The sequence below is a fragment of the Schistocerca serialis genome, chromosome 7 (assembly GCF_023864345.2).
Source record: "Schistocerca serialis cubense isolate TAMUIC-IGC-003099 chromosome 7, iqSchSeri2.2, whole genome shotgun sequence".
Classification (NCBI taxonomy): Eukaryota; Metazoa; Arthropoda; class Insecta; order Orthoptera; family Acrididae; genus Schistocerca; species Schistocerca serialis.
This window is the reverse complement of record NC_064644.1, coordinates 465,654,686-465,943,043: the sequence shown is the minus strand read 5'-3', so window position 1 is coordinate 465,943,043 and position 288,358 is coordinate 465,654,686. Positions and strand designations below refer to the sequence as shown.

Here is a 288,358-nt window from a genome sequence, read left to right as displayed (position 1 = left end):
TAAGTCGCATAGTGCTCAGAGCCATTTGAACCATTTTGAACCTGTTGATGTGCTCGTTTCCTAATCAGGAGAAGCCTCCCTACTTTTATAATTTCTTCCCACGAGCTTCTACTAATTCCTGCTCTTCTCTTCGACCAAAATCAATAAGAGATCATCCCTTCCTCATTAGTGTAAAATTGTTAGAACAGATATGCAAGGAATGAATCTCCTCTTTCATCTCGATTATCTTCTTGGACTGTGTGCCCATATTATTTTTGTCCTTTGGACAACAACAAAAAGTCTCCAAGTTTCGTATGCATTTTCTGACCTTATTTTCTGATTCCATTTACCAGTTGCCTGTTGCATCCTTAAGCTCTGTGCCTTTTCTTCTGTGCTCCAGAAGTGTTTGTTAATGTTGAAATGGGGTTATCCTATTTTCCATGACGATTTTCAAGAAGTTTTGGCCATTAATGTGAATAAAGTTGAGAATCTCTGTAATATCGTTATAGTCATACTCTTTGTAAGACTGTGAGGCCAGAAAGTCAGAGAGCAGTCAGTGTGTGTATTGAGCAGACTGGAAATGTAGTTGGCTTGAAAAAGATGGAAGCTGTAGTGGAAGCAGAATTATTTGAAAGGAATTTTGTAATAATACGTTTTGTGGGAAGACATTGAGCAAATAATGGAAAATTGTAAAAGCCAGCTTGGAAGGTAATCCCATTTTTTTATGGTTGTAACTGCGTAGTTTGTTATTGTCAGAACAATGACATATGTATCAGGGACTTCGAGGGCACACTCTGAGACAGGGGCGCAGAAATGAAATAAAAAAATATTTAATATGATTACCTATTAATTTGAGTACAATCACATGGAAATTTTTGATGCGTAAGTGTTAGGTAGACCGTATTTTTCGGAATAATTCGCGTTTTTCAGCAAGTCTTTTTTCCATTTTAAGTATTTATAAAACTCCAAGCAAGTCAGCTTGTAGCTAAACTGGGAATGTAAGGTTGATCCCAGTCCCTGGCAGCAGTCGAATTCTTTCATCAGTCCACTGAGCAGAGATCAGCGAAAATAGTTTTTCTGTGCGAGAAGAGAAAACAAATAATCGCATAATTTCAGCAATTGGCACTTGCGTTCAGGATTTATTATTTCCTTCAGAAAATAGATACACTTTTCTTCCACAGAGTGTTTAGACCTCCGTTCTTAAGAATCACGTTTAGTTTCTAAAATGCTCCTGAAATTTTCACACCATTTTTACTCATATATATATAGTAGAGTTTTCAATCATCACCCAATCTGTGGTTTCAGACAGCGTCATCTACTCAAATACAAGTACTTGATCCAAGCTTGTAACAGTATTTAGTAAAATTGGGCCAAATCTGGTCTTGTGGTGATGGGACGATGACTGTCCCGATACATCGGGGTGAATAGCAATCCTACGTACGGCTGAACCTTGCAATAGAAATTTTACAAGGCAACATATGGTCTTGTCTTATAGTTGAAAGATGTATCAAGGAAGGCAACTTTATCCAGGGGAGCTATTGAGAAATATTTTGGGTAACTTTTCCTCGTATGAGAACTTTATGAAAAGGGGTATTGTTGTCATGGCTCAATGAAGCATGATTAAACTTGGAGTATTTGTTCTCATTTATCAGCGGTTAATACTAGTTCCCCATCTTGACTCGGCACTCTCGCATTCCACATCGCGAGCTGCGTACTGAGAGCCGCTTTACATCGCAAATACGGGAATTGTGTGGTGTCACCGCCAGACACCACACTTGCTAGGTGGTAGCTTTTAAATCGGCCGCGGTCCGGTAGTATACGTCGGACCCGCGTGTCGCCACTGTCAGTGATCGCAGACCCAGCGCCACCACACGGCAGGTCTAGAGAGACGTGCTAGCACTCGCCCCAGTTGTACAGCCGACTTTGCAAGGAACGGTTCACTGACAAATACGCTCTCATTTGCCGAGACGATAGTTAGCATAGCCTTCAGCTACATTTGCTACGACCTACCAAGGCGCCATAGCTTTGATAAGTAATATTGTGAAGCCGGTATCATCAAGAGCGATGTTCTACAAATGTGGATTAAAGTTAAGTATTCCAGAAGCTACGTACTTTTCTTTATAGCATTCATTACGTATCCTGTTTCAGACTTCACGCCAGCCTGCGTGAGTTTAAGCGCGTGTCTTTCGGCTTCCTCTCACTGTGTCTAGGCTATCTTGTCTAGACACAACAAATTGAAATTTGATTTTTGACATTTACAGAATTATTCTTTATAGCAATAAGTTACAGACGACACGAGCGTTCCACGTCCACACTTAAGCGAATAAATTTAATTACCATCAAAGTTGGTGTCCACTATAAGGCACAGTGATTACCAGAGTGTATTTGTGAAAATAATATCAGTTTAGAGGCTTAATACAAGTAAAAGTAATTAGTAAAGTGATACCTGGTGAATTTTGAAGCATTTTTATCAGGAAGTCGGATGCGTTAATTTTCATGCTCACATCCTGTGTAATTGCAATAGCAAATATGATACGGCGATTGTTGCAAGATTAAAGATAAAGATTAGCAATATTCAGACCCAACATTTTAATCTGGATCATTTTGTTTTGCAGTCAGATAGCATATGTAAATTTCATTGAAAACGGATTGCTTTCTCGCAGACGAATTGTTTGATATACCGACTGGCCTGCATTTCGCTTCGTATAGCGTGAGAACCACATATTTCCTTTCAGAATTAATTGTCCACATAGTTCTGTTGTGCACCTAAATTTTCTTAATTCCGTATCAAAATAAGTTTTACACACTTCTCATGATACCAATAGTGAGAAACTTCCATTGTGTGTGTGGCATTTGCGTTACCGTATGTATGATTTATATCCTTTTACGTAATTTTTTTTCACCTATGGAAGTTCAGTGCAACCTCTCTGTTGCTGTTCACGTTTATTATTTTACATCAGTACCGTTTCTGTGTCAAGTATCTCATTAGTTATCCATGGTTGCCAGTTTCCTTCCTTTTTCCGTACTAGCTCCTTACCTCCACATTTTACATAATTCAGTGTAATGCAGTTGTAACGGATTTTTACAAAAGTAACACCTCGAAAAATTAATCTTTCCTTTATCACTTCTTACGTCGCCCTCAGTAGGCGCGCTTTTAGCACGTCTGAGGGCCATGCAGATGCCCGGCTCTGATTTCCATTACTGCCAGGTCTTTTTGATAGGAGGGCAGTATCGAATCGTCCTGAGGTCACGTGAGGAAGAGCTTAAAAGAGAAGAAGAAGCTACAACGTTCCTAAAGTTGAAAATGGCTGAAAAACAGGTACCCTCATACCGAATGCAAACTGTGTCTTAAAGCGGAGAATCGCTTAGAGCACTGGATTTTATCTCAGAGTTACTTTTTTGTCACTCCTCCCCATGTAATCTACACATATGATACAAATATGAAACAGTGGTTTCTTCAGCTGCCTGTGGTGCAGTTTTCTGATTGTACGAGGCGTATTTTTTTAAGTAAGTACCGGTTTGAAATTTAAAAAAGACGTGCTAAGAAATCTCAACAGTTTTATTTTTACATGAAAGCCTGTACCTTAATCTACTTTTCTACACAATTTCCGTCAATATTGAGGCACTTGTCATAACGTTGTACCAGTGTTTAAATATCCTCCTCATAGAAGTCTGCCGCCTGACTTGTTAACCACTACATCAACACCGTTTTGGCTTCGTCATCGTCTTGAAGACGCTGACCGCCCAGGTGTTCCTTCAAGTGCAGGAACAGATGGTAGTCACTGGGCGCAAGATTGGGGCTGTACGGAGGATGATCCAGAGTTTCCCATCGATGTGATGAGATCTTAGGTCTGATTCGCCACATGCGGACGGGCATTGTCTTGCAACAAAACGACGCCGTTGCTCAACTTGCCATGTGTTTTGTTCTGAATTGAACGGTGCAGATTGTGCAATGTCTTACAGTAAGCTGCTGCATTGATTGTCTCATTACGAGGCAGAAGTTCCACAAGCAATATTCCTTTCGTGTCCAAAATAACTGTGCACATGATTTTCCCAGAAGATATTGTTTTCTTAAACTTCACTTTTCTGGGTGAATCTGAATGCCGCCATTCCATGGACTGTTGCTTTGATTCTGGTGTGTCGTAGGCCACCCATGTTTCATCGCCCATAACAATTTGGCTTCAGAAATCATCACCGTTGTTGTACCGCTCAAGGAAAGTCAATGCACTGCCTAAACGTTTAGTTTTGTGCACATCAGTCAACATTTTCGCTACCCAACGTGCGCACAATTTTCGGTAATTCAACTGCTCGGTCACAATGTCATACAAAGCACTACAAGAAACATTAGGAAAGTCATCCCACAAGGAGGAAATCGTAAAGCGTATGTTTTCTCTCACCTTAGTGTCCACTTCCTGCATCAAACTCACATTAACGACCGAAGGACGCCCAGTCCGTTGTTCATCATGCACATTTGTGCGGCCATCTTTAAATGCTCTCACCCAATTTCTTACCATTCCATCACTCATAATGTTTTCTCCGTAAATTGCGCAGATCTCACGATGAATGTCGATCGCTTTTAGGCCTTTAGCAATAAGAAATTTTATAACAGCTCGTACTTCACAGTCGGCAGGACTCACGAATATCGGAGGCATCTTAAACACTCACAATACAACGTAAACAAGGAAGAATCAGACTGTAATGGCGTCAGTGCGTAGACAACAGATGTAGGTACCCAGTGCGCATGCGCAGAACGCCGATGCGGCGCTGCGGCAGCGGTGTGGCAAAATGGTACTTAAAAAGCACGCCTCGTACTTCAAAAGTGGAGCTGCCATCAATCCCAGGGTGAAGATTGTCCACTGCGCGTGCTTTTGAACACAGATATGCAAAACTAAATTAATGAATTATTTCTTGTTTTTCACACGCACTACGCAACAAAATTAAAGGAACATTTTTCGATATACCGTAATAGTGTCCCATACCGACCTGAAATTTGACTCAGAGGGAACTACAACCTTCCTCTGTAGTGATTCAAAAGTGTGGTGCCCTGCGACGTAACAGCAAGGCGTCAAAAACATGTGACAAAAAGGTCATAGCTCACAAGTTCTGTTGAGGCATAAGGTGGGTTAGCGATGTCGTATTAGCACCACATTTCATCACAGTTCTGCCCATCGCCACCGTGGACGTGTCAATCGATGGAAACTTCGTCACATTCCTTCTTAGACAGTTCACAGTGCAACGAGCAGTAGGAAGACTTTCTTAAGAACATGTACCATTGTTGACAATGCCCAGACGATTAAATACATTTCTCAGGTCATCGTAGGCCTAGAACTTCATTGAATGTCGTCATAGCACTTTCTAGTGTATCGCGACTGCAATATTTCCTCTGGTGTCTAAGCTGAAAACGCTAGAGACCTTTCAAAACCATTCAAGGAAGTTTGAACGTTATCTGAAGCAGCAAAGGTTGTTTATTCTTTTTCAGCCCTGCTGTTTCGGCCCTCTTCTGGTGTCATCACGGGGGAGTGCGACACTGACACATTCATGAATAATGCGGCAAAGTGGTCGTCCTTTAAGATCCCTCTGTTCGGTAATACCCTCGGTGCCACCTGTGCATCTTTGCTGAATACTTTAAAATTGTATCTCTACAGAGATATCCAGTCATTGATTCCTAGGTGCTGGTGTGAAAGGCAACCATTTGGACAGCTTTGAGCTGAGAGGCGCTCCGCCGCTGAACTAACGCCTGTTGGCCCCCTGCGAAGCCAAAGCTTGCCGAAAGAGGTGCCGATGACGCTGCCGCTTGGGAATCAATTACTGCCTGTCTCTATACTGGAACATTTTTAAAGTGCCCAACAATGATATTAGGGTGGCACCAAGGGTGTTGCCGAACGGAGTGTTACAGGGCTCCATGGCTGCTTTATTTACGCATACCTCTGTCATCACGGCTCAGGAGGGCGCGGAACTTGAGGGATGAAAAAGAATAAACGCCGTTTGCTGTTTCGAATAATGTCGAATGGTTCTGAACAGTTCCTAGTCGTTCCACCATGTACACGCGAGCAGAAATAGCGGTCACACTGTGCTCCTAATGGGCGCGATGGCATTCAGTGCGGTTGCAAGCCCACGGTGTTCTCAGTGGTGGGTTGAATCGTCCCGGGTCGTGACAGCAGTAGGAGGGGGGGGGGGGGGGGGGGAGCGCGTGGCGTTGTCAGCAGTGGCAGTGTCAAAGATTATCAAGAGCATCGAGCTGTTGCTCATCACACTGCGACTGAGAAATATATGTGTATTAACGCCCCAAGAGAAGGAGTCATTACGTTGGCGCCCTTTATGCTACACTTTGATTTCTTTACATGTTAATACTAAGCGGGATCTGTCTTAAATATTTTATTCGGCCATGCACAAGAAAACTGCGTGTTTTTTATCCTGGTCTTCGCGGTAGAGACCACCATCGCAGAGCCATAAAAATGGATAAAATTGGGTCAAAAAAGTGTGGTGACATTTCCATCGTGTGACGGGTCCCCGGTGGCGTTGTGTAGAATTGTGGTGAAATTCGATGACAATGCGGTATCATAAATCTACTTTACACTCCCAAGCGCTGGCCTTTTTTATGTACTTGTCGACATCTTGCTGCCTGAAGTGTTACTGAGCCCAAAGGTGACGTCACAAGGCGTCACGGTCTTGCACACTTATAAAGGAAGGATGTAGTCACCTTTGAGGCAAATTTACAACATCTGCGTCACAATGTGAGACAGTTACGGGGCTTGGAAAAAGTCATCCTTTAATTGTGATGCGTAGTGTAGACAAGGGCTAGTATAAATCCTTGGGTAACGGAAGATACAGTGAATTTAATTGATGAAAGGAAAAGATATAAATATTGCAGTATAGGTAGCAGGCAAAAAGGAATACAAGTGACTCAAAAATGAGACCAACAGGAAGTTGCAAACGGCTAAGCAAGGATGGCTACAGGACAAATATAAGGATGTAGAGGCTTATACCACTCAGGGTAAGATAAACACTCCCTACAGGAAAATTTGGAGAGAAGAGAACCACTTGTATGAATATTAAGAACTCAGGTGGAAAACCAGTTCTAAACAAAGAAGGGAAGGCAGAAACGTGGAAGGAGTATATAGAGGGTCTATACAAAGGCGATATACTTGAGGACAATTTTAAGGAAATGGAAGAGGACGTACATGAAGATGAAATGGGAGATACAATGCTGCGTGAAGATTTTCATAGAGCACTGGAAGACCTAAGTCGAAACAAGGCCCTAGGAGTAGACAGCATTCCACTAGAACTACTGATAGCCCCGGGAGAGCCAGCCCTGACAAAACTCTACCATCTGGTGAGCAAGGTGTATGAGACAAGCGAAATACCCTCAAACTTCAGTAAGAATATGATAATTCCAATCCCAAAGAAAGCAAGTGATGACATGTGTGAAAATTACCGAACTATCAGTTTAATAGGTCACAGCTGCTAAATACTAACACGAATTCCTTACAGACGAATGGAAAAACTGGTAGAAGCCGACCTTGGGGAAGTTCAGTCTGGATTCCGTAGAAGTGCTGGAACACGTGAGGCAATACTGATCCTCCGACTTATCCTAGAAGTTATATTAAGGAAAGACAAATGTACTTTTCTAGCATATGTAGACTTAGAGAAAGGTTATTACGGTGTTGACTGGAATACACTCTTTCAAATTCTGAAGGGGGTAGGGGTCAAATACAGGGAACGAAAGACTATTTACAATTTGTACAGAAACCAGATGGCAGTTATAAGAGTCAAGGGGTACGACAGGGAAACAGTGGTTGAGAAGGGAGTGAGACATTGCTGTAGCCTATCTCCGATGTTAGTCGATCTGTATATTGAGTAAGCATTAAAGGAAAGAAAAGAACAATTTTGAGTAGTAATTAAAATACATGGAGAAGAAAGAAAAACTTTGAGGTTGGCCGATGACATTGTAATTCTGCCAGACACAGCAAAGGACCTGGAAGAGCAGCTGAATGGAATGGACAGTGTCTTGAAAGGCGAATTTAAGAACATTAACAAATGTAAAACGAGGATAATGGAATGTAGTCGAATTAAATCAGGTGATGCTGAGAGAATTAGATTAGGAAATGAGACACTTAAAGTAGCAGATGTGTTCTGTTATTTGGACAGCAAAATAACTGATGATGGTCGAAGTAGAGAGGATATATAATGTAGAGGCAATGGCTAGGAAAGATTTTGTGAAGAAGAGAAACTTGTTAACGTCGAGTATAGATTTAAGTGTCAGAAAGTCTTTTCTGAAAGTATTTGTATGGAGTCTAGCCATGTACATGCATGAAACATGCAAGATAAATAGTTTAGACAAGAAGAGAATAGAAGCTTTCGAAATGTGGTGCTACAGAAGAATGCTGCAGATCAGATAGGTAGATCACGCAACGAATGAACAGGTACTGAATAGAAATGGGGAGAAAATGCATTTGTGGCACAATTTGACTAGAAGGAGGGATCGGTTGGTAGGACACGTTCTGAGGCACCAAGGGATCATCAGTTTAGTATTGGAGGGAAGCGCGGAGGGTAAAAATCGTAGAGGGAGACCAAGGCATGAATACACAAAAGAGACTCAGAAGGATGTAGCTTGCAGGAATTACTCGGAGATGAAGAAGCTTGCACAGATAGAGTAGCGTGGAAAGCTGCATCAAACCAGGCTCTGGGCTGAAGACCGCAACAACAACAGTGTAGTTTCAATGTAGCACTCTCCTCTTCAGCTTAGGGGTTTCGAAAGCCTACTAATTTTCTGGTAAACCTTCCGGTCGTGGTCCATGAAACTCTTCAGCTCCTAATGTTTCGTCCAGAGCTGCGCTGGACATCTTTGGAGGGGGGTTTCTCCTCCGGTGAGTCTTGCCGACTGACGGGTCGGACGTCTGACAGCGGCTTATATATCGTAGAAAGTGGGCGTGACCAGAGTTACACGTGATATGCAGAGATTATCTTTGTCAGAGATAAAACTTAACTATCGATCGTAATCTCGTCACGGATAAAACTGTCTAGCAATTCTGTAGGGCTACTGTCGAAATATCACTAAGTTTCATGGTCTCTTCTTTCCGATTAAAATTATCCCTATGTTTATATATTTCAATTGCTTCTATACAAAGCCGTGGGTAATAGTTCGTCGTCGTAGATAAAATTTTTGTTTCGGAAAACTTCACTTGATGATTTCCTGGCTGAAAAGCGTGTTCTGCTACAGCTGATTTATCTGTTTTTCCTAATCCCGGAAGGTTTACCAGAAGATATGTCATCCGGTCGTGAAAGCTTTCAGTCTACTAACTGTTCTGAAAACTTCGTGCTAAGTACTGGATGTGTTTTCTCTGTGATAAAAATGAGGGAGACGTTTAATGTAACATGTATAGCGTTAGATGTTCAGCAAACTATCGTAAATACAGAAATCATTTACTTATTTATGACTCAGTTGCATACTTATTTATTTATGTGGATTGTAACGTGGAAGCTCACTCATAGTGGATGGTATAAACTGTTTTCTAACGGTCGTAATAAATACATCAACATACAGTATGTGTGTGTGTGTGTGTGTGTTTGCAGCTTTCTTGCGAGCATAGCACCTAAAAACCCTTCAAACAATGGAGCAAGAGAGAGTGTTGGAAAAAATATGCCTGACAGCTGCTCATACGTTTATGGTTCTCGTTTCACGGTGGACAATAATGAATTCTGTTGTACCCTGCGTAAAACATTCAGTTTGTGTTACTTCGTTCCACTCAGTTCTGTAAGGATGGTTAAGGTTTCAGTCAGCGCGTCAGTATGCGACAAAATCACCTCGGCGTCTCTTCTCCTGCAATAAAGGGCAGATTTTTTTTCCATCCCGGATTAATATTTGAATGATAAGCGAGTGCGTTGCCAGCAGCGGAGTTAATAAACATTACAATAGATCTCGCCGCCTCGCACCGACGCTCAGGAGTTAATAAAGCCGGCCTTAATACCGAATCGCCTTTTGTGACGACGGAATGCGATAAACCTTGATTCACTGAACTTAATTAGTGTCACAGGGCGGAGCTCTCATTGAGACAAATGTTCGTTTGCTGGTCCGGGAGTGCGGCCGCTCTTGCAACCTCGTCCGTCATAACCGCAAGCCACTTAACCAACTAATCCGAAATTCGGAGAAGCTCAGCAACGCTACGTTGTAAGGTTTCAGACATTTTCATTCTCCAGAGTTATCACGTCCAGGGAGTCCCGTGAGAAATCCTAAGGGATTCAGAAAGTTCATTTCAAGCCTCAGAGTTTCCGCTCAATAATTTTGTTTCACCAGAGTGCAGAAGAGTGTGGGTAGATGAACAGCATTCATTTGGATAGATAAATATACTCTCTTTATTCGTGAAATATGATATTTATACCTGTCATATGTTTTTTAAGGTCCGAAAATACTATATGTTTTAAATCTATAACAATTAATTGAGAAAAGCTTAATTATATTAACAAATGTTATTTCAGAATTATTGCTCTCTGAATCGTTTTCTCCTTTCTTATGAACGTGACTACTACTCATTTCTTTATATTCTCCAAGGAAACTGGAACGGTAGAATTAATTGTGGTAGTAGAATTAACTAAAATGGCTTTGACTGAAATAGTAGTAATTTAATATCTTAATCCAGACTGATGTCAGCCCTTGTGTAATGCAGAAAAATATTGTTCAATGAGATTAAATTTTGTTTCCGACAGACACATAGCACAAATGCCGATCAATAAAATGATTTCATTGATCCGAAAGTGCATAGGCTTACGAGACAACACTGACTACGTAAACATAAACCACTCACGTAAAACGTAAACAGTAGCTGGAAAACACGTATCCGAGCAGCGGGTGTTACAGCTCTCAGCAAACCGTAACAAGTCACAGATTGGGTCAGGATAGCATTCACGCCGTTTATTGATCACAGAGCACTTCCAATTACTTACGCATAAAATGTCACGAATTTAATATATATATATAATTTTCATAAGAGCACAAAATTTTTTGTTCCTTATTTTGCGATATTGTGGACTTTACGCTGGGCTTCGTTGGTGCAATTCGTAATGAAAATGATTAATGACAGTGGCTCAATTTATCAGTGGCAGTTTGGCACATACTTCCAACACAAAATGGTTATTAAACAATGTTTTGACGCTTCTTGAAGCTGATTAGAAGCAGTTGGCAATTTGTTTGGAATGCCATGAAGATGTCTGTGATAGAGATGTTAAGGTTAGAGTCTGGTGATTCGACTATCTCTTTCTTCCGTGCTTATGTAAATATGTACATTGATGTTTGTAGTTAGTAAGTAAACAACAACACATTAGAATAGCTGTTAGACTATCACCTAATATGTGAGTGAGTTAAAGAATGAAATTTAAAATGTCAACTGGATATAACCATACGGAATTAATCTATACTAGCGTTCGATACTCATCATGATAGACAAATTAATAAATGAGAGGTACTACGAAATACCATGTACAAGTCCCAAATAACAAATTTTATTTCGGTCTTTTTTTTGGTAAGCTTCGCGGCTAGAATTTTCGTTCTTTGCCTCCTTGGTCGAGACCAATTTTTGTTCACATCGGTGCGTGTAATAATTTCGTTCGCGTACCTTCTGTTTACTGCCTTCAGTTCTTAATGAATGAGTGATGCATCGTCTTCCTAAGTACAATTGACAGGGACGCTATATGTACTAAACTCTGTTCCCGTCTCAGCGGAATTGAAGCTCGATATATTAATACTCCGATCACCCAGATGATCTCTCCGCACAGGAAAAGGAAGTTATGAAAGTGTAAAATTTTGTAACATAGTGTGAAAACATCAGATGAACTCTCGGCGAAATAGTAATCAGCTACTGGTGAGCGATTTATACAAGTAACGCGAAGAGGAGACAATAAATTGGAGTCAATCAATTTTTTTATTTACATCTAAGACCTAATAATAGATAAAAAGTGAAACGGTGGTAGATGGCTGTGCAAAGTAACTGTGTCGCACTCTCAATAAGCTATGTAAATATGAAAGTACATATCACTTTGAAACGTCCCCTTTGAACAATTATACATGACTGTGCTTAAACTGACACACAATATTTTTAGCGCAACGCAATCTGACTTTCAAAAATCCCTACAAAAAAATGGCCCTCGCTAACATTAACCTATACGTTTCACAAATCGCTTACCTCACAAAAATCTTCGTTACTCGAACTACAGCAATATAGCGAGCGCCACTACTGCCAGCTAAATAAATGATTCTAACTACTGAAGGCACTAACTACTGAGAGGCATAGTTAGCAAATGAAAGATTTTGATAGAGAACAAATGATGTATTTACCTTAATAGTCATAAAATATATATCAGTTCATAACATCCAGTCTTACAAATTTCAAAACTCCGCCATCTCTCTCCCCACATCCACCACTGCTGGCGGCTCACCTCCAACTGCGCAACGCTGTTCACATCCAGCTGCCGCTGCCCAACACTACAATGGCAGATATTCCAACAACAATGCAAACCAGCACAGACTGCACACAGCACATACAGAGCGCTACGTGGCGTTACCAATATAAAAACTTAAACAGCCTACTTACAACTTAACCAGTGATAGGACACTGCAGAAGCGAGCGGCAGTTGCATTCTCAAAAGGATTCTTCGCTTCGTCCTGCTAAGAATGCCAAATACCGTGAACTGCTGGTGATACACACGATCTTGAGGTCTCACACGTCAACGGCATGCGCGTACCGATACGCGCCAGTCTCTGTGGCAACGTGGCGCAGTTCAAACAGTCGACTGCACGCTATGGTGACGTAAGACTAAATTGTTGTTGGTGTTCTCATTCAGACGCTTATGTTCTTGACGTTCAACGAAAAACTAAAAGGTATTTCAAAATGACAGAACGGTGCAGAAAGCCACTGTATTCTACACCTATAATTAATTACCTCTAGACTGAACATTCTCTAATGAAAATGACAGGACTGTCTACAGAATTCCTAAATAAACTGTGCTAAAGTAAGACTGGGATAGCCATGCAAGACTACAATGGCCTCAAACGTAGACTCATGAGAAGTCCTTGTGGATAAATGCTGGTGCAAGTCACAACGACCATTATCGGGTAAGGAGAAAAATTAATTGTATTCTAAACTAAACATATCTCGTCGTACTCATAATTGTGTGTGCAGCAATTCTAGTACAAATCTGTCTATTTTTTATGTAATCCACTGAATGTGGATGTCGTCATGATCTCCTATACTCCTGTCCTGAACAATTTTAAGGTTACTTGTCAATTACTCCCGAATAAATCTTCTGGGATAGCCCTGGCTTGCGATGGTGAGCCCTGAGGCATCATGCTATCGTCCCCTGATCCATCGCCTAGAGCGTCACTCGCTCCAATTTATAATTCGCTTACTGAATAATCAATATCCATCACAACCTTTTCAAGAAAAGACCAAAACTGTAACCAAGCCACTTGTGATTTGGTGTTACACCTTGAGTAATCAAAAGAGTTAAGCTTATTATAGAAGTATTACTTGTGATAATCATGTAATGGATGTCATTCTCGGAGATTTAAAACTATTGAACCAGCTGACAACATCATGAAGAGCAGTATAATTTTTCAATATGTATTTCAACAATGCGTGGATCTGGTAAAGACAATAGTGAAAGAGTTTATTTCTGTCCATAGATAATCACATATTTCAACCTTTGGTCTATTAGAGATACGAAATATTCAACATTCTGGACATTTGGAATTAGTGAATGACCTTGGAGTTTTATTTCGTCAAGTAAGTATCGTTATTTCCTTGCCCCAATCAAAGGGGCCTGTGTAATAGAATATTAGTAGTTTTCTCTTTTTTCCTTGTTTTACTAAAAATAATTAATTAAAATTTAATATAAATGTTTTTCTTAGAGAAGATATAATAGCTATTCGTGGTGAAGAAAAGACTCAATGAAAATGCATAAAGTCTGGAGTAATCAGTTTAGTAAATAAGTTATCTTTGTAAAGCAAAATCTGTCTTTTGTCTGACATACTTTACTTATTACTTCTCTCTTCACCTTTTCTCCTCCTAGCTGTGATCACTTAAACACGTATGTGTCAATGTATGTTTCTATAGGCAGAATGATTAATCAATTTTGTTCAATCATTGTGTCATATTTTTTTTTATTTTGTACCACTAATATCCCTAGTATGCTTTTGAGCGGGTTTACAGTGAAAGTGCGAGCCAGTCTGATTGTATGAAGACGAATAACCGACTAGAGCAATGTCTGTTTAGCCATCACTACGACTGTGTCCCCGAGATCGCTAAGAATTGTAGTAATCATTCAGGATCTGCTTGCTGTTTAATTTTACGAAGTTCGATTTGCTAGTGCGAACAATATTGGCGCAGCTGAGATATTCGAAGCTGACACGGTCGCGAAAATAAGAAACCAAGCCAGTTATTTCCGAAACGTATAATTTTTCGTACAAATTGAAATTTTCTATTGTCTTCAATTTGACTCTCCGGTTGAGTTCCGCTCCAGCTACTGCCGGGTGTGGGTGCTGACGAGTCCTCTCCATTTGGCTCGCTCCCCCCACCACTTTTCTTCCTCCACTTGCTGCCAGGTCAACCCTTTCCTTTCCAAAGATATTTTCACTCCCATTATCCACCGTGTTCTTTGGCGCCCTCTAGGTCTTTTTCCACCCATCTTTAGTTCTTCCGCAATTTTGGGAAGTGTCTGCCCACGCATCCTCTTAACATGCCCGTACCATCTTAATCTCATTTTTTCCAATTTCTTCTCTCATACTTTCTTGTTTAAGGTCCTTTCTAAAATCTACATTCCTTACTCTGCCATTCTTGTTTTCCTCTTAACTGCTGTTAGAAATTTCATTTCCCCTGTTTGCAGGCTGCTCCAGTCCCTTTCTGTCATTGTCCGTGTTTCTGCTCCGTAGATGACAACAGGGAAGTCATAATTCTTATAAATAAAGAGTATTGATTTTTCTGAAATTTCCTTATTCTAAATCAGGTTTTTATTGTTAGGTATATATTGCCTCCTTTCTGTAACCTCGTTGGAAATTCTTCCATTACTAGATATTTCACTCCCCAAATAAGTGAAACTATCTACCACTTTGAGGGGTTCTCCATTCAAACTAAAATTCCCATTGATCCCTTTGTCTCTTCCAAATACCATTACTTCACCTTTAACTTTATTTATTTTTAATTCATACATTTTCATTATTTCCTTCTACGCATCAAGCTGTAACTGTACATCTACCTCTTTATTGCCCCATATTACCATATCATCTGCAAAAATCATGTTTTTGTCTTTTTCTTTTACTATAACATTAACGGCCCTATTCATTCCCTCCATCGTAACATCAAAATTAACACAGCGGGATAACTAGCAGCAGAATAGTTTACAAATGCAATGTCCTGCAAATGCGTGCTCTTGGGCGACTTATGGTCTAAGAGCACGCAACCATGGTATACAGGTAAACGTATTAACATACGAGGGTAATCCCAAAAGTAAGGTCTCCAAATTTTTTATAAGTTCATAGACCTGTTTATTTCTACAATGGTGTACATCAGTTTACAGCTTGAACATTTAGCTTTTTTTCGATATAATCACCATATCTGCCGATGCATTTTTGTAGTCGCAGTGGCAGTTTTTTCATGCCCATGCCATACCATCTCGTCGCCGTGCTGTTCAGAAAGTTATGAGCCTCTTCTTTCACATCGTCGTCCGAGCTGAACCGCTTTCCGGACAAAGGTTTCGTCACCCGTGACAATTTAGTCCAGAAAGTAGTCCTGTTCGGCTGCAAGGCGGTGAAGAAATGCGCGGGAAGCATCCACTCGTTGCCGCATGTGGTCTTCAGTCAGCATGCGTGGCAGCCATCTTGCGCACACCTTCCGGTAGTTCAATGTTTCCGTTAAAATTCTGTGAGCGGTGCTTCGGGGAACCTCAGCAACCAACGTCCAGAGATCATCCAGGGTGATCCACCGATCTTCACGCGTGCTTTGCACAACCTTCAACACGGTCTCCTCAGAAATTGACGGTCTCCAACTCCTTTGTTCGTCGTGAATTTCGGTCCAACCAGCTGCAAACTCTCTACACCACCTGACGAACATCTTTGACATCCATGCACGAGTCAACAAACACTTGCGTCAATTGGCGATGGATTTCAATCGGCGCAGTGCTCTTTGCGTTAAAAAACCGAATAACTGCGCGCAATTCGCACTTGGCGGTAACGTCCAACGGGAGCTCCATTCTCAACGGCTGCCAAGCCAAGGATGAGGGCCTCAGCGCGGGGCGCGCATGATTACACACAGCGCGGGAAGCACTCTTCATAACAGTGTGACCAACTGCCACACAAACAGCGTTCTGTACTTATAAAATAGGAGAACTTACTTTTGGGATTGCCCTCGTAAATTTTCCTATATAAATAAATCTCCTTGTCCCAATCACAAATGATCATTTTTTATGGATCCTTGATAGTTCTGAAACGAGCATAGCTGGAGCGTAGGGGACGACTCGGGAGACCCGCACCGCTGTACTAGGCAAGGTCCTAGTGGAGATGGTTTGCCATTGTCTTCCGTCGATCGTAATGGGGATGGAGGATGATGATGAAGACAACACAACAACACCCAGTCATTTCGAGGCAGGAAAAATCTCTGACTCCGCCCGGAAACGAGCCCGGGATCCCGCGCACGGGAAGCGAGAATGCTACCGCAAGACCACGAGCTGCGGGCTAAGCCAAAAGAAGAAATGTGTAATTTAGAATCAATCATCACAAGCAAACAAACCACGACCCCGTAAGAGGTTCAGTGTTCTTTCTACCAACTATTACACTATTTACACATAATGCCGTACGCTTCTGGAGCATCCTAATATTTACCTCTACAAAGTGGGCAAACAATTATTGTCTTCTCAGCTGACGCCGTTAGTAGCTTCTTCCCCTTCAGAGTCTTCCCTTCGCAAACCTTCTTTTTCAATGATTGTTCCTCTGTTAGAGATTTCTTAAACGGCGAACTGGTTAATATTTGAGATTGTTTTCTTTTGCGTTTCCTCTTATCTCCTGTTTGTTGATGCTTCGGGGAAGTATGAATGTCCATTGGCGACAGATGAGAAGATCCTGGTTCCTGGTTTGGAATAACTAGCTTCTGGTTTGGTATGGAAGGAGTTAGCTGTAGTGACACAGACACCTGACTGTCTTCATTTTCTCCACTGATTGCAGTTGAAATTTTCGGCACAAGAAGTTCCGTGACTGCCGCAGGAACGAAATCCTCATCACTGAAAACATAGTTTTATGGCCATACTCCCTAACTTTTGAAAGTTTTCTCAATGAAAGCCACACTACTTTAGGCATTCGCAGTGTGTTTTCCCACTGATTTGTGTGATGACCCTCCTCGAATGTGAAACATGCAGTTTGTCACCCTCTTGATAAATTGGCGATTTTAATGTAGAAACCCCGTGTCGAGTGGTTGCATTTTATGGGTGCTGCGAGGGTAAGATTCAGGAGACACAGTCCCGATTGTCTATATTTGTTGATGACTGTAATATTGACGTGCGTGGAATGGTTATCTAAAATCAATAAAGCTTTATTTTCTTTAGTTCTACTCTCTTGTTCCTTTAATTCTCCTGCCACTGATCAAAAAGTTCGCCGTTTATAAAATCCGAATGAGTAGTGTGCAGAAGACTTTCTGACGGAACTCCATAAATCAGCTCACCCTTTCGTTTCCCTGCTGCACTCATACAACTGTCATTATGCACCCTCTTTCAGCTGGTACTATTTACCCGATTAATTTCTTTTCTTTCTGATCAACTTATTTCGGTAATTTATTTCGTACCGTTAACAAACTTGCTCCATCCTTATCGTCAATCCAGTTAATGGTCAAATTGTTGTGTTCGTTAATTTTCTCCAGGTTGTTGAAAAATCTTCCAACTTCAATATTAATGACTCCTGCTGATATTACAGTGCTTGTTTTTTTCTAGTTGGGCCAGCGAAAGGCTTGTGCCCTTACAGAATGCCCTGGTTCCGTTGTTCCCAGCCATTGGTAGGTCCTTACAAAACCTATGTTCAACACTGTTTCTTTCTGCGTGGTTGTATGCAAGCTTACACGGGACATTGAGTGTTAATCCCTACAGTAGTGACTGAAGTTTAACAGAGTATTTAGCTAATTCCTGTTCCATTCCCTCTAAAAATTCTGGTTTGTACCTGCGTAGTAATACAGGAATTGTGTCAGTATTCAACCTCTTCCCGGGTGCAGCCTCATTCACACCAGACCGGCGGGTTTCACACTGTAGCAGCTTCTCCTTAATTTCTTTCATCATATCCTCTGTAAATGTCACGTTCCTATCACACTTTACTTTTGTAATTTGGAAATTTGTGATAAGGTCTTAAGGGACCAAACTACTTAGGTCATCGGTCCCTGAGCTTACACACTACTTAATCTGACTTAAACTACCTTACGCAATGGACAATACACACTCACCCATGCCCGAGGGAGGACATGAACCTCCGATGGAGGGAGCCGCACGGACCCTGACAAGGAGCCTCAGCCCGCACGGTTACATTTGTACCTTCCCACAATGAACAGTGTACTTAAATACAGCATACACGGAAAAATATCCATGTTAAACATTGAATCATCCATAATTATATAATAGATTTTGTAAATATCTAGCAAACGTGTCTGCAGTGATCCCCTTATGTATAAAGAACCGAGCTTCTGCAACAACATCTGGTTCATTACGTATCTTCCAAAGCTCTGTCTCTCTTCTTCGCCATTCTACTTCTTCACAAACTGGCCGAAATATCTTCCGTGAGATTTTATTTTCATAAACCTTTATCTTTCTCTGTGATTTCTTGTGTATTCCCTGTATCATAGTAACACTGGTTTTTTAAAAAACATGTCAGCATTAATAATTATATTAATAACTCCGTCTGGCTCGTCGTCCTCGTGCAAATCGTTCATTTGGGGGCCATAAGGTCTCCAGTTTAACGTAAATTCGAATCACTTGCGGTTTCTGGGGAATCTTCACATCACTGAGAGATGAAGGTTACGTTGGAGGTAGACTGAAATATTCTCCAGCTGAGTGAAATTCGATCCAGCGCCCTTTCGGTTTCCGGACGCTCCTTATGAGTAGACCATATGGTCCAACAGTACTTAAGTAATCCTTGACCTCACTTGTTATTTGCAAAATGGTTTTCTCATTTTATTATCATATCTTGACATTTAATTTTAATGATTTAATAATATTTACTTCAAATCTTTTAATTTCTTTTGTTTTCCATGTGCAGCTCTGAAGCACTAATTCCAACGTTTGGTTAGAAATTTTACGCCGTTTGCAGTAAATATATTTGATTACAGGAAACATTCCCCGGAGCCAGTCTGTTTTGTACACAGTGAAATCTGTCACTGTTGTAGTTAGTTTCACCCCCATATTTCTAAGTAGTCACCTTCACGGTACGAATTATTTAGTAAGTTTTGTAAACAATGGAAATGACAGCGGAATGATGACTGAACAAATCTCAAGCGAAATATTCCGATTAACTGTGTGAAACTAGGGCTTCCGAAGGAATACTCGAATATGTTTATCCATAGTGTTACCCTGTACCATTCTCCGGAACATGATATTCAACCTCTCTCTGGGGTCTAGCTTAACCACACAATGATTGCTTAGTATTTTCAGTTTCACTCCTTTTACCGAACGTCTACTCCATGCTTGTGAATAAAGTGAGCATCCAGAAAAGGAAGGGCACACATAATGAAACTTCACGTGTTGGAAGGATATGTAATGTTACTTGAATAATTACAATATTGAGTCAAATTTTCGAAGTATTATGAGTCCACTCATCAGTGGACCTCCTCTGGCCCAGATGCATGTACAGATTCGATTGGAGAGGGTGTCATAAGCCCTTTGTATCTTACCCTGACGCAAGACAGGTAACAACTGTTGTAACTTGATACTCTAGGTACTGGCAATAGGTAGGAGCTGATGTCCGTGCTGGTCCGACACGCATTTTATCGGGGACAGATAAGGGGATCATGTTGGCCCCAATAGTACCTCAACATAAAGCAAAGAGTTCCTACAGACACATCCCGCATGTGGACGACCTTTCTCCCGTCGTGAAGTAACACCACGACACTGACACATGAGAGGTAAAACATGAGAACGCAATACGTCAGAGACGTAACGTTGTGCCTTCAGAGATCCCTCAATCACTACCATCCATTATCTGAATCTGTACACAATCGCCCCCACACCCTGACAAAGAAAGTAACACTGCCGTGGCTCTTCAAAACATTATAAGAATGGGACCACTCCCCAGGAAGCAATTGTTCTCACCAAAGACACTCATCCGGGAGAGAACCGCGTTTCACCACTGAACGCCAAGCGACACCATTCATTTATTAGCTGTCCATGCCTCCCAGTCACGACACCGCTCAAAACGCAGCTCTTTTGCGTTGTTGGGTTAACGGCAGCCTACGCTTGGGGCGGTTATTCCCCACGCTGGTAGTGGCCGTTTCCGACCAACGCTGAGAGAAAAAAAAAAAAATGGTTCAAATGGCTCTGAGCATTATGGGACTTAACTTCTGAGGTCATCAGTCCCCTAGAACTTAGAATTACTTAAACCTAACAAACCTAAGGACGTCACACACATCTAAGCCCGAGGCAGGATTCGAAACTGCGACCGTAGCGGTCGCGCGGATCCAGACTGTAGCCCCTAGAGCCGGCCAGAGTAGCCGAGCTGTTCTAGGCGCTACAGTCTGGAACCGCGCGACCGCTATGGTCGCAGGTTCGAATCCTGCCTCGGGCATGGATGCGTGTGATGTCCTTAGGTTAGTTAGGTTTAAGTAGTTCTGAGTTATAGGGGACTGATGACCTCAGCGGTTAAGTCCCATAGTGCTAGAGCCATTTGAACCTAATGAGTATGCGGCATCTCCGTGTCATCCACAGTGATTACTCAGTATCAGGTGCTGTTCGCACCCCGAATAAACCCTACCAGGCCTAGTAGCCCCACTAAATATGTACATTAATAATGGACTCTGTTGGTCGTTCTACTCTCAAACAGAAATGCAACTCTAATTTTCACATTGACATCCTATCATGTCCTCTGGGTGCTTCACTTCTTTGTCAGGCAGTGTATTTAGTCAGCAACTTTCTTTTACACTATCTTCTTTGTGGCTCACTAAAACTTCCATAATTCTCCCAAGAAACTGAAGACGTCTGTTCGTCGTTCCTAAACCATATATTTTGTGGTGTGCCCACTTTATAACACTACCTAACGTGTTGTCTAATCTCTTAGAAGTCTTACGTGTAATGCTGTACAAAATATAGATGAATCGTTTATCCCTCAACTTATGCCCCGTCTACGTTCGTTAATTGCCCTGTTAAGAAACATTGGTGAATATGTAAAATGTGTGAAACTCCAACTTTTGCTACGGTTTACTCAATGCATTGCTGAGCTACTGAAGTTTTGTAACCTCCCCACCGTAATTTTTAAAAGGAAAAAAGACAATACTTAATAGAAATGGGAGCCGAGTGTAACCTCCCCACAAAAATTTGAAAGAAAGAAATATGACAATATTTAATTATGAATCCTAATGGACATTGCGCTAAGCGTAACCTGCCCACAATGAAATGTACTGACAATGGCAACAAAAATGTGAAATTCGCAATCTGACTCAAATATAAATTCTTCACCAAAAAATTAAAGTCCATTCAGTGATAAGAAAATTCAATTAAACCGAAATATCGGTCTTTGGCCCTGTGCAAAAATCAAAATTAAATTCTTACCTCATTGCAACACCTAGTCAAATTTCTGCTCTTGTTGTTGCGCACCGCTTGGAGGAACTGCATTGCAAATAATAATATTCTTTTTTTCTGTAATTTTACTGAAAATTTTCTTTGTTTTTGAAATTAAAAATTATTATTGGGGCACTTGTTGGAGAATAATTACAATAAATAAATTTTTACATTATCTAATGATTATATTAATTAACAGTATACCTCATTCAGCATCTTGACCAGTGTTGCCGACCGCCTACATCACACAACCGCACTGGGCTGCTACTACTGACCGACCGCTCTGCATGACGACTATTAGCGTACTGCACTGCACGACTACTACTGACCGACTGCTCGCAACTAAACCGAGCTACCGACTTCCACGACTACAGACAGAGTACTGCCCTCCACTAGACACAGCTACAGACTCGCAACGACTGACTGACAGACTGAGAACCGCTCGCAACACTCGCGCGGTCAAGCGCATACTCTCTGGTCACAGATGCTACAATGCCTCGCCATCGCTGCTATGTTACATACGTGTTTCATAACCCTCCACTGGGGGGGCAAAAATTTGGCAGCGATGGTGAGTCATTTGGACTTGCCAAGCGCGGCAAAATTTTTCTGTAATTAACAAAATTCTACAACTTACAGATTATTTAAATGTTATGCACACGCACTAAGTACAAAATATATCAGACAAAGACAAAATGTGAGTACAAAACATAGTAACAAATCAGAAAAATGTATATACAAAGTATTTGACAGATAACAAAGTGCACAGGCACTGAAAAAATTCTTTAGCATATTCAGAACAAATAAACAGACTGGCAAAATATTATGTTGACAAGTGACATAAGTGTACTCGCACTGGAGTTCAGCAAATAAAAAAATGTATATACAATATAAAAGACAAGAGTGTACATATACTGTACTTCAGAACAAATCGAAAAATGTCTTTAGCATTTTCGCAATAAATAAACATAATGGCAATAAAATCATGTCCAAAGTGCACATGCACGACCAGTGACATAAGTGTACTCGCACTGGAGTTCAGGAATCGAAAAAAAATGTATAACCTACGAACAGAAATGATGTTACCAAAAAAAATGATTTTCATTATGTGACAAGAATTAGGATAGGAAAGGGAAGGATTGCATCATGGTTGTAGCACTTTAGATTGCACACAGCTGTTCTGAAAGTCCATATCTTTCCACAGAAGTACAACACCAAGTGACACAACTTGAAGATCTTTTCCCATCAGAATTTATCAGTGTAGCCAAGACACTGAACTGTCGTAGTATTGTTCCATGTTTTCATTTGGGCAGTACATTAGGTACACCAAACAGTGGGACCATAATAATGTCTTCATCGCTCACGGTGGTGGACAGCATGTCGTGTCAACACCACGCTCTTACAAGGCACACCAACGTAGAATTAGTGCAAAAACCAAATATAGTGCTCCATGATCACTAGGATAAACAGGACAAATGGACATTGCAGTAATTCAGGGTAGTCAGCTTATGAGGTGAAGGACATCAAGTCACATAATATTGACAATTACAGACTTAATTAGCAGTTTGTGGCATTCATAGCCCAGTTATTGAACATTTCTGTACCAAGTATGTAGTATTACAAAAAAATGTTCATTAATTGTTTTACATAGGATCAGTAGTCTTCTTTTCCTAGTTACAAAATGTAGCATGAAATAATCGCATTCTTTTCAGTTACAGAGTATAATTAAGAATCATTAACCTTCTCCTAATTACAGTTAATTAATCATTTGTCATTCCAATAATAATCATTAGCCTTTTCCTAATTACAGTTAATTAATCATTTGTCGATAATTAATAATTTGTCTAATTATAGTTAATTAATCATTTGTCGTTAATTAATCATTTGTCTAATTACAGTTAATTAATCATTTGTCGTTAATTAATCATTTGTCATTCCAAAAGTAAGAATCATTAGTCTTCTCCTAATTACAAAGCATTATTAAACAGTCACATTCCTTTCTGGTTACAAAGTATCAACATTGGAAACAAGAGCTAATCAATGGCATAATTAATAACAATTCGTGGAGTGACATTAATTATTGGCACTCAGTGGCCAGCAAGTATTGAATAGAATAAAACATAGTTCATCATTCAGTATTATTCAGATCATTACAAAGTCATTATTAGAAATCAGTTAATTACAGTCATAGCATTAATAATCGTGGGCATTATAAGTAGTCTCATTACAATAAACAGTGGCATTTATTAGCTAGTGACAAAGCACTATTTTAAATATAAACGTTTTTTTTTTGTCTCATTAGGAAGTCATTACTGAAGCGACATACTATTCAGAGCTAATCAGTATTATTCAGAATTATCATAAACTAGTGACATTATGTGGGACTGGTAATACATTATTATTATTTTTTTATTTTTTATTTTTGCAATGCATTGCGTTAAGATCGATAATTAATTGCTGAGGCATAACACTATTTGCTTTTGACCTATTGCTGCAAATGAGGATAGGTAACGTCATTCGTCATGAGTCAGCTGTACCAAGGTTATGTAACAAGGCAGTATATGTGATCACATTTATAAATGATAGACACAAATGGGTAATAAAAAAAAATGCAAGTACTAGAACAGGTATAATAAGTAACAGTTTTAGTAAGTATCATGACAAGCATCTCCTGGAAAAAATACAAAATGGATTATTGACCTGAAAGAAGAAACGCACACTATGCTGAAAAGTAGTGAACTTCGAATTAACAGGTAGTGAAATGTGTATAAAAATGTGTTCCATAGCTGTCCTTTCCAAAACTTTCCGTCATCCTACTATGCAATATAACACCTGCTGTCAAAGCAAACTGCAACAAATACTTAAATAACTACATAGCCTAAATATAACTTCAACATTATCCTCATCTGAAAAAAAAACTTCATTATCCATATCATCATAACTTCACTATTATCATCATCTGTAAAGAAAAACTTCATTATTCATAACATCATATCCTTCATCATTATTCATCAGTATTCATTATCATCTGCAAAAAAAATCACTTCATTACTCATTACATAACTATTCCTTATCTCTAGCATATTTCATCACTAAAACTAAGATGTGTAGTTCTCTCTGACAGCCTGCATCAATCACCTTGTATTCTGAAAGAAAAAATTAGTTAAGACTGCTATTCTGTGATGAGTATAGTATATTCTTGTTAATGTTTGTTAATCCTGATCCATTTACTTTTCCTCATAAAGTTATTGCATCTTCTTTCGTTTATTCCGTAGGTGAAATTCCCATTTCTGTTGAATTTATTTCTTACACGCACCATTTCTTACTGAAATTGATGAACAGAGATTAATGTCTTGCATTTAAATCATATACCCACTAAATAATGACTAGTTTATGGTAACATAATTAACCATACAGCATAACATGACAGAAAACGTAATATGTCAAAGGCATTGACAGTGTTCAGAGGCAAAATGTACAGATAATATCACAATGCAGCAGCAAAAATGTAAAACAGTCACGATGTTGAGATGTCATAAGGCAAAAAAAAAAAAAATGTCAAAGTCGACTGGTGTGTATCATATCTTAACTATTTCACAGTGCATACAAACAAAACTGGAATACAATCGTATACACAAAATAAGTGGAAAATGTGCACGGTCTGATGTGTAACGACAAGAAAAGCGACCTGCTAACCTTACCTTGCCGGGCACTTGCCAAGAAAAAATACGATAATCATCAGTAATTAGTCATGTGAATATAATTGCATTAGTAAATGGCATCATAGTGTGTTGAATCATAAAGTGTCTTCACTCAATAAACGGTTTAATGTTTGAGATATGGTGGTTGCCTTTCGATTTTCTAGTTCTCAAAGTTACGACGTGTACAACATTGGGGTGAGGAATGCTGCGAATCCGATATGCACCTTCGTATAGAAGTTCAAATTTACTGCACTTACCTTTTACTTTGCTGGATAAATAGTGTGTACGTACTAATATCTTCTGTCCAACGTGAAAGTCTCGGCGTCTACAAACCTGTTTTTGCTGTCTTCTCCGGCGCTCTGCGGCACGTTTGATGTTGTTCAGCCCAATGTCAATTATTTCATGGTGTCGTAGGCGACGACATTTAGGGAAGTTTACTAATTCTTTAATTTTGTTTGGTGGTTCAACGTTTTTGAGTATAACAGACGGAGATAGCATAGTGGATTCATTTGGAATGGAATTAATTACATCTTGGAATGAGAGTATGTGTGTATCCCAATCAATATGTCTTTTGTGGCAGTATATTCTACACAGTTTACCAATTTCTTTCATTAATCTTTCACAGGGGTTCGAAGAAGCGTGGTACTTGGATATATAGATCGGAGAAATGTTTCTGGCTCGTAACATGCGTGTCCATATGGTACTACGAAATTGAGATCCATTGTCAGAAATTACTCTCATCACATGCCCTACATGAAATAGAAAATGTTTTACAAACGCTTTCGAAACAGTTTTGGCAGTAGCTTTGCGTAATGGAGTGAAAGTAACAAATTTTGAAGTGAGCTCAACAGCGACAAAGATGTAGCAAAAACCTCTGTTAGTTCTCGGAATCGGACCAAAAATATCTACTGCGGCCATGTGTCTTAATTTAACAGGTATAATGGGATATAAAGGAGGAATATGTGAAGTGGTGTCTGATTTAGCTTTCTGGCAAATTTTACAAGACGCTAAAACTCGTTGTATACGTTTCTCCATGTTGGTAAAATAACAGTTCTGTCTCAGTATAAGAAAACATTTTCGTGCTCCGTAATGTGCGTAACTTAAATGAGTGTACCAAATTAGTTTGTTAACCAGTTCGTCAGGAATGCATAATAATCAATTGTTGCTGTCAGGATGAGAGCGGCGAAACAGAATGTCATTGCGTATAGTGTAATGGTTCCTAATCGTAACATTTTTTCTATCTTGCCAAAGGTGTTTAATTTCTTTCCACAGATTGTCTTTATTTTGCTCCTTTGCTATGTCCTGTAATGACGATGAAATAAAGTTTTCAAATGCAACTTGCTGAATGTACATGACACTGAAATTTGTTTTGCAGAAGTTGGTTGCTACGTCTTGCTGATTGTTGCCGAGAGAACGCGATAGTGCGTCTGCTATAACATTTTGTGTGCCGGGAATGTGAACAATCGTAAAATTAAATTCTTGTAAATATAGTTTCCATCTACTTAACCTGTCGTGAGTAAATTTAGCTGAAAGCAAAAATTGTATTGCTCTGTGGTCTGTGTAGACGGTGGTATGTCTGCCATAAAGAAAGTGCCGAAATCTCGTAAAAGCCCATACAACACATAATGTTTCAAGTTCTGTAACGGAGTAATTTCGTTCAGCAGGTGACAAAATGCGACTTGCAAATGCGATGTTTTTAATTACTGTTGAGCCTTCTTCTTCAATTTCCTGGAAAATGTGTACGCCTAAAGCGGTATTGGAACTGTCGGTGGCAATGGAAAAATTTCTGGTAAGATCTGGGTGCGATAAAAGTGGAGCATTCAACAAAGCATGTTTCAGGTTCACAAATTCAGAATGTGCTTGCTTATCCCAAGACCAAATAGTGTTTTTACCTGTTAATTGGCATAGTCTAGGCGTGTCTAAAGCGGAGTGATGAATAAATTTACGAAAAAAGTTAATTAAGCCCAAAAAACTGCGTAATTGCTTCTTCGTCGTAGGAACAGTAATGTCACGTAGAGCTTGAAGTTTTTCCGGATCAGGTGCAATGCCTTCTGCTGAAATTACGTGTCCAAGAAATTTTATGGAAGTTTTGCCAAAGTGCGATTTACTAAGATTAACTGTAAGTCCTTGTGCATGAAAAGTTTGTAACAGTTGTTCAAGAATCAGATTGTGTTCAGACCAGTTAGCTTCTGCGATAAGAATATCGTCTACGTACGTCGTAATTCTGTCTTTAAGTTCTGTCGGAAGTATAGTGTTCAAACCGCGAATAAAAGCTGCAGAAGAAATAGTTAAGCCGAACGGTAGTTTGCAAAATTGATAACAGTCGCCGAAACAGAGAAAAGCTGTATATTTTCTACAATTCGGATGAAGTTGAATTTGCCAAAATCCCGATTTCAAATCTAGTGTAGAATAAATAGCTGTACCATGAAATTTCTGTAAAAGTTCCTCTAGTGTCTGTGGTCGATCTGTTTCATTAATAATAATGTCATTAATGTGACGTGAATCAAGTACAAGGCGAAGTGAGCCATCTTTTTTCTTAACAATATGTAGCGGGTTTATGTACGGACTAACTGCTGGTTCAATAATTCCTTGATCAAGCATATCCTGCAATTCTTTTTTAACTGGTTCTCAATGAATATACGGAATAGGATAATGCTTAGCTTTAAATGTGTCGTGCTGTTTCACTTGAAATTCATACATAAAGCCGGACATAGTACCAGGAATGTTGTCAAAAACTGGAGCTTGCTGTAAAAGAATTTTGTGTAATTGCGTTCGTTCGTCGTCTGTAGTTGCACTGCTTTGTCTAACTTTATCGGAAATCATTTGTATTACGTCGTAGTCCATTTCGTCTGGAGTATTATAGTTGTGTACGTACGTATCCGTTAACAATGTGGGATTACAGTCTATGTCACGTGTTGCGGAAATGACCTCTGTGCGGTTGATTGTTTGTTCTTCCGCAGATAATGAGTGCTGAAATTCTAAAGCAAGTTGTACATTTTCATCCTTTAACATTAAATAAGAATTCTGAAAATCAATGACTGCGTCGTGTTGTACCAGAAAATTCGTACCTAAAATAACGTCTGTTGTCAATAAAGGCACAATCCAAAAATTAGAGTGAAAAGTATGACCTCCAATACAAAATGATAAATGCGTCTGTAATTTAACGTCTACACCTTTACTCGATACTGCTCCTTTCACTTTTGTTTTGCCTAAAGGTAACGTCGGATAAGTATTCTCTTTGTTGCACTCGTTGAAAGTCTCCTCATTAATTACTGATATAGGTGATCCGGAATCGATTACTGCTGAAAATTTCGATGAACCAATTTTAATTTCGATAACAGGATGTGAAATGGTTTTCTGAATAACTGGTCTTTCCTGTAAAAGAGTGTCTCTGATGTCGTCAAAAGTAATTACATTTTCGTGAACAACATTTTGCGTGTCTAAGGTAGTGCTTGTATTATTGCAAGATGCGTCCTGTACATTATCTAGTCAGATTCTATCTGACGTGTTATTATTATTAGGAGGATTCTGTGGCATTTCGAATATTTGAACTGTTCTATTACTTCTTCCAGACGTGTTACGCTCTGGATGGTACCTACTGTCGGGTTCATTCATGAGAATATGTTCTTGCGTATGATTTTGCTGTTGGTGAGACCGACTGTTATTATATGTACGCTGGTAATTGTGCTCATCGTTTTTACGTCTGTCGTAATAGTAATTTCTATACGGCGCATTGCGATACGAGTTGAAATAGTGTGTTGTCTGTACGTAGTTATTTCTTTGCTGCCATGCGTTACTATTTGTTGGGGCTGGGACTATACGTGCACGCGGCGAAACATTAAAGTTTGGTTGACCTTGTAGACTGCATTGTTGGTTAGGTATGCTAAGCGGTTGACTTTCATGCTATTGTGGTGAAAAACATCTATTGTTACAAAAATGTGGTTCCGATTGCTCAAAATTTTACACATTCTGATGATTACGATTTTATCTGTTATTAAAATTACGGCGGTAGTTGTCATTACGGGAGTGCCTACTGAATTGTCACATTCGGTAAAGATTTGTCACATCCGGTTTTCATTACTCGTTTCTTAATACTACGTAGAGCAATAGTTAATGAGCAGTTTTGATAGATATAAAGGATAGTAGAAGAGAAGGCAGCAGTGCAGAAAACTAAAGATGAAACAGCACTACTACAGCTCGGGGCCCTATGCTCGCTACGGCACATATTCATTAAAGCGTAATGAATCCCCTGAGGTCAATTACGCACTGAGAATAAATTTTAGTTTTTGCGTTGCAAGCAATAGCGGTAAAAATTCAAAGGCAAATTGTTGTATCCGTGCTAATTCAAATTTCTTCATTACAGGCAATGCTGTTGTAAATACAAAAATAAATTGTCGCATCTGGTTCAAAGCTAGTTTCTGCCTTACACGCAATAGCGGTGAAAGCATAAAAACAAATTGTCGTATACAGCGCAAATCGTGTATCTGTGTTCTGCCATTATTAAATTCCTTACATTTTCTTACAAATGCAAATTGCTCATAATCAACGTTCTCGTCACTGACTCTGATAACACGCTCAGGCTTGTGTGTGAATCTGTTCGTCTGTGTCATTTCGGATTTCAAGTTGCATAGCTTTTCAGATTTTAAGTCGCGTGGCTTTTCGGATTTTAATTCGCGTATTCTCTGTAAATTGTTCACATTACACACGCTGCGTGAGTCAGACAATTGTTCGCAAAGTGGCGGATTCTGTGACGTATTGATGACTGAAATAGTTTTCAACTCTGTTACTGTAATACTTTCGTCAATTTGGTTGATCTGTCGTGCAAATTTCTCGTCAGCCTCCGTATTCGGAGTGTGTGAAACTTCCACTGACTCCAAATCAACTTCGTCGCGAATCTGTACTACGTTTTTAGGGCATTCTTCAGTGACTGCATTAATTTCGTGTATCAATGTTGCGTTTGCCGAACATTGTTCGGTGACTACAATAATCTCGTCTTTATGTAATTCTGTTGTGCTTACACGTGTGCTACTTAATTCTTGTGCAACAGTGCCAACTTCTTTATTACTGTCATTAGCACAAGCCTTAGTATCCTCACGTAATTGTACTTTATTGTCCCGACATTGCACGGTAACAGCTGTAATCTGCTCACTAACTTGTTTGTTCTGTTCTTTAAGATCGTCTTGTTTTTCGTTTGTGAGTTCGAAACTTTTACCAATTGTTTCGCTAAGTTGTTTGTAATGGTTGTCGAAACTTTCACTCTGTTGTCTGATCTGTTCAATAAGTTTGTCTAGTTTTTTGTCATTATTGTCAAGTTTTTCATTTAAGTGTTTGTTATCTTCCCTAAGTTGTTTGAAATCTTCACTCTGTTTTTCATTCATTTGTCGTAAAAATGCCATAACTTGATCCCACCCAAAAGTAGCTGTTGTATTCTCAGTACTGTGTGGTGGTATATGTGCAATTGTCACGTTCTGTGCGACCATTTGGTCATTCTGCATTTTAGAAAAAGGTTTGCCAGTCAAATGTACACTGTCAGACACTATTTCGGAATTAAATAAATCCGTCGTACTTTCAGTACACTGTCCATTTTCATTAGAAAAATTTGTCTGTACATTACTTGGATTTTCTAAATCGGGTGTGTTAAGCTCGGCAGCGCTCATTACTATAGACCGCTCCGCGTCATCAATTGTCGTCAAATTAACAGACGAGACAATTGAGTTCGTTTGTTCATCATTAGGGTAAAAGTCATCATTAATGGTTGTAATGCACTGATTGTTAGTGAACGCAGGATTGTCATCATCACACTGCGTGTCACATGTCCTATCGGTAAAGTCGTTTGAGCCGGTAATTTCGTTCGTAATACCTCGCGATACACTATTCACAGTCTTTCGCGGCATTTTTACAATAGTCACAATTATTCACGAAACAAATAAGCACAATGCAAAAGTAACACACAAATACAACAGAGCAAAGAATTGCCGTTGACCTGTAGAAAGAAAGTCACAAGTTAATAAAAGCGTTGCGCCAAATTCTAATTATATCTAAGCAAATAAGAGCAGATATCTGACTGTCGCTCAAAAGACTCTCAACGAAATACGATCCTGGACTGGGTGTCGCCAAGTGTAACCTCCCCACCGTAATTTTTAAAAGGAAAAAAGACAATACTTAATAGAAATGGGAGCCGAGTGTAACCTCCCCACAAAAATTTGAAAGAAAGAAATATGACAATATTTAATTATGAATCCTAATGGACATTGCGCTAAGCGTAACCTGCCCACAATGAAATGTACTGACAATGGCAACAAAAATGTGAAATTCGCAATCTGACTCAAATATAAATTCTTCACCAAAAAATTAAAGTCCATTCAGTGATAAGAAAATTCAATTAAACCGAAATATCGGTCTTTGGCCCTGTGCAAAAATCAAAATTAAATTCTTACCTCATTGCAACACCTAGTCAAATTTCTGCTCTTGTTGTTGCGCACCGCTTGGAGGAACTGCATTGCAAATAATAATATTCTTTTTTTCTGTAATTTTACTGAAAATTTTCTTTGTTTTTGAAATTAAAAATTATTATTGGGGCACTTGTTGGAGAATAATTACAATAAATAAATTTTTACATTATCTAATGATTATATTAATTAACAGTATACCTCATTCAGCATCTTGACCAGTGTTGCCGACCGCCTACATCACACAACCGCACTGGGCTGCTACTACTGACCGACCGCTCTGCATGACGACTATTAGCGTACTGCACTGCACGACTACTACTGACCGACTGCTCGCAACTAAACCGTGCACTACGATACCCCAGAGACAAAACAAGTCAAAGCAGTGGAAACATGCTGATTCTCCGCCACCCAAGGAAGCAAACGGGAAATGCCATCGCATCAGTGTTCTGCGATGCGTAGGGGATTCTGTTTGTAGATTATCTCCCCGCTGGGCAAACTATTACTGGAGAATTCTTTGCTAACCTTCTGGACAAACTGCAACAAAAAATACGCGAAAAAAGGCCAGGTTTAGCAACGAGAAGACTCATCTTCCATCACGACAATGCGCGCCGGCAAACACGTGCCGTCGCCATGGCAAAATTACACAAAATAAGGTATGAATTGTAGCCACAACCACCTAGTTCACCTGATATGGCTCCGCTAGGCTTTCATCTCTTCCCAAAACTGCAAATTTTTCTTGGTGGACAAAGATTCGCTTCAAACGAAGAACTGATAGCCGGAGTTGACTATTTTGCAGGCCTGGAGGGAACTAATTTTTTAGATGGGATCAAGGTACTGAAACATTGTTGGACCAAGTGCATTAATCTACAAGGAGACTGCATTGAAAAATAAAAACAATTTCCGTGATGTAAGTACTTTTTTTCTATTCCGTTCCAAGACCTTTAAAACCACTCTCCTATGTTATGGAAGACATTCTTCTGCGCTGGCATGGCACATGTGGTAATAATAGAAGACACGCTGACAGCGTCCCTTCATGGTCCATCTCTTCCTCGAAGGCGGTGTCATCTTTCAGCAGTATAAGTGTCCGTGTCTCGGAGCCAAAACCGTGCTACAGTGGTTTAGCAACGCTATAATGAACTCAAGTCGATGTCTCGGCGACCATATTCGCCTAATGTAAATCGTGTGGAACACGAATGGGTCGTAATCGGGTACCAACGCACGTCAGAGGACAGTTACTTAAGCAAATTTCATGACCTATGCATAGACATCTAAAGCCACATATCCTAACAAACCTACTAACAAACTGTCGGATCCTTGCTACGTAGAATCGGTGATGTATTTCGTTCTAAGACGGACAAACAAGCTACTAAGCATGTGGTCATGATGCTTTGGTTCATCAGTTTATATTAATTGCTCTAAAAGGCAACAGAAATTCAATGTGGAGCTTACATTCTTCAGTTGCTCAGATAGTGATAAAAATGCACAGACGTTAATTGCACTTCTAATCTATGAAGTAAACAGCAAGATTCTATGCTCAGTAGCTGAATTTGCTCTGTACATCTGATATATTCTGTTATTCAGAACATTGCTGTAGTTTCTATTACGTAGTGTGAACTAATCGTTCTGATTTTCTTGTGCAGTCTTCATTCTTCCATGTCACAGAAAACAGTTTTCTCATGGTTCACCCAGGCTACGAACATCCAGTACTAATTCCCTTGAATTCAATGCAAACTTTTTTCCGGTATACTTTTTATTATAAAATTAGATAGTACTATTGGGTTAATGGTCCCTTCCTGGGTCGAGAGATTTTTCAGCCACCAAGCAGGCTAGTTGACCGTAGTGCAAAGCGAGTTGCAATAGGACTTCATAGGATACAACGAGTTATCCAGTTTCGCATTCAGCCTTACGACCAAGCAAAGCCTCGGCCAGAGCCAGCATTAATTCCCTTGGCTGACCCTTCGCTCAATATAGTTTTTATTCTTAAGGTACGGCATTCAGCTTTACGACAAAGCAAGGCCTCGGCTAGAGCCGAGAGTGGTATTTAACTGGGATATAAGCTCAATAACTTGACCGAGAAGCGCAGTTATCTGTCTACTACAGACTCTCCAGAGAATTTATTTCTTTAGTACCCCCATCAAATCTGACTGTGAAAGAGCATAATATTGCTACGTGTCATCTGATATGGAACTCAATTGCTGAATATTTCGAAGTGAAGACACCTGTAATTGATATGAGTTGTTAATTCAGTTTCATCTCACTGTGAATATTTAATTCCAACAGCGTAATTTCATGTGCCATCTTGCTATATCTCAGACTTGAAATTCTCGTACTCAATCTTTAGTTAGCAAAAATAACAGCTTCTAACTAGTTGAGGAATGCGCTAGAATCTATTAAATGATCTCAGTACAAAATATTTCACGTATCGTCGAAATACTGTGACCTAACTAAAAAAAATCATCTGTTTTACATCCAAGTATTACTGTTTACTGCCGGTAAAGCGAAAGCAGTAGGCTTCACCTCACACCACAAACAGGTGTTGTATTGCTACCCATGGTACACCGTCACGACAGGTAAAAACCCGGGCCTTGTCGGGCTTTTAAATGCTGAAACTCTATACCCTGAATTCCTATCTGTCCAATGCATTATTCCTAGCATCTAAATAATTCCAGTATCCACGTGTTACGCAGGTGGGGCTAAAAATTATGATCTATATTCACTCAAATCATAAAACTCACAGTTTACTGACATGGGTATCATTAGGCTACGTTCTAGGCCGATATTTCCAATTACTGGAACGAATTAAGCAATTTCTGCAAGAAACAGGAGGATCTTTCCCTCCGTTTGATGCGCTGTTAAACATGGCCTTCTGTCACTGGTGTTGTTCAGCATCATTACAAGGAAGAGATGAACTTATTATTGATTTAGAGCATTTTATGTTCAGATTTCAAAACAAATTAAGACTCTTTCGGGAAGACCTTGGCACTGAAATTCATGTGCCTGAAGAAAATTATTGAAATCCTTCCATTGGTTGAGGTTGTAAGTAGGCTGTTTAGGTTTTTTATTGGTAACGCCACCTCTGTATGAAAATCACTGGCTGTGCTGTGTGCAGTCTGTGGCTGCTTTGCATTGTTGTAATACTCGCCATTGTAGTGTTAGGCAGCTGGCTGTGAACAGCACGTAGCGTTGCGCAGTTGGAGGTGAGCCGCCAGCAGTGGTGGATGTGGGGAGAGAGATGGCGGAGTTTTGTAATTTGTCATGAACTGCTATACATATTATGACTATTAAGGTAAATACATTGTTTGTTCTCTATTAATATCTTTCATTTGCTAACTATCCCTATCAGTAGTTAGTGCCTTCTGTAGTTTGAATCTTTTATTTAGCTGGCAGTAGTGGCGTTCGCTTTATTGCAGTAGTTCGAGTAACCAAGATTTTTGTGCGGTAAGCGATTTGTGAAATGCATAGGTTAATGTTAGTCAGGGCCATTCTTTTGTAGGGATTATTGAGTCAGATTGCGTTGCGCTAAAAATATTGTGTCAGTTTAAGCACAGTCTTGTATAATTTTTCAAAAAGGGGACGTTTCATATGTCGACCCTTAGCCGAGGATACTTCATTGGAATCTTCTGATTTTTTTCCTTGTAGTTTGTGTAATTAGTGTAGCTATTGCTTATTGCTAGCGCGTAATTGTAGAGAGAATCTCCTTTGTAGTTGCAGTCTTTCATTGTTGTACAGTAAAACAGTTGTGGCATGCATGTAGATTTGCACCAAGTATTTCGCAGCTGCGCTTGCAAGTAACTACATATTATTTTCAGTGCTATGTTAATGTGGTCTCTTATTTTTGCTCTTCAAATTGTGCTTTTCTGTGTTATCGTGTGAAATATTGTGACAATAATGGCGTGTGAAAAACGTAACACTAGGCTCCAAAGTAAACTGAGAAATAATAGTGACGACGAGCGTAGCTTGCCAGCACCACTGTGTAATGATATAACAGACGTTCAAAGTAGTAATTTGGTAACTGTGCATAGGGAAATGGAGCGGGCTGCAAACAATGGCGTAGACAGTGAAACAGGTAGTGAACAGGGAAGCATTATCGATCGATCGCTCGGCAACAGCTCGCCTCAGGAATCCGAAATGACAGGACACAATTTTGCAAATACTGTAGATTCAGATTTTGCGTCCTCACCGTTTTCTCAAATGAGTCAAGACACATTTTCCGCTTGTCAAAATGTGAATGTTGCCGGTGCAAATTCACTGCCGAAAAGCACTGAGGAACATGTTTCAGACACCAGTACATTGTTTTTACAATTAATGCAACAAATGGAACAAAATCAGAGACAAACACAGCAAAAGTTAGACATAATGGAACAAAATCTTCAAATGTTAGACACGATGGAACAGAATCAGAGACAAACACAGCATAAGCTTCAAAAGTTAGACATAGTGGAACAAAATCTTAAAAAGTTAGACACAGTGGAACAAAATCTCAAAAAATTAGACGCAATGGAACAAAATCTTCACACCACGCTTGAACAAACACGTGAAGATTTGACTACTGAGTTACATAAAATCGAATCGAAATGTCAAAAAGTCTGTAACGACGTAAAAACACAAATTTGTGAGCAGTTTCAACCTATTTTTTCGCGGCATGAAAATGCGTTACAGAATCACGAAGCAGCCATAAAAGAACTGCAAATTATTGTTCATGAAAATCATGAGACCTTGCAAGCTAAAATTGACTCAGTTGCATCAACCGATTCGATTACGCAACTTGCAAAAACTCAGGAAAACTTAAAGGACACAGTAGAAAGACACATGGAGAAAATTAGTACATTATCAGAGAAAGTAGTTGAACTTTCGGATCAGCTAAATAATTTATCTACGAAGGTAGATGATAATCTGAATGACACAAAACCGGTAGTCTTTAGTGACACAGAAGAGTGCGAACAAATTAGGAAATTCAAACAAAATCATAATCAAATTAATACGCAACACCAAAGAGAAATCCTCGAAGTACAAGATCAGCTGACACAGGTAATACAAGAATTACGTATTTCAGAGGACACTCGCGCCCCAATACAGGAAGAGGGACATAGAAATACGGAACAGTCACAAAATAATAACACAGCGCATTTCGGAAATTATGAAAGAAATTGGTAAGGTGCACCGAATTTTGAAATGGAATCGCCGAAACGACGTAACAATGACCGATATGCGACTCGCCAACATGATGACTTTGACTATAAGCTGTTCATTACTACACGTAAATTCAAAATATTTAAGAATTCTGGCAACGACATTCATCCACAAGCGTGGCTCCAGCAATTCTCTCATTGTTTTCCTCCCAACTGGTCATTAGAGCACAGATTAGAACTTATGTGTGGCTACTTAGAGAATGAACCACCTGTAAGAATGCGATCGGTCATTCACGATTGCCACAGTGAAGGAGAATTTTACCATGCCTTCCTCTCAGCATATTGGTCTCAAGCGACACAAGACCGAGTAAAACATAGCATCATGATGATGAAACACTTTGAACAATCTGAATTTTCCAGTCTTGTCAAATATTTTGAAGACATGTTGCATAAGAATCAGTATCTTTCAAACCCATACAGCCCCTCAGAACTCATCCGCATTTGCTTACTCAAATTGCCTGAACATTTACGACATATTATTTTAGCAGGACGTTGCAAAGATGACATTGAAGCTTTTCAGGGACTGTTACAAGAACTGGAAATTGACACTGTCAATCGGGGAACGTGGAAACAGGAGCACAACAATTACAGGTCACATCTGTCACAATTCCGCGATGAAAGAAATAATAACTGGACACAACAAGGCTATTCTCACAACACATATCGTGACCAAAACAGACACCACCGGTATGACAACCGCTGGCAGAGTAGTAATAATTACAGGGAAAGATCACCTCTCCGTGGTAGTGACTATCACAGAGACAATCAGAGAAACAGACACTTTGGGAGCCAAAATAATTATTATCAAGGGAGACAGAATAACTTTAGACGCAACGGTCCAGCGCGCAGTTACGATTCAGGGAGAAATTCTCCACCACTTAACAGACAAGAAAGAAACTACAGGAACTACCGACATGACGACAGATGATGTGATCGTAACGACAGACCTGAATTGCATCAGAACTGGCGGGATTTAAACAGGGCAGGGCCCTCTCGTCACGGTGAATTTGTAGAAGTTAGGTCTCCAAATCCCAATAACGACGCGCGTCAACAAAGAGACAATAGGCAATGACTCACACCGCTGGCAGCCACAAAACGTACTTATGAAACTGACGACGCAGCTGCCATAGCTAGTAATTACGTAAAAATGGAAGACATTAGGGACATCTTACTCCAGGAACACGTCGTAAAACATAACAACATTGCATATCCTGTGATTCACATTACTGTAAATGACGTAAAATTTACGGCAGTACATGATACTGGCAGTCCCATTTCAGTAATTAGTGAAACAGCTTTTAGCAAATGCAACAAATGGAACGATTGTCCCACACTTCCGTTACGTAAGATTATATTACAAGGTGCAAACTTTGGAAAAAGTGTAGATGTACGCCAACAAACCAACTTAGAATTCTTTTGTCAAAGCCACAGATTCTCTATGAACTTTCTTATTGTTCCATTATTCTCGACGGAAATTATATTGGGAGTAGACTTTTTGAATGAATACAAAGCAATCTTAAACTTTCACGATGCTGAAATATGTTTAGAGAAGGAAGGTAAGTCAATAGCTTTGAAATTTGAAGATTGGCTCTCAAACCATGACGAAGAAATTAATCGGCTTTACCTTCTGTTGGACAACAGTTCGGAATTTTCTACGGAACCAGACACTAACAATCACTCTGCAAGTACTGACAGGGATGATATCGACGGCATATTTGAAATTAATGACTTAATTCAGAATAAAATTCAAACAATTGAGAATTGTAATGACACTGATAGGCAGGACCTTTTTGAGATTTTACAAGAACATTCCACAGTTTTTACTCACAAAACAGGAACAATCAAGGGATTTCAATACCAATTTCGTGGTCGTGAGCATACTAAATTTTGTGTTAGACCATACGTAATTCCAGCACATTATAGGGACCGTGTTAGAACAGAAATACAATCTATGCTTGACGAGGGCATTATTGAGCCTGCAGTAAGCTCACACAACAATCCATTACATGTTGTTGAGAAGAAAAATGGATCGATCAGGCTTGTCTTAGATTCGAGACAAATCAATACTATCATTATTCCTGAAACAGACAGGCCGCAAACGTTGGAAGAACTTCTTCAAAATTTTAATGGTGTAAAAGTGTTGTCTTCCATTGATCTCAGATCCAGCTTTTATCAGATCGAACTTCATCCAGAATGTAGAAAATAAACAGCTTTCCTTTGTTTCGTCGTTTGTTATCAGTTTCGGGAACTTCTTTTGGTTTGAACATTTCTTCGGCAGCATTCATTCGCGGGCTAAATTCCATATTACCTGAGTTCTTAAAACGTCACATCACCTTATATGTGGACGATATTCTAATAGCGGAAGCTTCATGGGAACAACATAATCGCATCCTCAACAGTTTGTTACGTATTTTTGCAGAATCTGGAATTACAGTTAACTTGGAAAAGTCTGAATTCGGTAGGTCAAAGGTGAGGTTTTTGGGACATATTATTTCTTCTGAAGGTATTCAGCCGGATCCTGAAAAGTTAGAAGCAATCAGAGCCATTCCAGTTCCATCCACAAAAAAACAAGTCCGCAGTTTTCTAGGTCTCGTAAATTTTTACCGTCGTTTTCTGAATATGCAAATTCTTGTTACACCAAAACTTTGTTCTCTCACTGGAAAAAATACTATTTGGAACTGGGACGAACAAGCACAGTTAGAATTCAATTCTTTGAAAGAAGCGTTACTTCATGCGCCAATATTAGCTCATCCAGATCTGTCACAAGATTTCTGCCTTAGCACGGATTCTTCTAAAGTCGGTCTTGGTGCCCATTTATTTCAGGAAGCCACAGAAAATGACACTACTGTTCAGAAAACCATTGCTTTTGCTAGCCGAGTGCTAACAAAATCTGAAAAAAATTATTCCGTTACTGAATTAGAAGCTTTAGCTAACGTTTGGTCATTTAACAAATTCCGTTTCTTTCTTTCTGGTAAGCACGTAAAAGTATACAGTGATCATCGTGCATTACAATTTCTTATGTCTTCAAAATTAAATCATGACAGGTTAAAACGTTGGGCATTGTTTCTGCAAGAATTCCGCTTCACAATAGTCTACATTCCCGGCAAGGAGAACATTGTTGCGGACGCGCTGTCACGCGCACCGGCTGGGCTTGAGAAAAGTAACACAGAAGGCAACATTGAGAAAAATTTCAGTATTCTTTACATTCAGAAAGTCGCCTTCGAAAACTTCATCACCACATCTTTAAAGGACATCGCTCATGAACAGGATAAAGATCCGATTTGGAAAGACATCAAAAGTAAATGGCATGAAAAGACACACACTCAGATTCAGCATTATTACCTGGTTAGAAACAACATACTCTTCAAACGCTGCATTGTTGATGACAAGCTATGGGTACTTTGCATTCCAGACGATTTTGTTAATAAGCTCATTTGGTACATTCATTTCAGCTACGCACACTTTGGCCCACGAAAATGTTATCATATTCTTCGAACGACTTGTCATTTTAACAATACGGAAAAGCGAATTCGAAGAGTCTTGTCTATTTGTAAACTTTGTCAAAAGGCGAAACCATCTACTATCTCACATCGTGCTCCGCTGTTTCCTATCATTCCTTCTAAATTAAAAGAATATGCTGCTGTTGATCTCTTGGGACCGCTTGTCAGAACATCTAATGGATTTTCGTACGTTCTAGTCGCTGTTGAACTTACTTCAAAATTTGTTTCTTTCACACCGTTACGTAAAGCCACTGGACGGTCTGTATCCAACGCCTTTGTTAAAAATTTCTTACGTGAAGTTGGACACGTTAGCAAAGTCATTTCAGATAACAGACCTCAATTCGGATCTGCTGTTTGGTCACTCATGCTTCGGAATCATAATATCAAACCTGTTTTTATTTCATTGTACTCACCACATTGTAACCCGTCTGAACGGATTATGAAAGAAATCAATAAGCTGTGCAGACTTTATTGTCACAGAAAGCATCAGCACTGGGACAGATATTTACACTTATTTCAAAACGTGCTGAATGAAATGCCTCATGACTCCACTGCTTTACCACCTACTCTTGTACTGAAGAATGAAGAACCACCGAACAGAATCAGAGAGCTTGTACCTTTCCCGAATACACGTAAACTTCGACACAAAGACATAATTGATTTGGCTCTTAAAAATATAAAATCTGTAGCAGACAAAAGGAGAAAACTACACGGTAAAGCAAATGCAAAGAAATTGTATATTGGTCAGAAAGTTCTCATTAAAGGTCATTCATTGTCACATAAGAAGAAACACTAGAGTCACAAATTCTTTCTAGTTTACAATGGACCTTACAGAATCCGACGTATACCACATGATAATTGCGTTGAAATTGAAACTCTGCGTACTAGGAAGAGTAAAGGTTTACACCACATTTCACATGTAAACCGTTTATTGAGAGATAATCTGCTTTTTAACTTTGTCTTTGCCATAAAACTTTTCACTTTACATTGCTAATATGCTTTGTCAGACTTAGAATCTGTTGACATGCAACAATGATTGAAGTTAAATATCCAGTCAAGAACCAAGAGAACTCATTTAGACAGAAATTACGAATGCATTGTTATTGCGAACAGACGACACAGTGTTATTGTGTGTGTACATTCTTGCTTGTTAGTTGCACAATTACGTAACGACTATAAGGCTCACATACTTAGAACATTCATTTACCAGTACTGCTAATGAGATTTTAATGCAACATTTTGGTTTACCTGAAAATACATTCTGGACTTAAAGTACTTTCTGTGAGATACCAGATGACACAGTGGTTAGTTTATGTGACAGCTACACGATTTTATCACGACGCTACTAATGAGTGACAATTTACAATGTTGCTTTTGCGGTGTTTCTGTTTTATATCTGCACAGTTTTTCTGAATTATTCTGGAAAGTAAAACATGTTTTAGTAGTAACTTTTGTGGTATAGCTACAATGAGATAGCCTTTTCCGTAGCACAACAATACGTTACAGCGCAGTACTTTCTTCATCACGGTAATAAGCGTAATAACTAAGATATCTATACGCAAAGCATTTCACTTTTCTTTATCATGAGGTAAGTACATTGACTTTTGCGGAACTTAGCTTTCGGAGGACGATAACTACGACACTTCCACAGAATTATCTTAAAGCAAGACCACATTTAGTGCTAAAGGACACGTATTTGAGTGATTAATTTTATACTTAAAACATTTACTTTTAAAAATTTTTGAATTACAAAGAAAGTTTTCCGTGATAGATTTCATTCCATTGCTGTAATCTGTAACACCTGAGGGTATAATTACATTAATCCTCAGGGGGGTACACGCCTTGTTTGTGTACCATGTGTTTGGCAAGCACAAGGAGCCCTAGCTAATATGGTATTTGCTTATACAACTTTACACATCAGTACCATATTTCTCTAACAGAGAATTACACAGCTATCTGATCATTTAACAGAGAAAGAAACTTTTTTTACTACATCAGTGGCAGATGTTTACGTAATTACACAGTTGGATAACTTCACACTTATGAAATTGTATGTTGTCTGTACTTTGTGAAATGCTCATATTTTTCGGAACCATTGTGATACTATGAGAGCTTTGAATGATGTATTCGGTATGGGATTATGATTTTTAAAGTACATTTGAGGTAGATGACACTATTGAAATGAGCAGAGAATATTTTTTAGGGTTTGAAATTATTGCAGAAAGCTACGACATTTTTGAGATTTGACTGAGGTGTTATGATGTTATTATTACGACGACGATGTGTATTATGTTGTTGAGGAATGTTTATTATGCTTTGTATTTCTCATAATGAAATATTGAAGAAGTGTCGATGAATATGTATATGTATAATGAGGTAAGGAATAATGAGTAGTGGAACAGGTTGTTGGAAACCAAGAATCGTACTTTAAGAGTTATGAAATGTGTGTATATGTGTGAATGTATCACAATGCTGGCGAAAATTTTGTGGACGCTGTTATATTTATAGGATTTTGTTTCTACAGATTTGTAACCCAAATTCTTGATCTGTGAAATATTTTTATATGAGACTGTCACTGTAGCGGAAACTGGTGACATAAATATTTCGGTAAGAAAGTTAAGTGACAATCTGCACCTAATGCGTCGTGGGCACCCAGGTGGGCGACAGTCGCCTTGAAAAAAAGCCATTAGCGTGTGCCTTCCAGAGGCACAGGTGAAAAAAAAAAGGGAGGCCATCATCCTCACTATTGACGTTCCTTTGTAGAAAGCATCGGAAAAACGACACGGTCGAACTTGATAACATATGATTACACTGTGGAGCTCTTAATTTATGATTTACTGAAATGCCTAATGAAATGGCGAAAAATATTTTTATGTCTATAGACCTGATTATGACTACTGTCTCTCTTGTTGATAGATTTTTCTACTAACTTATGAAATGCCTAATGAGTACTGAATGATGTTCTTGTGCTTTACTTTGTACATAGTTGCTTATTTCTTTTGATATCTAGTTTCTAGCTGCACTGCAGCATTGGTTAAAATAAAATTTTATAGATGTACTAATATAAATATTTTCTGTCTACAGATCGAGTAAATAATAATTTTTTTCAAAAAAATAAGGGAGCACAAAACGACATTTACCTTCACAGGAACTGCATTCATAATTTGCTTTTCAAGTACTTGGTAACTTTTTGGTAGAATAACTTCTTGTGGTGCATCACTTTAATTACATAGACATTAAGATGTGAATATACAATTCCCTTGTCTGCATTGTTGTCTTTAGTGTATTATTTTTTCTGCTTGAGCTATGTCATGTTTAGGTATAATTTATTTCATTTTCTGTTGTTGGTTGCGAGGCATAGTGCTACTGAATTTCAATTTGTGTTACTCTGCTAAGCCAGATTTATTTTTCTTGTTTGCTGCGCATTGCCTCATATTAGTTGTAATGTTGAATTGCTTGGTAATTTAGATTTACTGTAGCTTGCTTTGCAAATTTCCATTTTTTTTCACTGCTGTTTGCGTTAATTGTTTTGTGCTGCTGCATTGCCTCGTCCCTTAGTTTAGCATCTGAGCTCAGTAGATTTAAGTTAGCTTAAGAGGGGTAGACTATATAAGAAATTGACTATGGAAAATAGGTAAAGAATGCGTTGCGAAGTTATATGAAAAATATTTGGGCCAAAATGAGTATTGTTCACTGAGAAATAATTATATTGAAAGAAATATGAATAGAATACAGAAAGCAGGTATAGATAGGACTTTTTGGGAATAATGATGAATGAAGGGAGATCTCCAAGAAGTAAAGAAAGTTTTGTTTGCAAAATACTGCAGTAAAACAAACCCTTTCCTTTCCTTTTGTATTATTATGCTATGTGTTTGTGTACCCTTGTGTATTTGTGTACTTCCTGTCTTTATGTGTTTATCTGATAAGACTTATGTTGTAGAATTTTTCAAGTACTAAGCTACATTCACTATGATGAGGAATACTGTTATCCTCAAATATAATTTGCATTTATAATATGTTATTTACTTTGTAAAGATGTTTAGACATTATTTATTCTGTTCTGTTTTAATGCTCATGTGTAAAGTTGATGTTTCGAAAGTTATTCGATCTTTTATGTATGTACTTATGTCATAATTCCTGTAACACTGATGTATATGTTATTTCGACACAAATGTTATCTGTACTGTTATGTTCTTTAATGATGTATTTTGTACCTTTGTAATTGTATTCTTATGTTATACAATTGTAATTGACACCAGTTCATCATATTATTAACTTGTAAGTACCATTTCACTGCACACGTTTCTGTTGGTCATAGTATATGGACAATATGTGAGAAGTAGGGACTGTTAGTGTTTGCACGTGTGTTAATAATTCAGCAAGGGACTGGATAACAGCATTGCTGGTTCTAAGGACAATTCCAAAAACTTTGTGAGTGCACAAGTGGTGGTTATGGACTTGCTGTATTATCAGCAAGACTCTTCAATGGTGACTGTGCACCCGCACAGTCACAACAGATGGCTGCTGGCCATCTCTACATGGACTACAGTGGGCCTGCATCTTTGATGACCCACCAATACCATTATCTCTACAAGGACTGCAGTAGGTCTGCACCTCTGGTGGCCCACAAATACCGTAGTCTCTACCAGGACTACAGTGGGTCTACTCTGTGATGACCTGCCTACCAATATTCTTCAAAACGTCGAATGACTCTGCTGTGGGTTTGTTCTGCTGTGGCCCATTATCTGTCAGCATGTCAAGAGTCAGCACTGTCTTTCTGTTGGAAGGACAACACTACTTCTTCAAGACTGCATGGAAATCCATTACTTCCGTGTGCATTTTCTTTTACTGCTCAGACTTTGAGAAAAACACTGGAGGTTTACTGTGATGAATGATCAGGAATGTCTTTATGGACTGTGAAAAAATTTTAGCTTTTGACCAACATTGTATCTATAAGTGTGTGCATTTGATATCTGTGTTATTGTAATTATGAAAAATTTTAACAAATCATTATTGGCCACTGTCCAAAACAATTTGTAAAATTTTTTGTGGGCAGCATGGGGGCTATGTAAGTAGGCTGTTTAGGTTTTTTATTGGTAACGCCACCTCTGTATGAAAATCACTGGCTGTGCTGTGTGCAGTCTGTGGCTGCTTTGCATTGTTGTAATACTCGCCACTGTAGTGTTAGGCAGCTGGCTGTGAACAGCACGTAGCGTTGCGCAGTTGGAGGTGAGCCGCCAGCAGTGGTGGATGTGGGGAGAGAGATGGCGGAGTTTTGTAATTTGTCATGAACTGCTATATGTATTATGACTATTAAGGTAAATACATTGTTTGTTCTCTATTAATATCTTTCATTTGCTAACTATCCCTATCAGTAGTTAGTACCTTCTGTAGTTTGAATCTTTTATTTAGCTGGCAGTAGTGGCGTTTGCTTTATTGCAGTAGTGCGAGTAACCAAGATTTTTGTGAGGTAAGCGATTTGTGAAATGCATAGGTTAATGTTAGTCAGGGCCATTCTTTTGTAGGGATTATTGAGTCAGATTGCGTTGCGCTAAAAATATTGTGTCAGTTTAAGCACAGTCTTGTATAATTTTTCAAAAAGGGGACGTTTCAAGGTGCTAATACAAAATTAATTAAGTAGAGTGTCTGTCCTTGCTGAAGAAATAAATGACAGGTTTTGTGATTTAAAGGCACTTAAACCTTCAGTTTTGTTCTTGGAAAATCCTCTCCTTGGTGATGTTGTGGAAGTGGCTGTCTTATTTCACCGACAATTATTATGCATTCAGCAGCTGTACAGTAGGAGCTAATAGAGATTCAAGAGGACGAAGGAAGAAAGGCTCTGAGATGAAGCGCTTGTTCAAATGTTCAGTTTTGGAACAAACTTCCGGAACAAAAATATACACTAACATTAGAGTGTGTCAAGACACTGATCTTTATATTTGGGACTACTTATATGTCTGAATTACAGTACTCAACACTCAGGTATATCATATCTATATATCGATCTGTTGTATTTGAAGAACATTTAAGTGATCTTGTGCTAACTACAATGACCAATTATCAGCCAGATTTCAAACAGCTCACAGCAAAAGTAAATATTCGGAAAAGTATATCAGAAATATAACTCCCAATTTCTTGTAGTGTGATAAGGTAGTTCAATAAATATTGTTTCTTCATTGATGTTGTGGCCAAGATAGACACGAAGCCAATGCCTACTAGCTCTGCAGATGATGAAGAAATTGATGAAATGTGTGATGAGATAAAAGAAATTATTCAGGTAGTGAAGGGAGACGAAAATTTAATAGTCACGGGGGACTGGAATTCGAGAGTAGGAAGAGGGAGAGAAGGAAACATAGTGGGTGAATATGGATTGGGGGGAGAGAAATGAAAGAGGAAGCTGTTTGGAAGAAATTTACACAGAGCATAACTTAATCATAGCTAACACTTGGTTCAAGAACCATAAAAGAAGGTTGTATACATGGAAGAATAGTGGAGATAGTAGAAGGTATCAGATAGATTATATAATGGTAAGACAGAGATTTAGGAACCAGATATTAAATTGTAAGACATTTCCAGGGGCAGATGTGGACTCTGACCACAATATATTGGTTATGAACTGTAGATTAAAACTGAAGGAACTGCAAAAAGGTGGGAATTTAAGGAGATGGGATCTGGATAAACTAACTAAACCAGAGGTTGTACAGAGTTTCAGGGAGAGCATAAGGGAACAATTGACCGGAATGGGGGAATGAAATACAGTAGAAGAGGAATGGGTAGCTCTGTGGGATGAAGTAGTGAAGGCAGCAGTAAGTAGGTAAAAAGACGAGGGCTGGTAGAAATCCTTGGGTAACAGAAGAAATACTGAATTTAATTGATGAAAGGAGAAAATATAAAAACCCAGTAAATGAAGCAGGCAAAAAGGAATACAAACGTCTCAAAAATGAGATCGACAGGAAGTGCAAAATGGCTAAACAGGGATGGCTAGAGGACAAATGTAAGGATGTAGAGGCTTATCTCACTAGGGGTAAGATAGATACTGCCGACAGGAAAATTAAAGAGACCTTTGGAGAAAAGAGAACCACTTGCATGAATATCAAGAGCTCAGATGGAAACCCAGTTCTAAGCAAGGAAGGGAAAGCAGAATGGTGGAAGGAGTATATAGAGGGTCTATGCAAGGGCGATGCACTTGAGGACAATATTATGGAAATGGAAGAGTATGTAGATGAAAATGAATTGGGATATACGATACTGCGCGAAGAGTTTGACAGAGCACTGAAAGACCTGAGTCGAAACAAGGCCCCAGGAGTAGACAACATTCCATAGGAACAACTGACGGCCTTGGGATAACCAGTCCTGAGAAAACTCTACCATCTGGCGAGCAAGATGTATGAGACAGGCGAAATACCCTCAGACTTCAAGAAGAATATAATAATTCCAATCCCAAAGAAAGCAGGTGTTGGCAGATGTGAAAATTACCGAACTATCAGTTTAATAAGTCACAGCTGCAAAATACTAAGGCGAATTCTTTACAGACGAATGGAAAAACTGGTAGAAGCCGACCTCGGCGAAGATCAGTTTGGATTCCGCAGAAATATTGGAACACGTGAGGCAATACTGACCCTACGACTTATCTTAGAAAATAGATTAATGAAAGGCAAACCTACGTTTCTAACATTTGTGGACTTAGAGAAAGCTTTTGACAATGTTGACTAGAATAATCTCTTTCAAATTCTAAAGGTGGCTGGGGTAAAGTACAGGGAGCGAAAGGCCATTTACAATTTGTACAGAAACCAGATGGCAGTTATAAGAGTCGAGGGGCATGAAAGGGAAGCAGCGGTTGGGAAGGGAGTGAGACAGGGTTGTAGCCTCTCCCCGATGTTATTCAATCTGTATATTGAGGAAGCAGTAAAGGAAACGAAAGAAAAATTCGGAGTAGGTATTAAAATCCATGGAGAAGAAATAGAAACTTTGAGGTTGGCCGATGACATTGTAATTCTGTCAGAGACAGTAAAGGAGTTGGAAGAGCAGTTGCACGGAATGGGCAGTGTCTTGAAAGGAGGATATAAGATGAACATCAACAAAAGCAAATCGAGGTTAATGGAATGTAGTCGAATTAAGTCGGGTGATGCTGAGGGAATTAGGTTAGGAAATGAGACACTTAAAGTAGTAAAGGAGTTTTGCTATTTGGGGAGCAAAATAACTGATTATGGTCGAAGTAGAGAGGATATAAAATGTAGACTGGCAATGGCAAGGAAAGCGTGTATGAAGAAGAGAAATTTGTTAACATCGAGTATAGATTTAAGTGTCAGGAAGTATTTGTATGGAGTGTAGCCATGAATGGAAGTGAAACATGGACGATAAATAGTTTGGACAAGAAGAGAATAGAAGCTTTCGAAATGTGGTGCTACAGAAGAATGCTGAACATTAGATGGGTAGATCACATAACTAAAGCGGAGGTATTGAATAGAAATGGGGAGAAGAGGAGTTTGTGGCACAACTTGACAAGAAGAAGGGACCGGTTGGTAGGACATGTTCTGAGGCATCAAGGGATCACAAATTTAGCATTGGAGGACAGCGTGGAGGGTAAAAATCGTAGAGGGAGACCAAGAGATGAATACAGTAAGCAGATTCAGAATGGTGTAGGTTGCAGTAAGTACTGGGAGATGAAGAAGCTTGCACAGGAGAGCGGCATCAAACCAGTCTCAGGACTGAAGACAACAACAACATTGATATTAATTATTAGTTGCTAAATAACGCAGCTCGCTTCGGAGCAATTCTTTAAGTTTGCAGCACCGAAAGGTGAGGTCAGTGGTAACCGTTAATATAGTACTTTTAAAATAAGGTGCGACTTTTGGCAGTTCAGTTCGGAGCGAGTAGAAGGAAGCGTAGTTGCCAGAGTGTGTTGCGCGCGTCAGCAGGTGACAGCAGTACAATGTCAGTCCTATTCGGCGCTGAAACTGGCAGGGTCGTTTGACTGCTTGAATAGCAGTCCGTCCGATCTGTGATCTTCCTTAAACGATTTTCAAGAAAGTATTCGGTAGTAAACTCTTAGTCTCTCACATTTTATAGTTTCATTCGTCAGGTTCGTGATGAACCGCCTATTACTCCGTTAATGGTCATAGTCGTTGAGATGTTTCAATAATACATAAACTAATGCAAGAAGTTCTTAGTTTGCAGTGAGAAACAGCTGTCGCTATGATTTTGTGTGTGATGGGTGTTAGGTTAGATGTTCCTTGGATTAAATTAGGTAATATATTGAATTATCTTTTAAATTTGGAAGGACCTAGCTGACTGTTTGCAATGTCGAGAAAATGGAATGTATGTAAAGGTATCCGTCACGAAATCGTGCGTCAATGAACAAGCTAAAATGAAATATTCATTAATTCCTCGTGTCTCATAAATGATTTGAGACATCGCAACAAGATCTTGGCAAATGATAGCAAGCAAGGACGAGAGTGTTTTGCCATGTAATTAATACGCGCAGCTTACATATCTACCGCGATTTTCAGGAGACCATTGACTTTTTTCAATCAAGTAATGCAATGAATGAGGGTCATCGGTGGCTGGTGAAACGAGAACTGCTGTGGGTTTTGTAACAGTATAAGATATAAAGTTACACGTTTATTTTTATACTGAGAATGGTATGTTTTGTAAACTATTGACCTGACTTGCAGGCAGTTGTTAGTTTAACAGTACACTATTTCAGTATTCTGTCGCAATTTCAACTACATTACAATGTTAGTGAGATGAATATTTCTAAACTCTGCCGTGTTCTGACGAAAGAAGTAGATCTTAACATAGCAACAAGAGAAGTTACGTGTTCCTCAGAACTCGTCACAGTCCTTCATGAATGTCTCCACAACTACCTTCCTGGTATGGCTGACAGCTCCTGTCGTGTAACATTTGCAGTAGCTTCTTTAGTCAGGATTTCAACTTCAATGACCGTAAACTTCTTGCTGTTTTTTGCCACAGTACTTTTCACCTAGGCCCATATATTGTCAGTCGGATTGAAACTACAAGTTCCATTAACTCCGCCTTATACATGCTACATTAACCTTTATCTCATGGAACATTTCTTTGTACCCCGAGCAAAATATCAGCTTTCGTCCACCGCACTGTTGAAGCTTTGTGCATCGCAACAGCGTGGTATGGGTTTTGCCCAGAACTATTGTCGAATCCCGAGGAATGTTTAGGAGCAGAACGTTGTCTTGTCAGCCGATGAACGTGTTCTTGGACGACACTTTTATTGCAAATCACCTATTCAGATGTACTGCACTGTTGTTATTAATGCAACGCCAACACGAAACACTTGTTCACAATAACTGATGACTTTACAACGAGAGCTGACAAACGTTGATGCGTGTCATTATGTGATAATGTTTACTCATTGTGTGGCAACAGGAGCGCTTTACCAGCCGAACCGCTGGCGGCGTGGTGGGGAAACCGAGTTCGCCATTTGTGCTACCTGGGCAACAGCGTCTCGTCGCCCCCTCAGGTCAGCCAAACGTCAAAAGTCGCAACTAATTCTAAACGCACTATAGATAGTTCCAAGGATGTTCACAAGATGGGTGGTAGCAACTTGAGTAGAATCTTACTTTTCTTCATATTTAGTGAACTTGTGGTAGATCCACATTATGTCAAAATCGTTCGGAATTTTTCTACGGGATGACAATTTCCTATACAGGGTGAACAGTCATAAAACCAACAAACCCGAGCGACGAATTCGTGACTGGAAATGGAGGAATAAAAGGTCTGGTGAACAAGTGTCTGGAAATGGACGGTATGTCTGCAACGACAGCAAATCGTCCCAACGAACATTACAGAGCTGCATAGCATCGGCTTCACCACCGATGTTCAAACTGGCCTCCACAGGATGCAATGCATGTTTTCACACATCGCATCATGGATTTCCGCACTCTTTCGCACGTTCCGGCCTCTTTCGGAATACCGTCACATGCGTCGTGAACACGGTGTTGAATGGTCTGCACGTCAGAAACTAGTTCAGTACACACAACGCTGGTAAGGTGCTCCCAAAGGTAAAAATACAGTCTCCACGGGGAACATGTTGTTGAGGTGTCGGCAAATTGTAATGCGGAAGTGCGGTGCTGCTCCATCATACAGCAACCGCGTAACCTGCCAAAGGCACGCCCCGCAGAAAATCTAGGTACTTTCCTCCATCTAGCGTTGTGGAATAAAAATGGTCCTGGTATTTGACGCCAAGAATCGCTACGCTCATGCTGATGCTGAACCGATGTTGATGAGACGCCTCAACCATTTCCCGAGCGTTGTCTGTAACCCACAGATGACAATTATGCAGACTGATGATACCAGTTGTGGTAAGTTTGGTTAGTCCGTAAAGGAATTCATGACAGAAATCCCAGAATTGTGGTAGTCTGGTGCAAAAACCATCGATAAAATCCTACCCGTAGAGGGAACTCAGCAGATGATAATACTTGCACTCGTTGCATGTCATAGGGAAAGTACCGGTTGTCATACAGGATACACATAATCCTATTTTGGCTAACACCATGTTGATGGACCACTTACCAGGAGCTTGTACTAGGGTTCGTCTCAATATCCTGTAGAAGCCAGTCTTCCGAATTCGGTACAAGCCCAGTCCACCGTTTCTCTGCACGTTCGTCTCTCTGAAAGGAACTGTGATCGCACAATCGGCCAAAAAAGATCTTGCAACGTAATGAGATGTGGTTGGTGCCTGTGAGAGTATTTGGTACCGCCGTGCCGCCTCTCGCCCGTTTGCATCTGCTTGGCCGTACACAAACACCATCTCGGCTTGTTACCAACTTGAGTACCGGACCATTCTGCTGCTTACAGTACACTACGTCACACAGCCTGCAACTTACAAGGCACAAGGAACACACGGTACGAGGAACTTAGGTTAGGTTAGCTTAATGTTTAACGTCCCGTCGACAACGAGGTCATTAGACACGGAGCGCAAGCTCGGGTTAGGGAAGGATTGGGAAGGAAATCGGCCGTGCCCTTTCAAAGGAACCATCCCGACATTTGCCTGAAACGATTTAGGGAAATCACGGAAAACCTAAATCAGGATGGCTGGAGACGGGATTGAACCGTCGTCCTCCCGAATGCGAGCCCAGTGTGCTACCACTGCGCCACCTCGCTCGGTACGAGGAACTGGTCAGAGGAACTTTCATTCGTCAGCACCGCCTACCGTAGCAACGATGCATTTCCACACACGTGTTCACAGGACCTTTTTTCCTGCAGTTTTATTAATGTCATCCCTTTATACAACTGCGCAATTTGTACACAGTGCGCACCTGCTTCTTCCGCTGTACAATAGAACGGTAGACACGGTTATTCAAAAATGATAGTGAGACAGGAAAGCTAAGTTATTCTTCCGTTGGATTACATACGAGAGCCACAGTTAAATTCAGTAATACGATATTTTTGCATTTTCAGCGCACAAGCTATCAGTCTCTGAGCGTCGCAATCGAGGTGTTTTCATTCTGTTACTGTATCTTAGGTCATACTCTACAGTCTTTCGTCCCGTTTAAGCCTAATGCACAATTGGTCTTGCACTATGGCGTCTTGTACATTTATATGAAACTAATTACCAGGCTTCTTTGTCGCTCCACACAGAATGGTCACATCAGACAGTTTAGGTTCAGTCTCCTTTCGTCTGGAAACATTAGAATGGTTATAGCTTTACAATAACATCGAATTTAACTTTAATAAAATGAAAAAAAATTGCTATGCGACGTTTTAGTCACTATGTTTTCATTTTACATATTTATTTGCCTATTCCGTCCAGTGTATGAGATATTTTCTTCCAAATCGAGTCCAGTATTTACTCTGTTTCAGTCGCGAGTAATTTTATCGTGGTATTGAGGTCATTTTTACGGGTCAAGGATGCTCTCTTTGCGCGTTTAAATCGCTGCTGCTGAAGTTTTGTTCACTTGTCACTAACGAGATAAAGCACGAACTGTATACCGTTAATTCACTTAGTTTCACGACCGGAATGAAAGCAATAAATTCGCAAATTGGCGAAGACACACATTTTTTTAGTGATCTTTACAGTTCAAATAACGAAAAGGTGAGGAAAAATTATCCAACAGTGTGGCCAAGGTCTTTTATTTCTTCAATTAAACTTTTCTGTAGACTAAAAAGTCCGCTAAAGAGAAAAAGGGTGCAAGGAAACTAGACCGAGATGGAGGAAATTTTATAAGCTTTGAGCTAGAGAGGTTTTCTGGTGCTAATGATCTTAAATGAGAAGAGTTGAATCTTGTTCAAAGGTAAACTTAAGAAAAATTTTCACGTAATGGAGGGACAGGCCATTTATTAAAATATGAAGATCGTAATTAGTCTCCTCTGATCCACTAAAAGGGTTATATTTCGGTCAAATGGTCTCATATTCCACAATGGCGTGAGGTTTCTCTGTACATCAGGTTCTAGCAGATTATGTTATCTATTCTCGGTCATGGGATAATTAGTAATAACAGTCCTCCCGTAAGAGATTGTGCAATTTAACTTCATAAATTGGCGCGTTATGGCTTGGAAACTGGTTTCAGCTTCTGGGCAAACTACAGTACGCTTCGCTTACAGAAGATACTTCAGTCGAACACACTGTACAGTAGCATACTGCAGGCACATTTAATTCGCAATTAGATCTCCTAAGGTTACTTACAAGTTTGGGTATTTCCCCCAAAGCCTGCGATCAGTACAGGTAGGGACCAATGACCCTGCAGTCTGGTCCCTTTCCCCCCTTTTAAACCAAACAACCAGTACAGATCTAGTGGACACCAAATCATGCACCAATCGTCGCATGCAGTTCATATTCTGTCATCTCTTTGCAAAATGGGTTGTGAAGTGTTTCTGGAATGCTAACAACGGCCGCTCTTGGTTTACATGGTATCACTCAGAACGACTTCTTTCACAGTATAATCACTGTTCCGTAAAAATCTCCAAATGCGTTTCTAATGACGAGTATGGGAGTTGTATGGGCAGACTAGAATGTCACCTGTGGTGAAACGGATTGACGTCGTCTAACACGGCACAGCACTGCGAACTCATATACCAACAAAAAATAAATCGACTTTACTTTTTCGTCACCCTTTTTTTAAACAAACCACAAATTCAGAGTAAACAAGATCATATCTCTTTAATGTATTCATAATGCTCCATACTTGTTTTGAGGTCAGCGTCCAGGGAATGGATCGAACATTCTGTTGCCACGCTACCTTCCTTGTGAAATGCATTTGGTATGCCGGATGGTCGGTAGTGTTTCTGAGATCATCAGGCAAACTATTAGTCTCGCCTTGTAAAGTTGTCTCTCTGTAGCATGGTAGAACGTGTAGCTGGTGCCGGCCAGAGTGGCCGAGTGGTTCTAGGCGCTACAGTCTGGAACCGCGCGATCGCTACGGTCGCAGGTTCAAATCCTTCCTCGGGCATGGCTGTGTATGATGTCCTTAGGTTAGTTAGGTTTAAGTAGTTCTAAGTTCTAGGGGACTGATGACCTCAGAAGTTAAGTCCTATAGTGTTCAGAGCCATTTGAACCATTTGCAGCTGGTACTACCCGGAGCTGTGACCCGTGACGCAACAACTCACGAACGCGTCGCCACATACTTCAAAGTTGAAGCTTCTTAGATTTTCTCCGCTCAGTGACTGGGTGTTGCGTTGTCCTTGTCATCATAATTTCATCCCCATCGTCACGCAAGTCGCCGAAGCGTCGTCAACTCGGAAGACTTGCACCAGGCGAACGGTCCACCCGATCGGAGGCCCTAGCCACGTGGGATTTACATTTATTACCTTGACGCGTGTAGGAGACTGGGTTACTAGTCTAGGCAGGACTAAGCCACCGTCTTCAGATCAACAGTCTACTGATTATGGAATCAGGCTGAGCGATAAACCGTACTTTTGTTTACGTACCATCGTAATGGACTCACAATAAAAAGTGAGTAGAACATTAAAAATATAGCTGTGTCCTAATAGCAAGACAGAGACACACAAGTATGGAACATCAGAAGTGCCACATTGGTCTGGGATGGCCACCAGGATGGCTACAAGGATTATGTAGTTGTGGCAGCTTAGTCCTGTTGAAACTAGTAATCCAATATCCCACACGCGATCAAGGCAGTAAGAAACATCAGATCTGAAGCTTTCCTACTCTAAAGTCATTGATCGGTCTCCAGCCCACAATTCAACTCCGTCGTGATCTGTTGGAGTAGCGCACGTTTTCACATGTAAAGTTTTACGGGTTCACACACAACACACACGCACACTGCCGTTCTTATCATACAGCTGAATAAAAAACTATATTTACAAAATGTTAAAGACTCAATCTCCAGCCTACAATTCAACTCCGTCGTGATCTGTTGCAGTAGCGCACGTTTTCACATGTAAAGTTTTACGGGTTCACACACACACACACACACACACACACACACACACACACACACACACACACACACTGCCGTTCTTATCATACAGCTGAATAAAAACCATATTTACAAAATGTTAAAGACTCAATTAAGTGGAAGGGCTGCTTTTCAATAGAGAGGTATTAAATATCTGTGTTGCTAAGGCAAATCTTCCTAACATTAATTTGCAAACGCTTCGTGTGCCATAATCTGTACTTGATGTAACTAGAGAAAGACACCACCTTTTACGGTTTACCACAAAATGTGTTCATAACACTTCTAATAACAACTTTAGTGAAAGAGGAATCAACAGGAAAAATGGTATTGCAGTACCATAACGATTAGTTCTTCTACCTGTAAATATTTATAAAAAGATATACTATAAATAGCTGCGAGTCGTAGTCTGTTTTTTGCTGTAATTCCAAAATACTTCTTTTCACTGCTGCCACATGGTTACCGGTTTTAAAGCCTTATTTCTCGGAAGTTTTAATCAATCGAGCTGAATAATAGCCTTTGTAGAATTGTAGCGTTGTGTGATTGTGAATCAGATGTTAATTTCTGATAGTTAAATCCAATGAAGTTTCGTACGTTGCGGAGCCGATGGTTTGCTCTCGCTGTTCGCTGAGAAAAAGTTGTCTGAACATAAGAACTGCAGATTAGTGCTTTCCGCCAATATGGCAATGAGCTGTCTCATATATTAAATGACTTCAACTGGAAATTCGAATAATTACAACTACGGCTTTGTCTCACTGTCCGGACTAAAAAATAACTGCTAAAAACACTAAAGGTGGGATATGCAACAGGTATATGATTGGCTATCATCTAAGAAACACACAGTGAACGCCATGCAATGAATAATTTACTTGTCGTGGCGTTATTTATTTACTGTTTTCACTCTCATCAGTACTTGCCCCTCACATTAAATAATTCTGACAATCGCTGCACCATTATTATAAGAGTTCATCGTACAAAAAGACCTGATGTAAATGTAACATGGTACATTTTTTCCTATTTTGCTATGTCGTTGGATTTCGTTTCACGTGGAGCGGGAGCCAAGTGTCTAAAGTACAGGCAATTTCGATAATAGTGATAAGTTTTATACTGTGCCTTACAAAAACACCAACTCAACGATAATACAGGACAGAATCTTTACCGGCGCTATTAACTTTGACAGCACAGAGCAGCGAGCTGGACCAACTAACCAGCAGTTACGTGAACCGTTGCAGTGATGATGTAAAAAGAGACGATCAGAGAAACAATATAGCTTCGAATGTCACCTAATTTAGAACAGAATGAAAGAACATACGGCTAAACTCTGGTAATAAGCGTCTTAGTGGATTAGACGGAAACGTAACATTCTCTCGATATTTGCTACAATAGTATTGTAATTAAAAACAAGAGTGTTGACAATTCTTAACTTAAATACACAGTAGTTTTTCTCCGTAAAAGTGTACGGCAGAAGTTTCGCAATATAATTAAGTACTAAAGACACTAAAGGCATATAGTCTGTCGTTTGGTAATGTCTGCACTCCTTCCGTATCTGAAGCCGAGATATACTGTATAATTCAGTACTATCTGCTATGTTGACAACGAGGCAATCACCGGTATGTACGAAGCCACAAAAGCACATGTCCTCCTTTTCTCTTATGTCGTACTTTTCCGGATACCGTCAGCGTTCTACAGCGACATGTGCCAAAGCTTCGTGCATTAGTTCCCGTACTCTGGCACCTTAACTGTCTTGATATCTCTCGAGAAAAATCCCGAACTTGGCTTCAGACCAGTTATATTGGGTTCATATTGCCATTTTACGGTGGCAATTATAAAAATGCAACGGCGTGCTCCAAATGGTGAAAACTTTTGTTTCCCATTTTCCGACAATACGTATCTCACTGAATCGTGTGAGAGCATATATCTGGTACAGAATAAATAAAGAGTATTTGGTTTCTCCTTTGTCTCAAAAATGTAATGTGAAAAGTCTTCTTAATTTAAACTATCTTCATTAACAATCATTCATAAAATATCAATAGTTAAGAATTTGTATTTTCATTGAAAACTGGAATTTTTCACGCGATATGAAATTAGAAACATTTTTCAAAACGATGAGAATTATATATGTGTTAATTATCACTTGTTAGATGAATTTTATATTTAAATGATCTATGTATTCGAACTGAACGAAAAAAAATCTATAGGAGAGACCAAACGTTGATTCGAACGGAATCACCGTTAGCGATTTAGCGACATATCTCTTTTACAAATACCAGTTAATTGTAGTGCATAAAGCTACTCCTAAAAGTTCAAAGCGGGTTTTTTCTGGAAACCCGTGAAAAAGTTAAGAATTATCTGTTTCTCGACACATATTAACGGTGTTGTACGAGCGTGTTTCACTGCGGAGTGGAAAGCAACCTCATACATTTTCAGACTACGTATTAACAGCTCGACAAGCAGAGCACAATTAGCGTTTACGGAGAGTGTGACTTTTGAAATAAAACCCACATAGCCAAAGTATGATTAAGAAAACGATGATGGCTCTTAATATATAAGAATACTTATAAGTTTCATTTACAGTTTCTTAGTAAGAGATATCTAACACATAAGTGGGACCTGCTTCCAAGAGCGAAAGTACACCGTGTATTGGGCTACAGCTGCTGGCCAGTCATCGCGTTTGTGGTTGTTTACATCTTCAGGTTTATTCTTACGGTGAACGAAGCATATAGTCAAGTCGGCGTACGTCGATCCCTGATAGTTGCAGCGGGTTGGGCGCAGCAGTTTCGCTCGCTTATTTCATCCAGTCACGTAAGCCTCAGTGTCATAACAGCTCAATACAAGGCTCATTTGGCCTGCAGCTATCGTTGCTTCCCAGCTAAAACTGGCAACAGCGATGCTACCTGCCGGGATCTTCTTACACTAGTTCCACCATACTTCCTCTACTCTGCCACAAAAGACTGCGTAGTGTTCTCTTTCTATTTACACTGTCCGCTCATCCGCTACAGTCCACTGGTTCTTCTCTTCTCTTCTCTGACCATTATCTATGCTACTGCCCCACTTTTCATTATGAAAGCACGAACAGTTATTGGTTTGAGTAGTTTCCACAAGTATAACTCATACTAAAATTACAACTATAGTCCAACAATGACGCCATCATCAGTCTCCGACAATGTCTTTGTTTCTCTCATGCTCTTCTTCCAAGAACTGCTTTAATTGAATCACTTCTCTAAATTATCGCTTCTTTTATTCCACTCTACTCGTCGCTAGCTGAACGAAACTCCTTCTTCCTGTAGTTAGCAAACGCGAACTCCCACAAACTTCTCTTCTCTCATACGCATGTGTAAACCATGAAATGTCTCGCCGTACTGGGCCATCGAACCGGCAGTTACACTAATATTACATAGAATCTATATTAACTTGAGCTAAAACCGAGGGGAAAACATATATTTGCTGTAACATTTGTGATGTTTGGATTTTGTATGTATAATTTAAAATGTGACCTGTTTTATATTGAATCAATATAAAAATCATATAACTGGAAAGATATTACACTTATTTACAATGGATGAAAATCTCCATTGTAGTACAAGGGCAAATAATAAAGAAAAGAGACCCCAGTTAATTAAAATGAGATTTGTACGCCTATGGAATATTGCCCACTCCGCTGTATTTTCCGCATCACAACTAGCATTCTGGTGCATTCCATTTTTTGTTCCTAGACAGAACCATTACGTACTGCACAACGCAATCCCGGAGACTAAGAAATCACCATCGTCAGAGACCTTATAAACTTCTACAAAATTATGAAAACCGTTAGAATGCACTCTAAATATGAAAGGCTCCTTCTTCTTCAAAGAGGGGCCTTAATGTGGTAATGTCTTTTGCATCTGTTGGCGAGTAGACGGGATTATAAACCTTTGAGTAACGAGGGCAGTATCAGTTTCCAGTGTCGCAGTAGGTAACACTGGACCGTTGCCTTTCTTAGCGGTTGGCAGGAGACATTTTTTTTATGCCATCAGAAGCTTACTGAAGACTGGCCACTCGGAAGTCATAAAATTCTGGGACTATGTCGTCTCAGCTCCTCTTTCGGACATCAGCTGTTGCAGTTAAATGGAAAGTTCGGAAGGTGCTACGGTTATCGCATTCGGCTCCAGACACTTGCCACCCGTAGTGCATTTAAAGTTAGTTGTGATTTTTGACACTTCAGTGTCAGTGAACGAGTGAACTAGTGGAAGGAAGGGTAGCTGCCAGCATGAGTTGGGTGCATCAGCAGCTGACTGCATGAACAGCAAGCTGCGCACGCTGGCCGATCTGCAGCCTTTCTCGAACTATTGTAACGAAACTATCAGCTGACAACATGTGATTGTCGCACATCTCATAGGTTAATTTTTCAGCTGCACGATGAACTGCGTGGCAGTAGCAGCATACGTCAAGAGCGATCTGAAAAACTTGAAAACGCACGGGAACAAGCAGTCCACTGCCACTCCCAAGTAGTAAAAGAGGAACCACAGAGAGACGGGGCTGCCGAGCTCCGGCCGACAGCAAACTTGTCCCAAGGAGACTGGGCTGATGATTGTGAAGGGGACCCACGGTCAGTCGCAACAGGCGATCCGGCAAAGACCCTCTGATGTTTAACCAACGACGGCGGGCAGGACGGAGACACGTAGGGTGCTAGTGGAACAGCAGGCAGCTATACATGCGACGGAACGAAGGCAAGTATATCGGCTTCCTTCTATCAATATCAAGAACGTACGGTCGCAGATTAAGATGTCATTACTCAAAGACGTGCTACAAGCAGTGGACATTGGACATTTACGTCTCCCTCCTACAAGAAGTCGATTAATTTCCTGTCATGTACGGGTACGTATCCTACATAACACACGCCTCTGAAACTGGCAGCGACATAGCAATAGTTCTTAAAGAAGACTTCACGGCAGAGGATGTACTGTACCTACCGTCGGCACGGGGATTATCAATGACAGTACTTGACATACGACTCATCAACATCTATGCACCGTCCGGCACAGATTAGAGGCGAGAGCGTTCCCGCTTCTTCGCAGACGAAATTGTCCCGCTCTTCCAAGGTCGACACGACCGATTAATCCTAGGCAGCGATTTTAATTGTGTACTTGCACCGAAAGACAGATTTCCTCGATGTACCCTGTGTCCGAATTACGAATGTTGGTGCAGAGTGTGCATCTGGTTGGCATGTCCATGGCTCCGTCCTGGATACACTCATACAACGAGTCATTCCGCTAGCCGTCTCGACCGAATCTATATTACACACAATCTCAACGCTGACGTCCTGGAAGCGGAGCGGTGACCTACAGTCTATACCGACCATACAGCATTAGTGTGTACAATCTCCCTCCCGCGGCATCAAGTGTGGCGTAGCCGCGGTCCTTGGAAAATGAACGTCGCCCACCTACGGGACACAGCTTGTCGAGACTTCTTTGAAGATGTTTGAAGACCTAGCGAGCGACGCCTTCGGTTGCCCTGTCTTGGTGAGTGGGTTGCGCCAAACCAGCACTGCGCCGTGCAGTGATGACGTATGATCGTGAGCATGCAGTGCGGCGACGTCAGACGATGAACTTCTGCTTCACGGTGCTACGGGAATGGGCCAGAGAAATGCCTTCTCCGGAGCGGCAACAGATGGTACAACGAGCAAAGGCCAAAATTATATACATCACGCGACGCCACCTCGAAAGTTCAGTGGTCTAGGCGCGGACACTAGATCGGGTTGCAGGAGAACGCCAATTGATGTATCACATCATTGACGAAAACAAAAGACGACGTAGCGCCCTAGTACATGTAATGGACACGGCAGACACCAAACATCGCAATAAGACATGGCCAATGACTTTGTACAATATTACACTCAACTTTACACAGCAATTGATACCGATATGGTGGCCATTAACGAAGTTACACATATGGTTTTGGGCACCATTCAACCAGAGGCGGCAGCACAACTGGTGGAGGAGATTACAGAGGAGGAAGTGATGATAGAGGCCATTGGTAGGGGAGCGGTGAACAATTGGGGGGGGGGGGGGGGGAACAGATGGCCTCTCTCTGGAACCTTTAGCTATGTTATAGCACCACGATGGACTACTACCTACCGCGAATTAATGCCTCCTGACGTCCCCTTACCACTGGCTTTTGTAGAGGGGCTGTCTATCCCGATACACAAGCCCTAGGGACTACCGACCACTGACACTCTTTATCTCCGGCTTTAAAATATCAACAAGATTATTACCAGTACTCCTCCGAAGAGTATTGCGCCAAGAACTCTCACTCGATCAACCTTCGCTCGGAGGAGATAACAACAACCAGACGGCGCTTATTGAATATCGCGATTTGATCGCCCTAGAAAAGACGTGGCGCCTCCGTGCAGCACTAGCGTCAATAGGTTCAAATCAAGCCTTTGATAGAGTAAGCCATAACTATCCTGCTCAAGTCCTGACACTCTTGTGGTTTCCACTACCATTTATTGCTGTTGTGATGTGACTACTCATGAGTGCCTCCTCCAAAACACTCGTCAGTGGACGTACGACATGATCTCTCATCGTAGCGAGATCGGTCAGACAAGGATGTCCCTTATCAGCGACATTATATGCACTGGCTCTCGACCCGTTACTTTGCGGTCTACGACACCGTTTGACAGGACTGACTTTGCGAGGATATACATTTACGCGGAAGTCATATGCGGATGACCTGGTGCTGATAGTACAGACTGAAAACGATATGAGTGTGGTTCCAGAATGGATACGCAGATATGGAACGGGTACAGTTTGTAGCGATGAAATTCGGTGTTGGACTAACGGAAGAGAGTGTTGCACCCTTACGGCTCATGGATATCTTGAAATGCGTAAGTATTGTTTTTACAAACGACATATGTCACACAGCAGCGTACAACTATACGAGACTACTACAGTCAGTCCGTACGGGCGTTAGAAGGAACATCACACGGTCATTAGACATGATGCAGCGGCTCACGTACGAGTATGTTAACTCCTACCTGTCGTCACAAATTCCGCATTTTACTCAAGTGCTCCCAACGCCGGTGACGATAGCGAGACGAATACTGGTGGCGTTCGGTTACTTTGTGACTGCAGGTCTACTGTTGAAAGTAAGGTGCGACGCCGTTACCCTCCCTCTAGTAGGGGTGAACTTGGCCTTGCGCATGTTCGTGATCGATCGGCGGCACTTTGTATGAAAAAAAGGTTCAAATGGCTCTGAGCACTATGGGACTCAACTGCTGAGGTCGTTAATCCCCTAGAACTTAGAACTAGTTAAACCTAACTAACCTAAGGACATCACAAACATCCATGCCCGAGGCAGGATTCGAACCTGCGACCGTAGCGGTCTTGCGGTTCCAGACTGCAGCGCCTTTAACCACACGGCCACTTCGGCCGGCCACTTTGTATCACCACACTGTTAAAACTGAGGAGACAATATCAGGCTTGTCTGACAGGAATCTTAATAGAAGAACTAGCACGAGTTTCTCGAATGGCGCCAGTGGCGATCCAGCAGATTTACCATTCGCTCCACCATATACGCACTTTTTTTTATAGAGTACAGTTATGTTCATACCACCCTGCTGGAAACCTGACCTGCAACGCCGCGTGACATCTATCGGATACTAACGACCGGACAACACAGCAATCTTATTGAGAGAAACCATCGACTTATCAATTTGGAAAAATTTTGGATATTTGTGGTGCGGTCTTAAGGGACCAAACTGCTGATGTCATCGGTCCCTAAGCGACTTAATCTATCTTAAACTAACTTACCCTAAGGACACACACACCCATGCGCGAGGGAGCACTCGAGCCTCCTACTGGGGGAGCCGCGCGGACAATGACAAGACGCCTCGGACCGTACGGCTACCACGCGCGGCACATATCAATTGGCAAGTAGTATGGCCATCGCTACATAGATACACCATGAGTCCTTAGACACAGAGACACGTACAATCTAACAGTTAACGGTGAAAATGTCACCCGATTCAGACTCAATGCGATTCATATGACAGATTCATCATTGTGCCCCCAGTGCCAAACTCTGGACAACGATGAACACCGGTTCCTCGGTAGAAGAGTGCCGTTTGGCGACACAAGTGATCGCTTTCCTTCTTCGAATGGGACAACGCAACATTGAACCAGGGATTATATTCTTCCCTGGCGGGACGTGTTACCCATGTGCCAAAACTAATGCCGTAAAATGGGTTCGAGGCCAGACGGTGCTCTATTTGTTGAGAGATGGCCCAAAGAATGTAATGGACTTTTTACAGGAACGATCTCCAAAGATCGTGAACAATCCGAAATACAGTGTTTTCCTAACTTTCTATGGAGTGCGTTTCAAAGAGCCCCCGCATAGCTGGTACGTCCTGGATAGGAGAAGTTAAATTATCGATGCGAAGAAGGAACGAACGAAAGATAACAATCGGTGGGTACCACATACTTACGAGAAGACATATCCGGATGACAGATTAGTGGGGGGGATTGAAAATACGATTCTCCATTGTGATGTGTGTTTCTTTCTCTATGTAATGCGAGAATAATGTTCAGTTTACTAGCTTTCAAGTAGCCTAATTCAGAAATATTATTTGTGGTACGACAATGCAGTGGTTGTTACCGAAATTTAACTTCACATAAATGTTAGATGTGGGCCACGGCCTTGCTGCAGTGGATACAACGGTTCCCGTGAGATCACCGAAGTTAAGCGCTGTCGAGCGTGGTCGGCACTTGGATGGGTGACCATCCAGGCCGCCATGCGCTGTATCCATTTTTCGGGGTGCACTCAGCCTCGCGATGCCAATTGAGGAGCTACTCGACCGAATAGTAGCGGCTTCGGCCAAAAATACCATCATAACGACCGGGAGAGCCGTGTGCTGACCCCACGCCCCTCGTATCAGCATCCTCCTCTGAGGATGACACGGCGGTCGGATGGTCCCGATGGGCCTGTACACGGAGTGGATTAAATGTTATATGTGAACCGGGAGTTGCTATAATTTGTGAAAGATGTTCTTTGAAATCTGAAGCATAGTTGGAGAAGTATTTCATTTCAACATCATTTTATTGTGTTTTTCTTTTCTGACGTATTTTTACCTTTCCAAAGTTTACTACTTATTATAATGTAAATTTCACGTAAGTTTCGTTTATAGTTATCCTATAAAGAAATCGTTAATCTCATTTTATAATACCAACAATAGTGTAGTATTTTGTTTTCTATTGTTCGTGTTTAAATGTAGAAAAAGGGCGGTAGAGCACTTACCTGCAAACAAAAAAAGAAAAAAACCAATTAAGGCGACCATTCGCTTAAAGCGGAAAATCCAGGTTCGAGTCCCGGCTCTGCTCGATTTCTGACTTGTCGCGTTGAATTCATTTCAATACTCAATTGTAACTGATGTCAGAATTTATTTTATCATTTTATTCTATGTGAGTGCCACGAGTCTCTGGATTCTTACCTTCGTAGAACTTACTTAACACTTTACACTCGTACCAGTACACGGTGCCGGGTGGCTTTCGGGCAGCCTCGTAGTACGGTGTAAGTGAAACATTCTAGCGACAGCGATACTTGTAGAGTGACGATTGTCGCGCAATGGTAGTGGGGCGGGACGATCGCTGCAGTGCTGTGAGCCGCGTCGTTATCTCGGAAATCGGGTGAAGTGTGTCAGGGCGGTTGGTGGGAAGGGAGGAGCAACTCGCAGCGGGGCCGATAAGCGGCGGCGGCGGCGGCGGCGGCGGCGGCAGTGCGGAGCCAGGAAGTCAGAGTCTGTCGGCGCTAAGCGAGTTGCCCTGTTATCGACTGAGCTGCGGCCTCAGGTGGGCAGAGTGCGGCGGCGGCGGCGGCGGCGGCGGCGGCGCCAGCGCTGTCCGCTACAGTTTTCCGATAACAGGGGGACGCTGAAGTTCCAGGCGGGGCTGCTCACATGCCGATACACTTCACTGTCGGGGACCTCAGCCGGCTGCAACCTCGCGTTTAGTGACCGTAGGAAACTGCGCTCTGTACGAGCTTTTGCCCGATGCATCCTCTCCTAAGCAAATATATCGGACCGACAACCATCCCTCCCTCTCATCCTTCAGTGCCCTGCGTCTACCACCCTATGTTACGGGACATCGCAATCTGTTTCCTGCTCGCCCCTCTAGCACTGCACTTAGGGTTTAGCCAAATAAAGCCCTACATATCGATGTTGCTTTGGTAGCGTGACCTTTGCACTGAGAGATCTAAATGGTACAACAGTATCTATTGTTGACTGCATTATGTGTACCAGTACTTTACCCACGAGTTGGTTTAAGAGTGCAACATTTCTGGTTCTTGGGGCCAAAAATTCTGTTCCCACGTTTCACGTCATCAGTGAGCGAAGATGCAGTAGAAAAGCATGACGTCACAAAGTGGAACGAGGTATGAACGATACTACAATTACTACATGAAACTGCGCCAAGAAAATTGTCTGGTGTTCTTAGGCATTCACTTACCCTACCATTCACTTCTTTTCTATGTCATTTGATGCAAGGTGCATAATAAAAAGTATCAAGCATTCCTGTAACCTTCCTCTTTCTCTGTCGGAAGGTCCAACGGTACCCATCGAACACGGTATCAACCTACATGATTACTATGCAGTTCACATATTAAGTTCATGGTTCATCGAGCTACCTTCAAGCTCTTTCTATAATTTTCCACTATCGAAAACTCGCAGGGATAACGAACACTTGACTCTTTCCCTTCTAAGTGGTATTTCTCGTATTTTCTTATAATGATAATTTCTCTCTATGTAGGCCAATAAAATATTTTAACGCTCTAAGGAGAATAGGCAAACACCTTCGCCGCGTTGGGGTGCAGCCTGTCTTCTATAGTGGTCGTAGGATCCAGGACATGCTAGGCTCCACTAAGGACAGGGTGGATGCATTACACACTGCAGGCGTTTACAAGGTGGAAGGCGAATGTGGAGTGGCATACATCGGCGAGACTGGTAGGCCAATAGCAACGACCATTCGGGAACACGAGCGCTATATTCGTCTACGGCAACACAACAAATCCGCAGTGGCAGAACATCAGCAACACTGCGAGAAAGAAATAAAATTCAGCGAAGCCTTTGTGTTGGCCAAGCAGCCAATTATGACGAAACGCAAAATCTGAGAGGCCATCGAAGTAATGAACAACCTAATAATATGGATAGGAAGGATGGTCTCCGGCTCCCAGCATTCAGAGCCCAACAGACCGCACTGTCAATACGAGGTACGAGCACTACCGGCGAGTAACTGCCGCCGCGCGGCCGACGTCCAGCAGTTGGTAAACAGCAGCAAACTTCTCATCCGACGGTGACCACCAGTCATGGTACACACAACACAAGAGCCAATAGACAACAGAGGTGACGTTCTCCCTCCACCGCATAACCTATTAAAATAAAGTTCACACTTCTTCTTCCTTAAGTGACCAATGAAACCACCTTTTTAAAATTATGACGTAATAGCATGCGCAGTGAAAAGTAACAACAAAATACAAAAGGACACTGCGTAGCTAGAATGCACCATTAGACCCAGAACAAGGCCGCTGGTTTTTCTCCAGCAGCAGTAGTTTTTTTTTTTTTTTTTTACATTATGACGCGGTACCATACCCAGAAAACTTTTATGTCATCTCTAAGGAGAAAGTTGGTGACCGAAATTTCATGTGATGTACCTGCCGCAACGGAAAACGCCATTGTTTAAATAATTGCCACCCCTATTCGCGTCTCGTATCCATGGCATAATACAAAACGAGCTGTCATTCTTTGGACTTTTCCAACGTCCTCCGTCAGTCTTAACCGTTGTGGATCCAACGCAGCATTGCAGTACTTCCGAAGAAGGCGCCCATGTGTAACCCGTTTGTTTAGTACACCCATTACATTTTCGGATACTTCTGCCGATAAATCGCAGTCTTTGGTTTGCTTTCCCCGAACACTATCTACGTAATTGTTTCACTTAAAGTTATTCGTAAACGTAATTCCCAAGTATTTGGTTCAGCCGACAGCCTTTAGAATTGTGTGATTTAACGTATGATTTGAGTGCTCATTTAAATACTCATGTGGATGACTTTATAATTTTCATTATTTAGAGTCAATTACCAGTTTTCGCACCATACAAATATCTCGTCTAAATAATTTTACATTGGTTTTGATAATCTGATGACTTTATAAGACGGTGAATGACAGCATCATCTGCAAGCAATCTAAGAGGGCTGCTAGGTTCTTATAAATCATTTACGTAGATCAGGAATAGCCGAGGGCCTTTAATGCTTCCTTGGGGAACGACAGATATTTTTTCTCTTTTGCTCCGTAACTTTCCGTCAATTACTACGAACAGCATCCGTTCTGACAGGAAATCACGAACCAAGTCACACAACTGAGAAGACACTCTAGAAGCATGTAATTTGATTGGAAGTCTCACTGGATGCGGATATGGAGGGGCACATGGTCAGCACACAGCTCTCCCGACCGTTGTCAGTTTTCGTTACCGGAGCCGCTACTTCTCAAGTAGCTCCTCAGTTGGCCTCGCAACGGCTGAGTGCAGCCCGCTTGCCAGCAGCGCTCGGCAGTCCCAGTCAGTCACCCATTTCTTCTATTGCGTCATCAGAGAGTTTCTCCCCCACATTGAGGCTTTCGGCGTACTCTTTCCAAATATGCTCTCACTCCTCTTCGTTTAAGTCTAATTTCTCTTGCACTCTTTATTTTGGCGCTCGTGCTTTTAATTTCATCGAATTTTGTTTCGACTCTTCTATGTGCTGAATCAGCCTTTCTTAGCATTTTTCCTGAAGTTATTTCGTCTTTTCCCTGCACTTCTCATATGTTTCGTTGCATCACCTTATGTAGCTGTATTCCTATCCTTTCTTTGGACATATTCATTCCTCTTTCTTTCACCAATAAACTGAAGTATTTCCTTTGTTACTCAAGGTTTCTTGGCTGTTACCTTTCTTGTTCCTGTATTTGTCTGTCCAACTTCTGTGATTGCACTCATGAGGGATGACGCTTCCTCCTCACCAGAAATGCCGACTGTGGTATTTATTATTGCAATATCTACAACTCTAGAGAACTGCAAATAAACCCCATCATTGCCCGGCCGAAGTGGCCGAGCGGTTCTAGGCGCTACAGTCTGGAACCGCGCGACCGCTACGATCGCAGGTTCGAATCCTGCCTCGGGCATGGATGTGTGTGATGTCCTTAGGTTAGTTAGGTTTAAGTAGTTCTAAGTTCTAGGGGACTGATGACCTCAGAAGTTACGTCCCAAAGCGTTCAGAGCCATTTGAAACCCCATCATTCCTCTGTACTATACTTCCGCTCTTCTTTCCACACAGATTCTTCCAGTGCACTCTCTTAAATTTCATTCTACTCTTCATTGGTACTATATTGTGACGTGAGTCTATACAGATTGAGCATTAACAAAACCGAAAAATTGCAGGAAAAAATTCCTAACTGGAAGTGGAAGAAAAAAGATACTATCAACATGTGTCCGGAAATGGACGGAGAGAATTGCAGTGCTGCATCGCATCCTCGTCACTACAGATGTTCAGTGTTGTCTATATGAGATTGCAGGTGATAGTAGCGGTTGTCATGCAGAATACACATAGTCGTACCTCGGCTTATGTCATGTTTGGCCTGGCATTTGCCTGGAGCTTGTACTAGGGTTCGTCTCAATATCCTGTAGAACTCGGTCCTCCAAATCAGTTGTACGCAAAGTCCGCCGCCTCCCTCCATGTTCGTCTGTCTGAAAGGAAGCATGATCACACAAACGCCCAAATGGGCTTGTGTTGCGTGGTTCATTTCTATGAGAGTACTCGTCTTCGTAAAGCCGTGCTGCCTCCCGACTGTTTCTTTCTGCTTGGCCGGACACAGACACCATTTCGGCTTGTTCCGACATGAATACGGAACCATTCTGCCGCTTACCGTACGCAGCGTTAATCAGACGGCCTACAAAAAACAAGAACACAAGGTGCGTGGTCAGAGGAACTGTCATTCGTCAGCGCCATTTACCGTGTCAACAATGCATTTCCGGACTTACGTTCATAAGACCTTTTTCTTCCATTTCTAGTCAGGAATCCGTTCCTGCAGATCGTCAGTTTAATTAATGTTCATCGTTGTGTCTGTTCCTGAGCATGTCTTACAGTCTAGTACCTGACTTCGTAATTTCTGTGTGACCATGATGTAATCCAGTTGGAATCTTCACGTGTATGTAACGTGTTATGGTTTAAGTCTTAATAACGTCTACGCAATCTTCTGCTGGATGATATATGGACTCTAGGTATTGAATTGCAATAGTTTACATGATGAAAATGAGCTTTCAAGGAAATCGAGGATGCAAAGTTATTGTTAAACGCCGTCTTTGTGTTTTCAATAAAAGCTGACTCACTAGAGTTGAAAGAATCTACTACCTCTTTGATTTTTGGTAGTGTCCGGCATAATATAAAGCTACCAGAAGTGAAATGCGCTGCCTTGTAGGTATGGCATCATGGTCCTTAAAGGACTGAATGAGAGTAGGCTTACCTTAAGTTAAAACAAACCAACGAACGATAAGAAGATGGCGCTAACTATAAGATAAGAATTTGATCATGCAAAATGTCAGCTTTAATCGCATGTGGCTGTCAATAAATTAATTAGGATTTGTAGATACAATGATGATAAAAATCACTTGTGTTTACTTGTTTCTGACAGGCTTGGCAAAAAATTTCTTCCCCAATCCACTGCCAGAAAATATCCATTTTTTACGAGTCCTGTTTAGACATGACAAAATTACATTTTAAGTGCACCACATAATGTGACCCAGTACAACACGCAACCTTACTTCCTAATACAAAGAAAAGTCTTAAACGTCACTGATTTGTTCCTATAATACTTCTCTTTATTGTAGGATGGCTTTTCAGCTAAGGCCGGCTTAGTGTGCCGAAGGTAGCGGGGTTGTGGACATATTCTCGAACCGATAAAGAAGTGAAAATGTGTCACACCCGATGTTGCTTTCAGTGCGGGCTTTGTTCTCACGAACAACAAAAATCAATATACCCAAGTGTGACCAAGGTAGCAGCGTGCTGGCACATTAAACAGTTACAAAAAAAAATGTTCAAATGTGTGGGAAATCTTATGGGACTTAACTACGAGGGCTATCCACAAAGTACATTACGCTTTCGTTTGTGTCTGTTAGGGGCGGGGCTAGCGCGGCCATCTTGGTGTCATGGCATTCCGCCGCTCAGTCGGCATCCTGCCGTGCTAGTGAGAGGTTCGTGATGTACTCCGTTGAGTTAGTGTGACAGTTTGAAATGTCAGCGTTAATTGAAAATGCCGCGAAGTGTGAAGTGCGTGCTGTAATAAGGTTTCTGACTGCAAAAAACTGTACACCGATAGAAATCTATTGGCAGCTTTGTGAAGTGTATGGGGACAACATAATCACTGAAGGTGGAGTGCGTCAATGGGTCATAAAATTTAAAAATGGCCGAACTAACATTCACGACGAAGAGCGAAGTGGAAGACCCAGCATAGTGACTGCCGAACTTGTCGAAAAAGTCGATGCCGCGGTCCGTGAAAACCGTAATTTCACAATAACGGAACTCTCTATGAGTTTTCCACAAATTTCACGAAGTTTGTTGCACGAAATAATTACCGAAAAGCTTGGTTATCACAAGTTTTGTGCAAGATGGATACCAAAATTCTTGACAGAGATGCACAAAAATCAGCGAATGGCTGCAGCGTTAACGTTTTTGGACGCTTACGAGAAAGATGGCGACTCATTACTCGATCGCATCGTTACTGGTGACGAAACATGGGTTAAGCATGTGAACTGCGAGACAAAATAGCAGTCAATGCATTGGGGGCACACAAATTCCCCCCAAAAACCCAAGAAATGCATGCAGACAATGTCGGCAAGGAAGGTGATGGCGACTGTCTTTTAGGACAGAAAAGGTGTGATTTTTGTTGATTTCCTGGAAAGAGGCACTACAATAAACTCTCAAAGGTATTGCCAAACTCTGCACAACCTCGGAAGAGCAATACAAAACAAGCGCAGGGGAAGGTTGGGCTCAAAGATCTTGCTGATTCACGACAACGCCTGGGCCCACACGGCAAATGCCACTCGTGAAGTTCTCGAATCTTTTAAGTGGGAGTTGTTTCCTCATCCGCCGTACAGTCCCGACCTGGCACCGAACGACTTCCACTTATTCCCAGCAATGAAGGAATGGTTGGCTATGCAGCCTTTTGATGACGACGCACAGCTTCAAGAAGAGGTAGCCACGTGGTTGAAGGCGCAGGCGGGCGAATTTTACGACGAAGAAATTTTCAAGCTCGTCCATCGCTACGATAAGTGCCTTAATTTAAATGGCAACTATGTAGAAAAGTAGTATATAAGTGTGGCTTTCATCTGTATATAATAAAAAAAATTCCAATACTTTATTTATTTTTAATTCCAAAAGTAATGTACTTTGTGGATAGCCCTCGTACTAAGATCATCAGTCCCTAAGCTAACACACAACTTAATACTTAATCCAAATTATCCTAAGGACAAACACACACACCCACGCCCGAGGGAGGACTCGAAACTCCTCAGGGACCAGCCGCACAGTGAATGACTGCAGCGCCCTAGACCTCTCGGCTAATCCCGCGCGGCACAGTTATAAAGACAAGCGACATAGTGCCATACTCATTGTTAATTTCAGTGCACTGCACTGTATAAATTCATTTGTTATGTGCTTTCTTAAAATGTCGAAATGCAGATTATTGATATTTTTAGTTTTAAGTCAAAAAATAATAACCGTATTTTTTGAGCGTAAGTCCTCTTTAGCCACAACTCTTTCTGTGAAAGTCATGTTTATTCACTACTAGGCATTTAAGTATGATTTTTCCCCTTTTCGGTCCTATAAGATTAAGCTCATCAAGTTGAGCTTCTAGTTATCACTTTTCTGTTCCTGTGTGACCAGTGTCCCAATAACAAGACCACTCCAAGTTCACCTCGCTACGTAATAACGTCGCAGGTGCGTTCGGTGAGCCGCTGCAGATGCAGGTCTGAGGGACCCGATAAAAGCCTTTTTGTAGTCAGCGATAGCAGAAAAATGATACCATTGTCAAAGGGAGCTCACAGAGTGACGACACTACTCAACGTGGAGTTAAGCAGATACTGAGGAAACTAAAGGCTACTCGAGACACTGCTGTTATGCTCTGAGAGAGGAAAAGTGATGGTGATAGTGTGAGTTATTTATAGTGTGGTTATAGCAATAGTTACAGAAATTTGAATGACGGAACGAAGAATCCAAGCTGACCAATTAGCCACTCATATGATGCGTTAAAGTATTGCAAGGAAGGTTCTCTGTAATTGGCTTCTGCATACAGTGGACAGGGCGATACCAAAATATGTGTATTGTTTTAGTTGACTGTATTTCTTGAACTGTAAATTATACTTCTGTAAAGTAATTTTGAAGGAGGCCGGCCGCTATCCAACACCAGACTTTTTACATTTCTGAGTTTACTAATTGCGAGCGTGCGACTGCGATGCAGCGTGCATTTTGGCGTCAGCTTAACGTTGAACTTCCAACGAGGAGGGCACTGATCATTAAATAAACAATTTGCGGGACCAACCTGTCTGTGAAAGCTAAAAGCCTACGCCGGCCGCGTGTATCGGAGAAGCATGTGGAGCGCATTCGAGTGAGCTTTGACGTAGCCCAATATAATCCACCTGCAGAGCGATTAGGGAACTCTGACTGCAGAAAATAGCTGTATGGGATGTACTGAGGCGCCAGTTTGTTTGCAAACCATACCACGTTACCTTATCGTTTGCCTGAAGAGCGTCTATTATTTGTCATTGGTACGCAAATGATAAAGTAAAGCGTGTAGAATTTTGTGACCATACGCAGCGAAACGTGGAAGGAGACGAACTGTTTCCGCCTAGTGTAATTTTTAGCGATGAAGCTACATTTTAGCTAAATGCGAAGCCAACGGGCACAACGTTCGGATATGGGGGCAACAAAACCCGCATGTAACGCTGGATTATGAGCGGGACAGACCCGTATTTAATCTGTTCAGCTCCGTATCGTTGCAAAAGTTTTATGGACCTTTCCTTTTTGACGACGGTACAGTTACTGGCGTCACATACCTGAGAATGCTGTAAAACTTGCTTTTCCTCGAATGAATGAAGATTTAGAAGATTAGATCGGAGCTCCGCACAATTGGTATCTGAATGTACGAAGTTTCCTGAATGAATCTCTATCTTATCGATGGATAGGTCACATGGGGAATTTATCGCGTAGTTATAGCAACAGTAACAGAAATTTAAATGACGAAACGAAGAATCCAAGCTGGCCAATCAGCCACTCAGTGTTTTCAGCGGATGAAATGTCTGTAGGACATACTGATCAGGGCAACAGGCGAACACCTACTGCATGGACGTTAAACCAGGACTAGTCTTACACTGATGATGATGGGATCGAGCGTACTAACAATAAAAATTTCCCTGTCCATGTTCCCCTTCTGTAGCCGTTCTGCGTGTCGAACACATTGAGCCCATGCTGAAGTGCTTCGTGCAAAAGTCTCTCTGTGTCGGCAGTTTTACATGTCGTGCTTCGTTCTGAGACATATACTTTTACTTGTGCCCATAAGAGCTCTATCTGGTTGTACTGGCCATGATACTGTGGCAAACGTAAAACTGTATGTCCATGTTCCTGTGCGATACAGTTGATTTAGTGGACGAGACTTATTAAATCCGGACAAGATTTAACATTTCATCCCGAGTTTGACTTGCAGTGTGCGTAATCTTCTTACTTGCAAGCAACAGCATGATATCGGCTTTCTTTGTCCTTTTGTCGGAGCGTTGTCAAGAACAATTGAGTGCTAACTGGCATTGTCCGTAACAATCGCTGAACTTGCAAGTAAGTAGGGGAGAAACTGTTTCTTAAACCATAATGGAAATGTCTCTGAGTTCACTTCAGAATGATAATCACCTGAATCGCCCTTTTTTTCCATGGACACTAATTGGCTTTCTGGAAAGAATCCGGAAGCAGAACCAGCGTGAATCACAATCATTGGTCCCCATTTACCACCTACTACTTTAAAATCACATGAATCACCACTCAGTTTCCAGCATGCTTTCCTTGTACGATTCTGGTTTATCCATGTTTCATCCAAGTAAAAAAATGTTCTGATTGCCAGATTTTCTTATTTCATGAATATTTACTAAAACTGTGCTCTTGAAACAGCGATACGAGAACGTTCCATTAAAAATTTTCGTCTGTCTGTTTATGTATTTATGTGTTTGAACCCAATGCCTTTCAGTATTCTTCGCATTGAGGTAACATTGCCTTTAAAATTTATGTTTTCACGCATTGTCATTTTTTATTATGGTTTCACACATTTTCAACTTAATTTTTTTTAACATTTAATACAACTCGCCTTAGAACATCATTGTCAAAGTCGTCTAAGTTCGTGACAGGCTTCTCATGACTGTGATGTTTCCCTGACGATCTGAAAACTGGGCTCCCACTTGTCTGGACAGATAAATTACCTTCATTGATAATCGACAGAACACTTCTCAAGCTGAGGCCTGTGGCTTCTGCTGTGAGTTCATGAGATCTGGCAACATCTGTGGCAGGTACACCGTTTTCTACCTCGCGCTTGAGGAAAGCGCTTTTCCTGTAAGTTATGTCTCTCGCTTGCTTATGGAAAATTTGTTGCTTACCACCACCCTCAGCCATTACAAATCGCAGCAAGCTCAGTAAAAATTCGCCGAATAACTGACACAAACAGGTTTAAAACTCACACTGGCCAAGACGTTCCCAGCAGAGTGCTGATAAAACTACTGAAAGTTTATTGGCTGCCGGAGGTTGACGTAACGTCAGATGCGCAGAACGAGTCTAAACCGCCGTAGTTCGTAGCTCCAACTGTAATTGGCCAGAACAGATAGGTGGGAAATGGTTGCCTACTTGCAGGTGCTTAGAACACTCGTCACAGGTTTTTTCTGTACAGGTCCATTTTTAAAAGCCTCAACAAACGTGGGTGCGTGGCACTGAGGGTGTTTGCAAATTGTGGGGGGGGGGGGGGGGGGCGCGTAGCAGGACCCTTTGCCGTTTTATTCACGCAAGTGTCAATGTCGCACGCCTCTGTGATCACGTCACAGGAGGGCACAAAAGAGGAGAGGTGAGAAAGCGTAAGCATCCTTTGCTGGTCGAATGGTTTTGAGCGGTCCCTTGTGGTTCCACAATGTACACCGGAGCAAAAATTGAGGTCGCACTGGGTTCTGAATGGGTGAGATGACATTCAATCTGGTGGCTAGCCGACAATGAATGACCTTAGGTAACGTCCGAAACGTCCGTGGGGTGTCAGCAGTGTCAAACATTGTCAAGAACGTCCTGTTTCTAATCGCACTCCAAGCTGTCGTTTTCGGCTGCAAAATATGTGGGAATCAACTTGAGTAAAGAGTTGTTTCGTTCTTGCCCTTGATGCCATACACTGAGGCCTTTTCGTGCCCATTCTGAAGGGTGGTGCGTCTGGACAGATGTCGTGGGCTACCCATAAGAAAACTGCATGATATCAATGCAGAGCATTGCGTTTCTGACCTGCATTGCGAAAGAATGGTTAAAATGTAACAGAAGGTGCGACAACTATCCAATAATGTAACACGCTCACGGTGGCACTGGGCAGAATTTCGGAAAAAGCGAAGCTTTGTCAATGGGGTGAGTGATTGATTAGTCTGTAAAAATTTTTGGTTTATTTATAGACACAATCACATTCTTATGATACAGTCATGACCGGTTTCGGCCATATAATGGCCGTCTTCAGATTCTATAACAATACAAATGGAAATTTATATTAATATCTGGTCCCAATCTGACATCATTAAGCCACTTTTTTCCTCACATGAACTTCTGAGTTCTGGCCTTTTCCTCACGTGTGTCGAGACCTTACTGTTTGAAACGTTTTCGAAGGTGAATCGTGGGTCGTCAAGCTTTTGGTTCATTACCGATGAAGATTATACGTATCTTCGCGCCAAAATTAAAACTTATACGTCCCAATGGGAAATTAAAACTGGGTATCGAAGAAGTGATGCTTTAATTGTGTTGCGCTGCTTATTTTCACGTTACACGATTTCTGTGTAGTCTTTCTATATCACATCTCTTTGGTAAGGCAAACATTTTTCGAGTACCATTCGGAATGTTATCCTGTTTGTTTATTTCACGCTATGTATTATTTCGACGTTGCCCGGATAAATAACCTGTTGTTATCAAAAAGAGTACTGGATCCAAATTCGATCCTGCCGTTTTCCCACCATTCTCAACCATTTATCAGTACTAGATTCTACGCCCACTAATTACTCCGCCTTCAATGGCCAGAAACTTAAGCTGATGTCATTTCGACATTACTTTCATATCACTAATATAAGTACGTTTTTCCAGGTACAATTTGCCAGTCAGACAAAAGTCAATGTCTTCATTATAAGCAGAAATTTTTATTTCATTATTGAGTGTGTTCCTTTTCCGTAATATGCACCCACAAGAAGGACTATTTGGCCTCTCGTGATGGATATGTAACATTGGAATACGTTTAAACAAATTTTACTCGTGATTTGGAGGTCTGCAGATCGCTTCCTTCACACAATGGTAATGCTTCTTCTGAGTAAAGATTGTAAAGTTTCTACTGCATTGCTTATTGGTTCCAAATACGCAACAGCAACCACATCTGCACTCCGCAAGTGATTGGGCAGTCTGTATTAATTGGTATTTGTAGTACTTGAATTACTCTCCCTTTCTTGTTCAAGTCACGAATTATGTACAAGATGAGAGTTTGGTGATACAGCTTCCTTTACTCCGAATTTCTCTACTTTTATCACCAGTATCATTACTTTGAGGGAAGTATGTTATTGCACTTGTTTTTAAAATCAGAATTTCTGATTTTCGATACGAAGACTATCCTCTGCCCTAGGTCTTTCTTGTAGCTTCCCCCATTGATTAGACTTGTCTTTCAGATAGCTGCAGTAGTACAGAAGTTTTAAATATTATCTCGTCTAAATAGTTGCAAATATAGATCAAATTGTGAGCACCTTTGCATTCCAAGCAAATTGCTTTTAAATAGAAGACAGTGGCTGGACATTTCGGTACAGTTCCATTAAATTATTATTATTATTGTTAGAATATGTGAATACAGATGAACGCGTGAACTGAAGTTAGAAAATGGACGATACAGAAATGAAATGTCTTTGTTAAGCTGTTTCACTTATAGAGTAGCAAAATTATTATGAAGGGAAATAATTTTGTGACAAGTGAGTCATAATGGCCATGCCTTAGAGAAGGGGGAAAACTATGTAAAACATTAAAATAGTCAGTTGCCTGGCATTAGAACAGCATGCTGCGACTGAAAGCCACGAAACTAAGACACGAAATATTTAAAATGGCAAATTAGTATGGAACAATAACTCCCCACCCAAAATTCCTTTAAGAATCGAAGCCTCATGTGTAAAAAATTCGTTTCACAGATCTCCGTGTTTATGACATAATTTTGCTAAGCTATGTGTGCCACACAATTTAGCAGTTACTTTCGATGTTGTGTGTGGATACTGTGAAAGGGGACTGTCTTACTGGCCATGTCGATTTTCAAGAAGTTTTGGGCGTCAATGTGAATGGAGTTACGATTTGATAAACGTTAAGCCGGCCGCGGTGGCCATGCGGTTCTAGGCGTTTCAGTCTGGAACCTAGTGACTGCTACGGTCGCAGGTTCGAATCCTGCCTTGGGCATGGATGTGTGTGATGTCCTTAGGTTAGTTAGGTTTAAGTAGTTCTAAGTTCTAGGGGACTGATGACCTTTTAGAAGCTAAGTCCCATAGTGCTCAGAGCCATTTGATAAATGTAAACTCTGTAGTATCGATATTTTTGGAAATTTGTGTTAAGTTCCTGTGGGATCAAACTGCTGAGTTCATAGGTCCTTGGGCTTACTCACTACTTAATTTAACTTACGCTAAGGTCATCACACACGCCCATGCCCGAGGGAGGACTCGAACCTCCGAAGGGAGGTAGATGCGCAAACCGTGACAAGGCCCCCAAGACCGCGCGGCTACCCCGCACGGCAGTTTCGATATAATCAAATTCTTTGTAAGTCTGTGATTTGAGACCAAAGAGCTTACAGTAAGTTAGGGAGTAGTAGTGTGCAGTGTGTGTTCGACAGTCTGGCAGAGTGCTTGGTCTGAAAAGGAAGGAAGCTTGTCTGCTGTGTAATTACTGGAGGTAGCATTATTAAAAAAGTTATTTTGTAATAATATATTTTGAGGAAGTACATTAGTGAAACTACAGTAGTCGAGTAATGATAAAATCAACTGTTTAGGTTCTACAGTGTTTTTATCCATATATTAGTAAAATTGTATTTTCTTAATGTTAGAACATTGTGTATGATTAAAGTTTGCTGTAGAAATTTAATGGCGAAGCACATGGACTTACCTAATACTTGTCATGAAAGGCAATTACACACAAGAAAATTATTAAGAAATATTTTTGTCATTTTTGAGAATTTTATAAAAAGGTTTATTGTTGTCATGGCTTAATGAAGCCTAGTTATACTTGGAATCTTTGTTTTCATTTATCAGTGGTTGAGTTTACTTTTTCATTCTTCATTCTTCACTTTCATGACCATTTTTTCACATTGCAGATTGCGAGTTGGGTACTAGGAAGCATTTTGTGAAAATTGTTAAGAGCCCATCTTGCATTGCCCATCGCAAGTACGGTAAATGAAATTTGATTTTTCACAGAGCCATCATCATGCTAATAATAACAGGTTGCACAACAGACGAGCCTTCCCAGCGCACAGGTATGCCGATAAATTTAATTACCATCAATGTTCATGTGCATTGTAAGGCACAGTGATTTCAGTGTGTTTTTGTGAGGCTTATGACCAATAAAATATTTCAAAAATTTCTGTCTTTTCAATTTTCAAGCAGTTTTAACAGAAAGTCAGGTTCGTTAATTTTTATGTTCATTTGCCGTTTAATTATAATAACTGTTCCGGTACAATGATTGCTTAAAAGACTAAAGATAAAGATTAGCAATATTCAGAGTCAACATTTTAATCTGAAGCATTTTGTTTTGCTGTTAGTTTGCATACGTCACTTTCATTGAAAACGGATTCATTTCGCGCAGGCGAATTATTTGATGTCACGGCTAGTCTGGGCTTCGAATAAGGTAGTGTGCGGCCTGCATATCTCCGTTCAAAATTAAATTTTCACATAATTCTGTTGTCCTGTAACGAAATTTACGCATGTCGGTATCAAAATAAGTTTTATCAATTTTTTCAGATTCCAACATGAGACTTACAAAATCAAAACGTTATGTTTGATGCTAAGGCTCAACTGTACAAACAGTGAATATGGAGAAGTGAGAAATATTTTTTCCTAATTGTTTTGTGGGAAGGGAGGAGTGTGTCTCCCGAAAAAGTTCCAGAATGGTTTGAAATTATACTGTATGAATACAATCTGAGTCATTTTCGCGCCGTGAGTTACGATGCCTCATCACCCGCCAGGTTACCTGAGAGCCCTAACGCGCTGCTTCCTGGACTCGGGTAGGCGCGCCAGCCCTGTATCGAATCCGCCCGGCGGATTTAACAACAACGGCCAGTGTGCCGGCCAGCCTGAATGTTGTTTTTAGGCGGTTTTCCACACACCCCTAGGTGAATACCGGGCTGTTCCCCACGTCCCGCCTCAGTTACACGGCTCGCAGGCATCTGAACACTTTCGCACTATTCCATGGATTACACTAGCCACAGACAGTTGGGGTACACTCATTCTGTCCCGGGTGTATGGGGTGGCGGCAGGAAGGGCATCCAGCCAACCCTTCCACTAACATTGCCACATCCGATTAGCCATTCCGACCCTGCATATCCGTGGGAAAACAGGTACAAGTAATAGAAATAAAGAAAGTTACGGTGCCTCGTGTTATACACACAGCTTCTAATACTTGACTTATTGTGTTAAACGTTTCGCGTAAGATTATTCGTCTCTGTCAGTTGATTATGACAGCGTCATAATTTTTAAATGTGGTCAATAATTACATGAAGAACTTAAAGTGCCATTTCTGTTGTCCCTTGCACCTGTTGATGGTGTGACCTTGTAGCCCGTTAGTAATATAGAAGGCATGCAATGATGAAAAAGAGGCGCAGGTGTGCATGAGAAACATATACGGTTAACATGTGTATTATTTTTTATTGTTGTACATAATTATCGGTTCTCGACACAACAATGAATGAGGTAATCACATGCATAGATCCACGTCACAACCTCGTCAATGAGTCTTATCGACTGAAATGAAGGTAAGTACTCTTAAATAGCGCACTGCCGCAATACAGTTGTTGTGGTAATATCCATTCGACACATAAATCGTGGACAGTTACGAGGTGTAGAATAAGGCACAGGATGTGGACTGCATGGTAATGGGACGGAAAATTGACAAGTGAGAGACATCTGAGATGGTAGTTGATGCGGTACAGGCATGGGTGGTGCTTTCAGGCAGAGTCGTAGTTGCGGACGTACTCGAGCACCCAGTCGGCCATCTCCGAAACGTCGGCGTAGACACCGGGGTGTCCGGCGGACACGCAGCCGGTGGCCCACGATACGACGCCGATGAGTCGACCGTTCGCCACGAGGGGGCCGCCGGGATCGACGCTGCACGCCGCCCCCGCCTCCGGCGCCGCCACGGCGCACAGCATCCTCCTCGTCACCTCGCCCATCTTGGCGTACTTCATTATGCAGAGCGATCTGCAAAGACAATATAGCGTTGCTGCGTATAACGTCTTTCGTCGACTGATCTACATTTTCAGTATGTGGTTGCCCTTGTAATACCACTCTCTCCAGAGGTGAAAAATTGCTATCGTCACATTATAATTATGATAATTTTCAACTTCGTCTTGCGAAAGGTCATTCAAGAGTGGAGAAAGTTGTTAGCCCAAGAAGTAACAAATGAAGCGGTTCAGATTCAGTCCTAAGAACAAAGGGGTTTACGTTGACTGGTTGGCCTTTGCGGATGACCTGCCCATTTTTGCTGACAACATAGAGGCAGCAGTCAACAAAATCAATAGGCTGTCAGAAATTGCTGGAAAAGATATACTTCAGATCTCTATTCAAAAGACAAAATATATGACGAACATCTGTGATGGACCTGAATGGATGATCACCAATCTGGGAAAAATCGGACGAGTTAAGAATTTCAGGTACCTCGGTGAAATCATCCAGGAGAATGGATTAGAAGAAGAAGTAATAAATGCCAGGATGAGGAAGTTAGACCAGTCATGCCGACTGACAAAGAATACTTATAACAAAAAGTCTATGAGTATAGGGACCAAGTTCCGATATTATAATACAGTTGTAAAACCTGAGGGCTTATATGTGTCCGAAACTTTGACCATGAATAGACAAGGTCAAGCTGAGTGGCTGGAAAAGCGAGAGCGCAGGATATCCTAGGTAATAGATGGGTTGATGGACAATGGCGATTGAGAGCAAATGAGGACTTGTACAGCAAGACAGAACCTACCGCAGCATCCATTAAGAAGAGATGATTGTTATTTTATGGTCATCTCATGTGCTCCCTGCCGCCGCTGGATAAGCACCTGCAGCTGCAAGTCGTATACTCCTGGCTCACTCATTTGTTACATAGTTTAATTCTTAATTTCTTTGCGTGTTTTTGATACTTGCATTGTTTAATTCATAAATTTCTGGCGTATTATAGTATTTGAGAGTTGTAGCATCGCGTTTTAGTACCTGAATAGTGTAAATTCGCGTAGTCATCTGTCTTCTGTTTTTGTTTTGAACGGCCGGTGTCGGTTGGTCACAGTCAGTGTGCTCCCCGCCGCCGTTGGATAAGCAGCTGCAGCAGCAAGTCGTACACTCCTAGCTCACTCATCTGTTATATATTTTAATTCTTAATTTCTTTGCGTGTTTTTGGTACTTGCATTGTTTAATTCATAAATTTCGAGCGTATTACAGTATTTGAGAGTTGTAGCATTGCGTTTTAGTACCTGAATAGTGTAAAATCGCATAGTCTCCTTCCTCCGCCGAGCAGTGTGTCAGCAGTGCGCAAGTAGCAGCATTACTGCATTTACTAGGCAATCTTGTATTTTAATAACCGTTTAAATTTTGTATCGATTTGTTTGCGCTCTCTGTAGATTAGTTCAGACATTCTTTGCACAACAGTTTTTAGCATAGATAGGGACTGCAACTGCTGTGTTCGGATGCAGGCTGAGTTGGCATCCCTTCGCGCCCAGCTTCAGGCAGTGTCGGTTTCGGTCACACAGCTTGAGGCTGTTGCCAATGGGCATCACTGTGAGGGTCCGGATGGGGGTTTGTCGGGGACGGCCAGCTCGTCCCACGCATCCCCCGATCGGACTACGAATGTGGTTGCCCAGGATACTGCCCGCATTGAGGCTGATCCCTCACCTGTGGTAGAGTGGGAGATCGTCTCAAGGTGTGGCAGGGGGCGAAAGACATTCCGGAGGGCTGAACGGAAGGCCTCTCCAGTTTGTCTGACGAACCGGTTTCAGGCTCTGTCTCAGGCTGATACTGATCTTCGGCCTGACATGGCTGCTTGTCCTGTTCCAGAGGTTGCCCCTCAGTCTGCAAGATCCGGGCGGTCGCAGAGGGTGGCCTTACTGGTAGTTGGGAGCTCCAACGTCAGGCGCGTAATGGGGCCCCTTAGGGATTTGGCAGAAAGAGAGGGGAAGAAAACCAATGTGCACTCCGTGTGCATACCGGGGGGAGTCATTCCAGATGTGGAAAGGGTCCTTCCGGCTGCCATGAAGGGTACAGGGTGCACCCATCTGCAGGTGGTCGCTCATGTCGGCACCAATGATGTGTGTCGCTATGGATCGGAGGAAATCCTCTCTGGCTTTCGGCGGCTATCTGATTTGGTGAAGACTGCCAGTCTCGCTAGCGGGATGAAAGCAGAGCTCACCATCTGCAGCATCGTCGACAGGACTGACTGCGGACCTTTGGTAGAGAGCCGAGTGGCAGGTCTGAATCAGAGGCTGAGACGGTTCTGCGACCGTGTGGGCTGCAGATTCCTCGACTTGCGCCATAGGGTGGTGGGGTTTCGGGTTCCGCTGGATAGGTCAGGAGTCCACTACACGCAACAAGCGGCTACACGGGTAGCAGGGGTTGTGTGGCGTGGGCTGGGCGGTTTTTTAGGTTAGATGGCCTTGGACAAGTACAGAAAGGGCAACAGCCTCAACGGGTGCGGGGCAAAGTCAGGACATACGGGGACCAAGCAGCAATCGGTATTGTAATTGTAAACTGTCGAAGCTGCGTTAGTAAAGTACCGGAACTTCAAGCGCTGATAGAAAGCACCGAAGCTGAAATCGTTATAGGTACAGAAAGCTGGCTGAAGCCAGAGATAAATTCTGCCGAAAATTTTACAAAGGTACAGACGGTGTTTAGAAAGGATAGATTGCATGCAACCGGTGGTGGAGTGTTCGTCGCTGTTAGTAGTAGTTTATCCTGTAGTGAAGTAGAAGTGGATAGTTCCTGTGAATTATTATAGGTGGAGGTTACACTCAACAACCGAGCTACGTTAATAATTAGCTCCTTTTACCGACCTCCCGACTCAGCAGTATTAGTGGCAGAACAACTGAGAGAAAATCTGGAATACATTTCACATAAATTTTCTCAGCATGTTATAGTCTTAGGTGGAGATTTCAATTTACCGGATATATACTGCGACACTCAGATGTTTAGGACGGGTGGTAGGGACAGAGCATCGAGTGACATTATACTGAGTGCACTATCCGAAAATTACCTCGAGCAATTAAACAGAGAACCGACTCGTGAACATCTTGGACCTACTGATAACAAACAGACCCGAACTTTTCGACTCTGTATGTGCAGAACAGGGAATCAGTGATCATAAGGCCGTTTCAGCATCCCTGAATATGGAAGTTAATAGGAATATAAAAAAAGGGAGGAAGGTTTATCTGTTTAGCAAGAGTAATAGAAGGCAGATTTCAGACTACCTAACAGATCAAAACGAAAATTTCTGTTCCGACACTGACAATGTTGAGTGTTTATGGAAAAAGTTCAAGGCAATCGTAAAATGCGTTTTAGACAGGTACGTGCCGAGTAAAACTGTGAGGGACGGGAAAAACCCACCGTGGTACAACAACAAAGTTAGGAAACTACTGCGAAAGCAAAGAGAGCTTCACTCCAAGTTTAAACGCAGCCAAAACCTCTCAGACAAACAGAAGCTAAACGATGTCAAAGTTAGCTTAAGGAGGGCTATGCGTGAAGCGTTCAGTGAATTCGAAAGTAAAATTCTATGTACCGACTTGACAGAAAATCCTAGGAAGTTCTGGTCTTACGTTAAATCAGTAAGTGGCTCGAAACAGCATATCCAGACACTCCGGGATGATGATGGCATTGAAACAGAGGATGACACGCGTAAAGCTGAAATACTAAACACCTTTTTCCAAAGCTGTTTCACAGAGGAAGACCGCACTGCAGTTCCTTCTCTAAATCCTCGCACAAACGAAAAAATGGCTGACATCGAAATAAGTGTTCAAGGAATAGAAAAGCAACTGGAATCACTCAACAGAGGAAAGTCCACTGGACCTGACGGTATATCAATTCGATTCTACACAGAGTACGCGAAAGAACTTGCCCCCCTTCTAACAGCCGTGTACCGCAAGTCTCTAGAGGAACGGAAGGTTCCAAATGATTGGAAAAGAGCACAGGTAGTCCCAGTCTTCAAGAAGGGTCGTCGAGCAGATGCGCAAAACTATAGACCTATATCTCTGACGTCGATCTGTTGTAGAATTTTTGAACATGTTTTTTGCTCGAGTAGCATGTCGTTTTTGGAAACCCAGAATCTACTATGTTGGAATCAACATGGATTTCGGAAACAGCGATCGTGTGAGACCCAACTCGCTTTATTTGTTCATGAGACCCAGAAAATATTAGATACAGGCTCCCAGGTAGATGCTATTTTTCTTGACTACCGGAAGGCGTTCGATACAGATCCGCACTGTCGCCTGATAAACAAAGTAAGAGCCTACGGAATATCAGACCAGGTGTGTGGCTGGATTGAAGAGTTTTTAGCAAACGGAACACAGCATGTTGTTATCAAAGGAGAGACGTCTACAGACGTTAAAGTAACCTCTGGCGTGCCACAGGGGAGTGTTATGGGACCATTGGTTTTCACAATATATATAAATGACCTAGTAGATAGTGTCGGAAGTTCCATGCGCCATTTCGCGGATGATGCTGTAGTATACAGAGAAGTTGCAGCATTAGAAAATTGTAGCGAAATGCAGGAAGATCTGCAGCGGATAGGCACTTGGTGCAGGGAGTGGCAACTGACCCTTAACATAGACAAATGTAATGTATTGCGAATACATAGAAAGAAGGATCCTTTATTGTATGATTATATGATAGCGGAACAAACACTGGTAGCAGTTACTTCTGTAAAATATCTGGGAGTATGCGTGCGGAACGATTTGAAGTGGGATGATCATATAAAATTAATTGTTGGTAAGGCGGGTACCAGGTTGAGATTCTTTGGGAGAGTGCTTAGAAAATGTAGTCCATCAACAAAGGAGGCGGCTTACAAAACACTCGTTCGACCTATACTTGAGTATTGCTCATCAGTGTGGGATCCGTACCAGATCGGGTTGACGGAGGAGATAGGGAAAATCCAAAGAAGAGCGGCGCGTTTCGTCACAGGGTTATTTGGTAACCTTGATAGCGTTACGGAGATGTTTAACAAACTCAAGTGGCAGACTCTGCAAGAGAGGCGCTCTGCATCGCGGTGTAGCTTGCTCGCCAGGTTTCGAGAGGGTGCGTTTCTGGATGAGGTATCGAATATATTGCTTCCCCCTACTTATACCTCCCGAGGAGATCACGAATCTAAAATTAGAGAGATTAGAGCACGCACGGATGCTTTCAGACAGTCGTTCTTCCCGCGAACCACACGCGACTGGAACAGGAAAAGGAGGTAATGACAGTGGCACGTAAAGTGCCCTCCGCCACACACCGTTGGGTGGCTTGCGGAGTATAAATGTAGATGTAGATGTAGATGTAGGATGGACGGTGACAGACTAACTAAAAGAAAATAGAGTTTTATCCAATCTAAGAAGATCGTTCGAAAAATGTGTAACAGATCTTAGGTAGATTGGTATCTCAGTAAGAGAAATTGCTGACAGGAACAACTTTAGAAGGTTGGTGAACAACGTGAACAACTACCAAGCTTTTAAAATGGCATAAACAGGCACTTCATGTGGGCTCAGAAGATACTGGCAGGAAATCAAAGCTAGAACATGAACAAGACCTAGACACTAAAATGAATTTGGTTGTTACCACGTGGTTCATAGAGACTCAACTCGATAATAATAAAAAATTAGGTTAATTACAGATTATTAGCTATCAATCGTAGTCTCACATGAGTTAATCGAGCTGTGACTGTCGACGGCTCGTCATTGACCCTGCATGCGGCAAAGTAACATAAATTCCATGCGCGGAGACGGATGGAAAGCCGTCCTCACATGGAAGAGCTAACGTTGATCCGGAGCTGTTTTGTCACATCGTGTTATTTCACTTAGAGGAGCCACTTCCTAGTGAGACACACAAAATAAGTCCTGCGATATTTCGGATATGTGTTACAAAAGGATGAACCATTAATTGGTAAGAACTCTCTCAACCTCACGAGCAGAAATTGCGAGACGCCACGGTGTATTTGTCTTTTTCAGCTGAAGCCCAAATTTGGTAGGTTTCATGCGATAACCTCCACTCTATGAACACATGCTATTTGCTAAGCACCATCAGACTGAGGATCTGTCGAAAAGGCGCTGTTATTAGGACGATTTGGTATAATACATTTCCGGGAAATGTTATACAGGTGGTTAATAAATGTTCACCTCTAGCTATTTTCGTGTTACAACTCGAATGTTATGAAAGCACGCCGTTCTGAGGCTACGGCAATTTGGAGATTCATGAAAAACTTCTCGTTCATGGTACGTTTTTCTTATATTTAAAGCTCAGTTAATAACATATCCGTGATTAGACAAGGCCTTCAGAAGATCGTAACTAATATAGCAGGCAACTAGTCGTCGAAGTTCAGCGTAGTGTAGCTGGTAGAGATACCGAACTGGGAAACGACGAGTAGCTATTTGCTACCATGGCCATCTTCTGCAGCAGCTGTTAAAATCAGTTATTATTGGTTTCTCCGTCGTATGCTTACCGCATTTAATTAAAGAGAATTTTACCTCAGACGAGTTCCCCTTTTATTTACAAAGTGTCTTCTGTATTCATTTCTGTTTGTACATTTGTGGTTGCTTTAGATTAAAAATAGCAATTTGCTTATAAAGTTGATGTGCAATTTACTTACAGTGTTTCTGCCTCTTGTTTACATATTCTCCAAATCACTGCTTCTTCCCTTTCTGTAACCAGAGGTTGAGGCCGAAAGAAACATATGTACTAGGTAAGAAAAAGTGCAAAAAAGCAAAAACTGTCTTGTGTAAATGTGCAGCGAAGTTTATTTCGTATGCTAACAAAAAGGGAACAAGTAGTTTTAATCCTAAACAAATAAAAATGTTCAAACACAAACATCCAATTTGCAGAATGAGCAAAGAAGTTAGTTTGTAAATAATAGCGGAACGAGTCTGGTACAAAATTCTCTTCCATTAATTGTTATAGGCTTAAGACGGGAAAACTAATAGTAATTGAAGTGTAGCTGATTCGCGTCTTTTTGAATTCAGTTTTCCCCACCTCTGCATTTCTGAAAGGCCGTATGAATTTCTTAATAAATTAGTAAACATATGTTCTGTAGTGTTCGATATTACCTAATTATAAGTGCGCTTTCTCTCAGGAGTGATAATGTCCATTTTTGTGAGGTTTTACTAGCTGATGTTCTTACTCACTGGATATGTAACTTTCTTTTTGTCTTATAACGTGTTTGAGTTTTTATTTATGCACGCCACAGACAGAACAACATGACTAGCTTGTGGACAAGGGAGGAAATGTTGTGTTTTAACTGAGCTAACGCAGCAATTTTACGCGCGTCCTCTTTCGTGAACAAACTGTGTGGTTTCGGAGCCAGATTTAATGGACAGCTGCACCTGGAGAGCGATACAGTCGCAAATCACGTTAACTAACATGTCCAATCAGGTGGGTTTCACGTGCGCGTCCACGTCAACGTTAGCAGTCACGTCCCGTGTGAGGACGGCTTTACAAGGAAGTGAACATGACCGGTTAGCGACGGCAGTGTGTGAGGCGACACCTCAGTAAACATTTACTGTGGAGATTACACTAGTAGGAGGAAGTCAGCTGTAAACTGTACTAGTAGTGTCGCCCATGTCAACAAGCACACGGCCGAGCTAACAACACGAAGATTTCGTGGTTTGTTTACATAGGCTCGCTGGCTGAAGATACAAATGGTTCCGAGCACTATGGGACTTAACATCTATGGTCATCAGGCCCCTAGAACTGAGGACTACTTAAACCTAACTAACCTAAGGACATCACACAACACCCAGTCATCACGAGGCAGAGAAAATCCCTGACCCCGCCGGGAATCGAACCCGGGAACCCGCTGGCTGAAGACTGTGGTGTTCCGCAATACGGCGCGTTGTGTGTCTGTCGCTAATACGTGGCTGTGTGTTATAGAGGTGCGAGACTTCTGATGTGGGAAAGTTCTTCTGCCACATCTATCGCAGCTGGGAGTATCAGGTTAAGCGTCTTACCAAATTTGTGACTGATATGGCTTAACACAACTTTTGAGTTGTAGCTAAATATATTGATCTTCATTCTTCCAACAACAGTTGTTTTAAACAATCTGCACTGAAATGTTAGTAATTTAGACTGCTTTGGGTAGCACATTGGAGCTTCCCTTAAAATAATACTGCGCTTCTGAGCTTTTCGTGTACCGTTCTCATTACAGAGTTTAAGTGTGAATATTTTTGTGGTCAGTATTAGGGTTAGCGTTGAAATTATTTTATATTCACTTTTCGACTGAATAATTCACATGCACAAAGGAGGGAATTATAGGATAGTTCTGTTTTTATAGGAAATTTAAAGGTAGAACTTCTTTTATGCTACAGCGTCTAAATGTCCGCCAGGGGGATTTATCAAGAGCGCGGTTTGGTAGTTCAAGGTGCTGGAAAGGCTCGACAATAGTGTGTTTCATTGTTGATTAATTAATTGAATTTGTTAAACTGTTTCCCACGCCCGGTTTCCCGGGTTCGATTCCCGGCTGGGTCAGGGATTTTCTCTGCCTCGTGATGGCTGGGAGTTGTGTGATGTCCTTAGGTTAGTTAGGATTAAGTAGTTCTAAGTTCTAGGGGACTGATGACCATAGATGTTAAGTCCCATAGTGCTCAGAGCCATTTCTTTGTTAAACTGTATGAAGAGCCAGTGGCTTTCAATGACCTTTGAAACAAAGCTGTTTGTTTATAATCTTGACGCTTTAATCTTTTATTGGATTTTAAGTGTTTCAAAGTAGATGGAAAACCAGTGATAAGCAGAGAAGGAAAAACAGAAAGGTGGAAGGAGTGTGTAGAGGGTCTATACAAGGGAGATATACTTGACGGAAATACTATGGAAATGAAAGAGGACGTAGATGGAGATGAGATGGGAGATATGATACCGCGTGAAGAATCTGACGTGCACTAAAATACCCAAGTCGAAAGAAGGCCCCAGGAATAGACAACATTCCGTTAGAATTAGTGATAGCCTTGGAAGAATCAGCCGTGACACAAGTCTTCCATCTGGTGAGCAATATGTAAAAGACAGGTGAAACACCCTCTTATCTACATCTACATCTACATCTATACTCCGCGAGCCACCTTACGGTGTGTGGCGGAGGGTACTTATTGTACCACTATCTGATCCCCCCTTCCCTGTTCCATTCACGAATTGTGCGTGGGAAGAACGACTGCTTGTAAGTCTCCGTATTTGCTCTAATTTCTCGGATCTTTTCGTTGTGATCATTACGCGAGATATATGTGGGCGGTAGTAATATGTTGCCCATCTCTTCCCGGAATGTGCTCTCTCGTAATTTCGATAATAAACCTCTCCGTATTGCGTAACGCCTTTCTTGAAGTGTCCGCCACTGGAGCTTGTTCAGCATCTCCGTAACGCTCTCGCGCTGACTAAATGTCCCCATGACGAATCGCGCTGCTTTTCGCTGGATCATGTCTATCTCTTCTATTAATCCAACCTGGTAAGGGTCCCATACTGATGAGCAATACTCAAGAATCGGACGAACAAGCGTTTTGTAAGCTACTTCTTTCGTCGATGAGTCACATTTTCTTAGAATTCTTCCTATGAATCTCAACCTGGCGCCTGCTTTTCCCACTATTTGTTTTATGTGATCATTCCACTTCAGATCGCTCCGGATAGTAACTCCTAAGTATTTTACGGTCGTTACCGCTTCCAATGATTTACCACCTATGGCATAATCGTACTGGAATGGATTTCTGCCCCTATGTATGCGCATTATATTACATTTATCTACGTTTAGGGAAAGCTGCCAGCTGTCGCACCATGCATTAATCCTCTGCAGGTCCTCCTGGAGTACGTACGAGTCTTCTGATGTTGCTACTTTCTTGTAGACAACCGTGTCATCTGCAAATAGCCTCACGGAGCTACCGATGTTGTCAACTAAGTCATTTATGTATATTGTAAACAATAAAGGTCCTATCACGCTTCCCTGTGGTACTCCCGAAATTACCTCTACATCTGCAGATTTTGAACCGTTAAGAATGACATGTTGTGTTCTTTCTTCTAGGAAATCCTGAATCCAATCACAAACCTGGTCCGATATTCCGTAAGCTCTTATTTTTTTCACTAAACGTAAGTGCGGAACCGTATCAAATGCCTTCCTGAAGTCCAGGAATACGGCATCAATCTGCTCGCCAGTGTCTACGGCACTGTGAATTTCTTGGGCAAATAGGGCGAGCTGAGTTTCACATGATCTCTGTTTGCGGAATCCATGTTGGTTATGATGAAGGAGATTTGTATTATCTAAGAACGTCATAATACGAGAACACAAAACATGTTCCATTATTCTACAACAGATTGACGTAAGCGAAATAGGCCTATAATTATTCGCATCTGATTTATGACCCTTCTTGAAAATGGGAACGACCTGCGCTTTCTTCCAGTCGCTAGGTACTTTACGTTCTTCCAGCGATCTACGATAAATTGCTGATAGAAAGGGGGCAAGTTCTTTAGCATAATCACTGTAGAATCTTAAGGGTATCTCGTCTGGTCCGGATGCTTTTCCGCTACTAAGTGATAGCAGTTGTTTTTCAATTCCGATATCGTTTATTTCAATATTTTCCATTTTGGCGTCCGTGCGACGACTGAAGTCAGGGACCGTGTTACGATTTTCCGCAGTGAAACAGTTTCGGAACACTGAATTCAGTATTTCTGCCTTTCTTCGGTCGTCCTCTGTTTCGGTGCCATCGTGGTCAACGAGTGACTGAATAGGGGATTTAGATCCGCTTACCGATTTTACATATGACCAAAACTTTTTAGGGTTCTTGTTTAGATTGTTTGCCAATGTTTTATGTTCGAATTCGTTGAATGCTTCTCTCATTGCTCTCTTTACGCTCTTTTTCGCTTCGTTCAGCTTTTCCTTATCAGCTATGATTCGACTACTCTTAAACCTATGATGAAGCTTTCTTTGTTTCCGTAGTACTTTTCGTACATGATTGTTATACCACGGTGGATCTTTCCCCTCGCTTTGGACCTTAGACGGTACGAACTTATCTAAGGCGTACTGGACGATGTTTCTGAATTTTTTCCATTTTTGTTCCACATCCTCTTCCTCAGAAATGAACGTTTGATGGTGGTCACTCAGGTATTCTGCGATTTGTGCCCTATCACTCTTGTTAAGCAAATATATTTTCCTTCCTTTCTTGGCATTTCTTATTACACTTGTAGTCATTGATGCAACCACTGACTTATGATCACTGATACCCTCTTCTACATTCACGGAGTCGAAAAGTTCCGGTCTATTTGTTGCTATGAGGTCTAAAACGTTAGCTTCACGAGTTGGTTCTCTAACTATCTGCTCGAAGTAATTCTCGGACAAGGCAGTCAGGATAATGTCACAAGAGTCTCTGTCCCTGGCTCCAGTTCTGATTGTGTGACTATCCCATTCTATACCTGGTAGATTGAAGTCTCCCCCTATTACAATAGTATGATCACGAAACTTCTTCACGACGTTCTGCAGGTTCTCTCTGAGGCGCTCAACTACTACGGTTGCTGATGCAGGTGGTCTATAGAAGCATCCGACTATCATATCTGACCCACCTTTGATACTTAACTTAACCCAGATTATTTCACATTCGCATTCGCTAATAACTTCACTGGATATTATTGAATTCTTTACTGCTATAAATACTCCTCCACCATTGGCGTTTATCCTATCCTTGCGGTATATATTCCATTCTGTGTCTAGGATTTCGTTACTGTTCACTTCCGGTTTTAACCAACTTTCCGTTCCTAATACTATATGCGCACTATTTCCTTCAATAAGAGATACTAATTCAGGAACCTTGCCCTGGATACTCCTGCAGTTTACCAATATTACGTTAACTTTTCCTGTTTTTGGTCTCTGAGGACGGACGTTCTTTATCAACGATGATAATGTCCTCTCTGGTAAGCCGTCAGGTATTTTATCGTTTCGCCCAAGGGGGGGTCCCTCTAACCTAAAAAACCCCCGTGTGCACGCCACACGTACCGTACTCTGCTACCCTAGTAGCTGCTTCCGGTGTGTAGTGCACGCCTGACCTGTCTAGGGGGGCCCTACAGTTCTCCACCCAATAACGGAGGTCGATGAATTTGCAACCATTATAGTCGCAGAGTCGTCTGAGCCTCTGGTTTAGACCCTCCACACGGCTCCAAACCAGAGGACCGCGATCGACTCTGGGCACTATGCTGCAGATATTAAGCTCAGCTTGCACTCCGCGTGCGATGCTGGTTGTCTTCACCAAATCAGCCAGCCGCCGGAAGGAACCAAGGATGGCCTCAGAACCCAAGCGGCAGGCGTCATTCGTTCCGACATGTGCTACTATCTGCAGCCGGTCACACCCAGTGCGTTCAATAGCTGCCGGAAGGGCCTCCTCCACATTACGGACGAGACCCCCCGGCAAGCACACCGAGTGCACACTGGCATTCTTCCCCGACCTACCCGCTATTTTCCTGAGGGGCTCCATAACCCGCCTAACGTTGGAGCTCCCTATAACTAATAGGCCCGCCCTCTGTGACTGTCGGGACCTTGCCGGAGAATCGGCCACTGGCCCAACAGGCGAGGCATCCTGTGGTGGCTCGGAAACGATGTCATCACCACTAGGAAGCACCCCGTACCTGTTGGAAAGGGGTAAGGCACCTGCCACGCGGCCAGATCCCACCTTCGCCTTTCGGCCAGGCACGCGCGAGCCCACCACTGTCCGCCATTCACCCTGGAGTGATGGCTGACCGGTAAGATGCTCACTGCCGGAAGACGCAGCGACATCAGGGGTTCCATGTGATTCCAAGGCCACCGAAGTAGGCATAGGTCTCACCACAGTTGCCCCAACGCCACTACGAGCCGACGCCTGCGCCTCGAGCTCGATGAGCCTAACAGACAAAGCCTCCACCTGCCCCCGAAGAGTGGCCAATTCTCCTTGCGTCCGCTCACAACAACCACAGTCCCTACACATGACTATGTTTACCCTACTCTATACGGTGACAAATTCCCAAGATAATCTTCTGATGAGCTACTCTGATAATCAAGAAACACTCACTGAAATACGAGACGCGAAAACTACGCTAGGTTTTCTCAGAAAAACTATTTAAAAGCTAAGCGCAGCAAATAAGTACAAAAACGCTTTATACAAACAGTACTCGCTGCTGCTGGTGCTCTCGCTCTGGCTGTCACAAGACAACTGCTGATTCAAGTGACTAGTGGCTAACGGCCGCGAAACAAACAAAAGACGGTTTTAGGGCGCTTTCTGTTCTAAACGATCAAGAAAACACTAAGAAATCTAACACGAAAACTACGTAAAGTTTTATCAAGAACTGTTAGTTACTATGCAGAGCAGATAAACACAAATAGAATCCCTTCCTTAGTGGAAGGTCGTAAACAAAATGCAAAATAAACGCTTTATACAAACAGTACTCGCTGCTGCTGGTGCTCTCGCAAGAAGAATATAATAATACCAATTCTAAAGAAAGCAGGTACTAACATATGTGAAAATTAACGAACTATCGGTTTAATAAGCCACGGTTGCAAAATTCTAGCACGAATTCCTTACAGACGAATGGAAAAACTGGTAGAAGCCAACTGCGGGCAAGATCAGTTTCGATTGCGGAGAAATGTAGGAACAGGAGACAATAAGAACACTACCATTTTTATAGAAGAAAGGTTAAGGAAAAGCAGTAGTAGACTTAGAGAAAGCTTTGGAAAATGTTGTTTGGAATACTCTCTTTCAAATTGTAAAGGTGGTAGGGTTAAAACACAGAGAGAGAAAGGCTATTTATAATTTGTACGGAAATCAGATGGCAGTTATAAGGGTCGAGGGGTAGGAAAGAGGAGCAAAAATTGAGAAGGGAGTGAGGCAGTGTTGTAGCCTACCCCGTATGTTATTCAGTCTGTACGTTGATCAAACAGTGAAGGGAACAAAAGAAAAATTTCGAGTAGGAATTAAAGACCAGGGAGACGATATAAAAGCTCTGAGGTTTTCCAATGATTTTGTAATTCTGTCAGAGAAATCAAAGCACTTGGAAGAGCAGTCGAACGGAATGGAAAAGGAGAATATAAGCTGAACATCAACAAAAGCAAAACGAGGATACTAAAATGTACTTTAAATAAATCAGGCAATGCTGAGGGAATTAGATTAAGAAATGAGATACTTAAAGTAGAAGATGAGTTTTACTATTTGGCCAGCAAAATAACTTATGATGGTCGTAGTAGAGAGGATATAAAATGTAGACCGGCAATGGCCAGAAGAACCCTTGTGAAGAAGAGAAATTTGTTAACACCGAGTATAAATTTAAGTGTCAGGAAATCTATTCATGTATTGAAATGAAACATGGAGGGTAACCAGTTTACACAATAACAGAATAGAAGCTTTTGAAATGAGGTGCTACAGAATAATGCTGAAGATTAGATGGGTAAATCACGTAACTAATGAAGAGGTACTGAATAGAACTGGGGAGTAGAGGAATTTCTACATCTGCATCTACATGGATAATCTGCAAATCACATTTAAATGTCTGGCAAAGAGTTCATCGAACCACCTTCACAATTCTCTATTATTCCAATCTCGTATAACGAGCGGATAGAATGAAAACCTATAATTTTTCGTGCGAGCTCTGATTTCACTTATTTTATCGTGGTGATCGTTCCTCCCTATGTAGTTCGGTGTCAAAAAACTATTTTCGCATTCGAAGGAGAATGTTGGTGATTGTAATTTCGTGAGAAGATTCCGTCGCAACGAAAAACGTCTTTCTTTTAATGATGTCCAGCCCAAATCCTGTATCATGTCTGTGACACTCTCTCCGATATTTCGCGATAATACAAAACGTGCTGTCTTTCTTTGAAATTTTTCGATGTACTCCGTCAGTCCTATCTGGTAAGGGTCCCGCACCGCGCAGAAGCATTCTAAAAGAGGACGGACAAGCGTCGTGTAGGTCTCCTTAGTAGGTCTGTTACATTTTCTGAGTGTCCCGCCAACAAAACGCAGTCTTTGCTTAGCCTTCCCCACAACATGATCTATGTGTTCCTTCCAATTTAAGTTGTTTGTAATTGCAATACCCTGGTATTTAGTTGAATTTACGGCTTTTAGATTAAACTGATTTATCGTGTAACCGAAGTTTAACGAGTTCATTTTAACACTCATGTGGATGACCTCACACTTTTCGTTATTTAGGGTCAACTGTCACTTTTCGCATCATTCAAATATCTTTTCTAAATCGTTTTGCAGATTATTTTGAGCTTATGATGACTTTATTAGTCGATAAACGACAGCATCATCTGCAAACAACCGAAGACGGCTTCTTAGGTTACCTCCCAAATCGTTTATATAGATGAGGAACAGCAAAGTACCTGCAACACTACCTTGGGGAACGCCAGAAATCACTTCAGTTTTGCTCGATGACTTTCTGTCAGCTACTACGAACTGTGACGTCTCTGACAGGAAACCACAAATCCAGTCACATAACTGAGACGATATTCCATCAGCACGCAATTTCACTACGAGCCGCTTGTGTGGTACAGTGTCAAAAGCCTTCCGCAATTCCAGAAATACAGAATCGATCTGAAATCCCTGGTCAGTAGCAGTTAACACTTCATGTGAACAAAGAACTGGTTGTGTTTCAGGGGAACGATGTTTTCTAATCCCAAGTTGACTGTGTGTCAATATACCGTTTTCTTCGAGGTAATTCATAATGTTCGAACACAATATATGTTCCAGAATCTGCTGCATATCGACGTTAACGATATGGGCCTGTAATTGGTGGGTTACTTCTATTACCTTTCTTGAATATTGGTGTGACCTGTGCAACTTTCCAGCCTTTGGGTGCGATCTTTCGTCGAGTGTACGGTTGTATACGATTGTTAAGTATGGAGCTAATGCATCAGCATATCCCGAAAGGAATCTAATTAGCATACAGTCTGGACCAGAAGACTTGCTTTTATTAAGTGATTAAGTTGCATCACCACTCGAAGGATATTTACTTCTACATTACTCATGTTGGCAGCTGTTCTCGAATCGAATTCTGGAATATTTACTTCTTTTGTGAAGGCATTTCGGAAGGCTGTGTTTAGGAACTTTGCTTTGGCAGCACTGACTTCCATTGCTCCATTGCTATAACGCAGAGAAGGCATTGATTGTTTGTTGCCGTTAACATACTTCACGTACGACCAGAATCTCTTTGGATATTCTGCCAGGTTTGGAGACAAAGTTTCGTTGTGGAATCTGTTATAAGCATCTTGCATTGAAGTCTGCGCTAAATTTCGAGTTTCAGTAAATGATCGCCAATCTTGGGGATTTTGCGTCTGTTTGAATTTGGCATGATTGTTTCGTTGTTTTAGCAACAGTGTTCTAACCCGTTTTGTGTACCAAAGAGGATCAGCTCCATCGTTTGTTAATTTATTTGCTATAGATCACTCAATTTTAGCCACATCTGGTCTACACGTATATTATTAATTTGGAATGAGTGGAGATTGTTCTCTCAGGAAGGCGTCAAGTGAATTTTTATCTGCTTTTTTTAATAGGTATATTTTTCGCTTATTTTTCGAGGATTTGGGGTTACAATATTCAATCTCGCTACGAGAACCTTGTGTTCACTAATCCCTGAATCGGTTTTGATACTCATTATTCACTCAGGATTATCAACTGTGTTTTCACAACCGTTTACTATTCACGTGGTCTCATGAACTAACTGCTCGAAATCATTTTCAGAGAATACGTTTAGCACAATTTCGGATGATATTTTACGCATACCTCCGGAATTAAACATTTATTTTCTCCAAAATATCGAGGGTAAATTAAAGTCACCACCAACTATTATCGTATGAGGAGGGTATGTTTTTGAAATCAAATTCAAGTTTTCTTTGAACTTTTCAGCAACTGTATCATCTGAATTGGGAGGTCGGTAAAAGGATCTAATTATTACTTTATTCCGTTTGCCAACAATGACCTGTGGCACGACTCGACTAGAAGATGGGATAAGTCGGTAGGACACTTTAGGAGGCATGAAGAAATTACGAATTTAGTATTAGAGGGAAGCGTGGAGTGTAAAAATCATAGATGGAGACCAATAGAGTGAGCAGGTTTAGAAGAATATAGGTTGCAGTAGGTACTCGCAGGTGAAGAGGCTTGCACAGGAAAGAGTAGCATGGAGAATTATATCAAACCAGTATTTGGACTGAAGACAACAACAACACCACACAATTTTCATCGTTTCTTAGTGCTAAGGCATTCAGTAATATTTATTATGAATGAGACAGCTAACGAAACATATTCTTAGAAATTTTCTTAAGGTAACTGGGATCGCTAGTACGTTTATTTACGGTTAAGGCGTGAAGTCAGAGCCCGCATACCAGTCAGGAACGACAGGGAAGAGAGAGCTGTGAGAGGAGGACAGACAGTCGCACGCTGACCGACCGGCTTCCAGGACGACAACGCGACAGCAGCGGCCTTTAGGTGAAGACGACACAAGAGCCGCGTTCGACTGGTGGCGGCCCACTTTCATAGCAGCTGCAATGTTAGCCACTTCGTTAACCGACGCATCGTAGCCTCTATCATTAACAATATCTACGTAGCACAGACTCGTGTTTGTTCTGAAAAAGATTGATTATTTTGCATGTCGCAATTTGCTTGCGACACATCTATCAAAGCTAAGTATTTGTATTGACTTCTTTAAAAAAAAGCTCATTAATACGAGTTGTTTGACTGTTTGTCTAGCGAACCGTGTATGCAGATTTCTTAGACACAACTGTGGAAACTGTGAACAGACAGTTCGGTCTTCTTGGATAATGTGAAAGTGTTTTGAAAGAAGCATTATATGTGGTGTATAAATCACAAATACGCTCCACTTTCTAATGAGCCCGTTACCACTGTTCCATTAACTCGGACTGTAATTGGTTTCGTGATTTTGTGGGCGATGCGAGCGTGGACGAGAGATTCCAAACAGACGGTAATGGTGACACTGTATACAGATATTGTTCGTAATTTGTACTGATCGTAATTCCAGATTAATTGAGAAGTTAGTAATTTTTAACAAGATAGCGTTTTCCGTTTTGGGGGAACCCTTTTAGCAAAGTTTGAATGGTCCTTCGAGCATCGCTTACACCAGGCAGGCGCCAGACTAGCAGCTCTGGCCGTCAGAACTCTCAGTCTGACAACGAAACTAAGCAATTATCCCCGGAACGACCTGTAGGTTTTTTGTGAAAAGATGAACGGTCTGCGCAGCCGAATGTTTTTCTGGGAACCTGATATTTTAAATAACTCCCACAGCAAAAGCCTTGCCTCAGACGCTGCTCATCACGTCTTCCATGCGACGCCAAACGTCGATGGAAATGTCGGTTTGTTTCCGTTACAAACAAAATGATTTTTTGAGTGGAATTTTACGCGCCCTTTCGATATATCGGATCCAATTAGTCCCGTGCGATATTCCGTTTATCGATGTGCTAAAGTAAATCGCAAAGATACCAACACTCCCGCAATGACAGCACCGCCTTGGCTCGTGACGACTGTTACCGCCCTGCAGAAGCGCTGATCATTCATTTCTGGAGTTCTTACTATTCTTCGTGTTTTACGCTACCTTTTAATGCATATCACTTAAACGAATAACGCGTTAGACTAATTTGGGACCACTGTGTTGAAGGGACTCGTCATTCTACTTTGAAAGACATTTAGTTGATAGGTTTCATGTATAGTTTTGGTATATGAATTTTTGAAATCTGAATCGATTGTGAGCGAGCAGCGATGTTGTAAGCTATATCGCAGAAGTTAAGTAAGTATCTTTGAGCTGCGCGAGGGCGCAGTAGAGCAGGCAATGTTTTTTAGCTTTGGTAGAGAGAGATGTCGAAGGTCAGCTGTGTTAGAGTTAGGCAAGTGAGGAAGCTATGGAAGTATTATGATTCGAATTTAATGTCTCAATTTATCAGTTTCTTCAATCGACGTGGGTGTGAAACTGATTTGTGGAGGAAAAAATCTAATGGAATGTCAGGTAAATACAATAATGATGTCACTTTTTTTCACTATAGCTGCGCCATCGAGCTAACGTGGTCACTGTACTGAAATTTGTTTGATTTGAGAGATAGGAAAGTGTATTGTTTGAATTTTGAGAAGTTCATTAAATTTAAAATCTGCCTTGAGCACTTTTTCTCAATATACAGAAAGAACATAACGTTATCGTTTATGAGCATATTTCATTTTCTTACCAATCTTTCTCTTACAGTTCTTTTTAATGGTTGATTCAACCAAGAATGTTCAATAAACAGTTTGATTTGGAATTAACAGAGAACTCACTGCACCTCTAGAGTGTCTCTGCGTAGATATAATAATTTGCAGTTTTAGCATAGTGGCGCGCAAGACAGGGCAGTATTGCAACGAGTTGTCCAAATTTGCGCAGAATAGAGGTAAGAAGAGAATTTTATTTATTCAATCAGGGCCAACTTACTTTATTCAGAGACAGTTTTTGTGATGTAATTTGTACAAAGCCCATTACTCTAGGTTTCATGTCCAAGTTATTCAGGCATTTTATACTGCTCAAAACTCTCGCAGTCAGATTAATAACTTACACAGTATGAAATACTTCCCCTTTTATGATGACATTCGTTGCAGTTTAAGGATGTTGTGTGACAGTGTCCTCACGTCGAGAGATCGTTCACCGCATCACAGCTCACGCTTACAGTCAGAAGCAGGGGACTGTGTTACCTATTTTTATTTAGGTGACTCAAAAGAACTGCAAATATCTGCCGAATCGCAGGCGAAGTGTGCCTTACGATTCGTAGGAGAGGCAGCTGGTATACATACACATCATATATAGTGAAAAATTGTAATCCTGTAATACTCCATTGGGGCACGCCCGAAGTTAACTTTACGTTTTACGTCTCCGCTCTGAATGACATGGTGTGTTCGCTTAGCTCGAAACTGTTCAGTCCAATCACAGGGCCGACTTGGTATTCCATAGGCTCGTATTTTGTTCACTAGGCGGCAATACAGACCTGTGTCGAATGCCTTAAGGAAGTCAAAGAACACGGTACTTACGTGGGACGTCGTGGAATATTCCCGCTTCAGCCTCTACAAGTTCAGATATAAATAGCCTTCAGAGTGGCGTCTGGAACGGTGGTATTTTCAAAGCAGAGAGTCGTCACTGAGTTTCCAGATATTCACAGGCACCTACGGAAACTTGGCAGTGAACAAAAGCACGGTGAGTCGGTGACGCGCCTGATATCATCGCAACAATGTCGCGCAAACCTGTTCGATCTCCCGCGTGCCGGCTAGCCACAGCCAACTGTGGCTCCTGTAATGTTGGAACTTGCGGACATTCTCATTCAAGGTGATTGACGGATCACAATCAAACACCTCACTGCTCCACTGGACGTTTCTGTTGGCAGTGTTTACACGCAGGAGCTCACAAAGCTTCATTTGACTGTACTTCCTCATCCGCCCTACTGCCCGCACCTCACACCTTTCGACTTACATCAATTTGACCCGATAAAGTATGCGTTCCACGGGAAGTAGTAAGTGGATGATGGGGTGGATACTGATGCAGCAAGCTGTTGGTTTAAATATCGACCAGCCTGGTAAGATGGCGTAAGGCCGTCGCATTGAACGGAGATTGTATTAAAAAATACGATTTTGTAGCCAAAAGAATAGGGAATGATATGGTGTATTGGTATCCTCAGGAAAAAGTCTTGAATTACTTATTGAACGCCCGTCGTACATTTCAGGTTTTTATTATACTTGGGAACCATCTCTGTAAGACAGCAGTCATTACGAAGACAACTCACCTGTTGGCTACCTGTAGCGTGTCCACCAGCAGGCTGTCAGACAGGAGTCGCGGTTGTCCAGCGCCGGATCCCCAACCGGTCTGCACGGCGACGGCTCCAGTTTGGGGCTCCGTCCTGGCCAGAGGAAGGGGGCGCGCCAGCCGTCCGAGCTTGAAAGCCGAATCCACCTGCGGGACAGCACAATACATTTTGTGAAGGTAAACAGATGGTTCACAGTCTTGTGCGAGCAGCGCTTAAGCACCTGCATATTGCAGGATGAAACTGCCGAAATGAACGGGTAAGCAAAGGTTATGGATGTGCAGGCAACTCCCTCACGTAAGGAAGCAGGCGTGTTAAGATTCAACATATTGCACTACACTATATGATTATTTTTGATGATTATTTTTGCTGTATCACATGACATAACTTCTGTTTAATTACATGTTCACAGTGTTAATAGTTCTCAGTTTTCCGATCAATCCAAGGTTTAGCTGAAATAATTAACTGAAAGTCCCAAAATAAAATTTTCGCAACAAAATGATAACTAAGTCTTTCGCGACGGTACTGTTGTATAAAATATTCTCGGACTTCCTCAATTCAGGGTAAGACCTCGAGCCTTCGACGACTACCTCTTTTGTCTTCGTCAGGAGCAACTGACAGTCTGAACTGCTGTTGTGGTGGCCTTATACAGCCCATAGACGGGTTGTGATTTGTTGGTATTTACGTAATTCAGCCGTGGATGGTACCAACGTCTGCGCTGGTGGTGCCACCACTCGCATAGTAACGTAAACATTGCGACTAATTTCTCTGCATCTTTCCTGCACCGACAGCTCGCTTTCCGGCTGGTGTGACCGAGCGGTTCTAGGCGCTTCAGTCTGGTACCGCGACACCGCTACGGTCGCAGATTCGAATCCTGCCTCGGGAATGGATGTGTGTGATGTCCTTAGGTTAGTTAGATTTAAGTAGTTCTAAGTTCTAGGGGACTGATGACCTCAGATGTTAAGTCCCATAGCGCTCAGAGCCATTTGACAGCTCTCTTCCATGCACCGCTAAGATTCTATCTGCTGTCACGGTGAAGTTCTTCTGTCTTCTTATTTCTACAAGCTCCTTAATTACAGAATCCCAATATTTATGGAGATGGGACAATAATCTGTTTTGTCAAACAACATTTTATACTTGTTTCTATGGCTGTGCTCAGCAACTGCAGATTTGTTCAGTTCTCGATTTTTAATATTGATGTTTTGCGCAGCGGTCGGAAAGGATGTGTATGGGTTGACTGATGTAATTGCTTCCGCAATAAGGGATGTTATAAAGCCCAGGGATCCTTTCCTGCGTGATGACTGGGTGTTATGTGATGTCCTTAGGTTAGTTAGGTTTAAGTAGTTCTAAGTTCTAGGGGACTGATGACCATAGATGTTAAGTCCCATAGTACTCAGAGCCATTGGAACCATTTGATCCTTTCCTGTTTTGAGAGCAGCAAGAAAATGGTTCAAATGGCTCGGAGCACTATGGGACTCAACTGCTGAGGTCATTCGTCCCCTAGAACGTAGAACTAGTTAAACCTAACTAACCTAAGCACATCACAAACATCCATGCCCGAGGCAGGATTCGAACCTGCGACCGTAGCGGTCTTGCGGTTCCAGACTGCAGCGCCTTTAACCGCACGGCCACTTCGGCCGGCGAGAGCAGCAAGAATGATATCTTAGATGCTCCTGTGCATGATGTAATTAATGTAACTTGTCTTTGCAGTCTTTTAAAGAGCAATATGGGATTGTACTATATTCCTATATTCATCAATTAAAGTTGCCTCGAGGAACAGCGGAAGCAGTCTTTCACTGGTTAATTTACGTCTATCTTTAAGCGTCCGCAACTTACGTTTCTCCACCATCTCCATGACGCCGTCGCATATTCTGCCCATCGCCGTATACGCGCGTGATTGCGGAAATCTTCACTTACCTGCTCATAGAATTGCTTCAGTATCTGATGAACAATAACTAATATGTAAGGCGTGGTATCCCAACAGTTTCTACGAGTAATCTTGAGTAACATTGAAACTAAAGCAAGGGACAGACTGACTGAAAATTTTTCAGTGATATCAGTGTAGCAAGCATCTATAGCGATGTACGGCTAAGAAAGCTATATATAGAGGCACAACTGGCAATAAAGTAATTCTAGCTGTTTCCACACCATTTTCAGTGGGAAAAGACTGCCGCATCCTCAATTAGATACGATATACTGAAAGTTGTTTTCTGTTAGACAGTTCTTGTGCGAGCGAATCTGATACCTCAAGTAAACATGCAACAGCAGTGCCCCCACACGGCTGCAACAACGGCCATGACATCCTCCGCTGTGGACTCCCGGAAAAGAACTTCTTCGAGTACACTTTATATTTGTTGATGACTGTATTTCCGGCAGAACTATTGTGGTCTAGCTTCCATAGTTCCTGAGTTTCGTGAACCACCGACGAGGATATAGCAAAAATGTTCATCTTGGCAGGCAAAGTGCTTCTGAATCCCTATGTGAAGTTAGAAGGTATGAATTCTTTAAAGTAATTATAATTTTTTTAAATTTTTTTCATGATGACTGCTGTGACGCTGCGGATGGGAGTCTACGCATGAACATTTTTCGATAGTCCACAAGCGCCATGTTAGATGCCTCTGTTCATGTTTAAATTTGTTTGTGCTCATGCCTAACTGGAAGTTCGGATGAGAGACATACACGCACCGATTCGTTATTAATCAAGATTACTCAGAAGATCTACTGAAAACACAAGCCTTACACACTCGTTATTCTTTCATCAGATGCCGAAAGATGTGAAAGCGTTCGAAATTCGTTGGTAGGCTGTGATGCTTACAGAGAAAACACCATGAACGGTGGGATGGCAATAAATTGGGACTGTGCGTTTAAGGACGACCTTACTGATGCTTGTGAAGAGGTGCGAAATGGGCGATTTTCTCTCATCACTACAGATGTGGTGTAGACAGTTAAGACAAAAGTTGAAGAAAACACAAGTCACCTAACTCTGAGGAAGGGGCCGATGAGCTCTGAAGCACGTTCAATCACATCTCACATGTGTTGGATCGGCTTCAGACCTGGCGAGCTGGGAGCCAGAAAACCAATTGGCACTCGCCATTGCGTTCCTCGAACCACAACATTACACTCTTGGCTTCGTTTCATGGGGCATTATCTTGTTGGGAAATTCCACTGCCGTTAGGAAACGTGATCGTCACGTAGGGGTACACTTGGTCTGCACCCAGTGTACGATACTCTTGGCCACGATGGTACCTTGCACGAGTTCAACTGGACCTATGGATACCCACGAGAATGTTCTCCCGAGCATAATGGAGCCGCCACGAGCTTGTCTCAGTCCCGCAGTACAGGTGCTAAGGAGCTGTTGTCGTGGAAGACGACGGATTCGCTCACTCCCATCAGGATGATGTATTGCAGTAGTTCGAGTAACAAAGATTTTTGTGAGGCAAGTGATTCATGAAAGGTATAGGTTAAGGTTAGTCAGGGCCATTCTTTTGTAGGGATTTTTGAAAGTCAGATTGCGTTGCGCAAAAAATATTGTGTGTCAGTTTAGTGTTGATCAGAATAAGTAAAGAGAGAAATGTCTGAGTACGTCCAGTTCTGCTCAGCTGTTTCAAAATCAAATAACGTAAGGGGTTTACCAGCACTGTCATTCATTAATTTTTTTCTGGTGACGCGTCACGGTGTCGACGGTCAAGTGCTCATTTCAGTCGTAGTTGCCGGTGTCGTGGTGTTAACACTGTCACACGCATTGGTCGTCGGTTGCGGAGGCTCATCGTTAGAGTGCTCGCTGCACTGTGTTCAGACACACTTCTACTCCACTCATCATTAAAGTTTGATGTTCGTTCCGACAGTTTGCCACCTGTGCTATTTTACCAATCTGCCTAGACTACGACGTCCGACATCTTTTATGAAAGGTGGCCGCCCAACCCCAAGATATCTGGACGTGGTTTCACCTTGGTTTCGCTACGTGTTGAAGCTACCCACCACAACACTCGTCGAGCACCCGCCAAGTCGTGCAGCCTCCGAAATGCTCGTGCCAAGCCTCCGGGCCCTCGCAGTCTGCCCCGGGTCAACCTCAGACAGATAGCGCGCCTTCCCCATTTTACATAAGGACAGCATGCTCGATAATATTACATGTACAGTGGGTGAGTCTGACTAGCAGTCAGTCATTCCTCGCCAGCTGAAGCTGCTGTCACCTGGACAGGGTTTATATAGATAGTTGATGGTGATCTGAATGTTCTGGCTGATGAGTGTAAAAATGCAGCAAATGATGCAGGCGAAAGGGAATACAAACGTTTGAAGAGTCAGATCGACACAGAGTGCATAAGGGCTAAGCAGGAATGGCTAGAGAATAAATGTAAGGATTCAGAAAGATATTTCACTAGGAGTAAGGCAGCAATTATAAGAGTCGAGGAGCATGGAATGGAAGCGGTGGTTGAGAAGTGAGTGAGACAGGGTTGTAGCCTATCCCCGGTGTTATTAATTCTTCTTTACAGTGAACACGCAGTAAAGGAAACTAAAGAAAATTTGGGAGCTGAAATAGAAGTACTTGGAGAAGAAATAAAAACTTTGAAGTCTGCCGATGACATTATAATTCTGTCAGCGACTTCAAGGGACATGTATGAGGAACTGAACGGAATAGAGAGTATCTTGAAAGGAGGATATAAGATGAACATCAACAAGAGCAAAGGAAGGATAATGGAATGTGGTCGAACTAAATCAGGTGATGCTGAGGGAACAGATAATATACTTGAAGTAGTAGATGACTTTTGTTATATGGGTAGCACAGTAACTGATGATGACTGAAGTAGAGAAGATATAAAATGTAGACTGGTGACAGCCAGAAAAGTGTTTCTGAAGAATAGAAATTTATTAACATCGAATATAGATTCAAATGTCAGGAAGTCTTTTCTGAACATATTTGTCTGGAATACAGGAAGTGAAACATAGGCGATAAATAGTTCACACAAAAAGAGAGTTGAAATTTCCGACATGTGATGCTACAGAATAATGTTGAAGATTAGATGGGTAGATCACGTAGCTAATGAGGAGATACTGAGTAGGACTGGGGAGACAAGAAATTCGCGGTACAACTTGCTCATAGAAGGTATCGAGTGGTAGTACACATTCTGAGACACCAAGGGATCACCAGTTTAATATTGGAAGGAAGTGCCGGGAGTAAAATTCGTAGAGGGAGACGAGAGATGGATACAGAGGGTAGATTCGGAAGGATGTAGGTTGCAGTAGTTTTCAGAGGATGAAGAGGCTCGGACACGAATAGCATGGAGAGCTGCATCAAACCAGTCTTCGGATTGCAGATCACAACAACAAATATTGCTACTCATAAAAGTATGTCTGGACATTATGAGAAGAACTGCAATTATTGTCCCCAACAGCGCTGGAATGTATATTGACGTCAGTAGTGGAAATTCTTAAATTTTAATTCAAGCTCTCCCAGTCTACTTGTGTTTTTGCTGAATAAACTGCTTTAATGAACTGCGTGCTCTATCATTTTAAGTATGTACACCATATTTAGACTGTTGTCCACTGTAAATTGTTGAAATGTTTGTAACCAATTATAGCGTCACCTGTTCACAATGAAGCCTCGTGAAGCACGAAATATCCTTATTGGAACTGGACACCACATATCAGGTCTTGCAGAGCTCCGCTGTCACCCAGCCCTCGTGAGGCAAACTGAGGAGCTACTTGACTGAGAAGTAGCGGCTCCGGTCTCGGAAACTGACATACGGCCGGGAGAGCAATGTGCTGGCCACATGCGCCTCCGTATCCGCATCCAGTGACGCCTATGGGCTGAAGATGATACGGCGGCCAGTCGGTATCGTTGGGCCCTCATGGCCTGTTCGGGAGGAGTTTAGTTTTAGTTTTAGAGCACCGGTGTGTCTACAGATCATACCCACTGTATCACACGGAACGTTTTATAGTAATCTCGGAAATGTCAAATAGATGATCTTCCGAAATCAGCTTCGACCCTTTGCCCCGCTCACAAGTCCTATATCCGTAACGGGTTAGGTATAGGGGGTGACTCGTAGGTGAGCTAAGTATCTTGTAGTGTGATCGAATAATAGTATTTCATAGATGGCAGATTACTCAACCTGTTCCACTTCAACGCATTTAATATTCACCCCAATTTTGAGATAAATTTGATAGCCACATTCGATATTTACAATTTTTCTAAAGTCCTTCCTCAATTATAACGTTGTTTGCAAGTCCTAGGATTAGGAAGTGATCTCCTCACTCTACCGTTCCTACCACGAAGTTGTTTCCCTCTGATTTCTATTTTGGTATAAGAGTGAATATAATTGGCGATAAACTGGAAAACTGCAATACTCTATCTTTAAAATGAATTTTCTTCCGGAATTCTCTTAATGCATCAAAAAAATCTTGGACATAGAACATACGTCCATAGTTTTGATTTGCATAAATGGTATCATAGTGTGACGCAATGTAGATATTGGTGTGGAAGATGGTTTTTAAAACAGTGGTGACACTTGGAGGTCCAGTGATATCGTTTAAAATGGGGAAAGAAAAAAGAGTGGTCTGACACGGAGCATATGAACGATGTACAACACGAAGGCAAATAAACGACTGTTGATGCTTTCATAAACAATGTTAGAAAAAGAAGAATTTATAAGAAGTGTGAATATGGAGGACAGCACGTCTAAATTTTTGTGTTTCATGCGGTACGCAACTAATGATCGCGTTTTGTTTAATATAAACTGGATATATGATTTTATATCAGTGTAATAGGGGTGTCTATACACTTTTAATATTCACCCCTATTGATCATCCTACCATAAATTTTTCTCCATATATTACATTCCCGGAGACTGCCATATTACAATTAGCAATTATTTAAACGGGGAACTACGTGAAATTCAAGAAAGAAGAATGGTCATAATGGATACATCTAAAGCGAGGACAGAGTGGGCAGTACCATTTGCCATTGCAGATCGTCAGCAGGTAGGAAGAGTTTCTCTGCATACAACGTGAGTCGCAGAAAAGTAATAACAGCAGAAAGTGGTGTGGGAGAATTAATAGTGGCATGTATCAGTTCAGACTACAGTAAGCAGTTCTACTTGGAGTTGACACTGTGGAACAAATTATTTAGTAAGACAAGCTATTTGTTTAGAAACATTCTCGCAGGCGAAAGTAAATTGGATGTAACGGATTGATATTCATTCTCAGTAACTCTGTTAGTAGGAATTGCTTGTTAAGTACCAATTCACTAAGAAGTGAGTAACGGGATATTGAAGAGCACCTCAGCTTGTAACACAAATGTGCAGAAAATCTTGTGGTAGAGCCAGCTGACTTCATGCTTTCTATTTTTTAAACACTCAGCTGAGGTTGGTGCACAGTAGTTTGCTGAATAGGGATATGTGGGCCAATATTTGGTCGGCATCATAAAATATAAAAAATTAGTGTTATGCAGCTATGCTGGAAATGTCGTTTCTTATTCATCACGGAATTCATGTAATTTCCTTTCGTAGGACAGCTGGAATTACTAAACTTCAGTTTTTTTAACTCTTTTGTTCCGCAGTTGGTTTCCAGACATTCCTTGGCAGACAGAGTAGTTTCTTAAACATCATCACTGATGTTGAGTATCGTCTTTCAGCTATTTTTCTGGACTGTTGTAATTATTACAAAATAATATACCTTGATTTTAAACTCATGTAAGCAATATTTGGATATTGTCAATGAAACTCATACGAGTGTTTCTAACATTGATTTATAGATACTGCTATGACACAACGACGTGGATAAGTCTTGTAACTCCACTGCAATCAACATAGATAGTCTTGTTCTTGTTCTTGTTTTAAAGCAGTTCTTCTGCTTACTGTCATTCAAATTCTTACTAGCACAACATTAAGTAATGTACACTCCTGTACTTCGTGTTGTGAAAATGACATAATATGTTGTAAGTAAAAATAAAATGACGTAAATGAGTGTTAATTTCTTAGTGCTGTGCTAATAAAAATACGAATGACAGCAGAGGAAGAGGTATAAAATCAGAAGAAGGGCAAGAGCTATGTAGAATAGCATCTGTGTGATGAAGTAAATATCGACATAGACGATTATTACACGCAACTGAGGACGATAGAACAATGTTTGAAACTGTTACTACGGACAACTTTCTCAATTAGCCACAGTTGAAGGGTGTATAGAACTGTAAGCTGTTCCTATTGTTACAAATTTACAAATATGATTGACAACGGCCGCCTGCAGACCTGCGATATGTTTGGGGGTCTTAGTGTTCTGTTTCTATTTGAGCTAGAAACATGGGGTACAATGGCTTGGTTTAGCCCGGACCATCGGCGGTTTGTATAGCCGTGTATACATCTACTGAGTTTCTTTACGCATGCCACTTACATGTTTAAAACTTGTGGAAATCGGTTCAAATATTATAAACGGAAGTGAAAGATAATAAAAAAACGTATACCGGATCAGTCGTCGGCAGAGTCGACAAAAACCTGTTACGGTTGCCAAGCTATTGAGCTCTAACACCAAAATTATGATACAGTAAAAGTTGAGACCATAATAAAAATTCTCCTATCATAGCACAAAAAGAGCCAAATACGTCCCGCACAAAGTCAGGGATGTAAAAGAAGGAAACTAAATTTTCGATTCATCTGGAAGCTTCAAAGATACTGAAATCAAAAAATTTTGACATATTCTCTCATTTTTACAAGTCAACCTTAAGTCCCCAGCCCAGTGATCTCTCATAGCCTGTTGACACACCTGCATCTCTCAACTTTTGGTCTTAAGTCCCTGATTGTGTGCCCAAAATCCTAAAGATTCGCCAGCTGTAGTAGAGTATATAAAATATCATATGGCTGAAGAGAAAAAATGTAATATCTAAAAATTTTATAAATTTTTTCCGGGGTAAAAAATTTTTGGGGTTGTATTTGTTGCTGGGGTGATGACATCATGCGTAATGTTACTTTACTTGACACAATGCGTTATATTACATGATATGAGTACTAATACTAACAAGTAAACTAGAGCGAATATGTCCAGAAGTTTTGGTTTAAATATCTTACAAGCTGCCACTTATGTCGAAATACTAGTTCCCTTCTTTTACATTTTACATTTCAAACTCTGCCAGAATATATTCACTTTTTTGTGGTATGATACGAGCATTTCCCTTATGCCAAACTTATGGTTGATCTGGAAGGTGAAGGCAACTGACGTTACGAATCTTGAGCCTGTCTCAGTGGCTTACCTTGATGAGGCCGATGTCGTAGTCGAGTCCGAAGAAGTCGTAGTGGACGTGAGACGCCCTGTCCGCAGCAGGGTGCAGCGCTCCGCCCCTCTTGGTGGTTTCGCTGCCAGACCGCACAGCCAGGCCGAACGTCGACAGCCTGCCAGTGGGAAAGTGAGAAAAACAGTGTTAATGTAGCGAACGTATCTACGTCTGTTACGTGCTCCTCGTCAAAATGTGAGTGCCAGAGTGTGAATCTTGTAGAATCATGTTCTAATTTTATCTCCCAGACGACCGGTAGTTGAGCGTAGAGACATTAGAAACATACACTATTAGCCAATGAAATTGCGAATAACGAAATATTACAGTTTAATAGGAAAAAATAAATGATCAAAATTATTGGTTGTTTGGGAATAGGCACTGTACGAAATTACACACAGAGCGCTGCCAACTCCACTGTTAAAAACAGCTCTAACACGTCTGGGCATTGGGGCGAACTGGGCTTATATGACAGAGACAGTACGCCAATCCGTGCTGCTTAGCCTCATGCCGTAGTTTTTCAGTTGTCCAACTGGCGAGTGGCAAATCAGTCGTATCTAGACATATCAGGGGTCCCATATCACTCCAATTGCTCATGCCCCACACCATTACAGAGCCTCCACCAGCTTGAACAGTCCCATGCTGACATGCAGGGTCCAACACCTGCTGCCTTAAGTACCGGGTATGTGAACCAGTGGTGATCGCATTGCGTGCCCAAAATATGACGAACAGAAATAGTTTTCAAATTTAAAAGAAAAGTTGATATGATTAAACAGGGACATGAAAATCAAAATGTGTGGGACTATAGGTCTTGTGCCAACAGCTTTGCCACAGTGATAACAGCAGTTCCCGTCACATCACTGCCGGGCTTAGTCAAGCACTTGTATGGGTCACCGTCCAGGTCTGCCGGACGCTGTAGGCAAGCGGGCTGCACTCAGTTCTCGCGAAGCGAACTGCACGGACTTACCTACCATGTCACCTTTATTTGTCGCAGCGCTCAGCGTATGTGCATCACATATGTTTGACAAGGAACACACTGAATGAGAGGTCGCAAGTTATGTCTTTAATAAAACTATCTTTACTAAGACTATCTTTAGTAACAGAAATTGAGTGTCTGGGAGGTGCTGAGATCAACCTTCTGTGGGATGTATCCACTGCGCTTCCCAAAGTAGACATCATCGACATTCAAGAAATGTTCAGAACAAACCATTAACTTGCACCATGAACACAGAATGAAATATGTAGTGATACAGTGATCACGAAGGTCAGCACTATCAAGATCGGAGCCTAACTGCTTGGGAGTTGCAAGCCGCTCAGGACCTTCAGTTAGATATCCGGTCTTAGAGAGTACATGCAGAAACATATTGCTATAACGGGCTGATGAGAACTGATGGAATGTGATGGCATGCAACCGTAATCGAAACAGTCTGCCGGGGATATTATCACGAAACTGGCTATCCTTTAAGGGGGGGGAGGACGTCAGAGGGGCGCACTTGGAACAGGAGAGACACCACAGGACATTTTTTTTTCTACTGTCTATACTTTTACAAAAAATTCATAAAACTTTGTCAGCATGACCAGGAAGAATTCAGGATTCTCACTCATAGCAGTGGAAGTGCAAAAACATAACAAAATAATTTTTTTTAGATAAGAAATATCATTTTTTCACTTACTGTTGGCTGCATTTGTTGCTATAGGTACATTTTTCTTCACAAGTAAGAGAGATTCTTTGATGAATTTTGCACAGCATACAAACCATACTTACAGGTGTATGAAACTCTAGAATTTTCCAAGTCTATTAAAAACTGTGGTAAAAATTGAGATAACTAACTAAAAAATTTGATTTTTTTCTAAGCATAAAGTTCAAAACGTAACAGCTCTTTCATTTTTTCATAAATTAGATAGATTGTAGAGTTTCAGACCCCTGTACGCATGGTTTGTATGCTGTGCAAAATTCATCGAACAGTCTCTCTTACTTATGAAGGAATGTGTACCTATAGCCACAAATGCAGCCAATAGTAAGTGAAAAAATCATGAAATTTCACATATAAAATGAATTATTTTGTTATGTTTTTGATCTTCCGCTGCTACGAGTGTGAATCCTGAATCTTTCCTGGTCATGCTGACAAAGTTTTATGAATTTACTTGTAAAAGTATAGACAGTAGAAATTACAATGTCCTGTGGTGCCCCTCCTGCTCCAAGTCGGCCCGTTTGACGTCCTACCCCCCTTAAGACATGACTGCAGATCGGGAAATATGTTTTGTAGGCACAGAAGAAACATACACCCAGAGGCTGATTTTATCCAGTGGTTCCAGGTTCTGCAATGTCAGACACTTTTCAGGAGGCATAGTTTGCTCTAAAGATGTGTGCATTTTATACACATACGAGGAATCAAGCCAAAGCAATTTATTTGACCAGTTTGTGGCCGAAATCAGTGCTCATACGATAGTTGTATATCTCGTACGCCCATTTACCCACTCTTGTTTGCTGTGACGAAAAAATTCCCTACTTCCCTTGCAAGATCAAGCGTATTAGAAAGAATCTTAGGGTCAGAGCACCTCCCACTTCTCGCAGCACAATAAATAACGTTCCAGCCAATTTATCATCCAGATTAACAGTTGGCATTGTTGTATATCAATGCATTAACGCATTCATGTTAGTCTTCATACTATTCTCTTGCTATCTCTTATTTCCAGATTTCCTTTAATATACATTTCCTCTTCAAAGCCCTATTGGTCGGAGTGGAAAACGAATTCCTTACTGAACAATGGCATAAGTTTGTTTATCTCATCTACAAATATTCGGTCCGATTTCACAGTTGGCTGCGCATCATCAAGTTGACACTTTGTTTGAAATTTCATTACAGTACGTCCTCCAGTTTCGTATCACTGTCTGCAATTATGAAACCATATACTGCGTCCCTTGAAATCACTGTAATGTATGTCGCTCGCAGTTTGATGTCCGTGACATAATAGGTCGTTGTGATGCACATTCTGTAAAGCCCGCTAACATCATTTTTTGTAACAAGCGCACCGTATCCTCCCTTGAATATCTGTAATTCTTCTTATGCACTGCATGGTCATATTGATGCCGGCTTATTCGAAATCTGTTCATAATTGTTTTTTTGATCTTCAATATACGTAATTATATTTAATACCGGCTCCTTTGACAACGATTGTCGTTCACTATGTTTCACTGCCTCAAATGGTTCAAATGGCTCTGAGCACTATGCGACTTGACATCTGAGGTCATCAGTCCCCTAGAGCTTAGAACTACTTAAACCTAACTAACCTAAGGACATCACACACATCCATGCCCGAGGCAGGATTCGAACCTGCGACCGTCGCAGACACGCGGTTCCGGACTGAAGCGCCTAGAACCGCTTGGCCACCGCGGCCGGCTGTTTCGCTGGAACAGGATTTGCGTCTCCCTGTCCGACAAGGATGATGAACTTCAAGTCTCGACACCTGTTTCAATATCATTTTCAATTGTTAATTACGTGTCGTCATCACAGTGTCCGCACGGTCGAGCGTATAATACACCACACATTCCACTGACTCATCTTGCAGGAAAGTACCTCTTTTGCCCGTTCTTTCTCACTCTCCAAAATTCCTTGCGTTCTTTTCTAACGACATGTCAACTTCGTCAACTGTTGTAAATATAACGCAATGCTTGCTTTGTGTATTATTGCGACTGGTCTGCTTTGTATCAACATTACCAGCACTGTAGCACTGTTGTGAGTTACTCATCGTCTAAGCAGTTCAACTACACCACGTAGCCTCATGGTGTACTCGCCAATGGATACCTCCAGTCCCACCCCCTGTTGCGACTGCATGGTAGACAATATGTGGGGCGTCGAATGCCGTAAACATCTTCGGCCTTTTGCGACTTCGCACTCAGGGTGTTACTTATGAGACTTTAAAAGGTGTCTGGAATCATATAGCCTCATTTGGTTACAGCACCTATGGCTGGGTTTTAGCGTTGGCAGTGCTGTTCTGTTTAAGGGAAGTACCAGGTTGGTTGAGGTGTGCATGAGACTTTGTAATAAACAGGGAGGCATGCTATGGTTGTATGTGCAGTTGCCCAAAATCACTGTACCGGGGTGGCATAGCGCTAATGTACATTAAAAACGATACAACATTTATTTGATTTCCTTTTTTATCTGTTACCATTTCGATCGCATTCATTCAGAAACATTAAACTCATGGTAGTTTTTCACCCTCTTGATAGCCATATTGGCACGTAAAAAAATGTATCTCTGGTTTTGTTCTACTCTAGAACATATTCAAAGGCTATCAAAATCTAAATGATCTCTCGGATATGTCTGCTTGGAAGTACGTAACTGGTTTATTGAGAGTAAAAGCTTACCACTCCCATATGGTAGAAATTGTGGAACCGTCGCTATTTCCGAACAAATTTAGACAAGAAGAAGTTTTAAAAGCATATGTTGAAATTTCTTTTATAAATTTTGGGTACTTTACTATGACTTCTATCCCTGCAAAGCTAAGCAGGTTGTGCTATCTTTCTCTTCAACGCGTCGGCGTAATGAAAACCAATCATAAATTTTATTGGGAAATTAAGGTTTCTTGCTCGCCTTTCGACCTTGTAAATAAATAAAAGAAAACTGATTTTACAGCAGGGAGAATCCAAACTTGATATTTATTTTAAGTTAATTAAGAAACGACACCGGCAGAGAAACCAAGTTAAAGAAGCCCCTGCGGGAAACCGACCTGAAATGCTAAAATGTCCGAGGAATCCTTAGGAAGTTAACTGAAACAAGTAATTAAAATCTGTATAAATACAAGTGTGAACGAAGGATTACGCTACTAGACAATCGGCATTCCTTACTTATTTCTTCATACTAAACATAATACTAACTGGTTGCGGATGGTTGTTCCTAATGGCGGCTGAAATAGTTCAACCTGTTTCATACTGTTTTTCATACGTGACTGTTTTATCTCACAGAAGTTGTATCGTACTTTAATAGATCTTTGTTTCTCTGCCGGTAGTTGGTCAAGAAAGATGTAATTAACTCTCTGTAAATGAGAGAATATTCTGGGAATGGATCAAATATTCCCTTACAGTGAAATATCCAAGGGCAGAAGCACTTTTGCGTACAAACGTTAGACGAAAAATCTGTGCTTAGCTCTCAGTTTTTTGCATATACTTGTATTGATCTAAGGTTAATGCATGTGCTCAAACTTGGGCGCTTAGCTTCTTAAGATCGTACAACTGCAGATGGAAATAAAATCGTTCACCCCTGCTCCATCACTGCATCTCAGATTTGAAGAAACATGAATTTCCAAGTACATATCGGTCTGTCAGCCCTTTTAATGTTTTAGTCAGCAAAAGTAAGACTGATTTCGTGCGTTGATCCATTTGTTTCTGACTTTAGGAAATCGTTTAATCTCTCCTCACATTCTTCACCTGATTCCCACATTTCTGTATGTTTTATAAATATTGTCATCTATCGCTACTTCCCGAGCCACGTAAATTAACGCAATGGAATGAATACTTCCACAAATAAAAGAACTTTATTGGCACTTTTCATTTAGTGGTGAAAGGAACAGTAGAAGGTAAAAAATATCAACTGTATGAGGATTTAAATAGTGCGTCTGCCGAAGAGGCCACGAAAATAAGAGAGACTTTGGCCTACACCGAGGCTTATCCTTTTTCATATATTCCTCATTGCACATAGGAATGCTACAAGACAGATAGACTACTGATTCTAAGTGCGCTTGGCTAGTCAATGCACTCACTGTAGCTTGTGCATTAACTCCATGGACGTGCACAGTTAGAAATAGTGTCAATAAAAGTCATTAATTTATTTCAATCCTTTACTATCGTTGTTGCGTAATGCTGTAGAAAATCTAATGTACAGGTATGAAACGAAATATCAAGTGGGCGAGAAATGAATTGTGTGCACCTGCCGTCAACAAACAACAAACGATGTTGTGATGGGTACGGTCGCTTTGCAGAGCGTTTGCAGTCTGTTATTGGGACAGACACAAATAGGTTACCCCGAACATCGCGTGTTTGTTCTGTCTGCCAGTACGAATGTGGCGCTGATGTCCTATTTGCATGCAGTTTTAGTGAAGTTAAAACAGATTCACACGCAGACTGCTGTATGTTATGGAACCTGTTACAGCACGTGAACACATAATTTACTGTACGACAACATGTAACATTCACCGCATAATAAACCAGTAATGGACTGTGAGTCACAATGATGAGACTTCAGTCTCTTCGAAATGTGCAATAACGTTAACGAAGATTTATTTCGGGAGTGTAGAGAAAGTACCAGTGGGTAAAACACAAAAAAATTATACCATTATTTTTCAGATTCTACAACAGGTAAAATTAATTATTCGTAGTCTGTGTGCTCACATGAACACATTCGTATGAATGCTCTTTACAACGAGCAAATATTTCAAACTAGGATCTGCGATTCAGTTCATGAAAACAGAATAACTGTGGAATATTTATCACAATGAATGGATGAATGTAACTTACGAATTTAAGGTCACGCTAAGGTTACTTGAGAGAGAGTGCGTAGTCATACGGACAGAAAGTGAGTTACATAGGGGCATATCGCTGCCTGAAATGAACTTGGGAAACTTTAGAAAGAAAAACTACACATATGGAAGAATACTTGGATGTCACTCTTCCCAGACACTACTTCAGTGCATATCCACTACGCCACAACGCCAGTTGAAGGATATTTGACAGTATACTGTATACTACGTGCACCGGATTTAATAGCGAAAACTGACACGTTGAAAGTATACGATAACAGAGACAAAACCGTTTCAGTATAGATGAGGCCGCATACGAAACTTACGCGAAATAGCTGCGTATGGTTGGTTACCAGGCGCCGAGGACTTCAAAAATAGTTCAAATGACTCTTAGCGCAATGGGCCATCAGTCCCCTAGAACTTAGGACAACTTAAACCTAACTAACCTAAAGACATCACACACATCCATACCCGAGGCAGGATTTGAACCTGTGACCGTAGCAGTCGCACGGTTCCGGACTGAAGCGCCTAAAACTGCTCGACCACCGCGGCCAGCGCCGAGGACTAAAGGCATTTGAAATGTAAACTTTTCGATTACGGCATCGTTATTAATTTCAATAATCCACGACTGCAATTTGATATTTCAGATATGAACACAGACAGCAACTTCATTTATCCAAATATATAGTTATGCACACTTAAACATTTATAAGGCAAACTGGAAAATAAAAGTGTGCTCCCTTGAATTTAATGACTGCCTTACATACTCGAGGAGTCCGCTGAAGTAAGTTTTTGTAGGAATTGTGAGTCTAAATGATTCCAGACACCATTAAAAACATCCCAGAGGTGTTCCTTGCTTGCTATATGAACTCTAATTTCGATTCGTCTGTGAAAAAAACTTTTCCCATTTTTCATGTGTCCATTTGCTACGTTACCAAGCCCATTCGAGTCCATTATTTTTGTTTACGTGCTTCAGAACAGTTTTCTCCCTGCCATACTTCCTTACAAGCCGGTAAAAATCAGTTCCCTTTTTAATGTTGCAACAGATTTTTTTTTGTTCATTTCTACAAACTGTGAGCGAACTTGTGCTCCGGTTTTCCACATATTTCTGGAGAATTTTTCAACACGGTCAGTTGTTTTACAATGTCGTCTTGGTCTTGGTTGTTTCATACCGTTGCTTCTTACTCACACTATAGACCCGCCGCATTATTTTGCAGTGAAGGGCATAGATAAACACGCTTGTCTGAGTGCTACAATTGCAGTACGTTTGTCTACAGATGTCTGAAATCTACGAGCTTTATTAATGATGTGTTCACTGTCAACTGTACTAAGGAACTGAAGTGCAGTAACGATGCAGTATTTATCATACCACTGCTTGAAGTACACTGCGTTCAACACAGCACTACCGGGAACCGCAGAGCAGTGTGGAATTGACACTCACTCATCACACAGGCAAACAAACAAACCAGTTCAGGTAACTGTTTTGTATTTACACAACACTCTTCCGGATAATGTTGCCTGTAGATGAAAACCGTCATAGCCTTGACAAGTTTACTGTGTTGTTCTATTCCTTCGCAGGCGTGGTATCATAAAGTATCTACAGGTTATTAGATGTACAGTATTAGGATTATTGTAATTAATTAGTAATTAGCTAGTAGTATTGTAAGTCCCATGTAATTCAACAATGCCCCATGATTTCAGCATGTTACACATGGCCGGCCGCTGTGGGCGAGCGGTTTCAGGCGCTTCAGTCCGGAACAGCGCTGCTGCTACGGTCGTAGGTGCGAATCCTGCCTCGGGCATAAATGTGTGTGATCTCCTTAGGTTAGTTAGGTTTAAGTGGTTCTAAATCTAGGGGACTGATGATCTCAGATGTTAAGTCCCATAGCGCTTAGAGCCATTTGAACCATTTGTTATACATGAATGGTGGGGCACCGGCATGGTGTGATGCTGATAAAACTCGACGTCTAACGTGCCCATATTGTCCAAGATAGATATAAAGAGCAGTGGCCTCCAAGATTAGTTGATACATGGCACGTCTTCTGAACTTCTCTGTCGTGTGCCATCTCAAAAGTGAAGTGTACGGCACTCTCGAAGGTACGGTTGAAGAACTGTTTAGTATCGACAAGATTTACATTGTGATCCGGGGATTTGGCGAGAATTCGTAACTTAATGCAAAGACGTGAGCAATAGTGTGCGAAGGCTGCAGAGAAAGCCACTACTGGTAGGAGAGTACAGTAAACTATAGCATGTTACGTACTGGAATAGAATGGTATTTCTTTTTGATATGCACCATTGCTGCCCATTTAGGTCGGGACTTAATCGACATGTTTACATTTCAGTTGAATATACCAATAATTTATAACGTAGTCAGTGATGGTTGGTAACTCCTATACTCAGTTATCTCGCCAACAGCTCTTTTGTGAACTCGTTTGGGCTTTTGCTGTCGTATATTTTGAAGTGTGACAGATTTCATTATTAACCGTGAGTTACTATCGATATTTTTGAGTATCAAAATTACTATCCTGGGGTCATTAGTGAACCCACAAATTATTAGTGTCTCCATTTACTCTGATTCAATTATATTTGGTAATTTTTTGTACACATTCGTTTCAGCTTGTTTAAAAATACTTTCATCTAAATCTGAGGTACAAGAAAGCCAGAAACTCTTACAAGACGTGTTTTTTTTAATGTCTACATATTTTCAATTCTCAATGCAGAGGTAATTTTAAAGCAACAAATTTTTCATTTTAGTAGTAACTTTTCTTTTCTGCATCATCTGCCTAGTTGTTTAAGGTCCAAATTAATCTCTGAAGCGCGAAATGTAATTTTTAATGCATAGTAAAGAAATTAACAGCCATTTCTTCATGCTTAACAAAAATTTCAATTTCCTAAATATTTTTGTTCGTAATAAAGTTACTCTTTGTTGTATTGTACACATGATGTCTTCAACTGAGGGTGGTTTTTGGAGACATATTTGTTACATCTTGAACAATAGACTGATTTGTCATGATTTCTTGAGCAAAAGTTACATGTTTGGTGCTTTTTATGCCCACATGAGCTTGATGGTTGGAACTGCTCTTCCAAACGAAATGCTGAATTAATTAATGTTTTCTAACTTGTTGATAGAGTTGGTACAGTTGCACGTTGTTTCATGTGCTTTTCAGTTAGATTTGTTGACAGTTCTTTAGTAAATTTACAACGTGGCATCTTTGTGTTAGGATTGGAGTACTGCCATATTTCGTAACTATGAACAATTTCAATAAACATTACAGCCCATCATATGGCTAGTGGCCCCCTTTTACATCTTCTTCCACATTTGTAGAGAGCACACATCTGGTGAAGCCCCCCCCCCCCCCCCATTGTAGAACTGTAGAATAGAATAATATCAGGTTCACCACTCCGCTGATCAGTGCTCCTGTCATGATGCACTGATGATAGCATGACTACTGATTAACTTTTCTTAGGGTCGTAGGAACATATTGTTAAAGCATTTGTTAAACAAAATTTTGTATGTCCCATTTCATATGATTTATTGGGCAAGAATTCTGTTTCTAAGGTGTACCAACGTATGTCAGGCCAATCTTTTGTAATTCATGCGCCAGTTCTACAGAGGTGAACCAGTTATCTCCACTTACGTTTCTATTTGTCTGAGCAATGAGTTGAACCAGTTTCAGAAAAGACTGTGTTGGGATGCTTAGTTTTGATGGATTTGGAGTTGTCGCCTTCCCTGAATAAATAAAGGCTTTTATCAGATAGTGGGCTTTTGCACACACAAACACGAAATTTTAACCCACAATTTTGGGGTTTGTTTTGTAGATACACTGTAAAAGAAAAGCGTCCATGGAAACGTACTAGCATTTCATCAATTGTTGCAAATTGTGAACAGCTATAATTTGCTGCGGAGTTGGATATAAACTTGTTAAACAAGTCTGAAATAGCTGCCAACTTGTAACCTGATTGTTTTCTCTGTTCCCTAGTTGCTCGGTTGTCAAATCTGATAACAGACAGAAGAAAAAGAAACCTTTCCTTGGACATTGTTGCTCTAAATATTGGTTTTCCTGTTAGCTCCGTAGCAAAAAACCAGTAGTCTGCATTCTCATGATGAGATTTACGAGCACCTGCGAGATAAATCAATCGGAAAAAACACTCGCATTCCTTCTAGAGACACATGATCAACGAAAGTCGCAGTCACACCGTAATTTGCGCTCACTTCAGAAATTTGTGTGTTTGTGTGATCTACTATAGTGTTCAGCATATCATCTGTAATAAGCAGAGACCATGCTTCAAATGGCATAGAAGGCTTACATTGCTGAGCAACTCCAATCAATCCCGGGTATTCGATTTTCTCGTTCTAGAACTACTGGGCGGGTTTCGCGACCATTTGAACCTTTTTTCCCTTATAGTAACTACCAGAATCATTTTCAGAGATTTTGTCTTCTGAGACACCCATATCAGAAACTTTTGTGTCTGTATTGTGAGTAATGTATTCACTTTCACAACCACTCATATGTTCCTGGTTTCGCTCTTCAACTACAGATTCACGTTCTATGTTATCTAAATAGTTCATAACCTCCTCCGCCATCATAACATGTTCATCGATGCGAATAGATTCACTACTAATTGTCAGATCACATACGCCACTCAGAAGACACAATGCAATATTCAGAAATAATGCGCACGTTAAGTACTATTCTGGAGTCTTCAGTGACCCCAAAATCTCATCACCCTGTAACAAACAATGTCACGACTTGCACTAACGCGTTTCCTTGAAGACAACTAAGAGAATACTTACAATCTTTGATGCGAGAGCGGCGTCATTCCCGAGATAAATAAGATAATGTTTGTGCTGGGATCAAAAATTACCCCACGATAGTAACTGTGGGTTAATTAACATACACTCAGTACAGTGATGTAAGAAAAAGAAAAGTCCAGTTACAGCCCTGCGTACGACTTAGAAAAGAGAAGTGGATCATCCAGCCATATCGGACTCAGCTGAGTGGAAGACTGTAATTATATCTAAGATCCGTTATATTAATACTGAACTTACGTGAAAGTAACATACCGAAATCACACTCTAACTAAAAAAGTTAAATAGAAAAAATGACCCACCACGAAGAGATTATCCATATAGCACGAAAATCGATACATGTGATGTACATGTACAGTCAAAAACAGATTACAATTTCTGAAACATTGGTTCATTCATTCAAGAGAAAGAGCTTCACTAGTTGACCAGGCAAATAGCCTGTTGGTCAATCTTCGTCCCTTATTCAAACACTTATTCGGCCTGGCATTGATTGATATCGTGTAGAATTCCGTCCAATTGGGGGGATAAATCATCAAAATCCCGAACTGGTTTGAGAGCCCTGTCCCTAATGGTCCAAACGTTCTCAGTTATGAATAGATCTGGTGAACTAGCGCGCCCAGGTAGGGTTTAGCAGACACGAATTCAGGCAGCAGAAACTATCCCCCCCACATGGCGAGAGTTTTTCAAGCTTATCTTCATGGTGGCAAAGTCCTATCTTGGCCAGCATCGTCGGTGGATCTCTCTCTAGCTAAGAATGTTTGGAGAATTATGGGCTGGGACCTACAACCATCTCGGCACTTTGACGATTTAACGCTACAATTGGACGGAAATTGTCACAATATCCATCAGGAGGATCTCCAATAATTCTGTCAATCAATGCCAAGCCAAGTCACTGCTTGCGTAAGTGTCAGAGGTGAGCCAACAGGTTTTTCTTTTTAAATTTAATTTTTTCAGTTTGTGAAGCTCTTTCTCTTGAATAAGTCATTCAGCTTTTCTGAAATCGTAATCATTTGTGTATCTGCACATGCACATCACATCTTCCAGTCATCGTGCCATTCCGATAATTCCTTCGTGAGGCGTTTTATTTTATTTTTTTTGTCTTACTGTGTAATATGTTACATATTAAAAATAAAGTAGCAGAATCAGTAGAATTTTCATATTCAGAGATATTGCAGACAATAGTTGGACTGACTGGAAAAAGATAAAACAGAACAGTTAAAATGGCCTTGATCGTTTGCAATAAACTATATTTTCGTAACTAAGCTTCAGATTTGCCTAAAAACGAAAATTTATAGCCAACGTGTTTAATCACGTTTCAGTTACGGCAGTGATGCATGGACATAAGCGAAAAAGGGGCAAGTAGGGTTCGAGGGATAATGTCGCTCCCTTCGACATTTGGAAAACTTAAGTGATTCGTGCACCACATACACCTTATACAGAGGACCAAGAATATCCAGCGCCCGATTTAAAATACTTCTCTTTTTCTGTGTCCACAACAATAGACGTAATCAAACAAATCAACACACGCCGTATTACTAGACCTGGGACTTTTAGGTTCTAAAAATCTTAAATTAGGTTCCTAAAATATGTTACAAAAGTCAGAAAATAGGTGCCCAAAATCTGACATTTTATTGTCTAGAAAGATAAATAGATCGACAATAATTCACATCATATTATTGTCCGTAACCATAATTACAGTCACAGTAAATAACTAACACTTTCTCCAGATTTTCCGTTGAGAAACTGCATACCTAAACTGTTAATAGCATCTTATATGACGAGAATGAGCGTCCCACATAAACAGATGTCAGCGGACCTTATTTAAAATACGCTAATACGTTCAATGGGATCAGACACTCAAGTTCTGTTCATTTACCTGAGAAGGTGTCAGCCACTGTGCAGAAGGTAATCAGTCCTGGGTTTCTTTGTAGCACTGTCTGCAGTTTCATACCAAGCCTGGGACCAAGTTGAGTTTTTCAGACACGTCTTCTATCAATTGCTGTTGCGTGTGAAATTTTATGTATGCAATTTCGCAGGAAATTGTTGGGTCCTTTAGAAGATCATTTATCTGAAGTAATGCTCACAGCCTCCTCCCGCAGTTTAAGAACGATGTTATTGATGCCTTCGGAATGTTCTCTGTAGTATTCCACGGCATCTAGCCACGTTCCCCAGCCAGTAAGTATATGTTCTGGTGGAAGTGGTACGTCGAGAAGTTCCTCTCCAAAAAACTGGAATCTTGTAGGTGCTTCAATGAAAACCTTTTTGATGGCTGAAACTAGCTTATTTACATGTGGGTATTCGAGACGTATCGTCTCACCTACACGATTCATGGCATGGGCCAGACATGTGATACGACATGAACCAAGGGTGGGTAAAATAATTTCAACAATATAACAGGAGGAATCACGTATGTGGCTGCATCAGTGTAGATTACAAGTACTTTATTTTCATCTAGACTGTTGGGGAAAAGTAATTTGAGGGCTTTATTAACAAAGTGAGCAATTGTTTCCTGGTTAGCCTTTTCAGCTCCTTGCTGCAGATCAGATGAGGTACAGAGCGCGTGTCAGTCACATATCGACCATGTCTGTCAGTTGTCTCATCGATAGAGATCCACATGTATGAATCGTCTATATCTTCCCTTATCCTGCTCAATGTATCTTCATATGACGTACCTAAATAGTTCTTTCTCATTGTGACTACTGATGGAATGCTGCGGTGTCAGTATTTCTCTAGAAAACGTTTGGGCTGGCTGTTTTCATCTGCATTGAATGGTATGTTTGCTGTAACACTGGCTCGACACAGGTCAAGATGAAATTCGGTTTTGTTTGATGCATTTGGTTTAGTTACAAACGTTTGTTTCAAGTTTGATTTATTTTTTAAATTGGCTTGGTGTTTAATCCGTGCAACCTGCTGATTAAATGCGACCTCTGTTCAGAACATACCTAAAAACAAAAGGAAATGAGAAATACTTTGTGGAACAATTTACGAAACAGGGCAGGAAGCGCTGGAGGCAGATCACAAGGTTCCTCTGCCCACTGCCGGCCCACTTGACGGTTCACAGCGGGCGACAACTCTCTGAGGAACAGGGCGGGCTGGAACAGCCTGACGTATGCTGTAGTCGTCTGAATTACGATGACGTTCACGCATGCAGCAAACTAGATGTCATTCAATTACTGTTTTCTAAGTATCCGGGAAGACCAGAAGAGTAGTTTGAGTCATACAAATTTTATTTGATTGGATTTTTAAAAATTAAATACAATTGTACAATCAGCTCCTGACATGAAATTAGGTATTTTAGATAATATAAAATTTCAATTTTCGTTAAATTATTTTCGTAATTTTTAGCTGGAAGGACCACAAGAGAATGTTAGTCATAAACAATTCTATTTAACTCGATATTTAAAATTTAGATACAATCAGGTACTAACCTGAAATTAGATATTCTTAGATCCTATAAAACCAGCGTTTTGGACCATAAATTGGCGTAGATCGTGTATGTACAACTTTTATTACCTTTATTAAATGAAAACCAAATAGGTTTTTACCTAAAATCCTAAGTTTGCTTACTACTCTATCAAATGAGCACCTTAATATTAATAATATCAACGCCTAAAATGATCAACTGTAGGGCGCTATTCGTCTGAGCATAAGTTACCTTTCTCTAATTATAGTTAACCACATACCGCATACTGCTCCCTATGCAAAACTGCCCAAAGCCAGCTACTTTAGAGTTACAGTACCAAAGAGAGTGTACTTAACCAGAACATGGTACGCCAGACCATCAGTTGGCAATATTACTATTCTGGCCATATATTAAAGCTGGTGTTGTTCGTATCAGCACAAGAAGACTGTGCCTCCAAAGAAAACTAGACCATCTGTTTTATTCCATATGCAGATAGATCTAATCTGTAAAGGCACAGTCACACTACCTATAGCTTTACATAACGTTCACTTCGTCTCTCAGAAGTTTCCTACCTGAGACTAAGATCTAACATTATAACGCTTTTTTAAATTTATCAGTCAGTTTTAAGCGCTCGTGCGTGATATCCTGTCTTACGCAAATCTCTTCGTCTAAATAATACCCATGCTCAATGTCATCATTTATTTGTTACAATCGTTGTATCTGCCATAGGTAGACGGCATCATTCAAACGTTGAAAACATACATTTATACACAAGCATTTCTGTCTTCGATATCCTTTGCGTTGTTTAGCTGGTATGACTACAGATCTGCGTTGCTTGGTTGAGTGGACATTTTCCGCTCCTAAGTAGAAACGAAATAGTGCTTCTAAATCATCAGCTTTTGTTTTTATTTCATACCAAGTTAAGTTGAATAATAATTTTATACTTAGGATTTAAGAAGGTTAATAATATTGATACAATAAACTGCACTCTGAATATACCATGGACTTTATCATTGCTGTGCAGTCATGTAGTTTTGCTATCGTCACAAATAATAAAATAAAGTTTATGTATGAGTTATCTCCAGAAAACAGACGCTTACCTGTAGATGGTATGTGAAACATCCCATTGTTATATGAGATATTAATACCATAATCCGTCCACATATAATTACCAAAAAGGTTATGACTTTAGGCGAGTTACCCAAAATTGGTGTTTTATGTAGTACCGTTTCTAAGCAGAGAAAAACTCTTCTTAGGACTAAGTACTTTACAATTTTGTTACTTAAAATATGAGTAAATGTTACAGAAGTGAATAAGATGCCTTCTGACGTTAGCACAAGGGTGCTGAAACATGCTTGGGTGTAAATAAAAACAGCATTAGGCGGACCACAGAATCCAATAACTTGGCAACTTTTAATATTTTTAAAATTACTACACGCGCACACAAACACACACACACACACACACACACACACACACAAAACTCCCTTGAATATTTAGGTCTACACCAAAGTCAGACTTTTAATATCTTAAAACAAAAATTGTCATCGGGTAAGTTGGTGAATCACAACTGAGTGCATTTTTTGCTGATTTACGATGACTTTTTTGAACATTAACGAGACAGAATGTATAACTATCTCCTCCTTCGCCGAAGGCAGACTGATGTTTTCCAGCACGTTTATTACTGTAACATCGCTAAGTAAGTTGCTGTAGAAAATGTTCTGCAACAATTATTTCCCGAGTTAGGAGACAAGGTAATGGCAGAAGTAAAGCTGTGAGTACCGGGCCTGGGTCGTGCTTCGGTAGCTCAGTTGTAGAGCACTTTCCCGCGAAAGGCAAAGGTTCCGAGTTCGAGTCTCGGTCGGGCACACAGTTTTAATCTGCCAGGAAGTTTCATATCAGCGCACACTCTGCTGCAGAGTGAAAATCTCATTCTGGAATTATTTCCCAGTCTGCTAGGTATTTGAGTTTCTTCCTGTTCCAGTCACATATGGAGCGAGCAAAGAATGACTGTTCCAGTGGCTATTATTTGTCTAACCGTCTTTACAGTCCCTATGAGAACGTTACATAAGAAGCTCTAGTATGTTTCTGGTATCCTCAGTTAATATATGTTCTTGAAAGTTTGTAATTAGACCTTCTTCCTCAGTATTTTGTCTCATCGTGTGGTTTTCCGCAACGGCTGTTCCATTGGAATTTTTGCAGTACCTCTTAGTTTCATAATTTAAAGTCTGATAAACAGTTAACGTGATTCATAGGTCAACACTACGTCATTATAATCATGATCAGTTTATGGAAGCCGGCCTGAGTGACCGAGCGGTTCTAGGCGCTACGGTCTGGAACCGCGCGAGGTCCGAATCCTGCCTCGGGCATGGATGTGTGTGATGTCCTTAGGTTAGTTAGGTTTAAGTAGTTCTAAGTTCCAGGGGACTGATGACCTCAGAAGTTAAGTCCCATAGTGCTCAGAGCCATTTGAACCGCTTAGTTTATGGAATATTTCCTTATTTCTATTTATCTGACAATCAACAAATCATTGCTAAAGTGTTCGATTAATCTGTGTTTCCAAACGCTTAAAACTGTGGACATTCCAGTTGCAAGTTGCCTTCCCAAGAGCTTCGAAGGGAATAAAAATTTAATTTTCAGTATACAGCTTCCGCCTTTGAAAACACAATTTTTTTTTTCTCTTTACCCTGACATGTTTCGATTACGGTGCAGCAACATCACTGTTTCTTTCTTCTTTTTGTTTTTCCTTCTCGTTACCCACTTCAATGAATCATAAGAAAAAAATGTGCTTGCTGCAATGGCTGGAGTTACAAGAGAGGCGCTGTGCATCACGGAGGGATTTACTGCTGAAATTTCGAGAGAGCGCTTTCCGGGAAGAGTCGGACAACATATTACTTCCTACCAAATATACTTCGCCTAAAGACCAAGAGGAGAAAATTCGAGAAATTAGAATCTATACAGAGGTTTACCGACGATCGTTCTTCCAATGCGCCATTCTGGAGTGGAGTAGGGTTGGAGGGCTCAGTTAGTGGTACGAAAAGTATCCTCCACAACACACTATTAAGTGGCTTGCGGAGTACGTCATATTTAGAACAAGAACCAGTGTTACCATTTCAGTTCAAACATATAACGCGTCTACATCGACTGAGGGAAAGAAACGTTCACTAGGGACTGTGTTCTGAATTCGCGAAACAGCCACGTCTGGGCAGAGGAAAACTCTCATGCCACCGACGTTCATGTATTTCAGCACCGATTTGGTATTAACGTGTGGACGGGTATTCTGGACGGTCATGTGATTGTGACATACCACTTTCCACTCAAGCCATCTGGCCCTGCATACTCGATTTTCCTACAAAACGTATTGGACCCGTTCTTGGAAGCTGTGCCAACTGAATATCAGTCACAAAATTTAGTTTCATCATAGTGGTGCAGCACGTAACTTCTAACGTGCGTTTCGGAGTCACATCATGAGAAGATGTGGCGAAAGATGCATAGGCGGAGGTGGCCCAACCATGTAGCCGCCGCGATCGCCGGACTTAGCTCCGATGGGAACTTCTTGTACGGTCGTGCCCAAAGTTTAATTTACGGCACTCCTGTAGAGACAGAGGAAGATCTGCTGGCCGCTGCCCTAGAAACTGAAGACACACCACGGAGGATGGAGAGTGTGTACCAGAACAACGTTGGTGATTGCCACAACGAGCCGCTGTCATAATGCGTCAGTACTGTACATGCAGTGTTCTGGGTTAATTTTATGTTTTGGAGTAATGTAAACACGTAATGTTTAAGTGATAATACAAACAAATGTCATTAAGTGATATGTGGATATTTCGTTATGTTCCCTTTCGAATTGTTATCCAATAATTGTACTGCGTCACTCCTAATTCAGTTAGTCAAGCTGAACTAATTTATGTGAACGTCTGAATTGAAAACGTCGTAAAACGGAAACGGTACCTCTCCAGACATGGGATGCTATTCTGAAGATTATGAACTCACTTCCCTCTAAAACTCCTAGAAGTTTGTAACGGGAATTTCCAAACACCCAGTATACGCTAGTTCGATATTTCCATTCCTTTGAAAAGGCATGGGCGGGGATTGTGGTATACCTTATGAGCTGCTTTTACAGTTGTCGGATGTGTTAAAGAACTGTACATTTTGCGTAATAAGAGAAACATCTTGTCCATACCTTTAATTTTCTTCACGGAACGATAGACGAGGCTGTTGGCGCCTCGCCCATTGCAGAGCCTCATTTCCTTTCAGATACATGTCGAGACGTTAGTGGGGCAATGACGGTTTCCATTTGAGAATATCTGTGAGAATCTCTCCGATTCTGGTATTTACCTTGCAACAAAATCTAACCCCATGCAGGCCTTGGTCAGAACAGGAGAAATGGTGCTGTATCAATACGCATCTTGAACAATATCTCTCGAATATAACAAAGTGAACACAAGTTTGGCTAATTGTTCAAAGTGTATACAATCGATGACTTTCTCGGTCAGTCATAGTTATCTTTGAAGGCCAGATACTGCAACACGCCTCAGTCAACTGCACAGATAGGTTAGAGGCGACAGCGCCTCGGAAACAACAGCAGCTGTAATTCAGTGTTTATTCAAGTTAAATAAGGAATGTCTCTGCAATTCCTGAATCTACTATCGTAACACAGGAGAGACAAGAATCTCTGGAATATTATTTTCAAACACATTCCTATTTCGCTTGAGAGAATGTAGAGCATTCGAAATCTTGCATTCAGTTGCAAGAAGCGTAGTACAGAGGCATACAGTTTGCGTATTCATTGGGAATTGGCGTTACAATATAAAAATGAGAAATGCTTCTGATATGGTGGTGCTCGGAGAAAGGACGGAACTTTCTCCTCTTTTGTCGTTTCTTTCGATTATTTCCTTTCTTTCACAGTTCCCCAAGTTTCTTTCACAATTCGGCCGGAGCCGATGGAACTTCCCCCGACGTTCGGAAGTTCATTGTCTTTGAATGAATAATTTCTCCAATTCGGTGCTGTAGTCTGCCTTTGACAGGTTTTCTAGATAATCCACCTTTGGGAACAGAATACCGATTTGGGAATCACTAGATTATCGCCGGATATGTGTAACGGGGGATATTTGGAGCTAGTAGGCAATTGTTAACCACCTCTTGTAAGTAATATTGTTTGCTTCCTCAAGCCGTCCTGGGAGTGTGTCACACATTTTCACTGTCCAGGAAACACACCCGTGTTTTACGTATGTAGAGACAGCGACGTACTCTCGATGTCAGTGGCACTCAGTACAAACTTCAGTGTATTCCTATTTGTATATGATGTGTTTTCGTGCTCAGATATAAAATGACGTCGTTCAGAATATGGCAGCAGACTTCGAATTCTTTTCATTTCTGAAATCTGGTAATAAAAATATCGTTGTAAATAGAAGTGTTACTGTTTGGTGTACCTCTTTTGTAACATAAGATACAAACGTCTGTGTCAAACACGAAAGTAGACGCGTTTAAAACTTGGTTAAAACCTTGGTGTACAAAAATGAGTGCTGGATTTTAAACAGAAAACTATACTGTGCGGAAGTGAGCGTTTTAGCCCGTACGATGTCGAGGGCTTTACGAATAGAGGTTAATGTTTACCTGGGTAAAATTTGAGGAAAAAAATAGAACCTGTCTTTTTCACAGAAGTCACCCAGTGCTCCCTCCGTCTATTAGTTCAAATAGCTCTGAGTACTATGGGACTTAATATCTGAGGTCATCAGTCTCCTAGAACTTAGAACTACTTAAACCTAACTAACCTAAGGACATCACACACATCCATGCCCGAGGCAGGATTCGAACCTGCAACCGTAGCGGTCGCGCGATTCCAGACTGAAACGCCCAGAACCGCTCGACCACTACCGCCGGCCCCTCAGTCTATTCTGGAACCCTCACAATACCAATTCTGGGGCTCTATGCTCCTATCAAATAGAACTCCACAGTCTTGACCACTATGCCACGTTGCGCAGTGGAAAATTGAAAGTGCCAGGGCTAGATTTTGCAATAGTTACTGAAGAAATAACAAGATCACTGCTACAGGAATGCTGGCATTAGGAACTAATGTGGTGTAGTAACAACAAAAAGGCGAAAAAGTTTGTAGGAGCTTGAACTATCACCTACAGACAATAGATGCGAGAAGAGTGCCAATTAGACAAAGCTATACCAAAAGAGATAAAATACTCCTTGAAACAAAATTAAAAAAAAAATGCTTTCAAATTTAAGGTATGTTCTTCGTGAAGTATTTTCATTTCATGGAGCTTAAGCTGATTATATCTATGTGGAATGCGCTACTTTTTGCAAAGCCGGAAACCAGCAGAGGGAAGAAAATATATACTCCTAAAGTGTAATCATGATTATAATTCTAACACTTTAAAATAGTTATGGAGCCCTGAATAAATAACTCACCTCCTCTGGTGGTGTGGATAACTAAGGTGGATTGGTGCCTTCAGGCTAAACAATACTCCTTTTTACTGAGTACACAAGACTGTTATGCGCAGGATTCGTGGCTAGTACCTGCGTTGAAAGATTCTCTTAAACACCAATTCTAGCGTCCTGCTGTATCTCGCTAAATAGTTGGGAGCAATATTCTCCACACAGGCCTTAGTAGCAATATACACTGAGAATGTGATGGAAAATTTTAAAGACGAACACACGAGATAACTCCTAGTAGAACCGGAAACACGTTTCCGAATACGCCTTATGTCTAGCCTGCTAAAGACAGCGATCAGTTATTCGGTCTGCCTTGTAACCATGACTTGGAGACTTATCTCCATGCACTTTCCGGACTCAAAGTATTGCTGTCAATAGACAAATAAAGATATCATTATCACAATATGATATGCATCGTCGTCATCATTATTGTCATCATCATCATCACCACCAGCATCAGCATCGTCATCATTGTCATCATAGTCACATCATCATCGATATCTTCATCATTATAATCACTGTTATTATTATCATGATCGCCATCATTAATCTTATATGGAGCAGAGCACACAGATTCCTGGAAAGTTAACGGATGAATGGCCGTTCGCGAAATCACTTGCTATGCGTTACTGCCAGATTCATCTACATTTACGTCTACATTTACATATATACTCCACTAGCTACTGTGTGGCCTGTGGCGAGAAGTACCTTGCTCCGCAGCTAGACCTTTTCTTTCCTGTTCCTCTCGCAAATATAGCGAGAGAGAATGGACTGTTTACATGCATCCGTATGAACCCCACCGCTTTTGTTTCCTTGTAACAGAATCACACCAAGCTCGAATTAGTTTTTATACTACTATGTAACTGCGCTACTGGCCATTAAAACTGCTACACCACGAAGATGATACGCTGCAGACGCGATATTTAACCGACCGGAAGAAGGTGCTGTGATATGCAAATGATTAGCTTTTCAGAGCGTTCACACAAGGTTGGCGCCGGTGGCGACACCTACAACGTGCTGGCATGAGGAAAGTTTCCAACCGATTTTTCATACACAAACAGTAGTTGATCGGCATTGCCTCATGAAACGTTGTTGTGATACCTCGTGTAAGGAGGAGAAATGCATACCGTCACGTTTCCGACTTTGATAAAGGTCGGATTGTAGCCTTTCGCGATTGCGGTTTATCGTATCGCGTCATTGCTGCTCGCGTTGGTCGAGATCCAATGACTGTTAGCAGACTATGGAATCGGTGGGTTCAAGAGGGTAATACGGAACGCCATGACCCATCCCAACGCCATGGCATCCCAACGGCCTCGTATCACTAGCAGTCGAGATGACAAGCATCTTATCCGCATGGCTGTAACGGATCGTGCAGCCACGTCTACATCTCTGAGTAAACAGATGGGGACGTTTGCAAGACAACAACGATGTGCACGAACAGATCGACGACGTTTGCAGCAGCATGGACTATCAGCTCGGAGATCATGGCTGCGGTTACCCTTGACGCTGCATCACAGATAGGAGCGCCCGCGATGGTGTACTCAACGACGAACCTGGGTGCGCGAATGGGAAAACGTAATTTTTTCGGACGAATCCATGTTCTGTATACAGTATCATAATGGTCGCATCCGTTTTTGGCGTCATTGTGGTGAACGCACATTGGAAGCGTGTATTCGTCATCGCCATACTGGCGTATCACCCGGCGTGATGGTCTGGGGTGCCATCGGTTACACGTCTCGGTCACCTCTTGTTCGCATTGACGGCACTTCGAACAGTGGACGTTACATTTCAGATGTGTTACGACCCGTGGCTCAACCCTTAATTCGATCCCTGCGATACCCTACATTTCAGCAGGATAATACACGACCGCATGTTGCAGGTCCCGTACGGGCCTTTCTGGATGCATAAAATGTTCGACTGCTGCCCTGGCCAGCGCATTCTCCAGATCTCCCACCAATTGAAAACGTCTGGTCAATGGTGGCCGAATAACTGGCTCGTCACAATACGTCAGGCACTACTCTTGATGAACTGCGGTACCGCGTTGAAGCTGCATGGGCAGCTGTATCTGTACATGCCATCCAAGCTCTGTTTGACTCAATGCCCAGGCGTATGAAGGCCGTTATTACGGCCAGAGGTGTTTGTTCTGGGTACTGATTTCTCAGGATCTATGCACCCAAATTGCTTGAAAATGTAATCACATGTCAGTTCTAGTATAATATATTTGTCCGATGAATAGCGGTTTATCATCTGCATTTCTTCTTGGTATAGCAATTTTAGTCGCCAGTAGTGTAGTTTTGACCGAACGTGCATTATCTGTCAGCTAATGACAGCTAGGCAGGATATACACTGTTGAGTACTCCTTTTAAAGTTTTCCAGTTCACTCAAGATTTATTGTTGCAACAGTGCATAATATGAAATAATTATATTTACAGATCATTAGCACAAGCGATTCTGAGGTACCAGGAAGCGACCCATGCTGAAACACCGATGTTAGTATGAGGTGTAGACTCCACGGCCAGCAGTGCAGGTACTGACTAGCATCCAGTCGTACAGACAGCGAATACCGTCATAGGATACGGTCTGCCACGCCTGCTCGACCTGTCCCCGTAGTTGTGTAAGAGTTGTTAGTTGACGAGTCGCACGTGTCACTTCTCGTCCAATTATATCCCAACATTATCCTGTTGAGAAAAATTCCTTCTTGTTGTAAGGAGGCGTCTAACACAATTCCGTATTTCCAGAGCATTGGTTAGCAGCCATTTCAGAAACACCAAAGATGAACGAGAGTTGTAGGTTATCGCACTCCAAAGTATGTGGCCCGAGGTGGAGCCAGTGCGTCTTGGACGAATACACTACGTGACAGCCCTCACCAGGTCTACGTCGTACACCAAAAACCATCACTTGCGTGTAGGCAGAATTTGGTTTCATCGCTGAAGACGATGGCGCACCATTCCTACTTCCACGTGATACTCTGTACCAAAAAATGGTTCAAATGGCTCTGAGCACTATGGGACTCAACATCTTAGGTCATAAGTCCCCTAGAACTTAGAACTACCTAAACCTAACTAACCTAAGGACATCACACACACCCATGCCCGAGGCAGGATTCGAACCTGCGACCGTAGCATACTCTGTACCAGTGCACGCCGATGTTGCCAGAGCTAGAGGTGTGCATGCCTGTAGTCTCATTGCTAAAAACAGGTTCGCATCAGTTCACGTTGATATGTCTGGGCTCACAAGCCCTCTTACCTGTAGCTGTACGATCTGCCACTACCGCCCTCAAAATACAATCCCGGTGGGTGTCTGTGCTACGTGGGCCGTGCGGTTCTAGGCGCTACAGTCTGGAACCGAGCGAACGCTACGGACGCAGGTTCGAATCCTGCCTCGGACATGGATGTGTGTGATGTCCTTAGGGTAGTTAGGTTTAATTATTTCTACGTTCTAGGGGACTGATGACCTCAGAACTTATGTCGCATAGTCTCAGAGCCGTTTGAACCATTTGAAATCTGTGCTGCGTGACTGTGCAGAACAACGTTTACGGGTGTGAGATTGTTCATTTGACCACTGATACCAGCATTGCTGCACAGCTGACATAGCGAGTCAAACTTGAGTTGTAATTCTCCGAAAGGATCATCCCGCCACTCGCGAGGCCACAATTAGACTCCTTTCAAAATCATTGACTTGGCTGTAGGAAGCAGGTGTCCATCTCTTTGGCAGGGTTCCCTGCCTCCTTCCCACGTTCGCACCGTATTGACCCTTTTTGCTGTGCGAATTCCGTATTAAAGAGTAAACATAGATGATATTCTGGTAGCTATGCCACTATGATATCTGTTGGTGGGCAACATTTAAACCATTATCAGCACATCTACTAGCCCCGGGTGGTATACACAGTCATCGGATTAAAATCTACGTCGTCTTTTCAGATATACAATTTTTTTCCCCCAGTGTAGGTGCAGAATAAAACAAATTTTTGGCACTTTGTTGTGGTTGTTGTACACTTATGCTCGTAAATTAAGGATAATTGTAGAATTTTTTGCGCTAATAGCTGAGGCTCATAGGGAACACACACGACAGGTATTTGTAAGTCCACGGTATTGGTGATAAGTTGAGAAAACCGTCCCGAAACACATGTACTAGCCGGCCGGAGTGGCCGTGCGGCTCTAGGCGCTACAGTCTGGAACCGGATCAGGCTGTCGAGCAGCTGCTGGGGTAAAGCTTCTCATTCTTGCACCAGTGACTGTCGAAGTTCCTGAAGTATCCTAGAGGTTTGAAGACGTGCAGCGATATGTCGACAGAGAGCATCCCAGACGTGCTCGATGGGCTTTAGGTCTGGAGAACAGGCAGGCCACTCCATTCGATTGGTATCTTCTGTCTCAAGGTACTACTCCACGATGGCAGCTCGGTGGGGCCGTGCGTTATCAGCCATCAGGAGGAAGGTGGGACCCATTGCACGCCTGAAAAGGCGTACATATTGGTGCAAATTGACGTCCCGATACATCTGACCTGTTACAGTTCCTCTGTCAAAGACATGCTGAGGTGTGCGTGCACCAATCATAATCCTACCCCACACCATCAAACCACGACCTAACTACAGGTCCCTTTCAAGGACATTAAGAGGTTGGTATCCGGTTCCTGGTTCAATCCAGATGAAAACCCGGAGAGAATCACTGTTCGGACTATACCTGGACTCGTCCGTGAACATAACCTGGGATCACTGTTCCAATGACCATGTACTGTGTTCTTGACACCAGGATTTATCGGCTCTCCTGTGACCAGCGGTGAGTGGAATGCACTTTGCCGGCCTCCGGGCGAATAAACCATGTCTGTTCAGTCGTCTGTAGACTGTGTGTCTGGAGACAACTGTTCGAGTGGCTGCGGTAAGGTGCCGAACAAGGTTACCTGCAGTACTCCATGGCCGTCTGCGGGCACTGATGGGGAGATATCGGTCTCCTTGTGGTGATGCACACTATGGACATCCCGTACCTTAGCGCCTGGGCACGTTTCCTGTCTGCTGGAACAGTTGCCATGATCTTGAGATCACACTTTGTGGCACATGGAGGGCCCGTGCTACGAACTTCTGTGTTTAACCAGCCTCCAGTCGCTCTAGTATTCTACCCCTCATAATGTCATCAATATGTGTTCTTTGAGCCATTTTCAACACACAGTCACCATTGACACGTCTGAAAAAGTTTGCACACTTACTCGCTGTACCGTACTCTGACATACACCAACACACCTCTTCGTATGTGGACTGTTGCCAGCGCCACCGTGCGACGACCGCAGGTCAAATGCACCGCATGAACATTTCCCGAGGTGATTTAAACCAGCAAACCGCCCACCAGAGCGTTGTTTCGCCATGTATCAGCATTATCCTTAATTTATGAACATGAATGTAGTAAAGAAAAATGACTTTCATGCAAGTCACTGTTAAGAAGATTTCATCAATTGTGTTTATGTCTCGTATTTTGGCGAAGATACTTGTCCCTATTCCGGAATCCTTGGAATATAGCATTTGAGTATTGGTCCAGGTTTAAGCTACTCACCCATCGACGCAGTGCCCCGCTGTGACGGCCCAAATCTCAGTCAGAATGGAAGCACCGCAGTGGAAGTCCTCGTAATACTCCACACTCAGCTGAAACACAGCAGTAAACTGTACTCAGGCAGAGCAGCGAAAATGTGAAACCACACACGACTGACGAGCGTCACTCTAATGTTGGATAATGTGGCTAGCGCACTAACGCCTTTCCACAGTTTATAGGCTTAAAGTACAGATGTCCCATTTGATGATGGAAAAGATTCCCGAAAAATGATTCCTTTATTAGATATCGACTAATACCAATTCAGTGCTATGTATTATACTGTTTAATTCTGCTCTGTTGCTTAAATTCAAATTGATACTTCCTTACAAATTTTTCCTTTGCTATGGGTATGGCTATGATGACATGTGTAGTGGTGGCTGCATCTTATTGAGCTGATAGGCCACGACCAAGTTTCAAGAGCTCTTACAAAAGTTAGCCCTATTTATTTCACAATTTCTATTTTGAAAGTGTATTTGTTTTACCTCGCATAAAATGAGATCATAACTTTTGCAAAAAAATGTGCACAGCACTCCCATTTTGTGTGGGAAATTCCCGTATCTGAACTCCATTCGTATAATGGATGCTGTTACGTTACACGATGTTCTGAATTAGCAAATCATGAGTGACGTGGCATCAACGACTGACGATCGGTGTACATTTTCACTGTTTCACTCAGTTTTCGATTCCGCGAAAGGGATGTTGGCCGTTTTATTTTCATGCGCAAAAATCGATTACTAATTGTTTCGATTACTAATTGGCCAGCTATATCATTTGTTGTGAGATTTCATGCATACGAATTTTATTATTCCATTAACTGTACCATATCGAACTTCGAAACGGCGCGTGAAGCTATGGTCATTATTACTGTGGAGATTTCCAGTAATATTATGAACTTGATGGATCCAAAAGTGCTAGAACAGAGTGACAGTATTCGTATCGACTCTTCTGTATGAGATCTGTTACCTACAATCTTAGCCGCTTGTTTGTGATAGTGAAAACTGAGTGGACGCCTCAATGCCTACCAGTGACTCGCAAGATCCGGTGGCCAATACCTCAACATAGGTACCTATCAGTTCTCTTCCGTAACAGTCACACTGCAGGAGAGACGTCCTGAATATAAAGGGACAACCTGAGTGACCGAGATGTGTCAGCACGTGGGGGCTTTGACTGGGTCTTGCAAACTCGACCCGGACTAGAGAAGGCAGCTACTATGACCGCAGTGCGCCGAGGACCACACTGAATTTCGTCAAAGATGCAAAGACGAGTGATACCAGTGCTCCGATCAGCTTCAGCAGAAACCTTCGCTGACAGCTTCCAGCAATTTTGTAAGCGTTGGATATGCTGTACTGTGGCGATGTTAATGGTTAATAGCTTTGTAGTAGAATAAATGGGTTTTTCTAGTTTTTCGATTCCATTAAGTAAATCTTTTAGATACACCTTGCGTATGGGACAGGAAACTTCTTGAAACATTATCTATCGTGTCTCGTGAGTATAAAATAAAATTTCCTTTCTGACCTCTTGTGGCTCAATCGCTTATGATAGTGATAGAAAAATATAGAACAAAAACCGTAAGAGATATCTCCGTACCGAGTGGGTACGTCTGTACCGCATGAAAGTGGTGAACTCAAAAAATGTCTGTGCCCTGGTGCCATACGCAAAAAAGTCACGTATAGTTGGCAGCTACTAGTTGATAATGGTATGACAGCCAGAATTGTCCAACAGTGGAAAATAAAGAGTGTTGTCGTTTCAGAAACGAAAAGTAATTCGTATCATTTGTGGCCAACAAATGACGAGCGAAAGGAAGTAGATCATAACTAGGGTTACAATATAAATTCGATCACTAAAAAAAACTGAAATGCTATAACAAACTGGTAGGCGATGGAAATACTTTTTATCAAAATATAATTACCTTCAAGAGAATTTTCGCAGAGCTATTAGTACTTACTAAAATACTGAAAATGCTCCACTCAAGTTCTTCCAGCAACGAACTATATTCCTGTTATACAAGTGCAATTCATATTGGAATAAATGTGTTCTGTGGTTTTACTCTCCCAGCATCCCAGAATAATATTGCAGCACTCATTTAACAGTGCAACACAGCACAAGAAATCAGGATCAGGAAAAAAGTAAGCATCTAAATCTTCGCCCCTCATTTGTTTATATATATCGAATAAAGTAAGAACAAGATCAATGACGAGCCTTATCATATTTGGATGCTCAGTTTGTTCGTAAACGAAGTGCGTACTTAGTTTTGTTAATACACATCTGTCACAGCACTTGCCAGAAGTGTGTACGTATTTTTTGAATAGTAAAACAGAATCAAGACGATTACACGAGTCCACTGTCAAAGACACTACGGTGTCAAGCTTACACTTAAAAAGAAAAGTAAACGGCTGAGGGTATTAGCTTCTTTGTTCACTTTTCCGTTGGCTACACAACGTGTGGGGAAAAGTTAGATTTTGATGTACGGAGGGTATTCTACAAGATTTCTAGAACGCTATTGGTTGTGGAGTACTCTGAGCATTCAATCCCCGACTGTGGGTTTTTAACTTTCCAAAACCTCATCATGAATTTACCCCGTTTCCTCTACCGTTCTGTTGACTAGTTCTGGCCAGTTTTCTTTTTAGGCATTTTCATGGATCTGTGCTTAGTTGCTAGTGTTCCGAAGGATAGAAGATTTACGAGGGGACTCCAAAATGTAAGTTACACATTATTAGGAAAGGCCAAGTAACTTTTATTCGAACGTGAACTACACATCACAGTGACCCAGATACATGACCCCGTTTATCAGTAATAGACACCAGGTCACCGTAAACGACAGTCGAAACGTTCTATCAATCGTTCTAGATCCCGACGATAGAAATCCGCTCCTCAGTCACGGAGACATCCTAGAGCCGCTGCGTGAACGTCCTTGTAATTGGAAAATCCGCGACTGCTACGAATCAGTTCTTTCACTACCCTTACATCGTGGTCTGTGGTCGATGTTAATTGTTTTATCCCCTGTCACCATCAGTCACATGTGTGCCTCCTTGGTCAAATTGTTGGTACCGTTAACTAAGACCGAAAGCTGCTTTGTATTTGGTCCACAGAAGAATGGAAAAACTAATACAAGCTGATCACGGGCAAATTCAGTTTGTATTTCGCAGACATAGAAGAATGCGAGAGGCAGTACTAACCCTACGACATATCTTAGAAGACAGGGAAACGCAAACCTACTTTTAAAGCGTTTGTAGACTTAGAGAAAGCTTTTGACAATGGTGACTGGAAAACCCTATCTGAAATTCTGAAAGTAGCAGGGGTAAAATATAGGCAGCGAAAGGCCATTTAAAGCTTGTGCAGAAACCAGGTGGCAGCTATGAGAGTCGAGGTACATGAAAGGGAAGCAGTGGTTGAGAAGGTAGTGTGAGGAGATTGTAGCTTATCCTCTGTTATTCAATCTGCACACTGAGCAAGTAGTAAAGGAAGCCAAAGGAAAATTTGGACTAGGAATTAATATTCAGGGAGAAGACATAAAAAATTTGAGGTCTGTAGATAGTACTGCAATTTTGTCACAGACGTAAAGAACTTGGAAGAGCAATTGAATGGAATGTATATTGTGTTGAAAGAAAGATAAAAGATGAACGTCAACAAACTCAAAACAATGAATGACTCTGAGCACTATGGGACTCAACTGCTAAGGTCATTAGTCCCCTAGAACTTAGAACTAGTTCAACCTAACTAACCTAAGGACATCACAAACATCCATGCCCGAGGCAGGATTTGAACCTGCGACCGTAGTGGTCTTGCGGTTCCAGACCGCAGCGCCTTTAACCGCACGGCCACTTCGGCCGGCAAACTCAAAACAATAATAAGAGAATGTATAGAATTAAGTCAGGTGATGGTGAGGGAATTAGATTAGGAAATGAGACGCTTACGGTAGTAGAAGATCTTCGCTGTTTGGGGAGCAAAATAACTAATGATGGCCGAAGTAGAGGGGATATAAAATGTAAACTGACAAAGGTAAGAAAATCGTTTTTGAAGAAGAAAAATCTTTTAGCACGGAATATGGATCTTAGTGCCAGGAAATGTTTTCTGACAGTATTTGCACGGAATGAAGCCATGTATGGAAATGAAACGTGGATTATAAACAGTTTGGACAAGAAGAGAATGGAGACTTTCGGAATGTGATCGTAAAGAATACTGCTGAAGATTACATGGGTAAAATTTGGAAATTTGTTGTAAGTTCCTATGGGCCCAAACTGCTGAGGTCATCGGCCCCTAGGCTTACACACTACTTAATATAACTTAAAATAACTTACGCGAAGGACAACACACACATACATGCCCGAAGGAGGACTCGAACCTCCGACGTTAGATGGGTAGATTACGTAAGTAATGAGGAGGTAATGAGTAGAATTTGGGGGAGGGGGGGAAGAAATTTTTGGTTTTACATGATAAGAAGAAGGGATCGGTTGTCAGAACACATTCTGAGACACCAAGGGATCACCAATTTAGTATACGAGGAAAGGATGCAGGTTGCAGTATTCGGAGATGAAGAGGCTTTCACATGATAAAGCACCATGAAGAGCTGCATCAAACTAGTCCTCAGAATGAAGAACACAACAGCACGAGTACGCCAAAATTTCACGGCGACCGGTGTGTAATCCAGACATTTTGCTCACAAGAAACGTACTGTCTCTTATACTTCAACTTTTGAGTAAGTTTCCCTTTGCCGACCCATTGCACCCATGCAGCGTGATGCACCTGTTAACCGTACCGCACCAGAACTGTCTACAGGGAACCTAGAAGATGTAAACTCTACTTAGAAAGAGCCACTCCTGTTGCGCAATGGTCTTAGCGTATGACGACATGTCACCCTACGTTATGTTTTCTTCCTTAACCAGTGTACGCTCCCATCCCCGATTCTTTAAATAATCGGACTCTCATGTATAAAATAGCGCCAAACGTCACATTAATTTAGAAATGAGTTAATATGATAAATATTTGACTTCAAAGATGTAAGCAAGAGAAAGTTCATTTCATGTTCGAAAACTTAAGTGATGCTTTGGAAGAACTTTACCCTCACATCTAATTCTACTTTCTGGAAGTTGTGTCCTCATTGGTATCCTTGCAGGTTTGGCAACGGTTGCCATCTTCTCCAAAGTCTGAAACAAATGGGAGATTGCTGCTGGGACGAATCAGAGGCCGGCCGCGGTGGTTGTGAGGTTCTAAGCGCTCCAGTCCGGAGCCGCGCTGCTGCTACGGTCGCAGGTTCGAATCCTGCCTCGGGCATGGATATGTGTGGTGTCCTTTGGTTAGTTAGGTTTAAGTAGTTCTAAGTTCTAGGGGACTGATGACCACAGCAGTTGAGTCCCATAGTGCTCAGAGCCATTTGAACCATTTTGAACGAATCAGAGAATGATCCCTCCGCGTTTCTGCCGGCCACGCAGAACAATTTCGCATTAAACCGCTCAGGTCAGTGGTAGCGTAGCACCAGTTGTAACTTGGAATATTTAAACAACATCAGCCAATGAATATTTCGGAAGTTATAAGAATTTACAGAAAACGAGAGTACGCAGACGTCTTATCTGGAAAACATAGGAAAGTATATCGAGCCACCTTAAGGGTGGAAGGATAACACAATGTTCGTACTGATCTGAATTATGAGATACGAACTGGATCATCGATATTCCCTTTCTTCACATTTTGGTGAGAGTGGTCACTCGAAGTTTAAGAATTAACTCTATAGAATTAGTTAACTGATGAAATTCATGACTGATTTTACAGTTCTGCGACCGTAGTACCTATGTATTAGTTCTCGTGATTTCTGTATAAATATAGGATTTCATCCCGTACCATCCTTCAGTGAAGGTGTGCCACTTCGATACCTGCACGGTGTAGTTAAGACCGGCACGGTATTAGCCATCATGCATATGACTCTAGCAGTCGCCAGGTTGTCATCACATTGTTCTCACGAATTACAGTGACGAATATGTGAAACTGCTCGAAAGTTGAAAAGATGAACTTTTGCAAAGATGAAATGCTATGGTTTCCATAATTCAGGCCATTGGTAAGACCTTCACTGCGGTTTGATGGTAAAGTCGCATTTTCCTTTAAATCAAATTACTCTAATTTCAAGGAAATTTATTATTTATTGCTACTACTTACACACAATTATCCTAGTAAATTTTATGTACGGAGAATGAGAAGTTAAGTAGAAGTATATTTCACCTTTGGTGGTTATCATTAATCCCATGCACTCTGGAAATATGCCATTGGTAGCCGTGAAATTGTTTCAAAATTGTTCTCACCTGGTATGGGTAATTAACGAGCGATGCTCTGGAACCCTGCTGGTTCTTGGCGAACTTTCTTGGTAGAGTGTGCACGGTCTGAGAACCTGAAGAGTTCTTACATTAGTCCATGTTAATTGAGTCACTAAGAAAACATTCTGTGGTTAATTAGTATATGTTGACATTAAAAAGAAATACGCTTAGAACTACATATTAATTTTTAATGTGTAGATACTAAATTATTAGATGAAATCTTACTGGTAACCTAGTATTTTGAGACAATAAACACATCTGGATAAGTAAATAGAGAACAATAATTTATGATCATACGCTATAAGACAAAAACCATGCCCCACAAGGGTTTTTCCAAATTGGATGGATATCAGTAAATCTACTGTACATGTACAGACAAACATATGACTACAATTACAGAAAAATTGGATGAGTTACTCAAGAGAAGGAGCTTCACGAATTGAGCAAGTCAATAGCCTTTATGTAAACAGCTATTCGGTTTGGCATTGATCGATAGAATCATTGCATGTTGCCCTGAGGGATGTCGTACCAGATTCCCCTCCGACTGGCGCTATACATAGTCACAATCCTGCGTTGGTTGGAGGAACTTGCCCGTAATGCTCCAAATATTCTCATTTGGGGAGAGACCCGGTGAACTGGCTGACCAAGCTAGGATTTGTCAAGCAGTAGAAACGCTCGCCGTGTACGGGCGGATAATATATTTCTGAAATGTCAGCCCAGCATAGCTTGCTATGAAGGGTAAAAAAGCGGGACGTACCGGTGTGCTGTATCGTGGCGCGGATGACAACCAAAAGGTTTCTGGTAGGAAATGAAATGGCGTTCACTACAGTCACTCCCTGTTGTCAGGCCACATGGAGGGCAACAGTCGGGTTGGTATCTCATCGCTATTTCGCGCATCTCCAGACAAGCCTTCGCTAGTCATTGAGGCTCAGTTCGAAGTGGGACTCATCACTGAAAATTCCACGGCATTCAATATAGTATCATGACGAATGAGCCCTACAAGACTGCAAACATGCATGTTGGTGTCTGTAGGCAACTGCAGTGGGCACAAGGGGTGCCATGAGCTCAGCCCCGTTTTAATGAGCAACCCATTAATTGTCATTCTGGTCACTGATGCACCAGTTACGCGTCGGACCGATGATAATGATGAATCCGGGCTGTGAGTGCCTCTGTGATGATTACTCGGTCCTCACGGTATGTCGTCTCTCTAGATCGACTGCTTTCTTCTTGACGCTGTGTTCGGCCTTGGTTTAAGAATTCCTGCCAAACAACATTGGAAGAGAAGTAACACATCTAGACTGATATACAAACAGACAGTAAGTATCATCTTTGCAATGAAAAAGTAGACACTGAACTGTACATGAATAACAATGGAGTAGACAGGAAAACCTTTAGCACAAAATAGGAATAGCGTGCCCACACAACAGTTTCTATTAATAAACAAAACTAATAAAATAAAATAAAATTAGTACTAGACAAGGCTTCATCAGGAGGTATGAAAAATGGAGAGTCATACATAACAAATTAAAAGAAGAGACAGTTATCAATGTAAATACAGAATACATAAGGAACCTAAGCAATATCAATAAGATAAACAGAAATAAATAAATGCAGGAATATGGAGGTGTTTGAGGGAACCTACAGTCTAAGAGTGTGGTGGTACTGCATTTTAACATTAACATTGTAATCAAAGCAGTGGTTGTGTAACAGTTTTCATTAAATAAATGAGCAAAGTGGAATATGAACAGTATTTGAGACAGCTACAAGGGGTGTTAAACATGGATAGTAATGCAAGTACCAGTTAAAAGAAAGCCTTAACCATTGAAACTACAGTCTATGTGGAATACACAGACAATTTCAACAAAACAAAACAACTTAATGAATACAGGAAAATGGGAATATGTAGGAAGAGAGAGTGTGGGAAGTAATGAATAACAAAGATGGTTTTATGAAGTTTAGGAGAGGGGCAGTGTTGAGCTGTGTCTGGTCATTTAGGATGAGAGCTGGACTATGAGCAAGATGTTAGTTAATTTCCAGGGCTTCTAGCTGGTTGAGTTTATGGCCTTTGTTTGCTAAGTGAAGTACATGGGACACTGGCTGGTAGTTTTGACCCTCACTCAGTACAGCTCAGCAAATGCAGAGTCTGAATTCTGCAACCTCCAGCTGCGTTAATGTTCAGCCAGCCTAGCTGATATGTCTCTGCCTGACTGACCTATGTAAAATTTGTCACAATCAGAACAGGTGATTTATTACACCCAACTGTTGGCTAATAACTGGATCTTGTCTTTGCTATTAAAAACACACTGGGCTGTCGTGTTCCTGACATTTTATTTTATTAGTCTTGTTTATTAATAGAAACTGTTATGTAGGCATGCTATTCCTATTTTGTGCTAAAGGTTTCCCTGTCTACTCCATTGTTGTTCATGTACAGTTCAGTTTTTGCTTTTTCATTGCAAAGATGTTACTTACTGTATGTTTCTACATCATTCTATATGTATTATTTCTCTTCCAATGTTGTCTGCTAACATTTAACTTCTTTGGTGATAATTCCTGCCAACATAGGCGACTATTGGCATCGATGCTATTCAAAAGTCGAGCGATTCACCGATCACTCCTACTGGCTTCTCTGAGCTCTACTACGTGTCCTCTCTCAGATGCTGATACCTGCGTATATTGTGCACGCGTCTGTCTGCGAGGCATAGTTAAGGTCAAGCTGAGTACTCTGAATGAAATTCGCAAAGACGTTATGCCCTGATATAGAAGTGCCTCCAGTCTACTGGCCTACCATCTGCGAGGTGACATTGCACTGCAGTGTACACACTTGTACATCGGCAATCAAAGTTCACAATTTTGGAACTTCCTGGCAGATTAAAACTGTGCCGGACCGAGACTCGAGCTCGCGACCTTTGCCTTTTGCGGGAAAGTGCTCTACTGGAATGTAACGAGATGAGATACTGGCAGAAGTAAAGCTGTGAGGACGGGGCGTGAGTCATGTTGGGTAGCTCAGTTGGTAGAGCACTTGCCCGCGAAAGGCAAAGGTTTTGAGTTCGAGTCTCGGTCCGGCACACAGTTTTGATCTGTCAGGAAGTTTCATATCAGCGCACACTCCGCTACAGAGTGAAAATATCATTCTGGTTCACAATTTTGCATTTTTCGTCGATTCCTGTATGAATACAAATTTGCTTAACACTTTCTTGGAGGGTCGTTTCTGTGTCTTAGAGTGTATAATGTAGTATCAGTATAGTGGCTTGACTTTACAAACGCTACTTAGATCTTCGTTTCACGTCTTGGCAGAAACGTTACTCTCAGTTTCACATGTGTACATCTATTTGCCTTGTGTAACCAACAGATACGAAGCACCACGCGAATGTTTATTATCTTTTCACATGAAATAAGTTCTACTCACCGTAGCACCCAAGAAGGATGACAAGTAATGCGATTAGATCTTTATACGCCATGTTGACCGAGCGGACTGCCTTCGTGGTGTGATAGGATGTCTTATATAGAGATGTCTACTGAAGCTGGTAAACACACAATTCGGTTGACGCAACATCTCATGAGTTGTTCTGACTGATAACGACGCCGAACGCACCATGAACTTTTGACACAATTCTCGCTTTGTTTGAACAGAAGATAATCGTACAAACAATGTGTTGGATAAGGCACGTGAGGCGCAATTGAAGGACCTGTCAGTTAAGTCTCACGCAAGATTAGGAAACCTGAGATGCTGTCCAATACTTATGCCATTTTACAAAAAAATGTGTGTTACATTCACGGCAGCTGACTACCAAACAATTACTTTTGTGGTATGGCAAGAAGAGAGGAAGCTTACTTTAAGGTCGCTCTAAGCGATTACGCTCTGGTGCATGAAGTTTCTGACAGGGAGACATTGCGTGAACAATGGTAGAATTTAAACACTAATATACTGATGATAGTTATTCAGCTCGATGACTAAAGTAAGTTACTTAAAAATGAAAGTAGCCAACCAAAAGTTTCTTTTCTTTTTTGCTTCTCTCTTTCAGAACGATTTTCGTCTTTGGACTGGTTTGATTGCTTCAGAGATAAATCAAGAAACATCAAGGTAAAAACGAGACACTAAGGTTTCGAACTTGACTGTTACTTTAGAAAATATTAATTTGTTGAGGATATATACAGAGTGGTCAGAAGTAGCGTGAGTTTGCTTGTGAGGGTGTTGAGTGTAGATTATGTAGCAATGAAATTAGCCAATCAGGCCAATGCGCGGTCAAATTCATGTGTCCCACCAGAGAGGGTGTCGCCAGACGTGGTTTTCGTTTGGTTTCTTAAAACGGAACAAGAGAGCGATAAAAAATTGGACGTGTGTCAGTAGTAGGTATCGGACCTGAGCAAAAACCGGAGCAATATCGTGCACTATCATCTACGCTGCGACACGCATTGACAATAATATTGTGTATGGCGGACTGCTCGACTCTGCGCGCGTGGCGTTCTGGTTGGCTAAATTTGAGTGCTAATTAACTCGGAAATGGCTCAGTGTATCGATTTTGTTTCTTAACTGTTACTTCGCTGTACAACGTACCTCCCAACAGTCTTACAAGCTTGTAAGACTGTTTCTGACCATCCTATATACGTACCGCAACTCATTACAGTGTTTAAGGACATTAACCTATTAGCGGAGCGCTTAGACAACTAGCGTTCATCACAAGCGTCAAGACATATTGTAAGGTGAAGATATCATTTTTGTTTCGGCTTGTTCTCGATGTGCATATCAAAGAGAGAGCAAGTTGTGTTGTTGTTAAACAATCTTTGGTACTATCGTGGCATAGTCTTTGTCTGGGCAGTCCAATACATCCTTCGTTGAAGTGGGTCAGGTGATGGACGTATTCAGTAGTGCTGTGTTGGCGTGTGATGGCATCTGTTAGATGAATAAAGATTTATTGTAAAGAACAGAAAGGATCAATATGACGCATATATTTAAAGGCGAAAAGGAAATAATTTTGGTTAACGCTATTATTTTTGGAGGGAAGAAGTCTCAGGTAAGACTGCAGCACTGCGCAGCTAGTAATGATTATGTCAACAAGTTAACTTGCTCAGAACTGAATCATGCATTAACATATTAACTGATTAAGCTGTTTGATTTTTATAGACATTCTGTGTTAACATTGTACTCTCTTTAAACCTCACACCGCACACTGGAGTCCTAGGGACCGCAGCATAATTTTTATTGCGTATTACAAAGAATGTGTTGGCTACAATTTATTGAAATTTTGTGTATATTAGGTTGGCAATACTGCCTACACGTATGCCATGTTAAATCAAACATTTGCATTGTTGTTGCTGTAGTGTCAAGCTGTAAAGATAGTTGAACGTCCTTCAGGTCTTGATTATCCCAGTGTGCATTCCGTGTAACTCGTTTACGCAAATTGAAAATAATAATTTGGTAAGTGTAAAATATTGAAATATGTATTGCGTGTAACTTATAACTGTTTTCTTTCTATGTAACCCCATATTATTTTATTGTATTTTTCAGTGACAATGAGTAAATGACTCATAACAGATGACGATATGCACTTATGGACGAATTGGACCAGGAAGACGATTGTTTGGAGGCCTAGATTCTGATAAAGATACTGATTTTGTCGAAATACAGCAACCATCTGGTATGGAAGAGAGTGGAGAAAACGATAATGATAGTCATGGTAGTTCTTCGAACTGAAGCATCCTCCTGGGTAAGAATGGCTATAAATGGTCTTCACGAATAGCATCTAGGAGAGGAAAAACTAAATCCAGACATTTAGCTACTCACTTCGCAGATGTAATGGGTCAAGCAGGGTGTATTTCTGGTCCAGTTGAAGCATGGCAATTATTTGTGACAGATGAAATGCTGGTTGTCACTTATACGAACGACGAAATTACTAGCAAAAACATTCTTCAATCTGAAACCCAGAAAGTTACTATAACACTACAAATATTGTAGAGCTAAGACCTGCCACTGGATTGTTATATCTCTGCGGCATAAACAAGGCTGCTCGACAAATTTAGAAGACATTTGTTCCATGTTTCGAACTACAAGGTCACAAAGGTGATTACAGTTTTCTGCTAGTTGTCTAAGATATGATTACAAAGCAGCCACAGGCGAAGAAAAGGAGATGGCAAATTTACACTCATTCGGTACATCTGGACTAAATTTATTGATAACTGCAAATCCCTTTACACCCCTTTAGAATACTGTACAATAGACGAGCAACTAATGGGCTTCCGCGGCAGACGCCCATACAGAATATACTTGTCTTCAAAGACGGACAAATATGGAACTAAGATTTTGATGCTGAATGATTCCAAGACGTATAACATGCTAAACACTATTCTATACATTTGAAACGTAGTAACGGAAAAAAATGAAGCTGTCCCACCTTATCATGTGAGAAAGTTATCAGAACCCATTCATGGAGCTAATGGGAGCCAGACTGTCGACAAGTGGTTTTCGTCAGTTCCTCCTTATCAGACAGTGACTGAAAACTTTGCTTTCCTAAGGATGGGAATTGTAAGAAAAAATAAATCTGAAATACCACATTCGTTTCTACTTTCTCAAAATGTTGGAAATCTACAACTTACCTTTGATGTTAATAAGACGCCTCTGTCATATGTCCCAAAGAAGAATAAAGTTATACTCTTGCTGTCTAAAATGCACTACTCAAACGACATCGACAAAACAACAAGAAAACCTGAAATAATAATTCCATACAATAAAATAAAAGGTGCTCACGGCCTATGAGGATTTTCTCTGGCATTTTGGATCAAAGCAGGATAAACTTCGTGGTTCGGTTTACCCTTTCCAGCACTGAAGTGATCAGGTGATTGTGCGTTGAAACGTCCCCTTAGAAAAACTTATAATTGACTGTGCTAATAAACCCATTACATTATTTGATTTTCAAACGTACTCACACATTCACTAAAGTGGCACACAATATTCTTAGCGAAACGCAATCTGACTTTCAAAAATCCCTACAAAAGAATGGCCCTGACTAACAACAAACTATACCTTTCATGAATCACTTACCTCACAAAAATCTTCATTACTCGAACTACTGCAATACAGCGAGCGCAAATACTGCCAGCTAAATAAAAGATTCTAACTACTGAAGGCACTAACTACTGATGGGCGTAGCTAGCAAATGAAAGATTTTGATAGAGAACAAACAATGTATTTACCTTAATAATATTCGAAAGTCATAAAATATAAATCAGTTCATGACATCCAGTCTTACAAATTTACTGTCTCTGTCCACATCAACCGCTCTCAAAACTTCGCCATCTCACTCCCCACATCCACTACTGCTGGCGGCTCACCTCCAACTGCCCAACGCTACAATGGCGAGTATTACAACAATGCCAACCAGCCACTGACTGCACACAACACAGCCAGTGATTTTCATACAGAGCGCTACGTGGCATTACCAATGTAAAAACCTCAACAACCTACTTACAGTGTCACTTGTGTCATACGTACGTAAGCGAGATTTCCACACTCCTAAACATCCCTAGATCCACTGTTTCCTATGTAATAGTGAAGTGGAAACGTGAAGGGACACGTACAGCACGAAAGCCTACAGGCCGACCTCGTCTGTTGACTGACAGAGACCGTCGACGGTTGCAGAAGGTCGTATCCAGACCATCACACAGGAATTCAAAAAAGCATGAGAATCCACTGCAGATACTATAACAGTTAGGCGAGGGGTGAAAAAATTTGTTCATGGTCTAGCGGCTGCTTATAAGCCACATATCACGCTGTTAAGTGCCTAACGACGCCTCGGTTAGTGTAAGGAGCGTAAACATCGGACGATTGAACAGTGGCAAAACGTTGTGTCGAGAGAGGTATCACGGTACACAATGTGGCGATCCGATGGCAGGGCGTGGGTATGGCGAATGCCCAGTGAACGTCATCTGCCAGCGTGTGTAATCCCAACAGTAAAATTGGGAGGTAATGTTTTTATGCCGTGGTCCCATTTTTCATTGCAGGGGCCTGCACCCCTTGTTGTTTCGCATAGTACTATCACAGCACAGGCCTATATTGATGTTTTAAGGACCTTCTTGCTTCCCACTGTTGAAGAAATATTCTGGGATGGCGATAGCATCTTTCAACATGATCGAGCACCTCTTCATAATGCATGGCGTGTGGCGCAATGGTTACACGACAATAATATCCTTGTAATGGACTGGCCTGCACAGAGTCCTGACCTCAATCCTACACAACACCTTTGCGATCTTTTGGAACGCCGACTTCATGCCAGGCTTCACGGACAGACATCGAAACTTCTCCTCAGTGTAGCACTCCTTGAATAATGGGCTGCCATTCTCCAAGAAATCTTCCAGCACCTAATTGAACGTATGTCTGAGAGAGTGAAAGGTGTCATCAAGGCTAAGGGTAGGCCAACACCATATTGAATTCCTGCATTACATATGGAGGGCACCACGAACTTGTAAGACATTTTCAGCAAGGTGTCCGGATGCTTTTGATCACATAGTGTAACTACACTACGAAGGAATGTGAAGAGAAAGCTAGAAGAAATATTGGAAATAGATATTGTGGCACCTGAAAGACCAGAACCTCTAACCAGCAAGGTGAGATGTTCACTATGTTCAAGGAAAATGGACAGAAAGACAAAATCGTCTTGCCAGGATTGTAAGAGGACGATCTGTGATTAACATATAGCTTTAATTTGTAGAAAGTGTGCTCACTGACAATACAAATGGTGACTGAAATATTAGTTACAGTTTTTCACTTGATTCTAATATACATCAGTTTCGCCGGCCGGGGTGGCCGAGCGGTTCTAGGCGCTTCAGTCTGGAACCGCGCAACCGCTATGGTCGCAGGTTCGAATCCTGCCTCGGGCATCGATGTGTGTGATGTCCTTAGGTTAGTTAGGTTTCAATAGTTCTAAGTTCTACGGGATTGATGACCTTACATGTTAAGTTCCATAGTGCTCAAAGCCATTTGAACCATTTAAACATCAGTTTCATTTTTCTTATACGTTTTCGCACAAATCTGTTATGATAGTAATTTTGTAAACAACTTATGCCAAAATATCGTGTCAAAATCAAATAATCCATTATATTATATTACATTATATTACCTTATACATTCAAGTTCAGACTCATGTTGAATTTATACATTAATAAAAAATGTATATAAAAACTCATTTTCGGTATAGAATTGAGGTGTAACATGAACCAAATTTGTATACACCGCTTTTCACACATTCTAATAACTATAGTCAAGCAGGACATTCTGTTGCATTATACACTTCAAATATGAGAAAAGAAATACAAAACATTGTTTATCAATAATATTATGCACAATTTATAAATCCCATGTGTAACTCACTGCTGTAATAAATAAATCACTACAGGTAACTACATAGTTATTTACAATGTACTATATACATAAGACAGTCCAATGTATATATTAATGAGCTTAGAGCACATGATTTACAATAACATTTTACTGAGGTCCAGTGGACCTGGTGTGCTTTCAAGAAATCTGCAACAGTGTTGTTAAGATGCGAGGCAACTGGAAATTTTGATTGGGGGCAGATTATTGTTTTACTACAGTTGCGCATTTAGTGTACAGGCAAGTTGCATTCAGGTCAGTTACAGTGCAGTTCAAATTAGGATCTGTTTAGTCAAAGGTTAGCATGTGAGTCTAACTTGGATATTAGTTTGCAGGTACATAGTTTTGGTAATAAGTAGACTTTTGTAGAGTGGGAGGTAAATTTGCGCTAAATTTAATACAGAAATGAAAATAGTGGGAAGGTTACGTATGTCGTCCTTTCTGGCCGGCTAGTTCATAGTTTCTTTTGGTAATACGTAGTCAGATAGTGTTGGACTTCTTGAAAGCAGAAAAACCACTGCGTAATTTTTACTGATGTTGCACTTCTTTTTCAGACAATGGATGTAAAATTTTCAGTTTGTGTAATGTTGAGTCGTGTGACATTTATCGATTACTTTATTGCGTAAGCAGTTGGCATAATAGTAAAGCTTCTATATGGATTTCTTTTATTGTTCAGTATTTGCTTGGCCGATAGTACAATTTTGTTTGTTTGATCATGGTAGCAATTTTGTTTCTCTGTGAAATAGTGTTTCATCATATTTAGTACCACAAAAAACGATGTGATAATCCGTCGTTGCACAAGACAACAGAGATGTTGCAAAATAACGATTCGGTACAGGATGAGATAAAACACCTTGAACAGTTAGCAAATACGAATAGTTGATGTGAGACTGCAAGAAACTGCGTGGATCCACAATTATTAACAGATTTAGAGAACAATAAGGAAACAGAACAAACGATAGGTAATGAACATTCTGAAGTCGATAAGTCGCCAGAAACTAGCGAAAGCTTACAAAAGTCGCCACAGTTGTGCGAAACTTTACAGCAACTGGCAACAGACACATCAGAATTTGGCTTTACGACGGTATGTTTTGAACGAACACAACACTGTGAGGTAACGGGGGAGTTGTGGCGCCCCGAAAATACTCTAAGTTCAGTGTTGGCGTGGGCGCACGGGCCGCTCAGCAAGCCGGGGCTCGTCAGTAGCCGTGTGGTGCCGAACATTAGCCGGAGCAAGAGGTGCAGCCCCAGCGCGTGGTCCAGGCCGTCCGCGTGGCTGGGAATTCCATGTTGATCCTGTGTCGAGGACAGCGCTTTGTGTCGATGAAGGCGATTTGTATGCCGGGACTGCCGAAGATGGCGGCCTTTGTGAAACCACAATGGCAGATATTTCACAGTTCATGTAGAAATTAATAATAGCCAGGGGAATCATGATACTTTAAAAAGAAACATGTACATTACCATTATTTGCACGACAATTCTGATGGTGTAACCAGATTTTCAATATCTTCATCAGTTTAAAGTTAAGTATCTGACTAAATTATACAAGTAACACCCAGCAACAAATTTCGAAAATCTGAACGGTTCATCCGATTTTGTCGACCGACATGTCTTTAGAAAGCGATTAGTGTAAACCTATATTGGTATGACTTACAGGCATGCAACTTGAATAGTACATGGGTTATTAGAGGTGGAAGTGGCCAATTACTATGGATCGTGTCAGACCATAAGTACTTCACAGTTACACGAAAAACCGGTAGCAGCATGATTAAAAATACATTTATTCGCGTATGTCTTTGTTTAAATCCGATATATACTATTCATGAAGAAATTGGATAGATATTTACTGTGTTTTAGAAAGCACAGAGACATTATGCTACTGACCTACTTTTGTTTCTGTTCTTTTGATATACTTTTATTTGATTTGTTTATGTATTTAATAATGTGTGATGTCCTTAGGTTTAAGTAGTTCTACGTTCTAGGGGACTGATCACCATAGATGTTAAGTCCCATAGTGCTCAGAGCCATTTGAACCATTTTTAATACTGTGTGTTAGAACGTGTTTATGGTCCAGCCGTAGGAATATTTAGTTAATTCCAAGTTAATTAAATGTAAGTCCAGTAATTCGTAAGTATCTCTATATGTTTGTGAATGTGCGTTGATTTGGAGACATCGCGGGAGCGTTCTAGCCAATCACAGCGCTCGTTACTATGGTAGGTGAGTACCAAAGTCAATGGAGAGACTGGATGGAAGTGGGGCAGGAGCACCGGGTCGAACTGGACACTGTGGATTGCTGGACGGGAAAGCGCGACGGACGGTTGCAGGAAATACTCGGAGAGTGTTGATCAGTTTGCGCTTGGTCATGGGAGATAGAAATAGTTTGTAGTGCCGACGTGGGATTTCCATGGCTTCTTCAGTGAAGATGTAGTATGCGTTTAGAAGTGAATATCTCGCGAGCTATGTTGCTGCTCATAACTAATTACGTGAAGTAGGAATCTATTGTTTCTCTGTTATTCTTATATTTTATTTAATTGCTGGACCATCGACACCAATAAGTGTTTTGCAGTAATAAACAGCATTCTTAAAGGTACTTCTGCTATCATACTTTTCATTTAAAGTCGTTAAAAATACTATCAGCAGATTTTATTTCATTACAATTGAAACGCCCCCTTAGAAAAATTAATGAATTACTATGCTGATAAACCTCTTACATTATTTGATTTTCAAACAGCTGAGCAAAACTAAAGTACTCAGACATTTCGCTCTTTACCTATTCTGATCAACACTAAACTGACACATAATATTTTTAGCGCAGCGCAATCTGACTTTCAATAATCCCCACAAAAGAATGGCCCTGACTAACATTAACCTATACCTTTCACAAATCACTTACTTCACAAAAATTTCGTTACTCGAACTACTGCAATACAGCGAGCGCCACTACTGCCAGCTCAATAAAAGAGTCAAACTACTGAAGGCACTAACAACTGATAGGCATAGTTAGCAAATAAAAGATTTTGATAGAGAACAAACAATGTATTTACCTTAATAGTGTTCAAAAGTCATAATATATAAATTAGTTCATGACATCCAGCGTTACAAATGTACTGTCTCTGATGGACACACGTCCAGATCATTCGCTCTCAAAACTCCGCAATTTCTCTCCCCACATCCACCACTGCTGGCGGCTCACCTCCAACTGTGCAATGCTACGCGCTGTTAACAGCCAACTGCCCAACGTTACAATGGCGAGTATTACAACAATGCCAACCAGCCACAGACTGCACACAGCACAGCCAGTGATTTTCATACAGAGCGCTACGTGGTGTTACCAATATAAAAACCTAAACAGCCTACTTACACAATCTTTCATTTATAAATTTCTATATTACATTCTAAATTCGCAATTGCCGAGTGACAGGACCCTTCGACCATTCGATCCATGTGTATGTTCATATTGTATACTGTCGACTGAGCAGTATTTGGCTTGCAATGTGGAACTACGTATCCCAGTCCCTAGACGACGAAAGCAGCCAAACCTTTTAATATTTCAACTGTGAGTCTGAGGGTACGTAGTTGAGGGTCACATTTTTTATTGGAAAGCCGGCCTTCAGTCAACAATTATATAGAACAACACTGAACGAAACACTAGATGAGAATAGGAAATCACTTGGGGAAGAAATTGAAAATGACATTCAACCAATGATCATCAGTTTTGCAACTAGAATACGTGACCATGAAACAGAACACGAAACATGAAAACACATCAGCGTAATGACAAGGACGAATTGTTAGCTAATATCGACACTGTAGATCGGAGTGCGATAGTTACACAGATGAATGAGTGGGACGAACAGCTTAACACAACGATAAAAGTAACTAACGAACAAGCGGATACTTTTATATTAAATTCTGAAGGACAGAAGTACAGGTAAGCATAATTAAAGAAGAAGTTGATGACCTGGCAACGCAAATGGCAGATTTGTCAACGATTCTAACAGAGATTCAAATGACAATTCCAGTAAAATTTTCAGACACAGCAGAACACCAATCTTTAATAAATTTCAAAGACAACCTAGAGCACATGAATCAGGAAAATAAGCGTTACAGGAACACTATGAACGAAAAGGTCGAGTGTAATGAAAGGAAACTTAACCGCGACGACGAGAAGAACGAATTTCACCGTGTACATCCAAATACGACAAGGATGCCGATGTGGCACGACACAGAACAATCTGGTTCGCAGTACGTAAATTCAGAGTTCGGGAGTTACAGTAACGAAATTCAACCCCAAGCTAGGACTGATCAATTCCTACACTCTTTACCCCGAATTGGCCACTTGAACACAAATCTCTGCAGTTTTTTTTTGAAAATGAATCAGCAGTATGAAAGAGTGACAAAGCGTAAATGATTTTTATGGTGTATTTTTGTAAGCTTACAGATCGCAGGCCGCACAAGATCGAGTGAAACATAGCATTATAATGTTATGGACCTTTGAACAGTCTCACTTCGCGAGCCCAGCAAAATACTTTGAAGATATATTAGGCAGAAATCAGTACTTATCAAACCCATACAGTCCGTCAGAGTTAATTTACATTTGTTTAATAAAGTTACCTACACATTTGAGACATGTAATTTTTTCTGGCAGGTGTAGAAATGATTTAGAAGCATTTCAAAAATTACTCCAGGAACTGGAATTGAACAGTGACAACTGTTTAACGAAAAGACATAATAATACAACAGAAACTATGACACGCAAGACGCGAGTGTACCGTGTGAAAACAAGAACTATGGGAACTCGCAAAAGAAACACAACGACAGAAACTATTACAGGCGGGGTAAACGGCATCGCTCGTATGACGCACAGTTCTCGCAGCTGAATAACGATTATTATGATAGAAGAAATTTCCGGAGCTTTACTTATTAGCTAAATGTAAGCCATCAGTAAAAGTACGGATGAGAACAGGCGTAACATTATATTTTTCATAACAATCACGGTAGTCACAGAGAGCACCCTTATTCGGATAGTAACATCCCCTCCTACTGGGCGCAATTCACATAGATCAAATCCGCAAAATACATGGTGTTGTAGCTGTTATGGAAATAGCAGCCTACACAATCAAAACCATCACAGTCACAGCAATCAACACCATAATTCACAGTGGCAAAATCCTGGAAGGGCAAGCCCAGCGCTACGGATAGAAATGACTGAAGTTAGATCACCAAAACCACGATGTAATCAACAACGCCGCTATTGAAACTTTCACCTTTGTGCATATTCAAGAGATTAGAAACATTTTACTGTAAGAGATTGATGATAAACAAATCTCTGTAGTACATCCAATAATAAATATTTCAGCAGGCAACACTACACTTAGCGCTGTTCTTGACTTTGGTAGCCCTATTTCTGTGGTCAGTGACACGGCATTCCACAAATGTATGACATCAGCAAACTGTCTGACTTTACGTGTAGGCAAGATTAAAATACAAGGAGAGGTTTCTGGAAAAAGTGTTGACGTGAAGCTTCGAACCTATAATTTTTCGATCGGTTTTTTGCTTGTTCTGCTCTTCTCTACTGAAATAACATCAGAAGTAGATTTTTTAAACAGATATAAAGCTGGTTTGAATTTCAGTGACGCCGAAGTAGGTACGGAATTGGGGGGTAAGTCAGTTACATTAACGTTTCAACACTGAATCCTGAAACAGGAAGAAGAAATAAATTGTTTATGTTTTTTGACAGATAATGCATCGCAAATTTCACCCGAGTACCTTCGTAATACAGGCTTGGGACAAATACATTCACATGTTTCAAGGGATGCTCAGTGAGTTACCACACCATTCTACATCGTTGTCCTCAATAGTCAACAACTATCAGATCGCATCAGGGAGTTAATACCGTTTCCAGCTTCAACAAAATTACATCATAAGGATGTCGTAGATGTAGTGCTAAGCGACACCAAAACCAGCAGAAAGAAGAAAGAAATCGCAGCATGGATAAGTAAACACCAAAGATTACAGCTTGGACAGAAAATTCTTGTTAAATCGCATCCTTTATCTTGTAAAGGAAAGCATCTTAGTCAGAGATTATTGCTTTTATATAAGGACCTTACAGGATTCGTGGAATTCTACACGACAATGTTGCGGAAACTATTAGGACATGTAAAAGCAAGGGACTTTTTCTTAATTCACATTTCAAACTATATATAGTGCAATCCTAAATACTTAAGTTGTACCCAGATGATGGAACTACGTGTCACTTATTCGAAAATATATTTCCTGCGTTACAGCGCACAGCAACAGTTGGCCATAAACAATGCTAATGCACCGTATACCAGAGCGACTCCCGTCGCGCGGAAAGCCACTTTTGACAAGAATCAGGCAACTATTGTAGCGCATCAAACTTAATTCATCGTGCAACAAATCGAGTGATTTGCTGTCACGACGCGTACACTAAACAAACTGCTAAGAACGCCGAAACTTCATCTAGAAAAGGATTAAGAATAAATAATTTCTAATAAAATGAACATTGACAGTAGTTTTTAAACAGTTCTGAGAAGGTACACAGGTTACCAGCTCAGTGTTGTTCACTTGAGAAATATTTTTGCCTATACACAGTGACGATAATACAGAGATATATGACATTTATACCACTTTTGATTAGATATACAGGCTGTTACAATGGTAACTGTGTTGTCTAGAAAGAGTAGAGATAGGTATTTTGATGTACGAAGCACTTCAGCATCTATTGTAAGATAGTGATGTGATTACTGAAGTATAATATCTACGATTACAGCTATGATGTGTTGTTTATGTGGACATAAGTTGACCAAAACAGAGCAGGAAATTGTTATTTGAAGTGTATATTGAGCTGAAGACAGCGAATATGGTTAATGTTGTAATAGAATAAGAGATTCATGTTGCTGAGATACGTGATATGAGAATTATAAGAATCATGATGCACACTGTAACGGGATGATGCAATGATTATGATGATTAATGTAAAGAAAAAGTGAGTTAGTCATGGTTAGGGCATAGGACCTGTTTCTTGTTATAGTAAATTTTTGTTCCATGTGGATGCATTTCGTGTTTGTATGCGTAAAAGGTAAGTTTCTGCAAAGATATGGCTGGATGACAATAGTGAATGAGGTAATGTGTCTTGAGACAACACAGTTATTTCTTTCATGTGACGTTTGTGATTGTCTTATCCAAATTGTTCAACGTTTTTACTAAACATGTACTATCACCTTTTATGGGAGCAACATTACATGTAACAGTTATACTTTACAATAATTGGAATCGAGTATATTACTGTCGCCATTTGGGCACGGAGAATATTTTGCGAAGATATGGCTCAGCACTGACTCCGCCACACTGTTTTAGCGTATATACGTCACTGAACTTTTTGTGATTCGTCTTTGTTGTAATATTTATTTTCTTGTTTGTACTGTTGAATGACATTTTGTCTGATTTGTATATAGCTATATGCACTCAAAATTTAGCTTCTACTGAATTCTGTGGAGGTAATTTCCTTTCCTCTGTCTGACATATGAACTTGACATATGTATGAAACGATGTCAGAACAGTCTAGGCGTTTGAGAAATTTTAAATTCTTGAGAAGAGAAGATGAAATTCATCACTCGCGAGGTGTGACATAGACAGACATATGCAGGAAGTCTAAGGAATATTAATGAAGATGTTTTTCTTTTCAGCTTTAATCTTATTGCCACGACATATGATAAGGTTCTTTTATATACATATTTTTCTATTGACACGTGTGACATTGCAGACTGTCTTCTTGTATTTACTATGATGTTACATAATAACATGCATTGATTTACATTAAGGAATTTTCATATTGTATTTGCCTTATACACTTATGTCATACACTGAGTTTCTTTCTAGTCCATATTCTATGTATACATTGTTACTATATAATGTGGCGCCATTGGTATAACAATTATGTTAAGTATAGTACCGTAGGGAGCTCTCATAAGTCATTTCAGATGTGCAACAAATCATGGAAGTGTGTAAGCAGGAAACAAAGAGAAAGACATAAGAAAGAGCAAAGAAATGGTTACAAAGATGAAGATAAGATGAAATGATTAGCTAGTGCTAATATGAGAAATGGTTGGGTAGGACAAATATGGGAAATGATTAGATAGGGCAAAGATGAGAAATTGCTAGGAAGAGTATAGATGACAAATGGTAGGTAGGACAATGGAGTTAAATAATATGAATTTATTAAGATGAATGAAACACACGATGGGAAGAAATAAAGGGCACAGTAAACAGTGATATTTGTTGAATATCTGATGAAATTATACGCAAAAAATTTTAAAGGTGGACGAACTAAAGGATGAAATGTAGCTAGATAGCAGGCTCATTACTGATCACGTTACGTGTAATCATAGACAGAGGTTTGACCGACTGCATAAAGTATTCTTTGATATGAAGCTTGATTACTTCCCAATCCATGTTTTTCCTAATTATACATTCGTTTTGTGTATGATAACTATCCTTATGTGTTTATTTCTTGTGTGTGATCACTATCCATATGTGTCTCTTTCTACATTACTCTCTATTCTTTTGTGTATTTCACTTATGTCCGTCCTCATATTGTTATTTGAATAGATTTGGGATCTTCTATAGGTCATTCTGTACGTATAATAAGTATTTCTTAATGCCGTCTACTGTAAAATGTTTCATATGATTTACTTGTCTAAAGTTTCTATAATTCATTATTGTAAAATCACGATGTCATTTTTATAACTTTTTATAGACAGAAATAAAATCTTATTACTCCTGTCTCTTTATGGGTAAGTGACTATCGTAAATGTAACAAATTGTAACTGATTGACCATTCACCACAGATGACTCAGACTTGCCAGGTCAGATGAAATATGTCTACTTATTATATACTGAAACATTCTGCCAAATGTTGGCATATTTCACCGATAGAAGCTGCTACTGACTTTCATAAGAAACTCTTTGATAGTATAAGATGGCTTAGGATTTCTCAACGAATCTAGTCTGCTTCAAGCAGATACTACGACATTTTATTGTTTGTGCGTATGTGGGGCTGTCAGCTGAGAACTGTGATTGGCCTCGCTGAGTCTGCTTCCACATAACTTCCCACAACAGTGACATTAGTGCAACGAGCTAAAAAAAGTTTTGTCGTTTATGACAAGGAAACACTTCAACCTACTTTCATTGTGCAAATTACTTCCGACATAAGTTCAAATAGCTCTGAGCACTATGGGACTCAACTGCTGAGGTCATTAGTCCCCTAGAACTTAGAACTAGTTAAACCTAACTAACCTAAGGACATCACACACACCCATGCCCGAGGCAGGATTCGAACCTGCGACCGTAGCGGTCTCGCGGTTCCAGACTGCAGCACCAGAACCGCGAGTCCGACATAAGTAACTGTGCTTCAGAAATGTAGGCCTTGTGTTATACAGACACGCTATCCTACATCTTGTGTGCTACAAAAAAAGACAATGTAAATCACCAGTTCCACTTCAGTAGAAAATGTGACACATAAACATTCCAAACAGCCCAGTGCAGAACGTCCTCATATTGTTTTGTGGCGGCGTTCGTAGCGACAAACAATTCGCTGTAGAAACGGCTTACGAAGTCACCGCCACACTCTTAATAGCGGGCCGACCGGTCCGCTGGAACAGTGAACAGAAAGATGAAAACCCAAACACACTGATTAAATAAAAGTCGGTACTTATCTTTATTAACGAAGATACAGAAACACAGTGGTGAACTCCGTGTCTACAGAAATCTGTCTAGTTCGAGTCGGAGCGGCTAGGTCAGCGTCGGCTGACGACAAACAACAACTCTGCTGCGATGAACACACAACTGACTAGCAAGTACACAATTCGGTGGCGAGTATACAACTGAGCGGCGAATCCAGAACTGTCCTAGCGCTCGCGACTCCAGCGCTTAAGAACCCAGAAGCCAGCGGTGGCGCGCGCAGACTTGCGGCGATTTGCTGTCTCGCTGGCGCTGCTTATGCGGACGGCGTCCGGACTTTGATGCTGCCAACCTTTTGGCAGCGGGCTCGGGTGGCATTACTGGCTAGGATATAACATATTGATCATGAAAAAACTGCTAACTTATGAATGGCGAATTCCATTGATTAATCACTCAAATGTTCTTGAATTTGTAAATATTTTTACCTACAGCTCTTTAACTCAAATTCTTGTAAAGCTGTTTTGCTCTTTGTATTTTCAACATGTTTTGTATATCGCTATCCATAATGTTTAGAATTTTTTCCTCGTCCCATTCCTGTATGGAATGACCCTGAGACCAAGTTCTACTGTATGTTATCGATGCGCATATCAGAGAGAGAGCAAAGTGTGTTGCTTTTTAACAATCTTCGGTCTAGTCATGGCACAGTTTTGGCCTCTGCGCACTCAGATACATTGTTAGTGGAAATGTGGTAGGTAATGGGCTTATTCTGTAGCGCTGTGTTGACTTGTGATGCAGTCTGTTAGATGAGGAAAGATTTATTGTAAAGGACAGCAAGGACGAATAAGATGTATATATTTGAAGGCCAAATGAAAATAAATTTTGTATGATATTATTATTTTTGAAGAGAAGAAGTTTGAGTTAAGACTGCACAGCTAGGAGTGATTATTGTCAGCTAGTTATCTTCCTCAGGGCTCTGCGGAAGACCATCCCACTTCCCTGATTCAGGCATTAATACATTAACTAATTAAACTGTTTGATTTTTATAGACATTCTCTGTTAACGTTGAACCCTCTTTAAACCGTTGTCGACTTTATTAAGCATAGTATTGTTAGGACCAGTGTTATGTGTGAATATCATGAGAAGCTTTTCTCTGTTTTCTTGAATACATACTTCATTCTAAAATCATTGTCTTGGGATATTGTTTCATGGGAATAGCTACTCTTCCCACACCACTGTTTATTATTGGCATTACCACACGCGACAGTTTGAATATGTATTTAGAAACAGAGATATACAGCACCACATGCGAAAGTTTTAGTATGTATTTAGAAATAGAATTGTAGCTTTGTCGCTCCCTGCCAGCTGTTGGCTGTTGTGCTTCCGAGAAATCTGCCACAATGTTTTCAAGAAGCTAAGTAACTGGAAGTTTCGCTTAGAGTCATATTAGTGTTGCTCTTCAGTTGCACATTTAATACAAAGACAAGTTTCATTCAGATTAGTTAGTAAAGTTGAAATTAGGTTCTGTTTAGTCAAAGGTTTGCAAACGAGTTTAAGCTGGATAATTGTTCACGGGCACATAGTTTTGGTAATACGTAAACTTTTACAGAGTGGGAGTACGTTTGGGTTAAGTTTAATACTGAAACAAATATAGTGGAGAGGTTACAGTATAAGTAACCAATCATTAGTTTTCTACTTATACTGTTTACGAGATTATCGCTTCTTTAATGAGTTACCAAGTTCTTCATTAGGATCGGAGCAGATGTTTCCATAAACAGAAGTAGACAACATATATGATTTATATCTAAAAAGACAAGCATCCATGCAAATGTTTGTGGTGATGGAATTCTTGTGTCTTAGTGACTGTGCGTCTGTTTGTTGATGTGGTGGTGGAGCACCTACCTTCCTTCCTGCAGCACTTTGTTTGCAATGCTTCAATCTCTTTTTCGCATGCCACAGAGTATTTTCATAACGTTTTAATGGAGCATTAGGAACATACATACTGAATGTCTATCCCTTGTTTGTTAAGCTGATTAATTTTCATGTAAGAAGTATCTCCCTTTAATATAAGCGGACACAGTGCTCCATGGTTCCCATTTCTACCGCTATGTGTCTAATTCTTTCAATTAGGCCCGATAAATTGAGATATGCGTTATGCAACGGATAAAGTAACATCGGTGAATGGCCATGGAACAATACGTGCACATTAGTGACGGTAAGACTTTCTTTTTCTGATACTATGAATTCAGTTAGTCGCATGAAGTGCATAATGCGTACAACGGATATGCCTGGATTGAAAATTCATAGAATACAGTTATTATCTCAGTGGTATGGATGAGGATACTAAATAACGCTAAGAGGGAATTTCAATTATCATTCTATTTCGATAATATTTAAGAAAACTATTACTCTCTTGACAAAACATTTAAGAAAACTATTACTCTCTGTGACAAAACATACAAGAAATCTATTATGTTTAAGAAAACTACCACTCTCAGTGACAAAACCTTCATGAAGGACTCACTGTCTCTTGCATCTCGTCATACTGGAAAAACAGACAAAACTTCGTCGCCAGTTATATCTACTAACGATTAAAATGGGTGAAAATGAATGTTACTGAATGGTGGTCTCAACACCATTTAGTTATTGTCACACCTATTTAACGCGCGGAGGAGGGAAGGATATTACCTTTCACTCTCTCAAACATTACTAGTGTTACAACACATGCAGTACCATGCAGGTAAGTTAATGCTGAAACCGCTTATTATGCAAATGCAATGCAACGTAAGCAAACCAGCCCAGGCTTCCTGACTTAACATTATTCATACTATGATTAACGAATGGCAAATCCAGTGACTACCGTAATGAATGCTGGCAAGACGTGGCCAAGTTCGACAACAAAGAAACGAGTAAAATAGACCGTTGAATCAAGAAAAATTTATATTGCTTATATCCAGAACGAAGCTATGCAACAAATGAAACATTAACAAACCTATCCGCTATTGACCTAAGAACAAGAACCGTTGGTTCATGCCATCAATCACCTCGCACCTAAGTCCGCTAGTTGAAACACATTAATCTGAAAAATTTCTACAAATAAAATATCGCTGAACATTTCCCGGTATTAATTCACACCCGAACATGCTTCATAATCAATGTTACCCCAAAATACCTACGTTATGAATAACTTTCCTCACCATCAATGAAGAGCGCCGCACCCCTGCGTCCGTCTCGTTCAATTGGCAGCCCCAGAGTGTCCTAACATGGCATGTTCCAGGACCAACCGCCAACCATTAAAAAAACGTGGTGATGGGGGTGGGACCTCAGTGAGAGCCAACCTCACAAACTCTGGTCTGCTCCTCCCCACTATCTTTGGAATCACGAACTCTCTGCCGAATCTGCTCACGTTGGTATGTTGGTGCAAACTACCCTACTGCTACCACCTTTGACTAACCCAGATTATTATATATTCCATGCATAATTACGTTTATCCATCCACATACATCACGGGACCAAAGGATGAGAGAGGAGGTGTGACACCAACAGAAGAAAAAATATACACGGAGGCATTCTTGAATCCAGAGGTTAATTAGCTAGACGAAACATTGAAAGGACGTTGTCGGCGTAAAACGAATTATTAAACATGTAGAAATTAATCAGTCAGTTAAATGAAGCGTAAACCTGTAACGTTTCAATACATCTAGTAGGAAACAGCGGAAAAATGTGCTACGTAAAAGACGACAGGTGCTTGACTACGGCAACGACAAATAGTAGTACAAATAATGTATATGGGATTTGTGTCCGTCAATTCCTGATGACGAGCAGTGGTCGCTCTAATCGCGTCACTAATAAATTAACGTCATGACATGAAAAAGCTTAAGCACTGTGATTGTTGTCGCACACACACATATCGTTTATTTAACACAGTGAAGCAAAACTAATATACCAATATGACTGTTTTTCGAAGTGTATTAAGGTTAAATGTAACCTGCACTACTTTCCAAAATCAAAGCAATAAAACGCTATTCACCGTCCTGTGTCTCTGTCACAATATCATCATACCAACTGTCAAATGACGTCCGTGCGATCGTGTTCTGCATGGAAGAGGGCATTCCGGTCGACAGACAACCACGCCAGTGATGACGTCAGGGCAACCATCAAACGAGGTAGTATTTGTTGGGTGGGACTCCACATCCACAATTGAGGTGTGCACGACCGCAGAGGGTGCAGTATGGCACAGAGAACACGCCTACCACAGTCTCTACGCTGGAGAGCGATAGGAAGAATGGAAGCAGGACAGTCAGAAACTGATGTGGCTCGATGGCTTAATGCGAACCATTCTGTTGTTTCTCGGATGTGATGACAGTTTGTAGAGACCGAAACTGCATCCCAAATACCAGGGCAGGGCTGAGAACGTATGACCTCAGAAAGAGGACCGTTATTTGGCTGCAAGGGCACCACGGTACCGCCTTAGTACTACACTGAAACAGGCATCTGGCCTCGCAGGAGCGGCTGGACGTGTTGTATCGAGGCAAACGGTATAGAGAAGGCTTCAGCAAAGGCTTTCCTCTTCGGAGACTTGTTGTTACCTCTCACGCGTTTTCACAGAAGGAAACGTCTAGATTTCAGTCATCAACATGCCACCCGGATGGTTTAACAGTAGGGTAATGTTCTTCTCACAGGTCAATCCCGATTTGGCTTGGAGAGTAATTCTCGAGGGATCCGCCTATGGAGGGAACGTGGTACACTATTTAGGGACCGAAACATTGCGGAAAAGGACCGATATCGAGAAGGATCCCTAACTGTGTGGGCAAGGGATTATGCTGACCAATCGAACAGCTCTTCATGAAAACTGTAGAGGTGGAACGGTAAAGTTTAACTGCTGTCAGGTATCGTGACGAGATCTTGCGATCCATGGGCGGTTGTTCCGAGGTGCTTTGGGTCCAAACTTCGTATTTATGGACAATAATGTCCGACCTCTCGGAGAGCACGAGTGGTTCACGTCTTCTTGGAAAGGAAAATACTGGATACCTGGCGTGGGCTGGTCCCTCTTCCGATGTGAATCCCATAGAGCGTGTCTGGAATGCACTGCGGAGTCGGGTTGCATCACGTCGGCATCCGCCAACCAAGCCCCAAGACTTGCGAGCAGCTCTGCAAGAAGATGGGCGATATTGCCTCAACATGAGATTAATGACATCATTCACAGCATGTCCTGTCATTGTCAGTTGTCCACGGTTATGCATGTTGCAGTTGTTTACGTTCCGTAATTTTTACACTTTTTCTACTTTCTGACACCTGTTTATACAGTTTTGTGACAAAATAAACACAACGTTTCAAAATCTCCGTTGGATACTTTAATTTTGGAAACCAGTGTACGTAACTAACCTGGGCCAATACATCTGACCTTAAAAAGCGAGTTTTTTTACTGTCTGCTATTGGCTCTCCTGCCTAAGACGATGCAGGGTTGTTGTTGTAATTTCATTGGCAACATTATTTCCACGAGAATCTGAGTGCGCACATTTTTGGTTCGTTTGTTTGACCGATTTGTTTTGGCATATGAGATACAGTTCTGTTTCATGGCAATGATGGATTACGCGTAAGACGCCATTCAAATAATTTTCTTTAATGCTTGAGGAAATAAACTTCCACAACTAGTTTCAATGTCAATGCCTCATTACGTACTGATCGTTCGGTTTATATAAGAGTCAGATCACATCTCTCCTTTTCCTCATTACCGACAAGCAGGCGATAGGAGCCCCCACCAATGGCTCAGCTAATGAGTTGCTGCTTTTCTCGCTATATGTCAATTGTATTTCATCTGTGCACATTCTTGTAATTATCACTGGTAACATCTAGTTGTGTTAGGCACGAACGCTTAAACATTACTGTCGCTGCGGTACGTATGAATGACGACTCTAGCTCAGCCTCAAACTGGATACATAACGTGATTCTTAAACTTAACATCATGTGGACACATTCTATCCCCATATCACACAGCAGGTTGATCTGTGTAGGTTTTCATGTCGGTGCCCATTTACCGTATTAGATAAGAATGACAGATCTCAGTGTAGTCTTGGATGAGAATTTAATTCGGGAAGAATTAACTGCGATGGCATGCAGGAAATCTCTCTGTTGTTACATGAATTTCAAAACTTCAGAATATTTGCAACGAAAATAAATGAAAAACTAGTTTAGTCTTTAGTCCTACCAAAATTTATTGCAATGATGTAGTCCAACACGACACGACTATTGAAAACTCCAGCTAACCATGAATTCATGGGTAAGACTATGTAAAACTCATTTTTTAGATGTCATCAGTCATTCTTCTGCTCAGAGACGGTGTATTCGACCGGACAGGCGACAAGGTATTCACACTCTGTTCTTAGTCACTGGCCTCATTAGTATCCATCCTCACATAACAAATAAGCTATCGTCATTCCATAACTGCAATACTGGACTGATACTTCCAACATCTTCGCTGCACCTACGCGTAACTCTAGCTGTTTCTCCAACTTCTCTATTTTAGCCATACTATCGTATCTCTTTCATCGTTGTAAATCTGTGGTAGCTATTCCCATTACCAAGTGAAGGAGACCGTAACACCTAATAAAAAGGCGTTAACAAATCTAGGCTGTTTAATTGCATAAATATATAAAACTCATAATTTCTTGTCACTAACCAAAGCAATAACGTCAACACTCTTTCTGATTGTGTGTAACGTATACATTTACATCTGCACTTGCGAATTCATATCTTAGTACTTACGGAGGAATGATATCTCTAAACAGTGATTCTTTGTTGTGGCCTTCGGCTGTTCCCCACAGCATAACACCAGATCCATATAAATTGTTTGTGTAGCTAGGGTAGCTAAGCGTTGTTTCTAGAGTACTAAAGAAAATGATTAATAAACAGTCTGTTTATTCTTCTGTGTTGTAGTAACAATATTGCAATAATGGCACTTAAATTTAAGTGTCCAACTAACTGTCGTATTGTTATAAATCCAGTCAAAAGACCATACAGCCAAATATAAATCACGTCGAAGTTATCTGCTGCAAAAAGAAATCTTGAATACATTCTCCTATTCTTTACTGATGTTCTTCCTTCACTTGTTTCAATTTTAATTGCATTTGAGAATACAACAACACTTGGTCCATCTTCGGGCAAAAAGAAAATACAGGGTGAGCGCAAAGTCTTGACCTGATTATAAACATTTATTACAGAATAACCGTTTGACATAATAATTTACATTTGATGCCTTTACGTAGGTTAGTGTTACTAGGTTTTTTAAGACCACTTACGTTAATAAACCTAAACGTGCGCTCCCTTGGTAGCTCGGAGAATGTCCAGGCATTATTCCAGTTCCCGCCAGGTGTTTCGTATCATGTGTTCTGTCACAGTAACCACAGCAGCTTCTATTCAAGCCTCTGACCTTGATATAGCCCCAGAAAAAAAAGTCTGGGAGGGGAGTAATGTCCGAATCGGTGGATTGGAAGGAATGGTCCAAAATCATGGCCACCCCCGCTCTCCAAACGATTACTCTGTTATAAATTTTAATAAACAGTGTAAGACTTTGTCCTCACCCTGTATATAAAATGTATAAAGACATATGGATAATTGGTAGAACTGTGAAAGAACATGAAAATCCTCATAAATTACACTTCTTTATATTTCTAGTATATCACGAGGAAATTAATACAGATATATCATGTTGGGACTTGGGGTCAAAATGAATAAAACAAAATACACGGTAATGAGAGGAAGAAATCAAGATAGTCAATATTTGCACTGGAAGTACGGATGGGGATGGTTACATATACTGAAGAGTATAAACATCTGTTAGTAAAAGTGACAAAAGAAGGGAAACCAAATTAAGGAATTAATTCGAGAATAAATGCATGAAACTTTGTTAACGGTACGTTAAATGGTATTTTATCAGATCACCAGATTAGAAAGGAGACAAAGATAAAGCTTCAAAAAATTACTCGAAGCGTTATGACATATGGGTCAGAAGTAGGCTGACCTAATTACAGTCAGTAAAAACATTGATATAACTGGAAGGAGAGAGTCTGCAGGGATATCCAGGTGGTCGTTGGTCAGATATGAAACCATCAGGAAGAAAATGGATGACACAGATTCGATTACTGACTCTGTATAATAAACCCAACGGATATAGCATGGACTTACGAAGAAAATACGAAGAGGACGTGAGAGGAGAGATTGCCACGAGGGATCATGGATTGGAAAAGGCAAGGAAGGAAGAAATATGGAAGCAATGAATACAGACATTTATTAAGACGAAGAAGTACTGAATAAAATTATTGACATAGGGACAAAAACGTAGAAATAAAATAAAATTTGTTATATGGTCTTGAATTACCAAAAAATTAAGTACACTGTAAAACCAGGAATCCTATTTACACTGTACTGAAGGTCTACTGAGCATGTTGTAATTGGTACTGTAGCTGTTGCTATTGTTATTATTATTTTTATTATTATTGTTTTGTACTGCTCATTTACTGCGTACATTGTAGTTGTTAACTGTTAAGATTATCTAAGTTCCTTATCATATGTGGTAAAACAGGTGAATGTGTAAATGAATCCATAAATAAAAAATGTTCCCATCAGGTTAAAATGACTCAACACAAGATACTTGACGCAATAAATGATGGAATATCGACTTCAGAGAAAGAGATGTTTAAGGGACACACTTTATCGATGACTATTTATCGATGAATGTGTATAGTTAGGTGTATCGAGCCAAAGCTGCTGTACTCGTAATGCCATTGTGAAACTATACTCGATATAAGGATTTAGAGTGTTGATTATATAAGATATTGTCCTAACCCTTGCAAACCCTTTGGCAAGTTCTTCAATAAATCAACTGATGAACACACACATTTAGGACATTCGGTAACTGCTGTAGGACAGTTTATGAAGTAAAGTATCATTGAATTTCCCTTCGAACGATACGAAACCGTACAGTCACTGACACGTAACCGAGAATTGGCGGTGAGATACAGACGTCTTTTCATTTCATTTCCCGCAACTCGTAAAGCCAACGCTGCTTTCTATTCCGGAAGCATCTGGGGAAAATGTTCGCCGTTTCTCATCCTCAGTAGAAACAATTAAGGGCCTCCTCCCGTCGGCCACACCTTGACGCAAGTGATTACAAATGTGCCTTCTGGGTTTCATCTCTCAGGCGGTGCTCGTGTGAGATACGGAGCCAAAAGGAAACCGTATAACAAAGGGAAAGGAGGCAAGGTGGAAAAATGAGCAGGAGCGCAGCTCAGTACCTATTGCTGCTACTCACATAAACTGGGCGCGCTTGTCTGTTTTGCACTAAAGGACGTGTAAATCGGTAGCCCTTACCGTACGGCGTAGAAGCCGTCTTAACTGAATCGGTAAATAAATATATTTGTAACGTTTGGAGAATAAAAAAGTTTTGAATTAGAATTCATTGTCCGTTTCGTAATAACTAGTCACGCGCACTTCACCATCTAAGCGGCGCTAGTGATACAGGAAGCAAAACTCTTAACTTACGTATATTGGAGAGAATTCGAAACAATTTAAATTGCAGATACTAGGCACCATCATTCGTGCTTCGAGTTTGGGACGTCTTCGAAGAATAAAAAGTGTTAATAAAACGGTGAGAGACGGAAGGGGAAAAGTTTGGGGAGAAGACGGTGAGAGAGAGAGAGAGAGAGAGAGAGAGAGAGAGAGAGAGAAGAAAAAAAGAAAATGTCGTCGAAGGAGGATTCCTGAGAGCGGGACACAGTTGTAATACGGCCAGAGGAATGTCCCTTGACCAGAACCAATATCTTGGCGCGCGCTATTCACACCCCTTAATGTGACTTCCGAGGGCTGCCTCTGGCGAACGATCGAACGGCATGCATTTTTCCACACTTTCGTTCTGAGCCCCTACCCCCACTCCGACTGTAGCATCCGCGGCGCTCCGGCGCCTCCTCCACGGCTCTTCTGACACTCGCCACTTTCCCTCCCTGCCGCTTCCTCGCCTCCTTTCCCCGGCCCTTCTCTCTCCGCTCTTTTTTTCCGCGGGCCAGGCGCCGCTCTTTATCTCAGTAGCGTTTTCTTTTTTCGCTCGGCGCCTCTCGCCTCCGCGGTCGTCACTCCTCTCGCGCTGTTGCGGTGCATAATACCTGCGAACAGCAGCGGCGGCGGCGGCGGCGGCGGCGGCAGCCAAGCTGCTCTCTCGCCGCGCTTCCTCAAGCCGACCGCAGCTCAATTTCCCAAAGGCGACGCCAGCCCGCGGCCGCAGTGAATGTCCAGAGATATGGGTGTAGCCTGCTGCCCCAGGACAGCGATCTGACTGCAAATTCTAGTGAGCGTTTGGGCCCGAAGAAACTCAACGATTCCGATAGCGTACGAGAAGGGCCCAAAAAGTAATGAGACTGATTTTTTATCTACCGAAGTTTATATTTTTCCAAACAACAACACTGTTCCCTTAAAAGTAGGTCTCTTCGGAGGCTATACACCAGCGGTAGTCGTTGTTCCCAGTCTTGGTAGGAGCGCTGAAAGGCTTCAACTGGGGTTGAAGTGGCTCTGAGCACTACGGGACTTAACATCTGTGGTCATCAGTCCCCTAGAACTTAGAACTATTTAAACCTAACTAACCTAAGGACATCACACACATCCATGCCCGAGTCAGGATTCGAACCTGTAACTGTAGCGGTCACGCGGTTCCAGACTGAAGCGCCTAGAACCGCACGGCCACACCGACCGGCAGGCTTCAACTGGTAGGAGCTGTTACATTCCAGTCACTTTCATTTGAATGTTCTGCCGAGTTCCAAAATGAATTCCTTTTAAGATATTTTTCAATTCCTGGAAACGAAACTGTCACAGCGACTCAGATCAGGCGAATAGGGGGACTGCAGGACAACAGAAATGCCTTTTTAGGTCAAAAATTCAGTGCTGGAAGTGGCCGTGTGACATGGGGAGTTGTCACGATGCAGAATGCACTTCTCTGTAATGTCTGGTCTCACGCGAGTCGCCCTTTTCTTCAGGTTTTCAAGGACACCATTGTAGAACACTTGCTTGATAATTTTCCTTGGAGGGAAAAAAAGCATATATGAAATGAGAACTACAAAACACAGCAGTCTTCTATTCCATCCATATTTTTTGCATATCTAGAAAGGATAAACATTTATTTTATTAACCTCTTCTCCTCCCATGTCTTCATTTGCAGTGTCTGTGAGTCAAACAGAGCCTTTTAAAAATATGAAATATTTCGAAGAATATTATACAACACAAATCAAGAAAACAAATATATGAGAACAGAAATACAATGATATACTCTAAACATCCTTGTGGCACGCCCATTGTCTCCTAATCTGTACTGTTTCTAATACAGTACAACATAATACCAGACAAAGTTTTCTGGATCGTTTCTCCTCCACATCCATAGCTAGAATAACACATCAAGAAATGTACAAATGTACCTCCTCCACACATATTCCATAATACCTAAAAAGCAAAACATACAACTTCTAGGAACTTTTGGTTGACATATTCAAATGAGGTACATTGCTCATTTCATAATCCTAGAACTAACGCGAAACAAAACAAATTTGTTTGATCAACACATAATCTACAGCTAACATCAGGGAAGGGATCCTCCTAGGAACAGACAAGAAAGATACACAGTAAAATGATATCCATGAAAACTACAAGAGAAACATGTAATAGTCATCAAAGGTAGCTACATTTACAAGCGTATCAGAGCATGGGCACAAAAATGTGGAACATCGATAAATCATAAAGGCAACCTAATTAAAGATAGATACTTTTCAATTTTTCAATAAAACTTAACTGTATAAGTTCTTATACCAACAATGAAGCAACTATACAGTTCCAAAAAATATATGAGACGTAGTCTTACATCCCCACCGTTCCTGCTGTCGCATGTAACAGCAACACATCGCCCTTAAAGAAACTCATTACGTTGGCAATGTACCAAAAATTTTCAAGTGGGGAAAAGACACCGTAATTACATACTCGTATTCATACTCCAGTAACCTTATTACTCTTGTCTCCAAAATAGTCCTGATACTAATCTGATGATGATAACTTCGCTAACTTTAACATACATATAAAACTATAACCTCATTATGAAAATCAAATTTACTTAATCTTCATTTACAGGTGCACAAAATTCAAAATATCTTCATGATTTTCATGAAAAAATGAGTTTATTCATCGTTACTACGTTACAAGCGTCTCCCTTATAACCTCAGTCAACTGCAGTGCCTACTGCGTCACCGACAACACAACAAACATCTTAACATGGGATCAGCCTTATCAACTCAGGTACTTGCAATACTCATGAAACATTACTATTCAAATCGTCACTTTGTCATGTCATCACCATTACATCTCACAATATCGTCTGGAATGAGTTTAAGTCTTGTTTAGCCATTATGACCACTTGTGAATCATACACAAGAAAAAGTATCTTCAATTGCGTCTGCATGCATAAAATACAAAAACACAAGCACTAATCACCACTTCACTACAACGTCAATACAGCCTCAACTTCACTAGTCACACCCTCGCTACTTTGTAAATAACTATTCAGTGTCAGCAGAGTCTGCGAAGAATCACTCATGCTACCATAAAAACAACCTCATTGGAAAAAAATAAACTACATCTCCCGATGTCATCAACCATTCTTTTCCTGACTTCTTATTATGGAAATAACGAACATGAACTTTTAAACCAACTGAAGCCACTTACGTACGGCCGTAAGCAAAGATTTTAAATAATTTAATAACTATTTTATTTTGTAGAGTTGTGAATTATTTAAGAATTTGCAAGTCGTGTACTAAGAACTTCTAGACGTAAGAAGTTATAGTTATGTGAACTTTTGTTTTGTATAAGTATATAAGTAGTCAAGACAATAGTTTTTCGATCTCATTTTGTCGTTTTGTCATTTTGTCTCAGCTTATACTATCTAATGTTGTTGGTATTGTATGACCGCTTATTATGAAAAAAAAAATGTGATATTAATGTATTCAAAGCTTTAATTTCAGAAGTAACTTCAATTTTGTCCGAAGGTTATTATCTCTGTGAGAGGGAAAAATTTTATTATAAAATATAAATGATAATTAATTTTGTATGTGAAATCAGGGAAGTGAGATAAGGAGTTTCGGCGGACAGAAATTAATTCAAAACTTAAACTGTGAGAACTTAATTATTTTCGATCACTACATTAGGCAACCCAGCTCAGCGATCGTCAATTTTTTAATAAAATCGAACGAAAAATGGACGTAGGCATAGGATCTTTGGCTGCCAGCAATAATGAACATTGAATTTTTATAATAACACGCAAAAATATCTTTCGATGCTAATTTATCTTACTTGGAAGAGAGTAAAATTAATCTGGACAATACTTGCTTAAAGATTATTCATTGATCTATCCATCAAAGTTAAAGATAGAAAGACACTACGAAATATACACTTCTAAAACGAAACCTGTTTTACGAAAAACTTTAAAGACAGTAAATTTTAGCATCTTCTCGCAAAGGAACTTAACAATTACCATGGAATGAGATCAGAAAGAGTACAACATTATCGATGACTAACCACTACCAACTAGTCAAGGAATATCAAGATCACAGGAGTCGTCACACAATTCAGCACCAGATACTCCCCAACTGGCAATCACATTCATGAGAGAAACCTAAGTTTTTTTTAAATTTCCGGATTAACAAGTAGCAAGATAGAAAAGTATTTACCTTGAGATTGGTGTACATAATGATGAAAGACAGATAACACTACAGAAATAAAATAAAAGGAAATTCCCTGCTGGGGTAGCCCTATACCTGCTGCACACATGACATTAACTCTGTATTATGACTTCATGTCTGATGTACTAAACCATCTTCGCAGCTGCATAATCCTGACTCAGTACTGGGATGCTCAAGCACATTCTGTACATCACAAGACCAAATAAAAGTGGAAAATTCAAATCGTTACTGACAGTACCTAAAATGTAGATCAACAATCTCACTCAGAAGAGGAAGGTCCAAAAAAATATCAAACATGTCTAAGGATGAAATCCACGTCAGTCAGTACACCATCAGATGATATTCCATATTCACATATATTTTCGGAGAAGAAGCTGAGTAGCACCGTTGTGTAGTGATTATGATACTACACTGTTGCATGGTGGTGGTGAGTTCAAAATTCACCAGGACTGTAGAATCTTAATTTCTACATTCGGATCGAGTACATTCTGGAAGCATCCACAGATGTCAAGAAGCATTGTACCAGAATGATCTGTAGCTATATATATATATATATATATATATATATATATATATATATATATATATATATATATACTGTATGTGCTCTGATCGGAGGCAGTTCGCTCCGCGCTCTGGTATGTGCAAGTGCTGTATAAGCCTTCGTTAAGTGAAGTTAGTGTTCGTCATTCATCTAATTAAACCTTCTTCCACGTGACATTATTCTGGCGGAAACGCTGGGTATTGGAACTTGGGATAGCGCACATTATCGACGACACAGTGGCTACCATCAGGCCACGACGGGACGCCGTTTACGTGACGAGAAACCCGAGTTCGAGCCGTATTCAACAGATCTCAATCCACCGGAGACAGAAGAAGAAGAGACCGTTACTATGACAGAAACTGTGTGCCACCACACGAGACATCTTTCCGGTTTCTCTGGAGACGATAACGAAGATCCAAACAAGTGGCTGAAGTTATATGAGCGTATAGCAAAATGTAACAAATGAGACGACACTGTGTGTTTGGCTAACGTATTTTTCTACTTGGAGGGCACTACCAAGCAAAGGTATGAGAACAATGAGGATAAGTTCAAAAGCTGGAAAGTATTCCAGGCAGAACTGCGCAAGTATTTCGGCGACACACAACTACAGAAGTGCAAGACTGAAGAAAAATTAAAATACAGAGCACAGCGACCAGAAGAAATTACAACATCTTACATTCAAGACGTCTTGGAGCTGTGTAAAATAGTGGATTCTAGAATGAAGGAGGAAGACAAGGTTGCACATGTCATGAAGGGTGTTGCTGAGTACATGTATCAAGCCCTAAACCTGAAGCAGGTTTCGACACCAGACGACTTCATAAAATGTTGCCAGTATATCGAGAGAATGCATCAAAAAAGAATTACGCTTTAGAAATTTGAACGGCTTACAAATGTCGCACCGACGTCTGTGATGGAGGAAGCAACTGATTTCACAAGTGTTCTTCGTCAGATGGTGAGAGAAGAAGTTCAGAAGGCACTTGGATTGCACGGAGAGCAAAAAACCGAGCCGCTTCAAGAAGTCGTAAGGGAGGAATTGGAACAGACATTGAACCCCATCTCTCTTCCTTCATGTCCTTTGAACACGGTGAAAAAGTCGAGACCCAGGCGGAGCTACGTTCATACAATGAAGCATGAGGAGCCTGTGTGGGCACCAAGAAGACTGACGTCTGGAGGACCCAGGGCAACCAACGAGTATGGTTTTACGACGGACGAGCAGGTCATGTGGTGCCCTATTGTCGAGAAAAGCGGCGGATACTTGATGACGTCCGCGCCAGAAGACAGCAGACTGACCTTAGCCGAAGCCACCTCCGGGACGACGAAGATGAGTAAGAAGATGGGGGTGCAGGACGATGTAGGCCACCATCACCGTAGGCTAGCCACTTGAGAGGGCGCTCCCCGACACGCCGATCAAGGTCTCCATCGCCGTTTAGAAGCTCCAGCCACTTACCTAACCGCCGCAGTCTGGAATACTAAAGGGTGCGACCTTCTTTGGAGGTGAGGTCTCCGAAGAGAAAAATCCTCCGCCGTCGATCATTACAAAAATGATACGAAACTAAATCGATATGCTCATGGATGGCCGACCAGCCTAAGCTCTGGTGGACTCTGGAGCATCATATTCAGTCAACTCGGAGAAGTACCGTCGCCAGTTCCAGAAAACCGTCTTCGTCGACAGCAGAACATCTCTGCTGAAGGTGGCTAATGGGAAATATGTAAAACCTACAGGAAGGTGTACCATGCGTGTGGGTATAAGTGGGCATACACAGCCCTTAGAATTCATCGTATTACAAGAGTGTAGTCATGACGTCGTTCTCGAATGGGACTTTTTCAAAGCTTCTCGGGTAATTACAGATGGTGATCGCTCAAAGGTTATGCTAGACGAGATACTGTGGACAGGAAGATGCGCATCAGAATGTGTGGAGACTATGTGTGCTGGATGAAGTGATCATTCCTGCGGTCACCGCTACATAGGTAACTGTCATGCAATGGATCAAGCCATATATCTCTGTAGTGGAATGTTAGAGATGGATAGCAATGATGAATAGCGTGGTCATCCCAGGCTCTGTCATCTCGTTTAAGAACGGATTCCGTGAACTGTGGGTAGTTAACTGTCGCCGAGAACCGCTGATCCTTCCAAGACGCATGTGCGTGGCAAGTGCTGAGCCGTTAATTTCAAAACAGCTGAGAGTCATTGAAACCTCCGATGCCGAGTCTGTGGGTGAAATTTGCGCTACCACAACGAGACAAGATCTTCTAGCTCGACCATCACCAAATTTCACAAAGAAACAACATAAGAAGCTACTTGTCATTGTTCAAGAGTTATCTGAATGCTTCAATCCACAGGTGATGAACAAATTAGACAAATCGACGATGAAGCACCGGATGAGCACTGGAGATTGTCAGCCAATAAGCCAGAGAGCATACCGTGTGTCAGCATCGGAATATAGAAAAATTTGCGACGAGGTAGAGAAAGTGATGGATAATGACATCATGACATCATTGAGACTTCACAGAGCCCATGGTCGTCAGGAAGAAGGATGGCAGATGGCGCTTTTGTGTTGATTACAAGAAGCTTAATAACTAAAAAGGGCGTTTTCCCTCTTCCACAAACTTACGATACATTAGATTGTCTGAAGGGGGCTAAGTAACACTCAACCATGGACATGCAATAGTGACAAATCGAAGTAAATGAGGCTGATCGTGAGAAAACTGCATTCATCACCACTAAGGGCCTGTATGAGTTAAAGGTAATTCCGTTTGGCTTGTGTAATGCACCAGTAACTTTTGAACGGATGATGGATAATCTTCTACGTCATCTGAATTGGACAATGTGTCTTCGTTATTTAGATGACATTATAGTGTTCTCATATACATTTGGAGGATACGTAAAAAGACTGAGTTAAAGGTAATTCCGTTTGGCTTTTATAATGCACCAGCAACTTTTGAACGGATGATGGATAATCCTCTACGTCATCTGAATTGGACGATGTGTCTTCGTTATTTAGATGACATTGTAGTGTTCTCATATACATTTGAAGGATACGTAAAAAGACTGAGGACCGTTAGTAAGTGTCTCCAACAAGGCGGACTGAAACATAATCCAAGAAAGTTTCTCCTTGGAGCAAAAGAAATCTAAATACTTGGACACCTTGTTTCAAACGAAGATGTGCGGCCAGACCCAAAAAAGGTGAGATCTATAACGGAATTTCCTACTCCTAAAGGTATTAGATATGTGGGAAGCTTCCTCGGATTATATTGTTTTTACCGTCGTTTTATCAAAGACTTTTGTATGAAAGCCAGGCCACTCCAAGAGTTGTTAAAAGCTCATGCTAAATTTATCTGGGGTTGTGCTCAACACGATCTTTCGATGTGCTGCGCAAAGCTCTGAAGACTGACCCTGTTCTTGGTCTGTGTGATGAGAGAGAACCTACAGAACTATACACAGATGCCAGTGGGTGTGGGCTCGGTGCTGCTCAGGTGCAAATTTCGGATGGAAAAGAGAATGTTATAGCCTATGCTTCTAGGACACTTTCAAAATCCGAGAGAAACTACTCATCTACAGGAAGAGAAAGTCTTGCTGTGACCTGGGCCATGTGCAAATTTCGACAGTGTCTCTATGGAAGGCCATTCACAGTTGTTACACACCATCATTCACTTTGTTGGTTGACAGGTCTCAAATGTCCAACAGGACGACTCGCCAGGTCGGCACTACGTCTTCAAGATTATGACAGTACCATAGCGCGCAAAGGTGAAAGAAAATACCAAGATGCCGACAGTCTCTCAAGAAATATTGTGAAAGACCATCTAGACTTCGCTGAAGATTGTGACTGTCTCGCTGCACTCCAGGATCTCCCTGCTGAGCAGAAGAAAGACGCCAAGATATCTCAAATTATGCTTGCTTTAAATCGGTCAGAAGATGTGAAAGGTAATTACTGGACTACATTGATCCGTTTGGAAAGAGGTGATTCCTAAACACATGCGCTTAGATGTTCTACAGAAATTCCATGACACAACTGAGGCCGGACATTTCGGATTTACTAAGACACACAATAGAATCCGCAAGAGATTTTTTGGCTAGGTTTATTTAGGAGTGTCCGTTACTATGCGTCGCACTGTAGAGAGTGCCAGGGGAGAAAGGTAGTTCCTCAGAAACCACCGGGCCGACTCATACCAATTACACCAGACAAAACGCCTTTCCAGCGTGCTGGGAATGACTTCTTCGGACTATTCCCAATGCCTGCTAGTGGCAATAGATGTATTATTGTTTTCACTGGTTATCTCACACGCAATGAGATTACAAAAGCCGAGAAAACAGCAGAAGCATCCGAGGTAGCTAAGTTCATCGTGGAAGATAGTGTGTTAAAATACGGTGCCCCAAGGTCGTTAGTTACGGATCGAGGGAAAGTTTTTCAATCGAATCTTGTGACAGATATAAACCGTCAGTGCAACGTTACTCATCACATTCGCAAATTAATTGGCTTACTGAACGCCTTAATAAGACCTTGGCCGACATGCTATCAATGTTTGACAACATTGAGCGAAGGAACTGGGATGAGGTGCTACCTTTCGTGACGTTTGCCTACAACACCGCCAAACAAGACACCACAGGATTTACGCCATTGTTCGACTACGACAATGGACACTGTGTTTCCATTACATCCTGATGACGTGGACGACGACGACATCAGCCATGTATTAACCAGAGCTGGGAAAGCTAGGCCGTAAGCTCGACTTCGAACTCTGCAGACTCAAGAAAGCGATCGTCGAAGGTATGCGGCGAACCACCGCATTGTTGTCTACCAGCCTGCTGACCTCGTATGGATCTTCACACCTGTTCGGAAGGTTGGTCTCTCTGAGAAGCTCCTCAGGCGTTACTTTGGACCTTGGAAGATAGTAAGACAGTTTTCTGATGTTACTTATGAAGTTGAAGTTTTCGACCCCACACAAGACGATGAAAGATCATACGGTCCACGTCCTTCGAATAAAGCGCTACAACGATCCTGCAACCTAGGGTAAATTCGAAGCTCCAGCGACAGGCAACAAGTGAAAAGATGACGAAGAGCGTAGTGGCAAAAGAATTTCTAAGAAGATCACCGCCAGGGAGAGCGGGAGTCGGAGTATGCAGGACCGATGACTCGTTCCCGGGCTAGGAGGACGCAACACGGAGACGATATTCTCTTAAGGAGGGAGCAATGTCGCAGAAGAAGCTGAGTAGCACCGTAGTATAGTGGTTATGATACTAAACTGTTGCATGGAGGATCGTTAGTTCTAAACTCATCTGGACTGAACAATATTAATTTCTATATTCGGTTCGAGTACATTCTGGAAGTATCCACAAGCGTCAAGAAGCTTTGTACCGGAATGTTCTGTAGCTGTATACATACTGTGTGTGCTCTGGCCGGAGGCAGTTCGCTCCAAGCTCTTGTTTGTGCAAGTGCTGTATAAGCCTTCGTTAATTGAAGTTAATGTTCGTCATTCATCTAAATACACCTTCTTCTACGTGGCATTATTCTGGTGGAGAAGCTGGGAATTGGAACTTGTGACAGCGCACGTTATCGACGACACAGTGGCTACCATCAGGCCACCAGACCGCCGTTTACGTGACGAGAAACGCGAGTTCGAGCCATATTCAACAGATCGCAATGCACCGGAGACGGAAGAAGAAGAGGACGTTAAAATAACAGCAATTGTTGCCACCACACGAGACATCTTCTGGGTTCTCTGTCGAAGATCCAAACAAGTGGCTGAAGGTATACGAGCGTATAGCTAGACCCAGAAAAGGTGAGATCTATAACGGAATGTACTATTCCTAAAAGTATTAAATATGTGAGAAGCTTTGTCGGATTATGTTTTTGTTACCATCGTTTTATGAAAGACTTTTGTATCAAAGCCAGGCCACACCAAGCGTTGTTAAAAGCTCATGCTAAATTTATCTGGGGTGGTGCACAACAAGATCTTTCGATGTGCTGCGAAAGGTCTGGAGACCGTCCCTGTCTCTATGATGAGAGAGCACCTACAGAACTACACACAGATGCTAGTGAGTATGGGCTCGGTGCTTTTCTGCTGCAAATTTCGGATGGAAAAGGGAAGGTTATAGCCTATGCCTCTACGGCACTTGCAAAAGCCGGGAGAAACTACTCATTACAGTAAGAGAAAGTCTTGCTGTGATCTGGGCCATGCTATCAATGTTCGTCAACGTTGAGCACAGCAACTGGGATTAGATGCTACCTTTCGTGACGTTTGCCTGTAACACCGCCAAACAAGACACCACAGGATTCACGCCATTTTTCCTGGTGCATGGGCGTGAGGTGACTACGACGATGGACACTGTGTTTCCTTTACATCATGATGACGCGGACGACGACTACATCGGCCAGGTGTTAATCTGAGCGGAGGAAGCTCGGCAGTTAGCTCGACACCGCACCCTTCAGGCTCAAGAAAACGATCGCCGAAGGTATGACGCGAGCCACCGCCCTGTTGTCTACCAGCCTGGTGACCTCGTATGGATCTTCAGCCTTGTTCAGAAGATTGGTCTCTCTGAGAAGCTCCTCAGGCGCTAATGTGGACCTCATAAGATAGTAAGACAGTTGTCTGATGAACTTATGAAGTTGAAGATTTCGGTCCCGACACAAGAAGACGAAAGATCGGAGATGTGGTCCACGTCCTTCGAATGAAGCGCTACAAGGATCCTGCAACCCAGGGTAAATTCGAAGCTCCAGTGACAGGCAACAAGTGGAAAGGTGACGAAAAGTGTAACGGCAAAAGAAGTTGCAAGATCACCGCCAGAGCGAGCATCAGTCATAGGGAGTCGGAGTATGCAGGACCGACGAATCGTTCCCGGACTAGGAAGAAGTAACACCTAGACGCTGTTAAGGAGGGAGCAATGTCGCAGAAGTAGCACCGTAGTGTACTGGTTATAGTACTAAACTGTTCCATGGTGTGTCGTAAGCTGAAGACTCACCTTGACTGTACATTCTTAATTTCTATATTCGGTTCGAGTACATTCTGTAAGTATCCACACATGTCAAGAAGCACTGTACGGGAATGTTCTGTAGCTGTATATATACTATATGTGTTCTGGCCGAAGGCAGTTCTCTTCACCCTCTTTTATGTGCATGTGCGGAATAAACCTTCGATAAGTGAAGTTAGTGTTCGTCATTCAGCTAATTACACCTTCTTCTACGTGACAATATAATTTGAAACTTTATTAATTATTCTATGGCTAAAAAATATCGATCAACGAATATCACGGCTCACTGTACAGAAAATACCCACTCGTATTTGCACTTATCACATTTCGTAAAACACCCATAGAAGTAATAAATTCTTAAGAAACGCGCATGAAGGAGATCTGTAGCGTATTTTTCACTTTACAATCATCAAATGAAAGACATTACAGAATACTCATACCAGATGTCACACACACACACACACACACACACACACACACACACACACACACACACACACACACAGAGGAGAACTGTATAGACCTACAAGAAATTATCTCCTTAATGAAGTAAAACTACACGAAGTTCACACAGAGATATATGGACGCATTCACAACTGTAGAATCTTGTACCGCAAGGAATCGAGAGAGAGGATATTGTTATGGATGTCCGGTATCCTCTATCTTCACGTGTGGAGTAACACGGTTCTTTATTTACATGAATATTTACTTAACTGGAATAGAGTCCACGTTCTGTGGTTCAAGCTCATCATGAATAGTCCTCATGCCGACAGTATCGGTAATCCTGCTATTACACACGTCAGTCTCACTGCTAGGCCCGCTAATGTCACTAATCTGGTCGCTATGTATTGTCATAACATGCAATGTGAACTTAATCCGCCCTGAGAATGTATTGACAGACGCGAAACTCGATGAGTGAGTCAGTGAGGCCCTCCGGCAGCAGATGCGGCCTAAATATGTACATGCTGTCGACAGGGTTGTGGCGACCTGTTGCTTCTCGGTGTGTCTCTGGCCTATCTCGTAATAGGCACCCTTGATCCAGCACGTACTATCGATCTTCGCCCTACATCTTTGCCAACCTGTGTGCTGGCGACAGACTATGCCAGCACAACAACACACTGCAAAACCTGAGTATCACGTAAAGTTACCTACCATCTATCCTCATTGCATATGTGCCATTTACATGGAAAAGTTCGCTTATTTAATACACCACCCCAAAAATCTTATAAGAAGAAATACATGCACAAGGAAAAGAGAAAAAAGGAAAACGATTCACCATAAGGAATTATCGGAATGGGACAGAAAACGTTTGATTTAATGTTCACATACAGAAAGAAGAAATTATTGCATTTCAGAAAAATTAGAAGATTTTTTCAAGAAGTAAATTAATAAAATCACAAGAAGTCAATAACGTGTTGATCCAGTTCCAGCCGTTATACAACCAGTTACTCGGTTTGGAAATGATTGACAGAGTTGTTGGATGTCGTCATAAGGGACATAGTGCCAAATTCTGCCCAAATGGTGCGTTACATTGTGAAAATCATGAGATCATTGGAGACTCGTGCATATAACGCTCCAAACGTTCTCAGTTGAGGGCAGATTCGACAACGTAGTTGCCCAAGGTAAGGTTTGGCAAACTCGAAGACAAACAGGAGAAACTCTCGCCATGTGCGGGCAGGCATCATGAAGCTGAAATGTACGCCCAGAATGGCTTACTATGAAGGGCAAAAAAGAGCTGTGTAGGATATCTTCGACGTAGGTTAGCATATCACTTTTTGGCAGAATATTTTTGGATGAATTACTTAAATTTTTTTAATGTAATCATCTGTGTCATTACTGCACTATTATTTATGCAATCATCTATGTCATTACTGTACTATTATCCGTGTTGTTATCTAAATTTTTGTCTGTAATTGTTTGACATGTGGATGTCCTTTTTCAAGTATCTGCTAATATATGTTAAGTTGGTTGCCTCATGATCATCTACATGTGGCTATTACTGTAATAACCTGACGCGTTCTACATCCTAGCGATACATTCGTGTCAAGGATCCACGGAACTCGGAAATAAATAAATAAAAGAAATAAGACGTGCCCGTGCGCTGTAAGGATGCCTCAGATGGAAACCAAAGTGGTCCTGCTATAAAAGTAAATCGCATCCCAAATCATCACACGTTGTTTGCGGGCCGTATGGCGTGTGGCGGTCGCACTGGTATCCCGTCAGTGTCCGTTACGTCTCTAGACTTGTCTTCATTGGTCATTGGCGCTGAGCTGCAAGTGGGACTCCAGTCAATGAGATTCCAGGCCGAGGACTTGTCTGGAGGCGCCCTGGACAGTGGTAGGATGCCAAACGGACGGTCACCATCAGATATATCCCTTACATTGGGGATCATTCATTTTCAATTTCCTATCCCCAACTTGTAATACAATATCACCGTTGGCGATATTACCACATATGGAAAAATCTGTCATTGATTCACGTCCTCCTGGTGTCATACACACATATTCTACAATCTACTGGAGAGAGCTGGCTTCGTTCGCAAATATAAACTTTGTTGTTACTGTACAATTGAACAATTTATTGTTTTCAGATAGGTAAGTGGCAATAGCTTCAGTTCCGTGTACTTTACCTGTAATTCCAACCATTTCCTTCCTATTTAACGCTAATTAATTTGCAACAACAATATTACCAAACTCCAAGCCTGGTTTGAGGTATCGGGGTGTCGCACGCAAGTTATATTCCTTATACCATCAACTGATTTATTCTTGGAACTGGCAAGAACTCATCGATACATTTAACTAATTCGTCATCGTAATTCTCTTGATCTTCTTTAGGCACTATTACATCATCTAATCCTAATCCATAATTAGTTAATTCTAATTCAGATACCTCTCCCAACTCTTGGCTTACGTGTACTGTGTAGTCATCAGGTACAAACACAGACTCCTTCTGAACAGATGTGAACTCTTCCAACTCTCAATTACTGGTAGATTCTGTGCCACCTGAGCCCTTGCTCCTCCCCAGTAGTCAGCTTTGCCACAGCAGTAGCAAGTTCTACTTTTGTAACTGCTTTCTGTATGTCAATTTGCCCTTATTCTCGTAGATTTCGTCTTTATTTCATTAGTTTGCTTTTTTTCTCTATTAATAAATCAGTATCATTTTCATTATATCCAATAAAGTTTTAATTTGTTGTCTGAAATTACTTCTGTTTTCCAACCTACCAGCGTCTCTTATCTACGTTGTGGCTACTAACATTTTTACGAAATCCTGTGTACTCAGCCCTGTCTTCTATTGAATTTCAGAAGATCCACAAGAACGATCAGCTCCTTCAGAATGTTACGGTAAGTCACAGTTCCAAACATCAGATAAAAAAAATAATCTTAAGTCACCAAACTCTCTATGTAGCACCATAAGATCAGTAACAATGGGCAGCTCTCTTCAATATTCTGTCTTGACACTCAGTATCGTACACTAAATGAAAGAAAAATGCACTAAAATCAACACACAGAAAAATATTCAAAAGTATCAGATATTAAATTTTTACACACTGTTTTCAAAGCATAGAAATATACCGTTCGTGTCTTACTCAGAAGACTTGTAATGCTACAGTATTTGATTGAAAACTGAATAACGTTTTCACAAACAGGAACTGTGCCCTGACAGTAAAGTTCTCCAAAAGTAAGGTGACTGTTCAGTTTAAAGTTGGCACTACTACCGTAATAGCATCCTGTCATGCTCCAGTTTCAACAGTTTGTGCTCTGTCACAGGCAGAATATCCTAACATGACCCGAATCCAACATGTTCAACAGGTTGCGCCCTGTCACACAAACATGTCATTAATTAATGGATGAAATCTGATTGTGGCACGAAAAATTACACTTATCTGAGCTGTTCACGCTTACTGTAATCATGCAGCTGTAATTAATAAGTATAGCAATATGAAACTCAACACAAGTAACATGGAATATAGTCTCTAAGATTCTAGGAATAGGGAATGTTTTTACTAACTCGACTTGTAGTCGATCAGAGTGCACTGGGGATGTAAGCTCCGTATTGTAATGATCACAGTCGTGTATATAAGAACGGAAGTATGCTGTACTTTAATATCAAATATAGCATTTCTACAAGTCGCACCAATATCACAACTGTCTTCGATACTTTAAAATAGTTCACACAATGGGATACGTAATGTCCACAATTTGGGAATCGAACTTTGATGTGAAATGAAATGTGAACGTATTAGAATACATCATTGTACCTGAGCCAAGGGTTGCACATTACATACTGCTATCAGATAATGCTTGCAGAACATCAGTTAACACAGTTGACCTACAAGTAAGCTACCAACAAATCAGAATAAGAAGTACTGTTTTAATACAAATCATGTAATTTAGAGACAAAATCTTTGAACACAATCATACATGTGTTTTTGGTGCACAACAACACGTTTTAAGTAAAGTACAGGTAGGTACTTGTGACGTAAACAGTGTTTCCATTCGGAATACAGAGAATTTAATACGCTGAACTGTAGTGACCAGTGATTTAAGTTACTTAACAAACTGACTAAACTTGGCTTCTGTACCAAGCCCTGTAACTATACAGCTCACAAGATAGTGTTTCGCTCACTGCAATACGTCCTAGAGAAGAAATAAAAAGCACATGTTTGGATTGTTACGCTACAGAAGGTCATTGTGCCGGTATAGTTTCTCTATGGCTCTCCACTCCCGGAAGTGTGTATCTATGCTTCCGCGACCCTCAAAGAGAAAAACGTAATAGATGTCGAATATTTGTAGTCGCCGTGACACAGAATCATCTTTGCATTGACGCTGCGCTAACTACTTCCCGAAGTAATGAAAATATAGAGAAAAGAAAAATAAGCATTAAAGTAGTGATTTATCAGCAGATCTTAGCGTAAATAAGAGACTTAAATAATTCATACGTCAGTAACATAATCTGTATCATAATATATATAATATTGTTAATTTAGTCAAATTGGACACGCTTACTTGTATAGATATAGATTTACATCGATTTCGTAGGGACCTCCACGAGTTGTTAATGTTTTAAGGCAAAATTATTTTTAAAAATAGCAAAGAAAGTGCCGAATCATGTATGGGTGCAAGAAAAGTGTGTCTTGCATTATGCAAACATTTCTCCAATGACACTTCACACGCGTTACTTAACGTGTTTGGGAATTTCATTGTAACTAACTCAAGTGAGATTAAAGTTTTACCTGATTTCCCTTAACGGCATTACACAAATATCCAGACGGTTGCTTTGAAAAGAACACGGGCGATGTCCCCTTCTTCCCCCAGTCTCTGTGACTACGTAATCGGTGAGATGTGTGAAGCCCTAATATTTCTTGCTTACTTGCTTAAATTTCGCATAAGTAATTGTATTCATAGCGTATATAAATGAACCTGCTTAATCAGCCCTGAGATCGTAAAACAGGGTAAGTTCAGGTCAAACATATAAGTGGAAGATTGTGTTTCCTACCAAAGTTGCTCGTCTTTATTCGTATTTCCGAAACCGCAATTCTTTATGTGTAATAACGAAATGAAGACTTGCTTTAATGTGACTGAACTAAATGACCAGAAGTTCCTGCAACCGCTATATCTTAGAAATGTGGCAAAGTGCTGTATCACTGGGATATGAAAATTTATAAATGTTTGTCATCTTGACGCACAATTCTACATATTTCATACCCGCTTTTGAATTGTAGTGTACCGTATTCCGAATTTTCCTCTTGACCCCTGTGACACATACATCTTCGTCCATGACAGATGTCGTGAATTAGAGAAAGAGAGTATGATCAGTCAATCATACTCAACCGAGGAACATATTAATTTAATAATGAGTCCGCTTCAGTTGTCAGTAATTTATTATTTTCTGCACGGCCGGTTTTGAAGCATAAATCTTCATCCTTAGATGCCACCAACTGTGAACTATGGGTTGAAACGTCAAAATTAAAAAATAAAGACGTGAAAAGTGGTGTACCCACATATTTATGGAAACATGTTTCACTTCCATACATGCCTACATTCCATACAAATACTTTCAGAAAAGACTTCCTGACACTTAAATCTCTACTGGATATCACCAAATTTCTCTTACATTTTATATCATCTCTACTTCAACCATCATCAGTTATTTTGCTCCCCTAATAGCTAAACCCATCTGCTACTTTAAGTGTCTCATTTCTTAACTGGTTCCCTGAGCATCAGCTGATTTAATTCGACTACATTCCGTTATCCTCGTTTAGCTTTTGTTGATGTTCATCTTATATTCTCATTTCAAGACACAGTCTATTCCATTCTACTTCTCTTGCTGGTCCTTTGCTGTATCTGACAGAATTACATTGTTATAGGCAAGCCTTAAAGTTTTTATTTCTTCTCCATGGATTTTAATTCCTACGCCAACATTTTCTTTTATTTCCTTTACTGGTTGCTCAATATATAGATTGAATATGGTGACCTATATACTAAAAAAGAAGAATTTCGAACATGTCTGCTTAGTTTCTCTACATTATTTTCACTATAAGAAATAATACTGTTTCTAGAAAAGAGCATTCTATCTCTGAAATTCTATGGAACTGAGAATAAGTGCTGTAAGTCTTCCAGACAAATTACGTGAATATTTTTTATTTTTTTATCGGTTAGAGGTTGTTCAAGAAGCCGAGAGCGCTGACAAGCTCAGAAAACAAAGAGCACATTCGGTCACCATTGTGGAGGGACCATGTGATCGTTTTCTATAGAACCTCCACTCTTTTCATGGTCATTCTCACATAGAGGCCATTCCACCGATGGGAAACCAGCTTTATCTAAGCCGTACGCTAATTCAGCAAGTATCTATAAGCTGCCGTCAACCACAAGAAAAATTTTAAGGGAAAAAGATAGCCATTAATGAAGGTGCTACAGACAAGACAAACCAAATTAATTTTCACCTAATAAACCCTCACAGCGTCATAAAAATCATCTTGGGAGCCAAAATTGCGGGAAAAGTCAAGGGGCAGGTCCAGAACACCCGCATTGCATAAAGTTAAAAAGATGTTTTAAATGGTTCTGAGGACTATAGGACTTAACTTCTGAGGTCATCAGACCCCTAGAACTTAGAAATACATGAACCTAAGGACATCACACACATCAATACCGGAGGCAGGATTCGAACCTGCGACCGTAGCGGTCGCGCGGTTCCATACCGTAGCGCCTAGAATCGCTCGGCCACTCTGGCTGGCGTATTTCATAAAGTTATCAGAGGGCACAGAGGAGGGCAGTTACATTAGCAAGGCGTTCCCTTTAGCGTCTGATGATGACTTATCATGTGATGTGAGAACAGAGTGCCCCACTATATTTCGTAAAGCTGAAGAGCAGTGAGGTGCTCAGCTGTACCTGATAACACGTTAGAAGGTAAACCAACGCGCGCTGTGGGAAGCGAGTGAGACACTACCTAGTGAGGTGAAGGACGATGTTCCCCTCCTCAGCGTCGCGGTTAGCGCACAGCAAGTAAACAAGACTCACTGTGCCGTGCAACACGCCGCACCCGGGACGCGAGATACAACACTGGTAGCCTGATGTCACAGCCACCTGGTTGTACAGCGACACGGTGACGAGGAATAGCGCAACCAGCGGAAACATGACAACACGCAATGAGAATAACGACAGTGGCGGTCACCGCACACAGTCTGGCGATAACTCAGCGCATCAAGTTTGAGCACAGTCTGAAGCGTAAAAAAGCACGCGTAAACAAGAATGGAAAGCACCAAGCTCAAATATCAAATAAGGCCACATATATCAACAAATGAAGAAATAGAAACCGCGATTAAATATGGAATACGACGGTGACAGATATGGCACTTGGAAAAAAATTGTTACTAAATAGAAGAAAATCAGACTGGTGAAGGTACAATATTGGCCATTAAAATTGCTACACCATGAAGTTGATGTGCAACAGACGCAAAATTTAACCCACAGGAAGACGATGCTGTGATATTATATTTTCAGAGCATTCATGCAAGGTTGGCGCCGCTGGCCGGTCGATGTGGCCGAGCGGTTCTAGGCGCTTCAGTCTTGAACCGCATGGCCGCTACTGTTGCAGGTTCGAATCCTGCCTCCGGAATGGATGTGTGTGATGTCCTTAGTTAGGTTTAAGTAGTTCTAAGTTCTAAGGGACTGATGACCTCAGAAGTTAAGTCCCATAGTGCTCAGAGCTATTAGAACCATTTATATTTTGGCGCCGTTGGCGACACCTACAACGTGCTGACATGAGGAAAGTTTCCAACCGATTTTTCATACGCAAACAGCAGTTGACCGGCGTTGCCTGGTGAAACGTTGTTGTGATGCCTCGTGTAAGGAGGAGAAATGCGTACCATCACGTTTCCGACTTTGATAAACGCCGGATTGTAGCCTATCGCGATTGCGGTTTATCGTATCGCGACATTGTTTCTCGCGTTGGTCGAGATCCAATGACTGTTAGCAGAATTTAAAATCGGTGGATTCAGGAGGGTAATACGGAACACCGTGCTAGATCCCAACGGCCTCGTATCACTAGCAGTCAAGATGACAGACATCTTATCCGCACGGCTCTAAAGGATCGTGCAGCCACGGCTCGATCCCTGAGCCAATAGATGGGGACGTTTGCAAGACAACAACCATCTGCACGAACAGGTCGACGACGTTTGCAGCAGCATGGACTATCTTCTCGGAGACCATGCCTGCGGTTACACTTGACGCTGCATCACAGACAGGAGTGCCTGCGATGGTGTACTCAGCGACGAACCTGGGTGCACGAATGACGACACGTGGTTTTTTCGGATGAATCCCCTTTCTCTTTACAGCATCATGATGGTTGCATCCGTGTTTGGCGACATCGTGGTGAACGCACGTTCGAAGCGTGTATTCGTCATCGCCATACTGGCGTATCATCTAGCGTGATCGTATGGGGTGTCATTGGTTACACGTCTCAGTCACCTCTTGTTGGCATTGACGGAACTTTCAACAGTGGACATCACATTTCAGATGTGTTACGACCCGTGCCTCTACCCTTAATTCTATCCCTACGAATCCCTACATTTCAGCAGGATAATGCACGATGGCATGTTGCAGATCCTGTACCGGCCTTTCTGGATACAGAAAATGTTCGACTGCTGCCCTGGCCAGCACATTCTCCATATCTCTAACCAACTGAAAACGTCTGGTCAATGGTGGCCGAGGAACTGGCTCGTCATAATACGCCAGTCACTACTCTTGACGAACAGTGATATCGTGTTGAAGCTGCATGGGCGGCTATACCAGTACACGCCATCCAAGCTCTGTTTGACTCAATGCAGAGGCGTATCAAGGTCCTTATTACGGCCAGAGGTGGTTGATTTGGGTGCTGATTTCTCAGGATCTATGCACCCAAAATTGCGTGAAAATGTAATCACAAGTCAGGTCTAATGTAATATATTTGTCCAATGAATACTCGTTTATGATCTTCATTTCTTCTTGCTGTAGGAATTTTAACGGCCAGTAGTGTAATACAAAATTGCGGCGATAAAGTTCAATCTACGTGATTCTACAATACTTCATTAGTACAATGAGTTGCTGGTTGAAGATATCGGCTATCACCGTAAATCTTATTTGCACCCTATTACATGCCAGTCACTATGAAATGTCAGCTGTCTTTATGGACTGATAATATTCTAAGACTGAGTTGAAAAATTAAGAAATTAATTATTTGCCTTGATGGATCGCGTGGTCTAACCCAACTGACATAATCTGTGTCTCTGAACGTCATATGGTCACTGATATAGATGTGTTCAACGCTGCAGGTTTAGCTCAGCATCTCATTAACCTGTAGAGCATAAATAAAGAAACTACGAGTTGCGACATTCATCAGGAATTGTCATAAATTTAAGAAAATAGACTCATTAATTTTTCTTCGAGCGGATTATGGAAGCATGTGCGACAGAATTGGAATATAATAATGAATGGTTTATTATAGTAGGTGTTTATTGAACATCTGCTGGAAATTTGATTGTGCCCAGAGATCACTCTGAATCCCAACTGACCTCTCCGATAAAAGAATAAACATAGAAGTAGAGATTTTAACACTTATTTTCTTAAAAACTCTTCCAGTAAAATTTTATTGCCTCCGTAACATTATCATTCAACTTAATTCCCACTGTGAACTTCGCAGTTGCTTACATTACGTGTTAATTCTCCTCAGTACACAAAATCAGCTAAACCTGGATTCAGGAGGCTAGTAAGTAAGCCAAGGAGAGTTTTTACGAGGTAACTCCTGCAAGATATAAATTTGAACAATGCATAGGCCCACATGAATCAGGACATGAATGAAATACGCAGCAGTTGTATTAATGACGTACTTGTCTTAACTGAAAGCTATTTCCTCGCTGTTCTCATTTCTACTACTTCTCATTACCTTCGTCTTTCTCCGATTTACTCTCAAACCATACTGTGTACTCATTAGACTGTTCATTCCGTTCAGCAGATCATTTAATTCTTCTTCACTTTCACTCAGGATAGCAATGTCATCAGCGAATCGTATCATTGATATCCTTTCACCTTGTATTTTAATGCCACTCCTGAACCCTTCTTTTATTTCCATCATTGCTTCCTCGATGTACAGATTGAAGAGTAGGGGCGAAAGGCTACAGCCTTGTCTTACACCCTTCTTAATACGAGCACTTCGTTCTTGATCGTCCACTCTTATTATTCCCTCTTGGTTGTTGTACATATTGTATATGACCCGTCTCTCCCTATAGCTTACCCCTACTTTATTCAGAATCTCTAACAGCTTGCACCATTTGATATTGTCGAACGCGTTTTTCAGGTCGACTAATCTTATTAAAGTGTCTTGATTTTTCTTTAGCCTTGCTTCCATTATTAGCCGTAACGTCAGAATTGCCTCTCTCGTCCCTTTACTTTTCCTAAAGCCAAACTGATCGTCACCTAGCACATTCTCAATTTTCTTTTCCATTCTTCTGTACATTATTCTGGTAAGCAGCTTCGATGCCTGAGCTGTTAAGATGATTGTGCGATAATTCTCGCACTTGTCAGCCCTTCCCGTCTTCGGAATTGTGTGGATGATGCTTTTCCGAAAGTCAGATGGTATGTCGCCAGACTCATATATTCTACACACCAACGTGAATAGTCGTTTAGTTGCCACTTCCCTCAATGATTTTAGAAATTCTGATGCAATGTTGTCTATCCCTTCTGCCTTATTTGTCCGTAAGTCCTACAAAGCTCTTTTAAATTCCGATTCTAATACAGGATCCCCTATCTCTTCTAATTGGACTCCTGTTTCTTCTTCTATCACATCAGACAAATCTTCACCCTCATAGAGGCTTTTAATGTATTCTTTCCACCTATCTGCTCTCTCCTCTGCATTTAACAGTGGAATTCCCGTTGTACTCTCAATGTTACCACCGTTGCTTTTAATGTCACCAAAGGTTGTTTTGACTTTCCTGTATCTTTTTCGATGTCTTCACATTTTTCCTGCAGACATTTCGTCTTAGCTTCCCTGCACTTCATATTTATTTCATTCCTCAGCGACTTGTACTTCCGTATTCCTGATTTTCCCGGACCATGTTTGTACTTCCTCCTTTCATCAATCAACTGAAGTATTTCTTCTGTTACCCATGGTATCTTCGCAGCTACCTTCTTTGTACCTATGTTTTCCTTCCCAACTTCTGTGATGGCCGTTTTTAGAGATGTCCATTCCTCTTCAACTGTACTGCCTACTGCGCTATTGTTTATTGCTGTAACTATAGCGTTAGAGAACTTCAAACGTATCTCCTCATTCATTAGGACTTCCGTGTCCCACTTGTTTGCATATTGATTCTTCCTGACTAATGTCTTGAACCTCAGCCTACTCTTCATCACTACTATATTGTGATCTGAGTCTACATCTGCTCCTGGGTACGCCTTACAATCCAGTATCTGATTTCGGAATCTCTGTCTGACCATGATGTAATCTAATTGAAATCTTCCCGTATCTCCCGGCCTTTTCCAAGTATACCTCCTCCTCTTGTGATCCTTGAACAGAGTATTCACTATTACTAGCTGAAAATTGTTACAGAACTCAATTAGTCTTTCTCCTCTTTCATTCCTTGTCCCAAGCCCATATTCTCCTGTAACCTTTTCTTCTACTCCTTCCCCTACAACTGCATTCCAGTCGCCCATGACTATTAGATTTTCGTCCCCCTTTACATACTGCATTACCCTTTCAATATCATCATACACTTTCTCTATCTGTTCATCTTCAGCTTGTGTCGTCGGCATGTGTACCTGAACTATCGTTGTCGGTGTTGGTCTGCTGTCGATTCTGATTAGAACAACTCGGTCACTGAACTGTTCACAGTAACACATCCTCTGCCCTACCTTCCTAATCATAACGAATCCTACACCTGTTATACCATTTTCTGCTGTTGTTGATAATCCCTGATACTCATCCGACCAGAAATCCTGGTCGTCCTTCACATACTGAAAGAAAATCTCTTATTTCGCTTTTTTCGTTCTATTTAAGAAGAATTTAAGAAGTCGTCGATTCGTTTCTAATTAAGGAAGAGTTGCATAGGTGCACCACTGTTTAATCGAAAAACTTTTTTCAGAAGATATCGGATAGCTTGTGCAACGACAGACAAGTGCCTTCACTGTGTTAAAATATATTGCCAATGTCAAATTTTTATTGTTTTTATAATAAATTCGAAAAATGTTCTTTTCGTCTTAATCTCGTAAGAAACAGAAAACAGGGAGCGCATAATTATATACTCTATTGCATTAGCTATTTCATTTATATATCGGTTCATTTACTTTTATTCCAACGAACATCTGCGTCTGTGCCACATGGCTGTGGGAAATATCTCTACGTTTCCAGAACTGTTAAGGAAACTTCTTGCCCGTGTTGACTAGAATTTCAAAGTGCGTTCACCACAATGAGTGGACGACCATTAGTAAAAGACTCACACTTGATTCATACCTTTCACATAGCCTACAAGCTTAAGTTTCTAGTGCAGGCGAGAGGCAAAGTGACTATTAACAAGGACAGCTCATTTTCCGGGCTGTCCTTGCATGTGACATTCAGGACGCAGCATCTACGGAGATTAAGAAGCCACTCGTTGACACTCGCAGATTTTTAACGGGAAATTACATGTAGTGGATCAAACACGAATGTGATAAACTCTTTAACGGATGAAGACCAGTATTTGCAGTACGTGGACAGTTACTTCAACCGTTAATTTTTTTCAGTTGCGATTATAACGTATCAATAACCTCTCAAAACTGGGAATGTTTTTAAACTAAATAATATTTAAAAATATCTCGATGCTGGATTTGACTCCACAACTGAATATTTGATCAGAAGAGCATTCCCAACTTGGGAACATTTTAATGAATTACAATATGCTTCAGTTGTCAGTAACCAGTCTTTTTATTGTACGGTCTGTCTGAGAACTATAAAGCTCCATCATCAGGTACCACCCACTATGAACAAGGGGAGGAGAAACTAGCTTACAAGAACTAAGGGGCTGACTTTGAAAACCAAGATAAAGCTATGAAAATTCATATTACTCGATTAAAAATAGGGTCTGGCCCGTCAGGCAAGGGGAATCAAAGCATGCTAGACGACGCTTGGAACTGAAACAAAGGCGGTAACGTAGGGAGAGGAATTCAAGTGGTCTGCCTTGGGTCTGAGGCCCCGTCTCTGACTGGCCTCACCGTCACATACTTACGATATTTTTTATTTTTCTAAAATTATGTGGGTAATTCGTGTTATCAAGGCTTTATCTTGTTTTTTGAAAGTCATCTGCTTAGTTCTCGTAAGCTAGTTCCTCCTCCCCTTGTTCGCTGTTTGTAGCATCTGACGATGGATCTTTAGGTTTTCGACAAGAGAAGCGTATTTTAGGCTCCAGAAATTAAATGCTTATTTTACATATTCACCAAGCTGCCGTTATACCGATTGGTTATAGAAACTTTCCTATTTTCAGTTGTATTAAGCAGAAAACAGTAATCTTCCATCATCATATATATATATATATATATATATATATATATATATATATATATACATATATATTAAAGCATTCAGCCACACTTTTACGTCTGTAATTGAAGGCTAATGTCAGGAACCACTGTAGGGACTACGATACGACTTGTACAAACAGATAAAGTGCTTCACGAGGAATGTTCGTGTATATACATTATTATCTCTACGTCGGACAAGCCATCTGACTGTAGATAGTGCTAGCTGTACGAAGTTGGGGCGGGTCATTAGTTATCAATTAAATCTGAGCAACCGTAATAGATACTTTGCACATTTAATATAAAGGGTGGTCCTTTGACCGTGACTTGGCCCAATATCTCACGAAATAAGCATCAAACCAAATAACTACAAAGAACGAAACTTGTCTAGCTTGAAGGGGGAAACCAGATGGCTGCCATAGGTCAATCGGATATCAACTGCCTTTTTCTAAGTAGGAACCCCCATTTTTATTACATATTCGTGTAGTACGTAAAGAAATATGAATGTTTTAGTTGGACCACTTTTTTCGCTTAGTGATAGATGGCGCTGTAATGGTCACAAACATTTGGCTCAGTATTTTAGACGAACAGTTGGTAGCAGGTAGGTTTTATAAATTAAAATACAGAACGTAGGTACGTTTGAACATTTTATTTCAATTGCTCCAATGTGATACATGTACCTTTGTGAACTTATCATTAATACCACATTAATGCGATGGATGCTCAAAATGATGTCCGTCAACCTCAATGCATTTGGCAATACGTGTAACGACATTCCTCTCAACAGTGAGTAGCTCGCCTTCCGTAATGTTCGCACATGCATTAACAATGCACTGACGCATGTTATCGCCGGCCGTTGTGGCCGAGCGGTTCTAGGCGCTTCAGTCCGAAACTGCGCGACTGCTACGGTCGCAGGTTCGAATCCTGCGTCGGGTATGGATGTGTGTGATGTCCTTAGGTTAGTTAGGTTTAAGTAGTTCTAAGTTCTAGGGGACTGATGACCTCAGATATTAAGTCCCATAGTGCTCAGAGCCGTTTGAACCATTTTTGAACGCATGTTGTCAAGCGTTGTCGATGGATCACGATAGCAAATATCCTTCAACTTTCCCCACAGAAAAAAATCCGCGGATGTCAGATCCGGTGAACTTGCAGGCCATGGTATGGTGCTTCGACGACCAATCCACCTGTCATGAAATATGCTATTCAATACCGCTTCAACCACCCGCGCGCTATATGCCAGACATCCATCATGTTGAAAGTACATTGCCTTTCTGTCATGCAGTGAAACATCTTGTAGTAACATCGGTAGAACATTACGTAGGAAATCAGCATACATTGCACCATTTAGATTGCCATCGATAAAATGGGGGCCAATTAGCCTTTCTCCCATAATTCCGCACCATACATTAACCCTACAAGGTCGCTGATCTTCCACTTGTCGCAGCCATCGTGGATTTTCCGTTGCCCAATTGTGCTTATTATGCCGGTTTACGTTACCGCTGATGGTGAATGACGCTTCGTCCCTAAATAGAACGCGTGCAAATAATCTCTCATCGTTCCGTAATTTCTCTTGTGCCCAGTGACTGAACTGTACATGACGTTCAAAGCCGTCGCCATGCAATTCCTGGTGCATAGAAACATGGTGTGGGTGCAATCGATGTTGATATAACATTCTCAACACCGACGTTTTTGAGATTTCAGATTCTCGCGCAATTTGTCTGCTACTGACGTGCGGATTACAAGCGACAGCAGCTAAAACACCTAATTGGGCATCATCATGTGTTGTAGGTCGTTGTTGACATTTCACATGTGGCTGAAAACTTCCTTAAATAACATAACTATCTAGCGAACGGTCCGGATACTTGGATGATGTCGTCCAGAATACCGAGCAGCATACGTAGCACACGTCCGTTGGGCATTTTGATCACAATATCCATACATCAACACGATATCGACCTTTTCTTCAATTGGTAAACGGTCCATTTTAACTCGGATAATGTACCACGAATCAAATACCGTCCACACTGGAGGAATGTTACGTAATACCACGTACTTACACGTTTGTGACTATTACAGCCCCATCTATCACAAAGCGAAAAAAGTGGTCCAACTAAATCATTCATATTTCTTTACGTACTACACGAATATGTAATAAAAATAGGGCTTACTACTTAAAAAAACGCAGTTGATATCCGATTGACCTATGGCATCGCCATCTAGCGGGCCAACCTTAGCGTCATCTTGGTTCCCCCTTCAAGCTAGACGAGTTTCGTTCTTTGCAGTATTTTCGTTTGATGCTTATTTCGTGAGATATTTGGCCCGGTCAATATCAACGGACCACCACACACACACACACACACACACACACACACACACATATATATATATATATATATATATATATATATATATATATTCGTAAAAACGAGAAAATGTCACTTTGGTGGAATCTAATAAATTGTCATCAAGAAACTAAGAGAAAACAATGATACAAATAGTAAATACATTTAAAATGACGAACTGAAAGTAAACAGCATGACAGCATGTTGTTTCTGTTGACGTGAGAACCTACAATATCTGTGGTCCAGAACTGTTGTGGCTCTAAGGAGATGAGGGATTCATGGATTTTATTATAAAACGCCAATGGTTTTCTATCACCTAATACGCTATAGTAAATGCTTTTGTGTGTGTGACATTTTATTATGCATATATTTTGGTTAAAACTTAACATTATTTAAAAGGATTCCGACAGTTCAACTTTATAGTGATCTTTCTGTGTTCTTTCATTTGATGTACAGGGATATGATTAAAGTCTGTGGGCCGAAACTGGCTTTTTAATAAACATACTTTATCATTAGTGGCCATAATCTTGACGACATTCAGATATCTACGAGCTGTGGGGCACCACTTTCTGAAAACATAGTCATGCGTATATTGAAACCTCTCGTAAAATCGGCTTTATGGGGTGAGAATGTATTTCTTCTCAGCACACTTACACATTCTAGATTGGAAGATGTCCAAGTCCAAGAAATCAGCTGGAAATGTTAATAACGCATGTTCTAGTATTTATCGCGAGTCGGAAATGGTTGCTTTGCCAGTAACAGAAAGTTCTAGCTCAATACCTTTGGATAAAAGGTGTGAGAATTCATATAATCGTTACTGTATGAGTTCTGATGCAGACAGACGTTTTAGTAATGGAGTTCACGGCCTTGCAGGATACGTTGGTCACTTATGCCACTCATGGCGGAGATAAAAAAGTCGCGAAATGCTAGAACATTAGTTCCCTGATTTCTTCCCGACACGTTCTGATACGTCTGGGAACTCTTATATATTGTTTATCAAGTAGTTGACTACAGATATTTGTTGCTCTCTCTCTAGACATCTCTCGACGTATGTAATGTACCCAGTCGCGGCATGCTGTCTTCTTGTCCTAAGATCTTCTTCAGCCATCGAAAGAATCATGCTCTTCGTCTTGTTCCTAACAGTGTATTATCACAATTATCACAAACTGATGAACGTGCAGAATGAGTTCAGTCTGCACATGGGACCACCTGACGTCATTACCAAAGTTATCACTTCATAACGCATTTGTAGGGACTCTGTTCATCCTAAGTATCAAAAGGAGGTAAACATAGGGCTATGTAGTCCTCCGCCTTAGTCTAGTGTCATTCGAGTCTCCTTTACGCGGAATGTATATCACGCCAGACGAGCACAGTCGTATACGTTTAATACGGTACGTTTGTGTTGCAGTAGCGCGGTTGCCACGTCGCCTTACTGGCGCATTTAACCTGCAGCAGCACTGCACTGTTCTCCGCTGGGATCCGCCACGGACGAATATTAAGCACCATTAGCGTATACTAAATGTGCTACGACTAAACGTCAAAATCCGTGCACATGTGAATGTAAGAATTACAGCCAGCTTGCCAACAGTGTAATTTTAAATTCACTTTAATACAGTTTATAAGGTCCAACGTGTGAGCGTACAAGCTGTGGCGGCACGCTAGACAGGGAGTTTTCCGCCGCAGAGCACGTGGCTGGCGGTTGCTACGTGGCCGTGACGAGCGGCTAGCGATTACGCCGCCGTGGAAAAACCCTAGCGGAAGCTTGGGCCCCTGTCTGCGCTCTTGGAGAAATTTATTTGCCACAGAAAAGTTGATAAAAACAAAACTAAGAGTGACACGGAGGTGTGACAGAAAAATGGAAAGAAAAATTTGTAAAGCTAAATTATCTAGACGCGCCACAAAAATATATAATACCTTAAAAGTTACTGGCGTCTTAAAAATTGTAATTTTATGAGAGTTCAAAAGATAATATTTCGGCAATGTTCTCACCAATTAATATGAACAAAGCGTTTACGGAAGCAGCTAGTAGAGTAATCATAGCCGGTTTAACAGAATATGTACCGGTTTTCAATGAGAGGTCGCTACAGGGGATTCGACTGAGAGAAACAGTGTTTCTGGTAATAAATAAATTTAAAGAGACGAAACTAGTAGCAGCATTCTAAAGTTTAAACAGTTAGATGAGTAATTAAGTATGTCCTTTTTGTTTATGTTTAGTATCAAGAACAATATTTGTGAAAAAACGGTGGCAGCTAAAAAAAATTGAGCTTTAGATTGATATTTCCTGGAAAATTTCCATATTTTTCAATGCATCAGCGTTTAAGTTTACAATAATCGTATTTTTTGTCAAACATTGTTTTTGAGTTTGGCAGTTGTTTCGACGGTGCATAGAGCGGGTATCTTAGAGAGAATTTGTTTTGAGTGACGCTAAGAGCCGGACGTGCTGCGCATCTGTGGGTAGTAGTGGGTTGGTAGCCCGTCTGGGGACAAGTATGTACGTAGCGACGCTCGAAAACGATCAAGCTAAGCACAATATAGTATTTAGGACACCAGACAACAGTGAATTTTGTGAAGTACTAACAGACTGTCGAGTGCCGTGATCGCGACATATAAATTTTATATTGAAGTGTTGTCGCATCAGTTATTAATAGCCGCCCTTACGTAAAAGCGCCTCAGACTGCATTTTATTTATTAAGTCAGTGTATTGAAGACTATTCGTGGAAAAATAGAAATAAGCTACTTGTTCAAATTGTAAATCAACGTAAGTGACTCAATATTTTTAAATTTCACCACTATAGCTTCCTGCATTGTTTTTTTTATATTTTATTTCAGCTTGAATACTGAGTTTACGACAGGTGTGAGCTGGCATCCCATGACGAAAATCGTAACCAAACATTGAGAACAGCCACATCTCTGGTCCGCTGAATTAAGGTGACTTTTGAGTGTCACCAATATACATGTATTTTCGTGCCACATCACTTGGGAGCTCGAGTCAAACTATTGAAAAAAATGTTTCAAATGGCTCTAAGCACTAGGGGACTCAACATCTGAGGTCATCAGTCCCCTAGACTTAGAACTACTTAAACCTAACTAGCCTAAGGACATTACACACATCCATGTCCGAGGCAGGATTAGAACCTGCTTGCGTAGCAGCAACGCGGTTTCAGACTGAAGCGCCTAGAACCGCTCGGTCACAGCGGCCGGCTAAAATATTCAACCTACAGTACCTAGTGCCCAGAACCGTCGTAAACGACAGAAGCAAAAATTAATAGACCGAACGAGCAGAATATAAATCTGTCATTTCCGGGTGAAATATGTGAAATATAAAATCATACTGTCGAATTTCTCATTACAGTCACATTCTGAAGCCACAGAATCGTCTAGTAATCACACAAGTTCTTTCTATCAGAATCTGAGAAAGTCAGTTAACAACAGACTGAAACACTTGCAAAAAAAAAAAAAGTCATTTTATAAAAAGGGGAAGAGAGATGATGTCACCGACTATAAGTCAGTGTGTCTGCTACCAGTATTTTTGAAAGTTTTAGGAAAGTAATTTGTTAGAAAGTAGCGGCGCATCTAAGCGCACACCAATGTAGTATCCACGTAAATGCAGTTTATTCTTTTATTTAACTAATACACCTAAACGTGCGTTTGAGTGCACTAGGTATTTTGTTTGATTTTCCTTAAGCAGTTGACTGTGTGGACCATCGTACACTTTTGCGTAAGTTGGAACATTATGGGGCTCGGAAAAATTCTACACAATGGCTCATTTCTTGTCTGGAAAGCATGTAGAAGAACCTTGATCTCTAGTGTCAGCAAACAGGGAAGAGGTTTGAATCTGACTGGGGGTCATGTTCCGTCGAGGACAACATGAGAGTATGTTCTGTGTCTATTAACTTTCTTGTTATATAACAATGAGTCAAAATTTTTTCTCTTTGCAGATGACACAAGTATTATTCCGTAAGACTCGGACATCATGTAAATTATGAGACAACAGTTGGGCAATTATCTGGGACGCTGACGTACTATGATCTGGTATCCTATACAGTGGACAGAGCGTTCCCCATATCACATGAAATATCAACAAAAAGTAGCGCCACTGAAACTAATGAATTTATGGATTTAAACAGGGGTGACCCAATTATTATGAAACTTTTTTACCATAACTCACATAGATATAACGAGAAAGGGATTTCATCGAACTACGAAATGAAACCAATGGTCACAATACAAACCTGTTTAATACTAACATTCAGTAACTCGTTTCAAATCGCATGAATAAATAAAACAAATAATTACAATATACAAAAAGTTTCAAATGAATTACAAAAGAATTGTAAAAGAGGCGTGATAAGATTTTGGTACAGGTGAGTAGAGTTAGAAAGAAAACGACACACTTGGCTATGTCCACCTAAGCAACCAATGGTTCTTTAATTAATCAATATATTAATCAAGGGACCAAGAAAAATACATATAACCACTACTTCCCTTCCCTAAGCGCATGTTGAGTTCAAGTAGTTGTTTCCCTCAATTAATTTAGATAAGCTAAACTCTAATGTTGGCCAAACAAATTCGACGTCCATTCATCACGACATAAGAAAATGCTGCTCATGCTTACACACAGTCGGTGGTTCAAATGATTCAAATGGCTCTGAGCACTATGGGACTTAACTACTGTGGTCATCAGTCCCCTAGAACTTAGAACTACTTAAACCTAACTAACGTAAGGACATCACACACATCCATGCCCGAGGCAGGATTCGAACCTGCAACCGTAGCAGTCGCGCGGTTCCGGACTGCGCGCCTAGAACCGCTAGACCACCGCGGCCGGCACAGTCGGTGGCAGTAACAGGTAGCTGAGATAACTTTATCCCAGGCATCTATGTCCAATCCTAGGATGAAGTCCGCCCTTTCTGCAGCTTTATGGCGAAGGCTTCTCTCTCTCTCTCTCTCTCTCTCTCTCTCTCTCTCTCTCTGAGGGTTTGGAGATTTGATACGAAGTGTGTATCTGCTCTCCTTCTCAAAATCTTACTGGATCTACCAGCACCGGTTTCTCGTTGGCAAATTGCTGTAAACATTCTAATTTCTGACCAACGAACAACAATAGCAACAATCTCCTTACCTCAGAATAATCTGCTGTGATTAATCAGCAATATGTATTTCTCTTTTAGGGTGGGACAGAAAGCAGCAGTTTTCTCCGACTATGAGAATGATCTCACGTTTCGACAAAAGAGAGGCGCTGCACGTAGCACTCGTCAGTCTTAACCCCCTGCTACAGAAATAATTTTGGCGAAGCACTTCGGAACTCCTTTACAAATTTTAAACATCTACTGCTGCTGACTACCTACAAGTCCAATAGATTATTCTCGCTCTTAGTGCTCTTAGTGCATCCCAGTCACTAGTAGATTTCAATCTTTAGAAACCATTCTTTACGCTGCTTCTCCAGAATACAAGTTAACAGCCTGCTGACTGCCGAGTTCGTCGATCTGCGAGGTTCTTTATCGGAATATTACCATCGTCTCTAACAGCCCCCGTCCGTCTAGTGAGCACTTCCTTGCGAATCAGACTTTCAGCGAGGGAAAGTTTTATGACTCCTTCAACGTTGCACTCCTGTTGTCTTCACTCTCCCACAGTCAGCCAGTGGATCCAGATTACAGCTGCCAAGATCGCTAAAAATCAGTTATTCACATAGATTTGCGATTTCGGCAGTTCTCTGCTGCAATCTTCAGATTTAGAAAAAGAAGCGACCGAAATTGCTAAGCTACAGCAACTACTACTATAACATCACCTCTGTATACATTATTACACAATCTTCTCCTTCAGTATAGTAAGCGGTGTTATACACTCTATGTCCATCTCGGTATCCTGAGCTATACTAGAAGTCGACATGACAATTTCAAAATAACAGCTAAGTGCGCTGCTCTTATTGAGCAAATTACAAGTGCCCACATTCATCAGCACTTTACAACTGACAGATCCAAGCGTAAAAATTCTTTGTGTGTATGTAAGTACATCAACTGGCACGTTGGTAGTGCGAGTCGGTATTGTCATCTAACATTAGATGAAGGTATGGATTTACTAATCCATATAATTACCTATGCCTAAACTGTTACCATAGCATGTAAGGCAATTCAGTCTTCTACAGTTTTAAGAAAGACTGTGTGTAAAATCATGTTCTTGATTCATAAATCCTAATTTATTCATATATATATTTTTAAATCATTTTCGAAAACATCGTAGAAACATTTTTTATACAGATTCATATAAATTCTTTTGCCAAATTCTTCTTTGTACAAAGTCACAAACAATACGAGAACCTATTACCGTTTAAAAGCTCTCTACTTACATATGATGGTATCATATGTAGCTAGATTTTAATATTTCCAAGAAGAGTTCGATATCTGTTGGAACAGATATGATATTTCACCAAAAAAACGTTCAAAGCATATATTCTACAAAGTATATATTACAGAAAAAGCATTACACACATGTTTCACTGAATATAAATTAAACTGAGAAGTACTTACTAGATTCACAATCACTGGTGTTTTTTTCATTTACTTCTACACTTTGATGCGTTGGTATAATTTGTATTTATTTGGTAGTCTAATTTGAATAGTGGAGTTTTCATTAGGTTACGGACCAGTTTTGGGGAAATTCTCCGCAAAAATATGCTGTAGTTGTTAACACCAGAATGAGGTTGTCAGAGAACATAACAAAGCTTAGCACCAAACATAGGCAATGCGTACAGATTCTGACATGAAACGCTTGCACAAGCAAAGTTATAATATTCAACGGCGCTCAAACGGTAATTGAAGTTGACCATTTCAAATTCTAGGGACTGAATATAGATGTAATGCTTTCTTGATCATGTTCAGGATATTGCACATAAACTGAATGCTACTGTCTACAGTTGAGAATGATCTCCACTGCACCTGACAGAGAAACGCGGTGACTTGTTTATCTTGCTTACTTTGACTCTGTTACCTCCCATGGTGTTACTACCGGCAGCGGTGAAAAGTCTAGAAACTAAGTAAAGATGTATAAGGACAGAACACTCTTTTCTACACAGTTATCTTCCTGTACGTTACTTAAAAATAAATAATTTTTATTAGAATTTCGAAAACATAGTTCAGTTGTAGATCTATAGCGTCAAACAAAGGAATGCTGTAGCACAAATAAAAAAACAATACAGGTTTAAGATACTGCCCTAGAAAATGCAATTACCTAAGAAAAGGTAAAGTTAAACATAAAACCGTAAAACAAAAACGTGTCGGACATATCTTCAGTAATTCGTGGGGTCTATATAACACATCTTTCTGTTATTCATAAATAAGTTCGCACTTACCAGTAATAACACGAAAGTCACGCCTATACTGATGGTGAAGAACTTCCTACAGGGTTCAAAGAAGAACAGTAATAATGTACACTACTGGTCATTAAAATTACTACACCAAGAAGAAATGCAGATGATAAACGGGTATTCATTGAACAAATATATTATACTAGAACTGACATGTGATTACATTTTCATGCAATTTGAGTGCATAGATCCTGAGAAATTAGTACCCAGAACAACCACCTTTGGCACGAATAACGGACCTGATACGCCTGGGCATTGAGTAAAATAGAGCTTGGATGGCGCGTACAGTTACAGCTGTTCATGCAGCTTCAACACGATACCACAGTTAATCAAGAGTAGTGACTGGCGTATTGTGACGAGCCAGTTCCTCGGCCACCATTGACCAGACGTTTTCAATTGGTGAGAGATCTGGAGAATGTGCTGGCCAGGGCAGCAGTCGAACATTTTCTGTATCCAGAAAGGCCGGTACAGGACCTACAACATGCGGTCGTGCATTATCCTGCTGAAATGTACGGTTTCGCAGGTATCAAATGGAGGGTAGAGCCACGGATCGTAACACATCTGAAATGTAACGTTCACTGTTCACAGTGCCGTCAATGCGAACAAGAGGTGATCCAGACGTGTAACCAATGGCACCCCACACCATCACGCCGGATGATACACCAGTATGGCGGTGACGAATACACGATTCCAAAGTGCGCTCACAGCGATGTCGCCAAACACGGATGCGACCATCATAAAGTTTCTAATCAACATTCTTTGAAGTGCGTAATGATTCATTTCATGATCACTCGCATGGTCGCACCGAACTTAATGAGTAAGTAAATAAATGCATATAAAAGCACCTTATGTCAAAAATTAGAGTGCTTGAGTTATCACTCATTTATGGTTATTGAGAACATAACATGCCCTACTACGCTTTCCTGGGGCGCACCACAATCTCTGGTGACCTTGATGTCGACGGGACGTTAAATCCTAGTCTTCAGTCCTTCCTTGATGAATATCGTCTGTTTGAACATTAACTTCTACAGCAACGGATCAGTCAAGTGCTTCAGAATCTATCCACGTTTACGCAGGGAGCAAGCTCGTGTGTTCACGTACCGAAGAGGGAGGACGCAGTACATCAAGTTATTTGTCAGCGGGCGCGGCCGGGCTTCGGATGCAGGGGTGACGCTTTGACAGCTCTTGAAAGCCGAGCAGGCGCCGGGGAGTGATAGGCTGACAGCGATGGCCGGTGTCGTCCTCACAGATAGGCGGACCAACGGCTGACTGCTCGCCAAGTGACGTCACGAGGGAGCTGCTGCAGCCACGGAATCCGGGGAAGGAGTTAGCAAGTATAAGCCGCTTAAGTACACTATCTGCCCGCCAGCCGGATAAGGACATCCGCGGGACAGGTAATCCTCGAAACTACCACAATAAATTACCGACTACTAACCCACCACTCTGCGCGCCGCTTAACTCCCAACGTGGGCTATGATTAGCTGATCCGCGGGAGGTGTAATAGCTTGGCGATGTGATACTCCGCAGTTTAATCATCCATCCAGAAAGCATTGCAGCTTGCAGTCCAATTCACATAGTTTTTAGTGTGAGGTAGATGGAGACATATTATCTTTTAAATGCGATGTCCACGGACTTACGTGAACACGTTATTTCTGAACCATATCAACTCTAGGTTCTTACGTAGCATGCTTTAACAGACATTGAACGACGATCTCAACTCCGAGGATTGCTTTTCTGCAGCTCTCCATACTATTCTATCCAGTACAGTTTTGTTTGTCTCTGCATAGTTACGCAATAATGTCCATTTTAATATGCTAGTCATTTACACAGTACTTCAAGGTCTAATGAAGGAGGGATATTGTCAAGATATCGATGTAATAGAACCAAAATACATATATTTAAACTGATTAACATTTCATGCTCATAGTTCACAATAAAGTAGTTTTCTTTCTTTTTTTTAAAGCCGCGCGGGATTAGCCGAGAGGTCACAGGCGCTGCAGTCATGGACTGTGCGGCTGGTCCCGGAGGAGGTTCAAGTACTCCCTCGGGCATGGGTGTTTGTCCTTAGGATAATTTAGGTTAAGTAGTGTGTAGGCTTGGAGACTGATAACCGTAGCAGTTCAGTCCCATAAGCTTTCACTCAGATTTGAACTTTTTTTTTTTAAAAAAGGAATATCATATTTGTCGATGACTGTAGAAATTATTTATTTCACAGTTGAAGTTTAATCCCTTGGGTCATTTTGAAGTTGTACTGCAACAGATTGTGGACCATTTTCAAGTAGCACTGCAACAGATTTAACTTCACAGGCCGGCTGCTGTGACCGAGCGGTTCAAGGCGCTTCAGTACGGACCCGAAGTGCATCTACGGTCCCAGGTTCGAATCCTTCCTCGGGTATGGGTGTGTGTGATGTCCTTAGGTTAGTTAGGTTTAAGTAGTTCTAAGTCTAGGGGACTGATGACCTCAGATGTTAAGTCCAATAGTGCTTAGAGCCATTTGTACCATTTTTTGAACCTTTCAGGTTGAGTCGTGTTGTCCCCGACTTAGGCGTTGGTTTAAGCATTGACTGTTACTCTGCTTTTGGTTTCCAGCGGTTATTGCGGTTTTTCCGTGGTTCTTCCTCTTTCTACGTGTGTCAGAAGCGGTGTGTATCGATATTCGTACCTTTTGCTATCTTTGGTCTGGAGCTTATAGTTTCCGGTGTGCGGCAGTCGGTCGGTTGGTGTGGATCAGGGAGGAAATCTCCGCTCGGCGCAGTGGGCCGGACCCGCTGGTGGTCTCTACGCACCATCGTAGTGTGTGGGAGCTGTTCCGATTGCTACGAGGTTCGTAGCTCACCGACCCAGGACATCAATGTTGAGTGGTGATTTAATTACCGGATCCAGTCTCCTCACACTGTGTCGTTGGTTTTCACGGTTGGGTGTTGACGGTATTCCCGTGAGGAACAGCGGGTGTTCGAGTTGGCGAAAGTTTGGCCACCATCCAGTGGAGTTTAACTGTATGTTGGTTATTTGAAGTCCAAGTGCACCAGCGTAATTTTCTGCCTTATGGCCGTTAGCGTTCCGGTAACCTGCCCTGGCCGCTGACGTAAATTTCAGGCAGTGTCCTTTCCTCACCGTGTTGTCGATGTCCAACACGAGTGTGTAGTTTCGACAGCTTACGCATACTTGGTTGTGGGCGACTACGCCTTTTACGTTTAGGCCTTGGAGTTCCTTGTGTACTGGTCGGATGGAAAGCAAGTCGTCTTGTCGGTGGGTCCATTGACTGTCTCTTCGTTAAGTTGCCGGAGGATCGGATATAGTTGGGCCGACTACCTGTCTCCCCTAGGAGAACGTTAGTATTTCAAGTGCCGACCGAACTCCGGAAACTTCTGAGCGCCGCTGGCGGTACTGCCTTTCCTTATTGGTGTTGGATTGTGTAATTTAATGGCTCATAGCCGATGGCTTGAATTTGTATGCTTTTAGTTGGGTTTTAAATAATGGGCCTTCAGCCATTTGAAAATTGAATGTACCTTACTTGTCAACTCTGGCATTATTTGGGCCTTTAGCCTCATTGAAATATTATTTAAGGATAAAAGCTTGCGCTTCCTGCCTTTTGAAAATTTATTGTAGTTTTGTTTTAAATCATGGGTCTTCAGCGGTTTTAAAAATTAAAGAGGTTGTACTCTTAAGCCATAAGGTTGTGTGACATATTCAGTGGATCGTTAAGCTTGGAAGTTTTCGCTGTAATGTTTGGGCAACTAAATGAAGTTACATGTGTTCGAGTGTAACTGACAGCCCCTCATTTTTGGCCCCTTTCCACAATTCCAATTACCTGTTCTGCCCTGCGGATTTAACCAGGCGTTTCACAGGTCTTTGCGGTACCACTTGAAAGTGGCCCAAAGGCCGAAATTTCAACTGTGAACTAAATAACTTCTGCAGTCAACGGCGATAATGATGACCCTAAAAAATAGGTATTTCATTGCCACGAATAATTAGTATATTACCCTCTGCTAAAAATAATTTTGCTGTTTGAACAGTAAATTATTCCTGTTGCTAGAATTCTGTTGAATAGCTGTTCGGTTTTCAAAGTATAGCTGTGGAATTTCATTGAAGTGGTCAAAGTTAAGGGGAACTGAACAGTATGCACATCCCATTAAAACCACTTTTTTGTATTAAATATTATTTCCGCATTACAGCATTCCAATATCAAACGCTATAGTATTTACACTTTCGAATGATGGTACTTTTAAGTCAGTGTTGTAACTTGGCTCTAACCTATCATATTGTAACATTTGTTTGCATTTCGGTGCAGAAATTTGATTGTATAGCGCGTTTGATATTGAAATGACGATCGTGCTGTTTCTGAAAGGGATTTATTCCACCTCCTCGGCTACTACTATCTGTGGTATTACTTATCTTTGAACTGAACTAAATATACGAAACATGTTTCAGCAAAACGCCTCGAAAATATACCATATTTTTACAAACTTTTGACCCAATAGTATTTTTATTTTTATCTGACAACGGTTCTCTGAACTGTCTAGGAGTACGAGACGCTTTCAGTGCGCAACTGAAAAGAAACAGGAGATGAAAGAACTTTTGAACGAATTTAAGATCACAGTAACTTCTAGCAGTTGCCCACAACGGCTTAAGTGTGTAAATGTTATCGTGCTTCTAGTCAGATCTCGTGCTGTAAGGATGTATAACCTGACAGTGAAACCCTAGTATCTATCCTCAAAAGAATATGAAATATACCTGTCGCGTTGAACACAATCTGGAACAATACGCTGTCCAGAACTCTCGCGAGCTAGAATTTATTTTACGAGCAGTGAGAGCATGCGAGGAATTGCTGATGGTAGTCATTCAGAGGACATTGCATAGCACATCTTAGAACACGGACACTGCAAAATAGTATTACATGCCAGGGCAGGACGAGACAAAAATAAATAAGTCCATGTCTTGCAGTCACAGAAATAGTGCGAATGCTGGACGTGGACACACGGTGACATATTGGGGCTCGGATGGGATAGGGAGGCGTGCTCGGATAGCCGAAGTAGTTAACACGACGCTCACGTGAAGCTGAATATTCGAATTTGAGTCCCAGCCCAGCTCAAATTTTCATGTGTCACAAACAAATGTTGCAGCTTAAGTCCACTTGTACACGCTGTTGCGAATACGTTTCTTCTGTTCTTTCACAAGGCAAAGATAGATCATTGTTGTACATAGCGGAGAAAGAAAACCTAATAATATACACAGGGCAGGATAGAAAAGGTCAAATTGAGTAAAATTCTCCACGTACCCGTGGTTCTAAGATGCCTTATTGTCATGCAACGGCCATGAAGCAACAGTCAATCAGCGACCATAGTGCGGAACTTTGTATGGTAAGAAAATATCTTTTGCTAGATTAATTATTCCGTTCACAACGTCAATTTGACAACAATGTCAAGAGGCAAGAATTTCGAGCACTTCATATTAAGGTGCTCCGGAACGCCCTATACTTGCAACGTTAAAATAACGCTTATAAATTACATCTTTCCTCACAAAGTATTTGTGGTAGGAAGTTGAACTTTTTACAGATTATTTATTGGAATATGGGCTACAACTTAACACAGGGACTTTACAAAATTTTAGTTCAGTTATTAAAGATGATTTTTTTTCAATTGTAATGAAAATTCACAACATTTTTTGCTATTTTTTTTTTTGGAAAAAGGCTGTGTTAAATTATGCAGAAGGTACTGTGTAACATTTACTGAAGGTTTGAAACAAATATGTTTGGAAGATCCTTAGAAAACATGTAATTAGTATGAGAAAATAAAAGTTTTGGGAATCGAGCGACAAAGATTGGATTAACATTTTAGTGCATTCCAGGTCCATAGGATGGATTATCTTCATCCTCTGCAAACTCCTCCTCCAGCTTCCTCTTGTTCCTCCTCCTGTTTACTCTTGCTTGTATTTCTAGACTCTTTACAGCCCTGTCTGCAGCCCGAAGGTGTTCCTTGTCTAAAGCAAGCATCGCTCGTTGTTGTGTTCGTAGATTTTGCTACCATTTTCTTCAGTTCCAGTTACTGGAACACTGTTCCAAAAGGTGGTCATGTATGAACACTTATCACATTTCAGTTGTATTTCACTAGCAAGTCCTACGTGCTTCATTATGGAGAGTTCCAGACCCACTTCACTACAATGAATACATCTTACACAGTTTGAAAAAATTCCTTTGAGAACCGACATATCAAATATTTCATTCACATCCGATTCGCCCATAAAACATTCATAGTTTTCACTCATTGAACCAAGCTTCTTCTGTGAAGTATTTTCTTTCCCACTTTGACTGCTATGGGCAGGTGTACTTGAGAGGTTAGGTTCACTCACTTGGTTATCGTCTTTATTGTTTACAGTAATAACACATACCTTTGGCTTTCCAACATTTCTCCTTTTCTTAAAAGCCTTCAGAGGATTACTAATAACTTTAATTTTACTCATTATTATACTTCAACAAAACAGAGACTCAAGAAACAGAATTAATTACGAATATTTTCGAGATAACGACAGAGTAAATAAACATGAAACAATCGACAATCACACCAGCGATATATATTGAACCATCACAGGTTAGCCACAACACATACTTTATCGCACAACTCTAAAATGTACGTGATGAACACGGACGTTAATAATAACACCATTTGACAGCAGTTTAACAGCGCCACAGTGGGTCACGCCCATGTAGAATACATTTCAAAAAAAAATTAAAAATAGTTGTAGTCTTCGGAGTTGAATAAATTATATATCTATTAAAAGGTAATAGTCTGCAGATTCAGAAAACGCAAAAAAGTAAAAATTGAACTTTTCATGATTTTGAGCCTTTCCGGAGCCCTTTAAAACAATGATTGAAAACCCGAGTGATTCAAACTTTATTAGTTGCGACAATTACTAATCTACTGTAAATATTACAGTAAAAGAGGATTCATGACCATCGACAGGAAGTTTACCTACCATTGACTGTGCATCTGACGAGATAATATTTAGATAATTTAATTACTAATTAGGCTCTTTAGCGTAACAAGTAATAGCTGGAACATGGTTGTTTAAAGGCACATTCCGTTCCTTCGTTCTTGTCTCTAATGGGCCGTGGTTTTCTCGACATAGCTGGCAACGATGTATGTATAATCTATGGCGAACAGCAAACGTTTGTTCAATTCAGCCTCTAGTACCTTCCGCTGACCTTATCAGGTTGTTTTCCAGCACCCTAAATTACAACCAGGTTTTTGTAGTGTTATCACCAACAACTAAACTTCAACGGAAGTATCAAATCGATAATACACACGTCGGAGTTAACCTCTGTTAAATGTCGTCACACCAGAGCGTTAGCTAAATCATTTAGATCTAAAAGTTATTACACTGGAAGCAGGAAACAAGATAGAAAGGTAAATTCGTACACGTAGCACAAAAAATGTGATGAAGATGAAGTTCATGACACCTTTGTGTGAAGGAATGAAACGTAGCCGGAATATTGACGGTGGTGATTGCTACTAGAAATGACTGGATGGTGTTATGAGTTACTCGAAGCATTTACTGGACCCTATGTTCTAGCAATACAACTCTCAGTGTCTAAGCAAACGAAAATTCCTTGGTCTGTAAAACTCATATTAAGCACGATTTATCATGCATAGAATACGTTCGATTGGCACCTCGTCAGGGATTATAGACCTGTATCACTTTCGTGTAGGCCTGAAAATACGAGGAGTTTGACACAAAGTCAAAAATATTGAAACAAATAGTTTTCGTGTTGAGCAGAACCTAGACGCACGTGTTTGTGAGTTGTTACTGCAGAATGTTTCTCTGATAATTGTAACAGATCCACTTGGAAACTTTCAGCTATTTATGAGAATTGTAGATGCATTACCAAATGGTGTAATACTGTAGCTTGCACAGTGGACTTGCATTCGGGAGGACGACAGTTCAAACCCACGTCCGGCCACATTGATTTAGGTTTTCCATGATTTCTATAAGTCGTTTATGGAAAATACCTGGCTGACCGCTTTCCTTCTCCATCCTTCCCTAATCTGAGCTTGTGTTCCGTCTCTAATGACCTCGCTGTCGACGGGACGTTCAACACTTCTCCTCCTCCTCTAGATGCATTATTGTCCTACATGTGAGACGAGAAGAAATAGTTAGTAGTTTTTTGAGATTTCTGTGTAGATTTCTTAAAAGATACAAACAGGAAAATGATCTAGAATTATTGTTTAGTCGTTTGTCTAATTTCAGTAGTCAATTTTCCAAGTCGTGTGCATCAAAATAGTAGTACACTGATTGTAACATCTTTATAGGTAGTGCGTCAATATTTGAAAGCTGAAATCCTAGAGATTTATCCAGAGGATCCATTAAAAAACAAGTAAGCCGTGGATAACTAAGGGAATTAAAATTTAATGTACGGGAAAGAGGGAGATACGTGAAGCTCAGAGTAATTAAAGATCGGACATTACTTGCAGATTACAAAAAAATGCTGTAGTGTTTTAAGGAAACTCATTAAAGTGTGACCGAGCGAGGTGGCGCAGTGGTTAGTACACTGGACTCGCATTCGGGAGGACGACGGTTCAATCCCGCGTCCGACCATCCTGATTTAGGTTTTCCGTGATTTCCCTAAATCGCTCCAGGCAAATGCCGGGATGGTTCCTTTGAAAGGGCGCGGCCGACTTCCTTCCCCGTCCTTCCCTAATCCGATGAGGCCGATGACCACGCTGTTTGGTCTCTTCCCCCAAACAACCCAACCCAACCCATTAAAGTGCCCGCACGTATTGCATGTCCTGAAGAAATAAATACTGCAGATCTAAAGACTGAAGTCCTATGGGACATTGTCAGACGAGAAAAAGGACAGCCAGTGAATATACAAGATTCCATAACAATTAAAGTAAACGAAAATTTTGTGAATGATGATTCACAAGTTGCAAGTTCTCGTAACAATCACGCAACTTGAAGCAACTAGTAGTAGCATAGACATCCTTCGCTGAAATTAATACAGTCATAAAAATGGTAGAAAAAAGTTCCTCGCGTGGTTGATGGAATTTAAAACAGAATTCTGAAAAGTTGTTCCAAGTTAATAAGTAATGTCCGTAGTGATATACGCAATGCGTCACTGGAACAGGGAATTTTTTTCAGACAGTACAAAACATTCAATTATTAAACCAATTAATAAGAAAGGTATCAAGACAGATGCAAACAATTATCGTCAATTTCCTTATTGACATCTTTTTCCAAAATATTCGTAATATACTCAATTATGTATTGCCAGTTGGTAGTTTTTGTCATTTCTCTAAGGCATTTGACTGTGTAGATCATGCTACTCTCTCACAAAAATTCGGGTTTTATGGAACTGATGCCTTCGCACACATTTGGTTAGAATCATACTTGACAAACAGAATGCCGAAGGTTGTGCTGAATAATTTAGACAATGTCGAAAGTGTAGATAATTTTTGTGACTGGGATAGAATCACAAAGCGAGTGCTAGATAGTTCAATTTTGTGTCAACTCTTATTCCTTACGTGTGAATGCCCTTCCACTTAACATTGAAGAAGCAAAATTGGTCCTTTTTGCAGACACTATTAGTGTTATAATAAATCTTATTAGAGCAAAAGCAGCAAAAGAAATGGTAAAAGATATTTTCCAAAGAATGATTAAGAGGTCCTCTCCAAATGGACATACTTAGCAAACTTCCCCTGGGTAATGTGGTACTGAATAATTTTTTGGGCAACGCATCATTTAGAAATAAAGTATAGGCTGCACAAAAGCGAACAGTAATAACAGTGAGTAGCGTTCATCCACAGACATCATGTGGATACGTCTGCAAGGAGCTAGGCATTATAATTGGATTATCACAATACATATATTCACTGATGAAATTCATAATAAATGATTCATTACAATTTCAGAAGAACAGTGATGTACATACCTACAGGAGGAAAAATGACCCTCTGTTAAAGCTATCAGTGTCTCAGAGGAGTTCAACATGGTAGAAATAAAAATTTCTCATCTTTTGCCCAAAAACATAAAATATCTGACAGGCAGTGAAGTAAGTTTTAAATTTAATTTAAAATCATTTCTCCTGAACTAATCGTTCTATTCCAGTGACGAATTTCTACTACAAAACTGGTATCCAGTACAAGAAGAAATTAATTTTTAGTGTAGTTGCATGAGTAGCAATAAAATAATTTGTTCATTAACGTTAACACTGATCATGCATACATATTGTGTAAACTACCTCGTTCCGCATCATTTCGATAAAAGAATCATTGACAAGATCTGTAGAACATGTAACTAACTAAGAAATCCAAGGCTCAGTACCATTATTCTCCTGAATTTCTTTGAATCACACTGTTCGGCCGGCCGGGGTGGCCGTGCGGTTCTAGGAGCTACAATCTAGAGCCGAGCGACCGCTACGGTCGCAGCTTCGAATCCTGCCTCGGGCATGGATGTGTGTGATGTCCTTAGGTTAGTTAGGTTTAATTAGTTCTAAGTTCTAGGCGACGGATGACCTCAGAATTTAAGTCGCATAGTGCTCAGAGCCATTTGAACCATTTGAACCCTGTTACATTATACCACAAATCTATATTTTGGACCAATAAGTCAGCATTCAGCGAATGTTGTTATTATTTGGGATTAGATCCTAATATACGTACATTTTCTTCTTACAAAATTTAAGAGTAGAACAAAATTGTAACCTCTGTTCCAGTAGTCGATCCAGAAAAAATTACAAAGTTTTTATTTAAATAATATCTTATTCTCCAGAAGATCTCACGAAATATCTCTGTGGTCTATTACGACACCGACCGTAAGTTTGTGAACGAACACTTCTATACTTACCAGTGAAAATTTCTACGAATACCACTTAATTAAGACTACGTGTGTTGGCTGAAGTTGTGGTTCTGATGTCAATTTTCCGCAAACAACTTAACAAGCTATATCTTACGTTTTTTGAACTGGCAGCATGCTGGGATTCAAGAAGCTCAAAGGTTTTGTCAATGATCGTACACATCAACAGGCTTGAAATATCGATTAACTTATGATATATCTCAATACGTTGCCTAAGAATATGAACTGTGAACGTGCTAGTAAATTAATGTGCTCTCCTGCATTGACTAGAAGGCACCCGACTGACGTTTGTATCATTCATGTGGGAACACCAAAGGAAACTTTAGCGGGCATAAGCCAACTCCATCATCACAGATCATATTTTATCACTGCCTTTACGATTACAGTATGTACTGGCTATTATGAGCTGCTCGTCTAACGTAACGTTCTGCGCGCAACTTAGAAAGACAGGAAGCTGAACTATACTTGTATCGAATGGCTCAACTGATTAACGACAGTGGCCGGTGCACCGAGCAGCATCAGTGTGATTTTCAGGCCGGTTCCGACGCTATATAATTAGATTTTCTATCTTCACCTATTTATGAATTTATATTGTATTTTAATCCTTTCTCCAGCTACTGTGTCAGTAAGGTGCGTAATCTTGGGTAGAATTTGTGTGTGCGCGTTTTTCTTGGCCATGTGTAAAGGTATTGTGTTGTGATAAGCTTTTTGAGTTGGTTGATCTGTCTTCTATGAACCGTTTCCATTCTTTGTACAGCAGTTTCTGTGTGCTTTTCTATCTTGTTGACCATATCGGACCAAACTGTCATATTAGTAATGGCGTGTGCCAGTAGCAGATTTGTCTTATACAACTCGCATTCGGGAGGACGACGGTTAAATCCCGCGTCCGGCCATCCTGATTTAGGTTTTCCGTGATTTCCCTAAATCGCTCTAGGCAACTGCTGAGATGATTCCTTTCAAAGGGCACAGCCAACTTCCTTCCACATCCTTCCCTAATCGGATGAGACCGACGATCTGGCTGTCTGGTCTCCTCCCCCAAACAACCCAACCCTCTTATGCAACTCGTAATTTAGCTCTTGTTTCGTAGGGTATAGGGACTTGGTTTCGTATTTTAAACAAATTTTCTGGGCAGCCTCCAGAACACCAACACCTGTATCATTTATCCCACAGCTGGCGTCCCCCAGGGTTCTGTCCTCTCCCCTCTCCTATATCTCTTGTATACAGCTCATATGCCCAAGCCACCCCCACCAGTCCACCTTCTCCAGTATGCTGATGACACCGCCTTCCTGGCTCTCTATCGTACCCATCAACGGTCTCAATGTACCTTCCAAACCCACCTTAACCAGTTCACCACTTGGTGTAACCAGTTGTTCCTCCGTCCCAACCCCTCCAAAACCCAGGCAATCATCATAGGCCGCACCACTCGCTCCTTTCACCTCCATGATTTCTACCTCATCCTTTATGGTCGTCCCATCCAGCTCACCCCCACCCTGAAACACCTTGGCCTCACCCTCGACCGACACCTCACCTGGACCTCCATCTCCAGACAATCCTACAGAAAGCCCATTCCTGCCTCCGCCTTCTGAAACTGGCTGGACATGGGGATTGCATCCTTCTACCATGCTCCACACCTACAAATCCCTCATCAGTCCTATCCTGTGTTATGCCAGCATTGCCTGGATCTCTGCCCCCACCCACTTTTACAAGGCCCTCCAAATCCTTGAACGCCATGCGCTCCGCTTTGCCTTCCGTATCCGCCTTCCTCCCCCCCACACAGCTCCTGTGTGAACTGATCCCCTTCCCCCACCTCCTCCTGTTCCTCCAACATCTCCGCATCCTTTACATTGTCCACAGGTTTGATCCACCCCACCCTCTGGTTTCCTCTTTCCTCTCCACCCCCCGCCCATTGCCGCACCTCTATCGCTATATCCCTCCCTCTCTCCACCTCCACACCCTCCATCTCCTTCATCAGGGCAATTTCCAACGCCTCCCTCTCCCAGATGACGAACTTCGCCGTGACATCTACCCTTCCTTCCAACTACAACCTGGCCTTGTTCCCGCCCCCCTCCCCAGGGCCCCCTTTTTCCTCTTTCCTCCTTCTCCCAGAGTGGATTTTCCTCCTTCCCCCCCCCCCTCCCCTGAGACCTTGCACTCTTTACTTGCCTCTTTCCTTCCCACATCCCTCCCTACCTGGCCCTCTTCAGCACGCCCGCCACTCACCTCCCCCATCTCTTCCTCCCTTCTTCCAGTCTCCCTCATCTCCTTGCGTCTGCCAGATCCTCCGTTTTGATCATCGTCAGTGTGCCACATCAGTGTTGTGTTTAGTGCTGTTTCTCCTGTGCGTCAAGAGGTGTGATTTTAATTGTGTACTGCCTTGAGGTTCGCCGTCAGTGTTTGTTATGTGCTACGCCATCCGTCGATACCTTTTATGCTCCAGTCATACTGTGCCTTGTGTTCTTTTAGTTGTCGCAGTGTGTGGCTTTTTGTGTGTGCTACTTTTGAACAGTTTTATATCTCTATTTTACAGTCACCCCGTTTTTTGTCTGTTGCCTTCCATGATGTTCCCCCTTTTTTATATTTATGTTCACCATATTCTCTTCTTTGTTATTTTTAAATGTCTTTTTTTGTTTGTTCTATGTCTTTCGGCTGAAGAGCAGCGCATATGCTGCTGGGAGCCCACCCCGATGGGGAATTGAAATACAATAAAGAAAAAAAAAATCGCGGTTGACACGAGAGCAACAGGAGTGAAACCACGACATCTGGCTGGCCGAGGCGAGTTGCGACGCCGTGAGACGGGAGATCGGCGCGCGTTCCTGCGTCCATTGAAGCGGCTCGCAGCGGACGATTCGAGAGAGCGTTGGGGGTGCTGCGCCAGGTCTTCGCCAGAAATCGCAGTTTATTAGAAGTTAAGTGATTGGAGATATGTTGTTTCATTTACTTGTTAAATTCTACTAGTTTTCTTGGTGAGGTGACCAGCCGCTTTGTTTGGGTGTCGTCCCACCATTCTTCTCCGTTTGCCTACCCCCAGGAAGGATGGTCCGTCTATCCCTTGTGGAGTTGGGGAGGGTTAGAGCAAGCTGTGGTTCGGGTTGTTCGGTAATCGCCCTGTCAATTTGCCATACGTTAATAGCTTCCTCTGTCATGTTTGTCGGATTCGGTGTTAACGAATTTATAGAATTAAGGTGTAAAGGCCGAATTCCTGAAATATATTATTATCTTGCCTATCATCTTGTGAGGCGGTGTATGTGTAACGTAGAGCATGTTGTGCAGTTTAGTCTGAATTTAATGGATTTTATTTTAATATCATTTTTATGAAGTTGCCACCCTTCCAGCGTAAGAGTCCTTTTAAAAACAAATTTCTTAGTGTGAGTGTTTGTACCATTTCCATCCCTCTTAAGGGGTGCATAGTTAATGTGTTTGTGTGAGTTGTTAAAATTTTTAGTTTAAAGTAATCTGGTGTGTTCCAGATTTGCACCAGTGTAGTTTTTCAGAGGTTGTTGTGAGCGGTCGTGACTACGGCCGTGTTGAAAGGGAACGGCAAGCTTCTCAGCCCGAAGGCTCATACTGTCAATATTCTTCTTTCTGCCTCTAAATAAAATTGTAACTTGATATTTCGAGGGTGCTTTTCTACTTATAAATTTTAAATCTGTTTTGAAATGGCTTTTATGAATAAAATTACCATTTGTTAAAGGTAATTTCATTTTCATCAGTTACTCCGTGGCAACTACTTCCACGCTCACCTAGTGTGCTAAAATGTGTTAATGTTCTTGATGAATCCCTGGTAAATAAAGTAAATTCTTTAAGAAAAGATTTTGAAAATAAATTCATGGTTCCAAGCTATTTTTTCATTAGAATATAATTAGTGTAGCTGCGTATTTCAATGTTGCAGTTACAGTGTGATTGGTCCAAAAGTAGGTAAATGAGTCAACGTCGGCCAGTGCTGGGCCATATCGATAGCTCTGCCATAGTCTACGTGACAGCCAAAGGACGCGTCGAGGGGCCCATAGCCCAGGTCATACCTCTTTCCTCTGGCTGTTCCTCACAGTGCATCCGTAGCAGGATGGCTCTATAGCTGATTTAACCAGCCAAGGTGATAAAACTCAGTATATGATATGAGTCATTACTGTTATAGCTTAATGAGACTGGAAATGTAAAATTCGTGTTGTGGGCTGTACGACTGTAGAGTAATTTCACACTAATAAATGTCATATTGCTCTTCTAAAATTATTTGTCCATAACACGCTGTTTGAGAACACTGTTTAAGAACATATTTGTAACTACAGTTTCAGTATACAAGGATTATGAACGAGTGGAGTCACTGGCTTATGCTTAAGTGATCCCTCAAACCGATCTAGACGAAGAAACGCACTGAAATCTGTGTTCCTTGATATGACTTACTAACTCTAATCTTCACTTGATTTTGACGGTGTGCGTGGCATAGTAATGGGAGATCACTTATTATGAATCAGTTTCTCATAAACAGTGTAAAAGAGCTTGTTGGGCTACTGAAAATTAATTTTTTTTTTAATAATTAGTGTTCGACTTTACTGTACAATCAATCCGCCCCACTTCGACATTCTGCCTTTCTTAAAGAGCTAATTACAATTATAGACCGAACACAATGATTCTGAGACTACACAGAATCTCTGTCACTGAGTTACACGTGTAAGAGGTAGGAAACGTTGGGAGTCCAAGTGTTCACTCACAGCTTCTTCAAATACGGTCGATGATTCTTTCTGAGTGGCTTCTCCATCTATGACCTAACTATCCACAAAATCTCTTTGTTTTTTCTAGTGGTTATGAAGTACTTGCAATGCAAGTACCATACCTTTCAGGGGGTGCTTTCTTGATGACGGACTATTGATAGGTGTGACAAGGTTCAGCAAACATAGCAGAGCGTTTCGTGTGTCGCCGGCCCAGCATCGCATCTCTCGCCGCCAGGTGCTCTCTCCGGTTATCGCCGGAGGCCAAACGGCCTCCGCGGGTACTCTTTCCTCTCCACTGTGCCTCACGCTGACGTCATCGGCTCGTCGTCATCGCGGCAGTCAGCGGCAGCTCTGCGCGGCGCGGCTGAACCGGGCTATCGCGACGGCAGCTGTCGGAGATCGCTCATTCTATGGAAATGAAGGGCGTTACGGCGCCTCGCAGGAGGCGAGCCTACCCCCGCTCCCATCGCCGCTCCTGCTGCCGCCCCCATCGTGAATGTTTAATGCGATCGCCGTCTGAGCCGGCGCGGCCGCAGGGCTTTAGCCCCACCGTGGAGGGCGGCAGGGAGGTGTCGATGCCTCGTACTTCCACGGCCACTTCCAGATAAGGCGAGCAATGGATTCTCCGGGCGGTTAAACGAAAGCTCCTCGCGGATTAAGTATCGGCCACGATCTGCATTTGCATACACCTGAAGAGAAAAGCACGGTTTCAGAGCACAGCTGAAAGATCTCTTCTTTGAGTCTTGTCGAATGATCGGGTCTTACCGGGCTCCAAAGTACTGTAATTGCAACATCACTGTCCTATAGTACGTGTTTTTTGTGAGAAATATTTTTCATTCACGAAATTTACATAATAAAGTATTATTCTCAACTAAAATAATAGCAACAGTGTTTTGAGACGGAAATTTTTGTATTTAATTTCGCTTTTTCTTCAATTTCCAAAAAAATGGTTGGTTCAAATGGCTCTGAGCACTATGGGACTCAACTGCTGTGGTCATAAGTCCCCTAGAACTTAGAACTACTTAAACCTAACTAACCTAAGGACATCACACACATCCATGCCCGAGGCAGGATTCGAACCTGCGACCGTAGCGGTCGTGCGGTTTCAGACTGTAGCGCCTTTAACCGCTCGGCCACTCCGGCCGGCTTCAATTTACATTATTTATTTTATATGAAATATGTAAATTTTATTTATTAATTTAACTACTATACCCACAGAAATTAAGATCAATTTAAAATCACATGGATATAGTTGGAACACGTAACGGTGTTTGTTGGACTGGTGAGTGTCACGAGCGCATGAGAGGCACTGAACTCTAGAGTCAAAGACATTAGTAATTGGTTATCTGTTCTGAATATAATGTAAAGTGAGCGCAGACAGATGAAGCCGTGAAGTGTTGCACGTGAGAAGGATAATGGTGTTCGCCAGACTGGTTGGTGATACGCTGAGTAAGGAACACGTAACGTTACCGTTGTAGACGTTGAAAATTAGTCATCTGTGTGAAAAGAGGTTTAAAACGAGCGTCGACAATCGTAGTTCGTAGAATAACGCTTAAAAGACACTGCTGTAGAACGTGTTTACTGCTTTTTAATAAGAAATGAATCCTCGTGTAATATCACTTATACAGACAGCGGTGTGGAAGAAGGTAGGGCATATGAAAGTGATCAGAATGTGAGACCATAGCATGATGAACCTCATATGATTCATAATCAATATAATTCATAATCATATTCTGGATAAAGGAGTGCAGCGGTTGTGGCCGAGTGGTTCTAGGCGCTTCAGTCCGGAACCGCGGTGCTACTACGGTCGCAGGTTCGAATCCTGCCTCGGGCATGGATGTGTGTGATGTCCTTAGGTTAGTCAGGTAAGTAGTTCTAAGTGTAGGGGACTGTCACCTCAGATGTTAAGTCCCATAGTACTCAGAGCTATTTGAACCATTTTTCTGAACAAGAGTCCAGAGTTGGGAAATTTCATGTGGGGATACTGTAATGCGTCGTTCCATTTGGACATGACGGGTTGCTTAAGCAACTATATAGATCGGGAAACAAATACTGGTCGGAATTACTGATTGCAATTAATGTGCAACTGTCTGCCTCCATAGCTGAGAGGCAGTCTGCCTTCGGCATTGATGAAGCTAGAACGCCTGTTGTGCTGCTTGCGAGCGCGCGCGCATTTGTTTACATCCGTGTGCCGGCTAGTCTCCGTGTCCGAATTCATCGACCATCAGCCATTTCCTACAGCCAAGCCAAGATTAAACTAAAGCGAACGAAGCAGAACGGTTTATGCAGAACAAAATGGCTCTCCCGCCGCAAAATGTTCTCGGAATTGATTTTTCGATCCTTAATACCGTTGTCTGCATGAAATTGGCAAAACAAGAGCTATGCGCCGACCTTAAGCTGCGCCATGGTACCGATCCCAAGTTCCGATACTCTGACGGCCTTTTAGGGTGTGCTGTAGTTGAACACGCCAGTTTTTATCCTCCGAACGTTGAGGATTTTCGAACTCCCTTTCAGGTGCTATCGGACGTTGTTGTTGCCGCCTTTGAATCTTATGAAAACGTTGTCAGCCACATTGGTAAAACGTGCAAGATGATAGAAACCTACCGCGTCCTCAGTGGTGTCCGTGAGATAAAAATTTAATTGAGTAAACACGTGCTTTCTTAAATGGTAATTGTCAGCTGCAGGGCTGTCACCGTGTTCGACGACCAACCGCTCTTTTTCAGGTAGTGATGAGGAAGGCCACAACAGTTCTGAACGTCAGTGGTCAGAATCTCACGCGTCCGCGGCGGGGCTGCCTGCTGTGCCCGCTCTGAATCAATCGGCATCGGCGTCGACTCGTCTCGACAACGCAGTAGACTTTATGCCCGTCTCTCCTACACTGACGGCAGTGGCATTACCAACGGACGATGGCCGTCAGCAGACGAAGGTATCTGTCCCGGCACCACCTTAGTTAATCGTGGAGCCCTACCGACCTCCGCTTTTCTGCCGTCTGGCCGCACGTCAGGTGACAGCCGTTCGCCATCCGACGCGGAACAACATGTTAGGAAGCAACGGCCGCTTAGGAGATGGTAGCGACAGACACACTTCCCTTCTGATGACTACCTCCATCGGATGTGTGCACAGGATGACGAACCACCTACTGGTGATACGCTGTCCTCCCACCCCTGCAACCGGACGATGCGATGTGTCTCCTTGCCTCCGCCTCCAGTCAGCATCCGCCTATGGATACCGAACTTCCCCCGCCTGCGTCTGAGGCGGCTGTCCCCCTTTATGTGTCTAAAGCTGCATGTAGGCGCACCTCTGAAAGTGTTCCACTGCATCGGGCCAGTGAGACATCTCCTGGGCAGACGACGTCGCTGCTGAGGATGGACGTTCTGGAGGTGTACAGAGCGATGGAACTCCATTGGTGAGGTCAAAGTGATGTTTCATTTAACGAGGACCTATCGGGGAGCACCCCGTACTTCCTCTGTGTTTTTATCGCCCTCCCTCGTGCCGAGGTAGCTTTTCAAATTTATCGCACAGTCAAAGCCAATGTCAATACCGGTCGTGTGCGCCAGTAACTGTGCGACGGTACCTAACGTTTACTGCTGCTGAGTTGTTGGTCCAAACAGCAACCCCGAAGAGCCAACCAGTTGCGTGTTTTTCTACGATTACTCGTACTTTAGATACTGGGGTTTGAACGGCTGTGATTAAAAAGAATAGCTCCGTGTAGTCATATGGTCAAACCACGCACGTCTGATTTCAGGCCCCGCCGCTAATTCGCTGCAGATAGTGACAGCTGTGATCCTGCAGTGAAATAGTCTGTGCGTTTGTGGCCGGTGTGGCCGAGCGGTTCTAGGCGCTTCAGTCAGGAATCACGCGACCGCTACGGTCGCAAGATTGAATCCTGTCTCGGGCATGGATGTGTGTGATGTCGTTAGGTTAGTTAGGTTTAAGTAGTTCTAAGTTCTAGGGGACTGATGACCTCAGATGTTAAGACCCATAGTGCTCAGAGCCATTTGAATTTGAAGTCTATGCGTTGGCTAGAATTGCGAGTTAATAAGGTACATAGAAACACAAAATTAAAGTTAAATGAATAATTTAATAACAATGGTTATATTCCGAAAGCTGTAATTTATATAGATGACAGAGAATTATGTTGAATAATGTTTATTCAAGAAAGAGCATCAAGTAAACGGGAAGTGATCATCCTCTATTCATTTGAAATACAGGCAGAAAATACCCATATCAAATGCTATAAAGTTACGCTGAAAGTGTTACGAGAATGCTAACAAAATTCCCAAACTAAAATTTTATCACACGCTTGCGATAACTAAGTCCATTTCGTGATCACCATACGCGAAATATTGACCAGCTCAAAATAGTTCCGAATTAAAACATGATGATTGACCAACTGAGATACGTGATACGAAGAATAACAATTCATACGCTGTGTGTTCCCTTTTCAGTAAGACAAGAGGAAAAAATTAGTATCCTATACTGCAGAATATTCAGCTCTCTCGAAGTGTAATCCCCTCAAAGTTGTACTGTAGCAGCCGTTCACCACCCAGAATCACTCCCCAATACGACTGAAACACGAAAGTTACGACAGTCAGGTCTGACTTCTTCCTGCACTGAAGAGAAAGTGTCTGAATTGCTTCCTTGAGCTCTTCACTGGAAAAGTCCCAGTCTCTACTGCCATTAAATTGGATGAAGGCCATCCACACCAAAAATACTTCGTCGTTACGCTCTACAGACATCAGTTGACTCAACATTACCACTTCCTGGACTAAAGCAATATGTTACAACAATATTTAACGAAAGGTATGTCGTAACATTCTGTTACACTCAGGTCATTTACATGAAATACAAGCAATAATTGGTTCATAAATAAATAAGCCAGCATTCTTGTGCTACTGTGCTGACGATAAATAATAACAGACTGTTGTTAAATATTATTTGAACAAATATTTATCCCTTCTTGACAGAAGCATCTTTTGGTTCTCTTTTCAGCTGTGGTTTCCTGTAACTTGCGCGATTAACCACTTTTAAATTAGCACAGCTATTTAATAGCATTTACAGGATACTTGTGATTAAAGTTACTAGCAAAATAGTAAACCTTTCATTAAATAGCTAGACAAGTGTGACTATATGAGTTATTCACGCTGTGCTCTATTGCTGTGTAATTGTCATAGACAAGATGTTCCGACAAGCATTTATATTATGAAACCGTTATAAAGGACGCCGTAAATCAATAAATAAAATAGGTACATACACGTAGCTTTCATGATGATTGCTGTACTACAATACTGCCATCTGAGAGACCGTTTGTTGAAACAACATGAGGCGATTGAAAGTTATTAATTTAGACCATCACTGTGAAAATGTTTATCCGCGGTGAAATATTAACTTCCGTAGTTTTCAAGATATTGTATCGTTATGTCACTAGGTGCTCCTCATGTATCGGAGAAAGCTGTGTACTCAGATTTACGTTAGTGTTTAAGGGTAAAGTATTACAGACTCTCCGAGAACTGTTAGAAGCCACCTTTCTGTTTGTCTCAAAGTCCGCCAATGCTGGGAGCATAGCCGGCCCTCTTAAGCGATCGACACGTCGTCCACATACCCCACACTAGGATTTTCTCCACATCTGGTTCCCTGCTGACACCTTGCACAGCCTCGCCTGGTGCAGCCGTGTGACGTCCTCGTCTAGTCGCCTCGCACCCAGCCGAGCAAGCAGCTTCACCTTACCTTGTACCAATTCTAGGTGGTCGATTAGCTCGTCTACAGACGCGTAATGTTACACGTGCGTTGCAGACATCGACGTTGCCCTCTTTCAGGCGGTGAAAGTTGCAACATTTTGTGCTCCCCCATGGCTTCTCGGCACTCGCGTCCGATTCTTTCCCCACTGGTAGTGGGGTGGTGATCCTGACTGCATCCTCGCTGATACAGCCTACCTCCTGTTGCCACAGATTTGGCTTTTGTATTTAGTGGCGACAAGATCATAAATTTCACAAGCTGCGACATCGTTGCGAAAAAACTCAGTGACCCATATATGTAATAAGTTTCCTTTAATTTAAGTCTATGGTGACAATCTTTTCTGTTTAACAGATTACCGGTTTCGGTCTTTAATGACCACCATCAGATCTGTCTCATAAAAACAAAGTCCTAATGCACTGCAACCATAGTGGCATAGTCAACTGTTAGGACTTTGTTTTTATGAGACAGATCTGATGATGGTCATTAAAGACCGAAACCGGTAATCTGTAAAACAGAAAATATAGTGACCATACACGTAAATTAAAGGAAACTTAAGATTATAAATGTCTATGCGCCATCTGATTCCGATCGCCTCCACGAACGTTTCATTTCCTTCTTTAGGCGGTCACGCCTCTCTTCCTGGGTGGGTAGGATGCCTTGATCATGGGAGACGACTTCAACTCCACCCAGAAGCACCAAGACCAACTGCCGTGTCACTCTCCGCGTGCGGGGCCAGTGGCAATTGCTAAATACCTAAGCCATGTGGGTTGTTGGGAGCGTGTTCATAGTTATCGTCCGGGATTAACGCATTTTACTAGCCATTCTTCCAGGCGCCTCGATCGTGTTTATATCCATCGCAGTATTGTCATTGGAGTGCAGGCTCCTGAAGTCTGGTACGTTGCGTTCTCTGAGCATGACGCATATATCCGTGCCGTCAGTCTCTGCCACCAAAGGGTAGAACGCGGCAGGGGACCTTGGAAACTGAAGACGATCAACCGTAGTTCACCCGACTGCTGGCAACTCAGCGATACTTGTTTTCGAAGCCGATTCATATCATTCTAACCAGTCATGGTGGGTCCCCTCCCCAGGGCCCTTATTGGCTGTGGAATGGAGATAGCGCCATGGCGGCGACGAACTCCAGATTTCTACTTCACCATCCTCCGGACATGTACTGTGTGCCATATTTCCCAGAGCGTCAGGCGATGCTAAATCCTGCCAAGACACAGCTCACTGCCCTTTCTCAGCGTCACCTGGAAGGAGCTATGGTCTGGACGGGCACTCACGACGGGTTCGAGCAGGAGCGCCTGTGATTTCGGAACGGCGCCACCGTCGGAGAACTTTGAATTACGTTCTCTCGATCTTACTACTGATGATGGGCGGCCCTTAGATATCCAACGCGATGTAGAGCCTGCCATCCATATGCATTTCGTTGTACTGTTCTCTGCACAATGTCACCACCGTGCCAACATTGCGGCGGTCTCGCAACCCTTCTTTGGTTCGGTTCCTGGGGATGCAACGATCGGTCTGATTGCCGACGTCACGTAATGCTATCCAGGTGGGTTCTACGAACAAATCGCCCAGCCCTGAAGGCCCTGCACTAGCGTTTTATCCGAGATTTCACCGCCTACTGATGCCGGTGGAACGGAAATTTGTCGAGGCCGTATGTCGCCTATCGTGCAGTTCCCAAACGATTTCCTCGACGGTCTCATCATCCACGCACAAGACTCGGGGTACGTCACGGCGATGCGACACCAACAGCGGCACGAATGTCTTTATCCTGCTTTGGGCACATGGCTTAAACGGAAGGCCTGGTACATGGTTTACCCTGTTCAAACTTGGCCTCTTCCGCTGTCGACAAATAATCACTCTTGTTCGCGCTCGTTGTGTGCGCGGTTTTTGGCCGCTTTTGACCAGAGAGGCTCTCGATTCGGTCGATCACGACTACCTGGATGGGGTGCTCCGCCATATGGGATACCGTCGACGTCGTAAAGCGTCACCTTCGCAGTGCCAATGGCCGTCTCACTCCTCCCATCTTGATCCGCCGTTCGGTGCGTCAAGGCTACCTGCTCTCTGCTCTGTTGTATGCTTTCACTATGGAGCTTTTGCTCTGTGGCCACCGCCAGCGCCTGCCTTGGATGTCTCTCAGCGGCCATGTATTCAGCTGCCCTGCTTATGTGGACGATCTCGTCCTCGTTCTTCGCAGTGGTGCTGAGTTTGAGGAGTCATTGCCATGGGTTACCATATACAGTGAAGCTTCTGGTAGTTGCCTTAACGTCCCCAAATCGAGCGCTGTTGCTGTAGGTGCTGGGCTTCCTGCGGATAGCGCAGCTCCTTTCTGTGTGGCTAATATCCAATGCCTAGAATTCAATTTCGCAAGTGATTTGCGGCGCACGATCCCCGTTAACTGCCGGTCCCTTTTGTCCAAGATATGAGCTGGGCTCCTAGGTTATTGTTTACGAACACAATATGTAAATGTGTGTTTGGCTTCACATACCCCCGACGTGGCACAAACACTCCCCACGCTATTGCTCATGGTGCGCCGCTTGATAGCAGCCACTGCTGTTGAAGGTACAGTATGAGAACCTCACCCTCCCGCGGTGCAGGACTGGTTTAGACCTGTGTCCTGTCCCTGAGCGATAGCCCTTTCCGTCAGCTCTCAAATAGTGCTGTGACGCCATTGTCCCACGCGCCTTACCAGCCTGTTGCCGGAGGCCCTTCCACCACGCTCTCTCTCAGCTCCTATCCAGCTTTCGGACGTCCCTCCACCCTTCTTTTCTTCCGATACTTTTTACTCAAACCGGGCTATGTCCGTACTGCGATACTTCCAATGTGCTTGATATCCACGAATATGATCTACGGCTTCCTTCCGCAAAACAGGTCACCGTATGTGGTTGAGGGATAGCATCCCCTCGACGACTGCAGCGTCTGGCGATCGGTGTATGCTCCTTATCTTGCCACTGATGTCAAGTCTGCATTATGTCTTACGGTCAGTGGGTATCAAGTATGTCGCTCACGCCTTCACGGGATTCAGATTGCAGACACCAAGTTGTGTGTCGTCTGTGACGTCCTGGACAGGGACGAGCATCGCCTGGTGTGCGGATCGGTGTCTGGTTCTTCGCGCAACAGATGCTGGGCTTAATTACCCGTCCGACTTCTCAGCAGATACCTCCTCTCCTTCTCCTCTTTCCGGACACCGGCTACTTGCCACAAACGAAGACAAACTCGCCAAAGTGGATTTGCGGACGAGCAGTTCACTACCTCTTGGGCGATGGCGAGGATAATGTCCTTGATATTTGGTTTTTCACAATTAACGACAATGTGGAATTATCTGCAATCCCAAATACAGACAATTTTTCTCCAATTTTTTTGTAGTGTCTGTCTTAATACAACACAGGGCTGGGGTGCTACTGTACTGAGACTCTGATCAACCTATTTTCCACTATTAGTACCGGTAATTCTCTGGTCATTGGAGTGCTCAATCCGAAAAGCTTTGAATCGATAGCCCTACCGAGTGTGGCGACTTATCGCTCGCTCTCCTCCTGACGTCGGTTTCCTGCTGTGCTCCCTCGTATTAAAGAAAAAGATTAAATAAATTTAAGACATCATTGGTGTTCCTTGTATCTCTACTGTGCGTTTCGTACAGTTTCCTTGATTCCTGGGGAAGGGAACAGGCCATGGTGGCCAGCCCTCGGATTGAAACCGCCGCCCACTTTTCCCCTCCTTTCCCTTTGCGCATCAGGAACGTTCATTTAACAAATTCGCAAAAACAGCTGTCAAGATATTAAACTCCAAAATCAGAGATCTGTGTTCGTTTGTTCCTCATCGCTTTGTTTCATTCGGTGTATGTGATAGGATTCTGAAAATCAGACTGCATTTTTCGATCTAAACCAAAAAGTGGTCAGCGCTTCAGAAAACCATTGAAGACCCGAGTTCGATTCCTGGCAGGGTCGGAGAATTTCTAATCTCCAGGATTGAGTATTGCGTTTTCTTCATCATTATCTAATCGTCATCGATACACAATTCGCAGAAGTCGAATCAAATAAATGACTTGCACCTGACGACCGATCTTCCCGGCAAGACGCCGCAGCTACACGACGTTTGGTTATTTTTTAATGTCCTACGGTAACGGTGAACTGAAAGACAAATCTGTATTTCAGCGCCATTTACAATTGCTGTATCTCACTTCCGTTCTACTCTTCTCTTGCAATTTATCTTTAATTCTCTTATTTAACTGCATTCAAAACATGCATGCAAACATCTACACTCATAACTCTCCCACGTGCACAGTTATCGTAATTCTGAAGTTCCAGTTAGTGGAAATGATATACAACACGCCGCAAAAGAGTTTATTGAGGACTAAAAAAATATGATCTTTAACATACTCGCAGTTTTTGACGCCTGTGGACTGCCATCTTTAACAACTGTTCAATTAGCTCCGCCAGTGCCAATGCTTCTAAAATGTTACGTTGCATTATATATGAAAAGGAAGTCTATCTGTATATTGGTTAAAAATATGAATTCATGGTTACAATCTCAACGCAAAAGTAACTCACTTTAGTTTAACTTCCCTTCGACTGTTTAGATTTCTTGTTGCCAAAGATATATCCAAGTAAGCTACACCTACCCCGTGGCGTACGAAGACGGTGAGTAGTGCAGCAATCTCTGAAACTGTATCCTATATGGCGACTAATTTCTCACGAATATTACATAACTCACCAGAAACATGATTGATGAAGGTAAATGGCTGATGGATAGCCGTAATATACGATGCGTATTCGGAAAATAAGGTCCAATTAGAAACAGAAACCACTGTGAAAATCCGATGGACCTTTGCACGGATGTGTTGGGCAGTGTATTTAATATGCCTGTCGATCGCTTCACGTTGCGCTCTTCAGTTCAGAGAGCAAAGTGATCACGTAGAAATGCCTAAAACAAACTTTGGCCCATATAAATAGATACTCGACAGCATTTAGCTTCTTCTTCCTTCTACTAGACAAAGTAAACGGCTTGTCTGGCACCAAAGTACCGTAGGGAACCTTCGCAAGTAGACCTGTACTCTCAGCTGTACTCCATGTCTTCCAAGCCAAGATGTTTGCATAATGAAAGCTTCAAGGCGACCGTAGCCAGCATGAGTACCCATACTACAGCCAAGGTCAACCATGTACTGCCTCCAAACACAGCAGAAACATCACACGTGAAATGCATTCTTAAAAAATGTTCAAATGTGTGTGGAATCTTATGGGACTTAACTGCTAAGGTCATTAGTCCCTACGCTTACACACTACTTAACCTAAATTATCCTAAGGACAAACACAAACACTCATGCCCGAGGGAGGACTCGAACCTCCGCCGGAACCAGCCTCACAGTCCATGGCTGCAGTGCTTTGACCGCTCGGCTAATCCCGCGAAAATGCATTCTTAGTCCACGAAATACATTGGGGTCACTCATTAGTTACTGCTTATTGAATTCGTCAGCCAAGTCAATCTCTATTGTTCTCAATTAATTGTACACAGGAACACTGCGCCGCCAACGGCGACGATAGCACGACGCAGAGGCATGTCCGAAAGAACAGATACCACCGGTGACCATGCAGCGATCTAGAATGAAATGATAATTAAATCAAGACCCTACTCTGCCGACAGGCGTTGATATACATCAACGGTAACAGTTGAAAATATGTGCCCCGACCGGGACTCGAACCTGGAATCCCCTCCTTACATGGGAGACGCTCCAACTTGCTGAGCCATAGAGAGGACATAGATTACTGCGACTGCAGGGACCTGTCCAGCACGCACCCCGTGAGACCCACATTCCCAACTTAATGTCCACACACTACATTCTTAGTGCCCCTGTCCACTACACACATTACTCACGGCAGACAATCTTATCGAGTCCCTTAAGAGCTCGGGCAATAAGTGTGCATCCGCACTGAAGAAGAACGTCAATGGCCGAATGCACAGGTATTGCCCAAGCTCTAATGGGACTCGGTAAGATTGCCTGCAGTGAGTAATGAGTGTACTGGTCAGGGGAATTACGAATGTAGTGCGTGGATATTAAATTGGGAACGTGGGCTCACGGGTTGTGTGCAAGGGATAAGTCCCTGCAGTCGCCCTATCCTCTGTGCCCTCGGTGGGTCAGATGGATGGAGCGTCTGCCATGCAAGCAGGAGATCCCGATCGGGGCACATATTTTCAACTATCCCCGCTGATGTATATCAACGAATGTCGGCAGCGTAGGGTCTTGGATTAGTTATCATTTAAAAGAACAGTGTCTCCAGCCAAGTAGGTGGGTCTGCTGAGAATTTTCGCTCAGACCTATGCAGCCCACACAACATAAATCGCATGCCTTTCTTTTTTCAAGACAATTTTCAGCCACATTCTGCAGGGGCAATGAAGGCGCTCCTGCAGCGTTTCCGATGGTGAGTGTTTGATCACCCAGTATACAGCCCTTGATTGGCTCCCTCCGTTGTTCATCTCTGCTCACATGAAATTCTGGCTACGAAGACAACATTGTGACACAAAGAATGAAAAACAGACGAGCATAGAGAACTGGCGGAAAGCAGAGGCGCCTTCTTTCTGTGACGAGGGCATTGGAAAGTTCGTACAACGCCACGACAAGTGCTTAAGTGGGAGCGGTGACTATTTAGAGAGTTACCTGGAAGGTGTGGCTAACAGTTGTGAATAAAATAATTTTTGATTTTCACTGTGGTTCTCATTTCAGGACCGGTCGGACCTTACTTTCCAAACAGCTCTCGTATTAGCTCATGGAAATTCAGTGTATGCAGAACATTTTATGGTGAAATGCTCGCAGACAATGGTTTATTTCATGTAGGATGGCACACTCAGTTTATATTCAATTAAATGTTCAAAATGATTATTAAATACAATAAATATGACGTAGTGAACCATTACAGAATAATGGAATATAGTCGAATTAAATCAGGTGATGATAAAGGATTTATATTAAGAAGTTTGGGAGCAAAATAACTGATGATCGATGAAGTAGAGAGGGCATAAAATGCAAACTAGATACGGCACGAAAACCATTCAGAGAATGATAAAGTTTTTATGATGGAATATAAAGTTTTTAGCAAGTCTTTTCTATAAGTATTTGTCTGGAGTGACTTACAATAAGTGGAAGAGAACACTGGCTTTTGGAATGTGGCGCTAGAGAGGAATGCCGAAGATTAGATTGGTAGGTCGTATAACTAATGAGAATGAACTGAATCGAATTGGGGAAAGGAATAATTTATTGGATAACTTGTAACAGAAGAAATCGATTGACAGGACACATCTTGAGGAACGAAAGAATCGTCACCGTGGTAATGGAGGGGCGTATAGAGGTAAAATTTTGTAGAGGGGTGGGAAACCAAGGGATGAATTCAGTAGACAGGTTCAAAAGGATGTGGACTGTACTAGATATTCTGAGATGAGGAGTATGAAGCGTCATGGAGAGCTGAATCAATCCGTCCTTCGGACAGAAGATCACAAAAATCCGAGCGAGGTGGCGTAGTGGCTGGCATACTGCACTCACATTTGGCAGCACGACGGTTCATATCCCCATGCGGCCTTCCTGATTTGGGTTCCCGTGAGTTCCCAGATCGCTCCAGATGACTACTTAAATGTCACTCTTTCTTCGTAATGTGCGCTTGTGTTCCGTCTTCAATGACCACGCCATCGACCTGACAGACTTTAATTATCCTTCCTTGGAAGACCATAACAACAACTACTATTTACAGAAAAGAATTTGAAAACTGTAAATTTTTCTTTCTGGATAATTGTAGCACACCACAGTTACACTCTGTAGCTGTTACCTCAAATTTTTTCAATCCTACCTCCAACAGGTGGCACTGATTGTACACATCTTTTGACAACGATAACTGATTATTAACATCGTATGCTTTCACCAACCAGGCCAACAGCTGACATCAATCCTGCCTATTTCCTCAACTGTTCTTCAACCTTCTGCGTTCCCAGTTCCTCCAATTTTACGTTCATTTTGATATTTTAGGGCACACTACCGATACAACACAAACTAAACATGTGTAATATTCTATACGCATTTATATATGTCACGTAACATAGACAGCATTAATCAGTAGAACCGGACAAATACTAGTTGGACTCGCTTTCTGAGGATTCCGTACAAACTTATTTATGCATATAGATAATAATAATATTTTCGTGTGTTTCAGTGGCATCGTGCAGGAAACAGAACATACAACTGAACGTGGAATCCGAGCCACGTGTTGTTTGTGGCGACTCCGTCATTGAGAGCTGGAGACTGAAAAATGTGCCATCCGATTGAAATTCGATCCCGTGACCTACCAGTATCCAGGCACTACGTGTACCCAGACAGTTTATCCACAGATTCTGATGAGTGAATTTGCGAATAATAAAATATTTCACATACAGGACCGTATCTTTTGATTCCATTGACGTAAAAGTTTAAACTAATTCCACAGCCAAGTGACTGCAGACTGTAGTATTTGGCATAAATTTCAAGGTGGTACTTCTATCCGTTGTTTAGAAAAACGCGTTTTTACAGACGACAGTATCTTTTGATGCGGTGACTTAGAAGTTTAAAATTCATACTCTGACAAGGGACCGTAAACCTTAGTATCTGACATAAATTTCAACTTGATACCTCTAGCCTTCCCGGAAAAAAAAGTGTCTCAACAGGTGGACAGAGAGACAGATGGGTCACAAATGGCCAAAAACGGAATAATATATTTATTTTTTTTAAATTGTACTATAGAACCTAGCTTCTCGTCAAATTTCAGGACTCTAGACCAACGCGATTTATCTTACAGTCTTTGCGAATACGTGAATGTCGGTACGTTTCGATTGCATTGACTTAGAAACCTAAATTTGTCACTCACCGCAGTAGGTGTTAGTATATGACGTAAATTTCAACTTGATACATCTACTCATTCCTGAGAAAAAGGGATCTCAACAACTGGGCAAACAGATACGGTGCTCTTGAAAGAAAAAAAGAAAGAAAGAAATGAAAAACAGAACGATAAATAATTTACCAAAGAAAAGTCTGTGAGAAGTTGCGCAATCTTTCTTTACGAATATCTCGGTAAGAGGAAAGAAATTTAAGGAACACGTGAAGCAGTTCACATTATTTTAGTCACATCCACCAGGAGTAACGCGACATTAGCCAGGCCGATGCAAATCGCGAGACAGGTGAGCATAGCGCCAGAGTTACAGTCGCTGAGGGGAGCTTCCTTCTTGCGGAGAAGAAACAGAACGGGCGTTGCTAGCGGTGGCGGTGGCGGTGGCGGTGGTGGTGGTGGTGGTGGCGTAGGGCCAGAGTAGGGGACGCGAGACAAAGTGCGGCGCCACTTAACGAACCGGGCGAGTCCCGCTGCAGTTAATAACGGCAACACGCCGCGCCCCGCGGCAGCTGCGAAAGTCTGCAACACTCGCGCGCTGTGAGGGTTGCCGGAGGATAAGGAGGAATACGCGAGACGACGAGGAGCGGCGGAGGGAGCAGGGAGCGCGAGTCGGGGGCTCGAGGCGGGGGCCCGGGCTGGCGGCGGCGACGACGACTCCTGGCGGCGACGTCACGTAATGACTGGTGCGCGCCATCAGGCGGTCGCATTAGGCCGTAACGAGCGCTGCCGCTGACACCTGCTTGTCGCGCGCTGATTCACCGGCGCCAGTGCGCTTGTTCGCCGGCGCCACGCGCCGTGTCGCCTCACCCTGACATTCGCCCACTTTTCCGGGCGAGGCGTCCCGGAGTGCGCGAATCGCGCTGCGTACGTCGCTTCCATCACACTCTGTCTCCGACGACCAAAAAGTGTTCTGCGCTACAATTCCCGCAACACAGGGCGATCCTTAGGTCTGGAGCTTGTCTTCCAAAAGCAACACATGTGGATAAACAGAAATTCAGAGTCAATTAGCGATACTCTAGTATTTTTTCTAGTTGACCCTGTGCTGAGATACGTCTCGAAATCTATCAGAATGCCCAAAGACATTTTGGTCGTATGTAAAGTACACCATTTGCAAGACGCATTCAGTACCCCTAATGCGCCGTAACAGTAGTGATGTTATTGATCATAGTGCCACAAAAGCAGTGTTAAACACTGTTTTCCGGAATTCCTTCATGACAGAAGATGAAGTACATATTCGAGAATCCGAATCAAGAACAACTACCAACAAGAATAACTTAGATCTGTGTCGAAAGCAGACAACGCTTTCGGTCCAGATTATACACCAGTCAGGTTCCTTTCAGAGTATATAGATACAATAGCACCATACTTAGCAGTCGTATACAACCGCTCGCTTGTAGGAAATCCGTGCCCGAATACCAAGAAACCAAATGGCAGTAATCCGCTGAATTAGAGACCCGTATCACTGACGACGATCCACAGTAGGATTCTGGAATGTATACCACCCTCGGACATTACGAATCACCTGGAGTAAAATGGTTTATGGACAAACAGCCAACACGGATTAAGAAACCATCGTTGGTTTGAGACGCAACAAGCTCTTTATTCTCACGAAGTAAGGGTGCTATCGACAAGGGACGTCAAATTGATTCCACATTTTTAGATTTCCAGAAGGCTTTTGACATCGTTCCTCACAATATACTTCAAATTGATTGCCTATGGAATATTGATTCAGTTGTGCGACTGGAGTCGTTAGATTCTGTCAAAAAGTTCCCAGTTCACTCTAACTGACGAAAAGCCATCGACTAAAACGTAAGTAATATATGCCGTTCCCAAGGAACTGTTATAGTCCCTCTATTGTTACTAATCTAGATAAACGGCATAGACAATTTGAGCAGACCTCTTAGATTGTATGCAAATGTGGCTGTAATTTACCGTCTTGTTAAGTCATCAAATGATAAAAATCAATTGAAAAATGATTTAGAACAGATAACAGTATACCAGTATTGCGTGAATTGTGGCAGTTGACTCTACTTAATGAAAAGTCAGAATTCATACAGATGAGCGCAAAAAAAAAAAAAAACCGCCTGATTTCGGTTACATCATACATCACCCAAATCTAAAGCCTGTAAATTCAATTAATTACGAGCAAACCATAGACTGCCATTTGTTGGCAGGATACTGAGAAAATGCGTTACGTCTACTAAAGAAACTGCACTTGTACATCTTCTTCTGGTATATAGCTGTGCGGTGTGGTTCCTGTATTGGATAGAATTGGCGGAGGACATCGAATGTGTTCAAAGAACGAAAACTCGTTTTTCACTCTCGCAAAGTAGGGGAGAATGACACGGATATGATATGCGAATTGAGGTGGGAGTCATAAAAAGAAGGAGTTTTTCGCTAATGCAGGACCTTCTCATGAAATTTCAATCGCCAATTTTCTTCTCAGAGTGTAAAAATATTTTGCTGGCGGCCATCTGAATAGGCAGACATGATCGTCATATTAAAATAAGAGAAATCAGAGCTCCCGCGGAATGATTTAAGCGTTCGTTTTCCCTGCGGTCTGTTCGTGAGTGGAACGATAGGTAGAGAAGTACCTTAAAGGTGGTGCTATGAACTCTCTGCCTGGCACTTAATTATTATGAATTGCAGAATAATATTATTAATACGAGAGGTATTTATTATAATATTACTGCTTAAAGGAAGAAATTTATGTTTCAAGCTTGTAATGTTGAACTCGTTGTTATTGAATTGGTGTACGTAGTGTCTGTGTTTGTATGTCTGGGAAGGACAATATCTCGATCGGCGTCGACTTCTCCCACAGCACACGTAATTTGGTACACGTAGACAAGTTACTCTCGTAGTGTAGAAGAAGCATCTGCGGACTACGACGGTGGCCCGTAAAATTCTTGAAATGTAAGAGAACAAAAGTCTATAGGATTTTCTCAAATTGGAACACTGCCATTCGCATTTGGTCATTCGATGATTGTCTGCGAGTTAGGTGAGTTCTTTTTAGCAAAGAAAAGTTTCTCTATGCTTTTGAGCGTGTTATTGAAGCAGGTTCTACAGCAAACATCGACCACCAAATGTTAGAAGTCCTATACAAGCTTGTAGTACATAACAGTTAAATACGCGCAATTACCTTTGAAATGCAACAGACTGTATTATGACCGTTACTAAACTCCATATTAACATTAAATGTCGCTTGTGAATCTCAAAAAGCACAAATTATACAATATGGCGGCTAACAATATCTGTTTCATTGCTCACCCTTCATACAGGTCCTTTCGTTATCTAGTCTCGTAACAAGGTACAGTCACATGCCGATTTTCTTACTTTTATTCGCTCGGCAAGGAGCAACGCGAAGGAATAAATATTTCGCACGCGCAACACCTTGCAATATATATTAACTTTAAACCTGTAACACCGGCAACGTAGTCAAATTGATCTAAAAAGCTAATCGATTTACGAAATGTACTATGCGACGTTCGGAGCATGTCCCTATTTAGAAGCGTCGCATCTTCTGGTTTGTGGTTGGATGGAAAACAGATGATCGATTTACGAATTATACTATGCGCCGTCCGGAGCATGTCCCTATTTACAAGCGTCGCAGTTTCTGGTATGCGGTTGGATGGAGAACGTGTGCTCGATTTACGACTCTTACCCGGTAGCACGGGCCAAGGGATATTGCATTATCCGCTGTCCAGAGCGTGCCCCTATTGCAAAAAGCGTCGCATTTTCTGGTCTGTGGTTGGATGGAGAACAATGACTACACAATACTCTGACATGTAGGATCAGCTTCAGTCTGATGGTTGTGGTGTGGGGGAAAGACGTGCGTGCGACGAACTAAGAGCTGCAACTGGGTAATTTGATCAGTAATGAATCATATGGTGATCCGGACATCTATTAGTGGATGTTAATATAGGCTGTGTCCACCCCTTCCCGATATGACGACTTGAACATTATCAAGGACACTTTCAAAGACGTGTTTGTCTGTGGAGGAATGTCATCCCAGTCTCCACCAAAAAGCGAAACCACAGAAAATGATAATGTTGTACATTGGAGTCTTGAACGAATTCGACGTTCTAACTCATCTCAAAGGCAATCCATATGTTCTGGTCTAGACAGAACAGATCAGCCCATTTCAAGAATGTTATTGTCCACAACTCATTGCCATGCTGGTACAATATCGTCTCTTAACTGTTCCTCTACTGCGCGCACTACACGTTGCTGTAAAATGTGTTCATTTTCTTCCACATTTACGGTTTCTTTAAGCGTAAGGAAACCACGTCCTAACCACAAAAACCACCTCCCCCGTACTTCACTGTTGACTCTCACATGATGACAGATATCTTTTTCCAGGCGTACCCTAAACCCAAACACGCCCACCGGATTGTCACAGGGTATAGTGTGATTCTTCACCTAAAATCACTCGTTTTCAGTCATCCAGTATCCAGTGACATCAGTGTTTACCCCATCCCAAGCGTCTCTTAACGTTGAAAGAAACATGTGCTTCATGAGCTGCTCGACTACTGTACCCACTTCCTTTCAACTCCCTACATGCAGTCATTGTGTTAGCTGGGTTGCTGGTAGCACTTTGGAACTTGAGAATGATCATTCCGCAGAATACATGGGATTTTTAAACCACCATCCACAAAGCTCGACACGACAGCATACGATGTCTGCCTTGTATGGGTTTAGTTGTGATTGTTCCTTCGTGTTCACCTCTCATCACCAAAAGCCGGTATCCCTGATGTATTTGATGTTCAGATGACATCCAATGACTAGCCCACTTTGAAGTCACTCATCTCTTATGAGCAACCCATTCTGACGTTACTGCCAAACAGAATGAGATCGTCCACACACCAGGAAAGGTGCACCTGTTTTATAGCAGAGAATGTCAATCAACATCGTCCAGATAGATCAACCATAACGGTGATGAAACTTACCGCAAAATTCCGTGAAGCTGTCTCTATTGTAAACAAATCGAAAGGTGGATACCCAAAAACGGCTACGGATGAAGTATCATGAACTGCTGTGATGAGAGTCCAGGGAAAACATCACCTCATCTAATAGGAAGCTAGGGTTGGTAGTACAACACTACCTCAGGAAACAGATTGTTGATGCTTGAGTGCATCGTTGGTTAGTGTCCATGAGAGAAGTGTGGTGCGGATATTAACAACTTTATAACGAGCTGGACAACACACGGAGCAGATGGTGTAGCCTTCATATCATCAGCAGCAATCCGCCTTTTCTGAACGACATAATTCTAGAATGAATAAAGCTCTGCATACATGAAAGGTTCCATTGACTTTTAAATGTAATTCTCTGTACAGTGTGCTTCTGTGGTACAAACCTTCAGGGATGATGGAGAAGGTAAATGTATCAATTTTGCGCATGGAACTCGGGTCCGGGAACGACCGATTCACAAGATATAGTCTAAAATCATGACACGTCTGACGGGCGACCTCTTCTGCTGTAAGTCCTCTGTTTCTGTATTTTTGGAGCAGGTGGTGTGGACCAAAACAAGAAAAAATACCCTAAATGTCATTCTACAGGCATTCGCGTTATCAGCGATGAACAAATGCTCATAGTTCATAACTTACGCACTTTAGAGCCCAAGTTTACCAGACAGTTTTTTTTTATTTTGTTCCACGCTCCCTGTTTCCGAAGTGTGGATAACAAAGAACTCTCTTTAGAAGAGGACCACAGTCAGACCTATCACAACGACTGTACCTTACAACTATCGACTCTGTGTTTCCCGACATGAAATGCATGCATTTACGCTTCTCTAACATCCCTGAAAGTTTGTGACATCGTCAAGGAATCACCTTGTACTTTCTATATGTCAAATGCATCCCTTTGTATTTGAAAATTACGGTTCCGAAATGGCGCCTTCGAAACAGGCTGCCTCTTGGTAACATACAGTGGTAGGTCTTACCCTTTACTTATCTGCAACTACTTAGCTTTAAATTTCTGTTTATCGACATGTTTTAGGTTAAGAAGGATAGTTCCACAACTATGGTCTATCCTGTATAATAAGGAGTGTTCACTCGTTGCATATGAACATGTCGTCGCTGAAGAAACAGCACCACATATTTGACTCATACCCATTTGTCTTGTAAATGCTGAAATGTGCGAAGATGAAGCAGCAGATAGCTATTGTGATTATCGTTGTTAGATACCTCTTCTGTGTTGGAAAAATGTTCTTTAGCAAATGTTTCGATTGAAGTAAATGGACGGCCTCTCTAAAGGAAGCAGTTACTGCTCACTAGAAAGGAACGTATAAAAGTAAAGACAATGATTGAGATGATCCGTTACAGTCTATCTTTGTCACCTCTCTACACATATTAACGTAGTCTGCGAGCAGCCTCACGAATCTTCCTACGATTCATTTGCACATTATTAAATTCTTTAGGAGTTACGCTGATTTGCCTATTACTTTACACGTGTTTGGCGTATGCGATGTCCTTTTAATTTCATTTTTTCTATAAGGACTTTCAAAATTTGTGTAAAGTCACTTCAAGTGTTTGGATGCGCAATTATGAGCCACTAAGACAATGAAACCATCGACGTTTTGATCACCTTCATTGTTTTCTTCCTCAGGGCAGCTACCTGCTAGATTCTGTGAATTGTCTCCCCTGAATACCTTCGCATTTTCTTTGTCAGGCACAGTTGCAACACTGCCATGGGCTACAGTAGATTATATCAAGTAAGCGTAGATAACGGTAGGTTTCCTAGTAGCTTTGGATAATTAAGATCACAACCGCATTACTTGTACGTTAATTGTGTCGCATATTTATCGGGCGTTACCTCATTACGGTTGCTTTGTTCACGTACACGATCAGAGTCTTACTAGTTTCCAGTAGAAACCGGAAGCGGCTTGCCGTCTAGAAACTGAGTGAGGATTTATAAAGCGCAAGCGTAACCTACGAACCATTTTTGTTCTACGTAGCTATCCTCCTGTCCGTTACTTAAAAATAAACGGTATTTTTAGTGAAATTGACATTTTCAGCCTTTAACTCTGGCTATGTTCGAAAATTGTTAATATGCAATGTGAAACCGAAGGAAGTTGTAGAGAAAATAAAAAAAAAATGGTTTTTATATAGAGCTGGAAAACACAGTTTCCTCAAAAGAAAAGTACAGTTTACATAATTGCAAAACAAAGACGCATCAAACACAATTTCGATACTTCATCGAACTTGCATAAAACATGTTTCTGTTATTGGTGATCAACTTTCGAGCTTACCACTAACAAAAGAAATTCTAGCATTTAGTCATGATGAAGAGCGTTCTGTTGAGTGCAAAATAACAATCACATTTATTATTTTTTCATGTTTGTGCATGTAAACTGTACTTGCATCAAAAGTAATTGCTTTGGATACATAAGATCGCAAAAGCTAAGCCATAATCTAATTCTTGTTACTTATAAAGTATAAATCATATATTATAAGGATATAAAATACACAACATATTAACGCTGAACGCTGTGTGGTTCAAATTATTTGTAAAACATGGTAAAAACAAATAGAAATCTTCGGCTTCAGTGTTCTCTCTCATACTTCAATTTTTCTTTTCATACCAAGTTCAGCAACACTACAGTGATCCATTTACTGCGTCATTTATGGACTGTGCTAAACTACCGAATCGTAGTTTTCGTAGAGCTCAAGTCTGCTGTTGGTGACTACGGAGGTCAAATTTCGGGATGCCATTGGACAGCTGGAAGTAAAGATTACTATGAAGGGGTGGCTGTATAGTAGTCTATCGCGCGTGCTATTCTGGCCGGTGAGTGGTAGGTAAGAGTGAATCTGCAGTTTGTAAACAGAGCTTGCGTTTTCCTGCAGCGAGATACTGATGCCCCATTGAAGTTCTTTTGTGGCCGCTTGCTTGTACTATTGAGCTTGTACTATTGAGCCCGGGTCTTGAGGAGTTGCAGACTGGGGCATAGTCGGAAACTGTTATTCCTGCGCCAAGACCACAAGCACCGAGTAAAGTATGACAAATAGCCGAAATACGGAACATCGTAAAATCCAGGCAAGCGGTGTTGTTTCTACAACGACGGTATGTGCAAATGTCACCGATAATTGTAGGACAGACAAAGAATGACCCAAATTTATCAAAACGCAAAGGATGTGGAAAAAATTTCCCATCTATAAAAGTTGTTGGGCAGTGATACCGGAGCCGTAAGTACCACAGAAGTGAAACTATGATGGTGGGTTTTGATTGGCTCCTGGGAAGTCAAGCCTGCTGTAGGATTCCAGCGAAGCTTGATGTCCGGAGCTGAGTCCCTCTCCAGCACAGTGTTTCAAACTGCCACGGAGTTTCAGAAACAGCGTATACTCAATTGTGGGTTGAATGTTGAATTCCAGGAACAAAACCCTTAACATTGGGCCACGTTCTTAATTCGCTATCTCCTCTCTCTGAGGAATACTGGTCTAGTAAAACGTACAGGAGAGCTCCTTTGAAGTCAGCAGCTGTCACGATGGGTAGTGAGATTGAAAGTTGTGTAGCACCCATCGCAGGTTACAGTACTGACTTTTCTGTCGTGCATGCTAACTCGCAGACACTCTGCAAAAATATATTTTTTATATCCAGAAATCGACTTCCGGAAGCTTAACTGTCTTTTACACGTCAGGGGGGAGAATGTGAAGGGGCTACGGCAGCCCCAAATCAAGAACGAACGCTCCGTGTGGACTTTTATCAACATTTTCGCTTGAATGCAGAAAGGGAGTCCAGTTAGAGGCTGTTGGTCTTCGTTGACGTGAAGAACCGTTCTTATGACTGAGCCACATAAGCTGATGGAAAAAATTAAGGACGAATATAACTTTCGCATGAAGTGTCACTGCCAAACTACATAAAACTTGGCGTATACATAGGAGGAACTGCTACAAAAAAGTGCCTAAGGTAACTGAAAGAAATACCCAATGAAACGATCAGAAATGATGCTTTTATTCTAAGAAAGTAGTTATACTGAAGTCACCGCGATTATTGATGGTTCCCTGGACATTACAAACGCCGAAAATCGTTCGTAACGCTGTACCGTCCGCACGACTCGTGTAAATTTATTCGCCTGGCCCAAGCAGCACTAATTCGGATTACTTGGTTTGTCGTCGACCGTTCGTGACATTATCGCGACATTATAAATTGTTGCGTTTTACTAATCTCATCGTTAGTTTTCGTAAATTCTCGACCTTGTTCCCCTACTTTCGTGAAATTTCGAAGATGTACATACCTAAACATATACATAATATATTTGTTTCATGTATTTGTTTATGAGCCGTGCTCGGCTCGTGTTCATGCCATGTATTGTTTGCCATCTTGTATTATGGTACTGCCGCCTTGTTTTCTTATTCCATTTACTGGCATCAAACTTCCTGCCTTACTTGCCTGTGAGCGGCAGCAGCAGCGCATATCGATAATTGCACTGTCGTACCATCTCTGGAGCGACCGATAGTATTTCCATGTCGTCGTGTGTCTGGAATTCAGCTGGAGATGGACCAGCAGTGCAGTCGGGACGCAGCAGAAGTGAAGTCGGGGACGGAGCGCCGGTAAGACACCGACAGTCAGTGCTCGCTGACTGCTGGCGACACACATGAACAGTCCGACGGAGGGAGATTGGAGTGGAACGACCGTTGGTTGGTCGTCTCATCGGCCGACGTATATTTGGTCCTTTCACCGTTTCCGGGCCTCAGCAGTTGGTCGGTTGCCGTGGAGTAGTGAGGAAGTCTCCGTGGTGCGTAGTTTGGCCGGGCCCACTGGCAGCCTCTATGCGGTGTCGGAGTGTGTGGTGGTGTTCCTACTGCTACGGAGTTCGTGGCTCACTGATCCCCTGGACATAAAAGTTGAGTTTTGACTTAATCTACCAGCAGGTCACGAATGTTCACATTGTATCGTTTAGAGTTCGTTGTCAGCTGTTGGGATATTCCCGCGAGCAACAACGTGTGTTTTCAAGGTGGCAAAGTTTAGCCACCCTCTGGTGGAGTTTAACCGTACTTGGTTATTTGAATTGAAGTGCACCAGCGGAATCTTCTGCCTTTTGGCCGTTAACGTTCCGGTTACCTGCCCTGGCCTTTGACATAAATTCAGGTAGTGTATTTTCGTCATCATGTTGTCGCTGTCCAGCACGGCGTGTAGTTTGAGAGCTCATTGTATAATTGATTGGGGGCGCCAATGACTTCTACGTTGTTCCGTTGAACTCCCTGTTGTGCCCTGGTCGGGTGAAGTAGAAGTTATCTTGTCGGTGGGTCCGTTGACTGTCTGTCAGTTGGGTTTTCGGATCGACAATGATCTCACCTAAAAGAGCGTTAGTGTTTGAATTCCAGGCCGACCCTCCGAAATTCTGAGCAAACTTGGGTGTACTGCTTTTTCTTGTTTGTTCTTGTTGTTTGTACTTGTGTGGCTTCTAGCCGATTTTTACATTAAGGTTGTTTTGCCCTTAAGGCGTCAGCCTAATTTAAGAACTATTTTACGTAAAGCCTTTGGCATTTTTAAAAATTATGAGTTTTGAATTTAAATTTTTTGCACTTAAAGTGTCAGATTCTCGGTGCTTTTAGCCTAATTAAGGAACTGTTTTAAGATAAGGCTTACCTTTTATATTTCTGATTTTAGTTGAGCTTTAAGTTATTGGCTTTCAGCCGTTTTTAAATTAAAGTGGTCTTGCCGATAAGGCATGATATTGTAGGGCACATTCAGCCGCTAATTAAGTTCCAGAACTAGAGCTGTGTGTTTTCTTTAATTTTTCTTGGCCCTTGTAATGCTTGATCATATAAAAGTTTGTATGTTCGAGTGTAACTGACAGCCGCTGATTTTGGCCCCTTTCCACAACTTAACCTGTCCTGTCCTAAGGGTTTAGCAGGGCGTCTCAGTTTATTTGCATTGTGTTTGTTATTTAGTATTTCTCTTTCATATGATATGAAGCAAGGCAGTCTTTAAGATGTAACGCAACTGCACAAGACTTGCACATTAAGTTTGTTGTTCTTTTTTTCTTTTGTTTCTGGAACATACAAGGCAATTTCTTCATTTTGTTTTATTGGTTTCACAAATACGTAGGCTTATTAGTTCGTGTTGCTTTATATGACCGGAAAATCTTTCAACCGGATCATGATGAAACGTACCCGATGTGGTGGTAACGTCCAACATTTGCTCCGCGCATTCATCATAAATAATCGTATCGTCTCTTTCGTCTCCCATGATGAAAGGGCACAAGTACTTACAAAAACAAAATCTTCATTTATATGAATGACAACGCTCGTCCGCATCGAAACAGCGCAGATGGAGGAGTTCTTGGAACGATTGAATATTCCGGCGAATGGACTGTCCTGCACGTTTCCCCGGCTTAAATCCCATCAAGCAAGTGTGGGATGCGTTGGGGAGACGTGCTTCCACACCTCGACCTTCTCATGCTCCAACCACCTACGGCAGTTGTCAAATGCGCTGGCGCCGGCCGCGGTGGTATAGCGGTTCTAGGCGCGCTGTCCGGAACCGCGCGACTGCTATGGTCGCAGGTTCGAATCCCGCCTCGGGCAATTATGTGTGTGATGTCCTTAGGTTAGTTAGGTTTAAGTAGTTCTGAGTTCTAGGGGACTAATGACCACAGTAGTTAAGTCCCATAGTGCTCAGAGCCATTTGAACCATTTTTGAAATGCGCTGGTGGGGGAATGGAACGTCCTAAGACACGAACTCCATATCAACCTTGAGTCCAGAATGGGCCCCGTTGCAGAGCATACATTGCCATTCGGGGTGAACAAACACCGCCGGTCAGAGTGGCCGAGCGGTTCTAGGCGCTACAGTCTGGAACCGCGCCACCCCTACGGTCGCAGGTTCGAATCCTGCCTCGGGCATGGATGTGTGTGATGTCCTTAGTTAGGTTTAACTAGTTCTAAGTTCCAGGGGACTGATGACCTCAGAAGTTAAGTCCCATAGTGGCCAGAGCCATTTGAGCAAACACCCATGTCCCGTCATTTGTAATAGCCAATGAGCGACCACGAATCGCAATGGCTTCCAGGTAATAATTGTCCTTGAACAACTGTATCGTTTCTGTTCGTCTTAATGTGTATTTCATTCCGTTATCTTCTGTACTGTAATGTAGCAGTTATTTCTATTTATTGTCCAAGTTTCATCCAGCTATGATACTTGGCTTGCGAAAGGAGCTTCCGTTCATTAGTGTTTCACATCAGTGTTTTAATTAAAATTGAAGTTTGTTTCCGTTCTTCATTCTCTGATCTCATACTAGAAATGCCTAACTATTTCAGGTTCTTATTTTAAAGTTTGGTATAACTGTATCTCCAGCATTTTCGGATCTCGAACGAGGACTTACCTGTGTTAAAATGATTCGTTCATTTCTCGGTAAGGTATGAAATATCGTACAGAATCGGGTTTACGCTAGTTCATCAAACCATTAGGAAATTTGAATTCATCACACGTTCCTCTAGTGAACATTTTAATAATTCCTAATGCGTATCGTATTCCCTTCGTTTAAATCTTTGACTTATAGTGATTTATTTTACGAAGTGTTCAATGCACAGATGCTGTGCGTGTCATGGTGGCCATTTTTATGCTTTAAATGCAATTGTTTTTCCTTGATCAAAGTTTGCATCGTATATTCGTGATAACTTGCCACTGCTTGAAAATTCTGGTGTCTCTTTAACTAAGTATGCACGTCTTCCGCCCTCAGCTGAGGTACCAGTCTTAGTGGATCGACGTCCCAGTCAGTATACAGAGCTCTGAAAGCTGCAATTTGTAGCACACGTCGAATACTTCCTTGCATGATATTTTCAGATCATCAAGTAAGTCAGCAATGAAACTATAGAGAGCGCGCGCGCTAGAGAGAGAGAGAGAGAGAGAGAGAGACAACTGGCAGTTCTTCACGTTGCATATGACGTGGTTATTCTGTCTCTCAATTTCATATTTCTACACCGAAAAATCAGGTTGAAAGATTGCACCAAGCATGCTCATTGTACGTAACTTAGGTATTAGTTGCCTTTTTTTTCTATTTTTTTTTTACACACACACAGCTGAAGCAAGACCAGGAGTTTGCTAGAAGCTAGTACGATCATTGCGTGCAATGAAATGTTCATTTAATGCCAGTTACGTATTGCTTTGTAATAAGTTAGCTACTCATGCTACTTACAGGAATGTATTCGGGTGAATTCTTTGATAATTCTGATGTATCGACTGGTGAGCAACTTATCACTTTAAGGGGACACATGAAACGAGAGACAGCTGGCCATGACTATTATACGCTTGGCCTCGACTGTCCTAAAGGTCTGGTCGATATATGAAATGTATAAGCGCAAAAAACGTCTGTAATACCTGAGCAAATCTGCGATTCCAGAACTTTGCCTTGATATAGGTCATCCGATGAAATACAACAACACGGGGAATAAGGCGTAAGCTTCCAGTTACTCGGGTAGTACAGTATTATTATACAAACTGTTGAGATTAAACTAGCCGGCCGCTGTGGTCAAGCGGTTCTAGGCGCTTCAGTCCGGAAACACGCTGCTGTTGTAGTTGTAGGTTCGAATCCTGGCTCGGGCATGGATGTGTGTGATGTCCTTAGGTTAGTTGGTTTATGTAGTTCTAAGTCTAGGGGACTGGCGACCTCAGATGATAAGTTCCATAGCACTTAGAGCCATTTGAACATTTTTTTGAAATTAAACTAGTAATTGATTTTTATAAATTTTAACTGGAGTCCAGATCACTCCCTGGTCAGACAATAAAACAAAAGACGAACTTGCTCACAACTTGTTAATTAATACTTTTGTGTTGGCAACAGCTAATGTCAGTTAAGCAGTGAAGTTAGTTGTTTCTAGAGCATGCAGTCTTTTAGGAAACGCCATTCTTTGTAATTATATCTTGCAATGCCTACCACTGAAGGTTGTAAGTTGCTATGCACAGCGATCTACCATTCTATTTGGGCCTTGGAAATGATGGGATACTCATCTGTAGAACACTCGACAGACTTGGCGAGGTTCAATTGAGAAGAGGATTTTTCTACATATTGTAGAAATGCTATGAACACATAGTTGTTTTTATTGAATCTATGATGTGTCGGAGGGCAATTCTAGAGAGGGCGACTCAACTGCCTCTACCTATGGTTTTATGCAACCCCCAACGCCTTTAAAAACCACGCCTAAGGTTTTTACATTCTCTCACTTGCTACACACAAACTATTAGCCCTATAAGAAAAATGTCCAGGACTTATTTGTAGGAAATGTAATTCAGCTACGTTTTGTAATGAGATAAATTTCTCTAGTCCTCAAGTAATTCAAGAAAAACGTACAAAACCTACCTTCAAACGCGTTTTTCTTTAATAACTCAAAAACTGTGGCCTCCAGCGAAATCATATCCCAGGACGAAATTTAACTACAATAAATTTTCTACAAAAAGCTCCAGTTAATTTTTTTTGTTGAAGTAATAGTTTACGTGTATCGAGCGAGAGAATATAAAAATATAGCGCCTGATTTTTGGAGGCACAGTGGGTTGCATAGAACCCATAGATAGGGGCAGTATACTTCTCGTATTAACACAGTGCACGTATTCACGAGTAAAGGAGCGGGACGAAGTCTCAACGCTATATTCAGGGCAGCGATTTAAAGTGATCACGTAAGTGTGATGATATTTGAATGCGCTCGAGGGAAGCTAGTGCGCAGTAGCTCATACGGCGTGGTTTATTTGGACGACGCCTCCTGCATATGCAACACACCGATGCTTGCAGCGAGGCGGGCGGTCGCCCAGGCAGGCGACACTTATTTTGCACCGCGCGCAGAGGCGGGCAGGGAGCGGCTTTGTGAATTACGGTCCCGTGCGCAGACCGCGGACCACTGCACCGCAAAGTACGCGGGCGGCGCTGCGGCGAGCGCGGCTAGGCGGGCGCAGCCGCGCCGGACTCCTCGCCGGATTCCACCGGCCAAACGCCGCCTGCGCTGGTGACGCGGCATTCCAGGTGGGATTTCCAGCTCAGGCAGGACTTTGCGAGGACTGTACGCACAGTGCAAAATGCAGTGCATCCTCTATCACTTAAGGGAATTTCCGTGCCTCTTGATTAGAAACTTAACACAAACTGACTAGTTCTCTGCCGCAAGAAGTTAGTGAGGAATGCGATGCGCTTACAGGGAACTGAGTAAGAGAACGTTGTTGTTTCGGAAGCAGAGTGCTCCTGTCGGCATGATGAACGGAATAGTTCGGTGAGTCACCTGATGAGTAAGTTACTGCATCATTTCTCGTATTACGTTAGTCATAGTCTCCATTCCTTCCAATCTATGGGAGTATATGCCAGATATCCTTCAAAGAAATTGAATCGACGGTAATGAGCAATATATAGGGAATAAATTAATACGAGACGATTCGGATCCCCTGTGGTACACAAAACAGATCAGAGCACTGTTGCAGAAGCAACGAAAAAGGCATGCCAAATTTCTCACAGAAGCTCAAAATCAAGCACGAATTTCAATGTGAGACCCTCACAATAATAATCACAACGGAACTCTGTCTTGAAGTCTGGCAGAAAACCGAAAGAGATTCTCGTCATATGTGAAGTATACCAGCGAAAAGACGCAATCAATACCTTTTCTGTGCAATAACATAAGTTTCCTTACTGATGACAGTATAACTACAACAGAGTTACTGAAAATAGTTTCCTGAAATTCCTTCGCCAAAGAAGACGAAGGAAAGATTCCAGAATTCAAATCAAGGACAACTGGAAACATGAGTAACTTAAAAGTAGATATCCTTGGAGTAACGAAGCAGCTTAAATCAATTAAGAAAAGCAAGGCCTCCGGTCCTGTTTGTAATTGCGGTCACGTTCCTCTCACACTGGGCTGATACAACAGCTACATAATTATCTGCCATAGGCAACCGCTCGCGCGTCGAAAGGTCTGTATCTGCGCAGATAAATTAGGTGTATAATTAGCTATCATACACTACCGTTCGCTCGTCGAAATATCCGTATCTAATGACTGGAAAGTTGTAGAAGTCACACAAATACCCAAGAAAGAAAGAAGAAGTTATCCGCAGAATGAGAGACCCATATCAATAACATCGATTTGAAGTAGGAATTTGGAACACGTACTATCCTCGAACTTTATGCATCACCTCCAAGAAAACGATTTATTAACAGGCAGCCAACACGGATTTAGAAAATATCGTCATTGAGAAACACAAATAGCTCCTTACTCTGACGAAGTCTTGTGACAGCCAGAGCGAGAGCACCAGCAGCAGCGAGTACTGTTTGTATAAAGCGTTTATTTTGCATTTTGTTTACGACCTTCCACTAAGGAAGGGATTCTATTTGTGTTTATCTGCTCTGCATAGTAACTAACAGTTCTTGATAAAACTTTACGTAGTTTTCGTGTTAGATTTCTTAGTGTTTTCTTGATCGTTTAGAACAGAAAGCGCCCTAAAACCGTCTTTTGTTTGTTTCGCGGCCGTTAGCCACTAGTCACTTGAATCAGCAGTTGTCTTGTGACAGCCAGAGCGAGAGCACCAGCAGCAGCGAGTACTGTTTGTATAAAGCGTTTTTGTACTTATTTGCTGCGCTTAGCTTTTAAATAGTTTTTCTGGGAAAACCTAGCGTAGTTTTTGCGTCTCATATTTCAGTGAGTGTTTCTTGATTATCAGAGTAGCTCATCAGAAGATTATCTTGGGAATTTGTCACCGTATAGAGTAGGGTAAACATAGTCATGTGTAGGGACTGTGGTTGTTGTGAGCGGACGCAAGGAGAATTGGCCACTCTTCGGGGGCAGGTGGAGGCTTTGTCTGTTAGGCTCATCGAGCTCGAGGCGCAGGCGTCGGCTCGTAGTGGCGTTGGGGCAACTGTGGTGAGACCTATGCCTACTTCGGTGGCCTTGGAATCACATGGAACCCCTGATGTCGCTGCGTCTTCCGGCAGTGAGCATCTTACCGGTCAGCCATCACTCTCAGGGTGAATGGCGGACAGTGGTGGGCTCGCGCGTGCCTGGCCGAAAGGCGAAGGTGGGATCTGGCCGCGTGGCAGCTGCCTTACCCCTTTCCAACAGGTACGGGGTGCTTCCTAGTGGTAATGACATCGTTTCCGAGCCACCACAGGGTGCCTCGCCTGTTGGGCCAGTGGCCGATTCTCCGGCAAGGTCCCGACAGTCACAGAGGGCGGGCCTATTAGTTATAGGGAGCTCCAACGTTAGGCGGGTTATGGAGCCCTTTAGGAAAATAGCGGGTAGGTCGGGGAAGAATGCCAGTGTGCACTCGGTGTGCTTGCCGGGGGGTCTCGTCCGTAATGTGGAGGAGGCCCTTCCGGCAGCTATTGAACGCACTGGGTGTGACCGGCTGCAGATAGTAGCACATGTCGGAACGAATGACGCCTGCCGCTTGGGTTCTGAGGCCGTCCTTGGTTCCTTCCGGCGGCTGGCTGATTTGGTGAAGACAACCAGCATCGCACGCGGAGTGCAAGCTGAGCTTAATATCTGCAACATAGTGCCCAGAGTCGATCGCGGTCCTCTGGTTTGGAGCCGTGTGGAGGGTCTAAACCAGAGACTCAGACGACTCTGCGACTATAATGGTTGCAAATTCATCGACCTCCGTTATTGGGTGGAGAACTGTAGGGCCCCCCTAGACAGGTCAGGCGTGCACTACACACCGGAAGCAGCTACTAGGGTAGCAGAGTACGTGTGGCGTGCACACGGGGGTTTTTTAGGTTAGAGGGACCCCCCCCCCCCCCCCTTGGGCGAAACGATAAAATACCTGACGGCTTACCAGAGAGGACATTATCATCGTTGATAAAGAACGTCCGTCCTCAGAGACCAAAAACAGGAAAAGTTAACGTAATATTGGTAAACTGCAGGAGTATCCAGGGCAAGGTTCCTGAATTAGTATCTCTTATTGAAGGAAATAGTGCGCATATAGTATTAGGAACGGAAAGTTGGTTAAAACCGGAAGTGAACAGTAACGAAATCCTAGACACAGAATGGAATATATACCGCAAGGATAGGATAAACGCCAATGGTGGAGGAGTATTTATAGCAGTAAAGAATTCAATAATATCCAGTGAAGTTATTAGCGAATGCGAATGTGAAATAATCTGGGTTAAGTTAAGTATCAAAGGTGGGTCAGATATGATAGTCGGATGCTTCTATAGACCACCTGCATCAGCAACCGTAGTAGTTGAGCGCCTCAGAGAGAACCTGCAGAACGTCGTGAAGAAGTTTCGTGATCATACTATTGTAATAGGGGGAGACTTCAATCTACCAGGTATAGAATGGGATAGTCACACAATCAGAACTGGAGCCAGGGACAGAGACTCTTGTGACATTATCCTGACTGCCTTGTCCGAGAATTACTTCGAGCAGATAGTTAGAGAACCAACTCGTGAAGCTAACGTTTTAGACCTCATAGCAACAAATAGACCGGAACTTTTCGACTCCGTGAATGTAGAAGAGGGTATCAGTGATCATAAGTCAGTGGTTGCATCAATGACTACAAATGTAATAAGAAATGCCAAGAAAGGAAGGAAAATATATTTGCTTAACAAGAGTGATAGGGCACAAATCGCAGAATATCTGAGTGACCACCATCAAACGTTCATTTCTGAGGAAGAGGATGTGGAACAAAAATGGAAAAAATTCAGAAACATCGTCCAGTACGCCTTAGATAAGTTCGTACCGACTAAGGTCCAAAGCGAGGGGAAAGATCCGCCGTGGTATATCAATCATGTACGAAAGGTACTACGGAAACAAAGAAAGCTTCATCATAGGTTTAAGAGTAGTCGAATCATAGCTGATAAGGAAAAGCTGAACGAAACGAAAAAGAGCGTAAAGAGAGCAATGAGAGAAGCATTCAACGAATTCGAACATAAAACATTGGCAAACAATCTGAACAAGAACCCTAAAAAGTTTTGGTCATATGTAAAATCGGTAAGCGGATCTAAATCCCCTATTCAGTCACTCGTTGACCACGATGGCACCGAAACAGAGGACGACCGAAGAAAGGCAGAAATACTGAATTCAGTGTTCCGAAACTGTTTCACTGCGGAAAATCGTAACACGGTCCCTGACTTCAGCCGTCGCACGGACGCCAAAGTGGAAAATATTGAAATAAACGATATCGGAATTGAAAAACAACTGCTATCACTTAGTAGCGGAAAAGCATCCGGACCAGACGAGATACCCTTAAGATTCTACAGTGATTATGCTAAAGAACTTGCCCCCTTTCTATCAGCAATTTATCGTAGATCGCTGGAAGAACGTAAAGTACCTAGCGACTGGAAGAAAGCGCAGGTCGTTCCCATTTTCAAGAAGGGTCATAAATCAGATGCGAATAATTATAGGCCTATTTCGCTTACGTCAATCTGTTGTAGAATAATGGAACATGTTTTGTGTTCTCGTATTATGACGTTCTTAGATAATACAAATCTCCTTCATCATAACCAACATGCATTCCGCAAACAGAGATCATGTGAAACTCAGCTCGCCCTATTTGCCCAAGAAATTCACAGTACCGTAGACACTGGCGAGCAGATTGATGCCGTATTCCTGGACTTCAGGAAGGCATTTGATACGGTTCCGCACTTACGTTTAGTGAAAAAAATACGAGCTTACGGAATATCGGACCAGGTTTGTGATTGGATTCAGGATTTCCTAGAAGAAAGAACACAACATGTCATTCTTAACGGTTCAAAATCTGCAGATGTAGAGGTAATTTCGGGAGTACCGCAGGGAAGCGTGATAGGACCTTTATTGTTTACAATATACATAAATGACTTAGTTGACAACATCGGTAGCTCCGTGAGGCTATTTGCAGATGACACGGTTGTCTACAAGAAAGTAGCAACATCAGAAGACTCGTACGTACTCCAGGAGGACCTGCAGAGGATTAATGCATGGTGCGACAGCTGGCAGCTTTCCCTAAACGTAGATAAATGTAATATAATGCGCATACATAGGGGCAGAAATCCATTCCAGTACGATTATGCCATAGGTGGTAAATCATTGGAAGCGGTAACGACCGTAAAATACTTAGGAGTTACTATCCGGAGCGATCTGAAGTGGAATGATCACATAAAACAAATAGTGGGAAAAGCAGGCGCCAGGTTGAGATTCATAGGAAGAATTCTAAGAAAATGTGACTCATCGACGAAAGAAGTAGCTTACAAAACGCTTGTTCGTCCGATTCTTTAGTATTGCTCATCAGTATGGGACCCTTACCAGGTTGGATTAATAGAAGAGATAGACATGATCCAGCGAAAAGCAGCGCGATTCGTCATGGGGACATTTAGTCAGCGCGAGAGCGTTACGGAGATGCTGAACAAGCTCCAGTGGCGGACACTTCAAGAAAGGCGTTACGCAATACGGAGAGGTTTATTATCGAAATTACGAGAGAGCACATTCCGGGAAGAGATGGGCAACATATTACTACCGCCAACATATATCTCGCGTAATGATCACAACGAGAAGATCCGAGAAATTAGAGCAAATACGGAGACTTACAAGCAGTCGTTCTTCTCACGCACAATTCGTGAATGGAACAGGGAAGGGGGGATCAGATAGTGGTACAATAAGTACCCTCCGCCACACACCGTAAGGTGGCTCGCGGAGTATAGATGTAGATGTAGATGTAATGCGTGCTATCGACACGGGATGTCAAATTGATTACAATTTTTTAGATATCCAGAAGGTATTTGACACAGCTAATCACTATCGAATTTTAATCAAATTGCATGCCTGAGGAGTAACACTTCAGTTGTTCGACTGGTTTCTTGATTTCCTGTCAGAAAGGTTAGCGTTCGTAGTAACTGATGGTAAGTCATCGAGCAAAATAAGGAAGTAATATCTGGCGTTTCCCAGGGAAGCGTTGTAGGCTCTCTGTTGTTCCTTGATCTACATAAACAACTTATTAGATAGTCTGAGCAACCCACGTAGATTGTTTGCAGATGATGTTGTCATTTATCATCGTGTAAAACCATGAAATGATTAAAACCAACTACAAACTGGTTTAACCAAGATATCTGTATGGTGTGAAAAGTGGCAGTTAACTCTAAATAATGAAAAGTGTAAAGTCATCCTCATGAGCACTAAAAGCAATCCGCTAAATTTCAGTTAGACAATAAATCATACAAACCTAAAGGCTCTCAAGTCAACTAAATACTTTGAACACTTAGAAAATTGAACATGGCTGGTAAAGAGAAGGCTTACACTACGCTTGTCCACCCTCTTCTCGGCTGTTTTTGTGCGGTGTGAGATCCGCGTCAGCAAAGAAGTGCTGCTCGTTTTGTATTGTCGCGAAATAGGGGAGAGCGTGTCACGGACATGGTACGCGAATTTTTGTGGTAATCATCACAACAAAGGCGTTATCCGTTGCGGCAGGGTCTTCTCAGGTAATTTTAGTCACTAACTTTCTCCTCATAGTCTGAAAACGTAGGACAAAGTATCATCAAAATAAAATAAGACAAAGAGGGCGTATGGAAAGATCTGCGTTTTCATTTCTCCGGCGCTCTTTTCGAGAGTGGAACGATAAAATTATAGCTTGTAAGTGCCAGGCATTAAACTGTAAATTGCAGAGTGATCACGTAGATGCAGATGTTGATGTTGCATCGATCATGAAAAGGGGGTGTAATCATGGGAGACCACGGAAACATATCAACGGAGAGGTGGCAAAACGGCAAAACTGTAAAACGAATTTTCTGTTCTAAATGAATTGGTCAGTTTCGAGATGCGTCATGCTACGGGAACTGTTTATAAATGACACAAACAGCTTTATACTCCATATTCCCGGGGTGGGGGGGGGGGGGGGGGGAGGGCGGGAGGGCGGGGGAGCGAAGAGATGGGGAAGGGCGCTCTCTCTTGCACTGTCACATTACGATTGGCTGTGAGTGTAATATACACTATGTCATCAAAAATATCTGGACACCCTCAAAAACATACGTTTTCCATATCAGGTGCATTGTGCTGCCAACCTACTGCCAGGTACTCCATATCAACGACATCACTAGTCATTAGACATCGTGAGAGCGCAGAACGGGGAGCTCCGTGGAATTCACGGACTTCGAACGTGGTCAGGTGATTGGGTGTCACTTGTGTCATACGTCTGTATGCGAGATTTCCACACTTCTGAACATCCCTAGGTCCACTGTTTCCGAAGTAATAGCGAAGTGGAAAGGTGAAGGGATACGTACAGCACAAAAGCGTACAGGCCGACCTCGTCTGTTGACTGGTAGAGACCGCCGACAGTTGAAGAGGGTCGTAATGTGTAATAGGCAGACATCTATCCAGACCATCACATAGCAATTCGAAACTGCGTCAGGATCCACTGCAAGTACTATGACAGTTAGGTGGGAGGTGAGAAAACTTGGATTTCATGGTCGAGCGGTTGCTCATAAGCCACACATCATGCCTGTAAATGCCAAACGATGCCTCGCTTGGTGTAAGGCGCGTAAACATTGGACGATTGAACAGTGCAAAACTGTTGTTTGGAGAGACGAATCACGGTACACAATGTGGCGATCCGGGTTGTAGGTTTGGCGAATGCCCGGTGAACATCATCTGCCAGTGTGTGTAATGCCATCAGCAAAATTCGTAGGTGGTGGTTTTATGGTGTGGCCGTGTGTTATATGTAGGGGGCTTGCACCCATTGTTGTTTTGCGTGGCACTATCACAGCACAGGCCTACATTGATGTTTTAAGCACCTTCTTGTTTCCCACTGTTAAAGAGCAATTCGGGGATGGCGATTGCATCTTTCAACACGATCGAGCGCCTGTTCATAATTCACGGCCCTTGGCGGACTGGTTGCACGACAATTTTTTTTTTTTGTCATCAGTCTACTGACTGGTTTGATGCTGCCCGCCACGAATTCCTTTCCTGTGCTAATCTCTTCATCTCAGAGTAGCACTAGCAACCTACGTCCTCAATTATTTGCTTGACGTATTCCAGTCTCTGTCTTCCTCTACAGTTTTTGCCCTCTACAGCTCCCTCTAGTACCATGGAAGTCATTCCCTCATGTCTTAGCAGATGTCCTATCATCCTGTCCCTTCTCCTTATCAGTGTTTTCCACATATTCCTTTCCTCTCCGATTCTGCGTAGAACCTCCTCATTCCTAGCCTTATCAGTCCACCGAATTTTCAACATTCGTCTGTAGCACCACATCTCAAATGCTTCGATTCTCTTCTGTTCGGGTTTTCCCACAGTCCATGTTTCACTACCATACAATGCTGTACTCCAGACGTACATCCTCAGAAATTTCTTCCTCAAATTAAGGCCGGTATTTGATATTAGTAGACTTCTCTTGGCCAGAAATGCCTTTTTTGCCATAGCGAGTCTGCTTTTGATGTCCTCCTTGCTCCGCCCGTCATTGGTTATTTTACTGCCTAGGTAGTAGAATTCCTTAACTTCATTGACTTCGTGACCATCAATCCTGATGTTAAGTTTCTCGCTGTTCTCATTTCTACTACTTCCCATTACCTTCGTCTTTCTCCGATTCACTCTCAAACCATACTTTGTACTCATTAGACTGTTCATTCCGTTCAGCAGATCATTTAATTCTTCTTCACTTTCACTCAGGATAGCAATGTCATCAGCGAATCGTATCATTGATGTCCTTTCACCTTGTATTTTAATTCCACTACAGAACCCTTCTTTTATTTCCATCATTGCTTCCTCGATGTACAGATTGAAGAGTAGGGGCGAAAGGCTACAGCCTTGTCTTACACCGTTCTTAATACGAGCACTTCGTTCTTGATCGTCCACTCTTATTATTCCCTCTTGGTTGTTGTACATATTGTAAATGACCCGTCTCTCCCTATAACTTACCCTTATATTTTTCAGAATCTCGAACAGCTCACACAATTTTATATTGTCGATCGCTTTTTCCTGGTCGACAAATCCTATGGAAGTGTCTTGATTTTTCTTTAGCCTTGCTTCCATTATTAGCCGTAATGTCAGAATTGCCCCTCTCGTCCCTTTACTTTTCCTAAAGCCAAACTGATCGTCACCTAGCGCATTCTCAATTTTCTTTTCCATTCTTCTGTATATTATTCTTGTAAGCAGCTTCGATGCCTGAGCTGTTAAGCTGATTGTGCGATAATTCTTGCACTTGTCAGCTCTTGCCGTCGTCGGAATTGTGTGGATGATGCTTTTCCGAAAGTCAGATGGTATATCGCCAGACTCATATATTCTACACACCAACGTGAATAGTCGTTTAGTTGCCACTTCCCCCAATGATTTTTGAAATTCTGATGGAATGTTATCTATCCCTTCTGCCTTATTTGACCGTAAGTCCTCCAAAGCTCTTTTAAACTCAGATTCTAATACTGGATCCCCTATCTCTTCTAAATCGTCTCCTGTTTCTTCCTCTACCACATCAGACAAATCTTCACCCTCATAGAGGCTTTCAATTTATTCTTTCCACCTATCAGCTCTCTCCTCTGCATTTAACAGTGGATTTCCCGTTGCACTCTTAATGTTACCACCGTTGTTTTTAATGTCACCAAAGGTTGTATTGACTTTCCTGTATGCTGAGCCTGTCCTTCCGACAATCATATCTTTTTCGATGTCTTCACATTTTTCCTGCAGCCATTTCGTCTTAGCTTCCCTGCACTTCCTATTTATTTCATTCCTCAGCGACTTGTATTTCTGTATTCCTGATTTTCCTGGAACATGTTTGCACTTCCTCCTTTCATCAATCAACTGAAGTATTTCTTCTGTTACCCATGATTTCTTCGCAGCTACCTTCTTTGTACCTATGTTTTCCTACCCAACTTCTGTGATGGTCCTTTTTAGAGATGTCCATTCCTCTTGAACTGTACTGCCTACTGCGCTATTCCTTATTGCTGTATCTATAGCGTTAGAGAACTTCAAACACATCTCGTCATTCCTTAGTACTTCCGTATCCCACTTCTTTGCGTATTGATTCTTCCTGACTAATGTCTTGAACTTCAGCCTACTCTTCATCACTACTATATTGTGATCTGAGTCTATATCTGCTCCTGGGTATGCCTTACAGTCCAGTATCTGATTTCGGAATCTCTGTCTGCCCATGATGTAATCTAATTGAAATCTTCCCGTATCTACCGGCCTTTCCCCAGTATACCTCCTCCTCTTGTAATTCTTGAACAGGGTATTCGCTATTACTAGCTGAAACTTGTTACAGAACTCAATTAGTCTTTCTCCTCTTTCATTCCTTGTCCCAAGCCCATATTCTCCTGTAACCTTTTCTTCTACTCCTTCCCCTACAACTGCATTCCAGTCACCCATGACTATTAGATTTTCGTCCCCCTTTACATACTGCATTACCCTTTCAATATCCTCATACACTTTCTCTATCTGTTCATCTTGTAAGTAGGCTGTTTAGGTTTTTTATTGGTAACGCCACCTCTGTATGAAAATCACTGGCTGTGCTGTGTGCAGTCTGTGGGTGCTGTGCATTGTTGTAATACTCGCCATTGTAGTGTTAGGCAGCTGGCTGTGAAAAGCGCGTAGCGTTGCGCAGTTGGAGGTGAGCCGCCAGCAGTGGTGGATGTGGGGAGAGAGATGGCGGAGTTTTGAAATTTGTCATGAACTGCTATATTTATATATGATGATATCAAGGTAAATACATTGTTTGTTCTCTATTAATATCTTTCATTTGCTAACTATCCCTATCAGTAGTTAGTGCCTTCCATTGTTTGAATCTTTTATTTGGCTGGCAGTAGTGGCGCTCGCTGTATTGCAGTAGCTTGAGCAGCGAAGATTTTTGTGAGGTAAGTGATTTGTGAAAGGTGTAGTTTAATGTTAGTCAGGGCCATTCTTTTGTAGGGAATTTTGAAAGTCAGATTGCGTTGCGCTAACAAAATATTGTGTGTCAGTTTAAGCACAGTCATGTATAATTGTTCAAAGGGGACGGTTCATATGTCGACCCTTGGCCCAGGATACCTCACTGGAGTCTTCTGATTTTTTTTCTTGTAGTTTGTGTAGTTAGTGTAGCCTTTGTTTATTGCTAGCGCGTAATTGTAGAGAGAATCTCCTTTGTAGTTGCAGTCTTTCATTGTGGTACAGTAAAACAGTTGTAGCATGCATGCAGTTTTACACCAAGTATTTCTCAGCAGCGCGTGCAATTAACTAGATATTTTTTCAGTGTTATGTTAATGTGTTCTCTTATTTTTGCTCTTCAAATTGTGCTTTTCTGTGTTGTCGTGTGAAATATTGTGACAATAATGGCGTGTGAAAAACGTAATACTAGGCTCCAAAGTAAACTGAGAAATGACAGTGAAGACGAAAGCAGTGTGTTAGCGCCGCAGAGTAATGAATTAACAGACATTCAAAGTAGTAATTTGGTAACTGTGCATAGGGAAATGGAGCGGGCGGCAAACAATGGCGTGGACAGTGAAACAATTAGTGAAGAGGGACGCATTATCGATCGATCGGTCGGCAACAGCCCACCTCAAGAATCGGGAATGACAGGACACAATTTTGCAAATACTGTAGACTCAGGTTTTGGGTTCTCACCGTTTTCTCAAATGAGTCAAGACACATTTTCCGCTTGTCAAAATGTGAATGTTGCTGGTGCAAATTCACTGCCGAAAAGCACTGAGGAACATGTTTCAGACACCAGTGCATTGTTATTACAATTAATGCAACAAATGGAACAAAATCGGAGACAAATGGGACAAAAGCTTCAAAAGTTAGACACAATGGAACAACACCAGAGACAAACACAGCAACAGTTAGACACAATGGAACAAAATCTTCAAAAGTTAGACGCAATGGAAGAAAAGCTTCAAAAGTTAGTGGAACATACGCTTGAACAAACACGTGAAGATTTAACTACTGAGTTACATAACATTGAATCGAAATGTCAAAAAGTCTGTAATGACGTAAAAACACAAATTTGTGAGCATTTTCAACCTATTTTTTCGCGGCATGAAAATGCAATACAGAATCACGAAGCAGCCATAAAAGAACTGCAAATTATTGTTCATGAAAATCATGAGACCTTGCAAGCTAAATTTGACTCAGTTGCATCTACCGATTCGGTTACGCAACTTGCAAAAACTCAGGAAAACTTAAAGGACACAGTAGATACTCTGAAACTTGGTTCTGAAAAACACACTGAGGAAATAAGTACACTATCGGAGAAAGTAGCCGAACTTTCGGATCAATTCACTAATTTATCTACGAAGGTAGATGATAATCTGAATGACACAAAACCGGTAGTCTTTAATGACACAGAAGAGTGCAAACAAATTAGGAAACTGAAACAAAATCTGAATCAAATTAATACGCAACACCAAAGAGAAATCCGGGAAGTACAAGATCAGCTGACACAGGTAATACAAGAATTACGTATTTCAGAGGACACTCGCGCTCCAATACGGGAAGAGGGACATAGAAATACGGAACAGCCACAAAATAATAGCACAGCGCATTCCGGAAGTTATGAAAGAAATTGGCAAGGTGCACCGAATTTAGAAATGGAACCGCCGACACGACGTAACAATGACCGATATGCTACTCGCCGACACGATGATTTTGACTATAAGCTGTTCATTACTACACGTAAATTCAAAACATTTAAGAATTCTGGCAACGACATTCATCCACAAACGTGGCTCCATCAATTATCTCATTGTTTTCCTCCCAACTGGTCATTAGAGCACAGATTAGAATTTATGTGTGGCTACTTAGAGAATGAACCAGCTGTAAGAATGCGATCGGTCATTCACGGTTGCCACAGTGATGGAGAGTTTTACCATGCCTTCCTCTCAGCATATTGGTCTCAAGCCACACAAGACCAAGTAAAACATAGCATCATAATGATGAAACGTTTCGAACAATCTGAATTTTCCAGTCTTATGAAATATTTTGAAGACATGTTGCATAAGAATCAGTATCTTTCAAACCCATACAGCCCCTCAGAACTCATCCGCATTTGCTTCATCAAACTGCCTGAACATTTACGACATATTATTTTGGCAGGACGTTGCAAAGACGACATTGAAGCATTTCAGGGACTCTTACAAGAATTAGAAATTGACACTGACAATCGCGGAACGCGAAACCAGGAACACAAAAATTACAGGTCACATCCGTCGCAATTCCGCGATGAAAGAAGTAATAACTTGACACGACAAGGCTATTCTCACAACACAAATCGTGACCAAAACAGACACCACCCATATGACAACCGTTGGCAGAGTAGTAATAACTACAGAGAAAGATCACCTCTCCGTGGTAATGACTATCACAGAGACAATAAGAGAAACAGACAATATGGGAACCAAAATAAATACTATCAAGGGATACAGAATAACTTTAGACGCAACGGACCAGCGTGCAGTTACGATTCAGGGAGAAATTCTCCACCATGTGACCGACAAAAAAGAAACTATGGAATCTACCGACATGACGACAGACGATATGATCGTAACGACAGACATGAATTGCATCAGAACTGGCGGGATTCTAACAGAGCAGGGCCCTCTCGTCACGGTGAATTTGTAGAAGTTAGGTCTCCAAATCCCAATAACGACGCGCGCCAACAAAGAGACAATAGGCAATGACTCACACCGCTGGCAGCAACAAAACGTACTTATGAAACTGATGACGCAGCTGCCGTAGCTAGTAATTACGTAAAAATGGAAGACATTAGGGACATCTTACTCCAGGAACACGACGTAAAACTTAACAACATTGCATATCCTGTGATTCACATTACTGTAAATGACGTAAAATTTACGGCAGTACTTGACTCTGGCAGTCCCATCTCAGTAATTAGTGAAACAGCCTTTAGCAAATGCAACAAATCGAACGATTGCCCCACACTTCCGTTACGTAAGATTAAATTACAAGGTGCAATCTTTGGAAAAAGTGTAGATGTACGCCAATAAACCAACTTAGAATTCTTTTGTCAAAGCCACAGCTTCTCTATGAACTTTCTTATTGTTCCATTATTGTCGACGGAAATTATATTGGGAGTAGACTTTTTGAATGAATTCAAAGCAATCTTAAATTTTCACGATGCTGAAATAAGTTTAGTGAAAGAAGGTAAGTCAATAGCTTTGAAATTTGAAGATTGGCTCTCAAACCATGACGAGGAAATTAATCGGCTTTACCTTCTGTTAGACAACAGTTCGGACTTTTCTACGGAACTAGACACTAACAATCACTCTGCAAGTACTGACACGGATTATATCGACGGCGCATTTGACACTAATAAGTTAATTCAGAATAAAATTCAAACAATTGAGAATTGTAATGACACTGATAGGCAGGACCTTTTTGAGATTTTACAAGCACATTCCACAGTTTTTACTCATAAAACAGGAACAATCAAGGGATTTCAATACCAATTTCATGTTCGTGAGTATACTAAATTTTGTGTTAGACCATATGTAATTCCAGCACATTATAGGGACCGTGTTAGAACAGAAATACAATCTATGCTCGACGAGGGCATTATTGAGCCTGCAGTAAGCTCATACAACAATCCAGTACATGTTGTTGAGAAGAAAAATGGATCGATCAGGCTTCTCTTAGTTTCGAGACAAATCAATACGATCATTATTCCTGAAACAGACAGGCCGCAAACGTTAGAAGAACTTCTTCAAAATTTTAATGGTGTAAAAGTGTTGTCTTCCATTGATCTCAGATCCAGCTTTTATCAGATCGAACTTCATCCAGAATGTAGAAAATACACAGCTTTCCTTTGTTTCGGCGTTTGTTATCAGTTTCGGAAACTTCCCTTTGGTTTGAACATTTCTTCAGCAGCATTCATTCGCGGCCCAAATTCCATATTACCTGAGTTCTTAAAACGTCACATCACCTTATATGTGGACGATATTCTAATAGCAGAAGCTTCATGGGAACTACATAATCGCATCCTCAACACTTTGTTACGTATTTTTGCAGAATCTAGAGTTACAGTTAACTTGGAAAAGTCTGAATTCGGTAGGTCAAAGGTGAGGTTTTTGGGACATATTATTTCTTCTGAAGGCATTCAGCCGTATCCTGAAAAGTTAGAAGCAATCAGAGCCATTCCAGTTCCATCCACAAAAAGACAAGTCCGCAGTTTTCTAGGTCTCGTAAATTTTTACCGTCGTTTTCTGAATATGCAAATTCTTGTTACACCAAAACTTTGATCTCTCACTGGAAAAAATACTATTTGGAACTGGGACGAACAAGCACAGTTGGAATTCAATTCTTTGAAAGAAGCGTTACTTCACGCGCCAATCTTAGCTCATCCAGATCTGTCACAAGATTTCTGCCTTAGCACGGATTCTTCTAAAGTCGGTCTTGGTGCCCATTTATTTCAAGAAGCCACAGAAAATGACACTACTGTTCAGAAAACCATTGCTTTTGCTAGCCGAGTGCTAACAAAATCTGAAAAAAGTTATTCCGTTACTGAATTAGAAGCTTTAGCTATCGTTTGGGCATTTAACAAATTCCGTTTCTTTCTTTCTGGTAAGCACGTAAAAGTATACAGTGATCATCGTGCATTACAATTTCTTATGTCTTCAAAATTAAATCATGACAGGTTAAAACGTTGGGCATTGTTTCTGCAAGAATTCCGCTTCACAATAGTCTACATTCCCGGTAAGGAGAACATTGTTGCGGACGCACTGTCACGCGCACCGGCTGGGCTTGAGAAAAGTACCACAGAAGGCAACCTCCAGAAAAATTTCAGTATTCTTTACATTCAGAAAGTCGCCTTTGAAAACTTCATCACCACATCTTTAAAGGACATTGCTCATGAACAAGATAAAGATCCGATTTGGAAAGACATCAAGAGCAAATGGCATGAAAAGACACACACTCAGATTCGGCATTATTATCTGGTTAGAAACAACATACTGTTCAAACGCTGCACTGTTGATGACAAGCTATGGGTGTTTTGCATTCCAGACGATTTTGTTAATAAGCTCATTTGGTACATTCATTTCAGCTACGCACATTTTGGCCCACGAAAATTTTATCATATTCTTCGAACGACTTGTTATTTTAACAATATGGAAAAGCGAATTCGAAGAGTCTTGTCTATTTGTAAACTTTGTCAAATGGCGAAACCATCTACTGTCTCACATCGTGCTCCGCTGTTTCCTATTATTCCTTCTAAATTAAAAGAATTTGCTGCTGTTGATCTCTTGGGACCGCTTGTCAGAACATCTAATGGATTTTCGTACGTTCTAGTAGCTGATGAACTTACTTCAAAATTTGTTTCTTTCACACCGTTACGTAAAGCCACTGGACGGTCTGTATCCAACGCCTTTGTTAAAAATTTCTTACGTGAAGTTGGACACGTTAGTAAAGTCATTTCAGATAACGGACCGCAATTCAGATCTGCTGTTTGGTCACGCATGCTTCGCAACCATAAAATCAAACCTGTTTTTATTTCATTGTACTCACCACATTGTAACCCCTCCGAACGGATTATGAAAGAAATCAATAAGCTTTGCAGGCTTTATTGTCACACAAAGCATCAGCATTGGGACAGATATTTACACTTATTTCAAAACGTGCTGAATGAAATGCCTCATGATTCCACTGCTTTACCACCTACTCTTCTACTGAAGTATGAAGAACCACCGAAGAGAATCAGAGAGCTTGTACCTTTCCCGAATACACGTAAACTTCGACACAAAGACATAATTGATTTGGCTCTTAAAAATATAAAATCTGCAGCAGACAAAAGGAGAAAACTACACGGTAAAGCAAATGCAAAGAAATTGTATATTGGTCAGAAAGTTCTCATTAAAGCTCATTCATTGTCACATAAGAAGAAACACTTGAGTCACAAATTCTTTCTAGTTTACAATGGACCATACAGAATCCGACGTATACCACATGATAATTGCGTTGAAGTTGAAACTCTGCGTACTAGGAAGAGTAAAGGTTTACACCACATTTCACATGTAAAACCCTTTATTGAGAGATAATCTGCTTTTTAACTTAGTCTTTGGTATAAAACTTTTCACTTCACATTTCTAGTATGCTTTGTCAGACTTAGAATCTGTTAACATACAACAATGTTTGAAGTTAAATATCCAATCAAGAACCAAGAGAACTTATTTAAACAGAAATGACGAATGCATTGTTATAGTGAACAGACGTCACAGTGTTATTGTGTGTGTACATTCTTGCTTGTTAGTTGCACGATTATGGAACGAATATAAGGCTTACATACTTAGAACATTTACCAGTACTGCTAATGAGATTTTAATGCAACATTTTGGTTTACTTGAAAATATATTCTGGATTTAAAGTACTTTCAGTGAGATACCAGATGGCACAGTGGTTAGTTTATGTGATAGCTACACGATTTTATCACGACGCTACTAATGAGTGACAATTTGCAATGTTGCTTTTGCAGTGTTTCTGTTTTATATCTGCACAGTTTTCTGTTTTATTCTGGAAAGTAAAACAGGTTTTAGTAGTAACTTTTGTGGTATATCTACAATGAGACTGCCTTTTCCGTAGCACAACAATACGTTACAGCACAGTACTTTCCTCATCACGGCAATAAGCGTAATAACTAAGACATTTATACGCAAAGCATTTCACTTTTGTGTATTATGAGGTAAGTACATTGACTTCTGCAGAACTTAGCTTTCGGAGGACGATAACTACGACACTTCCACACAGATTATGTTGCAACAAGACGCACATTTAGCGCTACAGTACACGTACTTGAGTGATTAATTGTGTACTTAAAACATTTATTTTTAAAGATTTTTGAATTACAAAGAAAGTTTTCCGTGATACATTTCATTCCATTGCTGTAATCTGTAACACCTGAGGGTATAATTACATTAATCCTCAGGGGGGTACATGCTTACTTTGTGTACCATGTGTTTGGCAAGCACACGGAACCCTAGCTAATATGGTATTTGCTTATACAACTTTACACATCGGTACCATATTTCTCTAAAACATAAATTACACAGCTATCTGATCATTTAACTGAGAGATAAACATTTTTTTACTACATCAGTGACACATGTTTACGCAATACACAGTTGGGTAACTTCACACTTATGAAACTGTATTTTGTCTGTACTTTGTAAACTGTTCACATTTTTTCGGAATCATTGTGATACTATGAGAGCTTTGAATGACGTATTTGGTAAGGGAGCATGATTTTAAAGTACGTTTGAGGTAGATGACACTATTGAAATGAGCAGAGAATTTTTTTTAGGTTTTGAAATTATTGCAGAAAGCTACGACGTTTTTGAGATTTGACTGAGGTGTTATGATGTTATTTTTACGACGACGATGTGTATTATGCTGTTGAGGTATGTTTATGTCAATAAGATGATGCTACCATATATGAGGAATGTGATTACGTGTTTATATGTATGTTGTTGTTGTTGTGGTCTTCAGTCCTGAGACTGGTTTGATGCAGCTCTCCATGCTACTCTATCCTGTGCAAGCTTCTTCATCTCCCAGTACCTACTGCAACCTACATCCTTCTGAATCTGCTTAGTGTATTCATCTCTTGGTCTCCCTCTACGATTTTTACCCTCCACGCTGCCCTCCAATGCTAAATTTGTGATCCCTTGATGCCTCAAAACATGTCCTACCAACCGATCCCTTCTTCTAGCCAAGTTGTGCCACAAACTTCTCTTCTCCCCAATCCTATTCAATACCTCCTCATTAGTTACGTGATCTACCCACCTTATCTTCAGCATTCTTCTGTAGCACCACATTTCGAAAGCTTCTATTCTCTTCTTATCCAAACTAGTTATCGTCCATGTCTCACTTCCATACATGGCTACACTCCATACAAATACTTTCAGAAACGACTTCCTGACACTTAAATCTATACTCGATGTTAACAAATTTCTCTTCTTGAGAAACGCTTTCCTTGCCATTGCCAGTCTACATTTTATATCCTCTCTGCTTCGACCATCATCGGTTATTTTACTCCCTAAATAGCAAAACTCCTTTACTACTTTAAGTGTCTCATTTCCTAATCTAATTCCCTCAGCATCACCCGACTTAATTAGATTACATTCCATTATCCTTGTTTTGCTTTTGTTGATGTTCATCTTATATCCTCCTTTCAAGACACTGTCCATTCCGTTCAACTGCTCTTCCAAGTCCTTTGCTGTCTCTGACAGAATTACAATGTCATCAGCGAACCTCAAAGTTTTTACTTCTTCTCCATGAATTTTAATACCTACTCCGAATTTTTCTTTTGTTTCCTTTACTGCTTGCTCAATATACAGATTGAATAACATCGGGGAGAGGCTACAACCCTGTCTCACTCCTTTCCCAACCACTGCTTCCCTTTCATGCCCCTCGACTCTTATAACTGCCATCTGGTTTCTGTACAAATTGTAAATAGCCTTTCGCTCCCTGTATTTTACCCCTGCCACCTTCAGAATTTGAAAGAGAGTATTCCAGTCAACATTGTCAAAAGCTTTCTCTAAGTCTACAAATGCTAGAAACGTAGGTTTGCCTTTTCTTAATCTTTCTTCCAAGATAAGTCGTAAGGTCAGTATTGCCTCACGTGTTCCAACATTTCTACGGAATCCAAACTGATCTTCCCCGAGGTCGGCTTCTACCAGTTTTTCCATTCGTCTGTAAAGAATTCGCGTTAGTATTTTGCAGCTGTGACTTATTAAACTGATAGTTCGGTAATTTTCACATCTGTCAACACCTGCTTTCTGTGGGATTGGAATTATTATATTCTTCTTGAAGTCAGAGGGTATTTCGCCTGTCTCATACATCGTGCTCACCAGATGGTAGAGTTTTGTCATGACTGGCTCTCCCGAGGCCATCAGTAGTTCAAATGGAATTTTGTCTACTCCCGGGGCCTTGTTTCGACTCAGGTCTTTCAGTGCTCTGTCAAACTCTTCACGCAGTATATTATCTCCCATTTCGTCTTCATCTACATCCTCTTCCACTTCCATAATATTGTCCTCAAGTACATCTCCCTTGTATAAAGCCTCTATATACTCCTTCCACCTTTCTGCCTTCTCTTCTTTGTTTAGAACTGGGTTGCGATCTGAGCTCTTGATATTCATACAAGTGGTTCTCTTCTCTCCAAAGGTGTCTTTAATTTTCCTGTAGGCAGTATCTATCTTACCCCTAGTGAGACAAGCCTCTACATCCTTACATTTGTCCTCTAGCCATCCCTGCTTAGCCATTTTGCACTTCCTGTCGATTTCATTTTTGAGACGTTTGTATTCCTTTTTGCCTGCTTCATTTACTGCATTTTTATATTTTCTCCTTTCATCAATTAAATTCAATATTTCTTCTGTTACCCAAGGATTTCTATTAGCCCTCGTCTTTTTACCTACTTGATCGTCTGCTGCCTTCACCACTTCATCCCTCAGAGCTACCCATTCTTCTTCTACTATATTTCTTTCCCCCATTCCTGTCAATTGTTCCCTTATGCTCTTCCTGAAACTCTCTACAACCTCTGGTTCTTTCAGTTTATCCAGGTCCCATCTCCTTAAATTCCCACCTTTTTGCAGTTTCTTCAGTTTCAATCTGCAGTTCATAACCAATAGATTGTGGTCAGAATCCACATCTGCCCCAGGAAATGTCTTACAATTTAAAACCTGGTTCCTAAATCTCTGTCTTACCATTATATAATCTATCTGAAATCTGTCAGTATCTCCAGGCTTCTTCCATGTATACAGCCTCCTTTCATGATTCTTGAACCAAGTGTTAGCTATGATTAAGTTATACTCTGTGCAAAATTCTACAAGGCGGCTTCCTCTTTCATTCCTTCCCCCCAATCCAAATTCACCTACTATGTTTCCTTCTCTCCCTTTTCCTACTGACGAATTCCAGTCACCCATGACTATTAAATTTTCATCTCCCTTCACTACCTGAATAATTTCTTTTATCTCGTCATACATTTCATCTATTTCTTCATCATCTGCAGAGCTAGTTGGCATATAAACTTGTACTACTGTAGTAGACATGGGCTTTGTGTCTATCTTGGCCACAATAATGCATTCACTATGCTGTTTGTAGTAGCTAACCAGCACTCCTATTTTTTTTATTCATTATTAAACCTACTCCTGCATTACCCCTATTTGATTTTGTATTTATAACCCTGTAATCACCTGACCAAAAGTCTTGTTCCTCCTGCCACCGGACTTCACTAATTCCCACTATATCTAACTTTAACCTATCCATTTCCCTTTTCAAATTTTCTAACCTACCTGCCCGATTAAATGATCTGACATTCCACGCTCCGATCCGTAGAACGCCGGTTTTCTTTCTCCTGATAACAACATCCTCTTGAGTAGTCCCCGCCCGGAGATCCGAATGGGGGACTATTTTACCTCCGGAATATTTTACCCAAGAGGACGCCATCATCATTTAATCATGTAGTAGAGCTGCATGTCCTCGGGAAAAAATACGGCTGTAGTTTCCCCTTGCTTTCAGCCGTTCGCAGTACCAGCACAGCAAGGCCGTTTTGGTTAATGTTACAAGGCCAGATCAGTCAATCATCCAGACTGTTGCCCTTGCAACTACTGAAAAGGCTGCTGCCCCTCTTCAGGAACCACATGTTTGTCTGGCCTCTCAACAGATACCCCTCCATTGTGGTTGCACCTACGGTATGGCCATCTGTATCGCTGAGGCACGCAAGCCCCCCCACCAACGGCAAGGTCCATGGTTCATGGAGGGGTTTATATGTATATGAATAATGATTAGAAGTTAGGGACTCTTGACTTGTGAAACAGGATGTTGGAAACCAAGAATCGTACTTTAAGAGTTATGAAAGGTGTGTAAATGCGTGAATGTATCACAATGCCGGCGAAAATTTTTTTGGACACTGTTATATTCATAGGATTTTGTTTCTACACATTTGCAACGTAAATTCTCGACCTGTGAAATTTTTATATGAGACTGTCACTGTAGCGGAAACTGCTGTCGTAAATATTTCCCTAAGAAATCTAAGTGACCACCTGCACGTGCGTCGTCGGCACACCGCTGTATCAGACACCTGGAGAACAAGCCATTAGGGTGTGCGTTTCCGGAAGCACAGGTAGAAAAAAAAAAGGGAAGGCCATTATCCTCGCTATTGACATTTCCTTGTTGAAAGCATAATGTGGAGCTCGTAATTTATGATATTTACTGAAATGCCTAATGAAATGACGAGAAATATTTTTACATCTGCACACCTGATTACGACAAGCGTCTTTCTACGAGAGTTGAGAGAATTTCTACTAACTTATGAAATGTCACATGACTATTGAATGATATTTTTATGCTTTGGTTTGCGTAATTGCTTATTTCATTTTATACCTGTTTTCCAGCTGTGTTACAGCATTAGTTTTATAAAATAAACTTAGATGCATTTGCTAATGTGAACACTTTCTGTCAACAGATCTATTAAATGATAATTTTGTAATCCACATTCTTTAAAAAAAAGGAGCACTTGGAAAGGAAAGAACAATAAGAAGGGACTAGTAACAGTAACTGGACACATAATTTTCTTTTCAAGTACATGGTAATATTTTTTTTACAATAAGTTGTTGTGGTGCACCACTTTAATTACATAGACATTAAGATGTGAATATACATTTCCCTTATCTGCATTGTTGTTTTTACTGTAATATTTTTTCTGCTTGAGCTATGTCATGTTTACGTATAAGTTACTGCTGTTTGCCAGGCATAGTGTTACTGAATTTGACTTTGTGTTACTCTGCTAAGCCAGTTTTACTACTCATTTATTTTTATTGTTGCTGCACATTGGCTCATATTAGTTGTAATGTTGCATTGCTTGGTAATTTAGATTTACTGTAGCTTGCTTTGCAATTTTCCATTTTTTTGGTCATTGCTGTTTGTGTTACTTATTTTGTGCTGCTGCATTGCCTCGTCCCTTAGTTTAGCATCTGAGCTCAGTAGATTTAAGTTAGCTTAAGAGGAGGTAGCCTCTAAGAGAATGAGTTGCGATGAATAGGAAGAAATGCATTCAGAAGTTATACGAAAAAAGTACAGAAAACAGGTTTAGGTAGGATTTTCTTGGAAATAAATGTTGAGGTAAGAAATGTGTGAACATATAAATACAGAAAGCATGCTTAGATAGAATTTTTTTGGTGGAAACAAAGGATGAAATAAGAGGAAAGATATATGAAGTTTTGGGTTGGACTGCAGTACCACATGTTACACTGAAAACGAACCCTGTCCTTTCCTATTGGTGTTATCGCACTATATGTTTGTGTACCCTTGTGTATTTGTTTTCTTCCTGTCTCTGTGTAGTTTCATAGAATTTTTTCTTGTTTTAATATTAAGCTACATTCACTATGTTGAGGAATACTGTTATCCTCAAATATAATTGGCATTAATAATATGTTATTTACCTTATAAATATGCTTACACATTATTTATTCTGTTTAATGCTCATGTGTGAAGTTGATGTTTCAAAAGTTATTGTGATCTTTTATGTATGTACTCATGTCATAATTCCACTGATGTATATGTTAGTTCGATTCTTTTGTAAAGCCTGTACTACAAATGTTATCTGTATTGTTATGTTTTTAATGATGTATTTTGTACCTTTGTTATTGTATTCTTATGTTATAAAATTGTAATTGTCACCAGTTCATGATATTATTAACTTGTTAGTTACATTTCACTGCACACGTTTCTGTTGGTCATAGTATGTGGACAATATATGAGAAGTGGGGACTGTTAGTGTTTGCACGTGTGTTAATAATTCAGCAAGGGACTGGATAACAGCATTGCTGGTTCTAAGGACAATTCCAAAAACTTTGTGAGCGCACAAGTGGTGGTTATGGACTTGCTATATTATCCGCAAGACTCTTCAATGGTGATTGTGCACCTGCACAGTCACAACAGATGGCTGTTGGTTATCTCTACAAGGACTACAGTGGGTCTACATCTTTGATGATCCATCAATATCATTATTTCTACAAGGACTGCAGTGGGTCTGCACCTCTGATGGCCCACCAAACCCGTAATCTCTACCAGGACTACAGTGGGTCTGCTCTGTGATGACCTACCTACAATATTCTTCAAAACGTCGAATGAACTCTGCTGAGGGTTTGCTCTGTTGTGGCCCATTACCTGTCAGCATGTCAAGAGTCAGCACTGTCTCTCCGTTGGAAGGACAACACTACTTCTTCAAGACTGCATGGAAATCCACTACTTCTGTGTGCATTTTCCTTTACTGCTCAGACTTTGAGAAAAACAGTGCAATTTTACTGTGATGAATCAGGACTGTCTTTATGGACTGTGAGAAATTTTTAGCTTTTGACCAACATTGTATCAATAAGTGTGTGCATTTGATTTCTTTGTTATTGTAATTATGAAAAAATTTTTCAAATCTGTATTGGCCACTGCCCCATCCAATTTGTAAAATTTTTTGTGGGGAGCATGGGGGCTATGTAAGTAGGCTGTTTAGGTTTTTTATTGGTAACGCCACCTCTGTATGAAAATCACTGGCTGTGCTGTGTGCAGTCTGTGGCTGCTTTGCATTGTTGTAATACTCGCCATTGTACTGTTAGGCAGCTGGCTGTGAACAGCGCGTAGCGTTGCGCAGTTGGAGGTGAGCCGCCAGCAGTGGTGGATGTGGGGAGAGAGATGGCGGAGTTTTGAAATTTGTCATGAACTGCTATATTTATATATGATGATATCAAGGTAAATACATTGTTTGTTCTCTATTAATATCTTTCATTTGCTAACTATCCCTATCAGTAGTTAGTGCCTTCCATAGTTTGAATCTTTTATTTAGCTGGCGGTAGTGGCGCTCGCTGTATTGCAGTAGCTTGAGCAGCGAAGATTTTTGTGAGGTAAGTGATTTGTGAAAGGTATAGTTTAATGTTAGTCAGGGCCATTCTTTTGTAGGGAATTTTGAAAGTCAGATTGCGTTGCGCTAACAAAATATTGTGTGTCAGTTGAAGCACAGTCATGTATAATTGTTCAAAGGGGACGTTTCAATCTTCAGCCTGCGAATTCGGCATTTATACCTGAACTATCGTTGTCGGTGTTGGTCTACTGTCGATTCTGTTTAGAACAACCCGGTAACTGAACTGTTCACAGTAACACACCCTTCGCCCTACCTTCCTATTCATAACGAATCCTACACCTGTTATACCATTTTCTGCTGCTGTTGATATTACCCGATACTCATCTGACCAGAAATCCTTGTCTTCCTTCCTGTAATGGACTGTTCTGCACGGAGTCCTGACCTCAATCCTATAGTCCACCTTTGGGATGATTTGCAATGCCGACTTTATACCAGGCCTCACCGACTGACATTGATACCTCTCCTCATTATAGGACTCCGTGAAGAATGGGCTGCCATTCTTCAAGAAACCTTCCAGTACCTGATAGAACGTATGCTTGCGAGAGTGGAAGTTGTCATCGAGGCTAAGGGTGGGCCTAAACCATAAAGAATTCCAACATTACCGGTGGAGCGCGCCACGAACTTGTAGATCATTTTCAGCCAGGTGTCCGGATACTTTTGATCACATACTGTATAATAACTAGCCACTCACATGGGCACGTATTTTGAGTACTGTGTGTGCAGTACTTGTATACTCTCGTTTCAGTGAATTTCATGAAGGTTGCTGTACAGCACTCATAGACCGTCGCAGCTACAACTAATAATTGTTCTCGTTTTTACTTTGTTACATTTCCGATGCTCATATGAGTTGTTATTTTATATCATATTAGGTTTAGTTACAAGTGATTTTCATGTATCTGGGCGTTAATGCTAAATCCGTCCATTACAGTTGGATACTACTTTACATGGTACGTCGCCGTATTTTCTACAGACTTGAGTCCCTGCCCACTTGGGGTAACTTTATTTAATCTCAAAAATAAGTCCATTATGTTGTATTTTGCGACTGTACAGGACGATACAGCTGCCCATACCGATCGTCTTTTCGCAACCCACTACAGCTTTAAAAGCCACGTCTGTATGTAGTTTTCATATATTCTGTTTCTCGCTATGTGAAAAGTATTAGACCAACGGAAAAAATGAAGTTTTTGTAGGAAATGTAATGCAGTTATACCGTGTTCTGGGATACATTTTCGCTGAAAGCCTTGGTTTTTGAGTCATTAAAAAAATGATTTGGAGATATCTTTTGTGCATTTTCTTGAATAATTCCAAATCTGCAGCTACTAACGACAATGTATCCCATTACCAAATTTAACTATATTACATTTCCTACAATAACATCCAGTTAATTTTTTTCTGTAGGGCTAATCGTTCGGGTGCAGTGAGAATGAGAATATGAAAATCTTAGGTGTGGTATTTGAAGGTGTTGCACATTGTGTAGGGATGTTAAATCACCCTAAACAAAGCATTGTTCAGACCAAACGCAACTTGCTTTATTTAAAAGTATCATCACTAGTCAGTGGCCGGCCGAAGTGGCTGTGCGGTTAAAGGTGCTGCAGTCTGGAACAGCAAGACCGCTACGGTCGCAGGTTCGAATCCTGCCTCGGGCATGGATATTAGTGATGTTCTTAGGTTAGTTAGGTTTAACTAGTTCTAGGTTCTAGGGGACTAATGACCTCAGAAGTTGAGTCCCATAGTGCTCAGAGCCATTTGAACCATTTTTGAACTAGTCAGTGTTTGTCTTTCTAAAACCTCAAAAAGAAAATAGAAAAAAAGAAAAAAAGAAAAGAAAAATCCGGCCGGAGTGGCCGTACGATTCTAGGCGCTACAGTCTGGAGCCGGGCGACCGCTACGGTCGCAGGTTCGAATCTTGCCTCGGGCATGGATGTGTGTGATGTTCTTAGGTTAGTTAGGCTTAATTAGTTCTAAGTTCTAGGCGACTGATGACCTCAGAAGTTAAGTCGCTTAGAGCTCAGAGCCATTTTTTTTAAAAGAAAAACGTATAATAGCAATCTCTCATCCCAGACAACAATAGCTGCTCAACAGCTATTTACTTCATACTGTTGTTGTGTGTCACGGATTCGCTAGTTGTTCGTAACGAGGCAGAGTGTGTCCCATTACTCCCTAGGACTAGGTTCTTAAATTGGAAATTTACTAATGTAACTAACTTGTGAAACTAATGGCATTGTCACTGTCTGTACAAAAGCTCAAAGAAAGGTGATCAGAAAAACTGCAAATGCATGAATACTTTAGATGTAGGGCACCACTATAGATGCCTACAACGATGTTAGGTGACCCATGGATTGTCACCCGTATAAAATGAAATGAGACCACAGGATGATAGCGTATTGGTTCAGTTAACTTCTTTACTCTCTCCCTTGGTCGTAGTACATCAAGAATACATTGGTGGAAGTGCCCGTTTGCCTCTAATACGAAACAATACACTTCCAGTCTTGCTGGTACCGTATAGAGCGAGGGCATGTGTGGCATCTCTCGAATGCCATTGTCAGTGATGATTCCGGCTGCGACTGTGATGACAGCATCGTGGTGGAGCTGATGATGACCTTGACCTCCCTCCAGTGGATGGGCAGTTCCTTGCTCCAGCGACGTACTGCACTTCGGGCGGTCGCTCCGGGTGTACAGACTCGTGGATCGGTTGTGATACTGAGCCGAGAATAATTTAATACATGAATGGCTGAGTATTTATATGCCAACGACAATGCTCATCTAGGGCTTAAGGCATGTACTCTACACACCTCCATGGTCGCAAGTGACGGAAGACCTCCATCTTTCCGCTAGAATATTGCAGCATCGGCTGTTACTGTACCATGCCCAGCCGGCTCTGGTGCACAAAGCCTGTTAGCTGTGTTTTGTTTCGCAATGTATAACACTCATGCCTGCCTGTGCTGACTGTGTTGCAACTCACTTCCGTCCTGCAGTATTTTTTGGCCGCATAAGGTCGATATGCTAGATTGCCCTCCTTTTTATAGAGACTCAGTCTCTCGGGCTGACCAAACTAGATTATCCTCAACACTAGAGTTTCTGGCAGCCGACCTTTCTTGCCCCATTGTGCCTCTCACGAAATATTCTAACAATTGCTTTCCTTAACTCTATCACTTTATCTCACTCATTTCTACACGGTCCCTTGTTCTACTCTTTAATTCAAACACCATATAATTTATTTCATTACTAGTCATCCTGCACAATAACTCCTAGCTCTCTGTTCTAAAATGAGTCGATTATTTTTAACACTACCTCCTTGTGTGTTCATCTTCCTTTTGCTACTTCTACGCTCAGGACATCTAATCCACTGAAATCCGAAAGATGGCTGGATACAAACTCAGTTTTGTGCTTTGTCATCTACATACCGGAAAAGGGCTATGCGCAGCAAAATGAGTGCTGCTCCTGTGGTTGATATGACACTAGTTGATGTCGTAACTTTCCGATACTGATTTTCCGGATGTAAATTTACATGCTATAATAAAGTTTCCAGGGAGACTCGTCCCACCTTCTGATTCAGAAGTGTGTTTATAGCCTGCATTGATTCTAGACCTAGACTTTGGTTGAAGCCGGCTATTTCTGCGTAAAGTAGCACTTCCGTAGGCTCCTCTGGCCAGTTCAAACGATGCTGCGAAATATTTAGTTGAGATATCGCTACATCGCAGCGGGTAGATGAAAAGTAGGCCCCTTTGATCTCGTACACTGTTCCATATAACAACAAAGCACTCCCGTTGAATTCTAGTATCTTTGCTCATGTTAGCTTCCCCTGCTTAAACAACTACCTACTGCTTCTATCCTGTTAAAAGTAAATTACAACCAATCCGCTTCAACTTGCTAAAATTATAATTCCGGCTCGATCATTTTTTATTGCTTTCCTTTTATTCCTTTTGTCCCATTAGCAATTTCACTCCCCAGGAATACCGCCCCTCTCTTATCAATGTACTTGGACAGAGTGTGATTTCACCTCAGTAAAATTTTTTTAAATTTGCTTAATCCACTTCTACTATCTCCCATTGTCTTTTGCAATTAATAATATTTGGTGTGTTTTTACTCCTACAGACTTCTTAAGTATCCACCACTTGACAGGATATGCATGATCTATGAACTGGCTGGTAATGCTTCCATCCCGACGTAAATTGTTAGTCCATCTGTAAACCTCAACATCTCGCCTTCTTTGCAACTCACCTAAGGGTGGTAATACCTGTTACTTTGGTCACCCCTCACTTAATTGCTGCTCCTAAGCTGCTAAAACTAATTACATTAAATCTATACCTAACTTTAAAAACAATGTTAAATGACTTATCCATATGGGTTCCTTGTCACCATTTCATTCAGAACCTCTTCCTTATCTTCCGTTGCCTTTTTGCTCACTCTCCCTTTGGAAAGTTGGAAAGGGCTGAAGCCCCCTACATGCACAATTGTCGTTCCCGTCGGCAACTGACTCTTCACATTCAATGGCGACCTAGTCCACACCACTTCCCAAAATCTTCTATGTCTTTCCCTTCGGCGCATACGAAGTTGATAGCATCACTCACTGACCAACATTATACTGTGGCATTCTTGCCGTACGGCCCACTGCTTTTTCCCATTTCTTCGGCGCTCTTGTATTTACCTGCTGTACTCTAATTCAGATTTCCCTAATCACTCTGGCAAACAGCTTAAGAGACTCTCCAGTCTTCCCTTCCTTTCGCGACAGACCCCTCACGATATCACTACACTGGCAATGGCATCACCTAATTAAAACATTTTCCGGGAAGTTCCACCTAATGTTACCATAGATGACACAATGCTGATAAAAGAAATCTAATCCTAGAATCACGTCGTAACCTTCACTCACGGTGGAAAAGTCTCTGCACATTTTTCAAATTGAACCGTATCCAGGCAAAAGTCTACGTCCACCGATCCTAACGGTATGACACCTTTACCGCACATTCCATGCAGTCTGTACAGTGATGGATCCCACTGCTTACGTTTCACGAGGTCAGTACTGGCGACTGACATATGGGCCCCTGTGTCCAGTAATATCCAGCAGTATTTTTTTCCACTTTAAATCTTATCGTACAATCCACCCTGCATACGATTTAGTAACATCCAGTCTTACTGGGAATGACCGTAGGTAAATCAGGGGTTCCATTTGGCATTTAATACCTTATTCTTGCCGGTTCTCTACCTTTAAAATTGTTACTTCCTCTTACTTTATTCACATCACCCATGAGGCTGACGACACTGTGTCCTTACAAATCCCGTTTGTCCACATCTGAAACATTTTATAGTAGCTGCAATTAGAGTCCCTTTACGCTGCAAGCACAAGTCGATCGCCTCACATTCTATTGCTAACCACAGAGCTGTGCGCAAATCCCTTGGACCCCCTGCCGGAAAAGTTTTGACATTTCCGCGTACAGTCCTCTTAAAAAAGCGTTGAGCGCCCGCTGTTAAGCTTATTGTAAGATAATTTCATTGACTGCATCATTCTCTCCTAATACATACATAGATCCATTAATTCTCCTTATTCTACCCACCAAATGATCCACAGTTTCTGTACTTGTCTTAATTACTACCCTTAGTCGTTCCCTACAGTGTCTAGCACTATTTCGGTTCGTATATCTCTGACAGAGAGCAAAGAGGGAATAATAAGAGAGGACGGCCAAGAACGAAATGTTCGGATTAAAAACGGGTGTAAGACCTGTATGTAGTCTTTCGCCCTCACTGTGCATTCTGTACATCGAAGAAGCAATGATGGAAATAAAAGAAAGTTTCACGAGTGGAATTAAAATTCAAGCTGAAAACATATCAATATACGATTCGCTGATGACATTATTATCTTCAGCGAAAGTGAAGAAGAATCACATGATCCGTTGAATGAAATGAAAGGTCTAATGAGTACAGAATATGCGTTGAGAGTAAATAGAAGAAAGACGAAAGTAATGAGAAGTAGCAGAAATGAGACCAGTGAGAAACTTAACCTCAGAATTGATGGTCACGAAGTAGATGAAGTTAAGGCCTTGGTAGCAAAATAACCAGTGACGGACGGAGCAAGGATGATACCAAAAGCAAACTAGCAATGTCAATAGGCGCAGTCCTAGCCAAGAGAAGTACACTAGTATCAAACATAGGTCATAAATTGAGGAAGGAATTTCTGTGATTGTACGTATGGAGTACACCATTGTATTGTAGTGAAACATGGACTGTGGAAAAGTACGAGGACTAATAACGTAAGGAATCAGGAGGTTCTGCGCAGAATCGTAGGGGAAAGAAATGTGCGGAAAACACTGACAAGGAGAAGGCTCTATGCAATATGAGACTTAACATCTGAGGTCATCGGTACCCTAGACTTAGAACTATTTAAACCTAACTAACCCAAGGACATTACACACATCCATGCCCGGAGCAGGGTTCGAACCTGCGACCGTAGCAGCAGTGCGGTTCCGGACTGAAGCGCCTAGAACCGCTCGGCCACTACGGCCGGTACAAGGAGATGGGACAGGATGATAAGACATCTGTTAAGACATAATGGAATATTTGCATCTGTGGATGAAAAAACCTTTAGAGGAAGACAGGGACTGAATACATCCAACAAATAATTGAGATTGTAGGTTGCATGTGGTAGTCTGAGATGAAGAGGCTGGCTCAGGAGAGTAATTTGTGACGGGCCACATAAAACCAGTCAGAAAACTGATGACTCAAGCAGAAAAATCCTGTATTAAGCCTTCTTCAAATTCTTCGAATGTTAAGGCGTTCTGTGTACCCTACAAAAGATTAAGCCTCCCTGTTAGTCTCTGTTTTGAAACACTCATAAATTCCTTATCAGACCAACCTTCCATCTCAGCCAGATTTCCTAGATCTCCCACAAAGGCCCCACATCCTCGGTTGGCTTACAAGAAAAAGGAGCAGTGAAACTTCAGATTGAAATTTGGTACTGACAAATGTACACTCCACTGTGATGATCGCAATTCTACCGACCCACATAGTTCTTAATTATCTACTGTTAATTGTGCTACCTTCTCTAATATTTTGCATTCTGCTTCCAGCTCTGACACACCTTGCATCTCTGGTTCTTATGAACCTTTGTCCTTAACAACACTCATTTTGAGAACTGTCACTCAAAAGACAAGAAAAAAATACATTAACTTAATTCCTACGTCTAATCACAAGCCATCTCGACTCCTGCCACTGTCTAACATCTACATCTACATCTACATTTACATCTGGATGGATACTCTGCAAATCACATTTAAGTGCCTGGCAGAGGGTTCATCGAACCATTATCACAATTCTCTACTTTTAATCTCACATAGCGCGCGGAAAGAACGAACACCTATATCTTTCCGTACGAGCTCTGATTTCCCTTATTTTATCGTGGTGACCTTTTCTTCGTATGTACGTCGGTGTCAACAAAATATTTTAGCATTCGAAGGAGAAAGTTGGTGATTGAAGTTTCGTGAAAAGATTCCGTAGCAACGAATAACTCCTTTCTTTTAATGATGTCCAGCCCAAATCCTGTATCATTTCCGTGACTCTCTCTCCCATATTTCGGGATAATACAAAGCGTGCTGCCCTTCTTTGAACTTTTTGATGTACTCTGTCAGTCCTATCTCGTAAGGATCCCGCACCGCGCTGCAGTATTCTAAAAGAGAACCGACAAGCGTAGTGTAGGCAGTCTCCTTAGTAGATCTCTTACATTTTATGCCAATAAAACACATTCTTTGGTTAGCCTTCACCACCACAATTTCTATGTGTTCCTTCCGATTTAAGTTGTTCGTAATTTAATTCCTAGGTATTTAGTTGAATTTACGGCTTTTAGATTATACTGATTTATCGTGTAACCAAAGTTTAACGAGTTCCTTTTAGCACTCATGTGGATGACCCCACACATTTCATTCTTCAGGGTCAACTGCCACTTTTCGCACCATTCAGATATTTTTGTAAATCGTTTGGCAGTTTGTTTTGATCTTCTGATGACTTTATTAGTCGATAAACGACAGCGTCTTCTGAAAAAAAACCTAAGACGGCTGCTGAGATGGTCTCTCATTTCGTTTATATAGATGAGGAAGAGCAAAGGGCCCGAACACTACCTTGGGGAACACAAGAAATCACTTCTGTTTTACTCGATGACTTTCCGTCAGTTACTACGAACTGTGACTTCTCTGACAGGAAATCACAAATCCAGTCACATAAGTGAGACTGTATTCCATAAGCACGCTACTATATGTACCCAACATTTTACCGGAACTGGTTCAGTATGTGGCGCTGACTGGCCCACAAGGTTACACTGCGCATATCTAACAGGCACTAACCAGTCATAACTTCCATTACATACAAAACAGGACTAATCCACTGGTTCTCCACACCCAATGAAATCTACTTTACAAAACGCATCATTGTCAAACCTTTTCTCCACGACCAAAATTTTTTGGACTCACTGTACCATAGGCTGTAGGCTGAAACTTTGCTCTAAGAAGGCGACATCAATAATCTGACACCAGTGTTAGATGACCCGTGGATTTTGACCTGTGGAGTGTGAAATGACACGACCGGACGACAGTGGGTGTGTTCCGTTAACTTCTTTATTCTGGTCCTTGGTCGTAGTACATCAGGTACCGCTTGGTGGAGGTGTCCAGTTGCCTCTCAGCTGAAACAATACATGTCTGGCATTGCTGACAGTCCAAAGAGCGGGGTTCAGTGTGGCATCACTCGAATGGCACTTTCAGTTACGCCTCCGGCTGCAAGCGTGATGATAGCGTGACCCCCTCCAGCGGGCGGAGGGCTCCCTGCTCCAGCGGCGTCTCTCTTGTGACTCAGGCAGGCCACTCTATCATGTGGTCGAGCAACAGACTCTGTGCTGCATCCCGGGATGTTGCTCTGAGTGTCAAAGGTTCGTGGTTTTGGCTGTGATACTGAGATGAGTGAAATTTAGTACACGAATGGCTGAGTACTTAAACGCGTCAGACTATGTTCATTGTGGGCTTAAGTTACGTCTCCAAACACTTCCATGGTGACAAGTGAGGATGGGCTTTCGTCTTTCCACTAGCACACTGCAGCGTCGGCTGTTGCTATACTGCACCCAGCTGGCTCTGCTGCGCAATGCCTGTCACCCACGTTTTGCTTCCCAACACGTAATACTGTTGTCTCCCTATCACTGACTCTGCAACATCTCCCATCTGCTCTGTCGTATTTTTGGACTGAACATGGTCGACACGCTACAACGATATGTCATGCAACAACACCAGTTATTTACATCTTGATATTCCATAATATTGTCTGTAGTTATTTAGAGAGCAATAACCATGCAATACGGAACATTTGTGTCGAAAAGCCATCATGGATACGCTTAATTGCTATTGCAGTAGAGGAGAAGTCGTCGCGGTTGGCCGTTAAAAATTTGACAAGGGAAGTCATTGTACTTACAGACGTTCTTGTGAGGTGGTGGTCTTTCCAAATGTGTGTGAAATCTTACGGGACTAAACTGTTAAGGTCATCAGTCCCGAAGCTTACACACTACTGAACATAAATTATCCTAAGGACAAACACACAGAACCATGCCCGAGGGAGGAGTCGAACCTCCACCGGGACCAGCCG

General features: G+C 41.5%; 1 protein-coding gene across 1 annotated transcript; it reads right to left on the bottom strand.

Annotated features, from left to right (window-relative positions):
- Nucleotides 1-81,458: 81,458 nt before the first annotated feature.
- Nucleotides 81,459-239,711, bottom strand: LOC126413148 (trypsin alpha-3-like). Its single transcript, XM_050083042.1, has 5 exons — nt 239,586-239,711; nt 173,991-174,169; nt 111,699-111,837; nt 102,446-102,612; nt 81,459-81,618 (listed from the first exon to the last, which is right to left on the bottom strand). Exons 1-5 carry the CDS (start codon nt 239,709-239,711, stop codon nt 81,459-81,461), a joined length of 771 nt encoding a protein of 256 aa, XP_049938999.1.
- Between the last annotated feature and the right edge of the window lie 48,647 nt (nt 239,712-288,358).

Excerpts from the sequence above, each read along its gene's own strand:
- LOC126413148 (XM_050083042.1), bottom strand. The coding sequence starts at position 239,711 with ATGGCGCGCACCAGTCATTACGTGACGTCGCCGCCAGGAGTCGTCGTC. Across the intron at positions 174,170-239,585 it reads GCCGCTCCTCGTCGTCTCGC|AATTTGCAGTCAGATCGCTG; the intron begins GTATTCCTCCTT and ends AACGCTCACTAG. Across the intron at positions 102,613-111,698 it reads ACGACATCGGCCTCATCAAG|GTGGATTCGGCTTTCAAGCT; the intron begins GTAAGCCACTGA and ends GCTGTCCCGCAG.